Below are 288358 nucleotides of genomic sequence, written 5' to 3'. Positions count from 1 at the left end.
CAGCTGCCACTTATTTCCATTGTCTGCCCACAGCCCCAAAGAAGCCAGCCCACACCTCTGTGACTGTACCCGCTGTCATTTTCAGGAAAAGAGCTTTTCTGAGTCCATCTTGGCATTTCTGTGAAATCGCAGAAATAATTCATTGAATCACAGAACTGAAAGAGATGATCTAATCACTTTTATTTTTAAAACTATGAAAACGCAGTCAGGAGAGGTTATCTGACCTGCCCAAGCTCACGCAACTCGAGCTACACGGAGCGAGAACTAGAATCTGCATCTTTTTATTCCTCGTCCTTTGCCTTTTTATGGCCTGTGAGCTTGGGCAAGCAAAACCTATGGCAGACATGCTCTTTTCACCTCAGCTCTCCTGCTATGGCTCCCTTTCGCTGTCTCTTGTCATTTATGTCATGGGTAACCAGCCTACTGTGGAGCTGAATCTGATTATGAAGACTTATCTGCAGCAGTTGTTAAAAATAGAAATTCCTAGGACTTTCCCCGGGAGATTCTGGGATGGGTCTCAGGAATCATTTAACGAGTTTCCCAAGTGAGTCTTACGATGAAGTCATTTCAGGGGAAAACATGGTAGAACAATAGTCAGGAAAAAGGAAAAATCTGTTTGATGGGCAAGGTGTCCGAACAAGACCAGAACAGAGAGATGGAGGAGACCAGGAATTTTGCCTCCTAGCTGCTTTTTTAGTGGGTTAACCACTAGACCACACTTCCTCTCGAATAGAGGCAAGGAATTAAAATCAAAGGTTTACCACTGATTCATGCTGCCTGCTAATGTTGCTTATTGCGCCACGCTGTGACCCAACTCTCTAAGGCTTGGAAACAGATGTGGGGAGCGAGCAGCCTGAGTTACTGAGAGATGGGGGAGGCGGGAAGAAGGCAGACGGCCAGAAAAAGGACTTCCTCTGCTGCTAAATTTCAGGCAGGAGTGGAAGTCAGGCTAAATTGTTACCATGCAGATCTGGAATCATTTTTGCAATCGCCTGGCTCCAATTCCAGGCTTGTGCATTCTGCAACAACTGAAAACTTGGTAATGCTTCTGACCTGACTTTTGCCTCTGCCCTTATCTGAATGCATATTATGAAGTTACACTTTCAGCTTGACCATCATTTCATTACACAAGAAAGTTTGGTTACTCTCCTTGCCCCACAAGCTCCCTCCCCACGCACACTTTTTAACAGGAAGTAAAGAAGAGTTAAGCAATTTGACCAAGGTTACACTAATCTCAGTATTGTGGTGGTTTGATCAAGAGTGCAACCAAGTCATTTCAGCTAGGCTTTTCAGACTCCCTTTCAATATATTCTTAGAATCAGACAACTGAAAAAACTGCATTTATTTTCTCCCAGATGATGAATACTAAGATGTGCCCTTAAACATGTAGTTTACCATGCCAGTGTTTGTCAAAAGTGCATAACTTTTCAATGTTAAGTGATTGATTCTAGAAATAGTTTTTGTGACTTCTTTACTAAACAGGAAGCTCTGTGAGGATGGGGCAGAAATTACAGCTTCGGTTTTTACCAGACATTGCAACTGTAGCAGTGGTAAACTTCCAGGGGGGTATAGAAGCTGGGTTTTAGGTCCCCAGGAATTAGGATTCCCAGATTTAGCAAAGAAAACTACAGAATAGCCAGTTAAATTTGAATGTCAGATTTTAAAATAGTATAAGCATATCTCATGTCTTATTTGGGACATACTTATACCAAACAATCATTCACTATTTATCTGACATTCAAATTTAACATTCTGTTGATTAATCTGGCAACCCTAGAAAGGGTTCTCCCAGTTAGCACCAAAGTCTTCAGGATTCCCTCAAAGGTGATTAAAATGTAACCATTCCCTCCAGATTTACAGGGTAGTGCCTGAGGAAAAAGCAGTCATAGTACATTACGATAAATTATAAAACAGAAAATGCAAAGAGGTCCAGAATCACAAGGCAAGGAGTGACCAAATAAGACAATGGTGGTCATGAAGGTTTCTCAGAGTTGGTAACATTTGAGCTTGATCCTGAAGGATAAGTAGCTCATCAGACAGATATGGAGGCTTGAAAGAGCGTTAAGTTCAGCGTGGCTGGAGCATTTGATCTGTGTGTAGAGGACTAGAGGTCAGAGTTGACGGACATCAAAGGTGAGGTTTGGAAGGTTGGCTGGGGTAAACTGGTGAAGTAGCTTTGTGCCATGCTGCAGAATTTGAAACTTATTTTGATGGATAGGGAAGCCAGCAAGGGTTTTTCAGCTGAGTGGCATAATCATTTCTGTTTTTGAAAGATAATTCTGGTGGCAGATTGGAGTGGGCAGAACTCGTAGGCAGGGAGACCAATTAGGAGGTTATTGAAATAGCCCAGGCAAGAAAAGATGAGCTTATTTCAACTAAGGCAGCAGTGGTGGAAATAGTCAAGGAAGCAAAAATTTCAGAGACATTTAGGTGGTAGAATCAATACCACTTGGTGGTGATGGATACACTAGGGCAGGAAGATAGAGGGTGGAGTTAATGTGGTGTAAGTCTCCAGACAAATGAGAGGCGTTATTTTTACTTGGATTGTCTATCTGTAGAATGGACCAATAATACTTACTGTATTTACTTCATAAGGCTACTGTGAAGCTCAGTTAAGATCATTTATGTGAAAGTGGTTTGTCAAGTATACAGAGCTATGAAAGTGTACTGTTGTTAAATGAACATGCATCTATCTCAGTAGACAGTGAACTTTTTCAGGACAGAGGTTACATTTTATTCGTCTTTGGCATTCCCTAACATAGTGCCTTGAATGTATAGGTAACCAACACATGTTTAGAGCATTGAATCAAATTTAAACCTCTGCCATGTCAAATAACAAAACACAGTTTGTTTTGTTTCTTTACCATCTTGTTGGTGTGTGTCTGGAAGTATATAATGGACCCAGGTTGGTGAAAATACCAACAAAATCAGAGCCACAAATCCCAGGAGAAATACCCACTTAAATAATGCTGATGCTGAAGGAAATCTCGTTCTCTTTGTTCACAGATAAACTAAACACTGAGGGCCATCTTAGCTGCCCAAACAGGTTTTCCTCTTTATATCCCTCCCGTTATAAAGTATTTAAAATCCAAAAGAAACTATCTGCTTAATCTGTTTCAGACATCACCACTAGACCCAGCTTAGTTTAGGTGGGGAATACTCTGGCCTTCTCTCTGTATCCCAATATCTAGCACTGTGCCTGTGTTCAATAAGAGTGTTATAACTGAAAGAAGATGACAGTTTCCAAATTAAGGTCCACTCAGACTTTGAATATGACTGACTCTTCTCATCAAGCAAAAAACTGTAATTTGGGGGCGCCTGGGTGGCTCAGTTGGTTAAGCGACTGCCTTCGGCTCAGGTCACGATCCTGGAGTCACGGGATCAAGTCCCACATCGGGCTCCCTGCTCGGCGGGGAGTCTGCTTCTTCCTCTGACCCTCCCCCCTCTCGTGCTCTCTCATTCTCTCTCTCTCTCTCAAATAAATAAATAAAATCTTTAAAAAAAACCTAATTTTGAATTTTATTGCAAAATATGGGTAGCACATTTTCAAATAATAATTCCATCAGATTTTTCTCCTCCTAAAATAAATCCATTTCCCTCACTCTTTTCCCTTTTTCCGTTTTTTCCCCCCTCATTGATTCAGCTATTTCTTAGGCTATTCTGATTCCAAGAATAATTTTTTACTACTTTCCTATAGCTGTTTTTCTCTCCATTTAGATCAAAATAATGTAGAGAGAAGCATAGTGCAAGTCTTCTGTTTCCAAAGGTACAAATTATTATATTATTATTTTATTAACTACTGCTCATATTTATTGAGCACATATCATGGGTCATTTATTACACTAGAAGATTTAGATCTCATTTAAATCTTAATCCTATAAATAGCTCATACTGTCCCCTTTTTATATATGAGGGAACTAAGGCTTTAAAAAGATTAAGTAAGCTATTCCAGGTCAAAGAATTTGACATAGTCAGGATTCAGACTGGGTCTTGCTAATTCCCCTATAATTTCCTACTTACTAAACCAATGATTCTCAAACCCTAGCAACAATTTCCTGGAGGGCTTATTAACCATAGATCGGTGGGTCTCACCTCCAGAGTAATTCAGAGTGATTCAGTTAAAGCTGGATGAGACAAAGAATTTATAGCTCTAACAAGTTCCAGGGTGATACTGATGTTGCTGATCCAGTGAGCACACTTTGAGAACCCCTGAACTGAACAACACTGTCTAATATTGGCTCATTATTGTGCTCCAACTGTGTGACAGTCATTGACCTGAGCAATGAGGATACAAAGATGAGTGAGGCACTTCTTGCACTTAGGAGTTTACAGTCTAGTTGAGGAGATAGATAAGTAAACAGAGCATCAATAATATAAATATGGTAAGTTCTGTAAAGTTATATGCATGACGTGCTAGGGAAACACTGAGTGGCAAACCCCAACCGGTGGGGGGGGGCAGGGGGGGGCCAAAGAAGGCATACTGGAAAAAAGTAATTATTTTATTTTATTTAAGATTTTATTTATTTAATATATAGAGAGCACAAGCAGGGGGAGCTGAGCAAGGAGCCTGATGCAGGGCTTGAGACCAGGACCCTGGAATCATGACCTGAGCCAAAGGCAGAGGCTTAACTGGCTGAGCCACCCAGGTGACCCTGGAAAAAAGTAATTCTTAAGCCAAATTTTAAAGAATGACCAGGAGCAAAGGAAAGAAGAGGGAAAGATGGAAACAGCATGTATAAAACACAGATATTACATGTTTGGTATACTAAGAAAATTATCAGTAGTTTGTTATAATTAGAGTGTAAGCAATTGCAGGATGTCAGAAGGGGTCTTACATGTGACCTTGAGTTTAGATTTTATCCTTGAAGAAAGACCTGAAATGGCAGCCATGTAAAATATACACTTAACATCATACTTGAATGGTAAAAGGCTAAATGCTTTCCCTCTAAGATTAGGTACAAGGCAGGGATGTACACTCTCATGACTTCTATTCAGTATTGTACTGGAGTATCTAGTCCGTGAAATGAGGGAAAGTAAATGAATTAAAAAGTATCTGGATTGAAAAGAAAGAAATAAAACTGTCTATTTAAAGTATAATTGTCTATCAATAAATCCTACAAAATCTACAAAAGTGCTGCTAAAGCTAACAAATGAATTTAGCAAAATTGTAGCATATAAGATCTATGAAAGTCTATTATATTTACATTTAATAGCAATAGAAAATTGAAAATTTAAATTTAAAAAATATAATTTACAACAATATTAAAAATACTTGAGGATAAATCTGACAAAAGTTGTATATGACCCGTACACTGAAAATGACAAAACATTGTTGAAAGAAAGAAAACATAAATAAATGGAGAGAAATATCATGTTCATGTATCAAGAGATTCACTTTTGTTAATGTAAATTCTTCCCAAATTGATGTATAATTTCGATGCAATCTCAGTGAAAATCCCACCAGGCATTTTCGGCATTATGAATTTCTGAAACTCATATGGAAATGTAATGGATCTAGAATAACCAAAATAATTTTTTAAAAGAATAATAAAGTTTAAAAACTTACATTATCGTTCAAGATTGATCCTAAAGCATTGGTAATCGAGACTGTGTGATGTTGATGTAGAAATAAACATATACGTCAAAGCAACCAAATATGGAATACAGAAATAGATCCACACATGTGTGGACAACTGATATTTGATAAAGGTATGAAGGCAATGCAGTAGAGAGAGGACAATGTTTTTGCAAATGGTACTTGAATAGTTGGATATCATATACAAAAAAAATTAACTTCAGTTCATACTTCCTACTATATACAAAAATTAGCTAAACCTGGATCAGAGAGCTATTTGTAAAACCTAAAACTCTAAAACTTCCAGAAGAAAATCTTTGTGACCTTGGATTAGGTAAAGATTTCTCAGGTACAACAATAGAAGCACAATTCATAAAAGAAAAAAAATTTTGATAAATTAGACTTCATCAAAATTAAGAACTTCTGCTTTTTGATGGAAGCCAAAGGGCTTGTAACCTAAATATATAAAGAACCCTCAAAACTCAATAATATAAAAACAATCCAATTTAAAAATTGGGCAAAAAGTTTGAACACTTATTTTTTTAAAGATTTTATTTATTTGAGAGAGAGAGAGAGCACACAGGCAGGAGGGGGAGGGACAGAGGAAGAGGGAAAAGCAGACTGCATTCTGAACAGGGAGCCTGATGTAGGGCTCCATGCAGGGTTCGATCGCAGGACCCTGCCATCATGACCTGAGCTGAAGGCAGATGCGTAACTGACTGAGCCACCCAGATACCTCTTGAACAGACACTTTACCAAAAAGATATAATACAGGTAGCATATAAGCACATAAAATGATCATTACTCAACATCATCAGCCATTGAACAATTAAAACAAAAACCACAATGAACTGTCTCTACATACCTATTAGAGTGGCCAAATTTTTTTTTTGCAGATGCTTAATGACTGAGCCATCTAGGCGCCTCTAGAATGGCCAAATTTTTTTTTTAATTTTATTTATTTATTTGAGAGAGAGAGAATGAGAGACAGAGAGCATGAGACGGAGGAAGGCCAGAGGGAGAAGCAGACTCCCTGCTGAGCAGGGAGCCCGATGCGGGACTCGATCCAGGGACTCCAGGATCATGACCTGAGCCGAAGGCAGTCGCTTAACCAACTGAGCCACCCAGGCGCCCCTAGAATGGCCAAAATTTTTAAAAGACTAACCATACCAAGTATGTGGAGCAATTGGAATGTTCCTGCCTCATGGGTGGGAGTGGAAAGTAGGATGCCACTTTGGAAAACAATTTGTCAGTTTCTTAAGTCAACTATACATTTACTATATGACCCAACTGTTCTACTTCTAGGTATATCATCAAAAGGAGTGCCCATACAGAGACTTGTACACAAATGTTCAAAACAGCTTTATCTGTAATAGTCAAAAACTGAAAATAACTCAAATGTCCACCAATAGATAAATGGATAAACCAAGTGTGGTATAACTATGTAATGTAATTGTTCTCAGCAATACAATTGAGTGTACCTCTCATACATGTAACATCATAGATGAATCTCAACGTTACTATGCTGAGAGAAAGTAACCACAAAAGAAAAACAGTACATACTCTATGATTCCATTTATATAAATTCCTGTATTATAAATTAATATATAGGGACAGAAATCAGAACAGTTATTGCCTTGGAATGGGGAGGATGTGGGGAAGATTGAAAGGGGATTATAAAGAGCACAAAAAAATTTTGGGGTCTAATAGCTATATTCATCATCTTGATTTTCATCATGATTTCATGGGTACACACTTATTTGAAAACTTATCAAATGTAAATTTCAATGTTTATCTTATGCCAATTTTATTTTATGCCAGTTTATTTTGTCAATTATACCTCAGTAAATCTTTTTTTATTTTTTTATTTTTTTTAAAGATTTTATTTATTTATTTGACAGAGAGAGACAACAGCGCAAGAGGAAACACAAGCCAGGGGAGTGGGAGAGGGAGAAGCAGGCTTCCCGCTGAGCAGGGAGCCCAATGTGGGACTCAATCCCAGGACCCTGGGATCATGACCTGAGCTGAAGGCAGACGCTTAACGACTGAGCCACCCAGGGACCCCAGTAAGTCTTTTTTTAAAAAGAATTTATCTGTGTTGTACGTTTTCAGTGTCTAGAATAGGATAGGATATAACTCTGTTCTATAATCTATTTCAAGTAGTATACAATTTCTAGACATTATTTATAAAGAAAAATATAGACCTATGTCTATAAATCACAATATCATTGTCTCTTACCATAATAATCTCACAGAAAGGTCCACCATGAATCAAAAGGCTATAATTGTAGTTTTGACTGACATTGCCCAACTGGATGGCCTCAGAAATCAGCACAATACCTCTAAGCCTACTTTTCTGCATTCCTAACATGAAGGCATTGGATGGGTGAAGGGGCATCATATTACCTATCTGTGCTCAGCGGGTGGGTGGAATGAGGAAGATAGTAAGAGGAGGTAAACTGGCAAAGTTCCAAAACCCCTTCTCCTTGCTTAGGATTGAATATCTGTCCCTCATCCCAATTCATATGTTAAAGCTTTAATTTCTTTTGTGAAGGTTTTTGGAAGTGGGACCTCTGGGAGATAATTAGGTTTAGATGAAGTCATGAGGATGGAGCCCCCGTGAGGGGTTTAGAGTCCTTATGAGGAGAGGAGGAGACCAGAGTCCACTCTCTCTCCATGCGAGGACACAGCAAGATGGCAGCCAGAAAGAGAGTCCTCACCAGAACCTAGCCATGCTGCACCCTAATCTGGGACTTCCTAGCCTCTGGAACTATGAGAGATAAATGTCTGTCGTTTCATCCCTGCAATCTATAGTATTTTATCATAGCCACCCAAGCTGACTAAGACACTCCTCCAACTAGAATGGTTCTGCTTCTACCAGTTCTGTGTAATGAGTTTGTCTATAAAGCTTATTTTGAAGAACCAATTTTCATGGATTTCAAAAGAAAATGTACAACTACAGTAGATGTCCTCCAAAATGTCCTCAGGGACCAAATCCTGTGATCCTAATTAGGAAAATTCAATCTGCTAAGCATCTATTGTGATTCTTCTTTTTTTTTTTTTTTTAAGATTTTATTTATTTGACAGAGACAAAGCGAGGGAAGGAACACAAGCAGAGGGAGTGGGAGAGGGAGAAGCAGGCTTCCCGCTGAGCAGGGAGCCCGATGAGGGACTTGATCCCAGGACCCTGGGATCATGACCTGAGCCAAAGGCAGACGCTTAACGACTGAGCCACCCAGGTGCCCCTCTATTGTGATTCTTCAGGAGCAGGTATTTGTTGGCAAAGCTGCATTAGAGAATATGAAGGAACTCCTAGTAATCCTCCAGAGGTTTCCTACCCAGATCCTTTTGGTATTTTATTTTGATTCAAATGGAAGTGATGCTCTTCCCTGTGTGTATCTGCAGTGTGTCCCTGGGGTCTGTGGCCCCGCACAGAGGACCGGAATCTGTAGAACAGACAGCAGGCCCTTCTTGTGCTTTCACATGCAGAGTCCAGCAGTCATCCCCGTGGCCCCTCCAGTTGCATTTACTCCTCTCCAGTCTCATGGTGGTTCTCAAGGCCCCTATAATTATTCATCTGTGAGTCTAAGTAATTCAGAAAACCAGCTTCTCAGAAGCCTTGAGATAGTCATGCACCCAAATCTGCTGATTTGTGTGGGAGTCATGTTTTCTGAGACCCCCACCTGCCTTGCAGCCTCACAACTCTTCCTATAATTTTTTTTTAACTTTAAGGTATCTGTACTTAGTGCCTGTGTTCTTTTTTATTCCCCTAATTGCAGTGACTCAGTTTGTTTTTCTAGTGCCCACATCCTTTTCCCACAAACTTCGAGTATTGGAAACATGGTAGAGTGGAAAGGAAACCTAGACTCTAATTCTGGCTTTGTCATTCAGCTTCCCATGTGATGGGGGCAGGGGGACTTGGGTCATCTTCTGGGCCTCAGTTTTCTCATCTTAAAATAGGAGGGTTAGATTAGTTTTTTCTAAAGTGTTTTGCCTACTGTTGATAATATGGGAGATGATTTTAGACTTACCATAACATATACTTAATAAGTGTGTATTGATTTTAATGCACACTAGAAAAACATGTCATTGTTACATCAAACCAGCTGAAATTATATTTTAATCTAATTAGTAGATTATTTAATGGTAAGTAGGTTTTTTTAAGTGAATTGATTTAGAATTCACTTAAATTAGTAAGCCGATGCAAGAGGTAACAGAGTATGGCAAAAGTTGGGAAGATTTGGGGGGGTGGTTTGCATAATAGTGGCCTGGAAGCAGTGTTCTGTTTTGCCTCACTGTTCCATAGGAAAGCGGCATTTCCCCCATTTTCCTTGATGTTGGGTAGGAGTCACGTGCCTGAATTCTGGCCAGTGAAATGTGAACACAGGTCATGTGTCACTTTCAGGAAAAGCCAGTGTGCCCTCTCCATTTTTCTGTCCTCTTGCCATACCAACTTTGGAGGCTATGGTGGTATCGTGAAATGGAAAGAGCTTGAATGATCAGATGAATGAAAGTGTCTACTAAACCAAACTAAGAAACAAACTTTTTGTTGTGTTAAGTCACAGAGATTTCTGAGTTTGTTATCTTGGTATAGCTTATCTTATCCTGACTAACACAAAGCTTGATAAGATAGTCAAGTTCCATCTAGCTCTAAAATTCTGCATTCTCTTTTGTCTGTTCCCTTCTTGTTTGGTTTTAACCTATACTTTTTTCTGGACCTCTAACTCCAAAAAAGTGCCTTTTAAATTAATTTGCTTATGTTTTTGTCCTTCCAACTATCTCTGTTTTTAGAAGTGGCATTTATTTTAATTATGGCCATAGTTCTGGATAGCTACATAGAACGTTTCTCACATCCAAAGAGGACATGGCAGTTAGTGTTACTGCCTGTTTGTAGTGCCTTTCTGAATAGACTTTGGTGACCCTCAGCTTCCGGACTACTCACATAAAGATGACACTTCCAGCAGAACCTTGTTCACTGTCTGGTTTTTGTCATTTAGTGGTCATAGATATTTGTGTAAAAAAAAAAAAAAAGGGTATTTTTTTCAAGAAGCATGATTGAAGGTCTGGGTCAAATCACAGCCTGTTAGTTCTAATCACCGCCACTGCTCTATATACCTTCGATTTGTAAGGTCTGCAAACTTTTTATCTGCCTGTTCCCCAAAGGACATTACATTTTGATTCAATTTGCTTTTCTAGTGCTTGGTCAATCAATGTATTAACTGTGCTACTCAGGCAGTGGAACTAAGAGACAGTTTTTAACAATGTCAGCTGATGAAAAATTTGAACTTAGGTATAGTATTTTCCTTCCTCGAGATAATATAGACATCTAGCTATCTTGAGACTCAATACATATAGCAGTGGTGACCCTTCAAACGGTACAGGAAAGCAGTGGCTTTTACTCTGAGTTCATAAATGGAATGATCATTGACTTGTTATTTATATTCTAGAAACTTTTGAAAAAAATTTGAAGATTATCTTAGAGCTATTAAAAATCATTCGTCACTCAAAACACTGTATGTATGACAATACTGATGTCTGTTGGTAATCACAAAACCATGGAATTACAGAATAGTGGAAATGGAAGAAAACTATCAACCGTATGTCTCAGCTCCTTGTTTGACAGAGAAGCAAACACTGGGACACACATACACAAATATTTTATTTCTTTTAACTTTACTGAGATATAATACATATATAATTTGCCAATTTTAAGTGTATAATCCAATGGTTTTTAGCATATTCAAAAAGCTACACAATCACAATTACAATCAGTTTTGGAACACTTTCATCAACCAAAAAGAAACCACATACCCATTAACAGTCACTACCCATTTCCCCTCAACTCCCCTAGCCCTAGGCAAACACCCATCTACCTGCTACCCGTAATGATTTCTTTTTTTAAAGATTTTATTTATTTATTTGACAGAGAGAGACACAGCGAGAGAGGGAACACAAGCAGGAGGAGTGGGAGAGGGAGAAGCAGGCTTCCCGCCGAGCAGGGAGCCCAATGCAGGGCTTGATCCTAGGACCCTGGGATCATGAACTGAGCCAAAGGCACACACTTAACGACTGAGCCACCCAGGCACCGGCCGTAATGATTTGTCTATTCCAGACACTTCATTTAAATGGAACCATGCAATATGTGGTCTTCTGTAATGGCTTCTTTCACTTAACAGATGTTTTTGAGGTTCATCCACGTTGTAGCATGCACCATTACTTCATTCCTTTTTAACTGCTGAATAATTTTCCATTATATTGCTCTGTCACATTTTGGGGATCTATGTTGTCTTCACATTTTGGCTATTATGAACAATACTGCTATAAAAATTCATGTATACATTTTTATATGGGCATAGGTTTTCATTTCCCTTAGGTACATACTCAGTAATACAATTACTAGATCATGTGGCAATATACATTACCTTATAAGGAACTATAGTTTTCCAAACCAGCTACACCATTGTACATTCCTGCCAGCAGTGTAACAGAGTTCTGCTTACTCCATATTTTCACCAAAATTTATTATTACCTGCTTTTTTTATTATTATATTAGCTATCCTACTGGGTGGGAAGTGGTATCTTATTGTGGTTCTCATTTGCATTTCCCTGATGGCTAATGATGTTGAGAATCTTCTCATGTGCTTATTAGCCATTTGTATATTTTCTGTGATGAACTATCTATTCAGATTCTTTGCCCATTTTTAAATTGGTTTATTTGTCTTTTATTATTGAGTCATAAAATTCCTTTATATATTTTAGATACAAGTCCCTCATGATATATATGATTTACAAATATTTTTTCTCAGTCCATTGGTTGTCTTTTCATTTTCTTGATGGTGTCCTTTGAAGCACAGAAATTTTTAATTTTACTAAAGTCCCATTTGGCTTGTGTATGTGTGGGTGTGTGTGCGGCTTGTGATTTTTTGTGTGTGTGTGATTTTGATGTTATATATAAGAGACCATTATTTAATCCAAGATCACATTGATTTATGCTTATGTTTTCTTCCAAGAATTTTTCTAAAACTTTTCTTTTACATTTTTATAAAAGCTTTATTTTTTATATTTAGGTATTTGTTTTATTTCTTACATTTAGGTCTTTGACCTATGTTGACTTAGCTTTGTATACTCTATCAGGTAGAGGTCCAACTTCATTCTTTTGCATGTGGATATCTGATTATCCCAGCACCATTTGTTTTTTTTGTTTTTTTTTTTTTTTGAAGATTTTATTTATTTATTTGACAGAGAGAGAGCATGGGCAGGGGGAGGGGCAGAGGGAGAGAGAGAAGCAGACTCCCCGCTGAGCAGGGAGCCGGATGCTGGGCTCAATCGCAGGACCTTGCGATCATGACCTGAGCCGAAGGCAGACACTTAACCAACTGAGCCACCCAGGTGCCCCAGCACCATTTATTTAAAAAAAAAAAAAAAAAAAAAAACCTATTCTTTCCCCTAATGAATTATCTTAGCAACCCAGTCAAATATCAATTGATTGTAAGTATGACAGCTGTTTCTGATTTCAGTCAATTGATTTTATATATCTATCTTTATGCCGATACTACACTGTCTTGATTACTGTAGCTTTATAATAAATTTTGAAATTAATAAGTGTGAGAACTCTGTGTTCTTTTTCAAGACTGTTTTGGCTATTCTGGATCATTTATGTCTCTGCAAATTTTCGACTCAGCTTGTCAATTTCTGTAACAGCTAGAATTTTGGTAGAGACTTACGTGAATATGTAGATTGCTTTGAATACTGTTGCTATTTTAGCAGTATTAAATCTTTCAATCCATGAACAAGAGTTATCTTTCCATTTATTTAGGTCTTCTTTCTTCTTTCTTACCTAGGTCTTTAATTTCTTTGAGCAGTGTTTTGTAGTTTTCAGTGGCTATGTTTTGCACTACTTTGTTAAATTTATTCCTAAATATTTTATTTTCTTAAATGCTATTATAAGTGGAATTGTTTCTTTGATCTCATATTTGGATTTTTCATTGCTATGTATTGCTATACAATTTTTTTATATTAATTTTATATGCTGCCATTTGCCAAGCTCATTTATTAGTTCTAAGAGTTGGTTTAGAATTTTCTGTATATAAGACCATGTCATCTAAATATAGAGGAAATTCTATTTTCTCCTTTTCAATCTAGGTACCTTATTACTTCCTTTTCTTTCCTAATTTCCTGGCCTAGAAACTTGGTGCAATGTTGGACAGAAATGGCAGAGCAGGGGGTGCCTGTGTGGCTCAGTCATTAAGCATCTGCCTTTGGCTCAGGTCATGATCCCAGGGTCCTGGGATGGAGCCCCACATCGGGCTCCCTGCTCAGTGGGAAGCCTGCTTCTCCCTCTCCCACCTCCCCCCCTTGTGTTCCCTTTCTCACTGAGTCTCTCTCTGTCAAATAAATAAATAAAATCTAAAAAAAAAAAAAAAAAAAGAAAGAAAAGAAAAGAAAGAAAGAAATGGCAGAGCAGACAACCTGTCTTTTTCCTGGCCTTAAAGAGAAACATTCAGTCTTTCATCATTAAGTATGATGTTAGCTGTAGGTTTTTCTAGATGCTGTTTGTCAAGTTGAGGAAGATCCCTTCTTTTCCTAATTTATAGAGTGTTTTGATCATGAAGTGGTTAAATTTTGTCATATGCTTTTTCTCCATCTTTTGGCATGATCATGTGCTTTTTCTCCTTTATTCTATTTATGTGGTGTATCACAGTCACTGCTTTTCAGATGTTAAGCCAACCTTGCATTCCTGGGATAAACTCCACTTGATCATAGTGTATAATTTTTTTTACATGTTGCTATATTTGCTTTGTTAACATTTTTTTGAGGATTTTTGCATCCATACTCATAAAAGCTATGATCTATAGTTTTCTTTTCCTGTAATGTCTTTCTCTGGTTTTGATATCAGGACTCATAGATGGTTTATTATTTTTTAAAGTATGGAAATCCCTGAAAAAAAACTCAGACAGTGAGGAAGATTGGAAGTTGGGACTGTCCTGTCCCAAGTTCACTGTGCATAGGATTAATGTATATGTGTGTGTGTGTATGCACATGCATTTATGTATAAATTCTATTCATGGTGGACTTGTGTGTGTGTTTAGAGGTTTGTGGTTAATAAATGAAAAGTGATTATCTGAGATCACATGATTCAAAATTAACAAAATCATCTTCAGATTCTTGGTTTTCTGACTCCCAGTGATGATCACAGGCTTAGGAATCAATGCACATTTAGAGGTTTCCAATCCGTTGTGACACATTTAAAGAAGACTCCACAAAAAAGATTAAATCCAATTAGGCTATTGATGATGAATATTAGATGATCAACTTGCTATTAACCTGAATATCAATATACCATGTCAAGCTATCCCACTCAGCTTTTTATTTTAATGTATATCTCAGCATAGCCAAACATTTAATTACATATTTTTAATCAATCAATTTTTTAATTTTTAAATTCTTGACATTACAGACCAGATCTTTAAGTGATACACATCATGTCTGCTTAAATTCTATTGCCAGACATATGACAATGCTTCATTGCAAGGAAAGTTGAGAATTGCAGTCTCATTGTGGGCCCAGAAAAAGGAAGAAACAGGTTTGGTAACCATCCATCCCATCTCTGCCACAGTTATCATTCTCCTCTGAGACATTTGCAGAATCAGAAATTTCTATTCCAAAACTTTTTCCCCTAAAGTGAATGCCTAATATCTTTTATTAAATCTCTAGTCTCTTGTCCTAATTTTAGAAAACTGGAATTTTAGATTCGCGATTCCTTTAGGCATCCTTTATATGCATTTTTGAAAAATGCATAATAATAAATTACTTTTATACCAAATTTTCATTGTTTATCATGTATGTTGGCAAAGATTGTGCATATCTATAAAAGTTTCTAATGTGTCTATGTATTATGTATCTATCTCTATCATCTATCTATCTATCTATCTATCTATCTATCATCTATCTATCTTATATGTATTATCTAACTGATTCCAAATTCCATGAAGGAAGAAAAGAACATGTCTTATTTTTTACCCCTGGCACTTAGCATGGTATCTAGAACATACACATTCATTTATTCAGCAAATGTTTATTAAGAGGCTACTATGTAAAAGTGTGTGTGTTAGGCATTGGAGTGCAAAAGAGGCAATTGCCCTATCCCTGCAAGGCTTACAGTCAAGAATTCTTTATCAAGCAACAAGGTAAACTAGAGAGGCTGAAACTCTTTCCCTATATGACATCTGACAGTGCCCCATAAAATATTTAAGACATTATGGTATTGACTTTGTCATAGGTCAACATGACTAGGCTGACCTATATTTTCCAGAATTCCCTTTCCTGTGTGATTCCAGTTAGGAGTGGACCACAAGAGAGATTTGGAGAGAGGAAACGAGGCAGTAAACATTCTGTAGCTCATACATGTTGATCTGCTGGCTTACCCTATTGGCTTGAGGAAAAAGCTACACCAACAGCTCCCCCTTAGTTCTTCTTAGATCTTCCTTCATCTTCTCTGAAGGACTCCTGGGCCAGGTGTGCCTGTTTAGCTCTGTGACAAAAGACCCTCGCATCTGCAGCACATTCATACCACCAATAACAGAAACCAAAAAAACTGACAGTGTCTTCAGTCCATCTCCATGGACATGTCACTGTTTTTGCTCTCTACCTCTTAACACCCAGCTTCCCTTGCCCACATAACACTTGAGATGAGTGTGTGACTTTCAGCAATATTTCACTGAAGGCCTAAAGAATAATGTAACCATATCACAATGGGGCTATTAAAACAACTAACCATTTCCAAAGAAGATATACAAATGGCCAACAGGTATAAGAAAAGATGTTCAACATCATTAATCATCAGGGAAATATGAATCAAAGCCATGGTGAGATACTACCTCATACTTGTTAGGATAGCAATTCTCAAAAAACAAAAGAAAGCAAATATTGGCAAGGATGTGGAAAAATAACAATCCTTGCACACTGTTGGTGGGAATGACAAGGAATGCAGACACTATTGAAAACAGTATAGAGGTTCCCCCCAAAATTAAAACTAGAACTACCATACCAGCAATCCCATTTCTATGTATTTATCCAAAAGAATTGAAATTAAGATCTTGAAAAGATTATCACTCCCATGTTCATTACAGCACTATTCACAATAGTTAAGATGTAGAAACAACCTAAATATCCACTGATGGATTAATGGATTATAAATCATGGTATAGACATACAATGGAATATTTCAGTCTTAAGAGGAAAATCCTACAATATGTGACAACATGATGAAATCTGAGGACATTATGCTAAGTGAAATAAGCCAATCACAGAAAGATACTGCATGATTCCACTTTTATGAAGTATCTAAAATAGTCTAAACTCATAGAATAAATGCAAAGAATAAAGTGGTGGCTACCAGGGGCTGGAGAGAGGGAGAGTTGGTAATCAACAGGTATAAAATTTCAGTTATGCAAGATGGGTAAGTTCTAGAGATCTGCTGTACAACAGATAGTAATACTATATTGTAAACTTAAAAATCTGTTGAGAGAGTAAATCTCATGTTATATGTTCTTAGCACAATAAAAAAAAAAATCTAGTCATGGAACTCAAAAGGCTAAACTCAGTCTAAAATCTCAGGCTTCCTGGTTAGTTGTTTTAATAGCCCCATTGTGATATGGTTACATTATTCAGATTTCCTGTGGTTGGGTCAAACTCAGCAACCACAAAGAAAATTCTTTGGGCCTTTCCACCCTACAAACCCAAACCTATATAAACCCCAACTCTCCTAGATTCACTTTCTTTCTCATCCCTGAATGATTGATAGAACCATGGACTCACTTTAGATTCTATTCCATCCCCACTAGGTATGTCTCATCCTCTGAGACCAGAGAAGTTAATCAGTGATAATATACTGATATCTTACATATTTCCTAATGTCTGAATTATTCTGTGGAAAAAGAAAGTGCCATGTGTGAGATATCAGGGGTTCAATGTGTTGCCCCACCAAGTGACTGCCGTTCCTTTTCACCGTCTCTCCTCACATGTTAAGTAGAGAGATGAGCCTATATGCTTATGTGGTAGAAGTCCAGTTTCTCAGTTTGCTATGAAGAAGCCCTAACCAAGAACACTGTTTGAGTTAGGGTAATGTGAGCCGCTGTAACAAATAAGACAAATTTCAACAAAATAGTTTATTTTCCTTTTATTTAATGATCAAAGATAGTGTCCCAGGTCTGCAGGTAGTGTTTCTCTTTGAGGCAATTCGGGACCCAGGCTTCTTTCATCTTGGGGCCCTGCCCTCCTCTAGACTCTGTCAACTGCATTCACCAAGGGAAAGGAGAAAGAGTGCATAGGGAAGGTTTATTCACTTCTTAACAGCGTTGGCCTGGAACTGACACACAGCACTTCCACTTATATATTTTTGACAACCAATCACATGGTCACAACTAATTATAAGGAAAGCTAGGAAATATAGTCTAGCTCTGTGCTCAGAAAAAAAAAAGGAAACAGTTCATAAACAGCAAGCAGGTTTTCACAAATACACTCACACACAAATAATCAAGGAACAATCCATTTCTGTCCATAGGTTACCTCCATTTAAATTCCAAGGGAAAAATTATCAATTCTGTTGGACTACAATTGTGCTACTACACTCAATTTACTTAACAAATTATTTTACAAATCAGTCTGAAGCAAGTACATTTACATTACTCCATTGCACTCAGATCTCCTCGAGCAGTAGGTAGAGAGGTCCATGATTTAAATTCACAATCTTAAAAGCAAAATAATCCCTCCCAAAACAAAGAAAAAAGTTCCCCTGAAGACTAATTCTTGCCTCTCACTTTATGAGCCAAAACTGAATTCAACTTCAAAATAGCAGTGCTCTAGCTTCAAAAATTTCAGACTCAGGCTTCCCTGGCTCCCTGTTATAATTAAATTGTAAAGTCTCTGGGAATTCTTTCATCTTCATATGTTACATGATAACTCACACAATACATTTGACAAACTGGGCTGTCAATAGACATTTGTAGAATTGAACTGATTTGGTGTCAAAGATCTTCTTAGCAGGTATTTTTGAAGTATGGAACAAACCTGGTATAGTGACTTACAAAGACCCTTTAATCCTGTTTGTATGCATGAAATACTCTATAATTTTTAAATAATGACAAATTACTGTTTCACACAATATTAATCAGAATAGGCTGAATCCAGGAATTTCTTAAATGAGTTTCTTCTTGTGAATTAGCCAGTGTAGACAGTAGCCACAACATTTCACAATAAGTTTCAATAAATTGCTTCACTGAATTTTTACTGATTGTTTTTTGTTCAACATTAGGGTGTGTCATTGATTGAAATAATATTTGTTAAATGTTGAAATAATAAAACAACTCTTTTGCCCAAATGGTGAAATGGTCATGTTATAAAGAGCTCTGAAAAAACAACCCACATCTAGGTTTCAGGTCATTTCTTATTGTCACTAATGAGTCCCAAGGATTTGGGGAAGCAGTGTCTTCTTCTATGCAATGAAAAGTTTGGACTAAGGAATTCCTAAGAATACTAATACTTGTAACTCAGTGACCTACAATTTGCCTTGAGAACAAAAAAAGTAAACTTAAGCTCAAGCACCCCAAGCTCAAGCAAAAAAGAAAAAAAAATGTTTTTTGATACACTAAGAAGACTAGAATAGCTACTGATTAAAAGAACAAAATAGGTGATTAGATTGAGAATGTAAGCCTCACTGTAACTACAAAGCATAGTCTAATGATTTCCTGGTTTTTGAAGGTCAGTAGCTGGTTGAGGAACTTAAGCAATTGAATTTAGAATATTTACAAATATCCAACTTTCAAAAACCCAGGCTGTTTTTGAAATCAGGCTGTGCTATAAGCAAACTAAAATAGCTTTGATTTAACTTCAGAATGTGCCCAAAACAACTGATTACTCCAGATCCTTCTATTTTTTTCTCCCATTGGCAAAATGCAAAGGGTTTAAATACCTCTATAATTGTAGTAAACATAGACAACAATTTCTATAATTGCAGCATACTATTTGACGTTCCTAACCTATGCACTGTCTATAAATAGCTAGATTAAGAGGCCATCTAGGAAGTGGAATCAAACACCAGATTCCAGGTGTTTGAGAGGCAATGCAAAGGTATTTTCTTCTCTGTATTAAATGAAGGTTTTCATATAAGCTAGAAAATAGCTGGAAATCTGTCTGAAATTATGTCATAAATAATATTAAGGGAAGAAAGTTTCAACTTTATGCTAACAATTGGATATGAGAGTAAGCCAGCTCTGATAATACTGGTATTTTAGATGGTTTCCAACCCCTTGCCACTCCTTCCCTCCTCCCAAACCCCACAGGAAATCTACAGTAAATTGAAACTCTGTAAAATAAGGCCCGTGATTAAAATAATATATGTTCAGTGATTATTATTTGTTATACATTTGGATTTATTCATCTGTTTTTGTTTTTGTTCAGTGGTTTCCCCCACCCACCTCCGTTCCTGTGTTCAGTTGGAATATAAGGTTTTTCTATGTTGGTGTGGAAGCTATAGGTTATATTTCTATTCTTCTAGTGGTTTCCCTAACATATGTACTAGACACATGTTTTCCTAACAAAGTCTACATTATTCAGTGTCTCCTCCAGCTGAACAAGATAATGATCCTAGAACCCTAGAACATGCCCCATACCCATAAAGTTATTACTATATAGCTTTGATTTCTTATTATTTAACACAAGGCAGTATTATTATTATTTTCTTAAAGATTTTATTTATTCATCTGAGAAAGAGAGACAGAGAGAGCACAAGCAAGGGAAGAGGCAAAAGCAGAGCTGAGCTGGGAGCCTGACATGGGGCTCGATCCCAGAACCTGGGGATCACGACCTGAGCTAAGGACAGACACTTAAGCATCTGAGCCACCCAGGTGCCCCTATTTTTAATAACCCAATTGTTCTTCCTAAATTTACCAACATCTTTCAACTTCAGTGCTGTTATTTATTACATCTCCCCGTCCCCTCTGAATATTCTTGTCTTTATGGTATAGTTACTCTTTCAGAAAGGATATGTGGGTGGAATGTATGCCTGAAAATGTCTTCAGTTTTCCCTTACCTTTGAATAACCATTTAGCTGGGAACAGAAATGTAAGTTGTCAGTTATTTTCCCTCAGGATGTTTGAAGGTGTTTATTTCATTGTCCTCTAAAATCGATGATTACAGATGGAAAGTCTATTGGAAACCTAATTTTCTTGGTAGATAGTCTTTTTTGGGATTAGCTGGCCTGTGAGATTGTTCTTGTTACCCTTGATACTCTGCAATTTCACCCTGAGGTGGATTTATTTTATTTACGTTACTTGAAACTTGAAATGCACTCTCCATCTAAGGATTCATATCTTGTATCTCTCTTCAGAAAAATTCTCAGCTAATTTCCCTTCGAATATTGCCTCTCCAAGACTGCCTCTAATCTTATCTTCTATACAAGCTAGATTCTCTACATCTATACTTCCAGAGTATATGACTTTGGTTAAGCTCCTTTAAAATTCTCAGGCTCGGGTAATACGAGAAAAATTCTGAGACATGTCTCCAAATTGATAGTGCCTATAGATTGCCTAAAAATGACCTTACAATGACCCATAGCAAGGTCCACTACAGTGAAATTATGGAATAATGGGAATAAAGATAAGACCCTAATATATTCCTTTCACAGTAGCACTGGAAACATAGGAAACACAAAATGTTTAACTTAAAGGAAACTTTGTTTTTTAGAAGTTAAAACTTGCGGCACAGAGGGATTAAGGATGATTTACTTTCAAGCAATTGTCAGATTTAGGACTGAACCCCATATTTTCTGAATTTCAACCAAGTACTCTTAATGCTATTCCACATTACCTTCCCAAGACATTAAAAATATCTTAGCTATTACATCAAAATCCCTGTTCAGCTCACTGTCTAACCCAACAGTGGAGAATCTTGAATACTGGGAGGCAGTTGGGGATCTATCAAAAACAACTAGAATAACAAGGGGTTAACTGAATCACCCAGCAACATGGATAAATTAGCCCTCCAACACTGAACCCTGCCCGAGCTGCCAAACACGAGTGATTCACTCAAAGAAAAACTACTGGAAATAATTGTGAATTAAAAGACTCGTTCAGGGTCACCTGGGTGGCTCAGTCGGTTAAGCATTGGACTCTTGGTTTCAGCTCAGGTCATGATCTCGGGATCATGAGATTGAGCCCCAAGTAAGGCTCCATGCTTGGTTGGGAGGTGGTGGTTGCTTGGGATTCTCTCCTGCTCATTCTCTCTCTCTCTCAAATAAATCTTTTTTTTTTTTTTTAAGATTTTATTTATTTATTTGAGAGAGAGAATGAGAGAGAGAGAACACATGAGAGGGGGGAGGGTCAGAGGGAGAAGCAGACTCCCCGCTGAGCAGGGAGCCCGATGCGGGACTCGATCCCGGGACTCCAGGATCATGACCTGAGCAGAAGGCAGTCGCTTAACCAACTGAGCCACCCAGGTGCCCAACTCTCAAATAAATCTTAAAAAAAAGAAAAAGAAGACCTGTTCAGTTGAGGTGCGGAATATTTGCACACTGATTTTCTGTGGGTGGCTGCAAAAATAAAGTTTCTACCAATTTCTTAAGAACTATATTATAAGAGCTAATTGGTAGAAACCGATTTAAACAGAAGAGCCCTTTCGTGGGCTAAAGAGCTCCTAATCAGAAGTACCAGAGAAAACTGATGACTGATTCAAGAAAAAACAAAAAGGTAAATCAGGCATGGAGGTAATTAGCTAGACAAGATGAACTGTGCCAGGAACACGGTTGTTCTTTGAAAGGAGGAGATAAGTGGAGGTGAACAAGAGTCACGCGCTACTTTAATCTATCAGTTGATCGGTAATTTCAGTATTTCAGTTTGTTCTATATGCCCAGCACTCTATTAGAGGTACCATGGAAAAAAGGCCAGAAAATGATTAGCAGCTGAGTTAATAAATACAATACATTGTGTTTTCTTTCGTCCTGCAAAACGGAAAAAAAAAAAAAAAGTGTGTAGAAGGGAAGAGATCTCATTTTGTCAATTCTGTGTGAGGTGAAGCAGGATATAAGGGGATTTGCCCACAAGTATATACAGAAACAATGCTAAGTCAAACAAATACAGATCTTCAACCTGGTTAAGGAGCCCCAAAAAGAACAATTCATAAGCAAGAGAAGAGAAAGGGCACTTCTTAGCTGATCCTGGAACAAAGAATCAAATGTAGATAAAGAAACACAGATATGTTAAGGGGAAGATCAAAAATAGTCTTAATCTTGCTGAAGAAAAGTAGGATTGTCAGTATTTCTGCAGTGGTAAATAAAGAAAGGTTGGGGGGTGGTTAATAGAGAAAGAAATGTATCCAAAACAACTTTTAGAGGATGAGGGTAGGCAGGAATTTAGAGGAAGAACAACAACAGAGTTGATATACAATGACCAAGGAAGAAATATAGGTATTTTGTGGGCCCTTTGGGTTTAACCATGAATCTTTACTTAGCAACTCTCTGTGGTTAGGAGCAGTAAACAGAAAGAGGTGCCTTGGAGGGCAGGAGAATGTGATTCACAGGACCAGAGAAGTCAAACAGGTTGAAAGGATCACCCTGAGGTTACTGAACATTTAGTCCTTGGTGAGGAGGGAGTCTAACATGGCCAGGAGAAATGAACTATCAAGACTGACAATTAGACTTGCAGTGAACTGGCAAGGAAAGAATAAGAGGCCAGAACTAATGGTCCTGGGGCAAGAGCAACTAAGCCAATAGTAGGGCTAACTCCAAAGGAAGGTGTGAGGTGGTGCTAATTATATTTTCCCAAGGGATCTAGAAAACTTGAGTCAGATCTGAGGTAGTGCCAATATCCATGGACCTGTCTGAGGGTAAGCAACCCCAAAAGGAGTCAATAAACAGCATGAAACAATCGCAAAATGGGAAACCAGGAACCATGTTATGCATCTCTCTTGGCAAGATTCAGTTGGAGCACATGGTTTGGGGCCAGCATTTCCAAGGAATTTTACCTTCCTCTCAGTCCTAAGTCCACATTTTACCAGCATCAAGCTGCTGAAAGGAAGATAATGGGCATCCCACCCACCTCATCTTTAGCTATTCCTCCCGCTACATTCATGATCTACATACATTGAAATGAATTTCATTCCTCAAACCCACTCCTCTCTCTCATATTTCTAAGCCTTAAGATACCTTATTCCCTCTGTCTAGAATACCCTTTCCACACACAACTCTATTTATCCGGCCAAGTTCTGCTCATCCTCTGGGTCTCTGCATCCTCTTTTATACCTCCTTGCCCTTCTGCTATTAGTACCTTTATCACACTGGATTGTAATGATGAGTTTTCTTGTTAACAATCAAGGCTGTTAAGAACCATGAGGAGTCAAGTACCTGTTCAGCTTTGTTCACCCAGAATTATATCGATGGTCTCTGGTGCACAGTAGGTGCTTAATGGTAATTTATAGAATGAATGAGTATAATTCCCACTTGTCCCTTTATTAAATTTTTTTTAACCTTGCTCAACCATCTTTAGATCTGTGGTCTTCTGAACCAACTTTTCTAATCTTTTTGAACAAGGAAATGTTTCAGAATGGAGAACTTGCTCCCCTGGCATCTTAATGTCCAAAAAAAAAAAAAAAAGAATTTCTTTTCAAGAGTCCCTAGGAAGGAAACCAGTGCTTTCAAAACTATAGAAGAGTTTTTAAAAATAATAATCCAGGAATCCATGCCTCCTGTGACAGCTGAAATAAATATACTGCCTTAGTCATCACTATTCTCTTAAACTGGTTTGAGGAAACATGTTTTGCTTTTTGTTTTAAACAGGAACAGATTGCTCAGGGTTTGGGGGAGCCAGACACGAATCAGAAAGCCCTTCCTCTTTCATTTTACAAGTCCTTGCTCTCTGCCAGCCCTGAGATATTTACTGAACTGCAGATGAAACAACCTTCTTTCTCTTCTCCAGGCGGCCTTGTGTGGTGTTGAAGAGTGAAAGAAATCATGAGCACTCTTCCAGCAGCCAGCCTTGAGAGGTTAGCACAGATGGAGGAGGGCTGAGAATTCTGCTCACCCTGAACACAGGACGCTCTGAACCTGAGTGGCCTGAGTCTAAACTGGGAGAGGGAACTGGGGGTGGGGGGGGGGGGGGGTGGTATTAACTCTTCAGCTGCTGACAAGCTTCGCAAGTTGTGGAATGATACCACTTACCAGATAAAAGAAGGAGCAAGCAGCTGGTATCTATTCCAAAAGTCTTCTGGCATTTTCCCTCTGGCTTTGGAGCAACCTGTTCTTTTATAATTTGTGAAGGTGTATAGTGCGAAATCAACATTTGCTAAATTTTCTTTATGTGTCAGGCACTGTGCTAAGTGCTTTACCTGCATTATCTTATTTAATCATCCAAACAGCCACATGAACTCTCCGTTTTTATCTTCATGTCACAAATAAATTGATGCTCAGGGAAAGAAGTAATTTAGCCACTTAATTAATAAATAATAGAGCCAGAACACCTGGGTGGCTCAGTTGGTTAGGTGTCTGCCTTCAACTTGGGTCATGATCCCAGAGTCCCAGGATCAAGTCTCACATCAGGCTCTTGGCTCAGCAGGGAGTCTGTTCCTCCCTCTGGCCCTCCCCCATCTCGTGCTTTCTCACTCTCTCTCTCAAATAAATAAATAAATCTATAAATAAATAAATAAAAGAGCCTAGGTTCAAACCCAAATTTAATGAATTCAGATCCCAGTATTTCTTTTTCCTCCTGCACCTGGGGATTTGTATCTTGAAATGATAGAAATGGGTCCAAACTTTTGGAGGTAGCACAAAATTTAAAAAGTTCTACACCACTCATGTCATCACAATAGCCATTCTGTAGGTGACCAATAGTTGATCCTAGCCAGAATATTGTTTCCAACTGTACTGATACAGTACAACTTTCCCAATAGAGAATTTTGACAAAGGTTAGCTGTTTACCCAAATAATCCAACTTCCCGTAACAATTGAGGATGATTCTGGCATCCAGAAATTAAGTATTCCCATCTTAAACAATAACACTAAGTCCTTAGAATTTCCTTACCATTGTATATCTATATTTGATAGCACCTATCAAGGGATACTATAGTGATTTGTTTATCTGCCTCACTACACTATGAACTCCTAAAGGGTAGAGGGGGCAGAGAAAAATATCAGTCATTTTTGTTTTGCTTAACCCAAGTTCTGGCACTCCTGGCCACTCATTAAAACTTTGTTGGATTAATCTAGCAAAGACCACAATTGTGAAAACAACCAGCTATAATGCAATTTGATGAGAACTGCCATTAAAATAGGTTCAAGGGCCATGAGAGACGATGGACTCTGAAAAACAAACTGAGGGTTCTAGAGGGGAGGGGGGTGGGAGGATGGGTTAGCCTGGTGATGGGTATTGAGGAGGGCACGTTCTGCATGGAGCACTGGGTGTTATGCACAAACAATGAATCATGGAACACTACATCTAAAACTAATGATGTAATGTATGGGGATTAACATAAGAATAAAAAAATAAAAAATAAAAAATAAATAGGTTCAAGGGACACCTGGTGGTGCAGTAGGTTAAGTGTCTGACTCTTGGTTTCTGCTCAGGTTGTGATCTCAGGTCTCGGGATCAAGCCCTGTATCAGGCTCTGTACTCAGCATGGAGTCTGCTTGAGATTCTCTTTTCCTCTCCTTGCCCCTCCTGTTCATGCTCATTTTCTCTCTCTCTCCATCTCTCTCCCTCTCTAAAATAAATAAATAAATAAATCTTCAAAATAGGTTCAAGATGAAGTTTAAGCATGTAAAAACAATTTATTCTATTTAGAGGAACAGCTTTTGGGGAAATGCACAATGAAATGAGTTCACCAGGTAGAGAAGGAATAAGAAGAAAGGCACTTCAGAAATACAGAAGCTTAAGCAAAGGCAAAAAGACAGAAAAGAATGGCAAGAAGCTAGAAGAGGGACTCATGGATTTTCTTCCTGAACTTTGGAGGGAGGCAGAAGAAAAGGAACAAGAGTTAAGAATTAAGAATTTTTGTCAATAATATCAAAGTGTACCTAATTATTTCTTTACATTTTGTGCTTAGTGTATCACTTAAGATATAGTCGTAATCCAAAGGCTATGAAGCCTGGAGTGTGATTGTGAATAGTTGGTCCTCTTAGACTGTTTACTCCTGATACTATTTGTAGGACTTCAGGGGAAAGTGCAGATGAGCATCCTATAGGGCAAAGATCACCAATACTGAGGATAGCTTTTTGGAAGATAGAGACCACCTCTGCCTATGAAGAGTGAGAAATGAAGTGCTTTCTTTCTTTTTTTTTATTAAAGATTTTTATTTATTTGACACACACAGAGAGAGAGAGCGCACAAGCAGGGGGAGCGGCAGGCAGAGGGAGAAGCAGGTTCCTTGCTGAGCAGGGAGCCAGATGCAGGGCTCAGTCCCAGGACCCTGGGATCATGACCTGAGCCGAAGGCAGCTGCGTAACTGACTGAGCCACCCAGGCGCCCCATGAAGTGCTTTCTGTAGTATTTGCACATCAAATTTGCACATATCCCCAAACCAGTTCCTTCAGGGCCTCAAGGCCAAGCACAGTGAGGGGAAGTGACATGGAAATAATCAGACTCCCCTCCCGCAGTCTCAGGAGCCCTAGAGCAGTGGTTCTAAACCTTGCCTACATATTAGGATCACTTAGGGAGCTTTTCAAATACCCTAATGTTCAAGCCACACCACTGACCCATCGATTCAGAATTTCTGGAGATGGAACTAGGCATCATTATTCTTTAAAGCTCCTTGGGTGATTCCAATGTGTAGCGAAGTTTAAGAACTGCTGCCCTAAGGAGTAGAAAAACTGGTGGGTAGCTGGGATGGTGGAGCATGCAGTAGACGTAGGGTAAGGTGATTCTCAAGCAGGTTGGCTGCGGATCACACCAGAGAAAACCTGGTAGAACAGATTGGCCTCTGTCAGCTGTGGAGTAAGGACCATAGAAAGTCCATTTGGAGCTTGGTTACCATGCATGAAAGACACCATCTAATAATGGATCATTGTTACATAACAGCAAATTCTGATCTATTCTTATTCCCAAGGACAACAATGCAAATTTCCTTCTGAGAAGAGCCATGACACTGTGTAAGAACGTGGAGTACAGAATGTGATATAGCCCCTGGGTGCAGTTTCCCAGATTGCTTGTGCATTAAATCCTATGATTTCTCCAACACCACCTACACTCCTGAAGGTTTTGCTGAACAACAGCATGTATTAGCCAAAATAACAAACGTGTGTGTGTGGAGGGGGGGAACCTTACTGATTTCAAAAGAAAATGTATCTTTAGGGCAAAAGGAAAATGCTTTTAAGTAAATAGATGTGTGCGTATATGCTTGTAACTGCTGAATAAGAAATACAGAGTCTCTTTTCTCATCAGAAAAGGGAAACCTTTTTGCAGGGTTAAATCAAATGTTTCTTGGATAGGACTTATGCAATTGATATTATGAAGGATATTTACAGAATTACACAAATCCATAGATTAAAGAAGCAGCATTTGATTTTAATTAATTAAGAGGAGCACACATTCTCTTTGTAATTTTAAAAAGAAAATAAAGATGTTGTTTTACTACATATCTACATCTTTAAGGGCAGTGGTCTTCCTGAATATGTTCATGAACTGGTAGTATTTGGCACTTGATCAATAAAGCTGCATTGCAGATAATTATCTCAAGAATTCAGGCTAAGGTTCAGATCCTTTCAGAAATGGCAGGCCAACTCTTCTAGTGTCTTCTCTGTCATTAGAGAAAAGAGTCCAGGAAGGCAAAAGAAAATTTCTCAGAGGTACATGATATGGTATAGCAACACCTTTTCCTACACATAGAAATTTTGAGATGAGTATATTTTTTACTTTAAATCTAGCGTAGTTAACATACAGTGTTATATTAGTTTCAGGTGTACGATACAGTAATTCAACAATTCTCTTCATTACTCAGTGCTCATCACGATAAGTGCACTCTTTAATTCCCTTCACGCATTTCACCCATCCCCCACACCCCATCCCCTCTGGTAACCATCAGTTTATTCTGTATAGTTAAGAGTCCATTTATTTTTCTCTTGTTGCTTATTTGGTTTCTTAAATTGCACATATGACTGAAATCATATGATATTTGTCTTTCTCTGACTAATTTCACTTAGCATTATACTCTCTGGTTCCATCCATGTTGTTACAAATGGCAAGATTTCATCCTTTTTTATGTCTGAGTAATATCCCATTGTGTATATATTCCACCTCTTCTTTATCCCCTCATCGACCCATGGACACTTGGGCTCCTGCCATATTTGGCTATTTAAATAATGCTACAATAAACATGGAGGTGCATGTATCTTTTTGAATTAGTGTTTTGTATTCTTTGGCTACATACCCAGTAGTAGAATTACTGGACCATAGGGTAGTTCTATTTTTAATCTTTGGAGGAACCTCCACACTGTCTTCCACAGTGGTTGTATGAATTTGCATTCCCACCAACAGTGCACAAGGGTTCCTTTTTCTCCACATCCTTGCCAACATTTATTATTTCTTGTGTTTTTGATTGTAGCCATTCTGACAGGTGTGAAGTAATATCTCACTGTGGTTTTGATTTACATTTCCCTGATGAGGAGTGATGTGCATCTTTTCATGTGTCTGTTGGCCATCTGGATGTCTTCTTTGGAGAAATGTCTGTTCATGTCTTCTGAGATGAGTAATTTATGCCTTCAATACTCCCTTTGATAAAGTAAACTTCTCCCTCCCCCATAATTCACTGGGCTGCAGCACATACACGTTCCTAAAAAGAGCAAATGCATGCTGTCTGTCCCTGCAGCACTTCCTGAATGGAGCCTATCAACCAGGAGATCCTTCTTTTGCCAAGAACCTTGATGGTTCAGGAATGAAACTTGGTAGATGTGGATGGTTCACTTGAGTCTAATTCATAGAACCAGGAGGCCCCAGCATCTGGTTTACTAAATTATTTTTGTCACTGTGCTTTATAGGAATGCCATGATAAAAGTCATGTGCACATTAGGTAAGTTGCTTGAAAACAGATTTCTTAAATGGAATTTTTTTGATAGATTCAAGTGCTACTCAGTCCATGCTAGTCACTCCTGGCTTCCTATCACCACTTCTAGATAGCTGTCTCTACCTATAGCTGCAAATATCCTTATTTGTTTATTTTCCCTACTTCAAACCCCAACCCAAAGTTAAGGTATTTCCCTTAGTTCTCTCTGTCCCTAGGAAAGCAAAGTCTTTTTCTATGCATGCCTTTGATAGACTCCTCTGTTATAGGTGGTCTTCCCAGTCACCAGACCTTCATCTCAATAGGTTCTCTGAGCTCCAGCCACTAAGTCACCTTTCAGGTGCTCATGGGCTATGCTCTTTTAATCTCTGTCCTCTGAGCTTCTCTGAATTCTAATGATTTTTTTCTTGGACTAATTTATTAACTGTTCTTATCACCTTCAGATCATTCTAAGTTCTCTCCCTAAAGGTCTGTGCATTTTCTTCTGTATCTTATAGAAAGCCTTTTTTCTTTTCAGATTCAAGGAAACAAAACCCATGCACACTTGAGAAACATAATGGAAGCTTTATTGGAAAGATCTAGGATAATGGAATCTCATGGTTTCATCAGGGATGGGGGACTATGAAATGCAAAGGAGAGGAGATCTTTTCTCTCTGGGGCTCCTTAATACCTCCTCAGCTCCACTTCCTTTCCTTCTTTATTATCTACCTGCAAAATGACAAGGATAGCCACACACAGCTCCCAAGTATGTATCAACTCAGTTCAAATCCTAGAGTCTAGGACCTAAGAATCTAAATTTAAAACCTCCAAACTTCAGTGAGCTTCACTCTTGGTTCAATAAGCTATGGCCTGATTAGGTAGGAAATCAGGGTTTCTGGAGGAGTTTGTGTATAGAAGAGAATCCATTTTCAAAGGAGAGACTATATGGATATGTATTAAACAGAGTATCTCCAACTACAATGGTTTGACTTAAAATTTTTCAGTTTTACAAGGGTGCAAAAGCAATATGCATTCAGTAGAAACTGAACTTCAGTTTTTGAATTTTGATCTTTTCCTGGGCTAGCAATTTGTGGTGCGATATTCTCTAGTAATGCTGGCCAGAGAGCTGCAGCTCCCAGTCAGCGATCCTAAGGGCAAACAACTGATGATACGCTTACAATCATTCTGTATTCATATTACCATTCTGTTTTTCACTTTCAGTAAGGTATTCAATAAATTACATGAGATATCCAACATATAAATATAAAATAGGCTTTGCATCAGAAGATTTTGCCCAACTATCAGCTAATTTAAGTGTTCTGAGCATGCTTAATGTAGGCTAGGCTAAGCCATGATGTTGGGTAGGTTAGGTGTATTAAATACATTTTCAACCTATGATATTTTCAACTTACGATGGATTTATCAGGATGTAAACTCATATGTCAAGGAAGATTTGTATTATAAAAGCTACTTGCCTTTATCTATAATTTCTTTGGCCCTCCAGAATTTAGGATTTTAATCCAGATCTTTGAAACAGATGCATCTTGTCCCAGGATGATGTTTTCCAAACATTTTGAAAGCAAAGAAACTTTTTTTTCAGCTAAACAGCTCACTGTAACCCAAGATGTAAAACAGATCAACTATTGAACTGGGGAGGGGAGAAAGCAAAGCCCAACTCCTACATACATTTTGCTCCATGGTGCCCCCTGAAGCCTTACTTCAGCCCCCTAGGAGAGTCATTGCTCTTGTGTGTATAACCAAAGACAGTCACTTCCATTACTACAAAAAATATGTTGCAATTCTTTTTCTTGACTTGTTAACTTCAGACATCTTTTAACTACCCACCATAAAAGATGAAACACTTTAACTTGATTCTCCTTCCTCCCCCTCCCTTCCTAGTTTGGAGAGTTCATTTATTTTTAGTTCTTGTCTTCATCACTGTTAGAACTTTAAATATTATACTTAAAGTGTATCTTTTTTCTTTTGACTTTAGATTCCCATCTCTTCACCAACTAAAATAGCTCCTTTACACTGCCCTCTACTTCTCCCCCAAATCCCCTATGTATATATATCACCTGTGACATCTGAACACAAGACAATTAATAGGCTTTCTATCTGCCATTTCCATTCCTTGACCCACTCTGTTACATAGTGTACTTATTCCCTCACTGGTCTATTAATGCAAAGTTCATTTTAGAACATAAACTCCAAAGAAGCATGAGAGCGGTGGTTTATCTTCTTTTAAATGGCACCACTCACAGGAGAAACAGCAGACAGATAGGGTGTGGTGGTGGAGGTGGTGGAAACCGTCATCACTGATTCAAGAAGCTGAAAAATCTAAATTGGAAACACTCTGGGGAGAGGAAGAAGAGGAATGGTTTCCTGCAGAAACTCCAGCATCACTTAGATTTCATGGTCCATTTTCCTTCACAAATGCCTCTATTTTTGTTAATTCTACACAATACAACAGAACATTGTGACATTCAAGCACCGCGAGAACCATTTTTAATTAGTGGCAGCCAGTTTCCTAGTGGTTTTGTCAGGGAGATCCCGTGCCATAACCACGGACAGATATTGTATTGTCTGTGCAATGTTCACACCCTTCTCTTGTTGTTGATGAGTAAAGCGTCCCTCAGGCTCCTCCTCATGCCCTCTTCTACTTCCCCAGCCCTTCTGTGAGACACACAAAGATGCTTTTTCAATCAACCTTCTCTGGCGATGTTACCTCCCTCTGAAAATACTTTTCTTAGTAATTCACTGACTCTCTTGGGCTCACTTTAGTTTCCGGATAATTGGCCAGTAATTCGACACTCATGTTGGAGAAGGTGCTGAAAACCTGATGAGGGAAGAAAACTTTCATTAGTGCTAAGTTGTCAGTGGTTTTTATAAGTGGTGATAAAACATTAAGAATACTCAGGCAGAACAGATCATCCTAGCAGTGTTAGGAATAGAAAGGGGCCACGGAGGATTCTGTGGCATATCCTTCTCTGGAGCTTTCTTCTTCTCCTTTAATTGTTCTTATTTGGCTATGGGTTTAGGATGGCTCAGGCCATGGGCAAGAGGGGAAGATTGGATGAGTTTTCAAAGTACCATCTGATCAGAGTACACTAATCACCAAGTACTTAATTGATTTTGAGTACCTATTGGAATTTAGAAACATTTTCAAGCATGCAATCTTTTTTTTTTTTTTTTTTTTTTTTTTTTGAGAAAGGGAGGTGGACAGAAGGACACAGAAAGAATCTTAAGCCGGCTCCACACCCAACACGGAACCAGATGCAGGGCTCTATCTCACAATCCTGAGACCATGACCTGAGTTGAAATCAAGAGTCAGATGCTTAACCGACGGAGCCACCCAGGTGCCTTTTAAATGTGCAATCTTATTTGATCTGTTCAGCAATACTGTGGAGTAAAAAAGGTGGCTATTATGTATTCACTTTAGTTTGCAGATTAGGAAACCAAGATTTGTAGGAATTAGGTGTGTTTCACAGGGTCACATAGCTATGTTGTAGCAGAAGGCTTTTTGTACCAAACCATGTTGCCTTTCCACTTACTGCCTAGGATTTGCACCAGCAGGCTCTCTGGAAATGACAAAGTTTAACCAGTAGTTTACCAAATGGGATTCATGTGGTATAATCACCAAGCATCTTTATGTTGTCTTGCACTCTCGCTTTAAACATTAATCAATGGTGAACATTCTTCCACTGACATGAAGGAAAACTCCAAAGCCCCAGCACTGTTGTAATCATTCGGGTAATAAAAAATCCAACTGTCTTTTCAAGTTGCAAACACTGTTTCAAATTCACACTTAAGAGTGTCTAATTACATGCAATAATCAAAATTTCAAACTGGATTTGGAATTGAAATTCCTCCCTCCTCCCCTCCTGCAAGACTTTGATGGGTAGGAGGTCAGGAAAGGGGTTGGGTGAAGGGAGGGGGAATTCTTCCTTGTACCTCCCCTTCTCCATTTTGCTAATCTGGTTGTGATCCTTTCTCCAAAGCCAAAGGGTGTAGAGAAGAGAAAGGAGAGGATGGCATACACAGAAAAACTCTTACCAAATTAGTACTATCATAAAATGGTCCTATACTCCCTGGTAAATAACACTGACTCTTACGAGCTATTTTGTGGATTCTTAGAAAGAGCCCCATCAGTGAGGACTTCTCATCTGAGATTCCCTTGATATGAGTCATGCACCCTCCTCCAGTGCATCCATCTAAAGTAAACCTGCCTGTCGGATGCCTTTTAGATTTTTCAGATAGGAGGAAATCTCTGGTCTTCTCTGTATTTTAATTTCACAAGTTCAGTAGGTACTTCTAATAAGTACCTTGTGCTGGTCTTAAGATAAGGTGATTGTACCTCATCTTGCCCCCTTGGGGAGAGTTGAAATCCCAGCCCAGCTCTCTCCAAAGAAATCCTCTTTAAAATCCTTCCTCAACCCTATTCTTTTAGACCCTCAATGCAGGTATAAGTTGTAAGTCATGTAATTGGTTTTGAGACATCTTTTGAAACTTTACATTTTGATCTGGAACCTCTCCAGGAAATGTATCTATTAACTCTTTGTGCCTTAGCTAAAGTTTTCAAATGTTACATACTATTAAACCAAGTAAGTACAAAACATGATCTCTGCTCTTTAAAAGTTCCATTTCTAACTGGGAAGGCAACCAACAAATGAAACTACATGAGGATAGAAATAGCATTAACCACAAGTGTTGTGGGTGCTCAGTAAACAGAGAATCACCATGGGCTACAATGATACATTTTCTAAGCTTTATATTAAAACAAGTGAGGGCTGCATGGGTGGCTCAGTCAGTTAAGTGGCTGGCTCTTGATTTCAGCTCAGGTCATGTCTCAGGGTCCTGGGATCGAGCCCCAGGTCAGGCTGCACACTTAGCAAGACATCTTCTTGAGGATTCTCTTGCTCTCCCTTTGTCCCTCCCCCTGCTCTCTCTCTCTCATAAATAAATCAATCTTAAAAAAAAAAAAAAAAGTGAAAAACTAGAACAAAGCAGGCTTTCCAAAGAGAAAAGTCATCATTAGAAAAGAAATATACATGATAAAAATGATCATATTTTCTTTTCAACTTTTTTTAATTTAAATTCAATTTAACATATAGTGTATTATTAGTTTCAGAAGTCAGTGATTCATCAGTTGCATACAATACCCAGTGCTCATCACGAGTGCCCTCCTTTATGCCCATCACCCAGTTACCCCATCCCGCCACCCCTCTCCCCTCCAGCAACCCTCAGTTTGTTTCCTGTAGTAATAAAGAGTCTCTTATGGTTTGTCTCCCTCTCTGTTTTTGTCTTATTTTTCCTTCCCTTCCACTATATATATCTGTTTTTTCTTAAATTCCACAATGATCATGATATTTTCACTAGCTCTCCAATTGTCACATCTCTCCTTTTCTATCACTATAGCCTCAGTTCAGGCCACCAAGGCCACTCAGCTTGATTAAGGCAATAACCTCCTGGGTGGTCTACCTAAGTTAAATAGTCCTCCTCCCTGCCACCTTCTCCCAGTCCATTCTCATCATCTAGATGGTTGTCTCCAGACTCATCTTTTGTTGTTTCTCCTTTCCAGGCATCTCAGAATTTCCCACAAATCTCTCTGTTATTTTGCCTCCATTTTATGTATCATTCCCTCCATCTGACTCCCCTACTCCCTCTTCATCTTCACCTGGTATGTTTGATAACTGATCTGCATCTATTCCCATCTCCTCCTACTGTGTCTTCCTTGTATAGAAAAACCCAGAAAGCTAAAAAAATCACATTTCCCAGACTCCCTTACACTAGGGTTCTGGGTCTGAACTGGGCTTCATCACTCAGATGCAGTCACTCAAAGATCAGCAAATAGAAATGAAGGAATGAAGGAGAAGCCATATCCCAGCTGTGTTTGTTTCCTATGGACAAGGAAAGTTGTGCAGATATGGATATTTCTACATTCCAGTACAAGTTTCCAGCTTCATGGGTGTTGGCAGCAGTAGCTTCCTGATTCCAGCTTCTTGACTCCTGGGTCTCGATTATAGTATCATGTTTTTAAAATCAGTAGATCCAGTAGACCTAAAAAATGTAGAGGGGAAGGGGATGGGGGGATGGGCGGGATGGGTTAGCCGGGTGATGGGTATTAAAGAGGGCACGTACTGAATGGAGCACTGGGTGTTATACGCAAACAATGAATCATGGAACACTACATCAAAAACTAATGATGTGGGGCGCCTGGGTGGCTCAGTCGTTAAGCGTCTGCCTTTGGCTCAGGCCATGATCCCAGGGTCCTGGGATTGAGCCCCGCATCAGGCTCCCTGCTCCTCGGGAAGCCTGCTTCTCCCTCTCCCACTCCCCCTGCTTGTGTTCCCTCTCTCGCTCTCTCTCTCTGTCAAATAAATAAATATAAAAAATAAAAAGACCTTTAAAAAAAAAAACTAATGATGCAATGTATGGTGATTAACATAATAAAATTAAAAAAAATCTTTTTTAAAAAGATTTATTTATTCATGAGAGAGAGAGAGAGGGAGACAGAAAGAGAGAACATGAGTGGGGGGGGAGGGGTAGAGGGAGAGGGAGAATCCCAAGCAGACTCCACACCACTCGATGGGGGCTTCATCCCACAACCCTAAGATTACAACCTGAGCTGAAACCAGGAGTCAGACATTCAACCAACAGAGCCACCCAGGCACCCCACCAGTGGACCTCTTGATTCCCACCTCCTGAATGTGACAAGACAGCAGCTCCCAGAATAGGTGGCATTCTGTGAGTCATTACTGAAGGCTCAGGCTAGAGCACATTCTTCTAGCTCTTCCAATAATTTCCTAAGCACAAATATCCCTATATTTAATCGCTTTTTGCTTAAAATATATAGAGTGCCTTATTTTTTCCTACACAAAAGCTTGTCTGGTTCATCCTCTAAGCCACTCTATGGACCCCAATTCAAATGCCCCTTCATCTAGGAAATGTGAGTCATCCACAAGATAGGCAAAAACAAACAAGGGGTATTCCAGATTCAAATTTACATTTTCTCCTATATGCTTTCATGGCACATTGTATACTGCTATCCCTGTACATATCACAGAATATAAGATTTTCCTAATATCTATCTTTCCTTCTTACTAGCATTCCCTACTTCTCTTCTAGAAGGAGAGACTTTCCATACTCATTTTTGTACCCCACGCTCCTAGTACAGTCCCAAATACATGACAAAATCCCCAATATACGTTAATTAATGAGTAGATGGATGCATGGATGAATATAGGGCGAGAGTATAAACAGACCCTCAAACAAAAGCAAATGATCTTTAGTGAATCGCTTCTTTTTTGTTTATACATAGCATATAATTGTTTTTGTTTTGTTTTGTTTTTGGTCTTTATACCAAGAAAATTTTTAGAAAATCTCCTAAGTCATGGGAGTCAAATACCAGGACTTTCTTAGCTTTCCTCTTTGAAGCAGTGTTACCAAGAAGGAAGTATACAATTGCAGGAATATTTTCCCCAGATTTAGCTTCATAACGAGGGACCAGAAACTCAAAAGTAGAGAGGTGTTTTCCTCCCATTTTAATATAAAATGATAGTACCACATTAAAGGACTATACTTGAATAGTACTTAATTGGAATAAAAATAAGAAAAAAAAGATGTATCTAAAAAGATAGGTTGTGTATCTATTAACTACACGAGTTAATAGTAATTTTTGCCCTGTGCGTGTGTGCATGTGCGTGTGTGTGTGTGTCCATTTTATAGTCAGGAAATTGAGCTTTAGCCAATAAGGGCCAGAACTGGGATTCAAACCTGACTCTGACAAGAGACAAGCCTTAAATATAAAGACACAGGAAAGGTAAAGGTAAAAGGATGCAGATGCTATATCATGCCAGCTTCACCCAAAAGAAAACTTGTGTAGCTAGAACAATAGCAGATTAGAATGACTCTAAGGAAAGGAGTATGACTAGTAATAGAGACATATTTTATGTTGGCAGAAATGTCAACTCAATAGAAGTCATAAATTTCTGTTTTTTAATAACATAGCTTCAAAATGTATAAGGCAAAATAGTAAATTCATAATAGTGACTGAAAATATTAACATACCTCTTTCAGTAGCAGATAGAGTAGGCAAACAAAAATCAGTAAAGAGCGGCACCTGGGTGGCTCAGTTGGTTAAGCAAATGACTCTTTTTTTTTTTTTTTTTTAAGATTTTACTTATTTATTCATCAGAGAGAGAGAGAGGGAGAGAGAGAGAGCACAAGCAGGGGCAAGCAGGCAGAGGGAGAGGGAGAAGCAGGTTTCCAGCCGAGCAGGGAGCCCGATGTGGGGCTTGATCCCAGGACCCTGGGATCATGACCCGAGCCGAAGGCAGACGCTTAACCAACAGCCACCCAGGCATCCCCAAGCGAACAACTCTTGAATTTGACTCAGGTCATGATCTCAGGGTCGTGGGATGGAGCCCCACATCAGGCTCCACGCTCAACGGGGAGTCTGCTTGAGATTTTCTCCTTTTCCCTCCCTCTCCCCTCCCCAGCTTACACCTGCATGTGCTCTCTCTCTCTCTAAAATAAATAAATAAATCTTTAAAAATCAGTTAAGATTGGGGCACCTGGGTGGCTCAGTCGTTAAGCGTCTGCCTTCAGCTCAGGTCATGATCCCAGGGTCCTGGGGTCGACTCCCGCATGGGGCTCCCTGCTCATCGGGAAGCCTGCTTCTCCTTCCCCCCACTCCCCCTGCTTGTGTTCCTGCTCTCGCTCTCTCTCTCTCTCTGTCAAATAAATAAATAAAATCTTTAAAAAAAAAATCAGTTAAGATATATGAGATTTTAACAATATGATTAAAAACCATATAATTAATACATATATAACACTCTACCGACAACTTTGTAGTACACATTCTTTACAAATGTGCATGGAACATTTACTAAAATAGATCTAATACTGGGCCATAAAGTCAAAATAAATTTCAAAGGATCACAATCACACAGAGTAAATTCTTGGGTCACAGTAGAATTAACCTTAAAATAAATAACAGAAAAGAAACTAAAATATCCCAAAATATTTTTAAATTAAGCAATCTATTTCTAAATAACTCATGGATCAAAGAAGAAGTCGCAATGAAAATTAGAAAATGTTTTAAATTAAATGATAATAAAGACTTGACATATCAATACATGTGGCATATAGGTAAAGCAATGCTGACAGGGAAATATATATCTTTAAATGCATATATTAGAAAGAAAGGTTAACTATTAAGGATATAAGCTTCCACTTCAAGAAACTAGGGTGAAAAACATATCAATTTAAACTTAAAGGAAATAATAGCAGAAATCAATAAAACAGAAAGCAAACATACACTAGAGAAAATTAACAAAGGCAAAAGATGGCTCTTTGAAAACAAATTTTAAAATTAATAAACACCAAGAAAAATTAATAAAAACAATTTGCTAATATCATATTAAAAAAGGGACTTCTCTATAATTTCCACAGACATTAAAAAGATAATAAACAGATAAATACATCTGAGTTTAGATGAAATGGACAAATGCTTTGAAAAACACATTTTATTAAAAATGACTAATATATATACAGAAAATCTTAGCAGGCCTATATCTAAGAAAGAGATTGAATTCATAATTAAAACAATGAAAACTCTAGGCCCAGATGCTTCACCAGTAAATTCTTCCAAACATTTAAAGAATAAGAACAATCTTCAGCAAACTCTTTCTGATAATCAAAAAGAAGGACTACTTCTCAACTTATAAGGACAGCAGTACCTTGATATCAAACTTGACATGAATGTTACAAAGAAGGAAAATTGTAGGCCAGTATCTCTCATGGACATAATGCAAAAATCCCAATCAAAATAGTAGCAAATTAAAGTCATGGATAAATAATAAGGACAATAACTGTATCTCAATTATGTAGGGCTTATTTCAAGAACGCAGATTTGAAAATCAATAATAATTAATGGAGTAAAGGGGAAAATCCATATGATTATTTCAATAGAAAAATAAACTTGAGTCAGTCTCACTTAAAATTCTAGGCTTTAAAAAAGTAATTGAACAGCATTGTATGAATAAGAAATGCATTCCGCTAAAAATAACAGAAAATAACAAAACTGAGTAAAAGCTTAAAGTAAAGGGGGTTCATGAAGTCTAGAGGTAGGCAGTTAAAGCTGTTTCAATGTTTAATGATGCCATCTGGGATCCAGACTCTTTCTATCCTTCTGCTCTGCCACTTTCTGAAGCATCTATAATAGTGCTTGGCCCTACAGTAGGCACTCAGTAAATATTTGTTGAATGAAAGAATCAATGTGCTAATCTCTACCCTGAGGCTTATTACCTAATGGCCATAAGACTAGCCTAATGGCCATGTTCCAGGCACGAAGAACAAAGCAGAAAGCAGTGTGGTGCCCATGCCCAGAAAGCCAGAAACCCTCAGCTTTCATCTTGTGTAGAACCGACTCATTTGGCCACCCGACTGCAAGAGAATTTAGAGAGTAAGTAGTATTTTTAGTTGCGCACATTATCGTCCTGGAAAAAAAAAAAAACAACCAACCAGGAGTTCTGTTACTCAAGACAAAGAGAGACTAGGTATTGGGTCCCTCTATAAAGAAGGCACAATGATAAGCACTGTTAAATCTGCAACATGAGTGAGAAAAGACACCATCTCTAAGGACACTGAAGTCTAACAAGGAGATAAGAGAAGTAGAAAATAACCATAATACAGGGAAGAGTAAGACAACAACTGTGCAGGAAGTTCAAACAAAGTGCTCTGGGAAATCAAAGCCAGAAAAGACAGCATCTGTTAGGGAGACTTGAACAGCTTCATAGAATAAAACTTTTTTTTTTTTTTTTAAGATTGTACGTATTTATTTTAGAGAGGAGAGAGAGAGCATGGCGGGGAGGAGCAGAGGGAGAAGAGAATCTTAGGCAGACTCCCCGCTGAGCTCGGAGCCTAACCTGGGGCTTGATCCCAGGACCCTGAGATCATGACCTGAGCTGAAACCTAGAGTCAGACACTTAACCGACTGGGCCACCGAGGTGCCCCTAGAATAAAACTCCTGAGAAGTTTAAAAGATGGCTAGGAGTTCCACAAGTAGCAATGGGCAGTTGTATATTCTAGCTATAAAAGTACCAGCACAGGCAATTAGGCCATGTGTCTGGTATCCGAGGAGCAGTACAAGTATGCTGAAGTATCAGATACTCATAAGGGTCTACTTGGAGATAAGCTAGAAACAAATTTGGAGTATATCCTAGAAGCGCTGAGTGCTGGGTAAAGAATTCAAACAATCCGACTGATAAAGAGACAAGGATCTGGAGCAAGGAAATGATAAGATAGATGTGCTACTTTAATCGCCCCCCACCCCGGTTTTATTGATCTATAATTGTGTGATATTGTGATTTAGAGTAAGAAATATATAGTTGGTCTTTGTCCTTGTTTCTGGCACAGAGCTTCTAAACCCTTGGAATTTCCAAAGGGATGAGAGCTGGGAATGACAAAGGTGTCTTTCGTTATGCTAATGAGGTGACTTTTCACTTAAGGATGGGGGCTGGTTGCCAGGAGAACCAACCACATGATTAGAGGGTTGGAACTTTCAGTCATACCCCTCAACTTCCCGGGAAGGGAGAAGACCTGGAGGTTGAATCAACCACCAGAGGCCAGTGATTTAATCAATTAGGCCTATGTAATGAAGCCTCCATAAAAACCTGAAGGACGGGGTTTGGAGAGCTTCTGTGGGGGTGAACACTTGGAGATTCGGGGAGGGTGGCATTCCTGGAGAGGGCATGGAGGCTCTGCAACTTTCCCCCATACCTTGCCCTATACATTTCTTTTACCTGGATGTTCCTGAGTTATATCCTTTTATAATAAGCCAGTAATCTAGTATGTAGAATGTTTCTCTGAGTTCTGTGAGCAGCTCTAGCAAATCAATCAAACGCAAGGAAGGGGTCATTGGAATTTCTGGTCCTATAGCCGGTCAGTCTTAAGCCCAGGGGACAACCTGAACTTGCGACAGGCATCTGAAGTGGGGGGGTGGGCAGGCTTATAGGACTGAGCCCTTCACCTGTGGGATCTGATGCTGTCTCCGGCAGATAGTGTCAGAATTGAGTTGAATAGCAGGACACGCAGCTGGTGTCAGAGAATTGCTTCATGGTGTGGAAACCCCTTCACCCCTAGGTCGGAACTCATACAAGAACCCTTAAATGTTCATGTAACATATTAGTTTAAGGTATACATACAACAATGATATATGTTTATATTGAGAAATGATTAGAGATGTGGTCCTTTTGAAAGTTTATTCTGATACATAAAAAGTTTGGAACAGGGAGACAAGTTTCCAGGAAAATTTGAATGTTTAGGGGACAGGTCCATGTTCTAGGCACGAAGAACAAAGCAGAAAGTTCTTAGTGTTATAACGGTATCAATCAAGTGATAGGATGAGCAAGAAAAGTTAAAGCTGAACGAGAGAGAGCCTGGAGAAGAAGACCGGTTTGGACATGACAACGGGCTGGATGCTGAGAACAGAGAATAAGTACTGATGGTCTTATGCTTTACTGAGAGAGGGTGCTGATGTCTTCGGCAGGAGAAGGGGAGGTGTTTAAGGGGACATCTAAGTGAATTTGTTCAGGCAACCCAATATGAGGCTTTAGGATTCATCCAAATGGATGCCAAGAATTTCTCTGAAGGAAGAAGCCTAGGGAGAAGAAACTCGAGGCAGACTCTCAGAAAGACTTTGCTGAGTGGAAAATTTAAGAGGAGCCAGGGGAAATAAAGGGGGGTGGGGTGGGGAGGAAATGTAAGGAGGAAGAGTTAGAAACAGGAACAAATAGCAGCAGGAAGAGGCCAGGGCCTTTCTGGGATCGAACACAGAAGCCACACATTTTTGTGAAGTACTCCATTGTTACCTACGTGCCTCACCTGATCCTAAATTCCTTAAAAACACAAAGTGTCTAATTCATTTTTGTTTCCACTGCATAGCACAATGCCTGCAACTGCATAGTCCTAACACAGAGGGAGAGCTGGAGGGTGGGAGGCAAAAAAGGGAGTTAAAAGTGAGAGGAGGAAGAAGCTAAAAACAGTCGAGGTTGGTGATTAGAAGAGTGTTTTGGAGAGAATGGGAGAAGGAAGAGCCAGATTGCAAGTGGTGAGAGGTACAGCTAACACAGAATGAAGACAATGGATGCAGATTGCTTTTTCAGAAAGACTAATGGTGAGGAGAATGGGAGTGAGTAGAGAAAAATCAGGGACTTTTTTGTTTGTTTGCCTGCTTTTATTCTGTTTACTGTGATGGGAATACCATTTGAGATATTAGTCTATGAGTTTTTCCTTCTGATATTTAAAGCATTCAGTCAGGTCAGTCTTTACTCAAAAGTCTTCTTGGCTTTTTGTTGTTCTCCCAAATTCTTAAACCCTTAGGAAAAATTAGGGAGTCTGTGGTTAAAGAACCAGTTCTTGAGGGAAGATGAAGGGAGACATATTTCCCCTAGACAAGGGTTTTCCATAGCCAGGGCAGGAGGAGGAAATAGGGACAAAACCATCCACAGACTTCCAGGGCAGAAGTGGGTGGGGGTGGGGCTCTGCCTCCCAGCAGCCCCACAGGAGACAGGACCTGAGAGACAAAGCACTGGGTGACCTGTCTAGGGATCCAGGACCTGGGCAGTCTCAGTAAAGATGCCCATGCACCATGGAGTGTGGAAACAGACTGAGCATCATGACCCAGTGGACCAAGGAACAAGAGACCCATCACTCCCCTTCTTCATTCTCCCCCCATTCACAAGTCTTCCTACTGCAGAAGTTCCACGGGGTGGGAGGGGGATGTAAACCCTAAGAAGGAAAGATGTTAATATTTTCTTTAATCCCATCCTTAGACTGGGGCTCTGAGTCAGACATGAAGAAAGGACGGAGAGGCAGGTTGTTAGCTGAGCCTGTGGACTGAGCTCCGCTGGAGGAGGTTTGTAGGCAGAGGAGCGGGGGCCTCGGAGGCTGCTAAGTGCAGCTAGAAGCACTGTTCACACACACCACGACACAGGGCAGTACCCTGGAGATGCCCGGCTGGCCTGCCCTGGAAGAGCTGCCCTGGTGCGAGAGAGAGAGAGATGTTAAGGAAAATCTCAGGTGGTTTCTATTTTTGAAGTAAACTTCGCAGCCAAGTCACGAAAAGGTTTGAAACAGCAATCTTGAGGAGTTATATGAAAAGACAAACCAATATGTATATAGGTGAACAGCGAGGCGCACCCAATGGCCTTTTGAGAGCATGCAGCGGGCAGTGATGGAAATCAGCACGTGCTTATGCATTTATGCATTGATTTATGTATGTACTTCTATTCTGCCTTGTTCAACAAAGGATAGAGGTTGCTTGCAGGGCATACATAAGAAGAGTACCATAGGGGCGCCTGGGTGGCTCAGTCGTTGAGCGTCTGCCTTTGGCTCAGGTCGTGATCCCGGGGTCCTGGGATCGAGTCCCGCATCGGGCTCCCTGCTCCACGGGAGGTCTGCTTCTCCCTCTCCCGCTCTCCCTGCTTGTGTTCCCTCTCTCGCTGTGTCTCTCTCTGTCAAATAAATAAATAAAATCTTAAAAAAAAAAAAAAAGAAGAAGAGTACCATAAAAAATAAATGAGATGCTGAGAAAATATATAAATATAGAAAAGAATTCACAAGCAGGATGCTCTAGGCAACACAATTCTGTGTTTCTCCAGCCAACACTCAGCCACCTATACAAAGGATCAGCGAGTGTTAATAGCAAGAACAGAGAAGCAAGTATGAAGTACATTAGTTGCTTATAGCACCAAGCTTTGTCAGATGTGTGAAATCAAAACAGGATGGTTAGAATGAAAGAATTGGGAGAGTAGACCACAGAATGCAATTAAGACAAATAATAGGAAGAGATGCGAGAATGAGCAGAAGCTTGTGATCAAAGAGAGACCGTATGCTTAGATGCTAAGGGAAGTCCACTTATGAGACTACTGCAGACTAGTTAGCAATGGCACATTCTACCCCGAAATCCAACACTTCCAAGCTAACGACAGAATATTCAAACCAGTTCTGTGCTTTTAGCCACTAAGCCAATAAATATTTCTTGATCATCAACTATGCAACAGGCTAAGAACTGAGGATAAAAATAAATATGACAAGGTCCTTGAGGGACTCAGTGGGGAACTCAAGGTAAGCAAATAACCGCAGGGCAGAGTGATTAGTGCTGTAGTGTGGATGTGGGTATGGTGCTGTGGGACCGCAACGTGGTGCCGTGATCAACCACCTCACCCTGGGAGGTGAGGGAAGAATTGCCAAAGGGGACCTGTGCTCTGTGTCATAAAAGATGAATTCGGTTTCAGGGAGTAAAGGTGACAGAGTGAAATTGTGTAAAGCCTTGGAGGCACGGAGGAGCATTGTATGTTGTGTAAATAAAAAGACATTCTATGTGGCTTTGCCGGAGGACTTAGAGATGAATAGTCCATCGGGCTGAAAAAGGAGGTTGGAACCGACTGGGAAGGACCTCCTGTGCTGCCACGTAACCTACTGGGACCGGGGAGGAGCAGAGGTTTTTATCAGGGAAGTGTCAAGGTCAGTGGTGTGGAAAGTGCTCTGACAGGAGCATGGAGAATATCTTAGTGGTAAGAAAGGCTGTAGTCAGGAAGATCCCTTTGGAGTATTATGGAAGAGCTCATTTGAGAACTCAGCTGAAGTGAAGTGAGCACAGGTAGGGTGCGCAGATAGGTGCTGGAGATGATGGAATTGTCAAGGGTACAAAGAGATGGGCTGCCTTGTTCACTTCTGGGAGACTGCAGAAAGTGGGGTCTTTCAGGAGGGCCACTGCAAGATGTACACGTAACTTTTATTTTTTTTTAAGATTTTATTTATTTATTTGAGAGAGAAAGAGCAGAGGAAGGGGCAGACTCCTTGCTGAGCAGGGACCCTGATGACGTGGGGCTCAATCCCAGGACCCTGGATCATGCCCTGAACCGAAGTCAGGCGCTTAACTGACTGGGCCACCCAGGTGCCCCTCTACACATAACTTTTAAAATGTTTGTACCTTTGACCTTATAATTCCATTTGTAGGAATCTACCTTAAGAAAATAATTAGTATTACAAAAAAAGGTTTATGTTTGGGGTTCCTGGGTGGCTCAGTCGTTGAGCGTCTGCCTTCGGCTCAGGTCATGATCCCGGGGTCCTGGGATCAAGCCCTGCATCTAGCTCTCTGCTCGGCGGAGGGCCTGCTTCTCCCTCTCACACTCCCCCTGCTTGTGTTCCCTCTCTTGCTGCATCTCTCTGTCAAATAAATAAATAAATAAAATCTTAAAAAAAAAGAAAAGTTTATGTTCAAGCGTGCTCATTTAGTGGTATAACTTTTAAAACATCCTAAATGCACAATAATGGGAGAATTATTAAATAAATTATAGTATATTCATACAAAAGACTACTATATTGTCATTTAAAATTGTGTTTTCAAAGACTGTGATGGCATGGGAGAAGCTCACAACAAAATATTAAGTTAAAAAGTATATAAAATGATATACAGTTTGATATATAAATAAATACATGTATGAATTAAAATATTAGATTAAAATGCACCAAAATGTTAATTGTGTTCATCTCTAAGTAGTGAGATAATAATTTTTATTTTCTTCTCTCTACTTTTCCATGTTGTCCAAGTTAGATTCAGTGAGTATGTGTTGCTTTTATAATCAGCCAGTTATTTTTAAAAATAAGTGAATAGGGCGCCTGGGTGGCTCAGTTGGTTAAGCGACTGCCTTCGGCTCAGGTCATGATCCTGGAGTCCCTGGATCGAGTCCCGCATCGGGCTCCCTGCTCAGCAGGGAGTCTGCTTCTCCCTCTCCCACTCCCCGTTTGTGTTCCCTCTCTCGCTGTATCTTTCTCTGTCAAATAAATAAATAAAATCTTTAAAAATAAATAAATAAATAAAATAATAAAAATAAGTGAATAATGGGGGCGCCTGGGTAGCTCAGTCGGTTAAGCATCTGCCTTCAGCTCAGGTCATGATCCTGGGGTCCTGGGATCCCTGCTCCATGGGGAGCCTGCTTCTCCCTCCCCCTCTCCCTCTGCTGCTCCCCCTGCTTGTGCTCTCAATCTCTCCCTGTCAAATAAATAAATAAAATACTAAAAAAAAAAATAAGTGAATAATGTAAAGCAGATTCGCAAGAATAGTTTGAGCTACTAGAAAACACAGGTAGCTGTTAGAGAAAGAAGTTTGTCTTATAGCAAAGATGAAGCAAGTCTAGATAATCATACTTATGGACATTGGCATTGCTATTGACATTGCCCAAGATTCAGAATCTAATTATGTTATCTTTGTGGCTTCACTAGCCAAGAAAAAATCAGTTGAGAGGAGGGAAAAAAAAGTTACTCCAATGTTATCACAGGTACAACCAAGACACAGTAGGTGAAATTTCTATGAAGATATTCCTATTACATTTAATGACTTCCCTTTTCATTTTTCTATCTTTTAAAAAAAATTCTCAATATAATGTATCCAGATTCCAAACTGCCAGAAAAGTCAAATAATCAGAATTTTCCCTAGTATATACATTGATTATTACTTGCCATCACCATGACACTGAAGTGCTATTAGATATTTAGACATTTATTATTACCCCAAAACTTTTGTCATGTTCAATCTTCTAATTCTATAAAAAAAAAAATTAGTTCATATGTGATATAATGGACTTAATTATCTAAAATAGTCAATTAACCAGAGACCTCCCATCCTCTCATAGTGTTAAATAAGGTAGATTTTACACAAATTCATCGTATCTTAATTACTTTAGTAGCTGTTAGATGTGAACAAATAACTGTTTTATCCTTATTTGGAGAAGCATTTCTCTTAATCAGAAGGCATGCAGCTGAATGGAGCTAGAGGAAAACCTTTCTGCATGCTGACAGGTCTCCCTTTCAGTTCATGGCAACTATTAATTTCAAGCACCCCCGTCATACTGCCCAGCAGCCACAGTGCGTTGCCCTAGTCCCAGGACTAGGATTCCATATGCTGTCCTCTCTCCTCATACTACCAGCATATTCCTCCCCCATCTTCACTCTCTGCTCATGACCTTGATTTCTATTTCACTGAGAAAATAGAAACAATCCACAAGTTCCCACCAACACCTCCACCCGCCCACTAGCATCTGGGCCCTATATGCTGCTTTTTCTCCTGTTACCAGGGATGAACTGTCCCATGTTCCCATCTAAGGCTGAAGCCTCCACCCGATCACTAGATCCCACTCCTTTTACGACACGTTATTTCTCTCATCTGTGTTGCCCTCCAGCTACAAGTTCCTATTTCCATTCTTCTTTACAGCCGTTCCTCTGAAGAATTATCTATACTCGTATCTCTGAACCTTATTCTACCATTCTCTCTAGAACCCCCTTTAGTCAAGCTTTTGCCTCTTCCAAGCACCAACACTGCTCTCCATCAATGGTGCCCACATTGCTAATCCGATGGTCAATTCCTTTATGTGACTCGTCAGTAATGTTCAACACCATTGTTCACTTTCTCCTTCTGGGCATACTTCATTAACTTATCTTCCAGGACATCACACTCTCATGGTTTTCCTCCTACATCCAAGCCTTCTTTGCTCATTTTTTCTGATTTCATTGACCTGTTAACATTGGGTCCCTTAGGATTCAGCCCTCTTCTCTTTTCATATAGATTCACTCCCTTAGTAATTTCATTTGTCCTCATGGCTTAAAATTCTATCCATATATTGAAGAGTCCTAAATTTATATCTCCAGCCCAGATCTCTCCCCCACCTTCTCGTACTGGATGCCCAAATGCCTACTCAACATCTTCACTTGGATGTCTAATGGGCGTCACTAATTGAATGCTTGATCTCCCTCATAAAAGACTTGCTCCTCATTCAGCCTTCCTCTTTTTGCTTAGATGAAGGAGTCAACCTTGATCCCTCTTCTTGTCTTACAGCGTGGTCCAAAAGCAGTATCTGCCAGGTCTGTCCTCAAAATGTATCCAGAATCTGATGACTTCTCACCTTTGCTACTGCTTCCTCCCCGACCCACGTCATCGTTATCTTTCTCCTGAATTATTTCACAAACCTTCTGAGTGGGCTCCCTTGCTCTCCTGTAGTCTGTTCTCATAGGAGCCAGAGACCCAAGTCTTTTCATTGGCCCACAAGGTCATGCACAATCTACCTAGCCCCAAGACTTACCTCTCTGACCTCATTTCCTATGACTCTCCCCCTCACTCCCTGCCCTAGTCACATGGTTTTCCTGTGGTTTGTGCAACACACCAGACGCATTCCCTCCTAAGATCTTTCACTTGTTCATCTGCTCCTCCCCAGCCATCTCCATGACTCATCCCCTTGCCTCTTTTCAGATCTTTGTGCAGATGTCACCTGTCCTGGGAGGCATTTCCTGACCATCCTACGTAAAATTGCAACCTGCCCTCTCCAGCGACACAAAGGATCCCTTTTACCTGCTTTATTTTTCTTCTCAGCACTTATCACCATCTGCCATGTCATATATTTTGTTTATCTGACTAGGGACTAGGCTGTACTTACTATTCACTGTAACTGTAGGTATCTGAGGTTAAATTTTCCTCTGGTGTCCTTGCTTTTGTTTCTCTTGCTGTCTTTGGGTTTCTGTAGGGACTTCTTGAATATCCTCTGAGATGCACAGTTCTTTCGGTTATTGTTATAAAGGAACCCTATTGATGAGGTGTGGGGGGAAGGGAAGCATTTTGGAGTCCTGTTATTAGGACCCGGTCTTTAGAGAGACCATGCCCCTGGGCTCTGACCTTCACACAAGTGCTTATCTGTTTTGTTTTTCTCCCTTAGGACAGACAGGAAGGGTGTTAGAATTGGTTATTTCTTTTCCACTAGGTTAGTAAAACCCCAGTAAGTCAGGCTCTGGTAACATCGTTTCTCTTGGGGGCAAGCCTTGTTAAATAAAACAGAATGCCCTGGGCATATTTCAGAAAGACTACTTTCCCCCTCCCTCACGGGAAACACAAGAGGATTTTTCTGATCTTCACTGTGAGGACCTGATAGGGCTCCCGGAGGGAAAAGTCACAGAAAGGCGGGGGGTGCTTACCTAGGACTGAGTGCCTCTGAAGTTTTTCTCTCTCTCAGTCTTGTTCACACTGAGCCTCCAGCTATTTCTAAGTACAGATCTGGCTTTCCTACCCTGGCATGGTTCCTGGGGAGTTTTCTGCTCCTGGGCTACTCTGATTCTTTGTATCTGCCTGTTTGCCTCTCTGATTCTGGGAATCATGGTTTGCCCTATGACCTCAGTTCTCTGCTGAATCTAAGAAGAGTTGCTGTTTTTTAATTTGTTCAGCTTTTTCCTTGTGCAGAGGAGAGAGACAACTCCCAAGCTCTTTACATGCTGGAGCAGGAACCAGAAGTCTGTATTAGTATTTTATTCATTTATTTTTATTTATTGTCCTTCTCACCTACTAGAATGTAAGTTCTATAAGAGCAGGGATTTGTGCCTGATTTGTTCACTGCTGTATCCTCAGTTCTTAGAACAGTGCCTAACACATAGTAGGTGCTCAGATAATATTTCTTTGAAGAAATTGAATAAATGAAAAATATCTCCCAGTAGTTTCTAGCACAGAAATTTCTTAGTTGGGACTACTGAACAAGAGCCTTCTTCGCTTATATGTCCCTCTGCCTGGAAAGCTTTTTTCCATCCTCCACTTTCCTCTTTACCTGATTAACTCCTACACATTCAAGTGTTGGCTTCAGTGTCGGTTCTTCAGGGAAAACTTTCCTGACCTTCAGGTTGTGGATCATAGGCACTCATAACCCTGCTATTCCCTCTCTCACTTATGGTAATTAAATAATTGTATAATCATCTATTTAATATTTGTATCCATCACAAGATTATATGCTCTTTAAAGGGAGGAACTATGCCTCTTCTATTTACTTTAGTATAATTGACACCCAATGGACTGTTTGACACAAATCAGATGTGCACTCACTATTTGTTATAAGAATAAAGGCAACAGACCCTGGAAAACAGTATGTGAGTTTCCTCATAACGTTGAAAATAGAGCTACCGTATGACCCAGCAATTGCACTACTGGGTATTTACCCCAAAGATACAAATGTAGTGATCTGAAGGGGCACCTGCACCCCAATGTTTATAGCAGCAATGTCCACAATAGCCAAACTATGGAAAGAGCCCAGATGTCCATTGACAAATGAATGAATAAAGATGTGTTGTGTATATATATATATATATATATATATATATATATATACACACACACACACACACACAATGGAATACTACAATGTTGTACACACACACACACACACACACACACACACACACACTGGAATACTACTCAGCATCAAAAAATTGGAATCTTGCCACTTGCAATGACATGGATAGAACTGGAGGGTATTATGCTAAGCAAAATAAGTCAATCAGAGAAAGACAATTATTATATGATCTCACTGATATGTAGAATTTAAGAAACAAGGCAGAGGATCATAGGGGAAGAGAGGAAAAAATGAAACAAGATGAAACCAGAGAGGGAGACAAACCATAAGAGACTCTTAATCATAGGAAACAAACTGAGGGTTGCTGGAGGGGAGGTAGGGTGGAGGGATCGGGTAACTGGATGATGGACATTGGAGAGGGTATGTGTTGTAATGAGCACTGGATGTTGTATAAGACTGATGAATCACAGACCTGTACCCCTGAAACAAATAATACATTATATGTTAATTAATTGAATTTAAATTTTAAGAAATGCTCAATAGCATTTGTCTTGGCAAGATAACTGTATTACTGCTACTTAACAAATTGCCCCAAAACTTGGTGCCTAAAGGACAACAATACTCATATATTACCTATCACAGTGTCTATGGGTCAGGAATTTGGGAGTGGTCTAGCCAAGTGGTCTGGTTAGGGGTCACTCTGGTTGGGGGTCACGGTCAAGAGATCAGCCAGAGCTACGGCTATCTGAAGGCTTGGGTGGGACTGGAGAATGCACTTCCATGGTGGATCTTTCATATGGCTGGCAAGTTCGGCTGGCTGTTGATAGGCGGTCTTGGTCCTTTCCCATGGGGACCTCTTTCAAGGCTATCTGGATATTCTCACAACATGATAACTAACCTCCCCCAGTGGACAATCCAAGAGAGATCAAATGGAAATGGTAATTTCCCATTTAGTCCCAAATTATGATTTCTGCCACATTCTGTTTGTTCAAAGGAAGTCCCTACATATGCCCCACATTTAAGTGGCAGAGAATTAGACTCTCCACCTTTCCAAAGAATTGTGTCAAATAATTTGTGGACATACTTTAAAACTAGCACATAACCAAAGAACAAATTAATGGATAAGAGGATGAGGAAAAATTTGATGTAGTGACTCTAAATAAGTTTTCCTAGTTTTAGGATAGAGAAGGAAAAATAACTCTGCAGTAGTTTAAGAGCAATATTTATTATAGGATCAAATAGTGGATTAATATCTGGAAAGATTACTTCTTTAATATCAGCATAGATGCAGAGGTATAATGTTTATAAATGTTTCTCTACCTACAAATATGTCAGGAAAAAGTAGCAAATCCTAAAAGGTTAAAGGCCAACAGCCAGCACAGCACTGCAAGATCTATATGTATAATCAATGGATAGGGTAGCACATAGAATAGTAGCAAAAATAATAGCACCTTCCATCCTTGCAGGGGTTACAATAACTCTATTAATGTCTGAAAAAGAAAATTTTCAGTCCGTCCATGCATTGTTGGGTTTTTGGGTGGAGGGCCGGGAGCACATAGAATTACTTTCTTTGCCAATTCATATCAGCCAAATATCTGATCCTAGGATTGGAGAATTAAGCAGATAAAGTACAAGGTTAGAATTTGAAAAGGTATAAATTACATAATCTATTGTAATAGCACTATTGTATATATTGCCAAGCAGAACTTAGCACAAGCCAAGATCTCTAAACCACTTTCTATGGAGAAGTGGGTCTCAGTGTCTTAACTCTCTTCTGGTTCAGGTATATACTATCTGTCTGCTAAAAATCCCTCTTTAGTTTTAATTGACTGTGCTGTCTTCTTCCCTTCCTTTCCTGGGCCATTTTGAGCATGGAAGATTGGTTTGCAGATCACGTAAATAATACATAGCCAAAACCACATAAGGAATATGTGCACGTAAGAAATGGTGGTAAATTCATAGTGGATTAAAAAAAAAAAAGTTTAAAAAATACGTGTGTGTGTATGCATGCGTATTTCTTTTTCATCTGAATTCCTACTAAATGAAGATTTCACAGAAGTGACTTTTTAAAATATTTTATTGATTTATTTATTTTTGAGAGAGAGAGTGCGTGGTGGGGGGGAAGGGGCAGAGAGAGAGGGAGAGAGAGAATCTTCAGCAGGCTTCATGCCCAGCACGGAGCCCACGTGGGGCTCAGTCTCACAACCCTGAGATGGACTTGAGCTGAAATCAAGTCGGATGCTTAATCGACTGAGCCACTGAGTCCAAGTGCCCTGAGCTTTTTATATAACAAAAACTTACTCCTTTAGGTACTCAAACATTGTTACTTTATTTGAATTTATTTGGGGGGGGTTAACCCACTTTATTATTTTTCTTTTATTTGAGTATAGTTGACACACAATGTTACATTAGTTTCTGGGTGTACAACATAGTGATTCAATTTCTCTATATGTTATGCTAAGCTCACCACAAGTATAGCAACCATCGTTCACCATATAATGCTATTACAATACCATTAACTATATTCCTTATGCTGTACCTTTTATTCCTGTGACTTACTCATCCCATAACTGGAAGCCTGTATCTCCTATTCCCCTTTACCCATTTTGCCCAGCCTCTTAGTCCCCCTCCTCTGACAACCATCAGTTTATTCTTTTTGTTTGTTTATTCATCTGTTTTGTTTTTTAGATTCCACATACAGTACTTGTGACTTACTGCACTTAGCATAATACCCTCTAGGCCCATCTGTGTTGTTGCAAATGAGAAAAAATCAGATGAAAAAATCACATCTTCTTTATCCATTCATCTATCAATGAACACTTGGGCTGTTTCCATGTCTTAGCTATTGTAAATAATGCTACAATAAATAATGCCACAATAAATGTAGGTGTGCATATATCTTTTCAAATTAGTGTTTTTGTTTTCTTTGGGTAAATACCCAGTAGTAGAATTAGTGTATCATGTGGTGACGTATTTTTAATTTTTTGAGGAAACTCCACTATTTTCCACTGTACCAATTTACATTCCCACCAACAGTGTATGAGTGTTCCTTTTTCTTCACATCCTCGCCAACACTTGTTATTTCTTGTCTTTAATTCTAGCCATTCTGACTTGTTAAATGTGATATCTTGTTATGGTTTTGATTTGCATTTCACTGATGATTAGTGATGTTGAGCATCTTTTCATGTGTCTGTTGGCCATCTATATGTCTTCTTTGGAGAAATGTCTGTTGATGTCTTCTGCCCATTTTTAATTGGATTATTTGATTTGGGGTGTTGAATTCAAACATTGTTATTTTAATTTAATTTCTGGTAATGGATATTTTTGTAAAATGCTATAGGTTGTTCTACATTTTTTAACTGAGTGTGCTAAACTTTAAATGTTGCTTAATGGTTCCAGATTAACTTTACAATTATTAAAGATTGTTCTGTATTTTACAAGGTAACCTACTGCAACAGAAAGATTATTAGATTAGGAATCACAATTACTTTATCAGGTTCTTCAACCTCTCTGGCACACAGTTTCCTCATCTGTAAAACGGGAATAATATCTTCCCTGAATTTCTCATTGTATAACATATGTAAATGTTATCAATCAGCTAGTGGGTATAAGAATGCAGATACTAAAATAAAGGACAGTTTTAGCCCAAGAAGTGTTAGGCAGCTATGATTTTGATGTTTTTGTGTTTATTGTAAATGAATCATGATTCCCCAAAGCAATTAGATTATGTTTGAAATTACAGTAGATTTTGAGTAATGGAATCTCCTATGTAAAAAAAAATTACGTTTAATTATATGGTTTTTTATAATACCCATTTTTAGTATATGGAGTTCTTTTTTGCTTATTTTTTCCTTCTTTGCTCTATCTGGCTGGTTGAGTTTGCAAGATGAAGGACCTCTATAGGTCCTCTACAGTCTTAAAATCTGTGTATCTCTTCTTAGCATAAACACAAAAGCTATGAATACTTTACTTAATATAATATTCCCCATGTTAATTGTTTCTAAAAATAGATACAGGTATATAAAAATGACCAACACTGATCAACATAGAGAGGGCCCCCTTGGCACTGACCCTGGCTAACATGGTTAGGTTTCCCAAGCATTTGGGGAAAGTGCTTCTTTGATGCATTTCTGATATTATCATCAGACTTTACTACATCAAATTCTAAAAAACCCTGAGTTTGGCTAGGCACATTACTAAACAGAGTGGATGATTGGGGGGTGGGGAGCATTATCTCTTTATAGCTGCTGTGTAAAGCAATGTGTTTCTCCTCCAGAGAAAACCTTCAACCTCACTTCCACAGTTTCATCACAGAACAACAAGAACGACTGAGCTATGGTGGCGGCAGACTTCAAATTGGACAGTGTCATTTCAGGGCAATGCCTAAGGCAGTAGTTCCTAAACACTGGACTGTGACCCAGGGCATCAGAAACTTATTGCTGGCTCTGACTTCATACTTCTGACTTCAGCAGAAGTCAAATCTCTCAAAGATGAAGCATAGTTGTTTGTACTTTCAACAAAACATCCAAGTGACTCTCATGAGCAGGTCGTATTTGTGAATCACTGGTCAAAATTGGTTGACCAAGTGTGCCCACTGCTGTGCCTTATCTCGATGTTGATAGAATATTCCACAGCGAGGCACAGGATTCACCCATTCTCCCACACAAATGAATGCCCATCAAAAACTAGTATTCTGGTTTTCATTCGTTCAGCAAGTATTTACTAAGTTCCTACCTCTGTGATGGGTGCTAGCTCTAGAGCAAAGAATAAAGTAGATATGATCTCTTCTGTCACCGGGCTTAAAATCCTGTGCTAGGAGGAGGGGGCGTTGGTACATTAAGCAAATAATCACTAATATACTGTGGGTGTTTGAGAAAGTATAACTAGTGCTTCATATATTGATGAAGCGTGAAAGTGGTCAGAGAAGACCTGTTAGGAAAAGACATTCAATCCGAGATTTAAATAATGGGTACCAATTAGCTATATGGACAATCCAAGAGCTATTAACAGGGGGTTCATGAACCCTGCTGCAGCAGTGAGTTTCACTTCTTACACAACTTTGTTCTCAAACGTAGTTTCAGGTCCACTGAGCAATGTGCCTTAAAGCAGCTTAGGAAAAGAACACTCTGAATCAGAAGGGAATCCACTGGGCTGGGGTAGGGGGTGGGGGGCTCCATTAAGAAATCCCATTCCTGGAAGTTTATTTATTTATTATCTGTTTCCAATCTGGGGCTCTAGTAATCAGTTTCTACATAATTTGATCTAAAACAGTGGTTCTCAATCTTGGCTGTACATTGGAATCTCCTGGGGAGCTTTTAACAGAAACTCCTGATGGGTTGGCCTCACTCCTAGAAATTCTGATTTAATTGGTCTGGGGTGTAGTCTGGACATGAGGATTTTCTAAAGCTCCCCAAATGATTCGAACATGTAAACAATTTTGAGAATCGCTATTTAAAGGAGAAACAAAGTCTGAATTGATCAACAAGGAAAGTCAATGAACAGTTAAAATAATCTGTGTGTTTTGCACATCTCTGTTAGAAAGCAAAGAATCCCCAGTAAAATTGAACCTAGAGCTACTAGCACACCAAGCATTAATGATGGCCAAACTGGCTCTCTACTTCACATGATAGATAACCTTCTCTACACTCGATCCATTTTTATGGGGTAACCCTTGATGCCAAGTGTTTTCTTTGCTGGACTGAAGAAAAAGATGTCAAGGCAGGTTAAGAATATCTTACCCCTCAGAAAATTTGAAGTCCATTCAGAAAGACAGAACTAACATCCACAAAATAATAAAATGGATACAGTGACAGATGTTAGCTGAGGTAACAGAAGTTCAAAAGATGGGGGGAAAAGTTGGGCAGATCAAATAGACAAAAGGACATGGGACCTAAGTGATCTTGGAAGAAGGAAAAGGAGTAAGCCCAGGCAAGGGAGTAAGAATAACCATGGAAGAAAAAAGAGAAGAGGGAAGAAACCTGCCTTCCTGCCCCCCAGAGGGGGAGTTTGGAGTAGTAAGAGATCAGCTTTCTCTCCAGTTGAAGTTGGCGAGCAACCAACAGCCATCATCACATCTTGTTTTTCAGAAAACCATTCTTTTTAGGCATCTCCCCTCGTAATGAAGAAGACATTTTTTTTTCATCTTCTTCGTTCAGAAAAGTGATGAACCTTTGATTTCTGAATGCTTTGATGTCAACTGCCAGGTTTTACAATTTTTAGTTCCTCAAAGGTCTTCCAGTCTTACTGTCATAGAGAGATAAAGTAGCCTTTCAAATTTTAATGGTATATTTTGGTCACTCAGGTACAAGTTGCTCCAGATTTAACACCTAAAGAGAAACCAAAGCACAGCTATATTTTAGTATGTATTTATACCAGGCGCTGTGGGAAGTATTGTGCATACATTATCTCATTTAATTTTCACACCATTTCATTAGGAAACAATTATGCCCATTTTTAAAAAAGATTTATCCATTTATTTGACAGCAAGAGAGAGAGAGATAATGGGGGGGTGGGGCGGAGGGGGAGGGCAAGAGAATCTCAAGCAGACTCCCTGATGAGCATAGAGCCGGACTTGGGGCTGGATCTCACCGCCCACGAGATCACAACCTGAGCCAAAATCCCAAGTCAGACACTTAAATGTGTCTATCTCCATTTTTCAGATGAAAACTATGAGGTGCAGAGAAGGTAAGTAATTTGCCCAAGTCACATAGTAAGTGGTAGAGCCTGGACTTGGACCCAAGTCTACTTTATTCCAATGTTTAACGTGTAGGTACTGTCTTTTGCAAATTTTATAACAGGCAAAATTAAGATTCTTGATGTTACTTTACTACACCTAAGATCTCATGATCTCTGTACAGCAGGACCACCTGTGGTACTCTTTTAAGCTATAGAAGCTTGGATCCCACCTTGGAACTACTGAATGAGAATAACTATGGAGCCTGGAAATCTATAATATTTTCTAAGCCCCACAGGTGATTATAATGCTCAGCCTGGATGGAGAATAACAGTCCTGCTCAGCGGCAAGAGCTGGGAACAATTTGTGTGGCCTAAATGCTACTTCCTGTATTTAAATGCCGCTCTGCTCAGGGCTTCCCACCTAGAAATAAGTGTAGCATTCTTCTATTGAAACTGCTGGAAACAACCACAATGAGGAAAACAGTGATGATGACAATTAATAGAAGCAAATTTGATGGGACACTCTCTCTACCTTGGAGGAGCTCAACCAGTCCCTAATTTGGGGAACTTACAAAACATCACCATTTCTAGTCAGCAGTGGTCAATGGCATTGTTGCATTCTCCCAAAAGTATGAAAACATATTACACCAACGCTGTTGTTTGTGGTTTGCAGATGTACTTCTGGAGATGAAGCCTGTCTGAAATGAACCCAGTTGCCAGCTTCAGTTCTGTTAGTACCTATGTTCTGCATCCTTAAAAATTATTGTAGTCAGTACTCATAGAGGTCAGATGCCCAAACGTGGTTTGGGACAGATTTTGGCATATCAAATAATGACAGTCTTGTTAATCATGATCTCAACAGCTTTGAATGTTTTTACAACTGGCATGTGATTGTTGTAGGCAAAGGGGTTTGAGGGTAACCATGGAGGGCTAGTTGAGCCAGAAGGGGCTCTTTTGAGAGCTTGGAAAAAGAGTAGGATAGGTAAGTCTGGGTCAATCCTTTATACTTGTGGGGGGCAACAATTAATATTCATGTTATTCAGAGGCTCATTCTGAAACGACTATTCTTTTTTTTTTAAGATCTTTTTATTTATTTATTTATTTGAGAGAGAGAAACAGCACGAGAGGGGAGAGGGTCAGAGGGAGAAGCAGGCTCCCCGCTGAGCCGGGAGCCCGATGTGGGACTCGATCCCGGGACTCCAGGATCATGACCTGAGCCGAAGGCAGTCGCTTAACCAACTGAGCCACCCAGGCGCCCTGAAACGACTATTCTTAAAACTAAATTTTCATTCATTCGGGGCAAAAGACCAGCACCCAAGGGCTATCTGTGTGAAATGAGACCTAGAAAGGAAACAACATTCTTTTATCTTCCTTAAGGACTGAGCCACTAAGTAGAAGGCAAAATGAAATTAAGCTTCATAAGCTTTATGTAAGAGCATCTATCAATCATTTGCTTGATTGTGGCCTATTTGAAGTGCCATGCTAATCTGTTGTTTCATGAGCAATTGAAAATCACCAAGAAATGTAGTGGTGTTGAGTCGTTTGACATTTCCTAAGTCTAAATGCAAGAGAATATAAATGATAAGTCAACTTCTGGAGATAGAAGTTTTACCTATCATTAGATCTTATGTAACAACATAACTACCCAGGCTTTCAAAAATAGACAAGGACACTGCAATTAAAAAAACAGTTTGGGAACACATAAACTCAATCCAAGCAATAAAATTAAGGCCATAAATTTATTTGCCTACCAGCTCCTGCATATTCATTTATTATTACAAATGGTTTAATAGAGACAGGGAGGGCAACCTACCTAACATCCCCACATTCTATGATTCCCTGGGAAGTGGCAGTTATCAGTGGCAATTAACACAGAGTGAAAGTGGAAGAGAGCAATTAACATCATAATTTCAATTGCTTTATCAAATTGGGATTGCAACGGATTTTTTTAGTGGTTAGTTTTATGTCATCAGAGCCTATTGCCATTTGCTGAGAACAAATGGTTGAAACTTACTCTTGGAGCAATCTCACCTTGTAGAAACATCTCAAAAGCATCAATTGAAAAATGGTCATGTACTTAGCAGAGGAAAACTGAGAATAGCAAGGTATGGGAAATCACCTCAGTAAGTCGAACAGTTTTACATAAATACCTCTGAGACCACAGGCTTGCAGGGATCTGTCAAATGTTGGTGGTCTAGAGCGCTACTGCTAGATAGAGCATCTGCTACATAGTAACTGCTTCAGAACATCACTGACCCTGTCTTCTTTAAGTGTGATTCTTTGCTCAGTGAGTGGAACAGACTCACTCTGCAAAGGTGAAGGCAAAAGGCTGAGTGATGTAACATTTTTTTTAAAAAAGTGAATTCCTTATTTTACATCTTAGTTCTGGGTTTATTGAGTCATAAAACAGTCCATCTGGAAGGAACCTTGAAGCCCATCCAGCAAGCCCTTCATTTTACAGGTGAGGAAACTCAGACCCAGAAGTCTTAAATGGCCAGCTCAAGGCCATATTCCTAGCTCATTGCTGAACTTCTGGGTATATCATCAGGGTCCCTGCTTATTCGAGAGAGACAGAGACAGATTTCCCTTTCATATTCTACCAACTAGAAATTCTTTGAGGTTAACACTAGGTCTTTTTTTTTTTTTTTTTTGGAAGGTGCTAAACCCATTGGTTGTTCCCGTATTAATGCCTTGAGTGCTTTAGACAGGCAACATCTAGATGTTTCTGTGAAAACGTGAAAGGAAAGTTTGTTTGAAACTATGCAAAGAGGAGCAGAGAGCCTCTGTCCCACAGGAATAAAGGAGGTTTGCTGAACTTGCCATTACATTTGAAAATGTCTGTCCCTAGGTCCTAACTTACCACTTGTCTGCCCTTAAGAGAGTTACCTGATGTCTCTGAGCCTCGATTTCCTCATCTAGATAACCAGAATACTAACAATTACTTCCAAGGTCGTTATAAAAGTAGATTTCAGGTTGTTAAGTAAATTAGGAAAATAACCAAACAAAATGCCTGGCATTTGCTAGGTGCTCATTAGATGTTACCTCCCTCTATGCTCCTTTTCACTTACCACTACCCCTACCAGAAAGTTCTAATAAAATCAAAGTGGTTTTTAGACCACTGGGCTTAAGTTTCTTTATCCATAAAATAGAGATAAGATAACTGACTTCAAGGTGATGTCTGTGGAAGTGCTCGGTAGTGTGTGTACTCTTACATACACAAGGGAGTAATGGCATTATTGTTATTATCCAAACCCCTATACTCCAGACTCGACAGTTAGTGTTCCGACTGGCTTAAAATACCTTCATCGTCTCTCTCCAAGTACCTGACACTCTTCCTTCATTCCCTAACTTGTCGTCTTCTCTGGTCACATGACCAGTTCCTTAGTGTGTTCTGTGTGGGGGGATGCAGTGGTGCTCCCTAACGAAGCCCAGGCTCTCTGCTCCATCCAGAGTCTCCCTCCACCCAAGTCCTTGAAAGCATGTGTTGATTATCTCATTTGGCACTTACCACGTATTGTTAGCTACCATTTTGCAGTTACACATGTGGATTCCTCTAGTAGATTATGGTGGTGGTGGTGTGTTTTTATTGGGTTTTGTTGTTGTTGTTGTTTTGCAAACTCTACAAGTCTAGCAGAGTACATTGATCAGAGCAGGCTCACATTACCTGCCTGTTTGTTGAGTGATTGACCAAGTACAGTATTGAATTTGGCCAATAGCTCTGTTTTAGTTACTCTGCTTCCATGAGGATTAGCAGGAATAGTGGTAAGCTAAGACAGCCGTTATTCTGTAGGCCAGGAATTTGGACAGGGCACAGAGGGAATAATAGTTTATATCTGTTGCTGGATAGCTGATGCTGAAATGTTTGAAGGCAGCGGCTGGAATCATGCGAAGGCTCATTGGCTCGCAGTGAATGCTAGCTGTTGTCTGGGAACTTAATAGGAGCCGTTGACTGGAACATACATACATGGCCCTATTTGTGTGGTATGGGCTTCTTTGCAATATTGTGGCTGCAAAAAAAAAAGATAGCCAGGTGTAAACTGTGTCCTTAATAGTGTTAACCTTAGAGGTCACACAGCATCGCTTCTGCCTTATTCTACTGGTCGGAGAAGTCATGAGTCCACCCAGGTTCAGAGGTGAGGGGTAATAAACTAGCTCTTGATGGCCAAGTGGTTCTGAAGGCTCCTGGTTCTGAAGGAGCATGGAGCTGTGGCCATTTTTAAGGAATACAATCTGACATGAGCCTTATTGTTCTAAAAAAATAACACCAAGTTTTTCTGTATTTTAAATCTAAGAGCTATCTTTCTCTTAAGTCTCCAAGTAGATGATCTGAAATCTAGAGGGCATTTGTTTTACAGACTGACAAAGAGAAACATGGAAAAGACACGGGCATAGTGAGTGTGGGTCCAAGCACCCCTCTGTGGTGAATGGTCAACTGCACCTTCAGGGTGACAGACCATCAGTTACTATTTAGGGAATCGGTAAGTGGTACCATAGTTGGTGTTTGGTTGGAGCTTCTTTTGCTCCGCCAAAGGTGCTTTATCCTCAATGATGCCACAAAGTTCACTCCCTGGTTGATTTCCCTGCCTGAGAGCTCACTCTTTCCTTAGCTCAAATATCAATCAATTCTGGACACTCTCATGCGCAATAGCTTGCTGATGATTACATGGCTAAGGGAGAGTAGAAGATGATTTTTCAAGTTTATGTGTTCTTTACTTTTCTGTGAGAGGTTCAAGGCTCCCTTTTATCAATACCTACCCCTAACCACCAAAAAACAAAGAGAAATAAACAAACAAAAATGGATAAGGTGGAAAATAAAGGTATTACAGGCCCCAAAGTATGAAAAAATAACCTGCAGACATGTATTTTTGTCACAGAGAAGCAAGTTTCTCAAAGAAAGGTACACACTACTAGTTTTTTTTTTTTTTAGACTTTTTTTTTAAAGATTTTATTTATTTATTTGACAGAGAGAGAGCAGGAGAGCATGAGCAGGGGGAGCGGCAGAGGCAGAGGGAGAAGCAGGCCCCCTGCCGAGCAAGGAGCCCAATGCAGGACTTGATTCCAGGACCCGGAGATCATGACCTGAGCCGAAGGCAGACGCTTAACCGACTGAGCCACCCAGGGGCCCTCACACTGCTAGTTTTATATGGTCAGTTTAGTACGAGATACTTGTTCTCTTCCAAGACACACAGCAGGTAAAACTGTGAAACAGTGAAGTCTATGCTCCACCCCTTCCTCTCCATGTGTCTACACACACACACACACACACACACACACACACACCCCTCCTATTAGTGCTCTTTCCTGCCCTTCCACACTTAACAGCACAGGCCACCATGACATCTCCTCACTTACCCTTCTGGTCTCTTCAGCCCTCTCCATATAAAAAACCACGTGCTTACCTATCTTCTCAGAGTCCTGAAGCCAATCTGCTCTACTGGTCATGGTTAATTGCTTAATTAATTACTCCTTCCGGGTATTCCTTCCAGGTATCCCTTCCAATAACAAAGAGCTATTAGGATTTTCAGCTCTTCGGACTTTCCAAAAACAGTAGCAAGAATCAGCGACACTTAGCAAAAGCCTTAAAAAAGCGAAAAACTTTTGACCCACCAGTTAGACTTCTGAGAATATAGACCAGATAACAACTGAACCCAAAGATGTGTATAATGTAGATGTTTACCACCATGCCAGTTATCATACTTAATATTTGGAAATAATATACTATCCAAAAGTAAGGGAATGGTTAAATACAGTAGAGTATACTAGGTTATAGCTAAGAATCTACCTCATAGGATAATATGCAAATACATTAAATATATATTTATTGGCATGGAAATTATTTGATAATATATTGTAAAATATTATAAGTAGGTTACATAGCATAATATAGAGAACCATTTTGTCTTCATAAATATATTTTTCATATGTATATAGTTTTTTCATAAGCATATCCTTCTAGGAAAACCCTGGAAGGATATACACCAAGATGTTCTGTTATAAAACCTCTGGCAGGTGTTTGGGGATTATTTTAAATTTTTTAAGTTTATTTATTTGTTTATTAGTAATCTCCACACCCAATGTGAGGCTCAAACTCAAAAGTTGCATGTCCTATCGATTGAGCCAGCCAGGCGCCCCCAGGATTATTTTAATTTTTATTATTCTTCCTCATTTGAAATTTCTATTTTTACCTAATGATGAGTATTACTTGTATTTCTTTTTTAGTTAAATAACTTAAAAATTAGTAGTAAGTTGGTAGAAAATATGTTTTAACCAAGATAGAATTTTCCATTTCTCCTCACATTTCATCCCCTAATCAGCCACCCATTCTATCTATTGGTAGTCTAACTATTAAGGTGCAGTAGGTATTTATTTTATTGAAGTATAACAAATGCACAAATCTTTCAACTCAATACATGTATTCAGTGGGTAATTATTTTAAAATGAAAATGGAGGTCAATATTGGGACCTAAAACAAAGAATAAATAAAAAGTAGAAATTAGGGCTCTTGGGTGACCCAGTCAGTTAAGCGTCTGCCTTCAGCTCAGGTCATGATCTCCAGGTCCTGGGATTGAGTCCCACATCAGGCTCCCTGCTCAGTGGGGAGCCTGCTTCTCCCTCTCCCGGCCACTCTCACTGCTTGTGCTCTCTCTCTCTGTTAAATAAATAAATAAAGTCTTAAAAAAAAGTAGAAATTAGATCCCAAGATAATGTCTCTCTGTTCCCCAAGTTCAGAATCAGATTAGGGACTGTCCTCTGGGCTACTTTATGGGAAGTCAACATACTAGGGAGCAGTCAACCTTTGCTGCTAATATAATGAGTCAGAGAACGTTGTAATTACCAGAAATTTTCTCAGGAAGCATAAAATATGGCTTAGAGAAATACCTGGATAAGGCAAGTATTGGGATGGGGTATGAGACCTTCAAAAGGAGCATGCTTAGGGCCCCATTTTCTAAAGAGGTGGGTCAAGATAACTTCAGGGTTTCTGATTTGCTGCATGGTGTTCTTGAATTTGAGGACAGTACTAAAGCGCTGAGTCCTAAAAAGAGTAGGCGGAGCTCTGCCTTCTGGTGACCTTTCTCCTATGCTTTTCCCTGCAGTGCTCAGCCCCTCCTCTACATAAATATGTAAATATTTAAAGAAAATAGAATTGTGGACATGCCAAATTTTTAGCCTGGCCAAGACACTCACATGCTTCATTCCAGCTCTGAATCCAACACAGAAACTCTCAGGGCTCAAAGTCTCACCGACAATATTAGGACTGGAGCTTCTGCTGCCAAGTAGCATCTTCATAGGACTGTATTTATAGCCATTAAGTGGCCTACTACAAAAACTCCTTAAGAATTCCCATTAATAAGACTTTGACATTAGAGTGTAAGAGGATATGCTATATTCTCTTCTCTTATACTATGTTCTCCTTTCTTGTTTCTTTTCTAAAAATATTTTGTTCATTTATTTATTTGAGAAAGAGAGCGAGAGCCTGAACAGGGGGAGGAGTAAAGGGGGAGGGAGAAAGAGGGGAAAGAATCTCAAGCAGACTCCCTGCTGAGCACAGAGCCCCATGTGGGGCTCAATCTCACGATGCTAAGATGGGGGCCTGAGCCGAAAGCAAGAGTCAGATGCTTAACCGACTGAGCCATCCAGGCACCACTCTCCTTTCTTGTTTCTTGTGAGTTGTCCAAATTATTTGCACTTTATATTTTGGGTCTATATAAATAAAATTTAGGTAACATGTTAGCATTACTAGAAATGTTGTCCTTTGGAAATACTTTAGTACTCCACACATTCATTTGTTGAATAGGTTTGAGATGAGCTTCCAGCAGTTGGACAAGTCAACTGATGACAGCTTGTCTTTTTTTTTTTTTAAGATTTTATTTAAAAAAAAAAGATTTTATTTATTTATTTGCCAGAGAGAGAGGGAGAGTACAAGCAAGGGGAGCGGCAGGCAGAGGGAGAAGTAGACTCATGGCTGAGCAGGGAGCACGACGCAGGACTCAATCCCAGGACCCTGGGATCATGACCCAAGCCGAAGGCAGACGCCCAACCGACTGAGCCACCCAGGCGTCCCAATGACAGCTTGTCTTGAAAGGTACGATGGCAGAGAGAGGCTCAGTGTGTTGTGGGAGCCGAGCATGCCCACCTACAACATTGGAACGTGTGAATTTTGAAGGAGGGGGCAAATCACTAGACAAAAGAGGGAGAAAGATGGGTGCCTGGGTGGCTCAGTCGTGAATTGTCTCCCTTCGGCTCAGGTCATGATCCCAGGGTCCTGGGATCGAGCCCCTCATCGGGCTCCCAGCTTGGCAGAGAGCCTGCTTCTCCTTCTTCCTCTGCCTGCCGCTCTTCCTACTTGTGCTCTCTATCTCTGTTAAATAAATAAATAAAAATCTGTAAAAAAAAAAAAAAAAAGAGGAAGAAAGATCGTTTCCTGCAGCAACAGAGGTGCAGTTTCCCAAAGTTTGTTCTGTAGAGTACCAGTTCAAAGGGATGCTAACAGGTAGTTATCAGGAAAAGAGTCTGTGAGAAAATGTTTGTCAAACACTGGGTAAGCATGAGACAAACCCAAAACAAAGACTGTTCTATTAAAAATAGAAGCAAGATATTCTTCAAAAATATCAGTGTTATAAAAGACAAAGAAATGGCAGTCCTGGCCATGTGCCTGTCCTATTTGTCAAGAAGGAACCTGCTTCAAGGAATGCAGTTGGCCAATAGCCTCCAGGTGCTGCATTTTGAATTGGCGGGGGGGCCTGCCGTGTTTATGCTGAGACCACACTCCCCTCAGGTGGCTCCCAACCGGTGATTGAGCTCAGAGAGAACTACAGCAGGCCCTTTGTGCCTGCAGCCGAACTCTGCTACTCTGCTAAAAGGAGAACTTTGCTCTGGGGCTCCCCATGGACCTGGGGATGGACCTGGTATTTTGGGTCTTCTGTATCTTGACTATGGTGGCAGCTACCCCATCAAACCTATGATACCTATGACAAAACCGCTAGAACTAAATACATACGCACACATAAGTCCCCGTGAAACTGGAGAAATCCGAACAAGGTCTGCAGATTGTATTGATGGCAGTTTCCTGGTTGTGCTCTTGTCCTCTAGTTACACAAGGTGGGGAAACTGGGTGAAGGGTATACGGGATCTCTCTGTATTATTTCTTCCAGCTGCATGGGAATCTACAATGATCTCAAGATAAAAAGTTCGCACGCGCTTGCACACACACACACACACACACACGCTTTAAGTCTTTTCTGATGTGTAACATTTACCTTTTCCCAAGGTATAGATGTATGTTTTAATGGCATCAAATGGAGACAGCGTCTTTATCCAGAATAGCAGTTCCAATAGCTGGCTGCCTTCAGTAACTAGGATAGACCCAGGGGAAAGATATTTTTGTGCAGGCAAGTCTTTCGGTAATGTTCACATCTCATGACATCGGCAGCTGCCTACCCCACCTACTCCATCTCCCTTCGGTGGATTGAAACAAAAAGTTTGTTTTTACTCATGAAGAGCTGTGCTTAGCCTCGTCCAATGTGGTAACGCGATTTGTACATTTTCCTGTGTTATAAAATGAAACCTAAGAAAACTGTTTTATTCTAATTTTTCTTTTTGAAGGTGAAAGAAAGGTCTGTGCTCAGAATGCATGTCTAGGACCTTAAAGCAGAGAAATAAAAAAGCTGAATTCAAATGGGTGTGTAAAAGCTTCCTCCCTCCCTCTCCCTGTCCTCTCAGCCGCTACGGAGGAGTAAAAGCCTTTTTCTCTGTTGACAATCAATCAACAAATATTTACAACCTTTTCAACAAGCTTTTTCAACCATTAGTAGATCATTAGAGAAGACTGTGAACTCCCTGCCCTTTTAAAGGCTTTAGGGATTTAGCTGCAGAAAGATGAAACCACACACAGTTAATAGAGCTCCCACTCTGCTCTCATACTTCAACCACAGGTAGCTTTTAAGAATCAATTTGTGGTTCTGGACAAATGGGCTGGACTAGGATGGGAACCCAGAACAGAAGCAACTGAAAAAGAAGAAAAACAATTAGAAAATTCTAGTTATTGTGAGAATACTACTCAATTATATTATACTTCTTTTAAGCTAAAAAAAGAGAAAAAAAGAAAAAAGAAAAACACCACGTATGTTAAACTGTAAAATAAACATTTTTCACTATTTGTGCTTCTTATCTGAATAATTGAAAATGCTCTGCAATTAGTATATTTAGTAATTTGCCTTTACAAATAGCCTGTGGGTCAAGATGATAAGTGATCTACTTAGAATGCTGATTTTATTCATTTCCCTGCATGTCTCTCAGTGGTTCAGCAGGTTAGAAATGTTGTACTTACTTGCAACATTGCATTTATTCTTCAAGCAGTTCATGAGTTCCAAAACCAAGTGCTTAAAACCCCATAGAGTGGGAAGAGGGTGTAAATGGGAACTCTCTGTACTATCTGCCCAATTTTCTGTGAACTCAAAACTTTTCTAAAAAAATAAAGTCTACTAATTGAAACATAGCAGAAACCTCATAGGGAACCAGAGCTAAGGTTACATATATATCTGAATAATTTCTTTGTTTTGTGTACTGATACCCTTTCAAGCAAGTATAACCAAAGCCACCTGTCCCATCCCCCGCCCCCCCCCAAAAAATACTTGTTCTATTTTGGAAGGAACCTAATAGAAGTGGGAAGAAATAGCCAGAAGAAGAGGTCTTGACACTGTCCTGAGGAAGAAAGGAGGACAGAGCAGGATGGTTCTTAGGGTCCTCCCTCCTCAAGAGGAGAGCTACATGGGACTGGCTGACCTGGGATGCAAGAAGAGAAGAATCCCTGACCAAGATTCTTACACATGGGGTCAGCATCCTCCTTGCTTTCTGTAGTAGAGACAACGGCCACATCTGCTGAAAATAAAGAAGAAAAAAGCAGTGTGCATTGACAGGTGGAATGTTGAGGCATCCAAGACTGGGCAGACAAGACTGGCCCATGGCCCCGTGGCCAGGTCAGGAAACCCTGGCATTACCAGACCCAGTGATGAAGTGTGTAGGAAAGACTGCAGTTGCTAAGACACTCACCCCTCAGGGACTCCCCACCCCTTCTGAGCAGAGGGAAGGACTGGACTGAGTTCGAAGTTCCCACAGGGCACGGGCGAGAGGAGCAGAAGAATCAATTTGCTACAGTAGGACATCCCTGCTCTGTCCCATGACTGGCATGGCCTGAGGGAAATCCCTGTGATGTAAGTAATCTCTGAAATGATTCACCGAATCATGCAGCCTTGTTAAAATGCTGCATCCTTTGTAATAAAAATTCCCACTAATTTTTTTAAAGGAACTTACTTTCAGAGAGTCAGATGATGCAACCCCTTTCCAAGAGAGTGACTGACGGCGGGAAGGCTGTGCCATGTTGCAGCCCCCTCACTTTCTACTCCTGAAAAGACTTTTCCGGGACATCAAATCAATAGGAGTTAAAATCCTGAGCCCACTGGCTCTACTGCGCGCGGACTACATGGCCTGGGGCAAGAAACTTCCCCTAGAGGTGTCCTTTTCAAATTCGTTCTATGATGAGGATGGTATCTTCCCAGGAGCAGCCCCCATAACTATGTACCGCTGGTGACACTTCATCAACTGCATAAATGTATACACAGTGTCCAACTACATAGGCTAGAGCTTAAAAGCATTAGTGCTGTGAGGTGCCAACATCTAAACTGCAACCTGGAATTTTCAGAATGATTCACAGGAACTTCTCAGAAATGTCAGTGAATGCCATTTCCCCAATCCTAAAAAGCCCAAAAGGGCACAGAGCATGGTAATTTCCTATGATGGGTCAATGCGGCAGAAGCAGCATCTGGGGGTTTCCAGAGTTCTTCCATAGTTCAAGGGTGTGGAGATAATACTGGGGTTCTCAGCAGCAACCTCCGTAGCAGAGGTTTGGGATTATATAGGGTGCATGTGCAGGGTGGCCAGAAACTTTCAACGTACAAGAAGCAATTTCCGAATCCAGGCGCAGTGGCTGATTGCTAGTCACGACCCTACTTCCCCAGATGAAATTAGAATAACAGATCATGCTGAAGTCATAGCCCCATCTCCAAGGCCCATTCTTCTGGAGAATTCCCCGCGGTGGCCAAAAGATGGATTAGGGCTTCTAGTCGGTCCCGTCCCGGTGCCTTTAAATGAACCCAGCTCACCCACACAAACTCATGCTGCAAGCACATGAAACACCCTCCGGCCATAGAAATTTGGAATTTGTCTAGACCATTTCCCTTAGAGAGATGAAGAAATCTGCCCAAGGTCACACAATCAGGAACTAGCAAAACGGATTCAAATCTCCATTTGCCGAACAGCACAGGCTGTGGGATGGTGATTGTATTGTTAACTCTAGGCTCTCAGTGCTCCTTCAAGTGAAAACACGACGCCGCCGGTTTGCTGTGACAGGTGACCTGGGCTAGGCTAAGAGCGCTAGTGTTCAAGAGGCCAATAATAAAACACTCAAAGAATCTCAGGTCCAGGTAACTCTATAAATTTCACAAGTTGTCATTATGTTATCTGCCAGAATACGTTTCCTCTGCCCCCATCTCACATTGTACGGGTCTCCAGTTACTAAGCAGTATTGAAGTCAGCTAATGAGTATTTTGCATTTGCTATGTTCACTGCAGCTTACTGAGTGCTTTATGGGATCGGAAGAAAAATAGAACCTATATCCTATGCTAAAGCAACTCAGGCAACCCAAGTCTCAGGGGCTGGGGGCTGGGGGCCGGAGTGCAGACGTGGAAAGTAAAGCAAAAACACAAATGTCTGTTATTCAGCCCACGGTAAGATAAATGCCTCAAGAGAAATAACCTGTGGAAGCATAGGTATTAACCAAAATGATTTTTCCTAAAGTACCTGTAGCGCTCTGCCATCATGTTAACCCTAAGCTCACCTAAGAATAGCTTGTGTATCAGTTTACTTCACCTCAGTAGCAGCTGCTTGAAAAAGTCTTAACTTGCTGTTGCCCTAAGCCCCTCCTTCTTCTATTTTTGTAACAGAGAAGCAAAATTCTCCACTGTTGTTTTTTTCCCCTGAGCATTCTTAACATGTTAGGACTTAGTTCACATCTTTTGGAGAACAGCGTAATTGTTAGGAATGTGATCAAGGGCCCTATTCAGGAGGAATGTACACACGATTTACATGGCCCAGTTATGTTGGTTTCGGTGGCATGTTCTCAAGTCACGTGCAAGCGGCTTGAAGATTAATGCATACCCCCCCCCCAAAAAAATTATTCATTTTTTGCTCCCATTGTTGCAGCAGTAAAGTGAGGCCATTCTCTCTGCTGGGCTTGTGTCAGCGCTCCCAACCTAAGCCTGTTTTTTCACGTCTTTCAGACTTGGCTGTGAAAGTGCCCTGTGGGTCTGAAATTCAGGAGACAGTCTTGTAAGGCCGTTTGATTAGATTTCTGCAAGTTTCCCTGTCTGAGCTGTCTGCTCAGGACATGATACCCAGGGAAGATTGCACAATGCTTAAGCTGTTGTGTTTCTAAAACGAAATGGGATTACCCACCTGACAACCGGGACAGGGTTAGTATTGTTACTTAGGAATCAATTAAAATCAATTGCTTGGATCCTTCGGAATTGTATCTGAAACACCTTTGAGTTGTATAAAAAGTGGAGAGATGTGATTTTCAATCTCTATTTTTATGAAATGTGAAGGTGTTATACATTCTGCCTGATTCTCTCCTTTTTGCGAGTTTTTCACCTCCTAAAATCTGGGGCAAAAGAAAATTTTTCACATGCTTATTCTCACCTTCAAGTGATATGCTTCCCTACGATGCTTGATTATTCGGAGACAATAGGTACCACAATTGCCAGATAATTACTCTAAGTTTGGTTCCAATCTAAACCACACACATAGATTTCTCATTTCTCAAGTAGTGTCGAGAATTGGGATGTGTTTTTAGAAATGAAGCAGAGAGGGAAGACCACGGATTGAAATGTTTCCTTTAAATCATTTTGCCTTTGGTTTCTGCAGGCTGCAGAGGAAGGCAGATTGGTGTAGTGGAAAGTGCATGGGCTCTGAGTTTACAGACCCGGCTTTACTACCGTGTGATCAAGGTCATATTAATGAAGCCGGGTCTCCTCAACTATAACCTGTGAAAATAACATTTCATTCATAATGGGTTCAAGCTGTTAGGATTCACTCTTTCGTTTATTCAAGAAACATTTGGTGGGGGCACATTTACTATGTGCCAGCACATAAGCATTGGAACAACAGAGAAAATAAATCCCTGTCCTAATGAAGTCTACAGCCAAGTCGGGTAGACAAACTTGAATCCAATAATGACCTAAATAAAAACAAAAAGGTAGTTACAAAATGGGAAGTGCCACAAAAGAAAGGTGCATGCTGCTTTGAGGTCCTATCCACCTCATTCAGGGAACCAAGCAGGCTTCCTTAAGTGAATGGTGTTGAGCTGAATCTGAAGGAGGAGGAAGGATTAGCTGGGCACAGTTGGGGGTACTTGGCAGGGGTTGTATTGAGGCAGAGAGATCAACAGGTGCACAGGCCTTGAGACAAGAAGAAGCATGGTGCCCAAGCACGGTGAGTGGAGGGGAATGTGGAGCTAGAAGAGATGAGGCAGGAACCAGATCAAGGTCTTGTAGATACTGTGATCCTATTAACTCACTCTCTTTAACCCTCAAAACTATCCCCCTTTGGGTAACTCTATGATCACATTACTCATAGGCCACATAATCATTTTGACCTTTACCTTGAAAGCAGTAAAGAATTTGAAGCATGGGAATAACATAACAGTTTTAGAAAGTCAAGAGGTAGAGAGTAAATCACTATACCTGCAGTCTCTCCTATGACTGCGTATTTCCTATCAGCCTCATGTGTGGAACCACAGCCTGAAAAGAGCAGTATTATAAATTTATCAGGGTATAATACAAGTAACTATCTTCCACAAACAGGAGTCAAATTTTCCAGTATGTATAGTGCCATATTAGGATTCTCCAGAAAGACAAAACCAATAGGATGTGTGTGTGTATAAATATAACTATATATATATATATATATATATATATATATATATATATATATATATATATATACACATACATGAAAGAGAACTTTTTAAGGAATTGGCTCATAGGATTATAGAAGCTTGGCAAATCCAAAATCTGTAGGGAATGCTGGCAGACTGGAGACCCAGGGAAGAGTTGCTGTTTGAGTCCAAAGGCAGTCTGCTGGCAGAATTTCCTCTTCTTTGGGAGAGGTCAATCTTTTTTTCTATTGATAACCTCAACTGATTAGGTGAGGCCCACCCACGTTAAGGAGGGTGATCTGCTCTAGTCAACAGATTTAAATGTTGATCTCATCTAAAAAACACCTTGATATCTAGAATGATGAACCCAGCAAATGCCTGGGTACCACGGCCTAGTCAAGTTGACACATAAAATTAACCATCACAAGTACCTATTGGTACAGGTAAATAGGTGAGGTTTTGACCCTTCCGGTTTTTGAAGAGCAAATTGCTTAATCCAAATATTCTTGGGATCGACTCCCAAATGTACTTGCTCCTGTAGATCATGGCATCTCTGTTGGGACACCAGCTCAATCTAGACAGTTTCTGAACAGACAAAACCGTTTCAGAAGAGGCACAATGGGCTTTGTGTTCCCCAGGATTCCCACCTACCACAGGCCCCATAGGTCCCACATTCCAGAGTGGAGAGATGAGATGTTCTGGGAAGAGGTGTGGCTGAGGGACCTCTCCTCTTGAAAGTTTCCTGCCTTGAAGAATAAGGCAAGAACTGTTTAGTTTGTCAAGGAAATTCCCTGAGGGAAACATTAACTTTGAAACTTCACAATTTCAACAAGGAGGTTATAAAGGCCAACATCTAAGAGCTGAAAGTCTTCTCCCACACTCTTATTTTTAAAAAAAAAGAACAGGAAAAAAAGACATCTCACGTAAGTAGCTTCTCTCCATTTTGTGCTTAGGTGAAGAAATCGGAGTTTTGTATTACAGTTTAACCACACCAGCTGCGTTGGTGAGACAAGCCAGGATTTCCCCATGGCATTAGCATTTGACTTTTTTAATTCACAAAACCCTTCCCTCATGCTCATGAGGAAAGAAAGAAATAACATGCTCTGATGTTGTGTCCATGTCTCCCCTTATTCAAGAAAGTAAACAAAAGGTGAAAGTCAGAGAATTCAGAGGGTATAAGGGGCTTTCTGAAGACATTCAATCCAAGGCCACACCCATGTTTTGTTTTCGTTTTTTTCCTTGTCTTTTTATAGCTTGAAGAGGGGCAGCATGTTTAAAAAGTGAAGAAAACATTTGCAGTAATGAGTCATTATGCAGATTAGCTGATCTTCAGCTTCACTATAGATGTAACAAGACACAAAGGCTTAGACTTAGCATCAGTGATTGAACCTATAGAGAGCTATATGATTGAGAGAAGTATAAACTAAATGGTGTATCTGAGAGAGACTGTGGGATCTGCTTTCTGAAAAAAACGGAGTAATAACAGACCAGGATTTTCCACACCAGTAATATTAAGACACACCAGTGTGTTAAACATCTTATCTATGTGTCTCAGGAAGGATTTTTGCCTCACATACCCCAGAAGCCAGTTGCCCCAGATGTGTAACTGTCTAGGGACCTCAAACTTTTTCCTTCTTTCTATTATCCTCTCAGTTCAAAATATACGCAGGACTTTGGGGGAACAAATGTTTTGGACTGCCTGCTCTTAGATGTGCCCCACCTCAACAGCCAGTACCACAAGTGTTAATTAGATTTCCTTTCTGTAGTATATATTGTAACGAAACAAAGCACAAAGACTCATCTGTGTTGATACACACCAGGTAACCACACATGCTGACTTAAATATATATAAATGTGGCAAATCATTCTAAATAGTGTTCTATAACTTTTTTCTCTATGTATAAAAACATACTGATTTCTTTCTCCAAACCAACTGATAAATTACTCTTCTGGAAAGCTACAGTATTTCTACTAGATTAGCCAGTTATTTAGAAGTTTAGACAACCTGAAGTTTGAAGATTCTTCATTATCAAATGCCAACTTTACTTGGGGAACTAGTTCACTCCAACCTAGTCCACTGTGGATAGCAAATCCACCTACTTCTGTAGGGGTAGAACTGAGCAGAAACAAAACAGTTGACCAGATTTAAGGGAATGGAACGGCAATAGAGTAGAGAAAGGGAGGTAAACTGCTTATATGACCACATTTTTCATCATATGATTTATCACAAAAAAGGTTTTTCTTTTTTTTAATTTTAAATTTTTTAAATTAACATAATGTATTATTTGTTTCAAGGGTACAGGTCTGTGATTCAACAGTCTTACACAATTCACAGTGCTCATGATAGCACATACCCTCCCCAATGTCCCTCACCCAGCCACCCCATCTCTTCCACCCCCCTCCACTCCAGCAACCCTCAGTTTGTTTCCTATGATTAAGAGTCTCTTAATGGTTTGTCTCCCTCTCTGGTTTTGTCTTGTTTCATTTTTTTCTCTCTTCCCCTATGATCCTCTGTCTTGTTTCTCAAATTCCTCATATCAGTGAGATCATATGATACTTGTCTTTCTCTGATCGACTTATTTTGCTTAGCATAAATACCCTCTAGTTCCATCCACATCATTGCAAATGGCAAGATTTCATTTACAAAAAAGGTTTTTCAAAGGACGAAACATTTCATCCATCCCTGTGTCTCCACCATCACAGCTTTACTTTCTTTCCTTTCCTAATTAAGCACCCCCAATCCATTGTATCCATGACTATCAGCTCTTGTCCCCATGCCCTTCTCACATTGTAGAAGGAAATCCTAGATTCTTCAGAAGTGTATAAATTCAACACAGAATGGTTAAGTATGGTATAGACCACATCTTCCCAAGATGATGTAATGCTGCTCTGCCTGAAGTTAGGGTAGGATGCTCTAACTATAAATATTCTGTCAAGGTCCTCATATGTGTATACTTTAAAATGAGTTAGATTTAAGTGGTATTTCCAAATCCTGGCATTTAAAAAAATATTTATGCTCATTTGTAAAAATTCGGAAAGGTTTATTTCCTTCTAGGTATGAGGGATAGGGAATTTTCCCCTACCCAAGAGGGTCTGATTTTCATTTTTGACACAGTGGGTCAGGAATCAATGTCAAGTCCATGTTCCCAGGAAGAGAGACTGTAATGATCTGAATTGTGTCCCTGCTGCCACCCCCAAATTCGTATGTTGAACCCCTAACCCCCACGATGTAATTATATCTGTAGATGTGGCCTTTAGGGAGGTAATAAAGTTTATGTAAGGTCATTCTAATCCTAAAAAATCTGAGTCCTTATAAGAAGAAGAACAAGCAACAGGGCTCAGCTTTTTCTCTTCCTGCACATAAAGAAGAGGTCATGTGAGCACACAGCAAGATGGCGGCCACTACAAGCTAACAGAGAGGAACTCAGAGTGAAACCTATCATGCCAACACCTTGATCTTCGACTTCTAAGAACTATGGAAGATAAGTTTCTGTTGTTTAAGCCACCCAGTCTGCTGCATTTTGTTATGGCAGCCCTAGCAGACTAAAACAGAGATCAAGTTCCAGATTGGGAGGAGCAGGACATGGGCCAGGACTAGAAGCCCAGTGAGAAACCTGAACAGCTAGAAGGTCCCCATGGTTTAGAAAACACTGAGGAAGGACCAGTATATATGGAAACGCGGCATGCAATTACACTGGGCCCTAAACCAAGCCAAAGGATCAGCTAGCCCGTAGCTTAGTGGTTTAGAGCAGAACAGGACTTGAATCCTTGCCCTTCCCAGCTGTGTGATCTTCAGCAGCTTTTACTGAGCTTCAGTTTTCTCACTTGCAAAACGAGGATAAAGGTAGTAGGATTAAATGCAATAGGTAAAGAGCTCACACAGTACCTGCCTCATAGGAAACACTGACTTAAATCATCAAAAGCAAGGAAGAGAGCAGAAAGGCTGCTACTAATGTGGCCAGAGGATAGAAGCCGAGCATGGCACAAAGTGACCATTCAAAAATGGGGCCTGGGAACAACATCCCCAAAGGTAGAACAACTACCAGGACCCCACGGTCCCTAGAGAGTATGACTGCTGGATGCAGGTCAGGGCCTGGTGGCTTGCTCCTTATTCTAAGCAGACTTGCTGATATGGATAGATTCAAGTGTCACTGTGCTAGCAGAAAACAGATGGCCCACTCAATGAGGATGCAAGATGGAATAATTACGGTTAAGGAAGATTGACAGAGGATGGGCTGGCAAGAGAGGAACACCACCAGCAATCCTCGGCCCGAATGGCACTAGGAGGAAGTGCTTGCTGAACCTCAGTGAGACCTACATTGTAGAAAAGGGTCTCGACAGGAGCTGTGACCTTTTCTAGAAGAACACAGCCACTAATAAGCTGAGGCCAGGCAGGAAGGGCCGTGGGGAATAAGTAGATCCAAGTAAATCTGCCTTCTCTCTCCTGCTGCCCTGTGACTTCCTGCCAGTCCCTCCCATCAGCCAAACCCCAACGGAAGGCAGGGCGCCCCAGTGATTCAGTCCACAGGCGTCGGCCGCATCGGGCTGAGTAGAAGGAGGTGGAGTGTCACTCTTTAAGGGCACACAGAATATACAGCGCAATGAACAAAGGACGAAAGGAGTGTACTATCCCTCCAAAGAAGATGGGAGGCTGAAGGCAGTGTTCTTAGGGTGGAGACTAGGTTTCCTTAGGAGCCCTCCTCAGTATAACTACAAACACATCGAGGCAGAAAGGAGCTAAGAAATCCCTCTGTCTCCTCAGAGAGGCAAAGACCCCTCCCTGGCACCTTCATCCAACACACATCTCCTTCTCTGATTATATTCCTTCATGGGTGCTTCAGAATCTGCAGCACCTGGTTCCCGCCTGGGTGGCTGCTCTTTTCTCCTTCGGCTTCCTGGAAGCTTAAATTTCTTTTGAGAAATTCTGGTTCCAAGTGAGCTCTAATGATCCTATCCAACTATACCTAGGGACAAGTTTGAGTTGAAGGGCTTTATAGTCTGGCATATAGATGACACAATTCAGGGGGAGAAAACGAAAGTCTTCTGCTTCATCTTTAACCTATGTCCTGAATGCTCTACTTTGTTTTCTGTTAGTCATTGAAGAGTAATGGGACCCTGATCGTTTTCATCTTGGAACGTATTGCAAAGATGTTGACTTTGGGATCTAGTCCCCTTCGCCTCCACCCCACCGGATATGCACTCATAAGTCTTGTTGACATTAATGAATAGTTGTGTGTGCACAGTGTGAGGATAAGAGAGACAACTGAGGGGTCAGAGAGGCAATTTCTCCGCTAGAAGCAAGAGCAATAAACTTCATCCACCAAAGGTACTGGTAGAGTAACAATGTAGGCTATTATTTTTGTTTTAGTCTATAGGGAGATAATTCGAAGTTCTCCTAATTAATGGAATCTTTTGTGCATCACATTCAGAAGAGTTTTTCCCTTTCAAGCAGGAATCTAACAGCACAGCAAACATATGCATTTTTGGCTGCTTTTCAAGCCATATTTATTAACTAAGTGCTAGGGTGGAGGATGGTTTTCTTGCCAACAGGATTCCTAGGACATAGCGCTTGAAAGCACATCAAGGAATGCACCATTTCTATGACAAGCACAATCACTGCCTGTAACTCCAACTTAGCTGGTGCTGTCAGCCCTGACCACATAAACCACAGACTAACTGAAGAACTTCAGGAACCTAGGATTGAACACAGTCTCCCAGTATTATGAGGTGCTGGAGCCAATCCCCAGAGCCACTTGAGTTCAGAGAAAAGAGCAGCTGGTCAGACAGAGACCATTTCCGACTTCTCCCCACCATCTTGGACGCAGGGATCTTCCTGGTGCTGAACTCTCTCATATCCTGTTGCTGGGAAGGAGTACCCGACTCACCCGAGGGCCCATGCTGCCCCACACACCCTTTGCAAAACAACTTTTCTGGGAGAAATCCCATGACCTATGAAACCGAAGCAGGGAAGCTGCCAGGTCCTTAAGATACGGGCAGGTTTTCCTTGGTGCCTCCTCCCCACCCCCCCGGTCTCTTCCCAACTTCCAAAGTCGGACCATTCTCCTTCCCTCAGAGGCAGCCTGTGAAGATGCGGGTGGAAGAAAAGGTGGTTACAGGGTTCGTGTGAGGTGACAAAGCTGAGACACACTGAACACTTAGCATTAGGCAGCCGCCCCTGAAGACTGCTCCAAAGCCATCAATCATCATGGAAAAATTAGGAGCTTTGCTGGATTCCTGCCTCTCCAAACACATCTTCTGAACTTCTAAATGGACTCCATAATTGAGCATTTGAGAATCGAGCTTCAGAACAGCAAGACTGTCTCTATAACACACTGTCAGGCAACTTGGAACAAGCAGAGAGGAACAAGTCAAAACAATCAGCTATTTCATGAAGGGCACAAGATTAATCTTGAATGATGCCCAAGTCTGACTCACATTGTCAAATATTATATACGATCTCTATGAGCAGGCCATTTTCCCAATTCGCTGAAACATCTGTGCATTTTAATGGGCTAAGCTTTACCCCATCCAATGCCCTCTAGCTGTTTTTGTTGTGGATTATGTAATTTAGGGAGTGATGCAATCAGAACAAGAATGCTTTCTACCTGTGCTTTGTACATGATACTGTCTGACGGTTAGTGCAACTGGCTAGATAGCTCAGAACCTTGGATTTCAACACCCTAAATTGCTCTGTGACCTTGGGCCTTTTACTTCCCCTCTCCTGGCTTCCACTGTAAAAATGGGGAGGAGCAAATATTTTACCTCTTTCACCACTGGATTTGAAAACACATTGGAACTGCCATGAAAATACGTACTGGTGTAAGGGACCAATGCCCAGAAAAGACAAGCTAAGAATCCTGGAAAGTGGGCAGTGGGCATATTTTAAAACAAAAAAAAATTTTTTTTGCCTGTTTTATTTGTCTTTGTGTTTAACTATGTGAGAAGTTTTGCATATGGAGAGGGACTCTTGGGTAGAACTTTGATTTTCATTCAGTGATACGGAGAAAGAGGAGTTAGAGAAATCTAGGAAGTAAAAAGTTTGCTTTCTGAGATGCAAAAAAGCTCACACTTTACCCTAAAATATATTCCACAAGGATCAATGACTTAAATGTTTTTTAAAAAGATGCATGAAAATACTAGAAGAAAATGGGTGAATGTTTTTAGAAACTTGGAGACTTCATCAAAGATGTCATCAAATCCAGATGCTACCAAGGAAAAACTGAAGGATTTACCTACATAAAGTTGTAAAACTTCTTTACAGGAAAAAAAAATAAAAGATACACACAGTCAATATCAAAGAAGAACTAGAGGCAATGGATGTTTCATTTCACTTATCAGAAAGAAGCAACTGTCCTTAACATACAAGGTGCTCTTTGAAAATCAATATGAAAATCATGAATTCAAAAATGAACAAAGGAAATAAATAAGCAACACAGAAAAAAGATTGAAAAGACCAACACGTGTGTAGAAAGATGTTCCACCATGCTCATAATTGAAGAAATATAAACTGAAATAATGTTAATACGCCCATTTTTTTTTTTACCTATCCAATTGACATATTTAAATGCTTCTTAAACCCCCTGATTAGTGGGGGCATGGAGAAATGGGCTTTCTACATTTTAATGGTGAGGGTGAAAACATAAAAAGTTGGCAATTGGCAATATATATTAAAATTTTACTTGTGAATTCAAAGGGATTCTTTTTCTAGGAATTTTTTCTGCAGATATGCTCTCAAAGCATCAAAGACTCTTCACTCCAGCATTGTTTGTCATAATAGAAATCTGGAAACAGCTGTCTAATGCAATCCTTCAGTGGACCCATATGTACTGACAATACAAGTTGTCTAAGACATGTTCTTAAGAAAAGTTGTATAACAATAAACATAGTTACACTCCCATTCAAGGTTAAGAAAAGATATATAATACCTAGAAATGTGTGTGTGTGTGTGTGTGTGTGTGTGTGTTGCTTAAATGGACCTCCTATTGTGTCAGAATCTGGGCTGAGGTTTCACCATTAATAATAAGGGATATGTTCCCCCATATTCTAAATAGAGATACTCTATTATCCATTCAGAACTTACTAAGAGGTAAACAAAACCCTATACTGTGACCCACCTTTAATCTCTGTCTACGAGGATGTTAGAGTGAGAAGGAAAAGGAGAGCTTGGAGGAGTGATTTTGGCCTAAGAGCATTTACTCCCATGGATTCCCTTTCTCACAAGGGAGGCCGAACGAAGTGCCAAGAGAGGGAGAAGGAAAGAGAAACCCCCTGAGAGTGGAAAGGGCTCGGCAGATGGAGAAAAAAACCACAATCTCTCACTCCCATCTCGTTGCTTGCCAAGTTGCAAAAATTCAGAAGATCCCTCCATGCTTCTCTTTTGATAGAATGTGGTGAGAGAGCCCTTGGGTGAGCCGAATCTGTGTTCCCCAGAACTCAGGGGCACAGAATGAGGGGCCTGCCTCCTGTCTGGAACAACACGGAACAGCAGAGCCAAGAAAGAGGGCTGCGGTGGGAGAGGCCATTCTTCTAGGGCTCGGTGGGGCAACAATGCGGGGTTTTCCCAGGGGCTCAGTGATCGCCCTGGAAGGCGTCCAGGCTATGCCATCTTGAAAAGATCTTGCCCTAGAGCCCTGCCTGCTGGGGCAAGATAACCCCAACAGAAACATTCTGGGAGAGGAGGCACACAAGACTGCATTGCCCAAGTTCCCAGTGTGAACAAACTGGAATCTGAGATCTGGGGGAGTCACGGGAGGCTAAGCTAAGAGAGCATCTCCACAGCAGAGAAGAGTTCAGAGAACAGAGAGCAGAGTCCGAGAGGAGAGAGTGTCCGAGTAAACCCTCAGAACCCCCCCTGGCAAGAAGCAGCCAGCACTAGGTATCCACCACCCAGAGAGCATAGATGTCTGACTACACAGCACCCGTGGAGCAAGGCCTTGTCCTTTTACCTCTCATCCGTCCTCCGCAGCCCAGTCCCCAGTGGCTGGGGGCAGCAGGATTCAGCAAGGGGCCCAGGGGTGTGAAAAAGCAAGGTAAAGGAGAGGAAAAAGCCACATCCCACACTCCTCTTTCTCCCTGGAGGCTTCTGAACCAGGATCAGGTCTAAACTCAGGGGAAGGAAAGAAACGTCTAACTGGATATAAGAAGCAACTTTTTAAAAAAAGATTTAATTTATTTATTTGAGAGAGTGAGAATGAGCAGGGGACAGGGCAGAGGGAGAGGGATAAGCAATAAGCAGACTGCCCGCTCAGTGGGGAGCCTGACGAGGGGCTTTGTCCCAGGACCCTGGGATCACGACCTGAGCTGAAGGCAGGCGCTTAATGACTGAGCCACCCACGCATCCCAAGAAGCAGCTCTTGACTTTGATCAGATTGACCTTTTAAATATATTTGAAAACAAAAGACTGTCTTTAACTCTACACCTGTTTGGAAAAGCTACAGGATCTGCCCAAGGTAACATCCAAGAGGATTTGTAGCATGCATTTGAAAGGCTTGGGTGAGAGGAAGAATAAAGCAACTTTTCTGATTTCACCCCCATTTAGTTCAGCCCCTTTGATACACCAGTTCTACATACATTACACATCTTTGAAAAGATCAACAAGAAACTGTCAGCGGAGCTTACTCAGGTGTGGGATTAGGGCTTCACACAGGTGGGGGGCTTTACTTTTACTCATCCATTTTTTTGCATCTTTTACAATAAATATAAATCACTCTTAAAATTTAAGATGTTTTAAATATGGAGCTAAAACACATTTTGTAGCCAGATTAATTTATGAAAACTCTTTGCCCCAGGGCATTTAAAGGATCTTTCTCAGAATCCTCTCCTTCCCCTTTAACACAGTTAACTACCACCTACTTGGCCTAATCTGCTAGGATTGGGTGGAGTTCCCTGGCCACCTAGTTGGCCCCAAAGGGCACCAGAACCTTCTGGCATCTATCCCATTGAAGTATACTAGAGAACAAATACCCCTGAGAAGTAGGCTCCCGACAGCTGGTGCCCTGGCCAGTCAGTCCCACGCAACTAGGTGCATCCCCAGGTGCATCCCTTAAGGCTTTAAAGTTGCTGTCAGGGCTCCTGCCACGTATTCAAAGTATTACAAAAAGTTCCCAGTGTGAACAAGCTCAGGTCTGGAGAGTTCCACATCTTCAGTGAGATGCTCATTCATCTCCCCATCCATCCTTCATTCAACACATTTGGACACCTAGTATTATGATTGACTACTATGTTTCACCACATGAGGTAGAAAACAAATCGCTGGCAATGCTTAGAAAAGAAAAGAGAGGGGCGCGTGGGTGGTGCAGTCGGTTGAGCGTCCAGCTCTTGGTTTTGGCTCAGGTCATGACCTCAGGGTTGTGAGATCAAGCCTCTTGTTGGGTTCCATGCTCAGCACAGAGTCTGCTTACGTTTCTCTCTCCCTCCCCCTCTGCCCCTACCCCCCCTCTAAAATGAATAAATAAATCTTTAAAAAAGAGAGAGAGAGAAAAAAGAGAACTTTCCCTCAATAGCTCTTTTCCTGGGGATGCCTGGGTGGCTCAGTCGGATAAGCAGCTGCCTTCAGCTCAGGTCATGATCCCAGGGTCCTGGGATCAAGTTCCGCATCAGGCTCCCCGCTCCACAGGGAGTCTGCTTCTCCCTCTGCCACTCCCCCTGCTTGTGCTCTCTCTCTCTGACAAATAAATAAATAAGATCTCTAAAAAAAAAAAAAATAGCTCTTTTCCTAAGAATTATTTTGTTTACATTGCAGTAGTCTTTCACATCAACGATGTATTTGGTCTCTATCCTCATAAACACTCATGACTGTGGGAAGGTTGCTTCTTGCCTTCAGATTAAATGGTCTGAGAGTGGGCTGCTCACCTAGTGGCTCCATCAAAGAGAGAGACGGAAGGAACCCAGGAAAGACCATGGTCCAAGGCCTGAGCCAGAGCCGAAGACCTCATGCCTGCGAGAGACGTAGCAGAAGAGACAGCGCATCTCAGTTTGTCCCCCCTTTCCACACTGGGAAAGATTAGGTAGCTCACATTTACTCTTCTAAAAACTGATTACTGACCTATATCCCTCCAGGCTCAGGAAGAAACACCTGAGGACCCATTCCCACTTGGCTCTGAGATGCTGAGGAGGCAATGAAGAAAAGGGGCTGAAGCACCTCACCCAGCCCCAGCCCCGTCAGGTCTCTTTCCATACATGTTCTTCCCAGCAGCTGTTACTAGGTCGTGTGGGTTACTGGGCAAAACCCTCAGAAATCCAAGACAAAGTGAGAACCAAGGACGAGGAGGATCAGACATGGGGGACACTTGGAAGTGTAGGGAAAGAGGCAAAAATCAGGAATCCCTTTTGGTGGGACAATCCAGACCCATGCCCACAAGCCAGGATGACATCGGTACCTGGAGTCACTGCAAGGCAGCAAGATGGAAAAAGGTGACGAGAGAAGACAGAGCAAAGAGGATGTCAAGAACTTGATTTTAAAAAAAAAGGCAGGGGCGCCTGGGTGGCTCAGTTGGTTAAGCGACTGCCTTCGGCTCAGGTCATGATCCTGGAGTCCCAGGATCGAGTCCCGCATCGGGCTCCCTGCTTGGCGGGGAGTCTGCTTCTCCCTCTGACCCTCCCCCCTCTCATGCTCTCTCTCTCTCATTCTCCCTCTCAAATAAATAAATAAAATCTTAAAAAAAAAAAAAAAGGCAGAGGCAAAGAAGAAACTTGAAGTAGAAGCAACTTCTATTTAAGCCTGGAAACTTGCTTCCTCTGTCACTATGGTCTCTCTTCTCAAGGAACGTGATCTGCTAGGTCATGTCACCGAGGCCCGCCCTCCCCCCGACTCCCCACCATACTAACATAGGTAGCTGTGTTAGGGAAATGGCTGATAGGATAATAACCCTGGGTTTTGGAATCTGGGTATGAAGGTAAAGGCGGATTCTAACATGGCTCTCTCTGGCTAGTTACGTATCACCACAAAACTGCTGCTGGGAAAGGAAGTTGCACACAACGGAATATAACAATTAATTAGCAATGCAAAAGAACACATTCTGAAAGGTAAGAACAGGAAGCACTCCATAATCCTATAAATTATTCCTGTTTATTGAGTGCTAAAAGCACAAGTTCCAGACATATATAAATAATATATTCGTATAAATAATTGAAAACACAAGGAAAATTACATAAGCAGGACCCAAATCTAAATTTAGCAAGGCCCCTGGCTTCATGAGCCCCTATAAACTATGCTTCTCACTAAGCCCCGTCATCTCACCCAGGAGCAAATCAAGATGAGAAATATTTTACTGTATTGTATGAAACTGGCTACAGCATTTCCTTTCTCTGGTTTTCAGTTTCCACACCTAAAAAAAGTGGTGTGTGTGTGTGAGAGTGTGTGTGTGTGTAAAGGAGTTCTGAAACCCCTTCCAGCTCTGACATTATATTATCTCCTCAAAAATTACTAGAATACTCATTAATTAGGATTCTGTTTATACTTCTATTGTTAAGGATAATGACTTGTTTGGGGCTTAATTTTCTATCTTTATTGCAAAATCATCCATGTAAATCCTAACATCTTTGAGCATACCAAACATCTCTAGATTTCAGTTTTATTATTTAGGGCTTGACCTGTCCTTAAGGAGCACTTTCTCTAGTAACATTGGTAATCTTGGTTTGGTGTTATTTAAGCTAACAAATAACTATCTTTGGCTAAAAGAGTATACTGTAACTACAACCTTAGTTCATGAATTAACTAATTGTTTCTCTCTCCTTGGGACATTAGCTTGTTGTCTGTTTCCTCCAGAGGAAGACTTTACAGGGTGCCAAAACTCTGGTGTAAATTAAATTAATGGGCTTCATTTTCTAAGTTGTACAAAACGCATTCCCTGGTCTTCCCTCTAGCAATGGTTACACTTGATTCTAGAAACAAATTATCAAGTAAATCACCAGTAGTTCTGATTAGTGAGAAAAGGAAAAGTTAGGTGCACTCTGAGTTTGGCTTGGTTTTCTTCTATGACTCTGTTCAGATTCAGAGATAGCAGTTACATCACAATTATCATTTACCAAGCAGCAACCATGTGGCAGGCACACCCATTATCTCTAATCTTATGACAATTTGGGCAAGGTAAATATTATTATCTATCATATTAAATACTGTACTATAGATCTCCATATCTATAGATATTTATAGATACTGTAGCACTACAAATACTATACATTAGTTGTTAGCATGCATACTATTAATCTCCGAGTCTCAAAGATTAAAAACTTGTCAATGGCCACATAAGACACAGAAATAAGATTTAAACCGGGTCTCATCTGACTTCAGTCTTCTCACACTACTGAGATCCTTCTCAAGCAACACACTGCAGTGGTTAAGACTGCAAGCCCTAGAAATAATACCTGCTTTCAAATCCTTGATCTAGAATTGATGAGCTCTGAGACCTTACACAAGTTTCTTAGTTTCTTTGAACCATTGTTTTCTCATCTGTTGATAATAATAGTACCTACTGCATGAGTGAAATGATGCAATATTGCAATAATACAATAACGCAAGTATATGCACTGAGCACATTCTTTGACAAGTAATAAGCACTCTGTATGTAGTGGTGGGGGTGGGATTGGGGGGTTATATTGTGCTCCGCCTGGAAGCAGAATTAATTCAAATTCTGCAGTAGAACAAGGACCCTTGCCACAGGATCCACCAACAGTAGGTGCTCACTAAATGTTTGTTAATGCTCTCTGTGGTTTGCCTAATAATGCATTTTCTGTCTGGGCAAGTGATATATGTGCTTTTATTTTTATTTATATTTCCTAAATTGGAATGAGTCTCTTTTTTCCCTTTTACATGTGTGTGCTCATGCACACAAATGCATATGTATGTATGTTCAATCATTTATATCAATGATTTATATTATTCATTCATTTATATCAGTGATGCCTCAACATCATATGGTATGAAATAGCATTTCTGCATCTGAAATTGCTTATTAAATACTTAATTTATATTGTAAATATATATAAGCAATTATATTAATTGCTTATTAACTACTTAATATTAAATACACCTGGGTAGCTCAGTCAGTTAAGAGTCTGCCTTTGGCACAGGTCATGATCCTAGGACTTTGTGAGCCCCATGTCAGGCTCCCTGCTCGGTGGTGGAGAGTCTGCTTCTCCTTCTCCCTGTGCCCCTCCCCCTACCCCCACTCATTCCCCCCCTCTCTCTCTCTCTCTCAAATAAATAAATAAAATCTAAAAAAAAAAATACTTAGTACCAATACATCACATGCACTTTGAAGATTACCAAGAACAGATTTTGTAACAAAATGTCACATAGAGAAAACCTGGTGTGTGTGTGTGTGTGTGTGTTCCATATAATTCATTTACTATGAAGTTATGATGTTGTCAAGTTCAGTTAAATTTCTGGGGAGGCAATTATCCTTAAACTACATCCATCTTATAGTTGATAAATATAGATGGTGTACAACAATTGTTCCTTCCCAAATTGTTCTAACAGAAAAAAAATAATAATACCCCATAATTGAATTGGTTCCCTATCCTATACATTTGAAGGAGGCAGGCAAGCTCCATAAAATATGGCCAAGAGTGGTCACAGTTACTTTCTAAGCCAAAAATTATGGATATTTAAGGCATTAGGGGTTATGAATCCTAGATAGAGAGCTGGGAAAAGGTATATCTCTCTTCCAATCCCATAAAGGAAAATAAAATAACCTCCCTGGGAGTAGCATACCCTACTCCTTAAATGAAATGGCGAGCCATGTGAAAATAAGGACCGTAGGACCTTGGTACTGATTATTCCCTCTTTCTAGAAATGCCCTTCCCATAGATAGCTACATGTCTAACTCTCACTTCCTTCAGGTCTTTGCTCATGTTGCCTTCTCAGTAAGGCCCATACTGACAGCCTTTATACTGCTATACTGTTTTATTTTTCCATACCATTAAATTTACTTATTTATTAGATTTAGTATTTATTGTCAATCATCCACCCTAAAATGTAAATTCTATGGGGAAAGGCATCTTTGTCCATTTTATTCATCATTGTATTCCAAAACCCTAGAGAAGTATCTAGAACATAATAGGTGCTCAAAAACTATTCATCCAATGATGCTTCTGCAGATGATATTGAGACATTGCTCAATGCAGCCAGGTATGTTCCTAATAAAATACAAAATTTCCATCTTCAAACAATGAACCATTACAAAAACAAATTCCTTTGGGAGGGAGGAATGAAAAATAAAATCTGTTACTGTATACATTCCTTGGGCTGGGAGATCCTGACATAGTGATCCGATCATACAAGTCTTTTCATTTCAAGTACCTGGTCAATTGAATCACATACAGGGATCACTCCAATTTCTTTCTGCAGGTAATATCTCTTCACTTTGGGATGATGTGCTCTAATCTTCACACGATTACATCTGTCTCAGATTACATTACAATTCTCCTGGCCTTGCTCAATGGCTCGTTCCATCTGCTCCCTACAGAACCCTAGGATTCCATGGTAAGGGGTTATGAGAGCATTTCATACCAGAGCACACCTAGTATGAAGTAGTTGCTCCCGTACGTTCAATATTTTAAGTTTATGTGAAGATATTATTTCAGAATCTAGCAGCTCTCTCTGTTACTGTTTCCAGGTTACACTCATCCTTACCCTATAGGGTAGCGGTTCTACCCAATCACATAAGCATGATGCCTCTGGTATCACCAGAGAAGTTCCACGTTGTTTGACCATATAACAGGTATTGTAGAAGAGAAGAAATAAATTGTATTATAACCACCACAACTTCCCACCCTTATTCATTTTCCCTAATTTTTTACACCTTCCCCTTGAAGTTAATCAAGTTACCAATCTGTATCTTTATTATCACTTGCCATATACATTTATAACTACAATAACTAGATAGATATGAAAGTTACGTGCTTGATCATTTTTTAGCAAACTATACATGTTGTGAACTTCAAAATATTTGAGAACCTCTGATTCAAGATTTCTCTTGGAAATGAATTCTGTTTTCACTAGAATGAGTTGGATCTAGCCTGAGGTGGATTTTAAAATCCAAGTGACTTTAAAAAGTAGATCTAATTCAAGTGAGAGTAGGCATGTATGCCCTTACCAAGCACAGATCTGAAATCCCTGGAAATGCTGAGTGGTTGTTATGATATTTGGAGCTCTCCCTTAGCACAGAATCACTTGAACAGAGTATTAGTAGGACAAAAAGTTGTTTCAATCTCATGCAAAAGTAAGAGGATTAAATGTGTCTTTGATGAATGATATATAAAGAAAAAACATTCCTAAAAAAAAAACCCCTCCACTCATATAAAACCATCCAATCCCAACAGGCCATCGTCACTGTGATTTCCTGATCTATGACTTCTTTGTCTCCAACTCCATGCTCTGACTGCAACTGTCACTGAGTCACACAGCGTGCGCTAGGCATGGAGCCAATTTGATTACAACAACTGCTTGTGTGACAGAGAAAGGTGGTTTTCAGGGCCCTAGCAAATGGCTCACCCAAACTTCTGACTCTGGGGCATAAATTTTTACTGTCATTCACAAGTTGGAAAATAAATATCCGCCTAACCCAGTAAACCAACAACCTGGAAAATACATATGGACGCAGAGTTCCATAACCAGGACACAGTAGGAATGATCAGCTTGATCACACTCTAGCCTTATAATAAGCACAACTGAGCACGACTACATTCCTTGAGTAGCAATTTCCATGCACTCAATACATTTACAATCTTATTTTTATTTTCCAGAGTTATAACTATGGCTTGCTGGTTTTTCAATCCAGGTGCCTTGTACATGGTGTATGCATAAAATACTTATTTAGTATTTTAAGTATTATGAAATAACAAGTCACTTAGAATGAAAATAACAAGTGATGTAGAGGCAGAAATGTACCAGCTGGGTAGCCTCATCTACCCAAAAAGCTGCTAATTCAAGGGGAGGAATCTAAGTATTCTTTCAATCTTTAAAACAGAATTGTTCTGTTTCAAATTACTTGTTTTGGTTTCATGGCAGCCAAGCCATGTTTTTTGTTTTAATTTATCCAATAATATGGTATTCTACTAATGTAATTAAGACAATCAAAAATTATTTATGTAAATAAGATGTCCTAACCACAATGACAACTGTTCAGGATATCCCTCCATATTTATTTTCATGTTTCTATGTTTCCTTTTCTTGTCTGAAACATAACCTAGAATATCAAAATTCTTCAACCTCTTGGAGAGAAGTAAGTCTTTTGCTATAACTTTTGCCCTGACTGATAGTATATCTTCATTTCATTCATATAGTTCACCTGACAAACTCGTATTAAACTGAGTACATAGTTAGGTACCATAAAAGAGAGAAAAATAGACTTAAAAAATAGTAATTGTAGCTACCATCCAATAAACACTTCTCAGGCTCCATTCTTCTGCTAGCTCTTTACAGGTACTAGCTCAATCAAACTTCTGTGGCTGTCACTATTATTTTATCCTTTTTTAGATTTACTTACGTGTTTGAGAGAGAGAAAGAGCGGGGGAGGGGAAGAGGGAGAGAAATCCTCAAGCAGACTCCAGGCTGAGCGCCAGAGCCCAGTACGGGGCCTGATCCCAGGACACTGATAACATGACCTGAGCTGAAATCAAGAGCCGGCTGCTCAACTGACTGAGTTACCCAGGTGCCCCTGGCTGTCACTATTCCTATACCTACCTTACAAATGAAATTAGAGGGCCAAGTAATTTGCCCAAATTCACCAGTCTATGTAGTGAGCTGAAGTTCAGACCAGGGCTCTTTGACCTCAAAGCACAGTTCTTTCCTGTTCACATGCAAAAACAGAACTAAAGGAAAAGATGCATTTTCTTATTCTAACCAGCAATTTGGATGGCAAATGAGCCACGTGTGCCTGAAACAATAGAAATTATTCTAAGGGAATACAAAAGGAAATGAAAGACGGCCTAGGCAGAGGGCCACTTTCCAGTAAAGTAAATCAACTATCTAAGCAAAGTCGACCTTGGGAAAGTCAATCCCAGGCTGGAAAGAATCTGTAATTTTTGGTCATCTCCAACACTTCCTCCCTCTAGAATATTCGTCTCCCAGCTCAGCCAGCTTTTCTGTTTTGGTTTTGCAGCTGGGATGTCCCCCAAGGCACTCTACTTTCCATAGATTTCTGGCCTCAGTTAAAACTTCTTTCCTCTTAGTGGAGTCAAAGCTGGAGGTTTTCAAAAAGTATTCTACTGAGGAATGAAGGGGAAAATGAACACGGAGGAGGAAGAAAAGGAGAAGGGGGAAAGTAAAAAAAAAAAAAAAAAGAGTAGTAAAAATATATTTAAAAGTATTGTTTACAAATGCCATCGTTTTTTAGGTTTTTGGTTTTTGTTTTGTTGCTTTGTTTTGTTTTTTCTAGTCCTAAGGAAAGTCTACTCAGAGACTTGTTTTTCAATTTGGTTAATTCAAAGATCTAGACTTTCTTTCCTTTGATTGGGGGTGGGGACAGATGACAGCTAAGCTTTCTCTGTGTCTATTGTGTATATATTATCTTATTTCATTATGAGGTCATAATGAAAGTGTCATTATTATCAGCTTCTTACAAAATGGGAAACTGAGGTTCAGAAAAATGAAATACCTTTTCCAAGGGTCCTTAGCCAGTCATAGGCAGAAATGAGCAGGATTTCCAACCAAGCTTTTCCCTGGGTTCCACTTTGCGACCTTAAGCATGCTCTCCTTTTTTGTCCGAGGCACTTCCCTCTACCACTTAGTCCCTCATATTCTGTCCTCCACCTGTAGCTTCTCCAGTAGTTGAAACAAAAGTCGGCCCAAAAGTGGTATAGTTAAGATTGGGGATTAGAGGTTACACATGTAGACTGTCAAAGTGGTTGGGTTCAAAGCCTTATGGATTATGTGAGTGTAACTGTGTGACCTTGGGCAAATACCTTAACCTTCCTGGGGGGACATTTCCTCATCTGTAAAATGGGGATGCTGCCTTACAGGGTGAGAACTAAATAATAAATACCTAGGTGAAATGATTAGAGCGGTGCCTGGCACAAATAAGCATTGTGTAATTGTAAGCTGCCGTTATGACAGAAGTTGTTGTGTGGGAAGGAATAAGAAATTAGGACTTTAACACTTTTCTTAAAACATGAAAAAACAGTACTCACTGAGTCACTCTGCTGCTACTGGGTCAACTCACTGTTCTGGGACAATAATTATAAGCAGGCAAGGAATGCCCAGAAAAAAAGGAATACCCTGGAATTTCCAATGATAATACAATCATTATATTAATCTTTGGAGTAATGGCTCATCTGAAAGAAAACAATTCCTGTTGTTAAAAGGTAAACTGAAGCATATTAAATTTTTAAGGGTTTATTTGAGCAAAAAATCAATTTAAATTGGGCAGAGACAAACCGGAAGTGGTTAGGAGTGCTTTACTGACAAGAGCTAGAGGAAAGACTTTAAAGAGAAGAGGCAGAAGCAAAGCAAGAAAATTATTTGATTGGCTATAACTTAAGTGTTTGCTTTATTTGGAAAAGCCGAGTTGGCTATTTGTAGCTTGTTGTCCTTAGGTTTTGATTTTTTAACCTTGAGACATTTCAGGCTAAGGTTTTGGTTTGCTTCAGCAGGCTACTATAAGACATTAGAACCACTTCAGTCTAATGGCCTTCTTGTTTAATTAATTTAGCACTGTTTGGGCCATTTTCTTAGTGTGCATATTTCTTTGAGCAAAATAGGAACTATAGATAAATAGTTATTTATCTTAGGGCTGGAACAACCTTCAGAGTTGATAGTTAAATGCTTTCACTATACTCAATCACGGTCTTCCAACTACCTTTCATTGTAATACAAATGTAATGAAAATACACACAGAGGAGGCAGATTGAAAGATAGCCCCAAATGTGAAATATTACCCCAAATGGATTCTGCTCTTGAAGGAAAATGTTATTATTTTATTAAGAGATATCTATCTATATATATATAGAGAGAGAAGATTATGTAATTTGGAGGATTGGGGAATATTTTACAGTGATGCCCATTTAAAGAAAAATTTGTTGAATGACATAGAACTTCAAGCCTAGGCTATTTTCCATGACCTGAAGGATTTAAATGGCTCCTTTTAAAATAGATGGATTTTTTTTGTGAGGGTAACTGATTAAGAAAAATCATCAAGTCTTTGACATAAATAATAATCCTCAAAGCAAAATTAATATTCCTAATATAATATATATTATATAATTATACATATTGAGTTTATATGAAACCCCAGTTTCTCTCTTACCTGTAGATCTTTCCAGTTCTTAGAATATTTTGAATGGGGCCTGGGAAATTTCATTTTTCACAAGTTCCTTGGTCAATTCTGATGCACACCCAAATCTGGAAACCACTGACCTACTTTTTAATGGCTGCCCTAAAAGTATATTATATAGACATGATGCCATTTATTGAATCAATCTCCTTTTCTTGGGCTTTTATGTTTAATCCAGTTTTCATTATTATAAACCGTGCTGTGATGACTATCTTTATAATCATAACTAACATTTATTGCATGTTTCCTATATGCCAGCCACTATACTGTACATTTATTTCCTTAAGAAAAATTCTTCAGAGGTAGAATTACTGAGATAAATTTTGTGTATTTTTAAGATTTTTGATGCCTGTTGCCAAGATGCCACTCCAGAAGTTTTTCTCTGTTGCTACTTTTGAGTGGGAAAACACTGAGGGCTATGTTACATGAAGACTAGCATTCAGCTCTCAGCTCAGTAGGCACCCACAAACAGTAGCTCATTCAAGATACTTAGAAAAGATACAGCATAATGTCCTGACTCGTGCATCATATCTTAGCTGCTATTGTTGCTAAAAGTAGCACTCCTGAGTGGTTGCTTCCAGGAATGCCCTATCCAGGATCCAGCCACGGGGGCTCTATGCTGTTTCTGGGAACTGGCACATTTCACATACTGTCCCTTCTAGGGCCCATCAAGGCATAGCTGTCTCTGGTAGTCAAAGGAACACAAGGCAGGGTGGAAATGCTGGATCCAAGATTATTTTTTGTAGAATTCAATATGAAAATGTTTTGATACCAGACGAAAACTAATATGCATTGACCAGGTTACAAAAAATTAAAGCAGACCTAAAAAAAATGAATCCAGTAGGCATCCTGGAGTCATCCAGTGAGCAAAAATGAAATGCGTTTCCTCCCATTGCTCTTTTCTTAGATTTCTGTGGAATGAAATGTGTGGAGAACTCTGAATAATACCAATTACTTGCTTATGCTGTATCTTAGCCTTCTAATTTAGGGAGGGAGAGAAGAAATCATTTGGAAAGGTGGCATTTTTCTTTATAAGACCAGTATGAGATGTTCTTGGCTGCTGAAATAGGTATTTTTTATTTTTCTTTAAATTTTTATTTATTTATTTTTTTAAGATTTTCTTTATTTATTTGACAGAGAGAGAGGGAGAGCACAAGTAGGCAGAGAGTCAAGCAGAGGGTGAGGGAGAAGCAGGCTCCCCACAGAGCAGGGAGCCCGATGTGGGGCTCGATCCCAGGGCCCTGGGATCATGACCTGAGCCGAAGGCAGACACTTAACAACTGAGCCACCCAGGCGCCCCGAAATAGGTATTTTTTAAATCACAGCAGCAACCCATTATAATTCTAGCATCGGGAGACAAAGCCATCTTGTTTTCAAAGAAACCTGGTTGATTTAATGAACATAATTAGATCATTTAGGATCTGTGTACAAATGGTAAAGTCCAAGGGCTATTCACCTTTGCAAAGCAGAGCAAAAAGACTGGCTTTCGTTAAAATGTGGAATTTTGACACTGGAATTGGATTTTATAGTTTGTTGGCTTCTCCAATCTTTTTAAGAACAAAGCTAGAGTACAAAGTATAAATAATTTCAATAAACTGTCTAGTCCCCACTCTTATAAATTAGGAAACTTAGGCACAGAGAAGTTAAGTGAACTCCTGAAAGTCACATAACTAGCAAATGGAAGGTATGATGTTGGACTATAAACCAAAACTCAATTTAATGCCCATTCCTTAATTTTCTTTGCTTCTTGAAGTTGCCAAAAAATGCCCAAAGAATTTGCAACCGTTACATATTACATATTCCTTCTTTGGGGGAAAGTAGTAAATGAGACATCATAACACTAACTAAAGGTGTTTATTTTTTCCTCTCTACCTACAACGTGCCTCCTGTATGGTGAAAACATCCCTATCCTTTCAAAGACCTTGTGTATGTTAAATGTGCCTCTCGTGGCTAGGTGTCTATCAGAGCAATCACTCTTGGGGTGGATTCTAGAAAAAACTAATGTTGGAAGCAATTAGCACGTGGGAAAGCAATGAAGAGGCAGAGAGATTGAGATATTTTCTGGAGTTTTCAGTAAGGAAGATTTGGGGCAGTGGTAAAGAAAGAAGCTGTTTAGAAGAAGGAAGATCTGGAGATAATCTGATTGGTCTAACAAGCAGTAGAGTGAGGACAGGGACTTTTGTGGCTGTTGTTTACTCTTGTAACCAACCTGAGCACCTGAAACCATGCCTGGCACCATTGAATGCTTGGGAAAGGGCTGTTGAATAAGAGAACATGAGTCTGGCACTTTGAAGACCTGGGATCCAGTTCTGGCTTTCTCTCACTAGCCTTGGTTAACCCACCTGTCTGAGCCTCATTTTCATCATCTATTACATGAAAGATTGGGCTAAATTATTTCTGTGTAGATACAGGCATTTGTTTTTTCTACCAAGCTCCCACTTAGTAGGGGACCTTCCCCCTTCGACTCCATCAACTATGTGGTTACAATGGGACCATACTACTAATCACCAAATTCATAAAATCTAACCCTGTCCATGAACCAGTGTTGACTGGCCCAGGCATAGGAACTTCCAACCTGGGCCAATATGAGGTGTTGTTTTTTTTTCCCCCAAGGAATTTCAGAACTGGAACCAATGCGTTAGTATCAGCCTTCTTCTTGTGGCTGAAACTGAGAATATACAAACCTGCAATTGGTTGCTGGCCACATTTTCCCAATCTGATCTGAGTGGTAGAAATAGCCAATGGATAGAGAAAAGAAGCAGACTCAGAAGTAGAGCAGAATGACACATACAATTTTTAAATCCATGATCCTTAGGCCCAATGCATTCCTGTTCTTTGTGTAATTAGATACCTTAGAATCCTCACATTACATTCCCCATTAAAAAAAAAAACTAAATTAGCCACTTAGCCATTAAGTCATCTAATAATTGAGATGAAAATGGTTACATCCAATAAATGTAATATCTCTTTCATTTCTAAAAGTCAAAGATTTTAAGGATTATGGAGCCTGCAAGTGGCCAGATAGGAGCATTATATTTGACAGGAAGTGGTTTCACTGGAACCGACTGGAAAGCAGGACGATCTGTTACAATACTTCCTGGGGTGTGGTCGAAGGAATACCTTCACTCAGGACATCAGAGAGTTAAATGAAGTAGCGTCTTGCCTAAGAGGGAAGTTAAGTCTCAGAGAAACAAGACAGAATGGATATTATTTCCACAATTCCAGGAAAGCTAAATGATAGACTCCTCTGTCATTAAAAATTTTGATCACCTCGCCTCAGTCCCGGCCCTGAGATGGGGTTCCATGGCACAAAGGGTGGAAGCGAGGGTATTGGTAAGAAGTAAAACAGGAGAAAATTCAAGAAGCTTTAGTGACATCTTAAGTCAAATTAAATCAAGTAACTAAACGGCATGTTTAGAATTTGCCTTTCTGCATATAATTCACTTCCCTGAGATTTCTTTACAGTAGAACAGTTTTTCATTTTCACCAAGTGTCCCCAGTATGTATTTTATTGAATGATTACTCTGCAAGAAGTGCTGGAGAAGAAGTATAAACATATTTCCTTGGGACTCTGAGATAAAGGGCTTCGTGATCCAATGCTGGGACGCTTTCAATCTTGTTGTGCTGTAGATCCGTCTGCCTTGTCACGCCATGTTTTGATCTTGGTGATGATAAAGGGGCAGAAGTCCCCTTCCTGCCACATTCTGCATGCACTTTTCTCATGGATAAAAGTTGTATTCTCCTGTCACTGTTGTATTTGGTTTCAAGTGTGCATCTGAATTGGGATTGGTATCTAATATTGATCTGACAAAAGACATTTCTCATTAAATCTCAGAAGAGAGGCCAGGCCTCCTAGTTTGACACATACAGCAAAGAAGAACTGACCCCATTACTCCAGCGTTCTCCAAAGGGGGTGGGATAATCCCAGGAAGTATTAAAGATGATGATCTGTGGAGGTGTAGGAATAAAATATTAGAACTTTTATTTTTACTTGTTCTGTATCTCATTCATTTAAGAATTTTTATATTGGAATGTTTTATGATGAACATAATATATTAATATAGCAGTATATGTATATAATTGATGTGTTGATTTCACTTGGGGCTGTATTTCAAAAATCAACAATAGGACTATAATCCATTCCTTGAATGCTCTTAGGAACAGGAATGATGAGATAAGCAGAATCATGTTGTGCAAATAATTCTAGACCTGGTTGGAGCTAGAGAACATGAATTCACATCCTGGTTTGCTTCTTACCACGCATTGGTAAGCTTCGGCAAATAAGTTCACCTTCTTGAGCTTTCACTTTCCACATCTGTTAAATGGGTACGTGAGGCTGACATGAAATAATGAACATAGGACTGAGCAGAGTATGTGGTACATAAAATTTTAACTAGTATGTACATCTCAAATTCATTATTAAACAACTGATTTTCTTAAGCTCTCTAAATATATCACATTATTAATGACACATAAAAAGGCAATATTCAAATCTGTAAAGTAAGTTTTCTTAAGATAAAGAATATTCATCCAAATATCCTAGTCTAAGGGTATTATGCTAAGTGAAATAAGTCAATCAGAGAGACAATTATCATATGACTTCACTCATATTTGGAATTTAAGAAATAAAACAGGATCATAGGGGAGGGGAGGGAGAAATAAAGCAAGACAAAATCAGAGAGAGAGACAAGCCATAAGAGACTCTTAATCATAGAAAACAAACAGGTTGCTGGAGAGAAAGGTGGGTGGAGGGATGAGGTAACTGGGTGATGGACATTAAGGAGGGTATGTGATGTAATGAGCACTGGCTGTTATATAAGACTGATGAATTGCTGAACTCTACCTCTGAAACAAACAATACTCTATGTGGTAATTGAATTTAAATAAAAAAATTAAAAAATACACCGATAAAATAAAAACAACAAATATCATAGTCTGATTATTGAGTGATGACTATTCCTTAGGCAGTTTCACTAGAATAAAGGATTTCCTTTCTTTTCTTCTATTATTCTTGTCCCCAAAACACATGCTCAGTTTCATTTCAATCTATGGCTTTATAAAGAAATACCCAAATAACATCATTCATAAAATCCTTCTGCATAGTATTTCATGGCCAGAGGTAGAAAACTCTAGTAAGAAATTGTACTCAAATATTTAGGATTGGACCTTTATATGATTTCTGTTTTGCACCGTTTTGTGTTTCCATGAATGGCTTGGCCTTAGGCCAGACAGGAAAGGAGTTGTAAGGAAAAAGTAGAGTTTGGCTAGAAGGAAAAGTTGCAGTTGTCTTTGTATTTCTGTTGGGGAACAATTCCTGTACCACTGAGGAGAAGCTGTAATTTGATCTGGGTAGCATTGCCTTTCAGAACAGGGGTTCTTAACCTTGGCACTGTTGACGTTTTTGAGCTGGATTGTTCTTTGGTGTGAAGGGTTGCTCTGAGTAGCGTCCCCAGCCTCTACCCACTAGATGCCAGTGCTATTCCCTCCCTCACCCAACCCCCCTGCCCCAGTTGTGACACTGTGACCTAAAAATATCTCCAGACATCACCAAATGCGCTCTGGGGGGCAAAATCGCCCACAGTTGAGAACCACTATCATAGAATAATCCCCATGATCTTTTTCTATTGTGTTCAAGTTGAAGTGAGTCTAAAGAATTAGGGAGAAGTTGAAATCCAAGTCCAATTTTTACAATGTTTCTTCCAGGATTTTTTTAAGGGCACACTTTGTATTATGCCTAAAAGCACAAATCAGACAACCCGTGTAGAGGCAATCCCACCTTCCTTTGTGAGAGCTGCCATCTCTACAATTTTTGTGTTTCTGTGAAGTACAGCAAGGGAAAACGCCAGGATAGTTGCAAGAAGTAAGTCTGCATACGGGGGGGGTGGGGGTGAACGGGTTACTGGGTCAAAGGCTAGGAGGCACTAGGGACACCGGACCCACAATGCTGTGCATTTCACCCATGCCGCTGTGACCAAGCCCCGTTCTGTTGGCCATTGAATTGGTGGTGTGAGGGCGGGAGGGTAACTTTCCCCGGTCCTTTCTTGCCTATCTCCTCTCCTTCCTTTTCTTTTGCTTCAGCTTCTTTCTTTCTCTCTTTCTTTCTTTCTTCTTTCTCTTTCTTTCTTCCTTTCTTTCTTCTTTCTTTCGTTCTTCTTTCTTCTTTTTCTTTTCTTTCTTTCTTCTTTCTCTTTCTTTCTTTCTTTCTTCTTTCTCTTTCTTCTCTTTCTTTCTTGCTTTCTCTTTCTTCCTTTCTTTCTCTTTCTTTCTTTCTTTCTTCTTTCTTCTTTCTTTCTTCTTTTTCTTTTTCTTTTTCTTTCTCTTTCTTCTTTCTTTTTCTTTCTTTCTTTCTTTCTTTCTTTCTTTCTTTCTTTCTTTCTTTCTTTCTTTCTTTTTCTTCTTTTTCTTCTTTCTTTCTCTTTCTTCCTGTCTTCCTTTCTCTTTTTCTTTTCCTTTCTTTTCTTATCCTTCACTTCTTTGTTTTCTCCCCTTGTCCATGTCCTTTTTCTAATGTTCTTTTCCCTTATTACTCTTCTAGGCAAACACTGGTTGTGTAAGCCAGGCATTCTGGCTATGACTGGGGCTCTGGAATCAGATGACCTGGGTTTGAATCGGGGCTCTGCCATGTTCTTGCTGCGAGACCCACTCAAGTTATTTAACATTATGTGCTTTCATTTCTTCATCCCTAAAAGAGATGATACTAATCACACCTATCTCATGATGAGATTAGCATTAACATATACAAGCACATGGAACAGAGCCTGGCATGCAGTAAGCAACCATTGTTAGCTATTATGATTATCTTCATGTCCTCCACCAGGGAAGAAAAATGTACCACAGTCTTATATAGAAGAGTCCAGCAACATTTGGCCACTTGTATTTATCGAGACGGTTATTGTATGTTATTGGTCTGGGAGAGGAGAGAGTTAGGTATCTGTCTCATAACACTTTTAAGAATAATGCTGGTTTTGTTTTAACACTTTTGTGCTGGGGAAGCTGTGCTGGGGGATCATTATGGACAAATGGACATTTTATAGTAATAGAACATATACACTTCCACTGAATTTCTCCCTCAAGTATACATGTTGCTATTGCTAGTCTGAATACAATGGATAGAGTGTTTCTGTGTGACTGGAAAAAAAGCGAATTTTAAAAGTACATAAATAAAAATAGAATATCGAATACAGGAAAGAAAATTTTAAAAAGCCTTTATAAATGATACTTTTCTTTTTTATTATTTTTGCTAGAAAAGAAAGTGGCCCATGGAAAACCATGTGGAAGAAATGAGTATATTCATAATGGTTACTTCACAACAATATTCAGCTAAGGGTACAGCTAAGGAAATTGAGACAGAGAAATTAATGAAAAACAGATGGATTATGGAATTCACTGAAGAAGAAACATGAATGAAATGAAACCTAGTGGTTAGGGAAATGCAAAACCAACAACAATAAGATACCATATTGGGTGACCTTACACTGGCAAAAATTAAAAGAGAGACTGTTAATATCTACTTTGAGTGAGGGTATAGAGAAAATGGTACTCTCATACACTACTGGCGAGAAGATAATTGATAAAAAAAAATGGAAGAGTGTTTTTAGAAGACAATTTGGCATTATCTTCCATTACTTAAAATGTTCATTGTTTTTGACCTTGCAATTTCACTTATACAAAACTTTCTGTGAGAAATCTTCACCCTTAAGCCCAAAGAAAAGTAAACAAGGGTGCTCATTGAAGCATTGTTTCTACTAAAAAACCCCAAATCTGGAAACAATCAGTGATTGATGTCCCTTTATAGAGAGAAATATATAAATAAATTATAGTATGCCCACATTATAAAATACTATATAACCATTTAAAAGAATGAATACTAATATTGAGAATGTACATGGCATGTTAGAAAGGAAGTCGAATAATATATAAAATTAGTTTTTATTATGTGTGTGTGTAAATGCATAGAAAAGGATCTAAAGTTACATATTCTAAACTATCAATAGTAGTCACCTTTGAGACAAGTGAAATTGGAGTCCTCTTACTCTGTACTGTTTTACTGTAGAGTTCTAAGTTTTTGCAAGAAGTACATTTGTTTTAATTTTAAAAGTCAACAAAAAAGGCAATTTAGTATTTTTGTCTTTGCACTTGGGGATTACTGTGATGATATATATATATAAAGTTTACTGTGCTAAATTTTAACTCCAATATATCTGGTTTGAGGTAGCTGATTAAGTCTTGGGATTTCTTCATCTTGATATTAATTATTTTGTGCCTTTTAATATTACTGTTTTAATTGCACATGATGATCCAGGTTCACATGAGCTCCCTTCATATTTTGGGAAGGCAATGGGCAACTTCTATCTGTCACCATTGTTGAGGGTACAACACTAGACATTTTGGGAAAATAAAAGAAATCTTAGAAAGCAGAGCTCCTGGGGGCACCTGGGTGACTCAGTCGTTAAGCATCTGCCTTCGGCTGGGTCGTGATCCCAGGGTCCTGGGATCGAGTCCCACATAGGGCTCCCTGCTCCGTGGGGAGCCTGCTTCTCCCTCCCCCACTCCCCCCTGCCGGTGTTCCCTCTCTGTCTTTCTCTCTGTCAAATAAATAAATAAAATCTTAAAAAAAAAAAAACTTAAAAAAATTTAAAAAAAGGAAAGAAAGCAGAGCTCCTGTTTTCTTAATTTGATATTCAGAACATACACTAGGAACCTAAGAATACCTTGTGGATTAAAATAAACACACAAAAAATGTCCAGTATAGAATTTTTACATGCATTCAGAAGAGCCCAGAGAAATGGAAAGCCCAGTGGAAAAGACATTGGGATGGATAAGATAAGAAGCAGGACAGGTGGCCTTGGTCATTTAGTATACAAAAAGCAACCACAGACAGTTCTTGAACTGGGAATCAAAACAAAGTGCATTATGTAAAACATTATTTTCTCAGAGTGTTTTGGTACTAATTAGTAGATTGCTGAAATAAGCCAACAGCGCCTGTACAATAAATAACTGACAGACAATAAAATTGAAAATACATAAGCCAGTCACATAAACATCCATTAGATCACTTTGGAGTTATCAGGCGTTCTCCCAGGGAAAATGAAGATAGGTATTGGTGAGAGGGGTAACATATTTAAATAGGCTAAGTGTTGGGGAGTGGCTGTGAGCACTTTGTCCTCAAGGGGCTTCATCTTCAGCATGCTGACCTTGTTGTTATGTAAGTGTACAGAAAAGAATCAAACATTGATCAAATCTCTCTTAGCTCCAATTGTCCCTTTGGAGGTTGAAGTTATACAAATAGTCATTAGCGTTTTGTTTTTCCTATTCACACTTTCCTTGAACACATGGGTGAAGCCATTTTCAAGGATGGTTTTTCATTTCATTATTCTCGTTTATGTTTCACAGTAATGTTTTATGGTAACTCACTGTGAAAAAGCAGAAAATATATATATTGGTCTCTGCTTCCAGTTCCTGGCACAGAACTCCTAAAACCCTTGTGATTTCCTAAGTGATAAGAACACTAGGAGCATCTCTTGCTCTAATATTTGTCTTTGACCCCGTCCCTGACATAGACCTCCTAAAACCCTTGTAAATTCCTAAGTGATAAGAGCATTAAAGCATCTTTTGTTCTAATGAGGTGACTCTGAGTGGCTTCCTAGATGGCTTCTGGATGGGGGCTGGTCATCAGAAAGACCAAGCCATGATTAGAAGCTTGGAATTCTGAGCCCTACCCCTTATTCTCCACAGAGGGGAGAGGGGCTAGAAACTGAGTTAATAATTGATCATGTCTACGTGAGGAAGCCTCCATAAAATCCCAACAGTAGGGGGTTCAGGAAGCACCCAGGTTGGTGAACACACATGGGTGCTGGGACAATGGTGAGCCTGGAGAAGGCATGGAAGCTCTGCATACCTTCCCACATACCTTGCCCTACTCATCTCTTCCATCTGGATGTTCATCTGTATCCTTTATCATATCCTTTTAAAATAAATTAGTAAATGTAAGTAAATGTTTCCCTGTGTTCTGTGAGCCACTCTAGCAAATTAATTAAACCTGAGAAGGGGGCTGTTGGAACCTCTGATCTGTATAGGCTGTTGGTTAGAAGCACTGGGCTTGTGAAGTTGGGACAGAAGTGGGGACAGTGGCAGGGATGGGGCAGGCAGGGGGTAAGTTTTATGGGACTGAGGTCTTAACCTGTGGAATCTGATGCCATCTCCGGGTAGACAGCATCAGAAGCAAGTTAAATGGTAGGGTGCCCAGCTGTGTTGCAAGGAAACACTTGGTGTGGGGAAAAACCTCCACCCATTTGGTGCCCCAAAGCGAAGTGTGCTGTGTGAAAGTAAAGGAGACACACAGGGGAGAAACACGTAGGAAAGACCCAGGGTCTTCACTACACAAAAGGGGGAAAACTGAGTTTCTTCCTAAATGCTCCCCTACGGTTAATCCTCCATTTTATGTGAAGCAAGTGAGTTGCTCCTATAGCACGTCACTCCTAACACTTCTCGCACTTACTGTGGGAATGGGAATTTACCTATTTACATCTTCACTAGACATAAGTTCCTTGCAGTCAATTACTGCTTTCATTTCATCTCTAGTACTAAGCCTGGAATATTTAAGTAACTAATGAGTTAATGAATTCTTCTGATACAGTTATTGTCTGTGACTTTATCAAAGATGGATCCTTTGAGAGTTGCCCCTAAGGACCACTCTCTAATAAATCCTAATGATAGTTTTCTGAAAGTTCTCCCTATCCTTCACTAAGTACTTTTGGTTTTGTAAAAGAAGATCAGTATCAGAAGTGAACACCATGAGAAAGAATTTAAAAAACCAAGAAATGATTATTGCTAGAATTAAATGAGTTACATTCAAGTGATTTCCAAGGAAATTTGATATTGTAACTATATGAAAAGTAAAGGATAAACTGGGATCATACATAAATAGAATTTATGAATTTGAATGGAAGTTTGGCCAAATCTCTAATGTCATTTATATATTTGAATGAGTAGGAGCTTCAGAGATATAAATTCAAAATATAAATTAAAAGTTGTCCTTTTGGAGTAATAAATTACCAGTACCATATAAAATAGCATTTAATAAGCACCTACCAGACATCTCACTTTATGTTATTATGCAAAAATAATTTGACACATATGAAGGTTGGGGTTTTAGAAAAACTTGGAAACAATGGATAACTAAATATAGACATTAAACAAATACACAGTTAAGAATAGTATCATGGGATGTATCAAGAATAACCACATTTCTAGGATGTAGACTAGACCAAATAATGTAGGGTGTAGCAAGCAATTTTATGTTCCCAAATCAATTCTAGAAAGCTCTATGGAAAATATTAGGAGACATACTTAAAATAAGCAAAGACAATAAGGCAGGTCAAGAGAGACTGTTCTAAGTCCTTGGCACAGCTTGGCAGGGGCCCCAGAAGGACTGGGATGATCCAACAAAGGAAGGAAACTTGAAATAAACAAAGATTGGCTAAGACCCAGGAGACAATAAGGGTGTGAAGTGTTTTAGCTTCCTGATAAAGAGCTTTAGAGCTGAGGGCGGCATTCTCTAGTATGAAGGACGGTCAGTGTCTTAGGATTTAAAAATCTTACAGAGAAAGAAAACATCTCTGTCTGATAAGGTAAGATGTCACTGGAAGTGAGGTTTTCAGCGTCTAATAATTTTTAAACACAGAATTCTATTAAAGATACTGTCACAGAATTCCAAAACGGACATACTTGGGGATGCTAAGAAGATTAGTGTCATTGGAGGAAAACAAGAGCAGTTATTTTTATTACTTGTCATGGCATTTACTCAGATAACATCTTGTATTTTCTAAATGTTTCCTTTTGGCTTTCCATGTCTCCTTAGCTAGATTGTAGCTCTCTGGAAAGCAGGCTTCCTCCCAGCACCTAAAGTAGTCCTGAATATTCTCTCACCTACATGTCTTTTATCCACCCTTTCTCTAGCCCCTGACCAATGCCCTAATTTTCTATGTGGACCATTGCAACAGCTTTTTACTGGTCTCCAAAATTTTACGATATATCCAGGAAGACATGGAAAGCCAAAAGGAAACATTTAGGTAACACAAGATGGTATACAAAACAGATAATAAAAATAACCGCTATCTTTTCCCTCCAATACTGACAATTCCTTTATAGCTCTCCTTCTACCCCATCACCTGAACTTCTATATTCTTGGAATTATAATTGCTAAACTATATAAATTATATATATAAACACACACATACATTACCAACACAGATAGAGGGCTGGAAGGGCCAACTCTGTATGTAAATGCAAGGTCTTAAGTTTTGTTTTTAAATTAGAGTAGAGCAAATAGAAGTTATAGCAAAAATGTGATGTTTTAAGATCCCCTGAGTGGCTTGTGGAGAACTGCCAGGCTTTACACATGCCCAATAGAGTGCGATGAAGCCTAATTGAAAGCGTGATATTGCAGAGTAGAAAGAGGAGGAAACTTTCAGATAAGTCAGAAAAAGAGAGTTGGAAAAAGAAGGAATGTTTTTTAGGGAAGTAGAGAGATTTGAGAGATAAGAGGGAAATGGGGAGGTGGGAGGAAAGGGGAAGCTCTCACGGGCACAGTCCCCTGGCGGAGTGTCCTGGGACTACATGGAGCTGAGTGTAGTGGACTTGATCTAAGGAGAACAGAGACAAGATGCTGAGTGGTCTAAATCCTAGACCAGAAAGAAGAGGATAAAAGGAAATAGGAACAAAAAAAAATCCTCTTTTGGGGGGAGGGGTAGGAAAAGAGCTGAAAATGATGGTGGGAATATCTTACTTTTATATACTTGGAGGATAGGCAAGCCTGAAGAACAATACACCTAGTCAAGTTTAGGAAAGGCCACCTACCAGAGACAGAGATTATTTACAGCAGGGCTTCTTAAACTTTAATGTATAGTTGAATCGCCTAGGGATCTTGTCAAAATTCAGATTATAATTCAGTAAGACTGGAGTGGAGCCTAAGAGTTTGCATTTCTAGCAAGCTCCCAGGGGAAGCTATGCTGCTTTGAGGTAGCAAGGATTTACAGTATTAAACATGAGCATTTAAAGCATTTTTATTAAATAAATAAACACATAAATAAATAAATGCATTAGTGCTTCTCAACATAGATATCTTCTGTGGGTTTATCAAAGACTCTAATTATGAAATTATCCTCTTTTTTACCCTTAGTTGATGGCAGTGAAGACATATCTAAGATTAAGAGAGGGGATACAATGCTCAGTTCAAACCAATAATAACATATTCGAAAGCACAGTCATTGTTAGATGTCTATATTAATAGCAGGATAACGAAAGTACCCAAAAGGACTTTCTGTGATAGTAGAAGTGTTCTATATCTGAACTCAGTCTAGAATGGTAGCCATCAACCTTCCATGACAGTTAAGCATTTGAAATGTAACTAGTAAGACTATGGAGTAAGTTTTTAATCTTATTGAATTTAGTTAATTTTAATTTAGCCACGCATGGCTAGTGGCTACCATGATCATGAGAACTAAGAGCATCACTAAAAGATAACCAGATGTTGTTGCCTCTGGAACTGATGGTATAAGGGCATTTATGTACCTGAGCACCACAGGAGGTAGCTGATAACAGCCAAGGAATTTACTCCTCCCTTTTTCCAAAGTACAGTTCTCCTGCCAAGTCATCATCCACAGCAATAATGACTTGAAATAGAAAGCATATGCCACCAAGGAGCTCATCTTTGAGAAGTTATATATAATATCAACACACACACACACACACACACACACACACGGGTTTTTAAAGGAGAAAATTTTAGTTTGAGCTCCAGCCACAGCCTCACTAACGTGAGACCTCTGGCAAGTCCCCTAACCTTTTTGATCGTCAGTTCCTAATTCTTTCTGTAAATTGGAACTGATGATAATACCTAGTGAGCAAGGGTGTTAGGAAGGTAAGTTCCTAAAGGGCATTCCAAGTTTGATAGTCATATACAATGGCTAACTATTACTCACTGAAAGGGAAGTCAAATGCCATATTTAAAACAAAATCCAAGGAATCATCTAGACTCTTTTGTTGTAGTGCATTTGTTGCATGCACATAGCCTTGGAAATTTTATGTAATGGATATTTCAATCCTTCATATTGACTGTAGTGGGATATAACTTTCAAGGAATAAGCATGCCAAATCCATTTGGGAGAATGATGGTAAAGGAGAAGTGCTTTATTTAGTAGTGTGGGCCTGGTAAGCATCCTCCCTGCTAAGATTATGCTGAAAATAAAGGAAATCGCAGACTGCTCATTTCCCTTGTACTGGTTGTAATCTTGTGGAAACTTCCTGTAAAAGGCAGTTATAGCATTAAAAGTAAACTGATTTCACACTCACCGGATACTACCAGACCAACAATTGCAGTCCTTTGGGAGAAAAATAAAATAGCATACTTATCCTTTATACTTTGTATTAGTTTGGAAGAACATGGAAACCCTAGTGATGGAGAAACCGACTCATGCCAGAGGCAAGGAAACTATTTAGAAACATGGTTACCATTTAGTAATTCCACTGAGAGGCAGAGCTCATTAGCCAAGAGACTGGTTACACTAAAAAAAAGAAAGAAAGAAAAAAAAAAAAAAAAAAAGAAAAAAGAGAAAGAAAGGAAGAAAGAAAGAAAAAGAAAAAAGATTGTTCATTAAGCAAAGTACAGCATGAAAATAGACAATCCCCTTTGATCTAGGCACATTCTAGCTACAGTTTTAAAATTTTGAATTTTAAGACATCTGCTCGGGGTAATGTTTAGAAATGGAAATTTGAATATGTATTTTATGCACTGTTAGAACCTCATATGTTGGCACGACCATCTCCTCTTTTGGCTTTTCAAGTATACAAATCTCTGCTGAGAGCTTATTAGCACAAGGGATGGCGTGTGTGAAATGCTGAGCTGCTGTAGTGTTCAGGTTGCAGTAAGAAGCTGGAGGAGGCTCTGAATTTCCATCACTGTGTCGGTCACTACAGCTTCATTTTTATACATATACGGGCTTTGCTATAATATTTCACTAGAAAAGCCTCCATTACTCAAAATGACTGCTGAAGAGAACACCAAAAATATATGAAATGCAGCCTCTGCCTTCAAGCCACTTAACATTTAACTGGGAAAACAAACATAAACTCAGAAAAAGTTGAGTAGAGATAGAGAACTATCAATACAAGGGTAAAATGGTAAAGGCAAAAAGAAAGGAATTTGAGAAGATAAAGTCTGAGTTCATCAGAAAGATGATCACTATGGACGGAGCGGTCTGGGAAGAGGGAGAACACCTTGAGTTGGAGTGCTATGTGCCATCTGCCCGGGCCTCCATGAGGTTAGGCCACCTTTGCTGACCTTGTGAACCCTGGTCTGATACCTACCTAGAACCCAGAACCCACTTGTACCTTCCTAACTGTGATGATGTCCTACACTGGCAGTTACTTGGCACTTGTGCTGTTGGTGCATAAATACTTCTGATAATTAATCATCTAGAACAAGTTTGTAAGTGGTTGTGGTTAATTCCTAAAACTGAGGACAAGAGTAATGAGAGCCACCTGTGAGCAGCAGCTAGCGTGACCAGCCTCTTTCCCACAGACCCACCTGAGAAAACACAACCAAGTAAATATAAGCAAGCCCCTGCCCTGCTCACCCTGACATGGCCATAGAATCTTTGACTGGTGTTCAATGGTAGCTATACCAACTGAATGGAGCTGGAACTTTGGGTGAAACTGTGATCTGCATCTGTATTTATCTTTTCACACAGCTTTTCAGGTCTTATTAGATCCACCTTCCCTGGCTGAACCAGCCCTTTGTCCTTGACCTGCCTTAGCCTATGATAGACGTTGGGCCACCCTTTTTTGTGGGCTTCTGGAATCGAGGTTCTTAGGTAGGGGTGTGTTCGGAGATAGGATGAAAAGTAGTTGCAGGGAAAAGGGGAGAAGGATGTGAAGGGCTAAGAAGGACCAAATACCTGGCATACTTCTGGAAAAGCAGATTTGTCAGTTCCATTACTGATCTGCTGATCCCAGTCTTGGGAGTGGGGCTAAGGAATCTGCATTAAGGCAGTTCTTGCAGTGTATTAAAAAAAGTTTTTATTATAGAAAATTTCAAATGTGTGAAATAATAAAGAGAATGTGCTCATTATCATTCCGTAGCCAATCTTGTTTCATCTCTATCCCTACCTACTTCTTCCCACTCCTCACCCTACTGAATTATTCTGAAACAAATCTCAGATATATCATCTCATCTATAGATATTTCAGTATGTATTTCTAAAAGATGATGACTTAAAAAAAAAAACCACAACCACAACACTAATACTTTAAAAAAACCCTTATTATCATCAGTCTTCAGTTAGTGTTTGCTTCCCCGATGATCTCAAATTTAAAAATATTTGTTCAAATCAGGATCCAAATAAGGTGTCCCACATTGCATTTGGTCACTCTGTCTCTTGTACTGGTAAAGGTACAGACACTGGGATAGAGCAGTGAGGCCTCTTGAGCTTAGGGTAGCTGCTGACAGTTGAGTTAGATTGGAAGACTCCTGGCCTTTGAACCTGAACGTAGGACCATTTCTAATTGTTTTACTGTAGAATTCTCTGTCTAGACTAAGACAATTTTCTAAAAAGCTGGTAAGATCTTCAACAACTGGGTGAGAGGTGAGGGCTGGAAATGCCCCCTTAAAAAGAAAGGCACAAAAGTGTCCTGCAAGTGGTATGGGGAACACTGGAGGCCAGGAACAGTTTGGTGACTGTGTCTTGGTTATAGGAGTGGGAACAATCTCAAAAGCATGAATTTGGGCTATTGATCATATATTGCCCCTTTAGGTAAGTAATGTGTTTGAAAGTGGCCAGCACACAGTTCCTTGCACAGGACAGCCAAGATGGTTTTCTCAAGCAGATGCATATTTCTTCAAAAGAAAAGGAGGCCTTTGCAAGTGACCCAACGTTCCTTGTACTTACTTAATCATAATGACTCTGAGAGCAATCATTTATGGATGGCTTGCTAAGGGCCACGCCATGTGTCTAGCAAGAGTGGTACACAGAAGAAAACCCATAGTTATTCGTCGAATGAACAAACAAGGCTGAGTTTAACCTTCGGAACCACTGCCACCACCTTGTCATGAAGTGTACTATCATCTCCGTTTTACAAAATCAGAGTAAGAACCAGGATTTATTGGGCTCTTAATCTGTTCTAAGTGCCTCATGTATATTATTACCTCATGAATCGGCACAGCAGCTCTATGAATTAGGTACTATTCTCCCCATTTTCCACAGGCAGCGTTTGGGTAACTTGTCTAGAACACACAAATGATAACTGATGGGACTTGATTCAAATCTGAGAAGCCATAGTGGGTAGCAGTAGTAAGAAGGAGAGCAGACCAGTACCAACACTCCCAGGTACAGGGTCTTCCCAGGAACAAGATAAAAAAAACACAGATCCCCTCACCTCTTCCAGCCACCAACACTGTCCCTTCCTCACTCTGAGTAAGGATAATGCTGCTGCCCAGGCAAGCCTTACATAAAGAAACCTCAGAAATCAATGGGCTGTTTTTGGGGGGCTGCCTGAGTGCTTTGGCTCCTTTACTCCTCATTTATTAAGCTCCTACTCTGTGCAAAACAGGCTAGTGCCTGTGCTCTAGAAAGCGGCAATCCAGAAACCTCCTGGAGACGGTTCACAGATGGGGAGTGCTGGCTGGTTTGGGAGTTTTTCCCACTTTCCTCTTCATCAGGAATTATTCTACCCCTCAAGGTGGCAGGAGCAGCAACCTTCACTCTCAGGTCACACAAACCTGAGAATGAAAAGAAAAGCACTGCACACAAAGCTAGACTGATAGCTAGGGAGATGCGTCAGAAACTTAGGATTCAGTCCCCAGGCCGGGTGGGTACAGACTGGCTTTCTAGGTAGAAAAGGGATAATAGAATTTGCAGAGCCAGGGGCCCTGAGTTCTCTAGTCCCGCAGATCCTGAACTCCCGGCTGAAACCCCAGCAGGTTTCTGTGCAAAAACCTTTCGAGATGAATGCATACATTGTCCTCTAACAATGCAAAAGTGACAGCTGCCTATTCAATAATGGTTCCGCCTCCGTTTAGAGCAGTTCGTGCCACAGAGGCATCTTCTGCGCTATAGTTATGCAACCTCACTCGCAGCGGGAGTTTTTTTCCTGTGCTTCTGGCTGCGCCAGATTCATGTAACACGCCTACTCTGGGCTTCAATGGAAGTCGTTCTCCATTAACAACCATTCTAGCTTTCGAAGATGAATGCCCTGCACAGCATACCCCTTGCACATTAAGAATCCAAGGTATTAAAACTAACTCTAACACACACACACACACACACACACACACACACACACACACACACTCTCCCGCTGTACATGCAGCTAGGGGACTGCAGCAATGCAACCAGAGGGACAGCAGGCGGAGCTCTCTTTGTACGGTCCCTCCCTCTAACCCCATCAACTAAAAATGAACTCATGCCAGTTCCATTCTTTGCTCTGCAAGGAAAACACACACACACACACACACACACACACACGGCAAAACCGAGCAGCCTCCAATTTCCCCCTTGACCACACTGTCATTCTAGCCTCCTTGTTCTAACAACCCGGATATTCCAAAGCGAGTAACGGGGAGTAACGGGGAGTAGCGCGGCGCAACAATGCAACCTCCCAAGCAGCTCCCAGTGCAGCTCCCACCCCCGCCCCCTTTCGCAGCGTGCCAAGAGTTTGGAGCGCGCGCACGCACACTGTACACGGTGCCTGGCGTATCCCTCCGCCTCCCCCCTCCTTTCCCCGCTCGGTGGCTCGACAACGATTTGGGAAATGAAGGGAGGAGGGAACTACTTTCCTGAAACTTGCTATGCTGCACACGACTTCGAGTTGCAGTGATTCGCCCGGAGGCCGCAGCTTTTAGCCCTACCCACACGCCCTCACGGCCCGGGTACTGCGCTCGGCAACCGCACCCCGTGCCCGCTCTGGCCCCCGGGGTAGGCGGGCGGCCGGGAGAAGTCGCCAGGGACTACTTCGCCTCCTTCTCCCGTGGGCGCCCCCGGTTCGGGCAGCGGCGGCGGAAGGAGCGGGCGGCGTGAGCGCTTCCGCCGCCCCCCTCACGGCTCCCCTCTGGCGGGTGTGAGGAGCTGGCCCGCCGAGCTGCTGGTGGGCACTGGCTGGTGGGGGACGTGCGGCCGCTCTCCCGCTGCTTCCCGGGACCCTGTCTCCTGGGCGCGCCCGCTCTTCTCCGACCCGGGTGGGGGAGATCGGCTCGCCTGCCCTGGCCTCACACGCTCCCCGCCGCCCCCTCCTCCCCCTGCTGGAGGCGTCCCGACTGGAGCGTGTCTGGAGGAATCCGCCGCCGCGAGGCCCCTCGCCCGGTCCGGCTCGTGCCTGAGGACCGCTCCGGCCGCCTGCGGGCGCTAAGCGGGCAGCCGGCGGCGAGGTGGGAGATGGTGGGGTGGGCTCCGGCAGGACCGTGCCGCCGCCGCCCGGAGCCTGGGCTCGGCACCCTCCCGCCGGCCCCCACCGAACGCAGCTCTGCTTCCTCCTCGCCGCATCCCTGAGGGAAGCGCCGCCTCTGCTCCCGGGTTCTCCGCCCGCCCGCTCCTTCCTGGCCGGACCCCGCCGCGCTCCACCCCGGTGGCGGGAGGAGCAGCTCTCCAGTCAGCCTTCGCAGCCCCTCTTCCCTTTTTCCTTTCCACCCACCCTCCCCGGCCTCCTCGGATCCCTTGGCTGGGCGCTGAGGCGGAGGAAGAGGCTGGGGTCGCCACGGCGGAGGTTGTTGCCGCCACCCCCCTGCGGGGGTGGCCGGGGTTCCCGGCTGGGGGGGCACCGTTCCGGGTGAGGCATCCACCATGGTGAGGCCCCTGAGCCGCTGCCCCCGCGCCCCCCCGGCCGCCGCTGCCTCCTGCCCCTCGGTGCTGCCGCTGCTCCTCCGCTTGCTGTTGCTCCTCCATCTCCAGATCGGATCGCGGTGAGGGAAAGATGAGCGAGGAGACGGCGACTTCTGACAACGAGTAAGCGCCTCATTGATCTTGATTAGTAACCCCCCCCCCCCATCCTTCCGACCCCTCTGAGACTTGGATGCCGGAAAGCTTGCAAGCTTGGAGAGTTCGGTGCATCTTGTTCTGGAGATAACATTTGATTTCTTTAGCCGTTTAATGGCAGCACCCTCCACTGCCCCCCCCCCCCCCGCATTTAGTTGCTTACTTCTGGGGGAGGGTATTGAGTGTTGGGGTGGGATGGCAATTGTACGTCCAGGAGATGGAGTAATGTGGACGGATGGTGGCGGGGTAGAAATTACCTCTTTGCCTCGAAGACCCCCCCCCCCCCCGGCCTGTTCTTTTTCACTTTAGCATACCGTAAGCCAACATACCCTGAATATCCATCCTGCTTCCTTTATAGCTATTTTACTTGGAAACTAACGTGTGGGAGCACCTCCTGCAGCAAACTGCTCTTGAATCTTAATTCGATGAGTCAGTGACTCTTAAATACCGATTAAACCTCCCCCCTCCCCCCCTTTTAAACTTACGACCTGTAAGCTTCATGTAAAAAATGGAACTAGGGAAACATTTTTAGAATTTAATAGCATGAAGGACACCTGGAGTGTGGGAGACGTTGAACTCTTATATTTTACCTTTGCGAGTGCTGGGCATGTCTTTATCAGGGGCATAGAATGTTGAGTGTTAATAATTATCCTTCAGCTGTATTGAGAAACACCATTTACGTTGATTTAGCAGTATTTACATGGCAGAATACGTTGATGACTTCATTCATTAACTTCTAGAGTGTCCTGGCTTAAGTTTTTGTTTATTTGGGCTGTTTGTTTTCCAAACGAAGTACGTTGCCTTTTAAATATTTTGTTTTAACGTAACGGCTGCCTGAAAGAATAATGGTGCGGTAACAGTTTTTACTGAGACCGGATTTAATTCCGTGCAGAATATTTGCATCCGTTCTCTTGTAATTAAGTTCAAGTTTTGTTTATCTTTGGAGGATTGGAAAGAGTTAAGAGAGTTAGGACTAGTCCTAGGATGCATTCCTTTAAATAAAGTGCATTCCTCGAGTCAGACCTTTTTGAGAGAACTTTAAAATCCAAAGCCTAGGCCCGTTTAACATAAAATAGCTTGAGAAATGCCAAGCAGCGTTTCTCCTCGAACCTCCACCCCCCTCCCCCCACCAGCACACTCTTCTGATGAGCGGGTGTGGGAGAAGGTAGATTGCTGCAGTGTCAGTGCAGTCTGGAAGCAGAAGTGGCCGCCATGTTCTCTCTCTTTTTGTGAATCGCCCTCATTTGCATAGCACACTCTTCATTCATAAAAAAATAATTAAACATCCATCACCTTGGACATTTTGAAAGGATTTCCCAGGACAAAAATTCAGAGCTTTGACTGTCTGTCCTCATGCAGATTTTTGAGTTCAGGAAGTAAGGAGAATTCGAAGTTATAGGTTAAATTCAAAAACATACGCACACACAAACAACTACCCCTGTTCTCAGAATGTTGACACAGTTATGTGGGAAATATCAGTTCGGGGAGGTGCTGGGATCACGTGATCGCCTCCATTCATAAAATACCTGGCTGTCCATTCACAGTGCAGTACACTGTCTCACTGCCTTCCGCAGATTAGACCTACTTTGAGAGAGATCAAGAAGTATCTCAGATAACCCTTAGTTAGGGGAAAAACTGCTAAAAATCCTGAACGGAAGGACGATAATTTTTACTGGCATCTTTTAAGAAAGTAGCCTGGATCAAAATGTCAAATTCTGTTTTTAGAGATGGGAAAAGACTAATTACCATATTTAAAGTAAAATATTAATATTTCGTTTCTGGATACATCTAATAGAAAAACAAATGAGGGAATGTGAATTGACACATGAGTAAAATATATTGTTTCTAAATGGGCTCTTTTTCTAATACTTGCTATGGACAGATTAAGAATGCAAATTTTTCATGTAGTGATATTGGTGGATGATATTGCTGTTACACTGAAAATGAGTAAAAATTCCCAGTACTTAAATCCCAAAGATGTTGATATTTGAGACACCAAAAGGCAAGTTGGGAGGGTTGCCTTTTTTTTTTTAATTAAAAAAAATTAAAAGTTGTTGATGTAGGACAACTTGGAAATTACCTCACTCACCCAGACCTTTAGGATTCTATTTTCGTAAATTTATCCTGCATTATTAATACGTTATTCCCTAGAGGCTCTGTTATATTAGTTTTGGTAGAACAAAAAAAATGTTTTAGCATATATATTTTTTATGAGATGTTAACACTTCATGGGGACAGAACTCTTGGGGGTTTTATTAAAAAAAATTTTTTTTAATTTTAGGAAGTGTTCATCTGGTAATCAGTTTTATTAGAGCCAACATTGTACATTAGCTAAGCAAAAAGTGTGAACTTCTTTGGAATATAGTTTTTATTCCAATAATTTATCTTATCTTTAATATTTAATGTTTTGAAACAGTAGTTTATTACTTATCATTGTATATAGTATGAAGAAACAAAAGATATATGTATGTTATGGCACATGCCCTTAAAGCCTCAGCATTGTAAGACTCCCCTGTAATATGGATTTTATCTGGGCCTTAAATATATTTTTTTCTACCTTCTTTTCTCCTTTTTTAGAAGCCATAATCAATAGGAATTTATTTACATTAGACACTGTTCTTAACACTTAAATTTTTTTTTCACCTGATTTCAACCTTTAAAAGAGTGAAAATCACCAATATTTTGGGAAACCATTAACTTTTTCTAGGTAACCATTGTGAAAAATCGAGTGAGGCCTTTAGAGGCCTCATTTTGAAATCCTCTAATATATGCTCTATTATTTGAAATTAGAGTTCTGTTTGGAGAAATAGCTCTCAAAAGTTGATTGTGAGTGTATATTTAATCAATAATTAAGAATCTATTATGTGTAAGAGTTTATCTTATGCAGTGCCAAGTTTGAGGAAGGGTTGGTAAAAGTCTTCTTTTCCATCCTTCAGTAATAACTGGAACTGATTTAAAGTGTCATTAAAAAAAAAAACAAAAGGGGCGCCTGGGTGGCTCAGTTGGTTAAGCGACTGCCTTCGGCTCAGGTCATGATCCTGGAGTCACGGGATCGTGTCCCGCATCGGGCTCCCTGCTCGGCAGGGAGTCTGCTTCTCCCTCTGACCCTCCCCACTCTCATGTGCTCTCTCTCATTCTCTCTCAAATAAATAAATAAAATCTTAAAAAAAAAAAAAAAACAACTTTCCTCCTTGCAAAAGTAGTAATTTCAGATAATGTACAAAATAGTCCTTAAAGGGAGTGAATAATAACTATTTGTGTATCTGTTACTCAGATAACAAGTCTTAACATTTGATATACTATAATCAAACCTTTCCTATGATGTTGATGTAGAATCTTATTCATTTATTGGATTTTTACTATGTGCCATGCACTATGATGATTTTTTTCTGTATTATTTTATGTATATACATGTATTCTTTATAGAGTGGAATTGCATAGTAGAAACTTCATACCCAAATATATTGTGACCCTTTTCCTATGTCATTAGAACATAGTTTTTAATGGCTACATTATGGTTCAGTGTATAACATACATTAGTTTTAACCAGTCTACTATCGTTGGATAATCTTTTATTCCTGAACAGTGCTGCATTTGATCCTGAGTTCTGTCCTCATCCAAATCTTTTACTCTTTCCTTAAGATACTCTAGGAATGGAGTTAAAGGAGATGCAAACTTTAAGTTGTTCTTTCTGCTACGTTGCCCTCTAGAAAAGGAAAACTCACATGAGAGTGCTTGTGTCTTGAAATATCTGTCCAGTTCTCTTTGAAAACATTTTTGCCAATTTTGAAGGTGGAAATGAGATCTTGTTCCTATTTTTAAAATGTGCTGGATGGTAAAATAAAATTGATTAAAAAAACCCCCAAAACTTGTTAGGTTGTTTTGGGCAACCATGCTGTTTTTAAATATCATATTACAAATAGAATTAAAGTGATCGTACAAAAGTTTTGCAGATAGTTTACTTAACTCTTACCAATTCTTATGTAGTATGGTGTAATGTAAAGAGCATTGGACTTGGAATTGGGAGATGCCTTTCTGTCCCAGCTGTCACTAATTATTCTGTGATTCTGGACAAGTACAGCCTCTGTGGGCCTCAGTTTGCTCATTTCATTAGAGCAATTTGAACTAAGCATCATTATAGGCCCTTCCTGTACTAAATTACCCTAAAATAATACAGTGATAGGCACATTACAAGTCACTAGACTTGTAACATGTGTATTTGTTAATCAATTATTTTTTTGATTAATTTTATTATATTGTTGTTTTTGACATATTTAAGCAAATGAAAGACTTCCAGTAGAGATCTGGTAAGATACTGAAGTAAAAGCATGAATTTTGAAGAGCCAAGATAAAAAATTTGGAGACAATTGGTAGTACATTCATAATCTTCTAAGGTTTTATTATTTGGGGCTTAATAGCCACATGTCTTTGATAATATATATACCTCACAGATGGTGAACTTTGTACTGCTCTTTTTTTTTTTCTTTTAAATAAATATGGCCTCTGGATGAATAAGAGAACAGAAGGCTATTGGGCTTAAACACCAACTTGAGTAGTTCTAAGAGGAATACACTAACAAGAGACCAGCTCTCATGCTTTACTTAATGGCTAAGAAGTGTCAAAAGTAAGACTTTTCATTTGGTTATTCATACTAGTCATATTAACCTAAGACGAAGGGATAATTTTACACTTAGTTTAAGAAGTTAACACAGATAATGAATTTTTTCATCCTTTAATAGTTAGATTTAATTCACTATTTATGACAAGTTTTATGTCTTAGCTGCATCTCATTTTAGAGTCAAGAGCCAGTCATTAGAAATCCCTGAGATGTTTTTGTGGCACTCAGAATGGTTTGAAATGAAAAAGATCTATTCATGTATTTCTGTTTAAATGTAGTTCATTATTTTTGTTAAAGCATAGTTCATTAGTAATGGATCTTAGACTGAGGTGTTAAATTGCTTCAGACATAGGGTTCTTAGAATTAAGAGTGTTTTTACTGATCTCTAATTGAAACTTGTTTACATTCATAATTGAAGGAAATTCCAACAAACCATAGCAGCATTAGAGATACTTGTGACAGCAGTTAGTTTCCTAGGGCTGCTGTAATGTGACAAAGTACCACAAACTGGATAGCTTAAAACAACAGAAATTTATTGTTTCAATTTTAGAGGTTGGAAGTCCAAAATCAAGGTATTGGCAGGGCCATGTTCCCATTAAACCGGTAGGGGAATCCTTCCTTGTCTCTTCCTGGCTTCTGGTGGTTGATGGCAATCTTTGGCATTTTTGGCTTGCAGCTGCCTGATTCCATTTTCTGCGTTCATCATCACGTGATGTTCTGCCTGTGTGTCTCTGTGTCTTCAAGCGGCCATGTGACACTAGTCTTATTGGATTAGGTCTCTTCTACTCCAGTGTGACCCCCTCTAAATAAATTACACTTGTAGTGACCCTATTTACAAGTAAGGTCATGTTCTGAGGTAGAGGGTTAGAACTCAACATGTTTTTTTAGAGGGATACTATTCAACCTATAACACCAATATAAGTCAGATTTTTTTTCTTATAGTACAGTTGCTGTTCATTTGTTACAGATTTATTGAAATAATGCTTTGAGTCGTCACTACTTTGAAGTTATAGTAGGGACGCCTTGCTGGCTCATTCAGTAGAACAGGCGATTCTTGATCTCAGGGTTGTGAGTTCAAGCCCCCTGTTGGCTGTAAAGCTTACTTAAAAATAAATAAATAAATGAAGTTATGGTTATTAAACCATTGGGAGAGCTCATATATAAATGTTAATAAAGCACGGATATTACTATGTCAAAATTAAAAATATTTTGATAGTTATTTCAGTATAATTGATTCTTTTATAATCCTATGTATTTTGTTTTAGGCCTTTAATATTATTTTGAGAAGGGGGATATAGCCTTCATCAGACGGCCAAAGAAGTCTATTGGCACAAAAGGTTAAAATCTCCTGCTATAGACAGAGGCCCAGAAGGCTGAACTCAAAGATAGAGTTTATAAAATTGGAAGATTAAGAAACATGAATGGTAAAATGAACAAGTCCAACATACAGCTAACAATTCCAAAAGAAGAGATCATGGAGGAGAGGAAATATTCAGAGATAATGGCTGAGAATTTTCAAGAAGTAGCAAATCAAACCCAATTCAGTGAACTAACTACGAAACAAAGCCTCATAGTCAAACTGGGTTTATCTTGAGATTTCATGAATGCATCAACATCAGAAAATTGATGTAGTTTTATCACATTTGAAGATTAAGGAAGAGAAATAATACAATCTTAAATGCCAGAAATGCAGTATTGTCATTCAGTCTCTGCCCATAATATGGAAGTAAATGTTTATGATTTATAGATTTATAGTATGGGTTCATAAATGTAGATTTATATTACTTTTCTCCTTCCTAGAATTTTAGACTTAATATTTCTCATTTAAAAAGAGGGTATTAGGGGTGCCTGGGTGGCTCAGTCGTTGGGCATCTGCCTTCGGCTCAGGTCATGATCCCGGGGTCCTGGGATCGAGCCCCACATCGGGCTCCCTGCTCAGCGGGAAGCCTGCTTCTCCCTCTCCCACTCCCCCTGCTTGTGTTCCCTCTCTCACTGTGTCTCTCTCTGTCAAATAAATAAATAAAATCTTAAAAAAATAAAAATAAAAAGAGGGTATTGGATATGGTCAACTTTAGGATAGCTTTTAGTATAAGAGTTCTAGAATCCTAAGTAATGTTCTTTGTACTTCTGAAATCCCCATTTAATATATCATTTCTGTTACTCATAAATGTAGGATTGACTGGTGGAAATTACCTTGTGTCTGAAACTTTTGAATTACCTTAGAAGGCATTTTCTTTCTACATTTAGAAGGCAAAGAATAAGCTTTAGTGAATTCAAAAGTAATTGAAAATTAAATTTTAATATAATGCCAGTTTTACAATTTTATTTTTAAATTGTATGTGTATAACAGGGATTATAGTTTAGATAAAGGCCATTATGATTTGGAATGTAGACTGTAATTGTTTTCCTAGAAATATTTATAATGATACTCTTACATATGATTAGATGCATCTTGTTTGTTCACCTGATTAGAGATTATTTTAACAAATACAATTTTTGGCTTCTCTATATTAGTATCCTGTAGTAGGATTACAAAAATTTAGATGGAATTTAGTGAATTGTGGTTTTTCTGATACCACTTTATCAAAGTTAACATAACTTATCATATCAGAATGTTTTATTTGGCATAAAGTCACCAAACTTTTTTGTTGTTGTTGTGAATCACATTGACTTTTTGAGTTTGGAATTAGGGGTCAATTTTGGGTTTGCTCTCTTAATGATATGTAAAAGCATTTCAGAATTTTAGTTGCCTGAATTATATTTATGGATTTCTTAATTTTTCAGGACAGATACCATTAGTAACTTTTCCTTCAGGAATTTCAGTGCAGTGACATTTGAGTGTCTGCTAGGTACTTGACATTTCCTTAACCCTGGAGATGCAAAGATAAGTAAAACCTGATAACTGCATTCACTATCCAACAAGGGAACTAGATCCCTCTGAAATGTGATGTGGGTCTGTATATGAAGTTCTTCAAGGCTCAAGGAGAAAGTGATTATGCCTGGCTGTGGATGGCAGTGTGGGAGTTGTGTGAAGGAAGGCTTCAGAAAAGAGGTCGAATATTAGGAGTCAGTCAGAGATAAGGATAATGGAAAGGGAAAAGGCATTTCAAGAAGGGAGGGTAAAAACAAAACAAGAACAAGCATGAAAGGAGAAATGGAAAGTTGGGAGAAAAGCAGTAATTTTTTGGATACACTTATTTGCAGGAGTGGTGGGGGGAGAACATTATATCAAAAACTAATGATGTACTATACCTTGGCTGACTTTAAATTAAAGAATAAGAACGTTGGAGGCAATTGTGAGAAGTCTGGATTTGTGCTTACGTTGTATCAGCAACCTTGGGGCAAGGGTGCTGGCTAGCCCTGGCGTATGACACCCACAAGATGAACGTGAAAGAAGCTCCTGAAAATCAGTTTTTCTTTTCTTTTAAAAGATTTTATTTATATGAGAGAGAGAGACAGCGAGAGAGGGAACACAAGCAGGGGGAGTGGGAGAGGGAGAAGCAGGCTTCCCACTGAGCAGGGAGCCTGATGCGGGGCTGGATCCCAGGACCCTGAGATCATGACCTGAGCCGAAGGCAGACGCTTAACCACCCAGGTGCCCCGCTTTTTCTTTAAGTAGGCTCTACACCCAGTGTGGAGCCCAACGTGGGGCTCAAACTCACCACCTTGAGATGAAGACCTGAGCCGACAGGGCGCCTGGGTGGCTCAGTGGGTTAAGCGTTTGGGGCTCAGGTCATGATCCCAGGGTCCTGGGATAGAGCTCCCCCATCGGGTTCTCTGGAGCCTGCTTCTCCCTCTCCCTCTGCCCGCTGCTCCCCCTGCTTGTGCTTACACGAGCGCTCTCTCTGTCAAATAAATTAAAAAAAAAAAAAAAAAAAAAAAGACCTGAGCTGAGATCAAGAGTCGGATGCTCAACCAGCTGAGCCACCCAGGTGCCCCGGAAGTCAGTCTTTCTTGACAAGATGAGAAAATTTATTTTAATTGGTCAGTGATAACAATTTTGAACAGAGTCCTCATTAATTTTTCAGATAATGCACTGAGTTCAAAGAAAATATGTTCTTTGAGCTACCCTCCTTCACTCCCAACTTCAAGTCTTAGGTCAGTAAGGATACTTAATGAGAAGCACCAGTTTAAGTCTTTATCATGTAGGCAGTGCAGAACTACTAATTTAAGTGAGGGAGTGATACCAGATTTGTGTAGAAAGCTGAATACTGGGATTCACTGGGACAGTTGATTGAAGGGAGAAGAAGATGAACTACAAATAATGAGGAAGATGTAATAATCAAGGCAAAACAGCTGGAAGTAGTGCATTTGGAACTGTTGGGGATGAATTTGTGGGGCAGTTCAGATGTCCAGATGATTCCTTGACTGTATGTGAAGGAATGAGTAGAAGGAGTGTGGGACGACTTCAGCATTTTAAATTTGGGCCTCTGTGATGCTTTTAAATGGAGTGGGAAGAGGCAGAGGTTTTTAATGGGAGAACATCTCAGTTTTGGCTTTTTAAAGCCTGCCTACCTATAGGTATCAAGGTAGACGATGTCTTATAAGGTGTTTTAAATATAGGTTTGGTGTTCCCAAAGAAGGTTGAGAGGGTAGAGTTAGAGGTAATGTCTTCGGCATATGTAATATTTGAACCAGGGGAAATTGCCCAAGAAGAATATTAAGTAGTAGTGGGAGGATGAATGGTGAGAAACAGCAATGTTTTTAAGAGACACTAAAAATTCTTTTTTATTATTATTATTTTTTATTATTTTTATTATTTTTTAAAGATTTTATTTATTTATTTGACAGAGAGAGACACAGCAAGAGAGGGAACACAAGCAGAGGGAGAGGGAGAAGCAGGCTTCCCGCGGAGCAGAGAGCCCAATGCAGGGCTCAATCCCAGGACCCTGGGATCATGACCTGAGCCGAAGGCAGATGCTTAACGACTGAGCCACCCAGGTGCCCCGAGAAAAAAACATTTAAGGAAAGGTTGGGTAAAAGGTAGAACAAAGTCTAGGAAAGAGAAGTCTATCAGACTTTTTTATTGTTTGTCATACGCTGTGCTAGATTTAATCCTTCTAATGACCATGCGAGCTAAGTATTATCCATAGTTTACAGAGGAGATAACTGAGACTTAAGAGTGGCTTAGTAACTTGCCCATAGCCACAAAAGGGAATAAGTGGTAGAACGGAGATCCAAATTGCATTGCATTTGTACCATACTGTATGCCATACAATTAATGGCCAGACTTGATTTTAAAGAAAAAAGGTTGAAGTGATATGGAGACACATATAACTGACGGCTGTTTTAAGGGACTGTAAGTTTTGGTAAAGTTAAAGAGCATGTAGAATAGAAGTGGGAAAAATCGAAAGATACTGATCAGAGAACATAGACTCCAGAGTAATGACAGATGAGAGAATATTAAAGTAGAAAAAGTTGTTGGAGTAGAGGAGCCAGGATCTGCTAGGAGATTTATTAAAAAAGGTCAACAATATTTAAGTTGCTAGGTTGGATGGTACCAGGAGTTGAGGTGGAAAGGAATCTTGAGCCAGCACCAATGTATTTAATGTGTGTGTGGATTGAGTGACTTAGAGTGGAAGTATGAATGCTGACATCTGCCTCTACTATTTGAAGAGACTGGAATTAGGATTTTGGAATTGGAAGTTGAAGATGGAGGGTGCCAGCGGGAGGAGGATAAGAGAGGGAAAGGTTTAGCTGGAAAGAGTTGAGAGTATTGGAAATGATAGGATCTCATGTAATAATGGTCCTAAGGAATGAGGGATGTTGGGAATTAGGGATGTTGGGAGTTAGAGAAAGGAAGATAGACATGTGAATAAATTTTCTAGATTGGGATTTTATTGAGAACTTTAAGGTTTTCTGAGAGACTAACCAAGATGGTGACTGATACTGTATGGTTTTATCCAGATACATTATACTGTCTTTGGCAGAAGGTTTTGTATTTGGGGGGGTACTCTAGTCTTAATGTAATCAGAAAGTCCTTTTCAAAACAAAATTCACTAATTACATTTTTATGATTAACTTGGTGTTCAGAATTAACATGGTCCTGCAGTTACTGGTGACTGCCACATTAAGACTATGGCAAATCACATAACATGTCTTTGTGCTTGATTCTCCATCTGTAAAACCAGGATAGTATGTCACTACTTCAAGGGATGTTAAGATAAAGTAACCTCCTCCTCCCCCAACATTTTTTGATTAGAGATAAGAGAATATTAAAAAGAACTTTTAGTTCTTGAGAAGAAAGGTACTATGTTCATGAAGTAATCAGTGCTCATTTTCATTTAGCCCAAGGTAGGGTTACTTTTAAAAGAGGATTATTGACTTGTTGGAAAAATTGTATTTCAAATTAAATGTTAAAGAAGCAGCTTTTTGTAAAAACTTAAAATCTAAAAATTCCAACAAGCAAAAAATAACAAATCTATGTTGTGAACATTTTCTTTTATGTTCTGAGCAAAGAATGTGAGAAGAGGTAGCTAGATTAGTAACTAGTGTTGGACAGGACGCAAGGCAAACACCTGGCTCCAGCCAGTTTTTTGTCTGATACTTAATACAACTAATTATATAAGGAGTATATTTCTAGAGTTTGCTAATTAAAGCAATTTTAATACCTGAGTACATTTTGGAAATATATTTGACATCTGTCATCTTCAGTGGAAAAAGTCATCTTTCTCAGAAAAATATCATTATATGGAAGGCATAAAATCTATTTTTGTGGGAGAGAAGGTAGAGAGGAAGTTTTTTTTCAGCTTATTAAAATTTAGACATTTACTTTTTTGCAGCTATAATCAAACTAAGATTTCTACTTAATAGGTGAGATGGGCTAAATCTGCTAGTTAGCATTTCATTGCTCTGGATTTAGTCTGTTAACTTTAATTTGGGCAGGTAAAGGTCTGTAAACTTATGTTCATTTTAGTCACCAACAATGAAAGCAAAAATCTGTTTACATTTTCGTGTAGCCTGATTAGCTTATTATTCTGAAACTGTAATTTGTTAATTAAAAAATTGTTGCTTTAGATACATAATTACTGAAACTTGATTTAGGAATGAATTTGAAGTCTATGAATTAAGATCTTGAATGAACATAAATCAGGAACTTAAAAATATGATGAAAATTATATATACTTTTTCTCTTAAGAATTATTTAATCCAAAAACCCAGACTTACTTAACTTAGTAAAAGTTAAGAACATATGCCAAATAACTTTAGTAACTATATCAAATTAAGATATTCTTCAACTCCATATTTTGATCACCTTAAAAAGAAAGGGGAGAGACACAAATGAATAAGACAAGCTAGCCTATAACCACCTTAGTTTTCCTTAGCAGTTTTCTGTCTCACTGCTTCAGGAAAGAGCAAACTTAGCTTCTAAGTGAGCCAAAAGAAAAATAATTTAACCTGAAGTTATATAGACCCTATTGCTGTCCAGTCTGAACCTGTATCATGTGTACAAGGTCACAGCATACACCACATAAAAGTAGTTTGACTTATAATTACTGGCTAACTTTGAGTCCATTTTTACATTTACCTTGTCTCAAATCAATTTAACTAGATAGGAGGAGGAAAACAGTGAAACTGAACTGAATTCTTTTAATTGAGTGGTATGGTCTGAATATTTGTGTCCTCCTGGGAACCCATGTTGAAATTCTAACCCTCAAAGATGATATTAGGAGGTGGGGAGGTGGGGTCTTTGACAGGTGCTTAAATATTGAGGGTGGAGCCCTCCTTGAATGGGATTAGTGCCTTCAGAGGCTCCAGAGAGAGGCTTTGGAGAGATCCTAGCGCCTTCTACTATGCGAGGTCACAAGAGAAAAGGCCTCAGCTGTGAACCAGGAAGAAGGCCCTCAGCCGACCAACTATCCTGGCGCCTTGATCTAGGACTTGCCGGCCTCCAGAACTGCTAAGAAATAAATTTCTCTTGTTTATAAGCTACCCAGTCTGTGGAGTTTTGTTATAGAAGCCTGAATGGACTAAGACTGACTTTTCTTTGTTCTGGGGAGGACAAGGAGCAATAATTACCTCAAAGAAAGAAATTAAAAAATCACAATTTTCAGTTGCTTCTAGTTCCATACATATAATTTTTATTTGTTTTAACAGTGTATGTACAAATGTTTATTCATTTTCACCTAATATCCTAAAAGAATTTCTGTGCTTATGCATAGTGTTTTTAGTAATTATTATAATTTTAATGCTTGTAATATTTCATCAAGTTGTACTATAAGTTTACACAGCTATTATCTTATTAGTGAAAACTTGGTTTCCAGCTCTTCGCCTTAATAAGTAAGTAACATTGTAATGAGCATTTTTTTTTTGCATGTAATTGGTTTTTTTTTCTTTCCAATTTCTTAGGATGAATTTACAGGAGGGAGATAACTATGTCAAAGAGTATTAAGTTTTTTTTTTAATTCTTGATACGAATTGCTGCTTCCAAAAATTCATACTTTTTTTTTACTATTGTGGATTATTTATAAATGAAACTCATTCTCAGATTTCTTAGATTCAATTTTTGTTTTTTCTTTTTACTATCTTGCAGTTTTTTTGTATAGCTCCCAGTACATAATTGACAGCTAATATTTGAGTGATTATCAGCATTGTCTTAAAATTATCTTATGGATTTAGTCTTCAGAGCAACCATTTTATTTTTTTATTTTATTTTTTCCTTTTTGAATATTTTTTTTAAATTTTATTTTATTATGTTATGTTAGTCACCATACATTACATCATTAGTTTTTGATGTAGTGTTCCATGATTCATTGTTTGCGTATAACACCCAGTGCTCCATTCAATACGCAGAGCAACCATTTTAAATGTTGTTACAATTACTATGCTTCCATTTACAAAGATGAGGAAACGGAGGCTTAGCAAAAAGTTAAGGAACTTGGCAAAGATTATATCGCTTTGTGCCCACCCCCTCTTCTGTATAAAACCATAGTGCTGGTCAAGACTTTGTAGTTAAAAATGCCATCTTATGAACTACAGTGTATAAGGGATGTTGTCCTCCAAGGATGCATCTATTGGTACTAAAGATTTACATTTATGTTCAGCTTATTATTTCATGAAAATAAAAGATAATAACTGAAAAGCATAGAAATCCTCAGGGGAGTGAATTTCAAGGTCGAGTTGTGAGGAATTTCAGGGGAATTCAGATTAGAATTGCTGTAGCTAGATATTAGTAAGTGTTACATCCTTACCTCTTAGATTTCTTCACTGAAGGGTTCCAAATGATAAGGGAATGCATCCCAAAGCAGCCTTAAAAAGGTGTAACATTGTTTTGAAATCTAGTAATAGATCTTAACGATACATGTAAACTTGCATTTTAATCAATACTGTAGTTGTATTTCCAGTACGAAATGCTTCTAGTTATTTATATTAGAGAAAAATGGAAAGCTTTTTAACCATCAAATCTTTGCATATTTATATCCTGTGGCATTATGTGTCTCTACCTCATGTGGCACATTCCTGGGAGGAAGTGTATTCTGGTGAGAGGCAGCATTTGACATACATCAGGGTGTTGCTCTTGAGTGAAGGGCATGATTGTGTCCTGTAATTATAGTGGCTGCCATTTTCAAACAAGTGGAACCTTTCAATCCAGCAAAAATTAATATAAACTTTATAAAGTACAAAAACAATATTGTAGGAAACTAGGAAGACAATGGGAAATTACCCATTGAAAATTTTTTTCTGCACTTATTTATAGTAAAAGTATTATAAAAGCAACAATATATAGAAGCGATCTTAAATTTAAAATTTGTTTCTATAAAAGCTTCAGGTTATACAATTTATATAGACAGTGAATTACCTATATTAGAAAGAATAGAATTGTGCTAATTGGTACTCTAGAAAATATGGAAAGCTGCATAGAAAAGAAAACTCAGATTCTGGTCTCAGTTTTACCATTTACTTAAGTGACTTAGAACAAATCTTTTAGTGTCTGTGCTAATGAGGACAGTAATCTTTTCCCATTCATAAATACTTTTTCATGAAAAATGTAAATAAATAGATTTATTTAAAGATGAGTTTTGATATACTTGGAAAAAGGAGGGTTTTCTAGAGGATTGGAATACAAAAGGGAGGTAGAGCAGAAGGCACACAGAAAAATAAAAGGTTTTTAGCTCTTCTAAACTAGATAGGAAACCCTAAAACCTTAGGGAGAGGAAGAAAGCTAAGGAAAACCCTAAAAACTTCCTCTCCCTAAAATTTTAGGGAGAGGAAAAAAGCTAAGGAAAATGAGCCTGGGCCTGTTTTGGGAGCCACATGAAATCTGTATAAGAAGTGTGTTAGCTAAGTTAAAGGTTATATAACCTATATATTGGGAAGCTTTGTAAAATATCTGCATAGTTAAAATCAGACTATGAACATTTGAGTGGTGTATCAAATGGTTTAGAAAAATTACCTTTTACCAAAAATACTATTTGCAACAAGACTAAATTCACAAGGATGTTGAGATCATATAGGGGAAGGGGAGAGTTCCTAAACGTTTTTAATTTTTTTTTTTTAAAGATTTTATTTATTTGATAGAGCGAGAGAGCACAAGCAGGGGGAACAGTAGAGGGAGAGGGAGAAGCAGGCTCCCCACCAAGCAGGGAGCCCGATGTGGGGCTCAATCCCAGGACCCTGGGATCATGACCTGAGCTGAAGGCAAATGCTTAACCATCTGAGCCACCCAGGCACCCCAACATTTTTAATTTGATCAGGGGATGGTAAATAAGAATTCATTATACAAGACTCATTATTTTAAAAAGATAGATATTATTGATATTCTGTTATTTGAGCATGCTTGCTTTATTGTTTTATTAATGAAGTTGAGGTAATTTTAAGAATTTTCGTAGGCTCATATGTTAAAACAGTATTTGGTACACGGTAAGCACTGTTTGCCTATACGCATTCAGGTATGGCCTCAGTCTTAACCTTATTAAGTTTTTAAGTTCATTCCTCATTTTAATTCATTGTCTCTCACAGTTCTTTCCAAATCGTTCTATTACTTTACTGAAAGATACTTTTTTCTCTCCTAAAATTTTCCTTATTTCCATTTTCTACCACTTAGCCCTTATTAGAATCCTTTAAGAATCTAACCCATCATTTCCAATAAAATTTCCTTTGCTGGTGGGAAGATTCTGTTTGTAAAGGCTATCCAATATGGTAGCCACTGTGTGGCTCTTTGGCTGATGAGTACTTAAAATGTGGCTTGTGGGACTGAGGAACTAAATTCTTAATTTAATTTAGATAGCCACATGTAACTAGTAATTCCTGGATTAGATAGCATGGATCCTGAGAATTTCTAATCTTTCAGTCCCAGCAAATTTTTAAAAACAATGACGTGTGCTCTATTCAATCTTAGCCAGTTTGTTGAAGAAATTTCTAATTTTTTAAACAGGGAGGTAGCATAGGTAGTACATAAGCTTCTTCCAAAGTGTGGTATGTAAGATAATTTTAGTTGTTTCATAAACATGACATTAAATTAAGTTGACAAGTTATCCTTTATACTTTTTGCATCTTAATTAAGAAAAAAGGTTTGTTTGTGTGGTATGTTTAATAAGGAGTAGTATCAGCCTCAATCTCTGGTAGACAGCCAATACAGTAAAAGCCAAACTATTAAATTTTATAGTTACCATCTCTTTATGGCTTGTGATTTGTTGTTGTGTTGTTGTTGTTTTAAATTGGCTGTAGTAATAAAAACCTTTCAGGAACATTTTTTGGATAATATATGTGGCACCACATATAAGGCGAAAAATTGATGATGGTAGTGAATGTCAAAAACAAATTTGTGACATACGGATGTAGTGGAAGGAGAATTGGATTGGTAGACAATCAGGAGCCCTCTTGTGACACTAGTTTGCTGGGGCGGTCTGTCTTTTTTAGGTACGGTTTCTGCTTTGGCGAAATGGGGAAAGAGGTTGGTTTAGAGTGAGAAGAGATTTAAAAGTTTTAAATAATTCCTGTATAGTTAACATACAGTGTTGTATTAGTTTCAGAGATTTACATTTTTAAGTGTACTTTATGCTATAATAACGATAAAGCGTACCATTTTAGACAGAAGCTAAGATGTTTTAAGTATTTTGCTGTATGTCAAACATGAATTACCTCAGTTAATCCTTCAGTCCAAAGCAGTTTACACATAACTGTCATTCCTTTTTAAAAAAACCTTTGGTGCACAGAATTGGCTTAATCATTATCTTGGTTCATACTGACATCATTGGTTTATGCATGGACCTTTGTAGCCTATTATTTTAGTTTTTCATTTACTTGACAAATACCCTTTCACAGTACAATCCAAGAATCAGGACATTAATGATAACTAACATTTACCTAATGTGCTTCTATTCATATTCCCTTGACTTCTTTCTTCTCAGAAGTTACTCTATACTGAGTTATGTGTTCCTGTTTCCTTACTATTTAAGAAAAAAGGTTTTATCACTTATATGTATGATTAGAATTTGTATTCACAACCTTCTATAACCTACAACTTGAGGTACTTTCTTGACTGTAATATTAAAACTAAATATTAGAATTAGTATCCACTGAAGCTAATAAAGATGAGAATCATAGACAATAAAGTTATGTAGGATTGTTATTGATCAGGAAGTTCAGTCGTTTTGGTTTTTAATCATCTGAAATCACACCGGAAAATATATATTTTTTTGAGTCCTTTTTTTTCTTTTCCAAATTTTTATTTAAATTCTGGTTAGTTAACATATAGTGTAATATTGGTTTCAGGAGTAGAATTGAGTGATTCATCCTTACATATAACACCCAATGCTTATCATAACAGGTGCCCACCTTAATGCCTATCACCCATCTAGCCCATCCCCCAGCCACCTCTGTCCATCAACCTTCAGTTTGTTCTCCATTGTTGAGTCTCTTATGGTTTGCTTCCCTTTCTCTTCCCCCCCTTCCCATAAGTTTATGTTTTGTTTCTTAAATTACACATATGAGTGAAATCATATGGTCTTTGTCTTTCTCTGACTTACTTCACTTGGCATAATACATTCTAGCTCTATCTATGTCATTGAAAATGGCAAGATTTCATTCTTTTGATGGCTAAGTGATATTCCACTGTGTTTATATACCACATCGTTATCCATTCATCAGTCTATGGACATTTGGACTCCAGACTCTTTCCATAGTTTGGCTGTTGTTGATAATGCTACTGTAAACATCAGGGTGCATGTATCCCTTCGAATCTGTATTTTTATGTCCTTTGGGTAAATACGTATTAGTGCAATTGCTGGGTCATAGGGTAGTTCTATTTTTAACTTTTTGAGGAACCTCCATACTATTCTCTAGAGTGGCCGCACCAGTTTGCATTCCCACCAACAGTGTAAGAGGGTTCCCCTTTCTCCACATCTTCACCAGTATTTGTTGTTTCCTGTGTTAACTCTAGCCATCTGACAGGTGTGATGTGATATCTCATCGTGGTTTTGGTTTGTATTTCCCTGATGATGAGTGATATTGAGTATCTTTTTATGTGTCTGTTAGCCATCTGGATGTCTTCTTTGAAAAAATTTCTATTCCTGCCCATTTCTTAACTGGATTATTTGTATTTTGGGTGTTGAATTTGGTAAGTTCTTTATAGATTTTGTAACTTTTTATCTGATATGTCATTTGTAAATAGCTTGTCCCATTCCGTAGGCTGCCTTTTAGTTTTGTCGATTGTGTCCTTCGCTGTGCAGAAGCTTTCTATCTTGGTGAAGTCCCAATAGGTCATTTTTGCTTTTGTTTCCCTTGCCTCCGGCAATGTGTCTAGTAAGAAGTTGCTCCGGCCGAGGTCAAAGAGATTGCTGCTTTTGTTCTCCTCTAGGATTTTGATGGATTCCTGTCTCACATTTAGGTCTTTCATCCATTTTGAGTTGTTGTGTATGGTATGAGAAAGTGGTCCAGTTTCATTCTTCTGCATGTTGCTGTCCAGTTTTCCAATACCATTTGTTGAAGAGACCGTCTTTTTTTCCATTGGATATTCTTTCCTGCTTTGTTGAAGATTAGTTGACCAGAGTTGAGGGTCCATTTCTGGGTTTCCTATTCTGTTCCGTTGATATGTGTGTCTGTTTTTTGTGCCAGTTCCTTACTGTCTTCATGACTACAGCTTTGTAATATAGTTTGAATGAAGTGACTACAATTTAGACACTCTTGTTTAAGGGTATTTGAGTTGCTTCCAGATATTTGCAATCATGAACATTACTATTGCAAACATTTTTGTTGTATGCTTCTGATACGTATGTGCTAAAGGTTCTCTTGAGTATATACTTAGGAGTAAAGTAGTTGGATTGTAAGCTGTGTTGTGGATTTTAAATTTACAAGGTAATGTCAAATTGTGTCCCAAAATAGTTCTAGTTTGTACTCACTACTAGCAATATAAGAAACCAGATATAAAATTTACTTTATTGTTATTTAATGGATTTTGCTAAAATGTTTTTCAGTGCTTACTATGTACCAGATACTGTTCTAAATACATGAATTAATAAATTCTTTTAATGCTACAACATCCCTGTTGGGTAGGAATTATGTCCAATGAAGACACTGAGGCATGGTGAGGTTAAGCTAGTAAATGAAAGAGTTGGGATTCAGATTGATCAGGTCAGGCTGTAGAGCCTCTTAACTGATGTGATATTGTACCTCTTCAGATACTCAGATTTGTGCATTTTTATTCTTTTTCCCTTTTCCCCTGCTCCCATCAATCTCTTGGCCTATATGTGCTTGTGATGGTGAGGGTTGGGTATCTATTTTTATATTGTTGTGTCACTGTCTACTGTGTGGTCTTCCTTTAAAAAGCAGTTTCTTACAAAAACTCAGTTTCCTCATTGCTAGAATGACTAAGGTGGTTCAGATGATTTGTAGCATTCTTGGCTCTAGTATTTTATAATTTGACTTACTCTTTTATACAGTTTGTTTTAATTTTAGAATAATCTGTTATTTGTATTTTCTCTTTGTAGTATTAAAATGTGAAACAATTTAGTATGCTTTATTTCATTGTATAATTCCATTTTAAGTTAACTCTTTATTTTTTCATAGAATATTTTTAATGTATTAAGCCGCTAAAAAAATTCTGGAGTGGACTTGAATGTATACTGATCTCCACATAAGCTTTTGTACATACATCTCTTGAACAGATTAAAACTTTTTGCTTTAACATTTCTAGGTAATGTCCTTGAAATAGTTCTTTATTAAGCCAATCATTTTTATCATCTGTTAACATGCTTAATGATGTTTTGGGGTTTTTCGTTTTTCACCTTTTAGGTACTGAGTTTTTTGAGATAAAATATTATTTTAAAAATCATTATTCTAGTGATAGATGAGAATTTTTTGGCTTAATAATTATTGAATGACAAAGTGCCAAATCTAATAATAAACACCTAGTTACCCATGTATATTGCTAAAGTAAGGTATTATTTATTCAGATGTTGAAGTGTTTAGGTTCTGTAAAAACAGTGTTTAGGCCTTTTTCAGTAAGGAAAAATCTTTTAATTCAAATCCATTATGTGTATGCTACATATTTTAGTGGTAGTTAAATGTTTTACTGCAGTGGGATCAAGAGGATCAATTGCACATGTGCCTTGGAATGGTAGGCTAATAGTTGGTGGAGATCAGGATGTTGCGGCATTTCTTACTAGTCAAATTTAGTCCCTCTCCTGGATTTTACACTACTCTTCGGTTTCGCACAGTCATTAATGTTGATATTGAGTGAAATAGTTACAACAAACATTTATTGAGTATTTATTATGCCAAAGAAAGGATTGGAAGTAACATTTTTGAGGTTTAGTGTGTTCCAGGTGTTAAGACGGTAGGTTTTGGGAAAGTAAATGAATAAAAGCTGGATTTTTGCCCTGACTTCTCAATCTGATATTAGAAATAAGTGGTTTTGGGCGCCTGGGTGGCTCAGTTGGTTAAGCGACTGCCTTCGGCTCAGGTCATGATCCTGGAGTCCCGGGATCGAGTCCCGCATCGGGCTCCCTGCTCAGCAGGGAGTCTGCTTCTCCCTCTGACCCCCCCCCATGCTCTCTCTCTCATTCTCTCTCTCTCAAATAAATAAAATCTTAAAAAAAAAAAAAAGAAATAAGTGGTTTTTTGGTAATGAAGGACTTGGAAATACTGATTTTTCTGCGAGGAGAAAATACAGTTTTCCCAAGAGAGTGGGAAAAACTATTCAAAGTAAAAATTACTTCATTTTGAAAAGGAATTTTTATGTGTTATGCTTAACTTTATATATACTTCAGTAGTCTTATAGTGTGACAAAGCAACTACAGTCTTAACTGATTAACTTTGAAGTTTGTATGGCAGGATAGATTTTGTAAGAAAGGTAGAAGATATAGTGTCGGTTAACTTAGAGCTAAGCATCAGATGAATATTGTGAACTTACTGTTTTTATAACTTTAGACTTTATTATAAATAAAATTTTATATATGAATGATACTTTATTATTTATAGAATGTGTAGGACTTTAATCTTTTTTTAGAAAATAATTTCTTGGGGTGCCTGGGTGGCTCAGTCATTAAGCGTCTACCTTCAGCTCAGGTCATGATCTCAGGGTCCTGGGATTGAGCCCCGCATCAGGCTCCCTGCTCAGCGGGAAGCCTGCTTCTCCCTCTCCCTCTCCCCCTCCTTGTGTTCCCTCTCTCGCTGTGTCTCTCTCTGTCAAATAAATAAGTAAAATCTTTAAAAAAAAAAAATTTCTTTCATTAGGAAGAGCTTTGAAATGAGTAATTTGTAACTATTTAGCTTGCTTTGGTCTGGCTTTAATGTAAGAGCACAAGATGTGTCATTCTAAATCAGATAAATGGTCCAAGTAAGCCTAGATTTCTGATTAAAAGACTAGGGGGTATTTTAGGTGAAGTACATGGTTGTGGTTCCAAACTCCTCAAATAACTTGTCATTAACCTACTGAGCTATAATTTTTCTTCCTTTCCTTCCAATTATTAGTACTAAAAATTGGAGATTTTATAGGTGAGAGGTCAAGGTAGGAGCATTGAAAAGATTGTATAAAGATGCTGGTGTGTCATTGCCTCTTACCATCCTATGTAATCTTGAGAAGTTTTATATACTGAAGAGCTGTCATTCAAAGATATGTGGCAACTACTGGTAAATTAAGTATAAGTTCTCATATTGCTGTGTTCCTTCAGAAAATTCTAATGCATGCATATATGTCCGTATGTATGTATGTATGTCACTCACTCTGGAATGTTACACCTACAAGTAGGAAAAAATATACAAAAATATATTCCTCATTCAGCTTCCCAAGACGTTAACCTCTTACCTAGCCAAATCAGGAAATTAACATTGATAAAATATTATTCAGGTTTTATCAGTGCCAGTGATGTCCTTTTTCTAGTTCAGGATACAATCTCACATCACATATTTTGTTAAGTATTTATGTCTTCTTTAATCTAGAACAGCTCTTCAGTCTTTCTTTCATTAACTTTGAAATTTTGAAGAGTACTGGCCAGGTATTTTATAGAGTGTTTCTCAGTTTGGGTTTGTCTGATGTTCATTTGTGATTAAATTCAAGGTAAGCATTTCTGGTAACAATGCTGTAGAGTAGTGATGTCCTCATGCTTCAAATCAGAAGGTCCTCATGCTTCAAATCAGATATTGATATATTCCATACTGATGATAATGAACTTTGATCATTTGGTTAAGGTTGTGTCTGCCAGGTTTCTCAGCTGATGTAAAATCTCTTTATAATAAGCATCTTCTGGGAAGAGACACTTTGAGACTATATAAATATTCTATTTCTTTTTTTTTTTTTAAAGATTTTATTTATTTATTCATGAGAGACAGAGAGAAAGAGAGACAGAGGCAGAGGGAGAAGCAGGCTCCCCGTGGAGCAGGGAGCCCGATGCGGGACTCAATCCCAGGACCCTGGGATCATGACCTGAGCCGAAGGCAGATGCTTAACCGACTGAGCCACCCAGGCATCCCTAAATATTCTATTTCTTATCACTTTTTTTGAACATCTGTTGATTTTTGCTTGCAACAATTATTGTGATGATTGCCAAAGGTGATTTTCTATTTCCGTCATTCCTTCTGCTACTATTAATTGGAATTTTATAGAGAAGCTTTCTCTTCTCCCTGCATTTATTTAAGTATTTCTATCAGTATGGAATATAATCCATTGCTATCATTATTTTGATGCTCTCTTGGCCCACATTTGGCCATTGGGAGCCCTTTTGACATGTTCCTTCATTTTTTGAGCACTTTCTTTTTGGCTTCACAAAATGTTCCAGGCTCATCTTACATTTTCTTCATTCCAGCTTTAGAGTCATTCCATTTATGCGAAGAACTCTGGTTCCTTTTATTAGAGAATTATATTTAGGAATTATTATCCTACTGCTAGGTGTGGTCATTGGCATTAGGGTGAGGTTGGTGGTACCCATTTTACAGATGAAGAAAACTTAAGATGAAAGTTAAAAGTTTTGTTCAGTACACCCAGATAAAAGTGATAGAGTTGGGACATAAACTCAGGCCTTCTCAGTCTAGAGTTCAGATTCTTTCTACTTACTCTCTTTTATTACTATAATATTCCTTTTTTACACTGGTCTTTTTCATTTTATTATTTGTCTTTCTTGGCAAGGACAGAACACAATCTAATTCTAATATTCAAAAAAATTATTTGCCAATGATAGGTATCACTATTTCAAAACAGAAAATAGTTGTTACAATTTCAGAAATATTTATTATATGCTTGATATGGGTAAGTCAGTGTGCTAGACATTAGTAGTATTTGAGTATGTGTGTACTTGTTTTGGGGGGACTTTGTGCTGAGAATTTTTGTTTGTTTACTGTGACTTCCCCCCCCCAATATATAGTTAAGGGGTAGAGAGACAGGTGGTGTGGCTATTATAAGTTAATTATCCATGGCTCCAAATGGCTTAGGGATTTATATATTATATATAAATATATATGACATAAATAGTATTTAGATTTATATGTATTTATATGTGTCTTTTAGTGCACTGTCATTTCATAATTTTAGTAATATGCAACTGTTTTTTTTTTAAAGCCTTTTTTTTTTTTAAAGATTTTATTTTTTTATTTGACAGAGAGAGACACAGCGAGAGAGGGAACACAAGCAGTGGGAGTGGGAGAGGGAGAAGCAGCCTTCCCACTGAGCAAGGAGCCTGATGCGGGGCTCAATCCCAGGATCCTGGGATCATGACCTGACCTGAAGGCAGACGCAGATGCTTAACGACTGAGCTACCCAGGCGCCCCAATAATATGCAACTGTTAAGTGACATGTTTGCTAATCACACATAAGCACTTTTATGTTGTTGCTTTTAATTCTTAAAATAGCATCTTAAGTTGGTATTATTTTTCTGTCATATTCCAAGTGAGCAAAGAGACTTAAATGGAGTGACTTGCCTGAGATTATAGAACTTAATAAAAGTAAGGTGGATTTAAATCTGGTTTTTACACTGCTTACTATGTGAAGTACTGTTTCTGTTATATATGTATTTTGTTCAGGCTTTCAGAGTGTCCCATTGTTCTGATGTTGAGGATTTGGTGAACAAATCTATTCTATATCCCTCTTTAGGGGCTTTGAGTTCATTCTGCCAAGGATGAAGACCCAGCTCTGTCACTTACCAGTTTTGGGATCATGGACATCTGTAAAAGGATAATATATCTGTTTTGAAAGGTTATTGTGAAGATTAAGTGTAATCCATGTAAAGCATTATACTGTGTCTGCACACAGTAAATACTGAAGTGTTAGCTCCCTATTAATACTATTATCAGCGGTAGAAGTAGTAATTCGTTGCAAAGGAACATTAAAAGTTCATACCACAGGAAAAACACTAATACATGACAAACATTTACGGTGCGCTACCTGGGAAATATTTGATTTCGTGGAATCAAAGAAATTTAGAATGAGAAAAAATTTTGATTAAACAGCATCTTGTCTCTCTGATTTTTTTTGGATTAGGGTACTAAGTGCTGAAATGATACAATAACTTGCCCAAAATATTGCAGTTGCAATGTGTCAGTTGCAGTGGAAACTCTGGCTTTGTGATTGTTCAGTGTTCTTTCCCCTGCTGATTTTTTCTCAGTGTCCATGGAAACCCCAGTGTCTATTAAGGAAATAATTTATTGGGGATGTAATTTTTTTTCTTTATTTTTAGGAACACTGATTCCTAAAATATAGCCAATGTAAGTTTGAAGAGAAATACCTAATTTGCCTTTTTAAGGGTCTATGGTAGCATAATAATGCTTTCAATCAGAAGAATCCCTTTGAGCAACAGGTCAATGAAAAAGCTTTCCTAAAAACACTGTTTAGATTCTCATGTTAGTCAAATAGGGTCTCAGCAAGAAATAGTTTATTTAGCTTTTGGATGAATGCTTATTTATTTTTTTAAGAAATTTAAAACACAAAGAGAAATGGAGAGCACATAACATTCATGTGTATCCTTATCATCCAAAATCACTGTTAGCATCTTTGTCCCAGTTTTTCTTTTTAAAGATTTTTATTTTTATTTATTTGAGACAGAGAGAATGAGAGACAGAGAGCATGAGAGGGAGGAGGGTCAGAGGGAGAAGCAGACTCCCTGCCGAGCAGGGAGCCCGATGCAGGACTCCATCCCGGGACTCCAGGATCATGACCTGAGCCGAAGGCAGTCACTTAACCAACTGAGCCACCCAGGTGCCCCCAGTTTTTCTTTTTAACCCATTATTGTTTTTGTGGTGGTAATTATAATTGAGTCACGCTATTAGATCTATTTAAAGATAGACTAGAGATGAAAGATGTTGTATTCTCACATTGGTTATTTAGGACATTTGGTTGGACACTATGAAGTTAATGAGTATGTGGACCAGCAAACTACATTTTCTTTAATAAGAAAAAACAATTGTTTGCAAAACCAAATGAGTTAAAACAAATGAGTACAAACTATTTAGCATCTCTTAAGCTAAAAGAACTACTTAAATTGTGATCTCTTGACCATCATTCAGAAATAGAATTATGTGAGTGGATGGCACATTAAAAGGGAAAGCATTAAATGCTTTGCCTAGTAGTGAGCTTAGCCCATTACCTATCATCTATATCTAAAAGGTTATTATTTAATTTTTTCTTATACACATAACTATTGTGATAACTTCATAATCTACCAGTATGATGATGTATTTAGGAACTAGGTTAGATGAGAAGAAGTTGTAGGAACTTGGCAGGTTGAGCTTGGAGAATAGCTGATCAATGAAAAATACTAGCTGTCTCCAAATAATTTGATAAACCTCATAAAATATTAGGAGTATACTTAGACTCTTTTGTTCCTCAGAGTAAAACTAGAAGCAGTGGATGGAAGTTAAAGGGTGATGTAAATTTTTGTTCTACACAAAAGAAATTTCCTAAAAGATGTAATTTGATTAATAATGAAATGGACTGTCTCATGAAGTCTGGAGTTTCTTGTTATTTTCAAACCAAGGCAGAAAGGATCCATCTGTGTGGATCATTTAAAAAGGAGTGCTGTGTCGTATATCAGGGTAGTCTAGATCTTTCAGATGCCTTATAACTTCCTAAGGTCCATGCTTTTAGTTTTTATACACTTAATACACCACCCTGTTTTTGAAGTCCACCTTCTGAAAAATGCATATTTATTGTATAAACATAAAATGTATAGCTTTCAAAGAAATACCTTATAGTTTGAGATTTATGGATGAAGAAAAATTTGTCGGTCCCCATTAATCTCAAACATTTTTGTGACTGTTTTAAATTTATGTATCTCTGTGAAATCTATATCATATATATCTGAAATTTATTTACAGGAATGAAAAAGCTTTCACTTCTTGTTTTTTTTCTTTTTTTTTTTTTTTTTACAAGGATTTTATTTATTTATTTGAGAGAGAGAGCACAAGCAGGGGGAGCAGCAGGCAGAGGGAGAGGGAGAAGCAGGCTCCCAGCTAAACAGAGAGCCTGATGTGTGGGGCTCGATCCCAGGACCCTGGGATCATGACCTGAGCTGAAGGCAGACGCTTAACCAATTAAGCCACCCAGGCGCCCTGTCATTTCTTGTTTTAAGTGATTGACCCTTGATATTTTCTGAATTGTCATATTCCAGTGGACACCAACATTACTGAGATCATCCATAGTCTATAATATTGCATCCATGGTCCATAAATAAGGTCTTTTTGAGAAAGGGTGTGGGTTTACTATGCAGGCTTTAGGCATTCCTTACTCTGCCAAGAAGCCATGGATAGTATCTTTGAATCTAGCTGTGTCTGATATAAAAGCTATTAAGTGGGTAAGTGGTGTTAGAATGCTTTGAGTTTTCAGATTTTGGAACCTCTTGAAAATTCTTCTTTACCTCATTCCTAATGTCTGTGGGAAATGTGTTCTATATATTTTCACTGTAATCTTTTAATCACTGCAAGTTTTTTTTTTAGGGGAGAGAGAGAGAGAGAATCTTAAGCAGGCTCCATGCCCAGCATGGAGCCATGCAGGGCTCATTCTCACAACCCTGAGATTATGACCTGAGCTGAAATGAAGGGTTGGATTCTTAACCCACTGAACCACCAGGCGTCCCTCATTACAACTATTGAAATGAAAGTTTATAGATTATAACTTATGATGATTAAAATTTGTCTGATGATGGTTTTTATTTCACCATTGCCTGTTTTTCTTTTATGTGGGGACCATAGTCTGTAGGTTTGTAAGGGCCTTACTGGCTTGCTGTTTTTGTTACTGTTTTCTTAAACTACTGTGTATAAGGACCATGATGCCAATTTAAATCCAATATTGCTCACAGTTAAAAAGTGTTTTCTAAATTTTACTGTATTTCCACAGAGTGTACTGGGTTACTAAACGTTTTTGGGCTGGGGGATGAAGGGATAATGAACATTATATAAAGGATGTGTTGTCAAGGTGGAGATGTTTACTTTGTGAAATGGGATTATAGGTTTTGAGATTTGCTCCTCTGCAGGAGGGTGGAGTCATCATTATGGAGTCCTGTTTTTTGAGTAGTTGCTGGGAGCTTACATTTAGTCTTATGAAATTGTAGAAAAATGAAAAACGTAACTGATAGAGAATATTTACTCCAAATATTTCTTACTTTTACATAAAACTGGGGTTAAAGAGTGAATTCTTTTCCTTTATAGTCACAGCTACTTAAGTTTCAGAGCAGAACTACAACAGCTTGGGTTTTAAATCCTTGCTCAGTCACTTTGAAGTGATGCAAGTCACTTAAGATTTTGAAACTTCAGTTTTCTCAGCCGGAATGTGGAATAACACCATTTTGCAGAGCTATTTTCAGAATTAAGGAAAATAGGTTTAAACAAATAACCCAAATTGGCTACACAGATAATAAGAGCTGGATAAATGTTTACTATTAAATGTTTATTATTAGAGCTTGGACTGCTTTGTTTCATTTTAGGTGGTTTGATTATAAGAGACGAAAATAAAGGTAATCTCTAGCTCTGCTACTTGTAAATTTTTCCACATTTTTTTTAAGGCATATTGTATACATTTTATCTTTTTTTTCTTCAAAACTGGGTCTTTAGGGTTTGAAAGCCTGTTACCGTGAATGAATTATGTAGCTTTTGCAGGGTTTTGAGCAAGAATCATATGACCTGACTTATGCTGGTTTTTTTTTTTTTTTTAAGAGTTTGTGTATTTGTTTATTTATTTTAGAGAGATGATGCTCACAAGGGAGTGGGGGAAGGGGCAGAGGAAGAAGGAAAGAATCTGAAGCGGACTCTGCGCTGTCCAGTCCGACTGAGCCCCACAACCCTGAGATCACAACCCTAGCCAAAACCAAGAGTCCAATGGTTAACCAACTGAGCCACCCAGGTGCCCCCTGACTTATGTTTTTAAAAGTTCTTGGCTTTTAGGTGTACTTAGGACTTTTTTTTTTTAAGCTACCTTCTTCCCCAAAAATGTCCATTGGTATTTTAAACTGAATTTCCAATAAATAGAATTTAGACAGAGTTGTCATCTTTATAATACTGAGTTTTGCTTTTAGAAAACATAAAAAGTGGGGGTGCCTGGGTGGTGCAGTTGGTTAAGCATTGGACTCTTTCCGTTCAAGTCATGATCTCATAGTCATGAGATCTGCCCCATGTCAGGCTCTGTGCTCACCATTGAGTCGGCTTGAGATCCTCTCTCTCTAACCCTACTCGTTCTCTCTCTCTCCCCTCAGATAATCTTAAAAAAAAAAAAAAGAAAACAGAAGTCTTTATTCATTCAAATCCCCTTCATTAAAGTTTTGCAGATTTCATGTTGATCTGCACATTTATTTTATAATATAATACATAAAAATTATATAATTTTATATTTTTTATTGTGATTTGGCTTTTTATATTGCAATTTCTTAACTCATGGTAAATAGGAAAGCCAGTTAATTTTTTTTATTATTTCTTATATTCATCTACTACTGCGCTCTTTTTTTTTAATAGACTTTATTTTTTAGAGCAATGTTAGGTTCACAGTAAAATTGAAGGAAGGTATAGATTTCTCCTATATTCCCTGCTCTCACACATGCCTAACCTCTACCATTGTCAATATCCCCTACCAGAGTGGCACATTTCTTAAAATTGATGAATCTACATTGATACATCCTAATCACACAGAGTCCATTTGGTTACATTAAGATTAACTTTGGGTTTGGACAAATGTACAATGATATGTATTCACCATTATAGTATAGTAGAGAGTAGTTTTACTTCTCTAAAAAATCTTCTGTGCTCTGCCTACTCCTCTCCCATCTCTGCCAACCCCAGCAACTACTGATCTTTTTTTTTACAGTCTCCATAGTTTTGCTTTTCCAGAATATCATAGAGTTGGAATCATACAGTACATAGCTCTTTAGACTGGCTTCTTTCACTTAGCAATATGCTTTTAAAGTTCTTCCATGTCTTTTCATGGCTTGATAGCACATTTCTTTTCGGCATTGAATAACACTGCATTGTCTGAATGTACCACAGGTTTTCCATTCATTTACTGAAGGACATCTTGCTTGCTTCCAAGTTTGGGCAATTTTGAGTAAACCTGTTACTAACATCCACGTGCAGATTTTTATTGTGGACGTAAGTTTTCAAATCCTTTGGGTAAATATACCAAGGAGTGCTATTGCCGGTTGTGTGGTAGGAGTATGTTTAGTGTTTTTTTGTGTTTTATTTTAATGTTATGTCAATCACCATACATTACATCATTAGTTTTTGATGTAGGGTTCCATGATTCATTGTTTGCGTATAACACCCAATGCTCCATTCAATACGTGCCCTCTTTAATACCCATCACCAGGCTAACCCATCCCCCCACCCCCCTCCCCTCTAGAACCCTCAGTTTGTTTCTCAGAGTCCATAGTCTCTCATGGTTCATCTCCCCCTCCGATTTCCCCCACTTCATTTTTCCCTTCCTGCTATCTTCTTCTTCTTCTTCTTTTTTTTTAAACATATAATGTATTATTTGTTTCAGAAGTACAGGTCTGTGATTCAACAGTCTTACACAATTCACAGTGCTCACCATTAGTTTTATAAGAAATCACCAACCTGTCTTCCAAAGTGGCTGTACCATTTTGTATTCTCACAAACAATAAAAGAGAGTTCCTGTTGCTCCACGTCCTCACCAACATTTGGTGGTGTTAGTGTTTTTTATTTTTGCCATTCTAATAAGTGTGTAGTTGAGTCTTGTTGTTTTGATAAGATGACCTAAGATGTGGAGAATCTTATTGTATGCTTATTTGCCATCTGTGTATCTTTGGTGTGATGTCAGGGTCTTTGATCCAATATTTAATCATGTTGTTTGTTATTATTGAGTTTTAAGAATTCTATATGTATTTAGGACAAGAGCTATTTCTTATGAGCTATTTCTTTTACAAATTATTTTTCCTAGACTGTGGTCTGTCTTTTCATTCTCTTGACAGTGCCTTTTGCACAGCAGAAAATTGTACTTTTAATTAAGCCCAGCTTACTAATTTTTTTCTTCATGGATCATGCCTTTAGTATTGTATCTAAAAAGTCCTTGCCACACCCAGGGTCATAGGTTTTTCTCCTATATTATTTTCTAGGAATTTAGTAGTTTTATGTTTTATATTTGAGTCTGTGATCTGTTTTCATTTAATTTTTGTGAAGGTTATGAGGAATGTGTCTAGATTCTTCTTTAATCCACATGCCCAGTTGTTCCAGCACCATTTGTTGAAAAGACCATCTTTGCTCCATTGTATTGCTTTTGTACCTTGGTCAAAGGATAGATCAGTTGACTCTATTTATATGAGTCTATTTTGGGGCTGTCTATTCTGTTCCATTGGTCTATTTGTTCTTTCACTGATACCTTGATGATTATAAGTCTTGAAATGGAGGAGTGTCAGTCCTTTAACTTTGTTCTCCTTCAATATTGTGTTGGCTTTTCTGTTTTTTTTTTTTTTTTTTTTTGCCTCTCCACTATAAACTTTAGAATCAATTGGTTGATAACCACAAAATAACTTGCTGGATTTTGATTAGGATTGCATTGAATTTATAGATCAAGTTGGGAAGAGCTGACATCTTGACAGTGTTGAGTCTTCCTACCCAAGAACATGGAGTATCTCCATTTATTTAGTTCTTTGATTTCTTTCATTAGAGATTTGTAGTTTTCCTCATATAGCTCTTGTACATATTTTGTTAGATTTGCACCTAAGTATTTCATTTGTTGGGGGGTGCTAATGTAAATAGTATTGTGTTTTTAATTTTTTAATTGTTTATTATTAGTATGTAGAAAAGTGATTGGCTTTTGTGCATTAACCTCGTATCCTGTGACTTTGCTATGATTGCTTATTAGTACAGAAGTTTTTAAGTGTTGATTCTCTCAGATTTTCTACATAGATAATATCATCTATGAACAGACACAGTTTTATTTCTTCCTTCTCAGTTTGTATGCCTTTTATTTCCTTTTCTTTGCTAATGAATTCGTTAGAAATTCAAGTACATGTTGAGAAATCTATATACATTTTCTTTTCTTTTCTTTTCTTTTCTTACTACATTGGCTAAGACCTCTAGTATATTGTTGAGAAAGAGTGGTGAGAGGGGGCTTCCTTGCCTTGTTCCCGATCTTAGAGGGAAAACTTCTAATTTCTCACCATTAAGTATAATGTTAGCTGTAGTATTTTGTAGGTATTCTTTATTAAGATATTCCATATCTATTTCTAGGTTACTGACAGTTTTTATTATGAATAGCTGTTGGATTTTGTCAGATGCTTTGCAGCTATAGATAAAATTATGTGATTTTTCTTCTTTAGCCTTTGATGTGATACATTATATTAGCTGAGTTTTTAAAAATGGTGAACCAGCTTTGCATACTTGGGATAAAACCCTTGGTGGTGGTATATAATATTTTTTCATGCAATGTAAATTTTTTACATATTTTTTTACATGTTGCATATATGTTCATGAGAGATATTAGTCTGTAGTTTTCATCTGGTTTTGATGTTAGGGTAACTCTGGTGTTATAGATTGAGTTAGGCAGAATTCTTTTTATGTTTTCTGAAAGAGATTGTAGAAAATTGGTATATTTCCTTAAAGTTTCCTTTATTTTGGGGGAGAATTCATCAGTGAACCCAAGAAAGCCTGGTGCTTTCTGTTTTGGAAGGTTATTGATTATTGATTCAATTTTTAGAATATATATAGACCTTTCAGACTGTTTTTTTGTGTGTGAATTTTGGCAGATTGTGTCTGTCACTGAGTAGATCTATTTCATGTAGGTTGTCAAATTTGTGGGCATAGAGTTGCTCATAGTATTCCTCTATCATCCTTTTAATGTCTATGGAATCTGTAGTAATGTCTTCTCTTTCATTTTTGGTATTGGTCATTTGTATTTTTTCTCTTTTTTTCTTAGTTAGCCTGGCTAGAGACTTACCAATTTTATTGATCTTTGCAAAGAACCAGCTTTTGGTGTTACTGATTTTTCTCTAATAATCTCTGTATCCAATTTAATTGATTTCTGCTCTAATTTTTTTTTTTTTTAATTTCTTCTCCTGTGCTTTTTCTGGATTTCACTTGCTCTTCTACTTTGCTAAGGTGTTACCTAGGTAATTGATTTTTAGATACTTCCTTTCTTATAGATGCCTTCACTGTATCTCATTAAGTTTTGACAAATTCATTTTCATTTTCATTTAATTCAGAATATTTTAAAACGTCTTGAGATTTCTTTGACCTATGTTATTTTGTATTTCATATATATACTACACACATATACATATTCACATAGTCGTAAACTTACATAATTGGATACATTGTTATTTTGAAGAAACTTAGCTGTTAGATCAGTTAAGAATAATAATAAAGGTGTTTATTTTACCTTCACTGATTCTATCTTCAGTTTTCTTCTTTTAGGTAGACCTAAGTTTTCCTGACCTACATTAGTTTTCTTCTATCTGAAGAACTTCTTTTAACATTTCTAGTAAGCAGGTCTTCTGGCAACAAATTCTCTCAATTTTTCTTTGCCTAAGGGTTTTTATATCTCTTTCACTTTGGAAGGATAATTTCACAGGGTACAGAATTTTAGGCCAGTTGTTTCTTTTCTCTCAACACTGTATAAATATTTCACTCCAGTCTCTTGCTTTCATGGTTTCTGAGAAGTCAGAGTTCTTATCTTTTTCTGTAGAGGTAATTTGTTTTTCTCTCACTTCTTTGGAATAATTTTTCTTTATTTTTGGTTTTCTGTAGTTTGAAAATGATGTGCCTAGGTATAGTTTTTTTTTTTTTTTTTCCCCACATTTATCTTGCTTGCTGTTCTTTGAGCTTCTTGGACCTGTGATTTGGTGTCTGATATTATTTTGGGTAAAGTCTTAGTCATTAGTGTTTCAAGTATTTCTTTTGTTTTTCTATTCTCTTTCTTTTATTCTCATTACACAGTTTTTAGTTGTCTCATAGTTCTTAGACTTTTTTTTTTTCAGTCTTTTTTCTCTGCTTTTTAGTTTTGGGGATTTCTACTGAGATATCATCAAACTTAGAGATTCCTTAGCTACATCTAGTTTATTAATGTCTTTGAGTCATCAAAGACATTTTTCATTTCTGTTTAGTGTTTTTGATCCCTACCATTTCTTTTTAGTTCCTTCTTAGGATTTCCATCTCTGCTTTAATTGCCCATCTGTTTTGCATACTGTTTACTTTATCCATTAGAGCACTTAGTATATTAATTATAGTTGTTTTTAAATTCTTGGTTTGATGATTGCAACATCTCTGTCATAGCTAAGTCTAGTTTTGATGTTCTGTGTTTTAAAATTGTTTCTTGCCTTTTAGTATGCCTTGTAATTTTTTCTTGATAGCCAGACATGTTGTACTTGATAAAATGAATCGCTGTAAATAGGCCTTTAGTAATGGGGTGGTAAAGTGGGGGTGTAGGGGAAGTGTTTTATAGTCCAGCTATTAGGGCTTAGTCTTTTTTTCCTTCAGTTTTATTGAAGTATAAAGTGACAAAAATTATTTATACTTAAAGCATGCAATTTAATGTTGTGGTATACATATACATTGTGAAATAATCACTACAATCAATCTAATTAACCTATCTATCACAGCATATAGGTCCGCTCCCCCCCACCACCTTTTTTTTGGTGGTAAGAAAACTTAAGATATATCCTTTTTGCAGATTTCAGGTATATAATACATTATTGTTAATCATCATATTGCTGTACGTTTGACCTCAGAACTTATTTAGGTTTTAGTCTTTTGTGGTCCTCTGTCTGTGGACTGTGAACTTCTCAAGTGATTTTTACCCTTCACCCCTCTTAGGTAGGACAATGACTGGAGGGAGACTGTACTTGGGTATTTCCCTTTTCCTAGGTTACTTTGGTTCTGATAAAACTTCGGGAGGTTAGGCTCTCCTTAAATAATTTCTCCTGAGAGCAAATTTTGTTAGAAAGAACAGAGTGCTCTGGTATATTTCAGATTGCTTCCTTTTCCCCTTCTCTTCTGAAAGCATCAGGGGATTTTTCTCTGTTATTCACCATGAAGACTCAGAAAAGTGTGGGGAACTTCAGTGACTGGTTTCCTTTGGAGTTTTTAATCTCAGAGTTGTCCACACTGAGCCTCCAGCAATTTGTCAGTCATAACTCAGGTCAGGTTTCCCTATCCCACCACTGTTTCCTGCAGAGGTCTCTCTGTCTTCTCTTGGTTTTCTGCTCCAGTAAGTTGTGATTCCTTGTATTCATCTGCCTGTCTGTAATTTTGGGGGCAGTGATTTGCTCTGTGACTTCACTTCTTTTATAGCTCTAAGAAGAGTTGTTGACTTTTCAGTTTGCACACGCTGGTGGATTTCAAGCTTCTTTCAGGCTGGGGTAAAAACCAAAAGTCTTTTTAATTTTTCTAATAAAAACTTTGGTTTATATTTTTTAGGTGAGCAATCATATAATCAGCAAATAACAGTAATTTTTAATCAACACATTTTTTCTACCCTCCTCTTTAATCATATTATTGTAACTTTAATTTTTTTTTTTTAACCTCCCCAGTAATGTCCTGTATCTGGGTATAATAGAAATGCCTTAGGTGTTTCACGTTGTGGTATGGTAATAATTACTGAGGTTTTTTTCCCCCCACCCGCCCACTCCAGTAGTTTTTAATAGCCTTTACCGTGTTAAGGAGATACCTTTTTTTTTTAAGGAAGTACCTTTCTTTCTTTCTTTTTTTTTTTTTTTTTTTAAGATTTTATTTATTAGAGAGAGAGAGAGAGACCGAGAGCGTGCGCGCATGCGCACAAGTGGGGGAAGGGGTAGAGGGAGAGGAAGAAGCAGACTTCCCTGCTGAGCAGGGAGCCCAAGCCAGGGCTCGAGATCCCACTGGGATCCTGACCTGAGCCCAAGGCAGACGTTTAACTGACCGAGCCACCCAGATGCCCCAGGAAGTACCTTTGTAATAGTTCTTTACCAAGTGTATTTTCAAGAATTGATGTTGAATTTTTCAATTTTTTTTCTAAGTATTATTGAAGGTAGTAAAGTTTTTCTGACTGGCCCTTTATTTTATTTCCAGTTTAGTTTATTTTTTCAGCATTTGATTCTTGGGATATAAAACATTATGTAAATATCTATTTAAAAATAATATTGTTCCACTTTATTAAATTTATCAAATTTATATTTAAGATTCAGCTTTTCCTATGTTTCTGTGCATTTTCATTCATATGCACATTGTCATGTTGCTACTTATCTGTAATCCTATTTAATAATGCTATTTAGATGAGGAAAGCAGTGCCACTTGCATAAAGTAGTCTTCTTTCAGGAAAACCATTCTTTCCCTTCCTTTACTCCCCCCTTCCTCCCTCACCATCTTTAATTTACCTTTACTCATCCATCATTCTCTTAGGATCCAGAGTACACCTGGTTCCTGGAAAGACCCATCACTCTGAGAACTCAGGTAGTCTTCTTTGAATGAAACATAATTGAGAAAAGTTCTATATTTTGGGGGGTTTGCTTGGATTTTAAGACTGTACTTGCTCGTAGCTCTTTATTTCACTGGAGTTGCTGCTTCTGGAGTCTCTTACGTTTACCTACCCCAAGTCAAAATTACTTGACCAAAAGGATACAGAGGAATGACTATTTCTGGAGGAAGGGAGCTCCAAGGAGGAAGGTGGAACATTTAATCTTGCTTAGAACTTTATAAAAACACTTTTTTGTTTTCATAGAGGCTCATATGGCACAATTAAGAGCAAGATTAGGAATTTGTATACTTTTTCTGTTCATTTACTCAACAATAACATAACATTATTGAGCACTTGCTGTATCTCCGATAATACTCTATTCGATATAATAGTAAGGAAAACAGATCCCTGCGTACGTGGAACATAAACTCTGTTAATAGGAGGCAGACAATAAATACCTAAAGAAATAAGTAAATAAGATAATTTCAGATAGTCATAAGCATTATGAGGAAAATGAAACTGGGAAAATAGAGTGTAATAAAATAGGATTGGGGGTGTGCCTGGGTGGCTCAGTACGTTAAGCGTCTGCCTTGGGCTCAGGTCAGGATCCCAGGATCCTGGGATCAAGCCCCACGTTGTCGAGTAGTCAGTCTCCCTGCTCATCTGCTCATCGCGAGTCTGCTTCTCCCTCTCCCTCTACCCCTTCCCCCCACTCTTGTTTTGTCCCCCAAGCTCTGCACACGCTTGCTCTCTCTCAAATAAATGGATAAAAAATCTTTTAAAAATTTATAGAATAGGATGGAGGGAAGCTTGCTATTGGGACTATTTTAGATTGGGTGAATCCACTTTGAGGAGGATTCTTGTTAGCTTATATTTATATTTAGGGAGGAAGGCTTAATGTCTCTGAATGTCTTGGAAGTGTCCAAGTAAAGGAAACAAATGCAGAGACTCTGGGGTGGAGGGAAGCTGTTTAAGAGTGGAAAGAATGCTGTTGTGGCTGGAGATAATGAGCTAGGAGAGGAGTCAGAGATAGAGTCTTAGATGGTAAGGAGCTGCTAAAAGATTTTAGGTTGCCAGGCTATCTTAAATGAATGATTTTGCTTTGACTGTTGAGTTCCTGTGTTAGTGCTTTCTTTTGGAATTTAATTTTTAAGATTATAATAAGACAAGAGTAATTGTCTATATTGCCTGAAGTGATAGGAAAGAAAAAATTCTGGATAAAATTTTAGTGTCAGGTTTTCAGTTAATTTATTCAAAAATAAGTTTTTATAGTTTTGAATAAGTAGTTATTCCCAAATACAGCTATATATCAGAACTACTTCAGAAAATTAAAATACAGATTTCCTAAGTCTCATCCCTTAGGAATCAGGGAATGGACCTTGGGAATCTGTTTCTAAAAGTTCTCCAGATAATACTCAGAGCCAGTACTCAGATGTGAGTTTGGGAATCTTTGAACCAATGGAATTTTTATCTAGAACAAGTTTGTCCATGATTCCTGGTTACCTGTGTGCTTATTATTAAATGAATTTGTTGAGATTATACAAATTTCTTATTTCATATTTAAGAGTGAAGTGTATTCAGCTCTTTAAAATGAAAATGTATTAAGTGACAGTTTAAGGAGTGAAGAATAAAGTACTGATTGGTTAATCGCTCTTTCTTGTTGCTTGCATTGTTGAGGAGATCCCAAAACATGCTATGTTTTTATGTATAGTTTTCTGGTTTAAAAAAGAAAGAGAAGTGTAGTGGTAAAAATGGATAAACATAATTTATATTTCTCCTGAACTCAAGAATAGTTATTTGTCTAAGACAGAAGATAAAAACTTTAGGTAAAACTAGTCCACACATAAATAAACCAGTACTTTTTTTTTTTTTAAATATCCTATTTATTTATTCATGAGAGACAGAGAGAGAGGCAGAGGGAGAAGCAGGCTCCCAGGGAGTAGGGAGCCCGATGCGGGACTCGATCCCAGGACCCTGGGATCATGACCTGAGCTGAAGGCAGACGCTTAACCATCTGAGCCACCCAGGCGCCCCAATAAACCAGTACTTAATTCAGATTTCATATAGGCAAGATTTCTAGCTTCTTTAAAAAAGATCAAAATATTCTCATAATATTGAGCCTGCATTTCTACAAGGCAGCTGCTGGAGTAGAGTGTGGAATGTTAAGTATTCCCTTTAGATGCCAGTCTCCACCACTGCAAGTACACACTTAAAAGCAGTAGTCTTTGCTCATTTAGGTTTGTTTTTGATTTCTGCTTAAGACCTATGTTACAGTTATCAGTATAGGCTGAATCTGAGTCTCATTTGTGAAAGGAGAAGAGACAGAAAATTCAAACATTTATTTTATAGCTATTCCTTTATAAAAGGCAGACTATCTTAAAATGATATGATTTAACAAAGAGATATCAACAGAATCTGACTTATTACTTTAATTATTCTGTTACTGGAGAAATGAGTGTTCCACAGTTAATGATATCAATCCATTAGTACTTTTGCATTCAAATCATACTTTCAATAAACTAGGCTTATCTTTCATATATTAAGACAGAAATCATTGTCTTGGCTTTCATTACACTTTCTTCCTCAAAATTTCCTGCCTACCTTAAGTACTGTGACCCCAATCACTGACTCCTCTCTTTCTTAAAAGAAGGGGTATTTCTCCCAAAGCTCAGTCTCAGTAGCATATTCTACTTATCTTTTATGAAGCCTTCAGATTCACTTTCGAAGCTCCATTTCCAGAATTAATCACTTGTTCCTCTGAACCCTAATGGCTGTTTAAAAAAATCATTTCCCTTATTATTTATTCTAGTTAGTTGGATTGTGAATTCTTTGAGAGCAAGGACTGTGTCTTATTCATTTTTGGATACTTTTTGTTCAGTGTATTATTTGGCTTGTGAAAGACATCCAATCCATCCATCCATCTATTTGATTTTTTTTTTCATCTGTTATGTGCTAGGAACTGTTGAATTACTTATGCTCTCCACGCCTTTTTAGTTATTCCCCTTGAATGTTCTTACTACACTTGACAACAAAACTCTGATGCTAGATTGACTTTTTTTCTACATCCCTTACACTGCATGCAGCACCACTAGACTGAATCTTTACAAGTTTCCAATCCTGGAGATTATCTTTGACTCCTATATTTTTTGTATTCCCTGTTTCTTTCATAGTATTTGTTCTATGAGTTTTGTTTAAATGAATAGATCTAAGACTCTGCCTTGTACTTCTATCTGTAAAGACATTGCTGTATTCCCGGGGTTCATTACTGAAATAATATTTGAATTCAGATAGCATCTTTCTAGCTGCCTTTCTCTCTTTACTTCCTGACTCTTCCAAGCTTTCCTGATCCTATTTTTTAATAAAATTATTCTTATATACCAATTTAATGATATGCCCCTGGCACAGAAGCCTGCAATAGTTCCTTTTGAATATGCAAAGCCTGACCAGTAAGATTCCTGTTTAGTCTAATTTTTGTCATCTTCAGTAATCTTCCAACTCACACAAGAATAACATATACAGTGCATACTCTTATGTCTTCTTTCATCATGTTCCACCTACTTAAGTGACTTTTTTTACCTTGAATCCACACCCATGTTTCCTTTGTAATGGCCAAAGATTTTGTTTTAGTTTGCCAACTGTAACTTGATTCTTCTGTTAAAAGAAGAGCTCCCTACTCTTTGGGGAGAATCATCCCTTCTTTACTTTGAGGCCTTTGGTTTGAGTTGCATGATCCTTCATAGGTGTGATTTGTTTAGGAATTATCTAGTAACCCAAGCTAAACAAATCAGAGACAATAAGACTCAATTCCAGGACTTTTGAACTCTGAGAAGAGGCCATTTCTGCTGTAACTATGAGGATTTTGTGATTTGGAGCTAATGGGGTGAGGGAGATAAATAAGGAATCTTAACCAGAGCCAACTTTATTTATTCTTTTAAAGATTTATTTATTTATTTTACAGCACAAGCGAGTGAGCGTGTTGGGGGAGGGACAGAAGGAGGGAGAGAAGGTCTTAAGCAGACACCGTGATGGGTATGGAGCATGATGCAAGGTTCCATCTCACAACTTTTGAGATCACGACTTGAGTGGTAACCAAGAGTTGGACGCTTAACCAACTGTGCCACCCAGGCGCCCCTAGAGCCAACTCTAAAATGAAGTCACCTTTATTTAAAAATTAAACACTTTTGATTTGAAGCATTGTCAGTACACTTCAAACAGCATAATAGCAGGAATCCTGCTAAATTTTCCATACTGACAGTTGTGTATTGTGTCCACATGCCAGCAGGGTTTGTGTGTGCACATGTGTGTACATGGACATGTGGCAAGAGAAGTAGATAGCATCTTAACTTATTCTATGAGAATTCTAAAGCTTCTTGGAACCTTGAGATAAAAATTTATTTTTAGAGTAGATGTATACTTAGAGTGTGAATACTGTTTTTGATCAGTGAGTTATATCAACCATGCGTTGGTTTGGTTGTAAATGATGATAAAAAGCAGAGGCTTTCTATTCAGACCTTTATTTGACTACTTGGCTCTATCACTTACTATCTATGTAATTGGGTCTGGAAAAAATGAGGGTTTAAGGAAATCTCACCGTAAGAAAAACTAGCTCTGCAACTGAATCTAAGTTATTTTAATCTTAATTGGAGAAATGTTATCAAGTGTCTGTTTTGGTCCCCAAAGGGATCCCTGTTCTTTTGGTTCATTGTCAGCTGCCAGATTTTCTCCTCAGAATGCTTGATTCAGAGGAGCATATGTCCTGCCTTTCCACTTTTAAAATCTACTTAGTGCCAGTACAAATTGACTGACAGGTCTTGTAAACTTCCTCTCCTGCTATCTCTCCCCACAACTCCAGGTACATATTTGATGTTACTTCAAAATGTTCCTTCACAGTCCACTTTTTTTTTTATATTACTTAAAAATTTTTTTTAAAGATTTTATTTGACAAAGAGAGAGCACAAGTAGGCAGAGTGGCAGGCAGAGGGAGAGGGAGAAACAGACTCCCCACTGAGCAGGGAGCCCGATGCAGGACTCAATCCCAGGACCCTGGGATCATGACCTGAGCCGAAGGCAGATGCTTAACCGACTGAGCCACCCAGGTGCCCCCACAGTCCGCTTTTTAAATGAGATGCTACTAGAATTTTTTTCTCCCCTTATCAGTGACATTTTAGAGGATATATTGTTGGAGTATGTCTTATTTGTTAAAGGCAGCAATGCTTTCCAGATTTGCAACTCAGATTGTTAAAAAATATATGTGTAAGTAATACTAAGGTCATTTTTTACTTATTTTATTCTTATACAGTTAGAATATTATTATAATGAATAAATTATATATGAGGCAATATCCATATTCTGATAGCTGATAGTAATAGAATGAATTACAGTGACCAAACACTAACTCTTTAAATAAAATATGTATGTAAATGTGTCTTCATCTAATTGGCAGTTAATCTTAGATAATAGTAAAAAAACTTAAACAAATCCATTCTCCTTTTCTTTTTTTTTAAGTTTTATTTATTTAAGTAATCTCTACACCCAGTGTAGGACTGGATATCATGACCCTGAGATCAAGAGTCGCATACTCTTCCAACTGAGTCAACCAGGTGCCCCTCCATTCTCCTTCTTTATGGAAAATGATTTGGGGTTATTTTTTTAAGCTCGGGTTCTCTGGAATCCTGATGAAAGTGGAATGTGAGTTGTGTTATTAGGCAGCATTGCTGACTGGTTAACAGCAGCTGGACTGGGAAAATTGCGAATGAGCCGTATACTGGGTGGGGAGCCAGAGCTTTACTCTGCCCTGAGCATGGTGTATTCTTTTACCTGGGTATATCCCTTTGGACTTCCAAGAAACTATATCCATGGTACTGTTATATATTTTGGTTCCTGTTTGGAGCTTTTAAGCCAGGAATGGTTCTATACGCTCCTAATTTCATACCCATAGGGTTTTATTCCCTTACAATTGAACTATCAGTTAAGGAGCTAAAGAATAGCCTCTGAATCACTATGAGGACTCCTGTTGAAGAGGAGTCTTGAAGTTGCTCTGCTGTGTTTCCTGTGGTATGTTTTCTTGAGTTGAAGATGCTAGGTAGCTAATTCACATTGTGTGGTAGATGTTGCAGATGTTCTTTTGATTTTATCCTGACCTGCAGATGAGATAGTGTTCATTAGTTGTAGTAGAAGAGAATTGTGATGGAACAGGAACATGTTGAATGTCAAATCAAGTTCTTCGTCTATACAAGGCACTATGTGTGGTATGGGAAATTTAAGATGTGGTAAATGGGAGATGGTTAAAGCTAAATGATACAAGGCAAAGCTAGAGGAATCGTAACTAGTAACTGCATAATGAAAGATAGAGATTATAAATTCTCCAAATTCACCAGAAGAAGAAGCCTTTATAGCCTCTAGAAGCTAAGATGAGCATTAACTATGGGTCTTTTATATTGCTGTAAAGAGCATTCCAGAAGAGAAAATAAAATGAAAGGTAGAAATATGCATATATTTATTTCTTTGGTGGCTACTTCAGTTTATAACAAAGAGAAGGCATTGGGGATTAGCTGCAAGTGTTGTATGAGAGAAAGTGAGCATTCCAGATTTTAAGAATGTCTTCTTTCAATATATGCTCACCTGACAAGTTATTTTTATAATCTTTTTGTTAGATTTCCTGTCCAACATGGTAGCTGTTAGCTACATGACTATAGAGCACTAGTCAGAATCAACAGGTGCTGCGTATAAAATGTGCACCAAATTTCAAAGACTTAGGTATGAAAAAAGTGGAAAATTCTCATTATTTTATATTGAGTATCTATTAAAATGACATTATGTTGGATATGTTGGATTAATTAAAATGTACTATTATTAATTTTACCTCCTTTTCCTTTTTTTTAAATTGAGGAAAAAATCACATATTTAACTGTTTTAAAGTGTACAATTTAATGGTATTTAGTACATTCACAGTGTTGTGCAACCACCATCTCTATCTAGTTCAGAATAGTTTCATCACCCTAAAAACATACCTCATATACATTAAGCAGTTACTCCCCAATCCGCAGGCCAACAACCTATTTACTGTTTATAGATTTACCTATTCTGGTTATTTTATGTAAATTGAATCATATAATATGTGACCTTTTGTGTATGGCTTCTTTAACTTAGAGTAATCTTTGTGAGGTTGCACATTGTTGCATATCAGTGCTTGATTGTTTTTTATAGATGATGTTATATTCATTATTAAAAGTGTGGTATCCAAGTCCCTAACTATTATTGCAGATCTACTTCTCTCCTCATTTTGTCAGTGTTTACTTCGTATAGTTTGGATCTCTGCTGTTTGGTGCATGTATATTTATAATTGCTACACCTTCTTGATGAATTGGCCCTTTTATCAATATATAATGACCTTTTTCTCTTGTATCAATTTTTTTTTTACTTTAAGACTATTTTCTCAGATATTAATATATCCGTTCCAGCTCTCTTTTGGTTATTGTTTAATGGAATATTTTTTCCCATCTGTTCATTTCAACCTATTGGTAGTTTTGGATGTGAAGTCAGTCTTTTGTAGACAATGTATAGTGAGTCTCTTGTAGACAGTATATGGTTGGATGATTTTTTTTTTAAATCCTGTCTGCCAGTTGATGGGCAGTGTTTAATCCACTTACATGTAATTACTGATAATGAAATACTTCTGCCTGTTTGCCATTTGTTTTCTGTATATTTTATACCTCTTCTGTTTCTCATTTCCTCTTTTTTCCTTTTTGTGCATTTAATTTTTTTGTAGTGTATTTTCAATTCTCTTCTCATATATATATATGTATATCTACCTATATCTATATCTATCTATATATGTATATTGGATATTTTCTTAGTGGTTACCAAGGAGATTACAGTTAACATCTTAAATTTATAACACCTTAATTTAAATTGATTTTAGCTTAGCTCTAATAGCCCATAAAAGCTGTACTCCTATACAGGTCCACTGTATGTTGTTATTGTCACAGTTTACATCTTCATACATTAATGTGCCCATTAATATAGATTTATAATTATTGGAAACAAAAATCTACAAACCAAAAATAGAATAATGATGGCTTTATATTTACCTATGTGGTAGCCCTTACCACAATTCCTTATTTCTTCATATGGTTTTGAATTACTGTCTAGTGTCCTTTTATTTCATTCTGAAGGATTCTTTTTAGCACTTCTTATACAGCTGATCTACAAGTGGCAACTCCCTCAACTTTTTAGTTATCTTAATTTCTTCTTCATTTTTGAAGGATAGAGTTCTTGGTTGACCTTTTCACCCCAGCACTTTATATCATTCCACTGCCTCTAGCCTCCATTGTTCTCTATGAGAAATTGGCTGCTAATCCTATTGGGAATCCCTTGTATATGATGAGTAGTTTTTCTCTTGCAGCTTTCAAGACTTTTTGTCTTTTTTTTTTTTTTTTAAAGATTTTATTTATTTATTTGACAGGAGAGAGACAAAGCAAGAGAAGGAACACAAGCAGGGGGAATGGGAGAGGGAGAAGCAGCTTCCTGCTGAGCAGGGAGCCCAATGCGGGGCTCGATCCCAGGACCCTGAGATCATGACCCGAGCTGAAGGCAGATGCTTAACAACTGAGCCACCCAGGCACCCCCCTAGACTTTTTGTCTTTTAACAACTTGATTATGATGTGTCTCAGTTTCAACACTTTTTTTTTGGTTTATCTGTTTTTGGAGTTTAACTTCTTGGATGTGTAGATTTATGTCTTCTATCAAGTTTGTAAAGGTTTTTCATTTCTTCAAATATTCTTTCTGCCTGTTTCCCTTTTCTCTTTCTGAGATTCTCTATTACATGTATGTTGGTACATTTGATAGTGCCTCAAAGATTTCTTAGCTCTGTTCATTTTTCTTTATTTTTCTTTCTCCAACTCAGACCTGGATCATTTTGGTTGACCTACCTTGAAGCTCACTGATTCTTCTTCCTGATCAAACCTGCTATTAAACTTTCTACTGAATTTTTCATTTCAGTTACTATATTAAGTTCCAGAATTTCTGTTGGGTTCCTTTCTATAATTTGTCTTTTTTTTTTTTTTTTTTTTTAAGATTGATTTGAGAGAGAGAGAGAGAGGAGGGGCAGAGAGAAAGGGAGAGAGAGAATCCTCAAGTGGACTCTCCGCTGAGTGTGGAGGAGCCTAATACAGGGTTTGATCCCAGGACCCTGAGATCATGACCTGAGCTGAAACCAAGAGTCAGATGCTTAACTGACTGAGCCACCCAGGCACCCCTTATAATTTGTTTCTTTATTAATATTTTCTGTTTGCTCATACCTCATTTTCATCATTTTCTTGATTTTCTTTACTCTGAGTGTATTTATGACAGTTTATTTGAAATGTTTGTCTAGTAAGTCCAATGTCTTTGCTTCTTCAAGGACAGTTTCTGTTAATTTCATCTGTGAATGGCCCAGACTTTCCTGTTTCTTTTATGCTTTGTAAATTTTTGATGAAAACTGAACAGTTTGAATATCATAATGTAATAACTCTGGAAATCAGATTCTCCCACTCTTCAGGGTTTGTTGCTGGTTGTGGGCTGTAGTTATTTAATTTTCTAAACTTTAAAGTCTTTATTCTTTGCCATGTGTGGTCTCTGAAGTCTCTCTTCCTAAAACCTGGGGTCATCTCATGTTTTGACAGAGATTTCCTTGAGCTCCAGGAGTTAAAAAAGAAAGAAAGAAAGAAAAAACAGAAAAAAAGAAAAACTCTCCCAGTCTTAACATATTATCTCTGTATCATAGCACTGTTTCAGTGCTTAGCCAAGCCATTTATAGCTGCCTTACCCTTTACTTCCCACTTGTGCTGAGCTTAGAGGTCAGCCCAAGATAAAAACTTAAGAGTCTTTCAGAACTTCTCTGTCCTGGCTGTGCATGTGGCTTTCTAAATTCCCCAGTCTATAACATCAGTTTTGATTGCTTTAATTCCCTAAAGAAACTCTCCCAGCTTTTCCTCCCAGGCTCTTGGTACATCTATTACTGGCCATCTGTAATATTTTGCCCTTGGCAGCAGCTGGTTGTTCATTTGCCTTACGATGTGTTTAGGGAATGCAAGCACCTTATGTCAGTCCTTCACAGAGCTCCAGATGCAGTTCTTTGAGACTGAAGTTGGCTCTGCTTTCTCCAGAACAGGGACCAGGATCCCATGCTGAGAACACAGGTTGCCATGTTTAAGACCACCTCTGAGGGTGGGGGTGGGGGGTGGGGTTAGACCAAGGGCAAGTGCCACAAAGCTTTCCTACCATTCTCAAGTTGCCCTTAGATTTAACATTTGCTTGGTCGCTGTAAATCTTTGACTATTTTCTAGAGTTCTGACAAAGTTGATTGTAATTATTTGCTCTGCTTTTTAGTATTTCTGTTGAGGGATGGGCCCTTGAAGCTAACCTTCTCTGGTGTTTTCACTGTCAGCTTACTCTTTCTACTTTTTTAATAACTACTAGAAAATTAAAGATTACATATATGGCTTGCATTATATTTCTATTAGACCACACTACTGTAGGGTATTACATTTTCAGTGAAAATTGAATTCATTTATCTTGCATTTGGAAGGAATAATGTCTAAAATTCTCAGAGGTTCTGCAGTTACACAATTAGGATTAGCTATTTGCTGTTATACTTCTTATTTTCAGACTAGTATGGCATTTTTAGAGAACCTCTAAACTTCCTTCTATAGGATAAAGTATTATTAACATTGTATAATTATGTACCTACATCATTGAAGACTCCTAAATTTTGACTAGATTCTCATTTGCTTAAGTGTTTAAATGATCTTGGGCTGTCTGCTTTTTTCCAAAAGCACTCTTGATAGGTATTTATAAGAATTGTTGAGCATTTTTCATGCTGCTTCATCTGATTTTCTTTTTTATTTCTGGATTCAATTATACAAGCATTTATTAAATACCTTATTTTATGGAGGTACTCCTAGGACTTTCAAATGTTGGGCATATCCAGGACTATCAGATATTCATGTTGGTGGTTTTTTAAATACTGTATGGAGAGATACTTCCTTTTTCTTGAGATTATTCTGCTGATTAATTTTGGTCCCTGCCACTGACTCCGTATCTTTTTAGCATCCTCAGCTTGTTTGCCTAATCAGTGAAGAATTAGCATCCTAGATATGCAGGGTTGTCAGCTTACCCTCATTATTCCTCTGTTCCTTGCTATTAAATGCCAAGGCACTGTATACATTCTCAGCATGGGTAAAACTTCACTCTCAAAACTTGCTTCCAGGTGCATTTGAAAAAGTAAATGCTCATCACCTCTACTAAATAAGGTTACATGTACAAAACCATATAGAAGGATTGGCAACATATTCAAAAGTTGGGGGTACTAAATATAAAGGATTCTGCTGGATTTCTTAATGAAAACATTTATGTTGACAGTGAAAGAATTACTTCCTCATGAGTGCCATCTGAATCTCCCTGCGTCTGTTCCCTGACCAGAAAGAGGGGTAATCTCTCACCAAATGTTCTTGGTATTGACCTGATGCACTTAGATGAGAATTACTTCATCTTAGTCATAAGCCCACACATTTTTCATTAATATTTCTGGTAGCACAGATAAGATCAGGCAATAAAATTTTACTAAAGGCACCAAGAAAGAAGAGAAGTAGATTACTATGCCTTCCTACTTGTAGAAAGGAACTTCTCATGTAATTACATAGTGGTACATACAAGGATATCATGTACCTTACCCTAAATCAGTGTCCCCTTTTGGTTTTAAAATAGGAATTATTAACCATTCCTAACTATCAAGTATGAATTATTTTGAGTCTTCTACTCACACTTTACATGATGGAAGCATTTATAAGACATACCTAACCTAATGATAGGCATCAGGGAAGACTTTTTGAAAAGTAAGAAATATAACTAGATAATGTATTACAAGTTAGAGATTGTTCATGTTCACCTTGGAGTCTGTAAGAATACCGTTCTGCTAAACCTATGTCTGCTTTCAAAGGGTAGAAATCATTCTTCTACCACCCAGGAATCCCTCTCAAGCCTTTCCTTCTCAAATCCTTGATCTTAGGTGCAAGACTTAGGAAGACTAAGGAATTCCCTCCCTTACCTTTCACCTTCTCTGTTTGTATCTCTTCATAATATGCCCATTATTTGAGGGGCACTTGGGTGGCTCAGTCGTTAAGCGTCTGCCTTCGGCTCAGGTCATGATCCTAAGGTCCTGGGATCGAGCCCCCGCATTGGGCTCCCTGCTCAGCAAGAGGCCTGCTTCTCTCTCTCCCACTCCCCCTGCTTGTGTTCCCTCTCTCGCTGTGTCTCTCTATGTCAAATAAATAAATAAAATCTTTTAAAAAGATGCCCATTATTTGTACATCCAACATGCGAATATCCAACTTCCTTCAGGCATGTCCTATTTCCTTAACGAGCCCCATATCTTTAGAAGAAATACATAAATATGATGTAATTTGTGGGGATGTTTATGGAATGTGGAGAGGGCTGAGATGCTAGGCTATATTTAAACAAGTCTCTGTTATTAGGGAGAATTATACATTGTAAAAAGGTGGGAACAGTGATACTGGTTCTTTCAGGTTCTTGGGAGGGATTCAGTGTGCAGGGTGGGGCAGGTTTTGACATCAGGGAGGGCAAGAAGGCTGTTAAAATCAATCTGCATTCCATTAAAAATTCATTGTTGTATAAATGACAAGTGTACAAAGACTGTTAGCTCTTGTTACAGAGACAAGTACCATTTGAGATCATAGCCCTTTCAAGAAGTGTATGCGCGCGTGCGTGAGCGTGTGTGTGTGTTTAAGAGTTTGGTAAATACGGGGCGCCTGGGTGGCTCAGTCTGTTAAGCGCCTACTTCTGGCTCAGGTCATGATCCCAGGGTCCTGGGATCAAGCCCCACATTGGGCTCCCTGCTCCGCGGAAAGCCTGCTTCTTCCTCTCCCACTCCCCCTGCTTGTGTTCCCTCTCACACTGTGTCTCTCTCTGTCAAATAAATAAATAAAATCTTTAAAAAAAAAAAGAGTTTGGTAAATACATTTTTGCATAAAGGATAATACATACATATAATACAAAATTCAAAAAATGTAAAGGAGTATTTAATGAAAGGAAAATTACTCTTGTATCTTTTTCCCTTGCTAAAGAAACAGTTAATCAGTTCTATTGTGCAAAGATTCTATTCATATGCAAGCATATGTGTGTCTTTTCCCCACAAATGATAGCATACTAAACATACTTAATGTACCTTAAAAAAAATCCAAACCTAATAAAACTTAGAGATCAGCTCACTTGACACTATAAAGAGCTTCCTCATTTTTATCCTGGCTACATAGTATTGCATTCTTAAAAGTGGAGAACTTTTTCCTGACAGTGGGATGGTGGTCAGAGAGAGATGTGACTGAAGGGTGAGAGAGAAGCTATGTTCCTGGCTTTGAGAATGGAAGGAGGCTACAATCCAAGGAAGTGGGTGACTTTTAGGAATTGGAAAAGACAAAGAAACATATTCTCTTCTGTATTACCCTGAAAGGAATGCAGTGCTGCCAGCACCTTAATTGTAGCCAGTGAAGCCTTTTGGACTTCTAGTACACAGAACTGTATAAATTGGTGTTGTTTTAAGCCACTGTTTTCAGTAATTTATTATGGCAACAATAGAAAACTAATAGATATGTGCTGTATCTTTTTTTTTTTCTCAATTTGTCACTCCTTTTTTACTATATTGTGTGTGGTGTTTTTGCTATACAGGAATGTATTTCGTATAGTTGAATTTGTCCCTTTATTTTTTAATGGCCTCTGGATCTTAGGCCTTTCCTATTGTAAGATTATTTTAAAACTACTATATTTCATTCTAATGCTTTTATCTCATTATGAACTCTGGTATTAATATTGGTTCCCTGTCTTCTACGTTCCGGTCTCTTTTTGACAATGAATATTTTTATAGTTCAGCTCTTCTAACATACACCAAGAGTACTTCCAAAGATGAAATCCTGTCATCGGTGCTGGTAATTAAGGAATCGGGGGAATTGACAATAGTGGGTCCAGAAGGTATAGGACATACAAAGTTGTTAGAGTTTTAAACTACTTTCATAGGTTGATGATATTGTCTAGCAGAACCTAGAACTGTTGACTCTAAAGGGATAGTTTGTGAGTACCTCTTTATTTATCCTTTTTAGATTTTAGTTTTATTTCTCCTTCTTCTGGAAGACTTCCCAGATGCCTATGACTTGGTTAGAAGTGCTTCCATCATGTAAGCAGTATGTGGAAGAGTTAGAGAACTGATATTTGATACCCAGCTGTGGCTAACAATTCTTACTGAAAGTAAAAAGCTATCTCCTGGGTTTATTATACAAAACCATCATAAATACAGAATGAGATAAATTTAGACAATTTCAGAATGCAGATATTATAACATAAAGTTGATTTAATATATGAAGGCATTATAATAGTAACATTTATTGGGCACCAAACTGTGAGCCAGGTAAAATGCTAAGCACTTTACTTGCATTTCCTCATTCACTTTTCAAACACTGCAGTAGATAGTTATTATGCCCATTTACAGACCAGGAGAATGGGGGTACAGAGAGCAAAGTAATTTGCTCAAGTTTATAACTTTTAAATGATGCAACTGCCTTTGGAATCTAGGAAATCTGGCTTGCTGTTAAACACAATGCTATTAATTGCCATGTGATGCTTTGGTGATTACCATGTGGAAAATAATATTTGTTCCAAGTTTAAAGTTGCCACTACAAAACAAGTAATTCAGGACCTCTACCTTTATAATCAAACTCAGTTTTTTATATCCTTATCTGTAAAATGTTGAAATAACCTATCTCATTAGGGTTGATGCAGTCAAGTCCTGTTACTGCTCTTGGTCTTAGAGAGATTTTTAAAAACACAAATCAGAGTATTCTACTCCCTTGGTAGATTGTCACCCTATGGTCTCTTTATTGTGATAAATAGAGTACTAATCTTGACCATGTATGAAAGACCCGATACAGTAAGATCCAGTAAGTTAACTTAATGTTGTCCTTAAATGTGACGTACTTGTGTCATGCTCCCTCCATGGAATGTCCTTAGTAGCTTTTCTTCCACCTGATATACTTCTGTTCAGAAGCCACATCAAATGTGAATTTTAGTCATCTCCTATACTCCCCACTTTGTGTCAACATATCCCACTATTTATATTTCCCACTAAATTATGAGCTTCTAGGAAGAGATCATAACTTTTAAATTTTGTCTCTATATGAAGCATATAAATAAATGCTCTCTGGATAAGTGAATAGATGAATGGGTGGTAATGTGGTTATCTTCTGAATATCCTCTTTATGTTTTATAGTTGAGAAAATAAGTACTTGCACTGTGAAATGCTATATCATTCTTAGTTACTTCTATTAAATGCTTCCTTTTTCTCTTATACCCAGTCTCTGTAATAAATAATACTTAATACCTGGATGGTAATACTTTAAATATACTGTTGAGGACATGGAATGTTTTGTCACTATAAATACCTCCTTATGGAAAAATATAAATCCTTATTGTACTGAACAAATCTTAAGGGATTCTACGTTTTTTTGTTTGTTTCTTTTTAGTATTTTAGCAGTTTTGTTTGATACTGTTGTAGTTAGAAGTGGAAAATAGTTATCTTTTCCTCCTGTATGTGGATTGCTTTTGTATCCTCAGGAAGGTTTGCCCTCCTCATCTTTTGTATTAGTTTCCTGTTGCTACTATAACAAATTACTACAAACTTAGTGGCTTAAAATAACACAATTTTGTTATATTGTAGTCTGAAGATTAGATATCCAAGTAGATCTTACTGGGCTAAAATCAAGGTAGTGGTAGGACTGCATTCTTTTTGGAGCATCTAGGGAATCCGTTTCCTTGCCTTTTCCAACTTCTGGAGGCCTGCATTCATTGTCTCATGACCCCTTCTTGCATCTTCAAAGCCAAGCAGTATAGCATCTTCAAATCTCTGATTCTGACCTCCTCTTCTGCCTCCTTTTCCCACTTTAACTGATCTAATGTTAGTTTTCTGGACCATAGTGGACCCTAGATACAAAAAGAAATTAATGAAGGTAGGTCTCAATTCATCAGCACTATGTATAGCAGACTTGGTTGCTGTGCCCAGGGGAAACAGAATCATGTGTAGTTGAGAAACAAAGACCAAATTGGATTTAATTTCTGGTCAGTGGTCATGGGCTATAATTCAGTAGATACAGGAATATTTGTTCTGCCAGACATGGTGACTTAAAGACTTTTTTACTTTCAGAGAAAGTAGAGAATTCTGTGCTGAAATGATTTTAAAAAGATAAGGAAGTTTTATCTTTTAATAGAATGTAAAAGGTTTAAAATAGGTATGTATGAGATCTTATAGAAAGTCACCAGCACAAATCATAAAGGAAAAGAAATACATTTGACCATGGTAAAAGAAAAGCTTTGTTCTTCGAAAGACATTACAAAAATAAAAAAAAGCCACAGATCAGAAGATACTTAAAATTCACATAACTGGCAGAGGATTAGCATTGATAATATAAAGAATTTATGCAAATCAATAGAAGGACAACTCAGTTGAAAATTAGAGATAGTATAGAAAGAATGAAGAGAGCAAGAAGACAGTTGGGTAGATGTATATAATAGGCTTGGTAATAACAGAGCAAGAGTATGATATGAGGGAGAAATGAAACAGAAAAAAAGGCCATTCAAGGACATTTTGCATATTAGACTATTGGGGCTTGTAGAATTTTCTATAACTGTACCCTGATTTGATAGGAAATGTTTTTGCCAATGTGCAAAGTTGAAAATGCAACCGTAATAGGAATTTACCACAAAATACAATAACGTACAGCTTTAGAGTTATTCTGGATTATGTGTAATACAGTACTGCTATTTCAAAAGAAACTACATGGATCAATATAAGAGAGGCAAAATTTATCTTCATGTTTGGTCTTCTTCTTTTACCTTTAACTTTACTTAAGTACCAGTTGAAAATTTTAGAAAATAAAGGTCATGGTGACTAAGAATTTTAGATAATTTTTAGAACACTTGCTTAACCCCATCAGTAAGTCCTCCTGGCTCTTCCACCAAAATAGACCCAAATCAGTTCATTCCTCTTGTGTCCATTATTATCACCCAAGGCCAATCCAACATTACCTCTCACCTGGACTTCTGTATTAGTTTTCTAATTTGCTGACTATAGCTGAAAGGATATATTTGATATAATTGTTCAGATGAGATCAGAGATTAGCAGTTGAGATACAGTTTAGATTTTGAATAAAATAAAGGTAACCCAGCTATGTTTTACAATAAGAGCCTCTTCGTTTCATTAGAATAAAAGCTAGGCTGAAAAGTGGTTATTGTGTAGTCTACTACCACAGGGAAGAATAGAGCTTTAGTTTGAACTATTTCAGAAAATTATAGAAGTAGTTACTGTCAGATTTTTTAAGATAAATCACTGAGAACAAGTGCCTTTCAACTAAGTATTAAAGTAGCTCAAGAGGGAAATTGTTGCATTCTTAGCAATAAGAATAAATTATCATAAATAGCTGTTGTCTCAGACTAATAGACTAATAGAGTACAAATATGATACACAGAGTAAGATCCAATTTTAACTTTATGATGGCAAGTATTTTTCCTTATTTTCCACATTTACTAGAATGGGCTTCTGTTGTTTACATGATCAGGGAAAAATGTTTATTATTATTTTAAATAGAATAATACAGTTTGGTTCCTTGCTTTAAAGTCACTTTTATCTAAGGAGGGGATTACAGGTACAAATTTTATTATGCTGCAAGGCAGATAGGACAGTTTGTAAGAGCTGCCATTAGTCTTCAGGTGAGGTTGCATGTTTTATACAAAAGAGTTACTACTTCTTTTGGGAAAAGAAAACAATTTGAAGGTAAAGAGATTATAAGAATTAAAAGCACAGGTGAAAAGATTAACCTTGGCAGGAAGGAAGGCTGTCTTTAAAAACAAACAACAAAACCCCATCCCACACATTATTATTTATTGAAAAATTTTATGGTACGTATTCTAGTCTTAGGTCTTAACGTTGGAAGCTGAGTTGTTAAATTATAAACTAACAAAGGCTCTAGTAGGGGCAATACAGATTTATTTACATAAGCTCCTGGAATACTTGAAAGCTTGAAGGATCGGCTTGAATAGATAAGGGAAACAATGACATATTTGGTATAGATGAAAGCATGAGATTTAAAAAAGTATATAAATTACTGGTCAGCTTTAAAACGTCTTTTATTGTATTAAAGTGAACAGTGAATCAGGCAGCCTTATTACTCTTCTACTAAAGAGATCTTTGTTTTATCTGATTTTTTCTATAAAGGGCAATACGTCTCTTCTAGGTGGCACTTTATAAAGTAGAAAACAAAGTAATTGGGTTAGCAAAGAGAATTATGTTAGGGACACTTTTTTGAAAAAATGCATTCATACATTGTTAAGAAGAACATTTTAAAATTTTTACAGTATCTTGAGTAAAGCCAAGACATAGTTAAAATGTAAGTTCTATACTTAAATCACTTTTAATTTATAAATATTAATTATAAAATAATTTTGAAGAAACAGAAATGAAGGGGAAATACCTAACTTCACCATCCTAAAATAACTACTTAGGATTTTTATATATTTTCTAATACTCTTACTTATGGACATTTTTATATTTTTTAAATATAAAATATGCTGAGAAGCATTATACAGTTGTAAATGAGAATTAGTAAAAGTCAAAGATAAAAAAATAAGAGTCTATGCCCTAAAGAGGTTAACTACTCTCATACTCTAAAGTCAAAATATACCCTGAGCTTCTGAATGGGTTATTTTACTCCTTGGGTTTTTAAGTCTTGTAGAACCTAGGATAAAATTCTTAAACTTCCCAGTTTACTTACAGAATTAGGTAAGAAGGAAGAGTCAGGATCTTACAGTAAAATAAAGACTTAAATGCTTGTTGGGAACTTGAAGTTTGGTTTTAACCCAAGTTCTACCTTTGTGACTTCACTGAACTTCAAACATATTGACCTTTAAATGAATGAGTTCAGTTCACAAGTTAATCTGAATCTAATACGTCTAAGTTATGTGCTGTGCTTCTGGGGTATCCTTAGGTTAAATTCTTGACAAACCAAATGACCTTTGTCTAGTATTGATTCTATCCCTCCAAGCTGGTTCTCAGTGTAACAAGCTTCCCTGGCTTCTTGGTATACATGTCACGTTTATTTATAATAGAGGTTCCAGCCCATCCTAAGAGTAGGACTCCAATTTGATACTTCCATCAGACCAGCTTTTTATGGTATGCATTCATAGAATACTGACCGGCTCTGAGTTGAAGATTGATAAGAACGGGGCCCCGACAAGAATCAGAGCCTCTGAATAATAAAAAGCTTAGAACAGTAACCTGTAAAGCTGAAGACTTATAGCACTTCCCTTAAAGAATTAGTTTGATAGTTTGACTCCAATAATAGAGAATTATGGTTGACTTTGTAAATTTTATCTCTTCCCAGGTCCTTCTTGGCTTTGAATTATCAGGATGACTACTACAATTTTAATTCTTTGTTTTAGTAATAATAATTAATACTTACATATTGTTTATTATGTGTCAGGCATTGTTTACGTTTATGAACGGTGCATACAGTAACTATCTCAAGGACACACAACTAATAAGTTGCTGAGTCAGGATCCAACTTGTAAAAATATGACTTTAGACTCCTCACTCACCATAACACAATGACACTTTAAAAGTATACTAAGCTTTCTGACAAAAGACTTGGGTCAAGAATATATGAAGAACTTCTAAAAAATCAATAATATAAGCATAATAAAAAATGACCAAAGACTTAAAAAGAGGATGGCATATAAATGGCCCATGGGCATATGAAAAGTTGTTCAGCACCATGAGTCATCAGGGAAATTGATATTAAAACCATAATGGGTTGCCACTGTAAACTCTCTATAATGAGTAAAATTTAAGACTAGAAACACCAAATATTAGTAGGGATATGGAGCAACTGAAATTATCATGCATTATTGATGGGAATGTATAATGATAAAACCACCTTCGAAAACAGTTTGTTAAATTTCTTTTATAGCTAAACATACTATCCTGTAACCCATCAGTTCCATTCCTCCATATTAAGAGAAATGAAAGCGGTATGTCTACAAAAAGACTTGTACAAGAATATTTATATAACAGCTTTATTCAGAATAGTCAGCAACTAGGAACAATCCAAATGCCCATCAATACAAGAAACACGTGAATTGTGATGTATTTATTCAGTGAAGGACTAGTTAGCAGTAAAAAAGAGTGAACTAATACAACAATATAATGAGTCAAATAAGTCAGACAAAAAGGGTACAAATGGTGGGTCTGTTTGATTCCATGGGTACTGAAAGCCCATAACAGTAGAAGCTTATTATTTGTTTAGAAACAGAACAGTGGTTACCTATTTGATGGATAGGAGGCTTAAGGGAATTTTCTGGAGTCATGAAAATGTTCCATATCTTGATTATCATGTTGGTTATGCAGATGTGTACATTTGTCAGAATTTGTTGAATTTTATATTTAAGATCAATATGTTATTGTATGTAAAGTATAAATATGTAAAGCAAAAAAAAAATCAACTAGGGGGAGATTTTAGACAAGCACTAGGACAATAGAAATGACAACTGGCAACCTAACACTTGGAACATGCAAAGACACTAAGTAGCACAGAACTGTTACATAGAACCTCAGTTGATATTCATAGTAACCAAGACAAGTTTAAATTATATTTAATACAATTTTCTAAGAAGTTTTCAAGATATACTACTTTCAGAAAGGATTTCATTAATAATTATTATATTAAAAGTTTGGAACTAAAATGCTTAGATGTCAGTAATCTAAAATACTACTTTATGTGACACATTTCTTAGATTTTACGTAAAGAACAGTTGTGGTTAATATTGGGAAATGATTCTGGCTAGAACTAGAATGTGGTCTCTTTAGAGACTGCTAAAAAGAGAGCATGAAAAGTTTCTGTAGATGAATTTGCTTGATAAGTTCTTGAAATAGAACATTTGTCTTTATATGATCTGTGTGATTTAGATTCCCAGTTGTTAGAAGAAATAAAAAATGTGGCTTCTGTACTGTGTTTGTTTCAGCACTTTATAATCTAGAAATGTTAGAAACTTAGAGATGTCATAATTAAATGTGCTAAAATATAGCAGTAATTTGTCCTGATTATATTGCAACAGGTGGACATAAATAGACAAGTTTGATGGTGGCCTATATAATTTGACAATATTTGTCTCTGGGGTCCTTTATAACTTGTTCCATGGCAATCAGATGTGTTTCAACTACTCAAATGATGAATTGAAAAACAAGATCTGCAGTCTTTTGTTGTAAGTTTAGTCTTCAAAATGAAGGTTAACCTTTTAAGTTAGTTTGTGGTTTTTTACCTCTTTCAAGTAGGTTACTTTGTGGACTGTCATGGAAGTAGGAAACATTTTAGTTACCACACATTAACTAATGTGGTCTTTGATTTCTCAAATAAGACTGCAGCTTGGCTGTTTCTTGTTTATAGAAAACCTAATTTCTAATCTTTACATCTGTTTTAGTAATAGTTATGCACGAGTGCGAGCTGTGGTGATGACCCGGGATGACTCAAGTGGTGGATGGTTACCACTTGGAGGGAGTGGACTAAGCTGCGTCACGGTCTTCAAAGTCCCTCACCAGGAAGAGAATGGCTGTGCTGACTTTTTTATCCGTGGAGAGCGACTCAGGGACAAAATGGTAATGAATAATATACCTACTGCTGTAATTTTAAGATTCTATAGAATGAATTATCTACTTAAAGTTTGATTAGAATGATTTTTGCCCAGGATCAGTGATTATGTTTCTTAGCTCTTTTAATCTTAAAGACAGTGAAATATGCCTGTTCTTTGCAACTGAGACTCATGAATGTATATGTGTTAGAAAGGAGCTACATTTTTTATTAGATATAATTCACGTATAGTCCCCCCAGTTATTAAACCAGGTACAATCTGCCTTTCCTTCTTTCTCACTCTCCCCTAGTGGAGAGTGGTTGACAAACTGTAGTCCACCGGAAATATCTAGGCCTGCCACATGTTTTTGCATGACCCATGAGTTAAAAATGGTTTTTACAGGGCCTCTGGGTGGTCAGTCGGTAAGTGTCTGCCTTCAGTTCAGGTCATGGTCCCAGGGTCTGGGATGGAGTCCCGCATCGGGCTCTGTGCTCCTTCTCCCTCTGCCTGCCATTCCCCCTCCTTGTGCTTGCTCTTGCTCTCTCTCTCTCTCTCTGACAAATAAATAAAATCTTAAAAAAAACAAAAAACTTCTTCAAGTTTTAAAAAAAAGAATGGTGGGGCGCCTGGGTGGCTCAGTCGTTAAGCATCTGCCTTTGGCTCAGGTCATGATCCCGGGGTCCTGGGATCGAGCCCCACATCGGGCTCCCTGCTCCGCGGGAAGCCTTCTCCCTCTCCCACTCCTGCTTGTGTTCTCTCCCTGCTGTGTCTCTCTCTGTCAAATAAATAAATAAAATCTTTAAAAAAATGGTTTTCACACTTTTTAGTGATTGAAAAAAATTGAAAAAGAGTAAATTTTGTGACACATGGAAATTACATAAAATTCAAATTTCAGTGTCCATAAATAAAGTTTTTTGCAACATAGCCTTTCTTTTACATTTTGTCTTTGGCTGCTTTCATACTACAATGACAAGCTGAGTAGTTTCAGTAGAGACCATAAGTATCTGGAACCTTACAGAAAATTCTACTGGCTCCTACTCTGGAGTCTGTTTTCTCAGGTTCTTTCTCTTCACTCTCTATTAATCTAGTTATTCTAGGCTCATAAGACTACCTGGTTGCCAGACTAAGTTTTAACACTACTGTCTTCTACCCAGATGAGTGTTTTCTTCTATCTATGTATTTTAAAATTTGAATCTAAACTTTGGTAATGTTAGATATTTACTCTCTTTTAATTAGTGTGGAAAGCTCTTTTTTATTTGTGAGCCAAAAACCAACTGCAATCAGGATACCTGAAAAGCTGAGTAATGTTAATGTCATTTCTGCATCAAGCAAAGGAAAGCATACACTTAGAAGCAGGATTAGAATAAAATGCCAAAAATTTCCAAGACTCTTAAAAATAACTAGAATTCCCTTTAAATATGTAATTGTGGACTAGTTTGTAAGCCCATTTAGTTAGCATCCATAATGTTATTTCTACTGAAAATGTGTTTTAAGTTCCAAATAATTCTTTCAATACATGAACATTTTGAATAAGTCTACTTTTAATTTTGGTTTGGTTTCTGGATATTTTTTATTACTGAATTGTTTTAGTAATTTAGAAAGTTGCCCAACTTGTCTGTCCCCCAGTTTCTGCCTCAATTAAATGGAGAGTTACCCTAAATCCTCTTGAAAGCTTTCCAACTCTGTTTTTTGAGTTGATGATTCATTCCTGATAATGTATCTCAATTAACCAGAATGTGGTTTTAGGATTGTAGGAAATCCCAGTTGAAGTCATAAGTGTATATAATAAATTTAACATGTCATCTCTAAAAGTTTGAATATTTAAGGGTGGTTTTGAGTTTGCATAAGATGGTAGATGGCATATACTAACACTTATTTAAATAAGCCTTGTAAACGTCTAAGAAAGAGCCTGTGGTGACCTGTCCTGGAGTTTATGCTTCTTGTGTGAGCTAATAATAATGGGAATGTTGTTGGAGGAGAGGTTGTAGATTTTAGGAACTGAGTGAAATAGTGAAGATTTAAGGCATGTTTTAGCTTCATAAAAATAGGAGAAGAGAAGACAAGTCAAAGATGGAGAAAGAGTTGGAGAAAAAACCTTGCTAGAAAAAGCATAAAAACAAGGAAAAGATGACCTAGATGTGAAGTAGAGAAAAGGAATAATCAGAGTGAAACAGATCGTTAGTTACATTAATGAAGGTGGACAGTTTACTTTAGGATAATTAAATATGGGACCAAGTCTGCATTAACTAGGAGTGAAACTAGTCAGAGAAACCTCAGATTGATGGATTAGGTGGTTACTCAGAGTGTGGCTTTGACATAAAGCTAGTGAGAATAAAACGGATTCATAAAGAACACACGAAAACTTACTTCATTATGTCAGGAGTTAATTTGAGCCCATAACCTAATCCTAGGGTAGAGAATCATAATAGACCAACAAGAAAATAGGTTTTTCTGATAGAAGCACTGACCCAGGAATCAGAACATCTGTTGTTTCACCTGATCATTTTGCCTGGAAGAAACTTGTTATTTGTGAAACATGGATGATAAGTATATCTCTGTGTAGACATAAAAGAAAAATTACTTTCAGTTGGAGGGTTGCCATTTTTCTTGTAGGGATTAGCCTATAGTAAAGAGTTTTAGGTGATGGGGACTTGTGTGATTAAAGGCGGAGGCAGTAATGCATGGATATAAATTGAAAACAGCAAAATCTTATGGAATCTCTAGACAAAGGGGACAGGGATATTGAAATAAGCACATTATTTGGCCCCCTTTCTGGGGTATGCACATCTGATCAAGATAATTCTGAAGCAATAACAGAATTGAAGTGTATATCTTTTTCATTATCACTGTATTTTGGGATCATTAATGTCCTTATCTGTAGATATTTTTATTTTTATTTTTTTTAAGATTTTATTTATTTATTTGACAGAGAAAGACACAGCGAGAGAGGGAACACAAGCAGGGGGAATGGGAGAGGGAGAAGCAGGCTTCCTGCCAAGCAGGGAGCCCGATGCGGGGCTCGATCCCAGGACCCTGGGATCATGACCTGAGCCAAAGGCAGACATTTAACAACTGAGCCACCCAGGTGCCCCTTGATTGGTTTTATTTTAATCCATTTTTCTGGATTCTAGTTTCATGATTTATCTAAAAAAGAAGTAGTACCTTATGACTGTCAAGTCTATAATTTTACAAAGTTCTTCCCAAGTTGGTGGTTTTCTTTAAAATCCTTGGTGAGTAAACTGCAATTAACTGTTATCCCCATGCAATAGTTAATCATGTAAAAGATATTTGGTAAAAACTGTTCTGTATCCATTTTTTATGTGAGTCACATTATAGAATCATCTACCTTAGATGAATTATAGAAATGAAGTGAGATCCCTTCCTTTCATACCCTCTAAGAAAACTTGTGCCCTTTAAGAAAGGATCGATAATTAGTAATCTGAGAACACTTGTGTAGCTAATAAAGAAATACTAGATAATACTTTAAAGAGTGTGTATAAGTCAGAATACTGGTTAACAGTAGTGAAGAAGAAAGATGGCTTTTCTCAAAGGTAAAAGAAGCACTTTGGTAGAAGACTTTCCAGTCTTTGATTTACAGTTACTTGTACTAAAAATGTCTTGTTACACTTCCCAAAGGGTTATAGTTCACTTTTTTTTTTTTTTTTTTTTTACAAGAAAGGGAGCACAGATAAAGAGCAGGCTGACTGGGATTTTTTCAGGAAGGCAGGCTTTTGTGCAATGAGGTCATTCATTCCTTCATTCAGAGGATCAGAAATTATTTCCTATAATGCTTACCTGTAACTTGCCTGTTTTTGTGATGCTTAAACAAGTGGAATTTATTTCTCAGGCTACACTTTCCTACTCTAAATTAGAGTTCCTGAATAGGTCAAAGTTCAGGCTGCTTGCCTCTTCACCACTAGCAGTTCCTCCTCTTTCCAGGTTGCCTTACAATCGTTATTTTTCTAAGCATGCCTGAGGAAAAAGTTGGAATGTTCTGCTCTACATTGACTTTCATACTTTATTGATGATTGAGAAGGAATTCAAAAGAAATACCAGGTTTTGGTGTTGTAGCCCAAGATAATGAAATACTACCTTTCATTAGGTAATAATGACACTTGGGGATGGGTGGAATAGTTTTGACAAGGATGGATTCTCAGAACTGCTTTTTTTTTTTTTTTTTAATTTATATGAATTATAGCCTCCATTTCCTTCTAAATCTTTACAGCCTTGATTTCTCCAGTAAAAGCTAGTGTTACCTTGGATCACATTTTTAAAAATGCTAACTAAAATTTAACTGTTAATTTGGGTAGATAATCTTCACTGTAGAGCTTCACATTTCCCATGATAGAAACTTTCTCTTTTGAATTCAATTTTCACTAGATAAAGTGACCCTTCTCTGTTAATATGACACTCTTACTTTATAGGCATTTTATCGGAGTATTTACCATATATATAGATTGTATTATTTGACCATTTTAGCTAAATTGCATGTGATATATAAATTTGAACACTGAATTATAATGTACCTTTAGAGTCTTTATGAGTACTGAATAAACTATTAATAATATTTAAAATTTTGCTAAAATATTACTAAAAACAGTTTTTAATTATGGAATTCTAAAATAACTATTTAAAATAATTTTATGTAGTAGACAATAAAAAATTTACTAATTTAAAGGTATTATGCTTTTTTTTTTTTTTTAAGGTTTTATTTATTTGAGACAGAGAGAATGAGAAAGAGAGAGAGCACATGAGAGGGGGGAGGGTCAGAGGGAGAAGCAGGCTCCCTGCCGAGCAGGGAGCCCGATGCGGGACTCGATCCAGGGACTCCAGGATCATGACCTGAGCCGAAGGCAGTCGCTTAACCAACTGAGCCACCCAGGCGCCCAAAGGTAGTATGCTTTTAAAAGCTTATTATATACTAAGATAACAAGAAATAGGGTAGGCTGTATAGAAAGATAAAGTAAGACTCTTAAAACATCTGGATTACTTAAAACATTCTGTGGAAACAAGAAAAAGGCACTGTGCTATGTCAAAGCAAAGTTATAGATATCATTATAAGCTTAGAGTGACAAAGTAATATTAAAATGAAGAAAGGAAAAATAAGAAACATTTCAAGTTTTAAGAATTTGCCAGAGATTTAAGGAATTTTTTTTTGATTAGTAAGTAATTAGGTTGTGGATAAAAATGGTTATAAAAGTTAAAATGCCGGGATGCCTGGGTGGCTCAGATGGTTAAGCATCTGCCTTCAGCTCAGGTCACGATCCCAGGGTCCTGGGATTGAGCCCCACATCAGGCTCTGTGCTCAGCAGGGAGCCTGCTTCTCTCTCTCCCTCTGCCTGCCTGTCTGCCTACTTGTGATCTCTCTCTCTCTCTGTCAAATAAATAAAATAAAATAATTTTTTTTAAAAAAGTTAAAATGCCTATATGATAATAGTTCTGTTGTTTAAAAAGACACATTTTTAAAATGGGGTTTCTTTCCAGATAGTAGAGCTTAAAACAAAATTAGAGTGTTTGTTTTCTAGGAAGAAAATAAAGTAGTTAAAATATAGCAGTGGCTTTTTTAAAAAATGAAACTTAACCCACTCTCCACCATTGGAAACCTTAGAAGATCAGGGATCATCTTTCTGCCTTGGATTAAACTTTATAAAAGTACAGAACAACAGTTTTCTGCTTAGCCTTTCCCACTGTGCCTCTGTGAATTATTCCATTGTGAAACATCAGTCCTTCTACAGAACTTTTCCTCCACTGAAAATCAATTGCATTAACTAACTTTTTGCTTAGGATTCACCAGCTCTCTCTCTTGAAAGATACTGGTTCTAGTCACCATAATACTGCAAAGTTAGGGGGAAAAATGGGAGTGGGAGTAGAGATAGTTCAGCATTTTTATTGTTCCTTACTCCTCTTACAGGATATTACTCTATCACCCATGTATATACATCCCTCTGTTGACACTCTGTACCATTTAGATCCCATCCTCTAGCTTTCATTTTCATCTGTTGACCATAGCAGTTCCTTCCCATAGCCAGCTTTTCCACATCTGAGCCTCATCATCATTTTTGGCTGCTTTTCTTTGCATAGTCTTGACCTTCTGGTCTTCATTTCAGCAACCTACTTTCCTGGATCTGGTTGTTACTCAAAACTGTTCTATTTGAGGAATTTTACAATTTCCTGTCATTTCTATTTTATTCCCCTTTCCTTGCTCTTAGAGTGTCGTGCTTACTCTATCACTTTGTACTCCAGTTTTCTCCCAATTTCACTAGACTCTTTCTGGCTTCATTATCTTCTATTATTTTCTTTTTTAATCCAATCTAAATTTTTCTTGTCAGTCATTCAAACCACTCTCATTCATATTTCAGTCTCCAGTATGTGATGAGTTTTTGGCTTACCTTGCACTAAAGGAACTTCATTGAATCCTACATTATCAAAAGGGAATACTCCCTTTTTAAAGGTGAGTCTTTCATGTAACAAGTATTTATTGAGTAGCTACTGTGTGCTAGACATTGTTCTATGCACTGGGGATATTTAAATAAACAAGTCCCAGTTTTTAAGACAACATTCTGGTGAGGGACGAAGAAATATTATAATAAATAAAGAAAATAATATGCTAGACAGTTCTAAGTGCTAAGGGGAAAAAACAAATCAGGGAAAAAGAGGTAGGGAGTTTTTTGTAGGGAGGTTTGTTAAAACTTTAGATTGGATAACCAAGGAAGGATTTACTGAGAAAAAGTAGGTAACAGTTGAGTAAGATTTCTGTTTGGATAAGGCCTTATATTTTAGTTTATATGTTTGGATTTTCAGATCTTGAGTATCCTTAAAGTAGAATTAATCTGTAATTTTGGCTAATATTTTATGCTACACTATGTAAGATCTTGAACTTTTTGTGGACTTGGTGAATGGATTCAAATAGTGCAACAATAATAGTTGTAGACCTAGGAATTAGTGATTCTTCCATTTATTCAAACAGATGTTCTTTGTTTTTGATTCTGTTTCATTCTTTTCATCTGTACATTTCTCCTATCTTGCCTGTGTTACTGCAGACAAGGCTCCTAATATTTTTCATGACCCAGTTTTACCTAACTTTCTCTAGCTTCTGTATTGCTTATTATATTGAATTTTCTACAACCTGGGTCTGATATTTAGTAGTTTCCAAAAATTTCCTTGAGACAATTCTGTTTCCTTATCTCAACACAAAAAACTTATAAACTGGTCACTACTCTTTTTTTTTTTTTGTCTTGAATTTATCTGCCTGTTTCCCAAAGCAGTCCTTTCCATGATGTTGCCTTACTGAATTATTCATTCGTGATTCACCAAAAGCATGCATTGAACTTATGGAAATGCCTTCCTCTCTTTTACATTAACTAAATAACTGTAAAGATACCATGTTAAAAATTTTTGTGGAATAGAGAATGCAGGCAGACAGCTTGCTACTCCTGAGGAAATGATAATGGGAAGGAACAGTTGCCTTTTTATTGTCACAGGTAAGTCACAGATGGAAAAATAGGAAAACTGAGTTAGAGAAAGAACCTTGGGCAAACCAGTTTTCCTGGGAAGGACTGGAATGGAAGAAATGATAATTAATGACATTCATCTAGTCCAAAATTACCAATTCATTATTATCTTTAGAAAAGATAATAAATTGTACAATTAATGGCTTTTCTGGATAGCCATGAATTTTGTGACTTTTCTCCCAGCAGTTGTTTTACACCAGTTAATTCTTTAATATTGCCAGTATTCCTTGAAGAGAAAAAAACCCTGCCTGTTACCATTTCTATTCTCTTTCCTCTAGAGGCATGCAATAGCTGTTTCTTGAAAATTAAGATCTGGAATATGTCCCACATTACCTTTCTGGTTGCTTTTATTTTGTCTTTTCAGAAAACTTCAGCTTAACACTTCCTTCAGCACTCTCTTTACTGATTATATTATACTTCCTCTTTAATATTCAATTATTAATTTTAAAGTAATATTTCATTGTTTAATTGATTTATACTGGCTGATTTGGTCTGTCAGGCTCATCAGGACTATCTTGGCTTCATGTTTCTGTTTTATACCTCATTGTGATATATTGCACACCGCTTCCATTACATTCTGACTGCCATTAAACTGTTAATGATAGCTAATAACCTCGCTGATAGCTAAATTAAAGCCCAAATTCTTTGACCCCAAATTACTGACTTTATTAACTTTATAAATATTTCCTCACTACTTTTGCTTTATGAATCTAAATAGAATAGTAGCATGCCTTTAATAGATTAGTTGATTGATATTATTCCTTTAATTAATCAACAGATATTTGAGAGCCTTCTATGTGCTAGACTTTTGAAGTTTATGATATAATACAGTATGATGGTTTGATTTAGACTTCTTATATTAGTCTGCTTGGGCAGCCATAACAAAATGCCACAGATTGGCTGCCTTAAACAGTGGAAATTTATTGTAAAGTCCAAGATCTAGGTGCCAACTGGTTCATTTTCTGATGAGAGCTTTTCTTCCTAGATTTCAGAAGGATGCAATTCAATCCATTACAGTTCCTATTCAGTTCCACTGGTTTGTCTGTTGATTGCTAAGTGAATATTTCACTTTTTAACTACTTTTAGTTTTATGTGGTTTAATAACTGCTAATACTAGTTTTCCACTCATTAGTCGTCCTTACCCTTTTTTATTGGTATATCTTTGCTCACTCAGAACACTAAACAATTTGTCTTTTTTTTTTTTGGTCATTTCTGGTATCCTTTAAGCTCTTTCATGCAACTTATCTTCCTTTTGTATAGCATTAGCTAGAACTTGAAAATAATGTTAAATATTGATGCTAATGTTGGCTTCTTGTGAATTTAATGGAATTTCTAGTGTTGCAGACACAAGTATGATTTAGCTGTTGCTTTGAGATGTCCTTTATTATAAGAAAGTGTCCTTGGGGTGCCTGGGTGGCTCAGTCGTTAAGCGTCTGCCTTCGGCTCAGGTCATGGTCCCAGGGTCCTGGGATTGAGCCCACATCGGGCTCCCTGCTCCGCGGGAAGCCTGCTTCTCCCTCTCCCACTCCCGCTGTTTGTGTTCCCTCTCTCACTGTATCTCTCTCTGTCAAATAAATAAAATCTTAAAAAAAAAAAAAAAAAGAAAGTGTCCTTAATGTCTCAGGTTTCCCTACCAGAAGTTGATACTCATTTTTTTTGAAATCTAGTTTTGCAGATGTTCCATAGACTTTTTAATTGATATTTTTATTGTGACAATTATAGATTACTAATTGTTGTTGTAAGGAATAATATGAACAGATCCTGTTACTTTTTACCCAGTTTTCCCATTAGTAACATTTTGTAAAACTATAGTATAATCACAATTAGAATATTTATTCACATTGATACAAACCATCATATTCAGGTTTTCCTACTTTTACTTGTACTTATTTCAGTGTGTATTTAGAACTATACAGTTTTACCATCCACAGAAAAGAATCAAAACCATTCAGTAACCACAAGAATCCTCCCTCCTGTTACTCTTTTATAACCACATCCACCTCCTCCTTGGCCTGGCAACCACTCATCTGTTCTCCATTTCTGTAATTTTGTAATTTTAAAAATGTTATATATTTAGAATCATAAGTAAGTAACCTTCCAGGATTGGCTTTTTTCTTTCACTGCTGTTCCCTGAGGGTTCATTCAGGTTGTTGAGTGTATCAATAGTTTGTTCCTTTTTATTACTGGCTAGTATTCTGTGATGTCTTTGTACTAGATTTGTTTAACCATTGACTCACTGAAGGACATGTAGGCTGTTTGCAATTTTGCGCTATTGAAAATAAAACTGCTCTGAACATTCATGTACAAGTTTTTTTTTATGAATCGAAGTTTTATTTTTCTGGAATAAATGGTCAAGAGTGCAATTGTTGAATGTATGATAGTTTTGTAAGAAACTGCCAGACTTTTTCCCAGAGTGGCTGTGCACTGTATTACATTTCCATTAATGGTGTATGAACACTCCAGTTTCTAGGCATTCTTGCCAGCATTTTGTGTAGTTACTATTTTTTATTATAGTCATTCTGATAGGTGTGTAGTGAGAGAATTCATTGTGGTTTTAATTTACATTTCCCTAATGGCTAATGATGTTGAATATCTTTTTATGTGCTTATTTGTACCTATTCAGTGGAAAATCTGTTCAGGTCCTTTACCTATTTTTCTCATTGAATTGTTTTGGTTTTTTTGATGTTGAGTTCTGAGAGTTCTTTATATGTTCTAGATACTTGTCCTTTTTGGGATATGTGCTTTGCAGATATTTTCTCCCAGTCCTTAGTTTTCTTTTTATCTTCTTTTTTTTTTTTTAAGATTTTATTTATTTATTTGACAGAGAGAGAGACAGATAGAGAGGGAACACAAGTGGGGGAGTAGGAGAGGGAAAGCAAGCCTCCTGCCGAGCAGGGAGCCCGATGCGGCACTCGATCCCAGGACCCTGGGATCATGACCTGAGCCGAAGGCAGATGCTTAACAACTGAGCCACCCAGGCGCCCCTTCTTTTATCTTCTTGATGGAGTCTTGCAGAGCCAAAGTTTTAAATTTTTATGATGTTCAATTTATCAGTTTTTTCACTGATCATGATTTTGGTGTCAAGTCCAAGAACTCTTTTGTCTTTCCTAAGTCTCAAAGACTTATCTGATTTTTTTTCCTAAAAGTTTTATAGTTTTACATGTACATTTTATATTTAAGTCTTTGGTCAGATTTGAGTTAATTTTTATATATTGTATAATACTGAGGTCTAGGGTTTTTTTTTGTTTTTTTGCCTATGAATGTCCAGTTTTTCTAGCACCATTCTAAAAGTATCACACATTATATTACTATAGCTATTTTGGAAGCCCTCCCTGTCCTTGTATATAGGGTAGTGATTTCTCCTATTTCACTCTTCTTTCTTAAGATTATTTTCACTATTCTAGGGTCTGTGTCTTTCCTATAAATTTTAGAATAATCTTAACCTATGTCTACAAAAATCCTTACTTGGATTTTGATAGGAGTTGTATTAAACTTATGGGTCAGTTTGGGGAGAATTGACATCTTTACTATGTTGAATATTCTAATTCATGAATGTGGTTTGTCTCTAGTAAGGTCTTTGAATTCTTCCATTAGCATTTTGTGATTTTTAGCATGTAAATCCTATATTTGTTTTGTTAAGTGTATCATTTTTCTTAGGGCATTTGTAAACAGTATTGTGTTTATAATTTTGATTAGTACATGCTCATTGTATAGAGATGTGATTGATTTTTGTATCCTGTTACCTTGCTGAACTATGAGGTTTTTGGATTCCCTGGATTTTTTCAGTGTAGACAATCATGTCATATACAAGTACAAACAGTTGTATTCCTTCCTTTTCAATCTGAATGCCTTTATTTCTTTTTTTCCATTATTGCAGTGACAAGAACTTCCAGTGCTTTGTTCAAGAAGAATGGCATTAGTGTACATCCTTGCCTTGTTCAGATCTTAGTGGAAACACATTCAGTCTTCTACCCTTGATAAGATGTTAGCTGCAGGGTTTTTTATAGTGCTCTTTAATGAATTGAGATAATTCTCTATTCCTGACTTGCAGATATATTTTATCATAAATGGGTGTTCAAATTTGTCAAATGCTTTTTGCAGGCAATTGGTATGATCACATCTTTAGCTTGTTGATATGATAGATTACATTGATTAAGTTTTGAATGTTGACCCAGCCTTGTGGCCTAGAATAAATCCTACTTGGTCATGGTGTATAATCTTTTTATATATCATTGGGTTTGATTTGCTGCTATTTTTTTTTTAAGTTTATTTACTTTTTTTAGTAATCTCTGCACCCAATGTGGGGCTTGAACTCGTGACCCTGAGATCAGGAGTCGCATTCTCTTCCAAATGGGCCAGCCACGTGCCCTGATTTGCTTCTATTTTGTTAAGGAATTTTGTATTTAAGTTATGAGAGGTATTGGTCTGTAGTTTTCTTTTTTGGTATTAGTCTTTGTCTGGTGTTGGTATCAAGGTAATACTGGCCTCATAAAATGAATTGGGGAGTGTTCCTTCTTTTTCTGTTGTCTGGGAGAGAGTGTGTAAAATTGGTGTTAGTTCTTCTTTAAATATTTGGTAGAATTCTCCAGATAAATCATGTCAGTATAGAGAGATTTCTTTAAAAGCTTTTAATTACAAATTGAATTTCTTTAATGGTTATAGGACTATTCAGGTTTTCTTTTATCTTGATTGAGTTTTGATAATATATGATTTTTAAAGTATTGGTTCATTTCTTCTAAGTTGTCTAATTTATGATTGAAAAGTTGTTCTTAATATATCAATTATACTTCTAAAGGCTGCAAGATCCTTAGTGCTGTCCCTTGTTTTCTTTCCTGAAATTGGTGATTTGTTTGTTCATTTTGAATTTGTCAGTGTTTTCTTTAAACAGCATTTTGTTTCATTGATTTTTCTTTCTATTTTCTTTGATGGATTTTTATTTCAATTGATTGGGTTTCTGTTTATTATTATTTTCTTCCTTCTGCTTGCTCTGTTTTTCTTTTTTAGTTTCTTGGGAGGAACTTCAGTTACTGATTTAAGACCTTTTCTCATTCCAATGTCCATAGCCTTTTGAAAGGCTTCAATTCACTGTAATGCAAAGGTTTGGATTTATAAAGTTTAACCTTGTTTATTAAGTTATTCAAATCTTTTATATCCTTTCTCTCCCTCTCTTTCTTTCTTTTTTCTTTGGGGGGGGTCTAATTTAGCTCAAAGGCTGAAGCTCTCCAACTATCATTATGTTTTTGAATATTCTTGTGTTTCTAAATGGTTTTTGTGTTATATAAATATTGCTGTATAAATTGATTAATAAAGATTCATGGCTGTTAAATCCTCAGATCATTGAGATTGACGCCTTCAGAGTTGTGTGGTCCCCTCTCCAAATTATACAGACCCAGTAGAGGGAGAAGAGAATTGTTTAAGGTTTTGTTTTAGCTTAGCAATTCAGAGATCTAGCAGCCTATGGGAGCTTGGGAAAGAGCAAAGCAAGGAAGCAGGGGTTATTGCCTGTGTCCAAGAATTTTATGTTGTTGTTTGTGCGGCCACCAGGAGTTAGAACAGTGTCTTAATTAGAAGTCAGTGACTACAGTTTTCTCCAATTTCTGCTGGTAGTAATCCCTTCTAAATTCTCTGCAGGGGATGGTCTCCTTGATGATGGTCTTTATATCTCTCAGAGGTGCTGAAGGAATCACAGCGTATCTCATTTTCTATTCCCTTATCCACTTTTATTTTTACTTCCTACTGATTCAGTTTCTCTGATGGCTATAGGTCTCCAGTGGTTTTCTGTTTACTTTTCAATCGGTATTGATTAAGTTATAGTTTTGGGTTTTTTTTCCTAGGATACTGGCTGTTTCACTTACGTTTTCAAATTTGGGGGTATAAAATCTTACACTACATTCCTTATTTCTAAAGTTTTGCTGCGCTTTCAGTTTTGTTCCACTTTCATTCCTAATAATGTTTATTTGTACTTTTAAAAAAACTATTTATTTATTTTAGAGAAAGAGTGTGCAGAGGGGAGCGAAGGGCAGGCTGAGGGAAAGAGGGGAATCTTTTTTTTTTTTTAAAGATTTTATTTATTATTTGACAGATAGAGACACAGTGAGAGAGGGAACACAAGCAGGGGGAGTGGGAGAGGGAGAAGCAGGCTTTCCGCGGAGCAGGGAGCCCAATGCGGGGCTCGATACCAGGATCCTGGGATCATGACCTGAGCCAAAGGCAGACGCTTAACAACTGAGCCACCCAGGTGCCCCTGGGAGAGAGAATCTTGCGCAGACTCCACACTGAGCATGGAGCCCGAGGTGGGGCTCAATCTCAGGACTCTGAGATCATGACCTGAGCCAAAACCAAGAGTCTGATGCTTAACTGACAGTGCTACCTAGGTGCCCCTGTTTATTTTGCATTTATGCCTTTTTTGTTTATCCATTTCATTTCTTTGCAAAGAGTCAACTTTTAGCAAGAATAGTATAAGATCTCCTGTACATCTTTTACCCAAATACACCAAATTTTTTCCCCAAATATGTCAGTTTTTTAACATTTTGCCATGTTGGTTTTGTCATTCTCTCTCCCTCCCCCAGTACACACACAAACACACACACACACACACACTTGTTTCTGAACTATTTGAAGTAAATTGCATATATTCTGCCTTTTACCTCTTAGTACCTCAGTGTATTTTTCCTAAGAACTAGGATATCTTCTTAGTCACAGTCTAAGTATCCTATTTAGGAAGTTTAACATGATATGGTACTTTAATCTACAGTCCATATTCCAGTTTTTTCAACTGACCTAATAGTGTTCTTATAACATTTTTGTACCTTCCATATGAGATCACATAGCACTTGGATTTCACATGTCTTTATTCTCCTTTAATCTGGAGCAGTTCCTCAGTTTTTCCTTTATGACCTACATATATTTAAAGGGTGCTGGCTGCCTCCCTTCTGTTGTAGCTGAACTGCTGTTATGTGAGAAACACTGCCATTGTTCCTTCTGTTCCTTTTTAAAAATGTCTAAAATCCAACTCAGCTCAGAACATAGCATTAAAGACAAATTTTTATTAATAGATAGTAAAATTATATATTTGATAATAATACAGTTTGATATTTCTTGGTGTCTTTATAAAGGATACTAGCTTTTATATCATCCAGAAAACTAAATGTGAAGCAACTGTTTGAGATACCAATTATTGATTTTGGTTAGAAGTAATCTAATTTGAATTTGGCACTTTTAGTTCAAAAGTGAAATGATTTTTCCTTGGAGTCAAAGGTATTTCAGAAAGTTACTAGTGAAAACATTCAAGTCTAGTTACCAACTATACTACTTCTTAGATAATACAATTTGTAAACATGTAATTATCTATTTGTAAGGTAGCAACTATAATAAAGTACATGGTAGTTTGAAAGTACATATTTAATGTTACTCTGCTCTCCCAAATTGTTAGTTGTTATTAATGAAACAAAAATGCACTTGTACCCATTTTTGACTTGGTCTATTTTAAGTACTTCTGGCAAACAGTCCAGTAATTTTATGATGGGAGTTTTGCTCTATATTTCCCAAAATAGCTTGGAATATATCTTCAGAAGTTGCAGTTATTTAGTGACTGTGGCATTTTCCTTTTTCCCTCTCTATAAAATACCCTAGAATTTCTTCCAGAAGAAGGAAAAACACTGGAGGTTGAAATTTTTCACTGCCTTTAGAATCTGTTAACTTTAGCTTCTCAGAATCTATCCATAAGCTCTTTGAGCTCCTGAGTGCTTTTATTTATAATTCAAATTTCTCCTCCTCCTTTATTAAAAAAGTCTCTTTTTATAAATAATGATCTAGTTTTTCATAGCAATTATTGTATTGTGGATTAGTGGATCACCATTATTACTATTTATTGAAGGTTTACTATGTGTCAGTTACAAACCAGTGTTAAAATTTTACTGATTTTTAAAATACTCATGCACTTACCTTTATTGAGATCTTTATTTCTCCATACAGCTTCAAGTTACTGTCTTGTGTTATTTCATTTCACTTTGTAGGATTTCCTTGAGCTTTTTTTGCAGGGCAGATCTAGTAACATTCTCTCAGCTTTTGTTTATCTGGGAATGTCTTAGTTTCTATCCTACTTTTGAAGGACAGTTTTGCCAGATAAAGGATTCTTGGTTGACTTTTTTTTTCTTTTAGTACTTTGAATATATCTGCCCACTATCTTCTGGCCCCCAAAGTTTCTAAAGATAAATCTGCTAATATTCTTTTTTAGGATCCCTTGAATGTGACGGTTCACGTTTGTCATGTTGCTTTCAAGATTCTCTTTTTGTCTGATGTGTGGCTCTCTTGAATTCATCGTATTTGGAGTTTTTTGAGCTTCTTAGATGTTTATATTGATGTCTTTCATCAAATTTATGAAGTTTTAAACTATTGTTTCTTCATATATATTCTTGGCCCCTTTTCCTTTTCTTTCTGTAGCTCCCACAATATGTGTGTTGATTCTTTTTTTTTTTTTTAAGATTTATTTATTTGGGGGGGCGGGGGGGCACGGGGCAGAGGGGCAGAGGGAGAGGGAGAGAGAATCCCAGGCAGACTCCATGCTGAGAGCAGAGCCTGACACAGGGCTCAATCTCATGACCCTGAGATCACAGAGCCCAAATCAAGAGTCTTATGCTTAACCACTGAAAACACCCAGGCACCCCTATGTTGGTCCTCTTGATGGTGTCCCACGGGTCCCTTAAGCTGTTTGCTTTTCTTTAACTTTTCCTTTTTGTTCTTCAGACTCAGTAATGTCTATTGTCTATTTTCAAGTTCACATATCTTTTTCTGCCTGCTCAAATCTGCTTTTGAATCTCTGTAGTGAATTTTTTGTTTCATTTATTGTGCTTTTCAGCTCCAGAATTTCTTTGTTTCTTTTTAGATTTTCTTTTTTTAATTTAATTTAATTAATTTATTTATTTTTGATTCGATATTTTTTTATTATTATGTTATGTTAATCACCATACAGTACATCATTAGTTTTTGATGTAGTGTTCCATGATTCATTATTTGCATCTCTTTATTAATACTTTCATTTTGTTTGTACATTGTTTTCTTAACTTTCTCCTTAAGACAGTTTTATGGTTTTTTTAAGCCTTGGTCTAATGGATCTGCCATGCCTTTTTAAGGCACAGTTTCTCTTGATTTTCTTTTTTTCTTACAGTGGGAAAAGGAAAAAAAATGAATTTACTGTTTGTTTGTGTGCCTTGAGCTTTTTTGTTCAACATTGAACATATGAATCTAATTATGTGGTAACTCTGGAAATCAGATTGTCCCCCTTCCGCAAGATTTGCTTTTTTGCTTTTTTTTTTCCTTTAAATTGTTGTAAGTTGTCTCTGTGCTGAGGATCTGCCTGAAGTGTAAATTTAGGTCTTCTCATGTCTTTTTTGAGTATTTCCTTGGGTATGAATAGTAACTTTCTAATTTTCCCCAGGAATGTAATTGTTTTTGAATGTCCTAGTCTTTAATGTCTGGCACCCAAAATGGGAAAAAGTAAAAAATGATAGATAAAAAAGGATGCTGATCCTTTAAATAACCTGGACATCTCTTCCTTCTGTTGAGGAGGGACTTGCAACAGTAAGGGAAGGTATAACAATTATGGCTGTCCTCCTCTTTGTCTGCAACTCTCTGATCAAAGTCAGCCATCGGTAATCAGAGCATAGATCACCGATATTTGGAGGACAGGGTCCTTTTTACCCACTCTGGCTCCTGTGAGTTGTGTGCGACCTGCTCCAGGAACATGTTGTGCATAACTCCCTGCCGTGGGAGGTGGGTAGTTGCTACTGTACTAATGCTGAGATTGACCAAAATTAACCCCAGTTTACTGTGTTTGTCTTCCCTTGGGAGTTGCAAACCTTCTAACAGACTAAGGAGTTCCAACATAGTTCTTTTTTTTTTTTTTTTTAAGATTTTATTTATTTATTTGACGGAGAGAGAGAAACAGCGAGAGAGGGAACACAAGTAGGGGGAGTGGGAGAGGGAGAAGCAGGCCCCCTGCTGAGCAGGGAGCCTGATGTGGGGCTCAATCCCAGGACCCTGGGATCATGACCTGAGCCGAAGGCAGACGTCTAACGACTGAGCCACCCAGGCGCCCCCCAACATAGTTCTATCAGACAGATTCTGCCAGTGTAATTGTTGTCTAGGTAGGGAGAAAGTTTCCTTCTTACTTTGTCATCTTCCCAGAATCCTCTTTTTAATCCCATTTTAAAATTTCTGTATTGAGTGACTTTATGAAGTAGATTAAGTAGCAAGACCTCTATATTAATGGTGGGGGGAAATGCATTTACTGAAATATAATAGCTTTTATTCTCACTTCAATTAGTATTTAAGAGCTACATTAGATTATTTGATACATGTATAGTAATCTTTGGCATTTAACTTTTGGCAGGTGGTTTTGGAATGTATGCTTAAAAAAGACCTCATTTACAATAAGGTCACTCCAACATTTCACCACTGGAAGATTGATGACAAGAAATTTGGCCTTACTTTTCAAAGTCCTGCTGATGCTAGGGCTTTTGATAGAGGCATTCGAAGAGCTATAGAAGATATTTCTCAAGGTAGGTTTTCTTGACTATTTTCTTAATTTGTTTGTAGAGTAGAGTGACTTTAAACAAGTCAGCTTTTGTGATGTGTGTGATTAGCTTTGAAAGCTCACTGTAGGCAAGGATAAAATAATGGGTTTTTTAATGTTTTATATTTGTCACATCATAATATATACCACTTATGTGTATTTTCTTGAACCCATCAATAGCAGCCTTCAGATAATGCAAATAAGTAGGAGCATGAAGAGGGAACGGTCAGAACTTTCAAAATCCTTGTGTGTTGTTGTATCAGTCATATCCTTGTTTTGGTCATAAAAAAGAGAAAATTTCTAATCAAATATAGTTGACCCTTGAACAACATGGGTTTGAACTATGCCAGCCCACTATATGTGGATTCTTTTACAATACAGTACCATAAATATATTTTCTCTTCCTTATGATTTGCTTGGTGTATAACGTTTTCTTTTCTCTATTTTATTCTAAGAATATAGTACATAATACATATGACAAACAAGGTATGTTTCATTGGTAATGCTTCAGTCAACAGTGGACTATTATTAGTAGTTAAATGTTTGGGGAATCAAAAATTGTATGTGGATTTTCAACTTCATTGGGGCGGGGCAGGGGTTGGGGCCCCTAACCCCTGTATTGTTCAAGGTTCAACTGTATTTGGTTATTAGAAGTTTTCTCTTTTTCATATGTAGACTCTATTTTTCCTATGGCAAACCTTTTCTTGAAACTCTTAACTCTACCTGATTTCATTATTGAGGATTGGTAGAGACCACAGCCCCATTTATCTCTTTGTCTATTTTGCCAATCTGCTAAGATTATTAACTCTAAAGCTTGCAGGAAAGAAGAATATTTACATGTAAGACTGGCCTCTGCTTAATTAAGCAAAAAGAAATCACTTTAAAGCCCACTTCTCCCCCACAATGAGGTTATAATTAAGACTTGATTTGTTTTTCTAATTAAGAAGGAAAATTGTCTCTATAAATAGAAATCACCTTGTATATAAAGTAACTGAATCAAAATATATTAGGCAGAATTGTGATTTGTATATTTTGAAGATAACATTTTAATAGGAAAATTAGAAGAAATGAATGAGCTGACCATAGGCAAGAACATGGAAATGCTTAGTACAAATATGTACTGATAGTGCATGAAACTGTGCTTAAATAATTTATTTAGCTATTTTAAAAGATTAGAGATTGGTAAACAATCAGTGATTTCCAGTTCAGAAAAATTTCCGTGGAATAGTAGCATTCACTTTATCTTTATTACAAGAACCTGTAAGTTCTTTCTAGGTCATTGTTCTCAATGTTGGCTACACATTTCAGTCACCTGGTATACTTTGACAGAGTAATTCGTCCATACTCCACAGGCTATTTGAATCTGTCTGCCTAGGGAGGGGAGCTGAGGCATCCTTTTTTTTTTTAGTTCCTCCTATTTCAAATGTGATGAAGAGATGTGAAATGATTACGATTTAGAGAGGAAAAAAGTTCCTGAGATTCTCTAGTAGTGGTTGTGGTTCTCAAACCAGTGCAAGAAATAAAAAATACATGAAGCCCTATGCCTCATCCCATAGATCCTGACAATATTGGTTTGAGAATATACTGGAGTACCAGTATATTTTCTAAAAGTTCCCCAGTTGATTCTGATATTTAGCTAGTGTTCAAGAACCAGTACTTTAAAAAGACAATCATTATCCATGCTTGCTGGCATTTTAGATTTATTTTTACTTTTTTTATTAAGCTTTTTATCTTCATTCCAGTATAGTTAACATACAGTGTTATATTAGTTTCAGGTGTACGATATAGTGATTCAACAATACTGTACATTACTCAGTGCTCATCATGATAAGTGTATTCTTAATCCCCTTCACGTATTTCACCCATCCCCCAACCACCACCCCTCTGGTAACCATCAGTCAGTTTGTTCTTTATAGTTAAGAGTCTAATTCTTGGTTTGTCTCTCTCTCTCTCTCTTTTTCCTTTGCTCATTTGTTTTGTTTCTTGAATTCCGCATACGAATGAAATCATATGATATCTGTCATTCTCTGACTGACTTTGCTTAGCATTATACTCTCTGGTTTCATCCATGTTCTTGCAAATGGCAAGATTTCATTCTTTATGGCTGAATAATACTCCATTGTGTATGTATACCACCTCTTTTTTATCCATTCATCTGTCGATGGATGCTTGGGGTGCTTCCATAATTTGACTATTGTAAATAATGCTGCAATAAATATAGAGGTGCATGTATCCCTTTGAATTAGTGTTCTTGTATTTTTTTGTGTAAATAGTAGTGTGATTACTGGTTGTAAGGTAATTCTATTTTTAACTTTCTGAGGAACTTCCATACTGTTTTCCACAGTGGCTGCACTAGTTTGCATTCCCTAAAGTGTTACTACTTTTAAGCCCATACTCATGTCTCCATAAAAGCATACTTCTTTCACTAGAATCAAATAGGTTGGGTTTCATGTTTTAAAGGACATTTATATATGTGGAGGAGCCTATGAACTCCTTGCCAGGTAGAATAGACTATAGTACTAATCTTGTTATTTTTGAACATTTTAAAAAACGTACTGGTTAGTGTTATTACCAGCCACTGTATAGACTTTCAACAATCCCATTAAATTTCTCTTACTTAGTCTTCCATGACAATAAGAATAAACTATGCAACCCTTTCGGAAGGACAGGTTTCTCCTCATCTCCATGCTAGTATCTCTCAAGGGTAGCATAAACTCAGAATACTTTGCTAAGACATTCTTCCTTATTAATTTATTGAAACTAAAGGCACTCCTGAACACCATGAAAATGTACAGAGAGACGCTGATACACAAAGATCAAAAACAACAACTGGCTGTTGGTTGTCAATAGGGGTTTAAGGCCTATTTGTTTTCTTTCTTACAGAAGTACCTAAAATCTTCGTTTGGGGTGTTAAATACTGTTTTCTGGGTAAGAATATTTAGAAAATTGAATAAATCATATGTGGGTAAGCACCAGGGGAGTTGTAATGTGTATACCCTGCCTAGCAGTTTGAGCATTTTAGAAAAATCAGGGGTAGGGCTTACTAGAGATAGTACACTTCCACAAAAAACATTTCTTTGGTAAATAACTGGAAATATACCCGTAGAAAAGGAAAACAATCACTTTATTCTCCTAACAAAGGGGCAGGTATGAGTGGCCAACATCGGACTTGTTGCCAGGCAGCCCAGAATGATCTCTGATCAGTTCTACAGTATTATAATGATTTAATCAATTTTTCAATAATAATAAAACCTAAGACAAGAATTCTTTGCTTAATTAACATCTACCTGTTTTCTTAGGATGCCCAACATTTAAAAATGAAGCTGAAGGAACAGAAGATGACTTACAAGTAAGTAGTTTGCCTTGAAAGGAATTTCTGAACATAAAGGATAAGGAGGAAATCACTAACCTTAATAAATAAACAACTTATGTAAATTTGTAAGAAAATTTCTCAGACACTGTATTTGTCAAGAAATACAGAGAAACAGAAGCAATAGGATGTGTGGGCATGTATATAGGTATGCATGTGTTATAGAGAGTTTGTTTTTGGTTTCCTTAGGTTGGTTTGTTGGTGGTGGTGGTTGATTTTTTTGGTTTGTTTTTAAAGGAATTGGTGAGTGATTGTGGGGGCTGACAAGTCAGAAATGCACAGGGTAGGTAGGCAGGCATGTATGGCAATTTTGACACACTTTGGTATTTCAGTTTTGAGTTGTAAGGCAGTCTCGTGGCAGACTTCCTTCCCTTTTGGGGGCCCCAGTCTTTAAGTCTTTTCAGAATGAGACTGTCTGCTTTATGGAGGGTAATCTCCTTTACTTTGAATATACTGATTTACATGTTAGTCACTTCTGAAAATGTCTCTACAACATTTAGACTGGTGTTTGACTGAATAGCTTGGCACTATAGCCTAGCCCAGTTGACAAATAAAATTAACCATCACATATAGGCAAGGTACGCGTATAAAGAATTCACAGAAAGGGAATTGCAAATTGTTAATAAGCATATATGAACAATGGTAAGCAGCAGGTAGTGTAAATTAACATTTTTTAGTTACCAAATGAAGAAAGGCTTAAAAATTGACACACACACACCCCCAGGGGCGCCTGGGAGGACTCAGTTGGTTAAGAGTCTGGCTCTTGGTTTCAGCTCAGATCTTGATCTCATGGTCCTGGGATCGAGCCATGCACTGGGCTCCATGCTCAGCTCGGAGTCTGCTTGTCCTTCTCCCTCATCCTCTGCTTCTCCCTGTTCTCTTTCTCTCTCTCAAATAAATAAATAAATAAAATCTTTAAAAAATAAAAAAAAATAAAAATTGACACTGCCCCATACTGTGTCTGTCTGTGAGATTGACAGATTGATGCTGTGCTGGAGAAAATGTGGATTGGTAGGTTCTTTCTAGAAAGCAGTTTGGTAATATGTATTAAAAAGCCTTAAAAACAGAAACCTGAATGCCTGTTGATCTAGTGAACCAATTTCCAGTAATTTATACTAAGGAATAGAGATGCATAAAGTGTTTTTTGTTCATTTGTTTTTTCTTGCACAAAGATTTTTTTATACACAGATTTTTGGGTGTGTGTTTTTAAAGTATTAATAATAAAAAATAAGCTATTTAAATATTAGGAAAACCTGAATGATTGAATTAATTAAAGTATGTCTTTATCATGCAACCATTAAACATTTTATTATTAATTTGCTTATACTGAGTAATAAAAATAAAAATTATATGGTGTTACCACTACTTCGCTAAAATGTTAAATATTTTTGTTTATTACTTTTGGATTGTGGGATTCTGAGTTACATGACTTTCTTTTTAGAACTTTTCCATATTTTTCAGGTTTGATGCAGTAAGTATTAATACTTCACAATAATATTAGAACATAGAAGAACCCAAATTTGTCTGTATACCTAGTATTAATAATGAATTATTCATATTACTGTAAAAATAGTTGGAACCTAAAGACATGGCAAAATGTTTTATGTGCATTTATTTTTTTTTAAAGATTTTATTTATTTATTTGACAGAGAGAGAGACAGCAAGAGAAGGAACACAGCAGGGGGAGTGGGAGAGGGAGAAGCAGGTCTCCCACTGAGCAGGGAGCCCGATGCACGGCTCGATCCCAGGACGCTGGGATCATGACCCGAGCTGAAGGCAGACGCTTATGACTGAGCCACCCAGGCGCCCCTTATGTGCATTTAGAATCAGAAAATAAAAATGTTTTTATTTTGGCAAATTTGAGAAATATAGCGAATTTTAAAGAAAAAAACATATGTATGCTACCATCCATGATAACCACCATACATATTTTTAAATATAGCCTTTGGGATTTTTTCCGTACACATAAATGCGCATGCACATGGGTTATTGTAATATTATACTATAGTCTTTTTTTCACTCAAATATATATTTGTGTCCTTAAATACTTTTTCAAGTTTATGATTTCTAATGTTTTTATGTAATTTGTTTTTTTGTAGATGTATCTTAATTACCAGTCCCCCTGTTGTACATTTAAGAGTCCTTTGTTGTGTTTAAATATATGAATCTTTTTATTTTATTTTTGATTATTTATTATTTTAAAAATACAGTGAGTTGCAGTTAATTCGATAAAAGAAATAAATAATAAAATGAAAATAATATTTTTTACTTAAGTCTTTAATGAAGTTACATTTTGTTCTGGTATCAATCAAAATATGAGGCTGGAAATGGGGAAACATTTTCTGGATTGCTCCCTGTGATGAAAGTAAATTTGGTTAAAATTCAGTTTCAGGGCGCCTGGGTGGCTCAGTCGTTAAGCGTCTGCCTTCGGCTCAGGTCATGATCCCAGGGTCCTGGGATCGAGTCCCACATCGGGCTCCCTGCTCGGCGGGAAGCCTGCTTCTCCCTCTCCCACTCCCCCTGCTTGTGTTCCCTCTCTCGCTGTGTCTCTCTCTGTCAAATAAATAAAATCTTTAAAAAAAAAAAAAAAAAATTCAGTTTCAAAAAATAGAGTTTCACATACCAACACTGTCTGTTACATAACGGCTATTATTGACTTTAATATTCTTCTGATTTGGTTTCACCTCATTTCTATATATACCATTATGTAAAGGAAGAACTGCTACTGGTCACAATTGTTTGCAATACTCTGTGCATATAACAGTCAGTGGATTTTGTAAAAAACCATTGCTTCCATAATCATATTTGCTACTAGTACTGTATATGCCAAGGCTTTGGTATAGAGTAAAAAATGGGGAAGATATTAATGAGGAATAATAAATTTATTGCCGAAGCAGACGAAAGAGTAAAAAAGTTAGGATGAGGAGGAGGCTAGTGAAGAGAATTACTATATAACAAAAGGCAGCAAGAGTAGTTATTCTGTTAGCTCTTTGGGGTGGCTGCTTCGTAGTAAGGTATCTTCAGTGCCCTCAGTCCAAAATGTTACACACACACACCCCTAAAAGAGTTATTTATATTTTAGCTTCACTAGAGTCTAAAGCACTTGCTTGGTTTTTTATTTGCATAATAAAATAGAAAATATGCAATGTCAGTAGAGACTGCAGTAGTAGGCTTCCATTATTTATTTATTTATTTATTTATTTATTTATTTATTTATTCTTAAAGATTTTATTTATTTATTTGACAGAGACAGACACAGCGAAAGAGGGAACACAAGCAGGGGGAGTGGGAGAGGGAGAAGCAGACACCCCACTGAGCAGGGAGCTTGATGCAGGGCTGGATCCCAGGACCCTGGGATCATGACCTGAGCTGAAGGCAGACGCTTAACGACTGAGCCACCCAGGCGCCCCGTAGGCTTCCATTTAAATGTAATTTTACTAAGAGCAATTTTTATATAAAGTTTTAATTCTTGGTTTTACATTCTGTAGTGTTTTTAAAATAGATTATTAAATTATATTCCTTTTGATAGAATCTCATTCTCCTCCCCCGAGTGTACATTATGCTTAGTAGTTTCTTCACAAAGAGACTTAACGATAGAAGTGACAGAATGTGACTTCCAAGGGTAGATCATAAAAGACATTGTAGCTTCTTTCTGGTTCTCTTGAGTTACCTGTACTAGAAAATGACAACTGTCCTGGGTAGATGACACTCAAGCAATCCAGTGGAGACATCTATGTGGTGAGGAACTGAAGTCTTGTGACAGTAACAGTGTTAGTGAGCCACGTGGGAAGCAGGTCATTTACTCCCAAACAAACCTTTGGATGACTATAGCCGTAGTTGATGTTTTGATTGTAACTTCATTGGCGACTGTGAGCTAGAACCTATTAATAGGTAAGCTGTTATTGAATTCCTGACCTGCAGAAATTATAAAATGTTAAGTGTTAATTGAAACGTCTAGGTTTGGGGGTAATTTGTTACTAATACAGATTTAGGTACCCATAAATGTGGTGCTACTGTAACAAATACTTTAAAATGTGGGATAGACTTTGAACTTGGACAGTAGATGGAAAGCTTAATGTCAAGCCTTTGACAAGACTGCCAATAAAGGCTTAAATGAAAATGAAGAAAACCATATTGGAAACTGGCAGAAAGGTTAGTAACACTGTCACTTGCAGTAATGTGGCCCTTAGAAAATGTATCTAATGAGCTAGGTGATCTAGCTAAGGAGATTTTCAAGCTAAAGGTTAAAACTGTTGCTTGGTTTCTTCTTTCTGCTTACAGTAAATAGGGTAGGGAAGGGCTCCTAAACAAAATGGAGCCAGGACCCGCTGGTTTGAAAATTCTCATCCTCTTAGTATATCAAACTATGCTAAAATTAGGAAATGGCTTCCAGGCAAAGATCAAATCCAGGGCACTCTCAGAATAGCTTTGTCTAAAGATGAAGCCAAGTGTGTGATTTATAAAATCCTTTCTTAAGACCTCAGACAGATCTAAGGTATGCCTCCAAGAACCTTTCAAAGTGATAGGGCTTATTATCAGATTAGGGTATCCCTTAGCAAAAATTTAAAGTAGAGAAGAGTTTATCTCAGATTTGTGACTGCTTTTTTGTCTTAATGGTGTGAACCCCGATAAGAATCCAAGAGACCCACAGTGTTTTCAAAAGAGTTATTTTGGCAGAAGTATCACCACCTTGGACTGAAGAGTGACCCTTTAGATCCCCAAAATTCTACTGGTAGAAGGCAGGTTAAAACATTCTATACACATGTATATAAACATGGGCTGCCTTTCATAAAATGGAAGGGTGACTCAGAAATCAGAGACCAAATCTCCAAGGCCAGAGCCAAGAGCCATGGAGAATTATTCCCAGGTCCTAAGTTCTCTTCAAGCAACTTATAAGATGTTTCTACCTTGATTTCAGAATTACTTTGGATCAGTGACTCCATTGTGCTTCCCATTTTCTTTTGTACACGATGGTTTTCCTCTGCCTATCCTATCCTTATATTTGGGGTAGGGCAGATAAGTTGTCACTTTAGTTCCCAGGTCTTCACTTTGGGAGAAATTATACTCAGAGGATTGTACTTAAGGAACTATACCTGAGAAGTTTCATCTGTACATGGATCTATTTAGATCACAACATCCTGGATGTGAAGTTGTTGCTCTAAAGGAATAAGACTTGGGGGAGTCTTGGGAGGGGGATGAAGTGTATTTTGTATATGAGAAAACTGTAAATTATTTGTCCAAAGAGTGGTGAACAGTAGTGGTTTTAAAATATGTCCACAAATTCTTTCATACTACTGTCTTCACTCTAGTCTAACTCCCCTCTCTTTGAGTGTCACTGTACTTAGTGACTCACTTCTAACAAATAGAATGTGAAGGAAGTAAGGGTAGGTCTTAAGAAAATTTGTGGCTTCCATCTTGCTCTTTCTCTTGGATCACTCTCTTTGGGAGGAGCCTGCTACTGTGTGGAAGGACACTTGAGAGGTTCTGTGAAGAGATCCATGTGGTGAGGAACTGAGACCTTGTTTAAACAGCCAGCAAGGAAACGGGTCGATCTTGGAAGAAAGTCCTCCAGCCCCAAACAAACCTTCAGATAACTTCAGCCATGGATATTACCTTTACTGCAATGTCCTGAGGGACTGTGAGCCAGAGCCATTCAGCTAAGTTTCTCACTCACAGAAACTGTGAGATAATAAATGTTTGTTCTTTGAAGCTGCTGTTTTATGGTAATTTATTGTGCAGGAGTAGCTAATCAGTACACGAGCAGGAAGGGAATATGATGAGAACGAAAGCTAACATCTGTAGTCATATTCCTTTAATCCTAATCTTCATCAATTCTCAGTTTTTTAGATGATCTCTAGCTTAGGCTAAATTCTGTCTTTCAATAGAAGAGTGTGTTGTATCTTGGTTTTATAGCCCTTTTATAACTAAGAATATGTTCAAGTAGCAAAAAAGTCATCTTTATTGTTTAAAGAAGTCTGACCTGATTATATAATACATTAACCTTAATTACACCAAGAAAGGAGTGGGGGATACTGAGATGCTAGCAAATATGTGAGATAAATTTTTCTAAACTTCCTATTTGAAAGTTTTTTAAAAGAATCAATGTCCAGAATTAAAACTGCCAAAGAAAACTCTTAAATTTACCTTAGTGCCATTTATTTCATGATATGCCAGTTTTTAAGTGTCATTCTTATTTTGGAATATATTGGAGGTTATAAAATTATTTAACCACTTTATCAGAAATAAAGTACATCATTGTTTTGTAATTCACCTATGGGTTTGGCATAACTAAACATTTTGAAATTATTTTGAATACAAGTTGGCTGTGACTTATAGCAGTAATTATATCAGGTTTACTTTATTGGTGATTATTTGCAAAGACAAGGAAAATGGTTTTTAAAGAATAACCATTATCTAATTTTTTTAATCCAAAAGAGGTAGCAATTGTGTTTTATTTAGATCATTAAATGTCTTGAAGTCATTAAATATCACAGCGGAAATCCTCTCCATTTTAAGTATTTATTTATTTATTCAACAGTCATTTGAGCATCTTTTCTGTTCTAAAGCTATACTAGACATTTGGTTATTTGTTGGTGGGCACCTTTCTGCTTTCAACAATTCCGTGTCTTTATCAGTCATCATAAATCAACAGGAAGAAGTCTACCTTTTTATTTCATATGTGTCTTTGAAGAGTTAAATAAAACACATCATCATTTGGATTTAAAATCATATCTTGCTCATCTTTCATCCCTGATGTTTTTAGTACAGTGCTGATCATATACCTCGGTGGTACCCAAGAAGGGTTTTTTATTTTTATTTTTTAAAGATTTTATTTATTTATCTGAGAGAATGAGATAGAGATAGCATGAGAGGGGGAGGGTCAGAAGGAGAAGCAGGCTCCCCGCTGAGCAGGGAGCCCAATGCGGGACTCGATCTGGGGACTCCAGGATCATGACCTGAGCCGAAGACAGTGGCTTAACCAACTGAGCTGCCCAGGCGCCCCCCAAGAAGGGTTTTTTAAAGAAAAACCTTCACACTTAGAATTTTTAACCTTAGCTGTAAAAAGGTATGAATGTTGTTTTCATTGGTTTCTTTCTTTGACTCTTAATGAGCCAGTTAAGGTTTGTTTTTATATTGTTTTTTAAATGCTAGTTCATATTTGTTATAAGATCATTTTTACAGTGTTTCTCCGACCAGAGAGCAGCTCTTGTTGTTCAGATATGCTGGATTGGTTAAAAAACAAAAAAGCAAAAACCATTAAACTCACCTCACAACAGGCTGTGGTTCTAAGAGGAAAAGATCTCAGATTTCATGCTTTTGGGAAAAAGAAAGATGACACTTAATTGATCCGAAGTGAAAGTTGTCTTATTTTTTCTTTTGGCCACTGAGAAATGCTTGACTAACTTACTCTTTTAGAATTTGATAGTGTCATTTCTGAGCCAGAGTGATTTAAGAGATTATGATTTACAGTTATTGATTGTTTAATGTAACTCTGCTTTAAGAAGGGGGATAGGAATTGTTTATGTACTAACTTTCAAAAGTGGGTAACATTTTAATAAGGCTCTATATCTGAAAACTAAGTGGATAGGCATTATTCTTTTTTAAAGACTTATTTACTTAGAGGAAGGGAGGGAGAGTACAAGTCCTCGAGCAGGGTGTGGGGTAGAGGGAAGGAATCTCCAGCAAACCCAAGCAGGGTGTGGGGTAGAGGGAAGGAATCTCCAGCAGACCCACTGAGTGCGGAGCCGCAATTGGGGGACTCAGTCTCACAACCCTGAGATCATGACCCAAGCCAGAATCAAGAGTCGGATGCCCAACTGGCAAGCCACTAAGGCACCCCTGTGGATAGGCATTATTTAGCTAGCAAATTGTTATATTACTGTGACTGTCACTATCCTACATTAAGTACTAACCCATAGTTGAGTTCCCAAAACTTTAGTATATTTCAGGTTGAGTTTTATTATCTAACAAGGGAGCAAAAGAACTGTATAACCTTTTTGCATAATGGTTTTTTACTTACATTTTTTTCTTGACTCTTAGACTAATACATCTTCAAGTAGAATATTTGGGTAGTTAGAAAATTATAAAGAAGAAATCAGGAATCATTTATTCCTACCCAGAGATAACTGCTATTCTGCCTAGGTTTTTCTTTGTTCTTTTGTATTGTATTCAAATACATATTTCTTTATTTTATTTTTTTAAAGATTTTATTTATTTATTTATTTGACAGAGAGAGAGCGCGCACAAGCAGGGTGAGAGGCAGAGGGAGAGGGAGAAGCAGACTCCCCGCTGAGCAGGGAGCCTGATGAGGGACTCGATCCCAGGACCCTGGGATCATGACCTGAGCCGAAGGCAGACGCTTAACAACTGAACCACGCAGGCACCCCATTTTTCTTTATTTTAAAGTGCCGCAAAAATCTGTCTCTTTTCCATTTTGATTGTGTGTGTTGGGGGGGATATTTTAAAGATTTTATTTTTAAGTAATCCCTGTACCCAGTGTGGGGCTCAAACCTATAGTGCTGAGATCAAGAGTCTCATACTCCGTGGACTGAGCCAGCCAGGCACCCCTTGATTGTGTTTTGAGAGGAGATTTGTTTGTATTGGTGATGGTAGTGATGGTAGTTGGAATTTAAGTAGTATAAATCTAAAATTTGAACCCACAAAGTCTGACTTCAGAGTTTTTGCATTTAGCTATTATAATCGTGTATCTGTGCCAATTTATTTAACCATTCATGTTTTATTTTTATTTATTTATTTTTTATTTTATTTTATTTTTTTTTAAAGATTTTATTTATTTTTTAGAGAGCGAGCGAGCGAGAAACAACATGAGAGGGGAGAGGGTCAGAGGGAGAAGCAGGCTCCCCGCTGAGCGGGGAGCCCGATGTGGGACTCGATCCCAGGACCCTGGGATCATGACCTGAGCCGAAGGCAGACGCTTAACCATCTGAGCCACCCAGGCGCCCAACCATTCATGTTTTATTGAAACTTTATTTTCCACAGCCTCTTACATTAATTTTTGTTGGAATTTTTCCGAGTGTGACCTTAGGATAAAATCTTAGAAATAGATTTACCAGTTACAGGATTATATACATTTATATAGTTACCAGGAATAATGTAACTGCTGCCTAATAACTAAAAAACAAATTAACAGACAATAAACAGTTCCTGAAAACCTAACACCACATTTAGGTCAAACTGACTTTATTAGAAAAGTAGTTTAGTTTGCGTGTTGATTAACCTAGGGTAGAGGACTTGTTTTCTTTTTTCTGTTTTTGTGGGACATTATGTCTTGGTACGTTTCTCATTCCTTCCATATTGTTTCATCACTGATTACTATGATCAGATTGCTTAAACAAAATCCTGTATGTGCTATTAGTGTTTTTAGACAAAGCTCATAGACAAATGCAAGATAAAAACTCACAGGTTAGTGTATTCTTACTCTTAAACTAATCAAAGGAACTGAAGAAATTTAATGAGCAGAATAGGAGATAATTGTGGTCAAATCCAAAATGAATTGCTACTGCGTGCTACACCAAAATATTAATGGTGATTTTGCTGGGCTTGTGGAAATGTAATTTTTACTGTGCTTCCTGTGTTTGCATAATTTAAGTATATAATTTTAAATGCCAAAAGAATAGCACTTTTGGTAGCATTTTAACATATGCAATGCTAAAATATAAGACTTCTTTATCAAAGAACGTTTTAAAATTCTTCCATCATGCTAAAATTAACTAATAATATAATTACTAAAATCTTCTTTTGTTGAATATAACCCAGCCATACATTTTCAAACCTGTGTTTCGTGATATACAAATACAAGAGTAAAGTTCTTGAGCAGTAAGTAGACTGATAACACTTTTTTCACACCTGATTATTCATTGGGAATCATATATATAAAAAGGTTTGTAGAACAACGCTGAGTTGTCTCTACTCAGAATTACACAGTAGGAAGGGATAAAGGAAGGAGAGAAGCAAAGTCTGTTTCTATTTTCTCTGCGGCTGTCATCTAGCCTTATGTTCTGATAGAGGGCTACAGCTGGAATTATTTTCTTGCTTTACCCAGCATCCTTTTGCCTCTACACATAAAATTGCTATAGTAGTCTTAGAAAAAGGAAAAGCTAAACAATCTCTTAGCAACCAGAGGAGAATAATTATTACACCAGCCTCTGAGAGTGAAGCAGATTTCCATTGTATATTAAATATTGGCATAGGTTACTGTATGGATAATACAGATGAGCTTATGCCAGCACAATGCTAAGGGCATTGAATGTGGGTGTGTCTGACTGCTATAGATGAGTTTTTTAAAGCTAGAGATCATGCAAATGTATGTACAGTCTTTATGTATATCATATGTTAAATTTTCTGCTCTTGTGAAAGATTTTTGGCATTTCCCACCACCTAACTTTAGAATATGTCCATGTTCCCATAGTAATTGTTACTTTTTTTTTTAAAGATTATATTTATTTATTTGAGAGAGAGAATGAGAGAGAGAGAGAGCACAAGAGGGGGGAGCGGGAGAAGCAGACTCCCTGCCGAGCAGGGAGCCCGATGCGGGACTCGATCCCGGGACTCCAGGATCATGACCCGAGCCGAAGGCAGTCATTCAACCGACTGAGCCACCCAGGCGCCCAGTAATTGTTACTTTTAAGGGGTTGTAATTCAGTTAAAAACATTCAAATTGGACTAAGCCTGAACACTTTTTACTCAGTTGTATCCAACGTAAGACAGTTTTGGTTATTATTAATTTTAATGATGGAAATAGTGCAGATAATGTTTTTAGAAAATAAAGTATTTTTCTTATTTGACAAATAAGACTGGCAAAGATTGGTAAGTGGTAAAACCCAGTATGAACAGAGATGTGAGGAAATGACCCCTCTGTAATATACTATCGAGGGGTTTTCAAATGATACATAAGCTTGCTAGAAGGTAGCTTGGTAATATAATGGGAATATATGCATATTCTTCAGTGATTCTATTTATGGGAATTAATCCTAAGGAAATAATATTACCACTGCACCAAGATGTATGTATAAGGACATGCACTGCAACATATATAACAGAAAGTAGGAAGGAATCTAAGGGTCCATAATTAGAGTATTGCTTATAGAATAGATGACACACACAAATACTGAACTTCTTTGCAAGCATTTCAAAGCACAGGGTACATCTTTATATATTGATGTGGTGAGAGGTCCATGATATATTATGAAGGAAAAACACCACATGGATAGACTGTCTACAGTATAAATGGAACCATATTGTATATAGGATATGAACAAATATACATGCATTAAGAAGTCTGGAAAGCTCTATGTCAAATAGTAGGTGTTATTCCATGGGTTTGGGATTATGGGCAGAATTTTTCTGTGTAATTTGAACTTTTACATTTATTAAAATTATTTCTTTTGTGGGTGAAGATATTTTTGTTAAGGAGTTCTTTTTCTACATTTTTTGTCCTGTTAAACCAAATTTACTCCCAAGAGTCTATATTAGTATAATGTGATCTGATTTGTGGATGGTTGCATATTAGAGATTATTTATATGATACTATATGACAGGCATAATTATAAGCCCTAGGGATAAAATGTAGGCAAAGTCTCCCATTACTGGCTCTTGGCAGAAATATAAATAAAAGAACACTTAGAATATAGGGTGATAGATACAAGTATTTTTGAGGAACTTTAGAGGAGGGAATGATTAAGTTGGGAATGGATCACCAAAGACTTCCCTCTTGTACATATATACCATAAGGTCTGTAAAAGAATGTTCTTAGCAACATTGTTTGAAATAGGCCAAAAAATAAAAATAAAAAAAAAATAACTAGGGGGAGAGGGCCCATTTCTATGGATTTGTGTAAATTATATTTCTTATGAAGGTGTTCCTTAGACAATACTAATTTTCTTCTCTTCCACTCTCCAGTATGTGCAGGATTCCCCAAGAGAGCTTTGGTAATTGGAAATCTTAGAAAGGTTGAGCAGAAAAACAAATAGATTTGCATGAATAGCCTTCCCCAAGTCTGGAAATAAGGAGATCAGTTAAAAGCCTACTGAAATAAGATAGGCAAAAAAGATAATGAGGGCAAAAAAGATAATGAGGGCAAAAAAGATAATGAGAGAAAATGGATTTGAAAGATACTCAGAAGGTGAACTTGTTTAGAAAATAATTTTTTTTAATCGACAGGATATCTTGCATGAATCTAGGAGGGTTTGGGGCAAGGGTTGAAGAATGTCTTAGCTCATCATTTCACATACAGAGTGGGGGCGGAATGTATTTAAGCCAAAAAGCATATGACAAATTCCCTAGTTGAATTACTTGAATATTTTAATAGGATATATTTATATTTCAAAATGTTACAATTCGGTATCACAAACAAGGGAAAAAGTATATACCTAGATTTTAAGAGAAATTTTGGCCAACATAAAAGTAAAGCTCTAGAAAAATTGGAAAATTACTCATAATCAAACCATCAAGGATTGGTGTTAACATTCCTTTTATATCATTTCATTCTTTTATTTTGTTATGGTTATGATAATGTAAATTTTGTATACTGTTTAACACTAAATGTTTCCCCATATAGTGGATATTAGTCATAAGCCTAATTTCAGATGACCACTCAATATTCCATTAAGTGGGGATACCATAATTTATGTAACCATCCCCATATTTTGGGACATTAGGGTTATTTCTTCATTTTTACTATTAAAAGTAATTCTGTTGAACCACAGACCTGTACCTCTGAAACAAATAATACATTATATGTTAAAAAAAAAAAGAAGATAGCAGGAAGGGAAAAATGAAGGGGGGGGAAAATGGAGGGGGAGACGAACCGTGAGAGACTGTGGACTCTGAGAAACAAACTGAGGGTTCTAGAGGGGAGGGGGTGGGGGAGTGGGTTAGCCTGGTGATGGGTATTAAAGAGGGCACGTACTGAATGGAGCACTGGGTGTTAGATGCAAACAATGAATCATGGAACACTATATAAAAAAAAAAAGTAATTCTGAGAAAAATAATTTTGCCTAAAGCTTCTCCCATTTAGTACTTTTTTTTTCTTTGCAAGATTCAATACTTTGTCAAAATGTTTTAAAAACCTTTGATACATTCTACTGAAATCATTTTTCACAAATGGTTGATCCACATTTTACTTGTGTATGTAGAATTAGCAATGACTAAGAATGGCCATTTTACTTATTACTGCTTTTTAAAAAACTTTTTCAATATACATCTAAATTTATAACTTGCTGAAAGAGATATAATTAAGTAGTAGGAAAATACTCTCCCAGTTTGGGATTCTATAAAAATGTTAGTTTTGTTTCTCACAGTTCAAGGATAATGGGCCTTATTGTAGATTGTAGTCTGTACAATACATTGAGGGAAGGAGTTGTTTGTTTTTACCATGTGAGACACCTGAAGGATGTTTCCCTTATTTTATTATCTGAGACCCATTTAGGTGTGTAGTTAAAAATTCACTGTGTGATGTGAACTGTAGTTATTAGGTAAATTCTACCTGTTTTGGCAGACATTTTTAAGTAGAACTAAATTATTTGTTACCCAAACAATAAACACATTTTTATTTATTTAATAATGAAATAACACTCTTGATAGTTCCCTTTAAAAAATAAATGTATTCTTAATCAAAATGAAATGTGTCTTTGCTTAATGTACAGAATATAAGTAGAATTAACCCAAGTCAGTAGAGTAAAATACTTGTGTTATATAACAAGTTTATGTTTGTTCAGGTATGGACTTTTCAGTAGGCTTTATTTTACAAACCTTAAATGACTCCTCAATTAGATTGGAATTCAGTAAAATCAACCTGATCCAAATAGTTGTCACCATTATAAGTATAATTACTTTGTAATTACTACTGATATTACTACTACTACTACTACTACTACTACTACTACTATAGTAATTCATGCCTGTTTACAGATTTTAATCTCTTGAGTATCCCAAGTAACCCCAAAGTTATTAGTACAAATATACCCAATTTATAATAAAAACATAATTTAGAGAAGTTAATTGCTTGAATTGCTTAAATTCTAAACCTTAGCTGGAGGAGACAATTTTCTAACTTAGGCCCTTTCTCTAAACCTCCCCCCCAAACCCCCATGTTTTCTTCTGTTCAGCTTGCTTATGATTTTTACAGTTACTTGAATCATTTATTTTCAAAACTGTCTCGAATATGTTAATGTATTTCTTGAAATTTTTTACTCCTTCCAATTTTCAGCATGCATTTTGAAAGAATGTTTGCTGGTTACTAGTATTTAACCAACTTCCTTCTAGTAATTAATTTAGCATTAACTATCATAACTCATTGGGACAACTGTAATGAAAATCAGCTAAAAAGAACAATTAACTGGGTTTGACATTTAGTTTTAAGTGATAGTGCATTCTCAAATATATTTTTTTAAAGTTTAATTGCTTTTAGTTTTCAGGGCATTTTCACATATATTATCATCTCACTAAATCCTTAAGAAAATCCACGTGATAAAATAGCATAGGAATTATAAAAGTATTTGGTAATTGAAAAAACCAATTCCACAGAAATTAAATGTCACAAGGCTACTTTGTTCCAGAGCAAGGACTAGAATGTGCATTTATAAACTAAAATATGTTAGCTATTTTATGAATCTTACTGCTTTAATTTTAGAGCACCAAATTTTTAATTGTTTTATTTTTTTTTAAAGCTCATAAAGGTTTACACCCTTAAGATTATTAGCCCTATAGTGATGACTCCAAATTATTTTAGGTTAAGCCAGTGAAAGTATTCCTGTCATTTTTTTTGGCTTTCACAATCTCTTCAAATAATTATACAATAACAGGAAAAGTAATGGCAAATAATTATCTCATTCCTTTAAACAAATTATTGTTTATGAAATTTCAAAAACATGTCATTAGGGCCTGTCATTGAGCATATCCCCTACCTAAGTCTCATGTGCATGAGTTGAATCAGCATAGTCAGGCTAATTAATTCTTTCATTCATTCAATAAGGTCATGGACTGCTGTTTTCTTTTGATCCCCTGTATCATATAACACAGCACAGTCCTTGGTACATACTTTTTTAACTTGCAAGACAACACTTAAATTGATTTGTGTATCTCTGTGATAATTTCTTCATTTTCTATGTATGTTGCTTCTCGTTAAAATTTAAAACTTCATTTTAATTAGATTATCTCTCTAACGTGGCATGGTTAGGCTTCTAATTCTTCCTAAGTCGTTTGCTATAAGGAAGCCCATAAAATTGATTTATTATTAATATTATTGTTATTTTATTTTGATCTGGTTCCCTAATCATGACTGTTTGAGTTTGGGGAATTGCCATTTATAGTGATGGTAGTGGTACATAATGATTTGCTAAATACTTGCTAGAGTGAAAGTATCTTACTTTGTTTTTGTTTATATTCTGGCAACTAATGAATTTGGGGGATTATTCCCATTAGGCAACTGAAGAGGACAGTTCCAGTTCTCTAGTGAAAGATCATCTCCAGCAAGAGACAGTTGTTACCAGTGAGCCATACAGAAGCTCAAGACCTTCTGCCTTTGAAGATCTGAATGCCAGAAGAGTTTACTTGCAGAGCCAAGCCAATCAGGTGAGAAGATTAAATATTTTTCGGTGTGTTATTCATATGTATAGAAATTGGATGTATTAGAGAAGGACATTAAGACCATCTGCCTTTATCAGACAAAATAAACAACAGAAGTCTAGGGGAATGTGATTTAACCGAACCATAAATTTGACTTTACATTTTTTTATTACAAAGGTGAAAAGGGAAAGTGTGTTACACTTTCATTCTCTGGGAGGAAGAGCCATTTCAGCCTCTTAGGAACCAAAAATTTCTCTAGCTTTACTCTAGATGAAACTTCTCAGATGACAGATATTATGAAAAATATCTTGAGCAAACATATCTGTGGCAAATACACTGATAAATTTCATAGAGTTGTTTCTTGTAGCTTAACCTCAGATACTAATAATGTATTCCTAAATCAACTCTGTGAAAGTGTTTCCTTTGGGTACTCAGTATATAACCTTCTAATTTTTCCAGCTTGATCTAAAAATGAAACCTTAATTATAGACTATAACCCTGTTTTTATGTCACTCACAAATGTTATCAAATCTGTCAGAAGACCATTCATGACCCCATTTCTCTTAGTGATAGAAACAAATGCTTTCATTGTTAAATAAGCATTTGAACCATTTCACTATGAATTCATGTGGTTTAAACTATACCCAGTATATGTCTACAAAATCAGAAGCCCATCAAAGTGGTTTTTTAAAAAATGTTTTAAAATACTCTTCTTGATAGATGATATTTATAAGATGTATTAGTGTCCAGTGGCATAGTGGCTATGACTAAAGCCCACCTGTTTCTCATTTCATGATTCTCATTTTAACCCGAGGATCCCAAACATGCAGCTTGTTAGGGAAGAAATTTGCTTTGCATTTGCTCTTCCATCTTTCTGGAACACTTTTCCCCTAGATCTTCACAACGTTTGCTCCTCACTTCAGGTCACCTCTTCCGTGAAGCCTTCCCTGGGCACTCTAAATAAAATAGCGACTTTTCTATCACTGTATCCTTACTCTGCTTTATTTTTCTTCATAATATTTACCATTTCCTAACTTTATGTATTTAATTTTTCTATTTGTACTTTTTGTTTGTTCCCTGATATCTTGAAAAACCTAGAAGTTTCTGAATAAAGTGAGCCTCTAGTTAACATTTGTTGAATGAGAGAATGAATAAATGCTAACAGCATCAGCTTGGAAGCAAATGATGTTTTGACTCAGTTTATTCCTGTTCTTATCATTCAGTACTGGGAACTTGATTAATTTAGGGTAACTTGGAGACTTTATTTTATTTTATTATTTTTTAAAATTAACATATATTATTTGTTTCAGAGGTACAAATCTGTGATTCATCAGTCCTATATAATACTCAGTGTTCATTACAACACTTACCCTCTGCAATGTCCATCACCCAGTTATCCCAGCCTTCCACCTCTCTCCTCTCCAGCAATCCTCATTTTGTTTCCAATGATGAAGAGTCTCTTACAGTTTGTCTCCCTCTCTGGTTTCGTCTTGTTTCATTTTTTTCCCTCTCTTCGCCTATGATCCTCTCTGCCTTGTTTCTTAAATTCCACATATAAGTGAGATTGTATGATAATTGTCTTTCTCTGACTGACTTATTTCACTTAGCATAATACCCTCTAGTTCCATCCACATTGTTGCAAATGGCAAGATTTCATATTTTTTATGGCTGTGTAATATTCCATTGTATATATATACTGGGGAGGGGGACTTGATTTTAATGACTCAGTGGCATTCCTTAGAATTCATTTTAAGAATAAATAGAGCTAGGGGCACCTGGGTGGCTCAGTTGGTTGGGCATCTGCCTTCGGCTTGGGTTGTGATCCCCAGGTCCTGGGATCGAGCCCCACATCGGCTCTCTGTGCAGCGGAGAGCCTGCTTCTCCCTCCGCCTCTGTCTGTCACTCTGCCTACTTGTACTCTCTCTCTGTCAAATGAATAAATAAAATCTTTAAAAAAAAAGAATAAATAGAGCTAGGACTTTTGAGGTGCTAGGCATTAAGTAGCTTCTCTCTTTCCCCACTCCCACTGTTCCCCTCTATCTTGTTCATGTAAACTCAGTATGACCATTTATCTCTGTCTTTCTTTACATATCCATTTCATTCTTTTTCTCTATGGCCTAGGTTCTTTGTTGCCTCATTGATTAGTAGTGTATTATGACTATCAGAATGTCAGGCTCAACCCTTTAGTCGTCATGACATTCCAGCCTAGATCGCTATAGTCCCAAACCAATTCCATACTCTTATAAGAAGGAAGCTGATTGGCTCAGCTTAGGGCAAGTTTGTTTATATATTCTACATAGCTCTCCATTCCAAGGTTACAGGATGAGCCGATTAGGCAGAGAAGAGATAAAATGATGCACACTCTATCCAACATTGCCACTTTTGGGCAGAGCTCCAGTTCTAGGCTATTTTACAAGTTTATGACTTGCCTTCGTGTTAAGTGCCAGATCCTGGTTTAATCATAATTATGGCTGATTGGCAGGAGAATGGCAAGGCTAATCATGGCAACCTTGGAGCAAGAAGATGTTTCTTTTTGTCTTGTGTAAATGTAAGCTATGTGTTTTACATTTCCTGCCTAAACTTGTTATTTTGCCGTTTTCCATAAGGTCTGTTTGCTTAATAGAACCAAACTAGGCGTTGGGGAAAAAGTTGTTCCCTGGATAGAAATTTCTCCAACAGTGGGTAAGATCTTGGGCTTCAGATAAAGGCAGATCTAGTTTTAAATCTTGTCCTTTTAATTGACTTACAATTACAAAACTAATGCTCTCTGTCTTACTGTTTCCTCATATGTAAATATCAATAATAAAACTTACTCCCATAGTGTTATTTTAGGGGTTAAGGAAGATCATTCATTCATGCAAACATTGATATGTATATGGAATATATGCATATTAAAAATGTTAGAGTACCTACTATGTGCCAGGCCCTATTCTAAGCCCTGAGAATAGCTGTGAACAAGAAAGATATGAGCTCTAGCCTCATGAAGGATATAAATGCTAATAGGGGAGATAGACTGTTAAACAAGTTAAACCAATAATATTTCAGATAGTAATAGTGCTATGAAACAAAGTAATGGGAAATAGAATAGTAGGAATATACAGGGAAATAGACTAGTAGGAATTATACAGATCTATAAGATGATAGGGAAGATCCTCTGGGGAGCTATTTATTTATTTATTTATTTTTTTTTTATTTTTTTTAAAGATTTTATTTATTTATTTCAGAGAGAGAGAATGAGAGAGAGCACATGAGAGGGGGGAGGGTCAGAGGGAGAAGCAGACTCCCCGCCGAGCAGGGAGCCCGATGCGGGACTCGATCCCGGGACTCCAGGATCATGACCTGAGCCGAAGGCAGTCGCTTAACCAACTGAGCCACCCAGGAGCCCATCTCTGGGGAGCTATTTATATGGAGATATGAATAATACCAAAACAAAACATAATAGCCATATGAAAATCCAGGGGTGACGGGTGGGATATCCAAGCAGGAGCTTGGTATTTCAGAGAAACAGGCTGATGGAGCTGCAGTTTCGTGAGTAAAGGTGGTAATATATTGCAAGTTACAGTTAGAGAGTTTGGTAGAGTTTGGATAGTGTAGGCTATTGGGAGGAGTAGGAATTTTGTTCTAGTTTCAGTGAGAAGCAATTGGAAGGTTTTTAATCTCCAATAAAGGTCCCATTTACATTTAAAAACATTATTATGGCTTCTGTGTGGACAGTTAGGATGAGATCATGAGTGGAATTAAGACCAATTTTGAAGCTATTGTTTTCATCCAGGTAAAAGATTTTGGTGATTTGGATTAGACAGAAATGATGAGGAAATGGTGAGATAAGGGGTAAATTCTGGAAGGAAGAGCCAAAAAAGTCTTGATAATAGATTAGAGTCCAGGATGCCTTCTGAGTTTGAGGTCTAAGCAATGGAATGAGTGATGGTGCCATTATCTGAGATGGACAAGACTAGGACAGTTACCTCTGTCACCACCAATACAGTGCCGTTCCCACTTCCCACTCCTTTCGGCACAGAGTGAAAGACTTGCCTAATATCCAGAGGTTGTATGTTAGGACATGTAGGCTCTTATATTCTGAATGATGTATGTCATGATTAAGTAAACTGTCATGATTATTTCATGGTGAAAAAAGATGGATCTTAAATCTTTCTTGTGATCAGATAGTCTTTAAATGTTTACTTAAGTTCTACTTTCCCCACTGGCCTCAGACTTTATAGCCCCTTTCACTTTCATATTGGCCATTTTTCAAACACATTGGTGTTATCATCATCTATTGCTAGGGGTGTTTTTTCCTTCTCAAAGATAAGACTCTTGTTTCTTTGATAGTGTTTGATTGTCTTAATTTGTTCTGTCAAACACATGAGTGTTCCCCCAGTACATAGACCTGCAATTTATATTGATATTCTTTACATTTTTCCCCTCTGATATCATGGTATATGAAGTGGCATAATGAAACCTGTTAGTATTTCTTATTCTTTTTTTTAAAGCCTGTTCGTATTTCTTTTTGGTGTTTTTCATAAATTGAAAAAGCATTACTGAAAGCAGCACTTAGATTTCTGAGAATCATTCTGCTTTTACTTTGGAAGATGACTTTCATTCTCATATTTAATTATTTTCAGATTAGTTGTTAAAGTATTATATGTGTTTTCATGTTTAATAATTTTATCTGACCTCTGTAATTGTCTTGGGAAATCAAGAAGACTATTTAAGAATGAGATTTTATAGTCTTTTGGTGCTTCGCTAAGTGCTTTTGATTCTAATATTTCATTTGAGCAGAGCTAGTGTCTTTAGTTCTTGTCAGTGAAGAAATTCATGCATAGAATCATTAAGTACCTGAACAGTCACTAGATTAATACTTGCTGAATTGTTAGAATTCTGAGGTTATTTACAAATGCTAAATGTTTCTTCTACCTCCTTCCTCTTCTCCTCCTTTTCCTTTTTATTCTAGCTCAGATTAAAATATTGCCTTTTATGTTAATCAGGCAGCTTTATATTTCATTAAATCTGTAAGTATGGCTTGTTAATCCTTATCATAGCTGGTCCCTACTGTATGCTGAGTACTGTTTAAAGCACTTACATAACTAATATTGATCTTCACAACAACCTGTATGACAAACTGCCTCATTTGGGGGATAGAAATTATCCATAGTTTACGCATGTTTTTGTCTAAGTTTACTATGAAATTTTATAAGAAATGCAAGAAAAATTAATTGGTACAAGAAGGAAAAAAGTAATTTTAAGCCAGTTTTACTTTGAGAAAAAATAATAGCAAAAATAGAGGCTGAAAATAGTTTGCATACCTTTTCCAGGAATTTGGAATCAAAGGAATCCATCTGGAATCATATTTGCTCATCAACATCTAGGCATCCTAGGAAATAAGATAGTTAAGATTGAGGATATCCAGTTTAACACCTTTAAATACAAAATATGTTCCAATATCTTCAGTGATGGGCAGAAAAACTCACCAGTGGAGGAGAGTGGATATATGTACATCCTGAGGTAGGCCTGTGATTGATATAGTTGAGCAGTGAGAAAAAACTTGATGAAGGTAACACAAAGTTATCATCCCAGACCCTGGGAATTTATTCGGCCTACCTATTTTGGCTGAGGGAAGTATAAGCTACTCTTTTGACTGATGGGAGGGAAAAGAACTGAGCCCTTCTCCCAAAATGACAATGATGATAGTGGTGGAGTGGTTGAAGAATGTAGTCGCCATGCAGAAAACTGTAAAATAGTGCTAGGTAACTGCAGAGAGGGAAGTAAACAACATTTGGCAGGCAGCTCTTAGCATGGGGATTTTGAACATGGCTTCTGGAGCCAGACTATTAGGGAGTTGAATTCTAGCTTCTTTACATTTTTTTCTTTACAACTTTACAACTTTTTTTTCTTTACAACTTTACAACTTTTCCTTATCTCCAAGATTGATGTGACATAGAGAAACAAGGGTTATGTTTTATGAGTTTGTATAACTAGACATTTAATTACACATTTTCTGATGTTAAAATAAGTGAACTCAGTTTATTAGGGATTAGAATAGAGTAGGTATTCTCCTTTAAAGCTACAGTAGAGGGGCACCTGGGTGGCTTAGTCGGTAAGTGTCTGCCTTCGGCTCAGGTCATGCTCCCAGGGTCCTGGGATCAAGCCCCACATCGGGCTCCCTGCTTGGCGGGAAGCTTGCTTCTCCCTCCCCCACTCCCTCTGCTTGTGTTCCCTCTCTCACTACGTATCTCTTTGTCAAATAAATAAATAAAATAAAAAAATAAATAATATATATATTATATATTATATATATTTTATATATATATATTATATATATAATATATATATTATATATATATAAAAAATAATAAAATAAAAAAAAAGCTACAGTAGATACTAGCTATGCATTTAATAAGTAATTACAGAAGTTTCTTAACAGGATTAATGTACACTTGCATTTGGCACAGTCCTGTTATAGTGGTATACCATTTGTCCATTTGGATGTCACCCAATAGGCCTCACAGAGGAATTTCCCATATTACAGAATCTGGCCTTAAACTTGAAGGTCAGAAACTATATTTTGTCAGGATGTTAAGACTGGAGTCCTCTTTCATGATGTAAAATAATCAAATTTAAGAAAAATGGTTTATAAAAATTAGAATGCAAAATTTAAGCCATCATGTGGACTGTAGTGCTAGTGGTAGCTTGTTTAGTACATTGTCTACATAAAATAGATCCTCATAAGATATTAGATCATTGCCGAAATCTAGCTTCATGTGAATATGCTCAACAGAGTACTTACATGCTTTGAATGTTTAATTGCCTTTGACTGGATAGCTTGATGGATCCTTCTCTACAGCAGAACAGTCTTGCCAAAAGGACTAGACTGTTTCCTTGCTGTCAAGAAATATGAAGAGTCTGAGATTTTTATCCTGGCAACAGGTTAACCTGCCAGTTGTATGGATGCTGACAGAAGACAAGACTGGTAGGTGAGAGACAAAGGTCATTATTACCCACAGCACAATAAAGTAGCGTGAGCTTCATGTTTGTGCTGGTCTCCTGGCCTTCCAACTCCCATGGGGATGGCGCTGAGCTGCTCAGGTAGATGTTGCACACTCAGTGGGTTTGCATCACAGCATTGGACCCGTGGGCTTAGGGAACCCAAAGTCTTTTATAAAGGACAGTAAGTTTTGCCTGACTTTTGCCAGGGAGGGAGACAGTGTCTTAGTCATATACTGGATACTAAACAAACATAACTGAAAACTGGGAAGACACTATGTTTCAGTGATCTCACTTTACACACATCTTTGCATAGAAATAGTCTGAAACAAAGGCAAACAGTGCCTCTCCTCACTAGGTCTGCAGAAATGAGACCTAAGGAGAATTATTACCTAATACTAGCTGAAAAAACACTAGGTTTTTCCTCAAGTTATGCTTAGGTAGGCATTGTAAGTGTTTGTCTTTGACTCATTTTCAGTGCTTCCATGGGCTATTTAAATCCTTTCCATGGATAGGTACGTTCTTTGAAAATGCTAATGCTCTCAGTCAGATATTAGGTCAGTTAGGTCTAATAGACCTAGAAGCTAGCATTATAGCTCTTTTACTCAATTTTGCTTACTTTCAAGTTCCTGAAGGTCATTTCATTATGGACAAATAAAGCCACATGTATCAATGAGCTTCTGATAGAAAATTTATGACGTATTTAGTACTTAGAAAGCAATATATATAATGAACTCCTGAGAAACCAGCAAACAAAGAAATGAGCACCCCCAGTCCCATTCCCTTGCTTCATTCTAGAGGTAACCATTATCTTGGATTTTGTTTACTTTGCATTCCTGTGCTTTTCTTGGTAGCTCAACCACTTATTTCTTCTTCTTTGGCCAGTGGATATTTCAGTTGTTTCCATATTTTTGTTGTTATTAGGCATACTGCTAGTGCAAACTTTCTTGTTCCAACTATTCATATGCAAGACTTTCTTCAGGGTGTATAGGAATGGGCTTTTGACATTGGTGTGTACAGAAGGCTCTGAACAAATTAGACAAATTAGTCTATAGGATTCATGTGCTCTATGAGTAAGAGATACTTACTGAGCATTTGCAAGATTATAGAAATAGCTGTGATTGTTCTTTATAAAATGGTTTTAATTAAGTGGTCTTCTATGACCTTGTTCCTGAGTAATCTGAGTAATAAAATTTTCAGTGACATTTCTCCATTTTTAGTTTTATTTATGGGCAATATCTCTTTGCTAATGGTAGTTTTTCACTCTCTTTAAGGAGGTTTTGATGAATAGATATTCTAAATTTTAATGCAACTGAATTTATCATTCTTTTTCCTGATGGTGTTTTTACAAATTCCTCTGTATTTTTGTCTCAAAGGTTTTCTCCCTATTCTAAAAGTTTTAAATTTTTGTTTGTAACCCACTTCAAACTAATTTCTGTGGTAGTGATCCAATTTTATTTTTTCCATATAGATAATAGATAATTAATTGTTCCCACACCATTTATTGGATTCCTTCCCCTACTGATAAGCAGTGCCATATCTTCATATATCAAGTTGCATGTTTTGAATCCTTTTTTAAAATCTGATCAAATGCTTACTTCATTTTGTGTTTACTTCAGATCCCATTTTCTTCGTGACACCTTCCCAGACCATTGAATCCATGGTGATTTCTTCTCCTGTTAACTCCTGAATTCTTACACATTCCACCTTAAGTTATAATTACATAACTTTGTAAGCTTATGCTTTATCCTTTTACCTCAGTGAGGATAAGAACCATTTTTCTACTTTATTATGCTTTCCATAGTGCTTAGTATTATATATTTTTTAGGAAATCAAATATAGTTGCATACTGAAACTAAAAGGAAAACTGAATGGGAAATGTCAGCTCATAATTTTTCACACTATATAGAAATAGGTAGACATAGGAGGATGCATAATAAAGACAGGTTAGAGAAAGTAAACTCCATAATCCAGAAATTGTACTTCATCCCACATTAATCATTTAGTCCTTCCTCATAATTAAAATTGGAATGCTTCTGTTTCTCTTTATGGTCCTACTATGTGATTAAAGTGCTAAAGTAAAATTTTAAAACTGTAGGAAACAAGGCTGGGAATGAATTAATTTATTTAAGTCCTTAACTATTTTATTTTCTTTTAGAGAGAGAAAGAAAGCATGAGCAGGGGGGAGGGGGAGAGGGAGAAGCAGACTCTAAGCAGGAAGCCTGATGTGGAACTCGATCCTGGGACCCTGGGATCATGACCTGAGCTGAAGGCAAACGCCTAACCAACTGAGCCACCCAGGCACCCCTGTCCTTAACTATTTTTATTAAACTTCTTTTTTGTTTAAGATACTACTAAGTAGGTGGTTCATGTTGGATATGCCCATTCAAATTCATTATTGAGTTGAAGTATACAAACTTTTTAATCCAGCAATTCTACTTTTAGGAATTTGTGATGCAGATATGCCTGGACATGTGTATTAAAAATAAATATAAAGATATTTGTTCAGTTGTGTTTATAACAGCAAAAGCTGGGGGAAAGTCTGTGTATATTAAGCAGACTAGTTAAATAAATTATTCATTCAATGGAAATTCATTCAATGGAATATTAAGATGCTATTAAGCTGCTATTAAAAGAAAAGCTATATGTATAAACAGAGAAGGGTATCTGTAATGTAACAAGTGTAAGGAAGCACTAAATTTTTAAAGATCCACATAAATGCAGACATACATGAGTGTGTGTGTAAATACATAGCCCCAAAGTGGAAAGTACAGTTATAACTGATGAACTTACTTTGACATACCATAAGCACCCAAAATCCGTAATTTACGTTTGGGTTTGGTTTTGGTGTTTTGCATTCTGTGGATTCAGACAAATGTGTGACATGTATCCATCATTATGGTATCATAGAGTTTTTTTATTGCCCTAAAAAATTCTCTATGTTCCGCCTATTCACCTCTACTCCACTCACCAAAACACAACTCCTGGTAACTTACCTTTTTACTATCTTTATAGTTTGCCTGTATCAGAAAGTCATATAGTTGGATTCATAAAGTTAATATAGCCTTTTCAGATTGGTTTCTTTCACTTAGTAATACGTATGTAAAATTCTTCCATGTCTTTTTTTCTAAATATTGAATAATATTCTATTGTCTGGGTATACCACACTTTATCTTTTCACCTACTGAAGGCCATCTTGGTTGCTTCCAAGTTTTAGCACTTATGAATAAAGTTGCTATAAACATTGTTGTGCTTATTTTTGCCTGGACATAAGATTTTGAATCTTTTGAGTAAATATCAAGGAGCCCAATTGCTGGATCATATGGGAAGAATATGTTTAGTGTTATAAGAAATTACCAAATTGTCTTCCAAAGTATCTGTACCATTTTGAATTCCCACCAGCAGTCCTCTTGCTCCACATCCTTCCCAGCATTTGTCATTATCAGTGTTCTGAATACTGGCCATTCTACTAGTTGTGTAGTGGAATCTCATTGTTTTAATTTTCATTTCCCTGATGACTTAAGGTATGTAGCATCTTCTCATTTGCTTACTTTCCATTTGTGTATCTTCCTTGGTGAAGTGTCGAGATCTTGGCCCATTTTTTTAATTGGGTTGTTTGGTTTTTTATTGTTGGTTTTTAACAATTCTTTGTATATTTTGGATAACAGTCCTTTATCAGATATCTTTTACAAATATTTTCTCCCAGTCTGTGGCTTGTTTTCTTGTTATTTTCACATTGTATTTTGCAGAGCAGAAGTTTTTAATTTTGATGAAGTCCACCTTATGAGTTCTTTCTTTCATGAATTGTGCCTTTGGTGTTGTATCTCAAAAGTCATCCCCATTTCTCTGCATCCTCACCAACATCTGTCATTTCCTGACTAGAGGGGAGGGGGGGAGGGGGATGGGTTAGCCTGGTGATGGGTATTAAAGAGGGCACGTATTGAATGGAGCACTGGGTGTTATATGCAAACCATGAATCAAGGAACACTACATCAAAAACTAATGATGTAATGTATGGTGATTAACATAACAATAAAATAAAAATTTTTTAGAAAAAGCCATCACCGTTACCAGGGTCATCTGTTCTGTTCCACTGATCTATTTGTTCTTTTGTATCAACCACACTGTCTTGATTAATATAGCCTGGAAGTCAGGTAATGTCAGTCCTCCAGCTTTAATTCTCTTTCAATATTGTATTGGCTATTCTGGGTCTTTTGCCTCTTTCTATAAACTTTAGAATCAGTTTGTCAGTATCCACAAAATAATTTGCTGGGGGTTTACTTGGGACTGCATTAACTCTATAGACCAACTAGGGAAGAACTGACATCTTGACAATATTGAGTCTCCCAATCCATGAACATGGAATATCTCTGCATTTATTTTCTTTTATTTTGTTCATCAGCATTTTATAGTTTTGCTCATACAGATGTTATATACATATTTTGTTAGATGTATGCCCAAGTATTACATTTTGGGGAGTGCTAATGTGAATAGTACTGTGTTTTCAATGTCAAACTCTGTATGTTTATTGTTCATATATAGGAAAGTGATTGGCTTTTATATATAAATCTTGTATCCTGCAGCCTTTCTATAATTGTTTATTAGTTCTAGGAGTTGTTTTATCAGTTCTTTCAGATTTTCTACATAGATGATTATGTCACCTGTGAACAAGGACAGTTTTATTTCTTCCTTCTCAATCTATATACCTTTTATTTCCTTTTCTTGTCTTAGTGCATTAGCTAGACACTCTACCTTTGGATTTAATCTTCTTTTTCTAATTTCCTGTGGTCAAGACGTAGATTATTGATTTTAGGTCTTTCTTTCCTAATATATATGTATGCATTTGATGCTATAAATTTCCCTTTAAACACTTCCTTCACTCTATCCCACAATTTTCATTTCTATTTAGTTCAAAATACTTCTTAATTTCTGTTGATTTCTTCTTCGATCTACATGTTATTTAGAAGTGTGTTGTTTTGTTTAATCTCCATATATTTGGGGATTTTTCACTTACCCTTTTGTTGCTGGGTAAGTTGCTGGGTAAACCCTTCTAGTTTAATTCCTTTGTGGTCTAAGAGCAGACATTGTGTAATTTCTGTTCTTTTAAATTCATTAAAATCTGTTTTATGGGGGTGCCTGGGTGGCTCAGTTGTTAGGCGTCTGCCTTCGGCTCAGGTCATGATCCCAGGGTCCTGGGATTGAGCCCCGCATTGGACTCCCTGCTCAGCGGGACACTTGCTTCTCTCCCTCTCCCACTCCCCTTGCTTGTGTTCCCTCTCTCACTGTGTCTCTCTCTGTCAAATAAATAAAATCTTTTTTTTTTTTTAAGATTTTTTTTAATTTATTTATTTGAGACAGAGAGAATGAGAGAGAGAGAGCACATGAGAGGGGGGAGGGTCAGAGGGAGAAGCAGGCTCCCTGCCAAGCAGGGAGCCTGATGCGGGACTCGATCCAGGGACTCCAGGATCATGACCTGAGCCGAAGGCAGTCGCTTAACCAACTGAGCCACCCAGGCGCCCTCAAATAAATAAAATCTTAAAAATAAATAAATAAAATAAAATAAAATCTGTTTTATGGCCCAGAATGTGGGCCATAAATGTCTTGGTTAATGTTCATGTGAGCTTGAGAAAATATGTATTCTGCTATTGTTCAGTAGTCTATAGATGTCAGTTATATTCACTTGATTGATGGTGTTGAGTTCAGCTAGGTTCCTAATGATTTTCTGCCTGTTGGATCTGTCCATTTCTGATTGAAGGGTGTTGAAGTCTCCAGCTGTGGTAATAGGTACATCTCTTTCTCCTTGCATTTCTATCAAGTTTTGCCTTGTGTAATTAAATGCTCTGTTCTTAAGCACTACACATTAAGGATTGCAGGTCTTAGAAAATTAATCTCATAACATTATGTAATGCCCTCTTTATTTTTTTTTTAAGATTTAATTTATTCCTTAGAGAGAGGAGGCACAAGCAGGAGGAGAGGCAAAGGGAGATGGAGAAGCAGGCTCCCTGCTTGATGTGGGGTTTGATCCCAGGACCCCAGGATCATGACCTGAACCAAAAGGCAGATGCTTAACCGACTGAGCCACCCAGCTGCTCCTTAATGCCCCTCTTTATGACCAATAACTTTCTTTGCTTTGAAGTCTGCCTTGTCTAAAATGAATTAAATTTGCTTTCTTTTGATTAGTATTAGCATAGTGTATTATTCTCTCTCCGTTTACTTTTACTCTATATGTGTCTTTATACTTATAGTACATTTCTTGTAATTGGGTCTTAACTTTTTTATTCATTCTGGCAGTCTATTTTTTAATTGGTACCTTTAGGGCATTAACATTCAAAGTGATTATCGATACAGTAGGATTAATATCTATCATTTTTTTACAGTTTTCAATTTGTTGCCCTTGTTCTCTGTTTCTCTTTTTGTCTTTCACTTACTTTCTGTCTTTTGTGGTTTCGTTCAACATTTTATATGTTTTATTTTCTCTCCTTTTTAGCATATAAGTTATATTTGTTTGTTTTTACCTTTTTTTATGGTCGCCCTGTGGTTTGCATCTGTGTCCATTTTCAAAGAATACTAAATCACTTTACAGGTATTGGGATTACCTGATAATAACAAAATAATCCTAACTCCTCCTTCCCATCTCTTATATCATTACTGTCATTTATTTCACTTTATATATGTGAGTATATATGTATATATATAATCATACATGAATGAATACATTGTTACTATTTTTGAATAAGCTATTCTCTGTTAGCTCAATTAAGAATAAGAAAAATTAAAATTGTATTTTATTGTGAAAAATTATTTTATTCTTTCCTCAGTGCTCCTTTACTCTTATGTAAATCTGAGTTTCTGATCTGTATTATTTTCCTTCTCTCTAAAGAATCTCATAACATTTCTTATAAGGCAGGTCTACTGGCAACAAATTTCTTCAGTTTTTATTTGCCTGAGAAAGTCTTTATATCTTTTTTGAAGTTTGTTTGCTTTTTGACAAGGTACAGAATTGTAGGTTGACAGATTTTTTCTTTCAACACTTTAAATATTTTACTCCACTTTCTTCTTTCTTACATGGTTTCTGAAAAGTCAGATGTAATTCTTTGCTCTTATATAAGTAAGGAATTTTTTTGTTGTTCATTTTTCAGGATTTTTTCTTTATCTTTGAGTTTTTATAGTTTGAAAATATTCTTAGGTGTAGTATGTTTTTTGGCATTTATCCTGCTTGGTGTTCTTTGAGTTTCCTGGGTCTGTGGTTTGGTGTCTGGCATTAATTTAGGTAAATTCTCAGTCATTACTATTTTAAATAGCTCAGAGATTTTTTTCCTCAGTCATGTCCAGTCTAATAAGTTCAGCAAAGGCACTCTTCATTTCTCTTAATGTTTGTGAACTCTAGCATTTCTTTTGGTTCCTTATTAGAATTTCTATCTCTTTCCTTGTATTGCTCATTTGTTCTTGCATGCTGTCTATCCATTAGAGCTTTTAGCATATTAATCATAGTTGTTTTAAATTCCTAGTCTGCTAATTCCAACATCCCTGCTATATGTGGTTCTGATGCTTGTTCTATCTTTTCAAATTGCGTTTTTGCCTTTCAGTATATTTTACAGTTTTTTTTTTTTTTTCTTAATAGCTACACATGATGTACTGGGTAAAAGGAACTGCTAGAAATAGGCCTTTAGTATGTGGTGGTGAGGTATGGTGGGGTGGGGAAGCATTCTGTAGTCCTATGATTAGGTCTCAGTCTTTTAGAATGAGCCTGTGCTTCTGGACTGTTAACTCCACAAGTATTTCACAGTTTTTTCTAACTTTTTAGTTGGGTCAGCTGGTTAGAGTTGACTAGAGTTGGCTCTTTGTCTTCTCCTAGGTCACGTAGGCTCTGATAATATCCTAGGTCAGGCTCTGGTTCACTAGTTTCCTCCTGAGGGCAGACCTTTTTAAAAAAAAAACAAACCAAAAACTGGAGTATTCTGGCATAGTTAAAAAATGGTTCCTTTTCCCATCCCCCTTCTGGAAGCATGCAAGGATTTTTCTGATATTTACTGCAAGAACTTGGTTGAGCTCCTGGTGGAGGTAAACACAACAAAAATTTGGGAGCTTCACTATGACTGGGTCCACTTAGAGTTTTTAACTCAGTATATACACTGAGCTCTGGCAACTCATCAATTATAGTTCAGGTTTTCCTACCTCAGCACTGGTTTCTATGGGAATTTCTCCTCATGAATCTGCTCTAGTGGGCTGTGACTCCCTTTATTTTCCTGTCTGTCTCCAATCTTGGAGGCAGGGGTTTGCACTGTGTCCTCCTCTCTCTTACAGATCTGAGAAGAGTTGGTCATATTTTTTCTATTTAGGTTTTTTACTTGTTAGGACAGAGTGGCAATTACTAAGTTCCTTACATGCAGAATCAGAAACCAGAAGTTCGTGTTACTTTCGAAGTTAAAATTTAAATGTGTAAGGAATCGCCTAAGTTTAAATAATAGGATGATTCAAATAATGCTTTTTGTTAAAACTATTTTGAAAGGCTTCACTACTAACAGGCTATGAAGTTTTGGAATACACACTGCATATAATTTTATTAAAAATAAATACATTCTCTTGTCACTTAAGTAGAAATTGTTTATATTTTAGATAACGTTCAGTCATCCGGGCCTAGACAGTCAGAGCAGAAGTATAGAATATGTACAACGACAAATATCCAAGGAATGTGGAAACCTAAAATCCCAAAATAGGGTAAGTGATCTTAGTTATCTTCTTTTTTTGTTGTTGTTGTTTTGTTTTGTTTTTAGTGTTTTTATTTTTTTTAAGATTTTATTTGAGAGAGAGAGCACAAGCAGGGGCAGAGGCAGAGGGAGAGGGAGAAGCAGACTCTCCGCCTAGCAGGGAGCCTGATGCAGGACTCGATCCCAGGACCCTGGGCTCATGACCTGAGCCTAAGGCAGACGCTTAATGACTGAGCCACCCAGGCACCCCTTAGTTTTATCTTCTGATATAGACTATAACTAATTAAAATATAAGTGAAATTTTTTAGTCTCCATGTAGCTGAATTATACTAGAAATTTTTTTTTCATGTGTACCTTTGCTACATATATAATTATAAACATTATTACTTAAACTCCATCCAAGTTTCTGGTTTGAGTCTGGGGATTGCCACTGTGTATTTATCACCGAATAAAGCCAATAGGAATTATATATTGGTAATTTAATAGACTGTATCCATCATTCCACCTTTAGGCCAGATCTGGAGGTTTTTTTTAGCCCCAGTTCCATAATATCTTGAGAATGGAAGTTTGCCTCAACCTGGATCAGGTGCTTTCCTGTAGACCAGTCACTGTGTCCAGGGACTAGGACTGGGAGATACAAATGTGACTACAAGAAGCCCGCTTATATAGGTAAAGGGAAAGGTCATTTTGATTTAGACCCCATTTGATTTATCCCCAAAAAGATATAATTTGCTCCTGGGCCTCAGGAAGACAATATACCCAGAAAGCGTGTGGGAGAAGGAGGAAGGAGAGGGAATGAGAACAAGCAGGTGTAGTGTGTTTTAAGTCATTTTCGGAGACTATATAGCCAAGCTATATACATGTGTGTCTGTGTATTGGTTTGCTAGGGCTATCATAACAAAGTATCAGATGGAGTGGCTTGAACAAAAAAAATTATTTTCTCACAGTTCTGGAAACTGGAAGTCTAAAATCAAGATGTTGGCACATTTGGTTTCTTCTGAAGCTTCTCTTCCTGGCTTGTAAATGTCTACTTTTTGGCCATGTCCTCATATGGTCTTCCTTTTGTACACCCACATCTCCAGTGCCTCTCTGTATGTCCAGATTTCCTTTCCTTTTCTTTCTTTCCCTTTTTTTTTTTTTAAGATTTATTTATTTATTTTAGAGAAAGAGTGAGAGAGAACACGTGTGAGCAGGGGGGGTGGCAAAGGAAGAGGGAAAGAATCTCCAGCAGACTCTTGGCTGAGCACAGAAATCCCACGACCCCAAGATCATAACTGAGCTGAAATCAAGAGTCGGAGACTTAACCAACTGAGCCACGCAGGCCCCCCCAAATTTCCTTTTCTTAAAAGGATACCAGATTGTATTGAGACCCATCGTAAGGACCTTATCTTAATGTAATCACCTTTTAAAGGCCTTATATCCCAAATGTTGTCACATTCTGAAGTATTGGTCTCAACATATGAATTTGGGAGTACACAGTTCATTCAGCCCATAACATTCCGCCCTCTGGTTTTTCACATTCATCTCATCACAACAACCCAAAAGTTTTAACCCATTCTAGCATCAATTCTAAGTCCTGCATCTTTTCTAAGTACCCTCTAAGTTGAGTGTGGGTGAGATGCAGGGTGTGTTTCATCCTAAGGCAAAATTCCCCTCCACCTGGGAACCTGTAAAGCAAGACAGATTACCTGCTTCCAAAATACCAGGATGGGAAAGGCATAGAATAGATACTCCCTTTTGAAAAGGGAGAAATCTTAGAAAGAAGAAAGCACTCATGAGTCCTAAGCAAGTCTAAAACCTAGCAGGGCAAGTTCTGTGAGATTTTAAGGCTTGGGAATAATCCTCTTTGGCTCTGGCTCAGTATTTTGTCCTATGGGCCCAGCAGAGTGGTGACCCCAAATCCTTAGCAGTAGTGGGTGATAGCCTCATACCCAAGGTTCCAGGTTTTCTGGCCCACTGAAACTGAGGAGAGAGCCTCACCCTTGGGATCATTCTTTCCTTTTCTTAAAGGATAACACATATTTTCAGTCAGAAAGCTCTATTTGCCAGTCCTGTAAATCCTAGAAGTCCAAAAAAGCTTTTCTTCGTTTCATGCTACCTCTGTTTCCTGTAGTCCTTTGTAGCAGCTTTGTAGCTGAGATAGTTGATTGGATTCAGGAATCACACCATAATCTCTTTATTATATGATTGGTTAGCCACACCTTTGGTATTCTCTATAGAACATGCTTTCTCAATTTTTGCACTACCCATAGGCAAAGAATTTTCCAATTCTTCAAGATCTCCTTCCTTTTTGCTTAAAAATTTCTACTTCAGTTTATCCCTTTCCTCTCACATTTTAGTGTTAGCCATAAGGAGAAACTGAGCACCTTCAACACTTTGCTTAGAATCTCTGCCAAATATCCAAGTCCATCAGTCACAGGTTCTATCTTCCATAAGATGCTAACATACAGTTCATCCACATTCTTTACCAATTTAAAACAAGTATCACCTTCCCTCCAGTTTCCAACATGTTCTTTATTTCCATCTGAGCCTTCACCAGAAGCACATTTAATGTCCATATTTCTAACAATAGTCTCTTCAAGGCTTTTTGTAACATGAATCTCAAAACTCTTTTAACTTCTACCCATTTCCAAAGGCGTTTCCACGTTTTTACGTACTTGTTAACAGCAACACTCCAATTCTTGGTATTAGAATCTGTATGAGTCAGGGTTCTCCTGAGAAACAGAACCAACTAGTTATGTATATATACACAGAGAGAGATTTATTTTAAGGAATTGGTTCATGGAATAAGAAAGGTACATATGCAAAATATGCAGGTAGGCTAACAGGCTTGAGACCTGGGGAAGAGTTGCAATCCCATCCAAAAGCGGTCTGCTAGCAGAATTCTGTCTTGCTTGGGCTGGTCAACATTTATACTATTAAGGCCTTCAACTAATTGATGAAGTCTGTCTATGTTGTGGAAGATGATCTACTTCATTCATAATCCACCAACTTAAAGATTGATCTCATCCAAGCAACCATCTTCACTTAAACATCCAGAATAATGTTTGATCAAATATTTGGGCACTGCAGCCCAGCCAAATTGACATATAAAATTAACCTTCACCGTTCTTATCGCCGTTTTCATCTCTCTCCTTTTTAGGTCCCTTTGAAATCAATCCGACATGTCAGCTTTCAAGATGAAGATGAGATTGTCAGAATAAACCCTCGAGATATCTTAATACGTCGTTATGCAGACTACAGACATCCTGACATGTGGAAAAATGACTTAGAGAGAGATGATACTGATTCCAGTATTCAATTTTCTAAACCAGACAGTAAAAAATCAGACTATCTATACTCTTGTGGGGATGAAACTAAGTTAAGTTCACTCAAAGACTCTGTGGTATTTAAGACACAGCCTTCCTCATTAAAATTTAAGAAGTCAAAACGAAGAAAAGAAGATGGTGAACGTTCCCGCTGCGTATACTGCCAGGAAAGGTTTAATCATGAAGAAAACGGCAGGGGAAAATGTCAGGATGCTCCAGACCCTATTAAAAGATGCATATATCAAGTTAGTTGCATGCTCTGTGCAGAGAGCATGTTATATCATTGTATGTCAGACTCAGAGGGAGATTTCTCTGATCCCTGTTCATGTGACACTAGTGATGACAAGTTCTGCTTGCGATGGTTAGCCCTAGTAGCTTTGTCCTTCATCGTACCATGTATGTGCTGCTATGTCCCTTTGAGAATGTGCCATCGTTGTGGCGAGGCGTGTGGGTGCTGTGGTGGGAAGCATAAAGCTGCTGGGTGAAAGGATCCCGTGCCAAAATGAGCTTAAAATCTTTGTTTCCAGGAATTAGCTAACTTGGATTTGTGGAAGCTTTTGGCAAGCAATAGGAAATCTTGCCTGGTATCATTGGGGCCACACGTGGAGGAAGCAGAACTCGTTAGTTCTTGGCATTTCACAAACGCTAGCCATGCCTAACTTTCTCCCTTCAGAGCATGGCATGTTTTGTTACAGGTTGTAAAGCGTATTTGCAAAAGGAAACCATTTCTGGTTATAGGCTATACAAAGTGAGCATAAAATATCCAACTTAAAAGGGATTAATTTTTGGCATTTTTGTATATTTATGCATTAGGTGATGGGACTTTTAAAGGTTTGAATTCATTAAGACATAAACTAAAAGTGCACTAGGGGACGGTTGTTTTCAATCTAAGAAAAGTTAACACTTGGGAATTGTAAGAAGTAAAATAAGTGCAACTAAATCATTTATTAGTTGTTTTTTGAAAGCGGTTTTATGTATAAATAACAAATGTTTATATTTAACTAAATATAAGGTACGAATTATCACATATTAAACTTTTCTTCCCCTTCCTAGTTCTGAAGTAGATGTACATATATCTACTGTCACATTCCATTATATTTTAAATATTTTACTCATCTAGTTAATAATGTTTTTATTCCATGTGAATGATTTGATATTTTCATCTTCATTTCCCTTTGGCTACAGTTTATATTGAGTTCTATCTGTACATTCTGGTAATCTAAAATCTTTAAAAATATTCTAATAGCCTTGAGTGACCAATTTTTTTTTTTTTAAAGCACAGATGTAATTGTGTAATGTTCTGATGGGAACGTAACACTTATTTTTATATAAAAAGAGACTGAGTAAACATTATAGAAAAAAGTGAGGTTTTGGGGTTGTTTTGTTTTTTGTGGTATTCAACCAGCAAGTTGTTTTCTTTCAGAGTTTCCTCCTTCAAAAAATCACATTGCATTTACAAATGTTTTACAAGGCAAAAAGTGTAACTGGATAGTCCATGTAAAAGTTTCCTCCTGAAATCTCCATTTATCATTCTGCTAAACTAGAATATGTTCAGCTGTGTTAATTTTTTAGCTTAATTCTCAGTGCTTATTATTCACATAACAATAACTTTTCCCAGTTGCATTTTATTTTATTTAAACTTGCCAAAAGCAGAATTATTTTATGTTAAAGTATATACTAAACTATCCCAGGAAAGTATTTAATCCAACATTGTGAATGAAATATCTTGTACATATAATTTTATTTCTTTTGCAGAGCATTGTATTACTGGATGTTTTATTTACAAAGTAGTTGGATAAATGTTCCAACAAATTGTTTAAAGTAGTTGGGGTCAATTTGTCTGGTTAGTTTGTTTTTTTGTTGGTTTTTGTTTTTGTTTTTGTTTTTTTGTCTAAGTGTTACATTAAAACTCTAACAAGTAAAGGGTTCTTTAAGAACATTCCCTTAGAGGGATAAAGTTGAGAAGTGTGCCTTTTTTTTTAATGGCTTGAAGTTTCAGAAGTGATAAAATTAAAATCACACTACCATTTGAAGCTCATTTCTATGCAGGTTTTAAAATGTCATTTATGTATTGTTCTTTTTACATATCACACTTAAGCTTGTGTTAGCTTCTTTTGCCCCAGATCAAACTGAACAATGTATATAACACTATCTGTCTGTAAAATACTTTTTTTAAGAAAGCATTTATATTTATATGACAGCTTGAACTGACAACATTGTGTATATAGATCATCTTGAAGTATTATTTCACATTGAAAAGAAGAAAAATATATTGATAACTATAGATGTTATGAAGAAGAGGTTATTTCTAGTTTTGTACTAAAAATCAATTGGATGAACTAAATCCAAAATACGACACTGTAGCAGCAGTTTTAAGACTTATTTTTACTGTTTATATAATTGAACACTGCTACACCAGATGATCTTCATCCCTGAAGTTTTCAGCTAAACTTGGTTTCCTAGAATAGACTGTTAACTTTCAAAATTACTTTTTATTGGTAAAATGGAAATATTGGTTTTCCTTGTGAATGAATTTTCATATTTGTAAGTGCTGAGTTCATAATTCAGGTTTGAGCAAGGTGTGAATAACTGAAGAAAATAACTTGCTGGCCCTATAGGAAAATGCTGTGGAAATGAACTGTGTATATACTTCTGGGAAGAACAAATTTAATCATTTCTTCTGTTAAGCACTAATCAGTATAGTGCAACTCCTGGTTCTGTACTGTATTTTATATGCAACATATATGCTTTAATATTTTAATGTTTGTGCATTAATATTTTCAATTTGTTTAACCACTTTGCTGCTAAGATTTTGCCATCCCATTCCCATTTTTTTCCTTTACAATTTTAAACAAGTTTCTTCATTAAAAACTATGGTGATGAAATGGTTTTTATTTCATCTTGGATCTTTATAGTTAACACACTCAGATTCCAAACCAGTGTAGAATACTACCTGATAAGATAATGTTGTCTGAATCCCTCTGTGGAAATGTTCTCTTGAGTAAATTAGAGTTCTTTGGGGAAAAAAAGGATAGTTTAAATTTCTCATTCTTAAAACGTGTATAGGTATGTTCAGGAGCATTTTCTCCTGCATACAGACTGGGCACTGCCAACTGACTTTTCCTCTGAAACCTTTCTCTTTGCCTTTAATCTGGTAGTATAAGCAAATGGCTAAACCAGCTTAAGTAATAGTAAATATTGAAAATGAAATCATCCAGATGGCGTAACGAGAAAGACTTTGGTCTGATGGCTTGTTGTGTTCAGAACTGATAGTTCTTAAATGATTTTTCTCCTGCCTTGACAGGGCAATCATTTGATTTCTGAACAAATATGAGGTATGGAACTTCAGCACCACCTACTGGATGATTTATAGACCAGAGACATGAGGTGGCAATCAGGATCTGACAGGGTTCATCACTACTACCAATAAAAAGGGCTATTTAAGTAGTGGCCACCTCCAAACAGAGAAAGCAAGAGTAAGAAATATCTCAAAGGAACTGTAAAACAAACCTTTTCTCTAATGTGTCTTTTGGTCCCTGAAAGATTTTAAGCACTTTTTTCTTACATATCCTGTCTTAAAGTATTTATTGATCTTTGGAACTGGCAATCAAACTTAATGGATGTGCCGAAGCATTTATAAAACTAATTCTTTTAACCTGCAAAAGCCATTACCAAAATGGTATTCTAATTTTCCTCCCATTACTAGCCAGGGAGTCTTTTTAAAAAAATAAATAAACATCACCTATATTTGATCATGACAACTTCAGAGAGTGTGTGTATGTCTCTGGGATGATGTTGGGACAGGGGTTAAAATGTAAAGGGGAAAACTTGAAACTACCTATTTTCATTGGTTATTCAGCAGTGCCTAAAAAGAACTTTTGAAGTAATACAAACGCACTTTCAATTCATGTGTATAGTGCCATCTGATATCTTGGGTAAGTCTTGCTTTTTCTTTTCTTTTACTCACCACCCCACCCCCTTAATTGAATGCCACAGAGATGTTTTCTAATATCCATATAAGTCTTCAAAGTACAGGAAACATGTACTTTCCTCCAGATGGGCAATTTAAAGGATGTTTCTTTTGTTGAAATTTACTTTAGGCTTTGTGATTACTTTTTGGAATATGTGGGTGAGATTGGGTTTTTAATTTTAGCCCAAAGATGCATTAAGTAAGTGTAACATTTTTCTACATAAAACTTGGAAAACTTTAGTTACCTAGAAAACAGATTCTTCACTAAATATTCTCATTCTTAATTTGAACTCCAGGGTCATATTTCTAAGTAGAAGGGAAAGCACACTAGAAACTTACATTGTTGCACTTAAAAAAAATTGGTCTATGAACCATGATAATAATAGTACCATAAGGTACTATTGTTGACTCACTGTTTTGCAGTGAGTCAAAACATTAAGAAATCACAACCTGAGGTGATTTATATAAACCAAAAAAAAAAAAACAACAACCCCAATAACAACAAAAAAAGGGCTTTAAGGTATTAAGGTACTGTTTGCCTAGCAGCCAGGTGGTTATAAAACTTTCATATGCTTTGATACACTGATGTTAGCCATTGTTCCTGAAAGCTCCTTAAATTGCATAAGTTGCTAGTTTTGAAACTTTTCAAGAATAATCTAGTTGAAAAACCTTTGTATTAAAGATACACATAGATTTTTGTGAATATCGCCAGTATGTAGTGTCATTTGCTTTCTATTCTTGACCTCAAAAGTGCCTCACTTGTATATTCCATTAAAAGCTTGACTGCATTCTCTCTAATAAGCAATGAAAAATTGTTTAACTCATGTCATAATGTATCTCCTTAGATATAGTTGATTAGCTTGATAGTTTGGATATATAATGTAAATATGCATATATAAGTTTGTAACTGTTTTTGTTACATCATACCCATGTAATTGGACATATCAGATGATATCATAAGAATTTGTTTTAATTACCTGATTAAACCTATCATGAAATACAAAAGGACTTTTTCTTACTCTTCTAGAGGATAACAAACTGTCACATAAGATATAGTAATTACTCAAGGAGAAAGCAGTAGAAATGGACTTTTTTTTGGTCATTTTTTAAGGTACGTTTTTAACTGAAAGTTCATGTATATAGTTCATCTTATTGACACTTATTCACCTTTGATTGTATCCAGATTTTTTTAATGGTTGTTACCTATAAATAGGTAAATACAATAGATATAAACATGTTATATTTATTGGTTTGGGAACATGATATGCTAAATCTGGATTAAATGGTAATCCTTGAATGATATGTGGAAAATTCTTAACCCAAGACTACTACTGATTTTTTGTGTGTCCTACTCAGTTTCAGAGTTTCATTTGTAATATAAACAAAAATAACTAATATTCTAGATGAAAAATTAATAGGACAATACTCAAAAATCATAGCTTATTTCAACACCAGAGTAACTTTTGGATTACTGTATTAGTTATATTTACTTGAAGAATCAAGAATTAACTGTTCACCATGAATTATGAAATGTAGTCTCATGTGCTTATTTACAGGTTTTCAGAAATTTACTTTATATTCTTCACAATCAAGTTAATATCCACAAGTAAGTAGAATGATTTTTACATCAGAATTCAAACTAGGGTTTCTGCTTGGCCATCAGTATAGTGTCATGCTTACAGTGGTCCTGAAAGAAAAAAAACATTGGTATTAATAAAACTGGAGTTGACTCCTTTAAAATTAACTGCTTTAAGATTTGCAGTTTTATAGAGATCCTTTGAAATGATGGCTCAAAAAATATATTCATAATAAAAGTCTAACAAAATCATAGTTGAAATGGTGTTTTCTTTTGTCTATCAGGTTTTATTTTTGTTATGTAATATATTTTAAATGATCACTTTTTAGTTCTCAATCCCATAATGAAGTATTAATCTACCTTTTTTTTTTTTTTTACCAAAGAGGAGATTTAGGCTTCAAGAGGTTAAAAAATATTCCGAAGATCACATTAGGGGCACCAGGATTTGAACCAAATTGCCTTACTTCAAAATCCATGCTTTTAGTTACAATACAATGTTGTATTTTGTTACACGGGTTACATATGTACTTAACAGAGTAACTTTATTATTCTGTCAAAATGAAATTTTATTTAAGCTGGAAAATTTTATAAGGGAATAACTTCTTAATTCCCACTCCTTTTTGTTTCAATTCTGGTTCCCCTATTCGTCTATCTCACTAAGTTGTGGTGCATTATCTGCATTATGGCATGTGGGGTTCCTTAAAGTTGGGAGAATAAGACTGTGGTACTACTTCAACATATCATCAAGATTTATCAGTTTGTGCTGGTCTAATATAAAGTATTGAAGACCTACATGTCCAGTGTGTGGTATTGTTCATTTTGCTCAATTGGATGGCATTTCCCTAAGGATTTTGAGGGATTCTTTTTCACCAAAGCAGTGATACTTCCTGTTGAGGCAGTATAAAACAATATTCTCAAATGAGTCTTCTCCTGGATTTTGGACTCTTTTTTTCAAATAGTGAGCCATTTGTATGTCAGCTATTCCACAAAGCCTGTCTTTGAACCCAAGTTGCATTTAGTGTCAGGGCTCCTTACACACATGTCAGGATGAGGTTAGTGTCCCCCTTCCCTCAAACTTAATTTTAACCTAGAAATAATTTACAGTAACCAAGAGGTTGTGTGCAATTTGAAAAGGACAGGAAGAACTCCAGAATTCCTAATATTGCAATAAGATCATTCTGGATGATAAAACTTAAGGAGACCTGTTTCATTTTCATTTCTATTAATTCTTAATTTTGCATTGTCAAATTGCAAGATACTAATTTAAATTATTTTTTTCTCTTTAGAATGTATTGTGATATAGAAGATCTTACGGATATTACTTGTCCAACATAAGCCCCTTTTGCCTCCGTATTTTCCTCCCTCTTTTTCCCTGTTACAGGAATGTCTCCAACCTCTCCAAATTCATGGAGGGGAAAAATACACGGAGAAGAAATTTCAGCAGTATATTATAATTCTTTTTAAAGTGATTGTATTATTCCCTGGAATGACCAGCAAGCTTAAATGTGTGTTTTTCATCAGTAAGGGAAACAAGTGTTTGACTATCACTTAAAATTTAAGAGAAAACAAGTTGTATGAATTTGTGAATCCCTAGCTAGTTAACAGTTCTTATTAAAGTTCTTGTTAAATTTTCAAAGTGAAATGCACACAGATAGCATGATACTGCAAAATTCTAAGAAGGAAATAAGGATCCAAGCCAGATTAAGATTGCTGATAAAGTTGAGGTCACTGAAATTTTAGGACTGGGACTATACTAGTCTCTCTTTAGAGATTCACACAGCACCCTTACTTTACAAATTTAGAAACAGGCCTAAGGAGGTTAAGACATTAATGCAAGGTCATTCACTCATTTAATAACACAGCCTGCATTTTTAAACCCATACACCCTACTGCCTGAAGTGTATCTCTTGCAGGCACCTCAAATTCAGTAAGCGCCAAACTAATATCCCCCCATTCCTCAAACCTTTTTTTCTCTTCTCGTCTTGATGGATAGTGACACCACTGTGTTTGCAGTAGTCTTAAGAAGAAACCTGGTCATCATCAACTTCTCATTTTCTCTTACTTTTTACCATTAATTCTCAGTTTTGTACAGTTCTATTTCCTACATGTCTCTCAAATCTGTGTTCCTCTATCCTCACTGCTGCTATCCTAGTACAAGTCATGTCAATACTGATGCTGGGGATTAGGCATTGAGTCACTTGTACATTTTTATATTTAACAAAGGATGGTCTATATTTTAAATATCATTGGAAGATGAAAGCACTTTAGACCACAACAAGGGGGTGATAAAAAGTGGACATCTTCAGACTGAGATATACCCAGATTCAGACAAAAGAAATGGTTTATGGTGAGATTGAGGGATCAAGTGATGATAGTGACTTTGAAGAACAGTTCAACTGCACGTAGGACCAGTTAGGGAATTAAGAGCAACTTGAACTGTAAGGTACAAACTTAAAAAATGATAAGCTTTAAACTGTATGTTCACCTTTCCTTAAAGCCATTCTTCCCCCTCCGTCTACCCCTCCCCCAGTAATATAAGCTTGTCAATTTGTGGTGGTGGTGGTTGTTTTCTAAGAGCTTAGGTAAAAGAAGAGTCCATTGCAGGAAACCTTTGAGATCCTATTGCTGATAGCATTGTAAGCAAATCAGTAGCTCCATAAGCAAATCAGTAGCTCCATAATCAGGTGAGCCCATATTCGAAAGGGTTTCTTTGCTTTTTACAACTTGTTTTTCCCTAAGGAAACATCAAAAGTAGCCTACTTGGTACAGATTTCCCTTTTGAAGGTCACAGGGTCATGTCTCCAGGCAAGGCTGACTACTGAAAGGTAAATGGGACAGAGCCATCCCGGTTAAAGGAAGAGCAAATGCAAAGGCTCCCAAGAGAAAGGAGCTTGGCTTGTTGAAGGACAGCAAGAAGGTTAGTATGACTAGAGTGGGCAGAGAGCAAGAGCTCATGAAAGGAGAAAAAGTCACAGAGATAGCAAGTGTCAGATCTTGTGGGAACTTGAAGCTCATGGGAAGGATTTCTGGCTTTATTATGTGGGTGACAGAAATCCACTGGAAGACTTTGAAAGGGAAATTTAATGATCTGCCTGCTGTGACTTTTGTGGGGATGGGGGTGGGTGGGAGGAGCAGAGGGAGAAATAGACTCGCTACTGAGCAAGGAGCCTGATGCAGGGCTTGATCCCAGGACCCTGAGACCATGACCTGAGCCAAAGGCAGACACTTAACTGACTGAGCCACCCAGGTGCCCCAGTGAATTTTTTATTTTTTTTGTTTTTTGTGTCTTCTACACTTTCATGAAGATTTTATTTTTTTTAATTTAATTTTATTATGTTATGTTAATCACCATACATTACATCGTTTTTGATGTAATGTTCCATGATTCATTGTTTGCATCTAACACCCAGTGCTCCATTCAATACATGCCCTCTTTAATACCCATCACCAGGCTAACCCATCCCACCCCACCCCCCTCCCTCTAGAACCCTCAGTTTGTTTCTCAGAGTCCATAGTCTCTCATGGTTCATCTCCCCCCCCGATTTCCCCCACTTCATTTTTCCCTTCCTACTATCTTTTTTTTTTTTTAAACATATAATGTATTATTCGTTTCAGAGGTACAGGTCTGTGATTCATCAGTCTTACACAATTCACAGCGCTCACCATAGCACATACCCTCCCCAATGTCTATCACCCAGCCACCCCATCCCTCCCACCCCCACCACTCCAGCAACCCTCAGTTTGTTTCCTGAGATTAAGAATTCCTCGTATCAGTGAGATCATATGATACATGTCTTTCTCTGATTGACTTATTTCGCTTAGCATAATACCCTCTAGTTCCATCCACGTTGTTGCAAATGGCAAGATTTTGGTTTTTTTGATGGCTGCATAATATTACATTGTGTGTGTGTGTGTCTGTGTGTGTATACCACATCTTTATCCATTCATCTGTTGATGGACATCTTGGCTCTTCCCGTAGTTTGGCTATTGTGGGCATTGCTGCTATAAACATCAGGGTGCACGTACCCCTTCGGATCACTATATTGAATTTTTTTTAATAGAAAACCCAATACTGGCTTCAGATGTTGGGCTGTCATGTATTACCTCAAGTCTTATCCTGACCATTTCACTGAAATACTCTCAGTAAAGTCCTCCACCAACTCTACGTTTCTAAATCCAGTGGATGTTTCTTAGATAGACCTCGCCTCACTGACCAGCTTTTGACATATTCTTTCCTTCCTTGCACTACATGATCCTGGCTTCCTCCTCTTTCCCTGGTCCCTCTTCTCTTTGCTAGATCCTCTCATCTTTCCAATCTTTACAAGTTGGAATTCCTCAGGAAACAGTAATAGATTCTCCTCTAGCAGTACCCTCCTTAGGGGATCTTATTCCGTCTCAGTTCCTGTCATGCATATGCTGGTAGTAGCCACATTTAGGTCTTCTTTCTACTTGACATCTCCACTTGGCTGTCTCGGGCATTTCCATTTCAGTAAGACCGAAACAGAACTCTTGATCCCCGCCCCCCATACCTGCTCCACCTCCAATCTGCCTTATTTTAAGAAATAATCATAATTTACCCAGTTGCTCCAAGAATTACTTTTTTCCTCATCAAAGACTTGAAATTAGATTGTAAATCTGAACGGTTCTCACCAGGTGTGCCGCCACCATCTTAGTCCAAGCCTCACTCACCTTTTTCCTGTACGTCTGTGACCACTCTTTCACTCTTCTTCGATATCTTATTTTTAGAATTGATTTATTACCTTATGTCCATTGGAACATTTGTCTTTTCCATGATCATAGTTTCAGAATTCATACATTTTTTCCCTAATTTGACAGTTATTTCCCCTACTCTTTTTCCTTTCCTTCCCACTTGTACTTTGTGGTCAGATAATAAGGAAAGAGAACTTAATGTTTATATGCCTATCAGGTGCCAGGCACTGTGTTGAACTCATGTTCACAGATACTATTTAATTCCTCAGTAAGTTTGTGAAGTAGATATGATCACTTCCATTTCACCAATTAGGAAACTAAGGGCATACCAAAATTAAGAAACTTACGTACATTCTTAATTGTGGGAACTGAAATTCAAACCCTATTCTTCTGACTCCCACTCTCCTGGCTGCGCTTCCGCCTCAACTTCTGGAAGTTTTCCTCCATTGTCCCCTCCTTAAGTCCCTGGTTTCTCCTCAACTTTGATTTCTATTCCTTTATTGCTTTTGCTCATTCTGCCTTCTTTTCCTCCAAATTCCTGACTTGTTTTTTTTCTCTCATATTCTGCATTTCCTCTTACTATACTCTCACTGACCTATTCTTATCCACAAATGACACTGAAGCGATACTGTATTTTCAAAGGGCAGGATTAGTTTCATGACTGCTGTCTATATAAAAACCTTTTAAAGATGTTAAAGTCTGGGGCGCCTGGGTGGCTCAGTCCGTTAAGCGTCTGCCTTCAGCTCAGGTCATGGTCCCAGGATCCCGGGATTGAGCCCCGAGTCGGGCTCCCTACTCAGTGGGGAGTCTGCTTCTCCCTCTGCACGCCCTGACCCCTTGTGCTCTCTCATGCATGCTCTTTCTCTCAAATAAATAAAATCTTTTGAAAAAAAAAAAGATGTTAAGTATGTGTTGAAGACTTAGAAAATGACTAACTGGGAAGTCAGGCTGAGCCTCTGTAGCATGTGTCTGCAATGCCTTACATTCTGATAAAGAGGCCATTGTCCTGGTAATGGGAGAGCATTAAGTGTATGGTGCTTAGTAAATGCTGGCACTTATGCATTTCTTCCTGTAGTTTGATCCACAATTGATTAAAACCATCTCTGCTTCTGATGACATGATATAGGTTTAATCTTGTATATCTTAATAGAGAATTTCTCCTTTTCAGCATTTAAAAATCATCTTCTTCTATATGAATTGTATTTTTCTTAGGCTTTTAATTTTTTCCAGTTTTAATATAAGTAAACCTAATGATACATGATAGTGTTTTTAAGCAGAAATAAATTGTTACTTGTTAGTAGTAACAGTATCTAAATTCCAAGTTCCCCTGTGCTTCTCAAGAAGTCATTCAATGCAGAAAATTGTAAAAGAAATCAACAACAACTCTGGGAAAGTGGTGTTCAAGACTTAAGACAATCCTTGGACCATTAAACTTCCATCAGCTAGAAGCAGGCTGAGAAAGCTATGCAGCCTCCAAAGGCCCATGTCAGGTGGAGTTATGGAGGATAATAAAAAAGGATTAAGTTACTATGGTAGGCTGAATAATGGTCCCCAAAGATAATTTGATAATTATCAAAAAATGGTCTCTGCAGGTATGACTAATGTAAGGATTTTGAGGTAGATTGTCTTGGATTGTCCAGATGGGCCCCAGATACAATCATAAGTATCCTTATAAGAGAAAGGTAGCTCACACACACACACACACACACACACACAATGTGCAAAGATGGAGCAGGGAGACATTTGAAAATGCCGCCCTTGAAGATTGGAGGGATGTAGCCATAAGCCAAGGAATGCCAGCAGCCACTAGAAGCTGGAAGCGGAAGGAAAGGATTCTCCCTTACCAAGAGTCTCCAGAGGGAGCACAGCCCTGCTGATGCTTTGATTTCAGCCCAGTGATTCTAATTTCAAACCTATGGCCTCTAGAACTGTCAGAGAATAAATTTCTGCTGTTTTAAGCAACCAAGTTTGTGGTCATTTTTCAACAGCCACAGAAAATGAATACATCTCTCAAAAGGCAGAGCATTGGGCCCTATATAGAGAACAATGGATAAGGCAGTGTTTCTCAACAATCAAGGATTCTTTCCCACTTCTACGATAGGAGACCTTCCTGGTATTTCCCAAGTGGGAGAATTGCTATGACTGTTGACTGCTTTATATCTGCTTTTCCTCCAATTTTCAAATGAGAGTTTTTATTGTGGTTATTCTGTTCTTGCTTCAGCATTGTACATTGGATGTGTTGGAGGGAAGGGCAGATAGTTGACTCTTTTGGCTTATAAATCTACACAGAAGAAACATGTCTCAAAAAGAGAAATGCATAGATGACCTGAAGATCTAGAACATAAACTGGATGCAACAAAAGCATGGTACAGACAGTCCCCAACTTACAATGGTTTGACTTAACGATTTTTCAACTTTATAATGCTGCAAAAGTGATTTGCATTCAGTAGAAACCATACTTCAAATTTTGAATTTTGATCTTTTCCTGGTCTTGCAATATACAGTCCGATACTCTCTTGTGACACTGGGCAGAGGCAATAAGCCATAGCTCCCAGTCAGCCAGGCGATCAGGAGGGTAAACAACCAGTACACTTAAAATGATTCTGTTTTTCACTTTCAGGAGAGTATTTAACAAATTATGTGAGATAGTCAACCCTTGATTATAAAGTAGGCTTTGTGTTACATGACTTTTCCCAACTGTAGGCTAATGTAAGCGTTCTGAGCACATCTGAGGTAGCCTAAGATAAGCTATGTGTTTAGTAAGTTAGGTGTATTAAATGCATTTGGGCTTATAATATTTTCAACTTGTGATGGGTTTTTTGGGACATAATCCCATCATAAATTGGGGAAGATCTGTATTTTAGGTTGTCTCGCTTGGGAATGGATTGTGTTCTTTGTGTGGATAGAAAGGATCAAAGGAATAATTGATGACCTCATTAAGGCAGAGATTTTTACCATGGGCTTCTCTACATTGCTAAGCTTCCCCTGGGGATGGGTTCAAGCCATATGACTAATTCTAGCTAGTCTAATTTGAGGGGTAGTGACACCTGTCACCTTTGGGGAATGGCAGTTAAGAACCAGTGTGCTTCCTTTGTCTCTTGCCCTGCTGCACAACTCTTGGATGTCACGTATAGCTGGTGTAGCTACAAGATGGAAGAGAACCACCTAACTTCATTGAACTTTGCCTGAATAAGAAATAAACCTTTGCGTTAAGCCCATGGCGCTTTGGATTTTGTGTTTGTTTGTTTTGTTTTGTTTCAGCAACATAATCTAGCATTGTTCTGATTAACATAAGTCATAAACATTTTCCTGAATTACTGTAGGTTACTGAGTTTATCAGTGAGAGTGAATTAGAAAGTGAATCTTTTTCTTTGTACAATTTGTATTGGTAAACTCTTAATCTGTCCCCATCCTTACTAAATAAATCCTCAACTTCAAAGAGGATCTATCTGAAGAAACAGGAATTTGTTAGCTGCTTAAATTGTTATGTGACTTTTCTAACACAGAGTACAGGGAAGAGTAGAGCTAGATATGAAGCTTTGTGTGATATTCTAAGTTTACTACCATATCTTCAGTGGCAACCTCTGGGGGATGAATGAAAGTTAAGCGTTATATTATGAAGATTCGTATGTCATACCAGAAAGTCTAAACATTATCTTGCAGATTATAAAAATCCCTTAATGGAGGAGGGATGCCATGATCAGATTTGCATTTTCGAGTGATGTTTTTTTGTTTTGGTTTGTTTTGTTTTTTTTGAGAGAAAATGCAGAGGGAGTAGGAGGAGGAGGGGAAGAGAGAGAATCTTAAGTGGACTCCATGCCCAGCACAGAGCCTGACACAGGGCTTGATCTCACCATCCTGAGATCATGACCTGAGCTGAAATCAAGAGTCAGGCACTTAACCAACTGAGCCACCCAGGTGCCCCAAGTGATTATTCTTTTAAATTATTCAATAAATATTTATTCAGGGGATTCCAGGGTAAACAAGATAGACATGTTACCTGCTTTCATGGGTCTTATATTCTAAGTAGGGGAGAGAGTATTCAATAGACAACCAAATTAGAGAGTTGAAAATTATATACAGAAAATTAATATTTAGTTGGAACACAGAGTACCTGAGTGGCCAATGACAACCTAAGAAGGTGGCTTTTGAGATGAGGCCCAAATGTCAATAAAAAGGCAGCTAAGTGAAAATGAGAGGAAAGAACATTCCAGGAGCAGAGAACAGTTCTGGTACTCATATCTGACTTGCTTCTCCTTAGCATACAAAGGATTCCCCACCATCCTGCCAGTAGGTGGGATTATGGACAACTTCTGGAAAACTGGTTGTGAGAAGAAGTGATAGATACAATGTCCAGGCTGACATATGACCCTCTCTTCTAATACCACAATAAACATTGGTGAGGCTGCATACTGAAATGGTGGAAGTTCAAGATTGAGGCTGGCTGGATTACTGAGTCCCCATCATGGATATCAGTTTTCCTATGGAATTGCCTTAGCCCTACTGGATACTTTGTGTGACTTGGGCATTTTATATTGCAGTAGCATAACCTATCCTATCCTGTCTGATGCAGACCCTGAGGTGGGAACAAGCTTTGTAGCTTGCAAGATGAGCTGGAAGACCAGAATAAGAGTAGAGTGAGCATGGGAAAACAGTCAGAAGCCAGATCATACAGGCTTTGTAAACTGAGGTAAGGAGTTTTTACTTTAGTCTAAGTATGAGAGAAAATAATTGAAGGGTTTTAAGTAGGGGGTGACATTTTATAATTTACAATTCTAAAAGATTTCTGTGGCAACTCTATGGAGAACTGATTTAGGAGGAGGAAGGTAAAACAGAAAGCAGGAAGGCCAATTAGGAGGCTGTTATAGTAGTCTTCACAAATTATTCTTGTTTGGATCAGGGTAGTGGTAGTAAGAATCAACAGAGGTGGACAGACTCCACATAAGTTTTGGGGCATCAGAAGGACTTCCTAATGGACTAAAAGGGGGGTGTGGGAGGAGGAAATCAATGAAGGAGAATAAGTCTGGAGAGATGATGTAAGTAGGCTTGGGGAAGGAGCAGGTCTTGGTGGGAGTGGAAAGGAAGGCCATATCACATTTGAGGTGACTATTAGACATCCATGTGGAGATGTTGAATAGGAATTTAAATATATGAATTAGTGGGCACCTGGGTGGCTCAGTTGGTTAAGCAACTGCCTTCGGCTCAGGTCATGATCCCGGGGTCCTGGGATCGAGCCCTGCATTGGGCTCCCCCTGCTCTGCGGGCAGCCTGCTTCTCCCTCTGCCTGCCACTCCCCCTGCTTGTGCTCTTTCCCTCTCTCTCTGTCAAATAAATAAATAAATAATAATAAATATATGAATTAGTTTAAGGAGCAATCAGATTTAGAGAGGTAAAATTGGTTTTTGCCTTTAGTTTTCATTTCGTGGGGCTCATATGATTAGTAATTACATAATAAGTAAGCTTGATCTAATGAACACATATTGTACCTCAAAATTATAGAACATCCTTTATTTTCAAGCACATTTAGAAAAGTTACAAAAATTGACTATATATTGGACCATAACACAAATTTCAGTACATTTAAAAGATTGATCAAGACACATCTATGATCTCACTGAAATTAGGGAATAAAACGATAATTAGAAAAAAAGGAAACCATATAAGGCGCATTAGAATCATTCTGTTAAATAACTTGTGGTTCAAAGAGGGACTTATAAAAATTTAAGATTATTTAGACTAGAGCAATAATAAAAATTACGGATATCAAATATCAAAACATGTAAGATGCAGCTAAAGCAATACTTGGAGAGAAACGTATAGCTTTAAATTCTAATACTAGAAAAGAAGAAAATCTTAAAACTAATGTGCTACTAAAGAGCCAATGGGAAAAGTTAGAAAGAATAGTATAATAAAGTTGAAGAAATGTTATAAAGGAAGAAAATAAGAAGATAAAGTAGGAATTAAATAAACTGGAAAATATACAATATAGAAGATTAACAGAGCCAAAAGTTGATTTTGAAAAAAACTAATACAATTGATAAACCTCTGGCAAGATTGGACCAAATGAAAAAGGGACAAATAAGATCAGGGCTCTATATCCAACAAAAATATATTTCAAAAACAAAGGTCAGATAAAGACTTGTTCAGATATAGGAAGTCCAAAAGAATTCATTACTAGCAGTCCCACACTGTAATAAATGTGAAAAGAAGTCTTAGCCAGAATAAAAATGATACCAGGTAGAAATCTGGATCTGAACAAAAGTAGTGAAGACCACCAGAGGTAGTAACTACATAATCAAATAAATACTTCACTCATATTTAATTCTTTTTTACAAAAGTATTGACTGTTTAACCAAAAATAATGTAGTATGTGGTTTATAACAGATGTAGAAATAGAAATTATGACAATAGCACAAAAGCTGCGAGGAGAGAAATGGAATCATAAGGTTCTTAGACTATATAAGAAATGTTATAACTTGAAGGCAGACTGTTAAATATTTATCTATAAATTCTAAAATAACCTCTAGCAACACGGAGTTAGGCAACAATTTCCCTGTCCGTAAAGGGGAAAGCAGATAACCATTTAGATTATTAGACTGGAAAGCTTTCGTCCTCCAGACTGGGCCCCAGGACCTAATTTGCCTAAAAACACCGTCTAGGATGTTTTCTTTTCTTTTTTTTTTTAAAGGCTTATTTATTTATTTGAGAGAGAGAGAGAAAGAGGGAGCATGCATGCACATGAGCAGGGGTGGGGAGCAGTGGCAGAGGGAGAGGATATCCAGCAGACTCCCCACTGAGCACAGAGCCCGATGCCGGCTTGATTCCAAGACCCATGAGATCATGACCTGAGCTGAAACAAAGAGTTGGATGCCCAACCAACTGAGCCACCCAGGCGCCCCATCTCTAGGGTGTTTTCTTAAACAAAGGTGCCAACCTCCTGATCCTTGGCTATGAGCACTACAAGCAAACCAGTCTTTGAAATGACAGTTTCCTGAGACAGGGCTTCTAGCTCCAGTAATCTCAGCCTAAAGAAGGAGGTCATCCATAGGAATCCTTTCATATACATATGGAATCTTCCCTAACAAGGTATAATCTCCCTTGGGTAGGGACTGAGTGTTATTTAAATGTTGTTTATCGTTCCGCTTGACAGAGTAATCTTCATTTTGATTTGTATCTCTGCTTAGAAGTTCACTAAATACTTGCTGAATAAGTGAATAATTGGCGACATGTTATTTAAAGCCACATGGAACAGTATAAATGAATCACAGAAAGGGGGAAGTCCCTGAGGGTCCCACTTTCCACATTCCTAACTCACCACAGTTAGAAATCTGCCTTCTCAGAACTTGTCACATGATTGCACTACTTTTGCCTTCTTTTGAACTACATCACGACACTCTGCTACTTCTACTTTTTTGTCATTTTATCCTGGCCTCAATTTGCAAAATTATCTGTACTCACTTCTAATACCTTGCTTATCAAATAGTACTGCCTGTTCTGCCCAGACGTTTTATGTGCCAAGAAATGTATCATTCTCTACCCCCCCAACACTGGATAAAAAATATGTTCATTACTTCAATTATTTACCCAGTGTTAGCTTCCCTTCTCTGAAGAAGTTCTCGACAGATTTTTGAAGATTAAAGTGGAGAAAATATAGTTAAGCAACTTCCAGTCTTTCCAAAAGGCTGCAATTTAGTGCCTCCTCTACAGAAATTTATTTTCCTTCTCAGTCAATAAAGTGCAAATAATGTTTTTAAATACTAATTCATATGGTTAAATTTGTTGATCTGTTTCTATATTTGGTAAACCATTATGGTTTGTAGCTATCTGTTATGCTAGCTTTAAGAAAATCTTTAACATGCAGTAATGCCACCTAGTATTTAAATAACATATGATTTCACAAATAAAGTTACTATATTTTTTGCATGAGTGAATGGGACAGAAAGGAGTGTGAAGCATATCTCCTCCAAATTACAAGTGTCATATGCCTTGCTGTCTAACTCGCACTTTGAAAATAGTGTCTGGGGGTGGATAGTTGGTGTTGGGGACAGGAATGGGAGGTAGGGACAAGAAGATGGAAATGTAGAGCGGAGAAAAAAGGTGAAAGGGAGGCTGGGCTATGGTTCTCCTCTGACCTTTCTTCATTGGATCCTCAAATTAGGTCTTGAATGCTTGAGTTCTAAAGATACCATCCCAGGATACCTTGGCTTCCTACAAAGTGCACACTTGTGGGCAAATCTCATTGGTCTTGGGGGCTTCAGCTGCCACTCATATGCAGGTGATACCCAACTCTAATAAGAAATATCTGGACCAGCATTATATAGTTGGGTATCACCTGCATATGAGTGGCAGCTGAAGCCCCCAAGACCAATGAGATTTGCCCACAAGTGTGCACTTTGTAGGAAGCCAAGGTATCCTGGGATGGTATCTTTAGAACTCAAGCATTCAAGACCTAATTTGAGGATCCAATGAAGAAAGGTCAGAGGAGAACCATAGCCCAGCCTCCCTTTCACCTTTTTTCTCCGCTCTACATTTCCATCTTCTTGTCCCTACCTCCCATTCCTGTCCCCAACACCAACTATCCACCCCCAGACACTCATAAGAAATATCTGGACCAGCATTAGAGTGTAAAGCTTGTGTTTCCAATTGCCTGTGGACATAGCCACCTGGACACCTCTCTGGTAGAGCAGGGGTTGGCAAACTACAGTGTGGGGGCCAATTCTGACCTGATGCCTGTTCTCATATAGCCTGCAAGCTAAGAATGTTGTTTTCATTTCTAAGTGGCTGAAAAAAGTCAAAAGAATAATATTTTGTGGCATGAAAATTATGTGAAATTCAAACTCATTGTCCATAAATTAAGTGTTCTTGGGATTTGAATTGACCATGGCTACTTTTATGCTATGGTGGCCAACTTGCATAGTTATGAGTGGTTGTGCCAGAGACCATATGGCCCACCAAGTCTAAAACATTTCTTATCTGGGCTTGTATAGAAAAAGGCTATCAATCCCTGCTGTCAAGTATAACAGAAGTGATGCTATGTAATTCCCTAGGCTAGATCGTAAAAGGTAGTACAGCTTCTGCCCTGTTTACTGCAGTGCTTAACTTTGAAGCCTTCACCACCACATAAGCAGACTGAGTGCCCTGGGGTCAGCATGTTGTAAGAAAAAGCAAAACAGATGACTTGGAGAGTCCCTGAGAAGGAGCTGCTTCAGTCCCCTTAAACTCCAATTGCAAATGCATTATAAACTCCCGAGCTAGAACTGCCCAGCCAAGCCCTTCCTGAATTCTAGAGCCACAGAAACCATGAGCAATAATAAAATGATTGTTTTTGCTTTAGGCCACTACATTTTGGGATAATTTGTTACGCAGCCAACACTGCCGTTACTTTTTACTACTGCAACAGCCTCTCCTTGTTCCTTCTCAATCCATTCGCAGCACGTTGTGTTATCATTTCCAATCATTCATTCCCTCCCCCCGAAAGACTATTTTACATCCCCATCCTTGTTATACCTTCCTACCTTCCTGTAGGCTAAGTATACTTCCTCTCTTTGGCTTGGGCCAGTGGAAATGTGGGTAGACGGGACTCCTAAGCAGAAGGTTTTAGGGATATGGGAACTTTCCTCCACGCCCTCTCACACGAGAACAGTGAGTCTCCTAGAAGGGCTGCTCGGTCAGCCTGAGTCCTAGAATGGGAAGACATGGGGGGCTGATACACAGTCTACCTGCAACCTAGAGCAGAACCTCAGACTCACAGGCCTGCCAAACCTCAGCTAGTCCATTGCTGATATGTAACATGAATGACAAATAACCTTTGTTGCTACAAACCACTGAGATTCTGGTTACGTTCCTCAGCATCACTGTAGCAAAACAAGCTTCTACAGGGTGTGCCAACACCCTGAGCATATAGAGAATATACTGTGGTGGATTGCCTCTGGCCCTTCATCTCCTGCCATCACCTGACAGTATCTTCCCAGTGGTTCCGTGTTTCTGTGCCCTGTGCATACACGATGTCCTTTTCCTGGGATGCCCTTGGCTGCCTATCAAATTATATGTACTCCAAAGCTTCATCACACCATCTCCTTTGTGATGTCTCTCCCGGTACCTTCTCCAGCACTTATTCATGGCCAATGAGTGCCAATCTTTGTACAGTGATATCTATTTAGCAGTCTGAGTCCCCATTAGACTGTACTCCCCTGGAGCCCAGGAAAAGTATCTTTTCCATGTTCGTATCAAGTCACCAGATCCTAGCATGAAGCCTAGCACTGATGAGAACTCAAAGTACCTTGGCTGAACAAGTGACCTGAGGCAGAGGGAGTCCTGAGAGTGAGAGGTAAGATTTAAATTTGGGGCAAATTCTCTGGAACACTCTCATTTCTTGCCTCCAGCATTTTCCTGCAGAACATATCAGATTCAGATAAACACAGGCAACTCAAAAGGTAAAGGAGTAACAAAAATTCATCCTGAAGACTATTGTGGTCTTAGGAGTTTTGGAGTTGATTTTATATGTATGAAGATCTGTTGGTTGGTTGGTTGCTTGGTTGGTTTTAGCACCACCACACGACTGACTCATCATTTCCTATCCCTGTCTCCGTCTTCTTGTCCTCAGATCCCCTAACCAGTGAGTTCCAGGCAACCACCCAATTTACAATACCCTAACACACCTTCAAAGAACTACCCTGGGCCCCTGCTAGAGCAGACATTTCTGATTCACCTATTCACACTTGGGGGGTCTCTATCAAAGTTCTAGGGCTAGAGGCAGCTTTCTCAAAGAGGACAGTTGATGCCTAGTGTGGATCAATCCCCACCAATGAGGGACAGAGGAGAGGGGACTGAAACTTTTCTGTCTTTCAGTGCCCGTGGCACATTGCATGGAGCTATACACCTTTTGCTGATTGATGAGGACTGCTTGTTAGTAGAACTGGATTGTCATGTTAGCATGATGGAGACATGCTAAGGTGAGTCTTAAATTTTTTATGTATTTTTTTAAAACCCTATATGAAAGTGACATAGTAACTATCAGAGATTGTGAGTATTAATTGGATGTGTCCTTGTTTTATTTGACTATCATCCTGGCTCTGCCTCTAGCTAGCTCTTTGGACCTCAGTAAAATGAGTGGTTTGGAAATAACTGGGAGCTAATGTTCCCTTAAACCTCTGAGATTCTAAGATTTCATAATGGATTTAACAGCTGCAGGTTTTTGATGATGAGCCCAGAAATACACACCACAATTGGATCAAGATTGTGAACGCGCTGATCTTTAAATAAGGATGAGTAGGGGGAACTCATGAAATTATGGTGAGGATAAAATAAAATGCTGGATGTGAACATGCTTTGAAAATGTTTAGGCATCTTATGCAAAGTCCTGCCCATACTGAAGAGTGAAACACTACATTCAGCAGCTTGCTGTCTCCTTAACAAAACTGGTGACTATTTTGTACTGATGGTAGCCCACAAAGGAGAGAAACGGCTGAAAGCAGGTTCTACTGAGAGATGGTATAAAGAATAAAATGTTCCTCACATTCCTCGTGGTCTTCTGCCCTTGCCTTGCTCCATGAATCAGTGATTGTCATCACTATCTGACCAGTCTATAAGCTAGAAACCCAGCATCCTTCTGGACCCACCCTGTTCTGCATTCCCATTACTGGGGCTGCTGCTCAGCACCACCTCCTTGGTCCATGCTGCCATCACCTCTTGCCTAGACTTGGCACTAGTCTATGCCACCTACACCCATCTGTGCCCTGGCCCATCTCCCTCAACCCCTTCTCTACACTTCAGGTCTGACCAAGGGCCTCCCCTGCTCTGAACCCCTCCATGGCTTCTCACTGGCTCCTTAATACTGCTGCAGGCTCTCTACAGGCCCCTCAGCCTCAGAGCTCCAGCTCTCCTGGCTTTCTTTCTTTCTTTCCATCCATACTGTCACCACAAGGCCTTTGCTTGTGCAGTCTCCAGCCTGACAGCTCCCACTACATCTCCTCTCCTGATGAACTCCTACTCACCTTTCGAGAAGCCCTGCATCATTTCCTCAAGAAAGCTTTCCCTGGACTCCCTGTCTGGTTAGGCTCTCTCATAGCTTTATGCACGCACTTGACATTACTCATGTGATTGTTTGATAAATCAGAAGCTGTAATTCCCATGAGACCAGGAACTATGTTTACTTTTGTTCATCATTCGAATCTCCAGCACCTAGCAGAGTAGGAGCTCACTAAATATTTTTAAAATAAATGAATACTGTTAAGCATTACCCTCTTCCTCTGGTTCTCCCTTGAGGCCCAAGTACCTCAGGACTAGAACTCTTCAAGTTGGTAGATCTGTTTTCCTCAGTGACTGTAATCACCTAGAAGGGCACTGACATCATTTAATACACAGTATTGTGGCAGAGAGCGAGTGACCCCTGGGAGGGGAAATGAGGAGTGGTGAAGATCAGGTAGGATGTCCCTGCTGCCCCTAGTACCTGGGATTGTTTCTGCAATGTGGGTCTGTCTACTTGGAGATCCTGCAAGGACAGAGCGCATCCACCCACTGGTCCCCACTGGTCCCCACTAAGCTCTAAGGGCCTGTCCGGTTCTGAAAACCAACAGAAAGAACATTCAGGAAGCCATGAGTAATTAAAGTAATTATATCTGAGAGTGACCAGAAAAATCATGGGCCTGGCCTAAATTCTATGCTTGTGCGTGAGGCAAAATTAGCCCACTCAAAAGAATTATTAAGGCAATTATGAGAAAGGGATTAAGTGGTTTTTTGTTGTGCCCTGAAGTTCCACTTATTCAACGGAATGAGTACATTTTTGTGGAGTGTTTTTTATCCTTTTATGTCTATGTGAAAGACAATTCAGGACACTGAACCTCTCCTCCTGCTCTTTAAACATGCATCCTTTAGCTCTGGGGATATCACTTTCTGGTTTTCCCTAAAATCTCAGGTTGCTCCTCCTCAGACCCCTTTGTTAGCTCCTCCTCCTCTGCTAAGCTGCTATATTGTGCTCCAGGGCTCGGGCCTCAACACTTTTGTCTCCTCTGAGTGATCTCATCTGCAAAATGGCTTTAATTACCATCTATTCATTGAAGAGCTCCCAAATTTATATCTCTGATTCTGACCCTCCCCTTACTCCCAGACTGACCTCACCAAAAGAACCTTCTTCACATCTCCATTTGGATGTAGTGCTGGATGTTTTCCACTTTCCCCTCCAGACCCACTCTCCTCCCATCTCCTCTCTGTTCTGTGCCTTCTCTCTGAGGCTGACCATGATGCACAGCATCACCAAGCTGTCTTTCTTCCGGCCTCCAGTTGGGCTTGCCCAAGGGGAGGCATTGGCAATAGATGGGAAGGTAGGAGGAGAGTGAGGTCTCATGTGCTTTCCCTTGTCTTCTTCTTTGCCTGCTCACCATGGGTCAGATGTCTCCCTCTATCGGGGTCACCCTCCCCAGTGGCCATAACTCCTCTCTCTGGCTTCTGGTGAGCCCACTCTTCCTCCCTTTGTCCCTTCAGGCCCAGAGCTAGTCACCCTTCTGTGCTGTGCTTGGTCTTGGGGAGCTTCACCACTGCCTGCTGTTCTTGCCTATGCTCTTGGAACAGTCCGTTCATTGACCACTCTGCAGTGCCCCTGTTGAGAGTGCATCTGTTTCCTGCCTGATCTGTATGGATATGGACACCACCAGGCAAAGGTAACACAGCCCCAGTAGGACTCCCATCCCTCCTAGACCTCAGTCCTCCCACCACAGAGCGTGGTACCAGCATTCATCCCCTTCCTTAAGCCAAGAACCCAAGACTCGATGCTATTATAAAGTGTTGGCATTTTGTTGGGTCTTCACAGTTTTTATGTAAAGATTGCTCATCAGTGGCTCTCCATCTTTAATAACTGCAAAATTAGAAGACTGAGGCTTGTCTGAATGCTGTGTAGCCCATCTGCAATGAGAATTTCCTGCCATTTCTCCCTGCACTATGAGCCTTTCAATGGTGTAATCTTATTCATCTTTGCATCATTACCTAGCACATTATATCTGAAATATAGTAGATGCCCAAAATATAGATACGTTGGATTTATGAGTTAATAAGGTTTGCCGTTACTGGTCTGGGTGAAAGGACCCTTTTTGTTCTTTTATATTTAAACTTTTAATAAAAGTGTAAAACCTTTATCTGATTGATATGGTCTTCACTTACCTAGAAGTAATTCTCCCTCAGCTTTTGTAATCTATGACTGTTAGTTTTCTTCTACAGTGCAAGGGATGAGGATTAAGTAGGACTGTTTTTGGCTTTTGAGTTGTTTTTGAGCTGAATGAAGTTCACAAAACTACTGGGAGATTCTTCCATGAACAGCTGTTATGTGACCCTGCAGAAGGAAATGTGCATTTAAAAAAAAAAAAGCAGAGTATAAACAGTAAACATACTGGGAGGTCAAATTGAGAAGGGGAAGAGAAAGGCTGGGAGTTGGAGGGCTGAGACAAGGGAATATTTAACACCAGCTCAGAAAGAGCTAAGCATTTTTCCTGATGTCTTTAAAAGAAGTTTTAGCCGTTTTTGGAGAAAAGATGATTGTGGCTATTTATGAACATCATGTTGCTAGGTGACACCATGGGATGAGCACCATGCTAACCTATCACTCACTGATTTCCAAAACTAGCAATGAAGGGGATATGGGGGGTGGGGGACAGAACCCAGGAAGGAACACAGAGGCATCAGGACAAGAAGTGTCTGGAGTAAATGAATCAGCCCTAGAAAAACCATTTTTCTTTCTCCATTCCAGTAAAATGATCTGTTCAGGATCTTGGGTCCGATCTTCCTCCTGCTCTCTCATTTGGGGCCCCCTTGTTGCTCGCAGCCTTTTCCTCTATTATGACATTTGGCCTCCTCTGGGAGAAAAGCAGATCTGCTTCCTGCAGAAGCCAAGTTGGGAAATCACCAGGGAGGAAGCCAAGAAGTCAGGCTCCCCGTGCAGTGAGTCTGAGAACGGACATGTTCTTGTCAGTACACATGCAGTGTGGGAATGTGTGGAGGCTGTGTGTCCATGCTTGAGTGTGAGGCGTGGTGTGGAGAACGTCACCCTGTGCTACATTGTGAAGACACTGACTTCCAATCAACTGACCACCTGCAATTGGAACACATTTGTAACCATTCTGAAATAATAGAGACCTAAGCAAAGCCAGTCATCTTTTAGAAATGCACCTACTGAAAACTAGGCTCCTGATGTCTAGTCACCTAATAAGCATAGATTTAGGTTGGGAAGACCCAGGTTCACACAGCTGCCTGGAATCTATGAATGGCCACCTGGGGGATATTAGCCAGCATCCTGTGGGTATCAAGAATTTATGAATGCTTTGGGACAGGGTGGTATGTGTGCATGTGTTCTGTAGGCCTGTGTTTCCTGAGGCTACCCCCACCCTAGGGACATGGGCTTCAGTATAACTACAAGGTGGGTGCTTTGAGCCTCATCCAAAGCAATCACCAGACTAGGAATGCCTTTTAACCCCACCTATCACTGAGGCTACAGTGAGCATAATGCACTTCCTAGTGGCCATGAGCTCCTGAGAGCCAGGTCCCCTTCTGCAAACGCTGCTCCTTGGAAGAATGCAGCTGGTGCACTCCTCTCTCATCTGGTCTTACCTTGGCTTCTGGTGCTGGTATCTGTGCTGCTCTTAAAACTCCCCTGTCAGTTCTCCAAAGAGAGAAGAGGCTGTACTCAGTGGTACCAGCTCTTAAATGCCACCCTTTCTAGAGCTTCCTGATAGTCACTTTTATGCAAGCTTTTTGAGAATAATTTCCCCCCTATGAAGAGCAAAAAGATGACCTCTCTAAGTGAACCATTTAAAAAAATACATTCCTTCTTTCTGCTGACACACTGTCCTCTAAGGCGCATGGCTTAGCAAGAGAGGCAGGGATGGACTTCTGTCCCCAGTCATCCTGTTTGCGTAGTTGGTGCTCTGTGAATACCATTTGTGGAGGCCTTGTGTTTGAGATAGCACACTAGTTTTTGGGGAAAAAAAATGTTTTCTTTTTTTTTTTTTTTTTGAAAGATTTTATTTATTTATTTGACAGAGAGAGACACAGCGAGAGAGGGAACACAAGCAGGGGGAGTGGGAGAGGGAGAAGCAGGCTTTCCGCTGAGCAGGGAGCCTGATGCGGGCCTCGATCCCAGGACCCTGGGATCATGACCCGAGCTGAAGGCAGATGCTTAATGACTGAGCCACCCAGGCACCCCAGAAAAAGTGTTTTCTTTGAAAATGTCAAACCTATGCAAAAAGATGGAATAAGAATAAGATTAAGCATCCAAAATACTAATCACCCATCTTCAACAATTATCAGCTCATGGCTAATCTTATTTATATATACTTTAACTTTCTCCTCATATCAAGTATTCTAAAGAAAATTCTAAAAGGATTGTGTTGGATCTGTATCATTTCATATGTATCTCTAAAAAATAAGGACTTCTATGAAAATATAAGCAATACAATTATCATAAACAGTTAAAAACAGCTAATATTAAAAATTAAATATCCAAGTTGATGCTCATATCTCCTTGTCTGTCTCATATTTTTTTTAAATAGTCTGCTTGCTTCAAAGAGGACCCATTTAAGGTTCATACACTGTGATGAGTTGATATATCTCTTACGTCTTTCTTAATTTCTTTTGTTTTTCTGCCTTGCAAATTTTTGTTGAAGATCAAACGAGGTTGTTTGTTGTGTAGTTTCCAAAGTCAGGATTTTAGTGATTACATCTCTGGTGATTTAGTATCTCCCAGTATGATCTTGGTATTTTGTGGAAATTGGAAATTGGATCAAGAGTCTTGGTCAGATGCAGGTTTATTTTTCCTTGGTGAGATGAATTCATGGGTGGCATGTTTCTATGATGAGATTATGTGTGGTTGTTTCTCTTTTTGTAATATTATTAGCCATCAGTGTTCACTGTTTGGTTCCAATAATTCATTAAGTGCTACAAAATGATGCTGTTCTGATTCTTCTGTTCCTTCTTCATTTATGAACTGGAGTACTTCTGTAAAGGAGAAGGTCTCTCGGCAACCATTTTGGTTACCATGAGGCTTATATCATTTGGAACAGGCAGTATAAATGCTTGATTGTTTCCTTCAACTTATTGGTTTTCAAAATAGTGAGCTGGTTCCCTAGAATCCTTTAGAAGCAGCCAATGAGGCTTTTTGAGTATTTTTTTAAATCCATGAACTTGTGGACTTAAAAATACTTGATGTACTTTAATCCATGACTGATATTATCTTTATGATGTTCAAATTGTCCTATCTTTGATCAGTGGAAAATCAAGTGGTTTGGCTTCCCCAATATTATCTTATTGTTGTTGTTGTTACACTATTATTTATTCATGCATCAAAGTCATCAAATTTTCTCCTACTGATTTTAACATCCTTTTCTACATTTATTGTTGACATTCTACTGTAAGATGGAGCTTTCCCTTTTCCACATTTGCTTATTATTTATTTCATTATGTGAGTGTGGACTCATGGTGTTTCAAGGAGTTATGATATATTATTACCATCGTTTATGTTGATGATCTATTGTTTTAGATTTGGCCAGTATGAGTCCCTTCAAACTAACTTCTGATATATCCCCATCATTTTTTGAGTGCTTTTAAATTTTCTGGCCTAACAGATGTTCCAGGCTCATCTTGTACTTTCTCTGTCCCAGCCCTGGAACTGGCCATTTTTCGAATAAGCTCTAGGACCTATTAGTGGAGGATGGCTGTTAGAAGTCCAGATCTGGGCACCAGGTACTTCACTGTTATTGAGGTATTGCTGTTCCCAGGCCTTCTCAGTGGACACACCTGGGAATATATGTATGTATGAATGTGCACACACAGGTGTATGCATGCACGCATTTACATCCTTATCTATCTATCTATCTATCTATCTATCTATCTATCTATCTATCTATCTATTTTAAAAACACATGTTCAATCTGATATCTCTGATTCCAATCTAACACCACAGGGTTCATTCTTTCCTTCCTTCTTCCCATGGTTGTAAGTCCCTTCTTCCACAGTGAGAAGCCTAGATCCCATTTCCTCAATATATCTACCTACTTGCTCAATCCTTCTCTATCCCACTTAGCATGTATTCTTTGTGTAGACTCTCTCCCTGCCTCTAAGATGTCCCTGCCCACGCTGGCATAATTTTCTTATGCTGGTCCCTAATATTCCCCAGGGATAGTATATGCATCTTTTTCACCCAGACCCCTGACTCCAGAGATTTTTTTGCACCAAACTAGGAAGAGAAGGGGGGAAAGGAGGCTGGGAGAAAGAGGTGGAGGAAAGAGGGAAAGAGGAAGAGAAGAAGAGAGGAAGGCAGGGAGGAAGAAAGGAAGAGAGGGAGGCAGGAAGGGAGAAAGGAAGGAAGAAAAGATTTATATTCCTTTTTTTTTTAAGTACTGTATGATCTTTATTCCATGAAAATCTTGAACTCAACACAAATTTCATCTTTACGTAAGATGGTAACTGTACAAAGAGTTAAAACATTTTTGATAAATCAGATTAAAACACTGATTCCTCCTGTCCCCCACCCCCACTCAAGGGAAGGAGACAGGATTGAGGGTAAGGGCAAGGAAGAGGCACTCAACTGAGTGGGGAGTCCTTTTTAAAGACAGATTGTATAGAATTAATCAAGTTCTCCAAAGAATCCAGATCTCAAAAATGCTGAGAGCTAATACTTATATAGCTTGTAGGAACATAGTTGAATGTTTTGGAGTTCTCAGATAAGAAAAATATTTTAAAATAACAGGGTGCCATTGTCTCAGATGTTCTTTAATTTTTAGGGCCATGGTTAAAGTGGGAGTAAATCACTCAAGTAATAAGTAATGATTCACTAAAGTCTGAGAAGAAAATAATAGAACTTCTAAGAGTCTTTACTTTTAATTAAAAATCAAAAACAAATTAAGCTTTATAAATATTTACTAAAACAGGTAGGTGTATATGTGAATCACATTAATTTATTTATTTGATTACATTTTATACTTTCCAGTTCCCTGCCATCATTCTCAGATTTGTCTTTAATTACTTGAACATGTTAATCATATATATTTTAAGGTTATATATGAAAATTTCATTATTTGGATCCCTTGTTCATTTGTATCTATAGTGTGCTCTTTCTCTTGATTGTCAGTTAAGCCTTGTCTTCTTGTATGCCTGTTTTTTTTGTTTTTGGTTTTGGTTTTTTTTTTTTTTTGAGATCTTGACACTGAAGAAATATTTTAAAGCTCTGGATTATGTTACCTTCCTCCAAGAAGATTTACTTCTGCAAAAAAAAAAAAAGATTTACTTCTGCTTGAGCAGTTATCTAGGTGAGGGATGCTAGCAATTTCATATAACTTTAATTTTAACAGGAATTGACATGCTTCAAAGCTGGGCTTCAGTCTTTGAGAGGGATGATTTGTTTCTGTTCGCCTTACTTATAGGTTTAACCCATGAAATATTTACCGGGGCTCCTCCTGGGGATCTGTTGGAAGCTTGTTTGGCCTTTCAGCCCTTACTTTTTAGACTGGCAATTGCCCAGAGACCCACCTCTCTGGGCTCCACTCTCTCTTGGGTCTTGGACCACAATTCCGCACCACCTTAGGAGCTCTCTAATGCTTTCAAATAAATTTTTTTTAACATTTTTGTTTAATTTTTCTAGTTGTTTTAAATAGGTATGTAGTTCTGAAACAACCTAGCCTACCGAAGATGGAAGCAGAATTCCATTGAAAGGGAAGGACAAACTATGAGATTTGTTTTGTGAAAGATGAAGTGTACTAAATGTGTTGATGTTTTTTTCTGATGCCATATAGTTGTTGATAGTATGCTGCCTAGCAGATTTTTAAAAAAATTATAGTTGACATACAATGTTACATTAGTTTCATGTGTACAGCGTAGTGATTGGACAAGTCTATACATTACCTAGCAGCTTTTTCTTTTTTTATTTTTTTTTAAAGATTTTATTTATTCATTTGAGACACAGAGATACAGAGAGAGAGAGAGCATGAGCAGTGGGAGAGGCAGACGGAAGGGAAGAAGCAGACTCCCCGCCGAGTAAGGAGCCCGATGTGGGACTCGATCCCAGGACCCCGGGATCATGACCTGAGCCGAAGGCAGACGCTTAACCATCTGAGCCACCCAGGCGCCCCTAGCAGCTTTTTCTTTTTAAATTAATATTCTTGGTCTATTCCTTTAAAGTAAAGGTGATATTTAACAGTAAGCAAGGAACCACTTTTTAAAAGAAATTTGTGCTATGGAGAATTTTACAAAGAAATGTTTGAAAAACATTTCCATCACCTTAAGATTTTGCTTTTGTAAATGGTATCAGGTTGGCACTTACAAACATCTCTCATCTGCACAGCAGTTTAAAAGTGGAAATCATGGTTTTCTAACCTATTTAAATTTTTCTTTTTTTTTTTTAGATTTTATTTATTTATTTGACAGAGAGAGACACAGCAAGAGAGACACAAGCAGGGGGAGTGGGAGAGGGAGAAGCAGGCTTCCCGCTGAGCAGGGAGCCTGATGTGGGGCTCGATCCCAGGACCTGGAATCATGACCTGAGCCGAAGGCAGATGCTTAACGACTGAGCCACTCAGGCGCCCCTATTTAAATTTTTCTAGCTGAAAAATTTCAGTGAGTCTTGAAGCCATTTTTTAAAAATACAAAAATGCAACACCTTCCAATTTTTGCCCAATAGCAACAGCAATGGAAATTTACTAATCAGATTCTTTCCTCCCACCCACAGAAAGCTTTTTCATAATTGGTAGATGAGGTTTAAAGAATAGCAACCATAGTTTGATAAACATAGCCAATGATGATGCACTTTTTCCATGTGGATTTACATATCTCTGTGAATGTTTTCTAATTATAGCTTCCATTAAAATTAAGGATAAAAGCTGAATTTGAGATCAGATGTTTGAAGCAAATTCAGTAACATCACTCACATTCATAATTTTTTAATGAAATAAAAATAATTTTGTACTATTTTAATAAACATTATTTTGAAGTATTATTTTATCCTTTCTCCCAGTTTTTAGGTGTTATTTAGAATGCACACAATATGTAAATATTGTAGTACATATAACTTATAAACATAGTTACCTATATTGGGATAATGCTCAAAAATGTTTGCTGATGGGTATGTGATCAAAAAAGTTTGGATACGGGCGCCTGGGTGGCTCAGTTAGTTAAGTGACTGCCTTCGGCTCAGGTCATGATCCTGGAGTCCCGGGATCGAGTCCCGCATCGGGCTCCCTGCTCGGCAGGGAGCCTGCTTCTGCCTCTGACCCTCCCCCCTCTCATGTGCTCTCTCTCTCTCATTCTCTCTGTCTCAAATAAATAAATAAAATCTTTAAAAAAAAAAAAAGTTTGGATACTACTGCTCTAGGGAATGCATCAGAGGCAGTGCCTATACTAAAAAACTTCAGTGTTTATATCTCAAAAATAAAACAAACGGTTATAAAGAAAAACAAACAGCTGGGTTAGCAGTCCCTTGAATTGCAGAGCCAGGAGGAAGTTGGGGGTTTCTGCTTCAAATTACTTCTCTTCTTTGTTTTTAGACAGGCAGTATGGTTTCCACAAAGCTCTTCTGAGGCTAGAGACATTTTCAGCCATCACTGTGTAATGGTCAGGAGCACAAGTTTTGAGTCCTGGCAAAGTGTGTGAACTCAGGGAAGTTATAGGAACTCTGCATGCCTCAGTTTTCTCATCTGTAGGAAGGGCTGGTTATTTATTGTTGCCACCTGACATCTGAGCACAAACCTCCCCTCCCCCCGCCCCAGTTCACAGTTGTCCCTCTGCCCGTGTGGGAATCTCTGTGGAAGCCTAAGGGGGCAGCTAGACATGAGTGGCTCTGGGCAGAACTAAACACCCAGTGCTAGCAGGAGGTTTCTCTAGTATCACCTTCCCAGTGCTTGTTTTTTGCCCTTCTTGTTAACTCCATGAGCTAATCAACAGTCTTCAAATAAAATCCTTTCTGCCTAAGTTAGCTGGAGTAATTCCTGAGGCTTGCATCTGAGTAATGTGAGAGATCATACTATCTTGCTGTGATTTTGTTGTTACTGTTGATTTTGTTTTTAAAATTATCATACAAAATAGGGGTGGATTTTTTTTTTTTTTTGGTGTACAATGTTAGAATTTTAATACCTGCATAGATTCATATTACCACCACCACAATCAGGTTACAGAGCAATTCCATACCAAGAAGCACTCCCTCCCGCTATTTCTTTCTAGTCACACCTGCTTACTTCCCCACATATGCACCATGGGTAGTGGTCTATTGTTAGACCATTTTGGTATGCCCGGTAGGATCAAACCCATGTGAGCTCCACTAGAGTGTGAGCCCAGGAGTTCACAAAAAAACTTTACTGGTTCACTTTGCCAAGCTCCTTCCTCTGTGCAATTTCCCTATAATTTCTGGTTCCCTGGGCTTCACATTTTGATCCTCTGGCCAGAATGCAGTGTCTTTAGTTATCCCACTTTGCCGTCCATAGGGCCAAGTGGTAGAAGGTTGGAGAGAGAAAGAAGAAAACTGGCAACCTAATTCACTCCACTCTCTTGGGATCACAGCTCCAACAGCTGGAGAGGAAAGCTTCCTTCTCTCATAGTTCTGGCTCCTGTTGAATTTTGGCCTCTGTGATGGTGGGCTGCTGTTGGATTGTGGGGTACAAGAAAATGGACAGAGGTAAAATAGAGGGAGGAGGACCTCTGAATCTTCTCTGAGTTTTAAGAATGCCCTTTTCTGAGCCAAATGTGGAGAGCTTCTCCAGGAACTCTGTCTGTTCACACTAGTGCCCACTTCCAGGTTCCAGGCTGCATTGAGTTCAGGTCCAGGGATCTCAGAGAGGAAAAATAATGGTAAACATCACCAGTTTGGTGGTCCTTTGAATTCTGATGTCCTTCCTCAATCCATCTGCAACCATTTACCTTCAGAGTCTTCAGATCATTGCTCCGTACATTCTGTCCAGAGTTTATAGGGGTGTTTTCTGGGAGACTCTCTGGGTTTTTGCAAGGATTCAATGTGACATTTTATGTTGTATCAGAAAGCCTGACATAAACTAAAGGCTGATTAAATTTATATATTATTATCTTTACTAACTTTTATTTATTTTGGTTAATTAATCTATTTACCAACATTAATAAGAAATGTCAAATTGCTTCTGAAGTATTTAAAACTAAAAGACTGGGATCCTGGGTGGCTCAGTCCACTAAGCATCTGCCTTCAGCTCAGCTCATGATCTCAGGGTCCTGGGATCGAGTCCCTGCTCAGTGTGGAGTCTGCTTCTTCCTCTTCCCCTCCCCTGCCTCATGCTCACTCGTTTGCTCTCTCTTTCTCTCAAATAAATAAATTAAAAAACAACAACAACCCACAATTCTGTCCAGGACCATGTATGATAATGTCTTCCTTTGAAAATTGTTTCTGAGAAACAATTTCATTGTTTCATTCAACTTGATTAGAGGTCATGTTTATTTACAGTTAGGATGTGCTGCTGTTAATGATATCTATGTCATAGAACAGATTTCAAGATGCCATACCCCTGTCATCTGTAGATCCAAATGGAGATGTGAGGAATGGATGGGGCAAGGAAGCTCTGGTTTAAGGATGGTGTTTTTCTTTCTTTTGAGTCCTTGTTTGTGAGCACAAGCCAATTATTGTGTTTACTCTACTTATTTATTTGTAACTTAGCCCAGAGAAAAGAGAACAAGATTTAGAGTCTGGAGAATTCAGTTCTTCTATACCAGAGGTTTGCAATCTAAAGCTTGTGAGCCAAACAAATCTGGCTTATGCACCCCATGTAAATACATACATAAAGTAATAAATGATGTAGTAGGTAAAGAAAATTTCACTGGAAAACAGGCATGCTCAGTTCTTTACATACTGTCTATGGCTACTTTCTCTTTTTTTCCCCCAGTTTTATTGAGAAATAATTGACATACATTGCTGTACAAGTTGAAGGTGTATAGCGTAATGGTTTAATATATTGTGAAATAATTGCCCCAATAGGTTTAGTTAATACCTATAATCCCATATAGATACAATAAAAAGGGAAGAAAAAAATGCTCCTTGGGATGAGAACTTTCAGGACATGTTATCTTAACAACTTTCTTATATATCATACAATGTGGTCATCATGTTATACATTACGTAACTAGTACTTATTTATCTTAGAACTGGAAGTTTGTACTTTTTGACCACCTTCCTCTAATCCCTGCCTCCCGCCTCTGGTAACCACAGATCTAATCTCTTTTTCTATGACTTTGGGTTCTGGTTTTGTTTTTTTTTTTAGATTCTACATATTAGTGAGATCATACAGTATTTGTCTTTCTCTGTCTGATTTATTTCACTTCAAGTTCCGTCCATGTTGTTGCTAATGGTAGGATTTCCTCATTTTTTTTAGTGGCTGAATAATATTCCACTGGATGTACAACTTCTTTATCCATTCATCCACCGATGAACACTTAGGTTGTTTCCATGTATTGGCTATTATTAATAATGCTGCTAAGAACATGGGGTGCAGATATCCTTTTGAGTTAGTGTTTTCATTTTCTTTGGGCAAATACCCAGTAGAGGAATTGCTGGATCATATGGTAGCTTTATTTTTAACTTTTTGAGGATCCTCCATAATGTTTTCCACTGCACCACTTTACAATCCCCGCAACAGTGCACAAGTGTTTCCTTTTCTCCACATCCATACCAGCATTCGTTATCTCTTGTCTTTTTGATCATGGCATTTCTAACAGGTGTGAGGTGATATCTTCTTGTGATTTTAATCTGCATTTCCCTAATGACTAGTGATGATGAGCATCTTTTCATGTATCTGTTGGCCTCTTGCATATCTTCTTTGGAAAAATGTCTATTCGGGTCTTTTGTCAATGACTGCTTTCATGCTATAATAGTAGAGTTTATTAGTTACAACAGAAACTGGCCTGCAAAACCTAAAATATTTACTATATGTCTCCTCACAGTTTGCAGACCCCTGCTCTAAACCTATTATCTGCCCATTTGGGCCAACACTTTTTTCTCCCAGCGTACCAATTTCCACATTTAAATACAAAGAGTAAGCTGAATTAGATGATCTGTAAGGACTCATCTATGCCTAACATGTTAGGACTCTGCCAGCATTATTAAGGGCCAACCCATTTGTGACCCAATAGCAACCAACTGGTTGACTTTAAACTCTTATTTGTGAAAAATTTCAAACACATACAAAAGTAGACAGAATGATATAACAGGTTCTTATGTACTTATCACACAACTTCAATAAATATGATCCCATGGCCAATCTTGTTTCAACCATACCCTCCCAGTTCCCAAGCAACCCCCCACTCCCCACCCCACTAGATTTTTAAAAAGCAAATCCAAGACGTTATCGTCCCATTCATAAACATACTATGCAGCTTTAAGGGATGAGGACTCTTTTTTAAGACATAATATATAATACTATTTAAAAAATTTTTTATTGAGATAAAATTCACAAAATATGAAACTCACCATTTGAGCCATTTTAAAGTATACAATTCAATTGCTTTCAGTATTATTTATAAATGTTGTCCTTCACCACTGGTGAGCACAGAAAACAGGAAATTCCAATATATTTCCAGCATCCCATTAGCAGTCACTTCCAATTCCATCCTACCCACATCCTTGCAACCATTAGTCTACTTTCTGACTGTATAGATTTACCTACTTTGGACATTTCATATAAATGGAATTATATAATATGTAGCCATTTTTGTCTGGCTTCTTTCACGTAACATGTATATTTTTGAGGTTTATTGATGTCATAGCAGGCATCAATACTTCATTCCTTCTTGTGGCTGAATAATATTCCATAGTATGGATATGCCACATTTTGTTTATCCGTTCATCGGTTGATGGACATCTGGGTTGTTGCTTCTACTTTTTGGGTATTGTGATTAACGCTGCTATAAAGATTCATGTATAACTTCTTGTGAGAGTATATGTTTTCATTTCTCTTAGGTATGTATGTAGGAGTGGAATTACTGGATTGTATGGTAAGTGTACATTTAACTTTTTGAAGAACTGTTGAACTGTTTCCCAAAGTGGTTGTACCATTTTACATTCCCATCAGCCGTGTGTGTGTGGTTCTGATTTCTCTGCATTTTTGCTAACACTTGTTATTATCTGTTTTTCGATTATAATCATCCTGGTGGGTGTGAGATGATATCTCACTGTGGTTTTGATTTGCATTTCCCTAGAGACTAATGATGTTGAACATTTTTTTATGTGCTTATTAGCTACTCATAGTTATTTTTTGGAGAAATGTCTATTTAAGTCCTTTGCCGGTTTTTATTTATTTTTATTTTTATTTTTTTTAAGATTTTTTATTTATTTATCTGAGAGAGAGAATGGGAGACAGAGAGCATGAGAGGGGGAGGATCAGAGGGAGAAGCAGACTCCCTGCCGAGCAGGGAGCCCGATGCGGGACTCGATCCCGGGACTCCAGGATCATGACCTGAGCCGAAGGCAGTCGCTTAACCAACTGAGCCACCCAGGCGCCCCAAGTCCTTTGCCGGTTTTTAAACTGGCTTATTTGTCTTTTTTTTTGTTGTTGCATTGTAAGAGTTTTTTATGTATTCTGGATATTAGAGCCTTGTCAGGAATATGATTTGAAAATATCTTTTCCCATTCTGTGAACTTCCTTTTCACTTTCATTATGGTGTCCTTTGATGCACAAAAGTTTTAAAATGTTGATGAACTACGTTTTATTTTCTCCTTAGTTGCTTGTGTTTTCAGGGTCATATTTAAGACTTTTGCCTAATCCAAGGTCACAGTACTATCATTACAACTAAACAAATGACAACAATTTCCTAATGTTATCAAATTTATAGTCAATGTTCAAGTTTCTCAAAAATGTCTTTCTATACTTGGTGTTTTTTTGACCAAAGAACCCAAACAAATTGCATCTGTGTATAAGTCTCGACTCTTTAAACTGAAGAGGTCCTCCTCTTGGTGTCTTTTTCCCTTGTCATTCATTTATCTCTAGAGTTTCCCACATTCTAGATTTTGCTGATTGCATCCCCAAGAGAGCTTCACCATGTTTCTCTACTTTCTGGATTTCCCAGGAGATGAGTAGTTAGAGCCAGAAGCTTGATCAGATTTAGGTTTCAAATTTTGGCAGGAAGCCTTGCTAGGTGGTACCATGTACTTGCTCCTGCCTGGTTGTCTCTCATTTAGTGATGTTAAGATTGATCAGGGATTTCCGATATTTTCAACTTGGCCCATCCATTTTATAGTCCCTATCAGCTTTCAGTGAATGGCTGATCATCGATGAGTATTGCCTAGCTCCATTATTTCATTAGGGGTTGGAAAGTACAGCTGATTAATTTGCTCAATGGTTGCTGTCAACTGAATACTGAAACTTCCAAATGAATTATCTGTTTTGAATAACGTCACACAACCTACCAGTACCTGTGTTCACCCTCCTTCTCATACTCTGATTTTTAACCTCTTTACATTTTTTTGAGCTAAACTGCAGCTTAGAGCATGTGGTTCACTTTCCACAGAATTGTCTTGTCATTATTTACTATATGGTTTTAGACACCCAGGGAATGAGTGTCCTAGACATTATTTACATCCATTGTCCTTGGCATAATTATGAAATCCCTGAAGATAGTGTTTTGAGTAACTTTTTTTTTCTCCTACTTCCAGCTCCTCAATTTCCATACTTTTCTTTCCTCTCCCCCAACACACGTATCTTTTATCTTCCAAAGACTTTTCTAGAGTCAGGAATGAAATAGGATAACCTTTACACTAAAGTGCAAGGGACTTACTTTTGCCTCTCAGTGAGTTTGCATTTTAAAAGGGAAATGTACCTAAAGTTTTAACCTAATAAAATAAAACCCTAGTGATGAGATATCAAGCTGGAATCCTAGGATTTTTCTTTCAGCCAGAGTTTTCCCTGACAAAGGTGAGCAATCACAGGTCCTTTTTACCTTCAAAACATAGGATGTGGCCTATACGGTGTGTCTATTCTTGGTGGAGAACCTCCTGCTCTCAACTGCTCCATTTCAGAGGCTTTCCAGGTCTCTAGTAGGTGTTGGAAGTCACAGAGTCAAATGCCTAAATAACAGACAGGGACAGCATAGCTGATTATGACACATCATCTTAAAACCAGGTTTAAGTTGTACATATTAGAGAATTTAGACTTCTCTGCTGCTCCCCCAATAAAGCAAAACACTTTTAAAATAGATTATTAGCTAGGATTAGCTTTGGCTGCAAGTAACAGACAGACTTAAAATAACAACGGCTTAAGCAACATGGATGTTTATTCCTCTCATGTTCCAGGAATCTAGAGACTGTCAGTCCAGCACAATCGTGGCACTGCAGTGTCAGAGACCTAGGCTCCTTCGATTGTGTTGCTTCACTGTGCCTGCCTTCCATTCTCAGGTATCCCATGGCCCTAACTGTTTCCTAGTACTGCCCTCGTTACATCTGAATTCTGACCTCCACAAAGGAGGAAGAGGGCAAAAAAGAGTATGCCTCCTCTCTTTAAAGATGCACTCGAAAGTTGCATACACCACTTCCTCTTTGTATTAGCCAGAATTAGTCACATGACCACACCTAGCTGTCTTTATTCCAAGCAGCCATGGGTTTAGTTAAAAATCGTGGGTTTTATTATGGAAGGAGAAGAAGATGGATAATAGGGAAAAGTAATATCAGCCACAAAAGAACCCACATTATAACAGCAAACAAGAAGCAAAGTGGTATTTAGTGCCCCCTCCCCAAATTAAAAATAAGATTTTTTTTTAAGATTTTATTTATTTATTTGAGAGAGAGAATGAGAGAGAGCATGAGCAGGGCTGGGGTGGGGGTGGAGAGGGACATGCAGACTCCCTGATGAGCGGGGAGCATGACGACACTGACATGGGCTGGATCCCAGGACCCCGGGATCGTGACCTGAGCCGAAGGCAGATGCCTAACCGACTGAGCCGCCCAGGTGCCCCTAAGTCAAGTGCCTTTTTTTTTTAAATATTTTATTTATTTATTTGAGAGAGAGTGTGAGAGAGAGATCACAAACAGGGGAGGGATAGAGGGAGCAGACTCCCCACTGAGCAGGGAGCCCAACACAGGACTCGATCCCAGGACCACAGAATCATGACCTGAGCTGAAGGCAGATGCTTAACCAACTGAGCCACCCAGCGGCCCCCAAAACAAGACACTCTTGTATAGTTCACTCACCAACGCTGAACTATTATCAGTTATTTTGGATAGGACTGATTTTGCTTCCTAACACCACACCAAACTTATGACCCCTAATCCTCATACAGAAAAAGACCAATTCTTTCTGGTGCCTTTTTGATGTCACATGAAAGCCTACACTTGATAAAACAAAGTTATTGTGGCCAGTTGTGTCTATTTCAGGAACTTCCCTTTTTAGGAGAAAAAACTTCTAAAATAGTTTCATGTGTATTGTATTTCTAAAGTTGGAGTAAAATGCATGCTCATTGAATCTATTTGGTACTTGGGTTTGTCAGCTTGGGTTTTTGAATTGGTCGTGTGGGAGAGGAATTCCTTGAAATCTTTTATTTATTTTCTGCTTTATATTAAAGCACACCATGTTCCCAGGCTCAAATGTTGTAAAAGAAATCCTCACTTCCAAAATAACATATTGTCCAAAGTGGTTGCCCTAACTCACTCCTCTGGTTAATGGCGGCTGACTCATTGTGTGCTGGCAAGACTTCCACCTTCCACAAACAGTTTGAATTCTGTAGACATTAGGACAAGCTTCCTGTTTGGTCAGGCAGTGGCTTAGAATCAAATAGGGGTTGTGGTTTCTCTCTCTGGATATGATATCCAAGATGGAACTCACTGTGGGAGAGCTTCAGTGTTACTCTGGTTGTGTGGCAGAGAATGGCCCAGGGATCCTCCCATCACTCATCCCTTCAACTTCTCCCATGGTAGAGATCCAAATTCTCATATTTCCACTAAAAGTTTCCCCTGTTCATCATTCAAGTCCCTCCGGTCTGTACCTCACTTTTCCAGACATGTAATCGCAAGGCGAGTATAACAATTTGCATGCTTGTCTTCCAGGATTTCATCTATGACCAAAAACTTGTGCCTGCATTTTCTTTGAGCTGATCCCTTCCTCTTCAATAGGTCAGTCTCTAGAGCCCATCCTATATTCTCACACATTTTCTTTCCTAACTTGCCTGCACCTTCTACCCTATCTTTTTTTTTTTAATCATTGTTAAACTTGGACATCCCCCCACTCCCCAATCACCACCCCCAATTTCTGATTCTGTGAACAATGGCTCTTCTTTGGCAATGGCTTTGATCTGGAATGACCTGATGCTCTGCTTCTACATGATATCTCTCTCCTACAAGAGCTGTCTAAATTCTTGCCTATTCAGAATTAAGGATGAAGGTCAAAAGTCCAAGTCAAAGAGAATCAAGGGATTGATAATCATTCTTTGCCATAATTCTAGAGTGTAACCATTATTTTAAAGGATACCACACCTAAAATAAAAGTACAACCCACCCCTAAACTCACTGACTCAGAGGCTTTTTTCCACTCCTTTTTTTTTTTTTTTTTTTTGCCACCACTGTTTTAGAGGGCTATGCTGGAGGGTGAGGTAGGAGTACTAAGTCAGCTTCCACATTTTTCTCTTTTTTTTGGTTACCACTTTTTAAAGATTATAGCATGAGTTTGTGCACCTACATTTCTCTCTTGGTTGTGCTTATTTGGGGATAATTTTTGGGGGGTTTTGAAGGATGTAATTAATATCTGGCTTCACTCTGCCCCTCTATTCTAGAAGGCTTTATTATCCCACAGGCTTCTGGGGGGAAATGAACTATTTAACTGATTATTTCTCAAAATCAGTTTCTCAGAAGACCTTACCAGCTCCACATTAAGGTTAAGAAATAGTGATGATAGCAATAAAGATACAGTAAAAGCCATGAAACATGTTAGTGCTCTTATCCAGTCAAAAATTATTTCCATGACGAAGGACAAAACCAGATTACACTTCCCAAGGCAGATGCTGATGAGTTACAAAATAACTTCAATAAATACTCCTTATGTACTTGAGTTCAATCTATTCCTTGTGTCTTTTAATTACAGTAAAATAGACATGAAATTTACCATCCTAACCATTTTTAAGTGCACAGTTCAGTGGCATTAAGTACATTCACTGTTGAGCAACCATCACCACCATCTGTCTCCAGAACTCTTTTTTTAAAAGATGTATTTATTTATTTGAGCGAGAGAGAGAGAGAGCGCGCGCGCAGATGAGAGCAAGAGAGTGAGCATGAGTGGGGGGAGGGGCAGAGGGAGAGGGAGAGAGAAAATCTTTTAGCAGACTCCCCACTCAGCGCCGAGCCCAACGCGGGGCTCAATCCCAGGACCCCGAGATCATAACCTGAGCCAAAATCAAAAGCCAGTTGCTTAACCAACTGAGCCACCCACACGCTCCCCCAGGACTCTTTTCGTATTGTAAAACCAAAACTCTTTACCCATTAAACATTAACTCCCCATTTCCCTTCCCTTAGTCCCTGGCAACAACCACCATGCTACTTTCTGTCTCTATGAGTGTATGTACTCTAGATACCTCATATAAGTGAAATCAGACAGTATTTGTCCTTTTTGCTGGGCTTATTTCACTTAGCATAGTGTTCTCAAGGTTCATCCATGTTTTAGCATGTGTCAGAATTTCCCTCCTTTTAAGGCTAAATAATATTCCATTGTATGCATATATATATATATATATACACACACACACACACACACACACACACACCATATTTTGTTTATTCATTTATCTGTCAATGGACACATGGGGTTGCTTTTGGTTTTTGTGAATAACGCTGCTCTGAACATTGGTGTACAAATATCTCTTGAGACTCTCTTTTCGATTCTTCTGGATATATACCCAGAAATGGAATTGCTGGATCATATGGTAATTCTATTTTTAATTTCTTGAGGAATCATCACACTGTTTTCTATCAATTTATTCCCTTTAACTTAAAATGGAATCTCATGATAGGGAGTAATTCACCTAGGATTTGGGTTTGCTTTTGAAAAGACTGCTGAGGGTGCCTGGGTGGCTCAGTCGTTAAGCGTCTGCCTTAGGCTCAGGTCATGATCCCAGGGTTCTGGGATCGAGCCCCGCATCAAGCTCCCTGCTCAGCAGGAAGCCTGCTTCTCCCTCTCCCACTCCCCCTGCTTGTGTTCCCTCTCTTGCTGTGCCTCTCTCTGTCAAATAAATAAAATCTTTAAAAAAAAAAAAAGAAAAGACTGCTGAAAACAGAGTCTAAATATTAGTAATTTAATAGTAGCTCCAAGTTAGAAAAACTATATGGCAATTACAACCAACTTAGCAAAGCACAAAGGGGAAAAGAACATATGAAATAAATAATGAACAATGGATTTGGATATAATTACTCTTTCCCTACTTGGAACTGTGCTGTGGGTAATGCTCACTAATTTCCTTCTATTTCAGGTATCCCCAAAGAGGCTCTGGGTGATCAGCACCTGGCAAATGCTAGGATGCTCTCCCCGAAGAAACACTTCCATGGGAGTGAGACAGAAACAGTTTGAAATCTATTCATCATGGTTTGGTATCCTGTGGATTTCACTGGAATGAATCACTAAGTTGGGCTTCCAGAATGCTACCCTGAGAAAAGTGGGCAGAGCTCTCTCTTTGAATTAAAACCAAGGATCTGGAATACATCTTGTGTTCCTATGCCAGGCGGAGGGCTGTCTGTGGAGGAGGCCGAGTCTGCAGCATGGTGGGCTTTCTTCCCACAGCTGCTGGGGGACTTTTCTGGGAAATGAGAGAACATATTAGTCCAGACTTCAAACTTGTCACTTTTCATACGCTAGGTGAGGCCTGAGGTTGCCTGTTTTCAGGTTCTAGGCTTAGTTCTTATTGACAAAATATAACTTCCAGCTTTAGAAATTAGGGATGGGGTGGAAAAGGAGTGTGCTTTTAGAGGCTTGTGATTAAAAAAGAAAGAAAGAGGGCGTGCCTGGGTGGCTCAGTTGGTTAAGCATCCATCCAAGTCTTGATTTCAGCTCAGGTCACAATCTCAAGGTCATGAGATGGAGCCCCGCGGCAGGCTCTGTGCTCAGGGTGGTCTGCTTGAGATTCTCTCCCTCTGCACCTCCCCCCACTCCTGTGTGCTCTCTCTAAAATAAGTAAATCTTTAAAAAAAAAAAAAAAAGAAAGAGAAAGTACATCAGGCTTCTTAGACATCAAATGGGTCTTATAAAACTACATTTTGATGGGTTTAGTAGAAATGATCGCAAAACATGTGGATTAAATTTTCCAAGAAGCACACATGGATTTAAAAATTAGAAGGAAGGAGAACTTGGCAATGTTAGTCTGGGGCCTTCCCAGCCTCCAAATGCTTTACTGTTCTTGGTGCCTGGTGGGTTTCTATAATCACACCCAGTGTTTTTTGGTGATGGTGACTCACAGGATGGTTGACTGAAGAGTTGCCTGAGAAATGAGGCATCGCCAGTGGCCAAACTGAGCAAGTTAGACGGAAAACTACTTGAGCTCTCATCGTCCAGGTTGGCTCTCCATATCACCAGCTTCCCCAGTGACTCAGCCATTCTTAGCCCCTTCGTCACTTGGCACATCCCTGGAACGAGCACCAACAGTTCTGCCACCACCAGCACCTCCCAGTCAAGGTCAGTACATGTACGGGGGGTGCACTCACCCGCCTCCTGATTCACACAGGGGAAGCAGCCAAGGAAGGCAGCGCAGAGCGGCTCGGGGCCACCACTTACCAGCACTGCTTCCTTCAACTCCGCAACCCCATTTTATCACAGCATTGTGAGGAGACAAGGAGGTAACAGGCATAAAGGTGCCTAAAAGGGTGCAGGGCACATAGGAGGTGCCTAATCAATGGCAGTTGGTGGCTGTAGGTAGATGCCTATTTCTGTTCTTTGTTCCTTTTTTATTATGCCTCTCCCTGCTTCCTCTGGAAAAGCACCTTTTCCCCACTGGTGTGGACCCCAGATCTGAATCACAACATGCAAGGGTGGTACAAATTGCCTCAGGTGGTTTTCTAAAAATGCAGATTCTTGGGCCCCATGTTTGTCCAGAAGTGTATTATAATAATACACACACACACACACACACACACGCTGGTCCAGCATAAATAAATTCTAGAAGTATACACAAGAACTCATTACACAAATCCTGAGAAGTACAATGGGGCATGGGGGTGAAGAGAATGTAACTCTTTGGATTCTACACTTCCAAACCGTTTGGTATATTTTCTTTAAATATGGGCATATTTTTAATTTACAATTTTAATTTAATAACTACAAAAGAAAAAAAAACAACTAAAAGAAAATACAAATAATGATTTGTCTGATTCTGAGAGGGGAAAACATGAAAAGAAAGTAATTGCAAAGAAAGAAAAGGATGGACTTACATAATAATATAAAACTTTTGTAAATCAGTACACTACCAATACACACAAACACGTGTAAAAGCAAAGTGACTAAGAAAATGGACAATCCCCTGGCTAAACTCATCAGGGGGAAAAAGGATATCACAAATTATTAACAATAGGAATGAAAAAAGGGACATCAATACATATCTTACATATTAAAAAAGTAAAAAGACCCAACACTTCCACTTACAGGAATTTGTTTAAGAAAATGAACGTAGAAAAAAAAAAAAAGAAAGAAAATGAATGTAGACAAAGAGGAAACATGTATAAGAATGTCCATCTATGTGTTGCTAATAGTAAAATAATTTCGGGAATCTTAAATGTCCAATGATAAGTTAAATAAAATAAGCTCCACCATATCCATACAATGGCCTATTATGCGGCCATCAGAAGTAATGTCAAAGAACAGTAACAAAGAAGACATCTGTAGAAAACAGTGAAAAAATAGTCAGAAAATAGGATTGGCTTGCTTCTGTTTATGTGTACCCACCTCTCCTCCCATCTCCCCCACCACACAAACACTCATGGGAAGAAAACTGAAAAAACACACAAAATGTCCAAGCAGTTTTTCTGCATGGTGTGATTCCAGGTGATTTACATTTATTTTCTCTTTTGCTTGGCAACATTTTCCAAATTTTATACAATGAATATTCACTAATCATATAAGAAATAGGAAAATTAGTTGATAATACCTGTGGAAATAAAGATGGAAACACAACAGCACTAAGAGTATCTGCATTTACTGTGTGACAGATGCATCACTGGATTATTTCCATAAACATTCCGATGGCATGGACACTAGTATCATCCCCATTTACAGATGAGCCTACTAGACTTGGAGATAGGAAGTAATTTTCCCAAGATCAACAAGCCAGCGAATGGAGAAGCCAGGATGCAAATGAAAACCTTTCTGACTCTGGAAGCCTCCATTATGAAGACCACCTCCTAATGTTGGTCGACTACTAGGCAACCCAGTGCCAGAATCTAGAAGAATTTTACAGCAATTGTAAAGCCCAAGTAGCTGATTTTGAAAACACCATTGGTCATCTATTGTGTGCTATGCAAACCAGAACAAAGATGGGATGAGCCACCTTTTCATCTGTCATTCAGAAACGGAAGATCTGCACCAAATGAAAAAATGGGCAGACTTCCCTCTCCTGTGTTGACGCTTTTCTTTTGAAGCAGTCAGTGTTGTCCCTGTTTCCCATCTGTACCTCTTTTTCTCTGTATTCAGCAGAATAAAACACTTTCAGGAAACAACTGGGCAGGAAGTAATGGAGGACTGAGTTTCATCCTGGGAGGTTTGATTCCCACAAGTAAAGAGCTGTGGTGGGAGCAGCCGGGGAGCATTGTCGGCGCATGGGGACTGTCGTGCTTTATAAACTCCATCTGTTCAGAGCATCTGGGACTCATGCAGCATGGCAGGGCAAGATTCTATTTCATTTTGACTTATCCCTATTAGATGAAATCCTGCTAGAAATTGGGGGCTAGCTAAAAATTGTGTGCATCAACTCATCCTGCACAGACATCAGATGTAGATGTGAGAAGGTACTCAATCCACCCCACTTGGAGCGGGGCCAAGTGAAAAGCATGTACTCCATGTTGGTATTATCCAACATAAGCTCTGAATGGACTTCACCTCATTCTAGGATGACAAGACAGAGTGAAATGTGGGTCTCATGGGGAAAGGTGTTACCAAGTAAAAGGAAGAAAGCATCATTCTCAAGACTCAGAGAAATCTGAAATCTGAAAAATGGTTTATCATAAGAACCAAGAGAAAATTATTTCGGGTACTTCTAGGATGTAGAGAGATATGACTCTGGAATGTGTACCAAAAAAACTAGAAAAAGCGTAGCTTCCATGAAAAACAATGGCATCAAATGAAAAGAGATACATGAGAGGAGAAAAGAGAGCAAATAGAAAAACCAAAATCCAAGAGTAATCATACATTTGTTATTTGTTCAGGAAACATGTAATGTTCACATATGTGCCAAGCACAGAAATAGAAGCAGTAAAGAGCAGAGTTAACATGGTAAAAATTAAATCAGAGATGTAGAAGACAAACTTCAGTAGATTTTCAAAAATACAGGGAGAACAAAGAGATGAACATGGCAGAGAAGATGAACGACATGGAGGACAAGAATTGGAGGTCTATTCCAGCAGTAATAGATGCGTCTGGTGATAAACAAAATAAAACAAAACAAATAAACAAACAAATAAAAACAAGGACAATTGGGGCATATAACATGACCAAAGATATTTTCTTAAACTTAAAAAATAAAAACAAATAAATATGACAGGTAAATGGAATTAGTTTACCACATTCCAGGCAAAATCAATGAAAAGGGAATCATCTTAAGCATAACCTGAAATTTTAAAAAATTAACAGTAATTTTTAGAAATGATTTTTAAAACATTCATGCAGGAGCAAAATTACCTATAAAGAAACAGCATGCAGGCTGGCCACAGACCTTTCACCCGTAAAACAAAAATGCCAGATGAAAATGTAGTAAAAAAGCCAAAATTTTGAGGCAAAATGGTCAGAAACACGTAAGTTTAGGCACAGCATAACTGTGTATGAAAATGCAAAGATGGTTTAAAATATGTTAGAGTTTGGAAAATACCATGAAAATTACTGTAAGTATTCTAACTTATTGAGGGTTTGGGGAGCAGTGAATAGCACCCATCTTCTCTGCCCAAGTTCTGAACTGATTTAAAAATACAAGTTGGGCAGATGGGCTAAAATATTCCCCTCATGCTACTGATAAAGCTCCTATTGGAGAATATGCCTTGTGTCTACGAACTACTGGATTTCCTAACCGAAACCTAGGATTAGACAGCTGTACCCACAAATGTCTCCCTGCTGTGGATGTCTGTCCTGGTAAACATTCAGCATGCAGGGGGCTGAGCAGAATGGATGCTTCCTGAAGGTAGGCTTGGTTCAGAAAGGATGGGGCAGTTCGAAATATGGCTGATTTTTAAGCCCCCAACTGCTCCACTCCCACTCCAGCCCAGGAAAGTGAGGGAGGGGGTGGGAAAGGGGGCCAGATGTTGCACTGGTGACATCAGGAGTAAGGAAGAAGCACCCCTCTTCTCCCTTCTGTATCATTCTGTACCTCCTTTTCCTGCCCCTCTGCCCCCGCCCCAGTGCAGCTGCCGGAGAAGTAAGTACAAATGAAAAGCTGAAAATTGAGGAAGTTGTGATCTAAAAGGTCTGACATTTATGTTTCCTACTGGAAACTATTCTAAGTAAAAAAATAGAAGTCAAGACAAAATTTATGTTATTCATTATAGCATTATGTATTATTTAAAGATAGCCCTGTACTATTTATAATAGGAAAATACTTAAATGATTTAAATGATTATCTTTAGGAAATGGAAGAGTGCCTTAAAAGTGATGCATTTAAAAGATCTTTAACAACATGGGGATCTGCAAGAATCGTAATGAGATGTAGTATAGGAGTTGTATATGGTTTTAGCTCGTTTGTCAACCAGAGCTGACGGTGAGTGAGTGATTTTTGCTTTTTTTCACGTAGATTTTGAGGCCATATCTGGGCTCAGTGGGAAGAATGGTGTGAATGATGTTATTGTTTGGGGCAGGATGAGGGTCAGGGTAGGAAATGGTGTGATACCTGCCAAATATTTGCCATCCATCTTGTTGGTGTGTAAGGAGAAGAAGGCAAACAAAACAAGATGTGAGGAAGTTATACTGAAATGTAAGTGGACATGGCCTCAGGGAGTCAGGATCATGTGTGGTGTTTTTCCAGCTTCCTCTATGTGTTGCTGTTATGGATGATCTAAGAGCTGGCCTCCCTGGGACTGAGCTCTGCCTCTGCCACTCTGGAACACTTGTCACTTAACTTCTCAGTGCCTCGGTTTCCTCTTCCAAAGAAATGTCGATAACAGGGGCGCCTGGGTGGCTCAGTCGTTAAGCGTCTGCCTTCGGCTCAGGTCATGATCCCAGGGTCCTGGGATAGAGCCCCACATCCAGCTCCCTGCTCAGTGGGAAGCCTGCTTCTCCCTCTCCCGCTCCCCCTGCTTGTGTTCCCTTTTTCTGTGTCTCTGTCAAATAAATAAATAACATCTTTAAAAAAAGAAATGTCGATAGTAATTACATCTATGTCATGAGGTCGGGACTAAGGCACATAGGCCAAGATTAAATGCATTAAAATATAAGAATGTGTGTGGGACAGTGTCCAGCACACAAGATGTTTCATACAAAATTTAGCCATTAGTAGAATAGTAGTAGTAGTGAGCAAATCTTTTTTCTTATAATGAGATAAAAAGAAAAAACAGGAAAGACAATGTGGAACTGTGAAAAAAAATGTTAAGCAGCTAAAGACTTAATATATGATTTTTTGTTTAATTTGAATGCAACTGTATAAAACAGTTAAACAAGTGAGAAAATATTTGAGAGAAATAGCAAAAAATAAAAGATTTTTAAGAGATTGGAATTAGGGGTTTTAAAAGCCATTTCCTTTTATGTCTTTATTAAGTTATTTAAAAATATGCCTGTGATTTTAAAAAAACCCTCTCCCATTTTCTTACAAACAAATATTTATCTTCATCTGTAGTAGAAGTTCATAACTATGTTTGATCAGAATTTCTCTGCCTTTGCTCTGGGAAGAATAGTTCCTTTTTTCTGGCCTTCATCCATCCTCATGGAGCAGTTGGGGGCTTCATACAAGTGCTGTTAAAGCTGAGTGATCCAAGAGAGGGCACTTGACTATCTTCATCTGTAGTAGAAGTTCATAACTATGTTTGATCAGAATTTCTCTGCCTTTGCTCTGGGAAGAACAGTTCCTTTTTTCTGGCCTTCATCCATCCTCATGGAGCAGTTGGGGGCTTCATACAAGTGCTGTTAAAGCTGAGTGATCCAAGAGAGGGCACTTGAGCTGATTAGAATCCTTCCTTGGGAGATTTTGAACTTGGGACTAGAGAGTATGATATACATATATACGTGTATACGTATAGATATATGTATATATGTGTGTGTATATATACACATGTACATACTATCTATCTCTCTATCATCTGTTGTATCATCTATCGAGTGTGTCCTGGTAACATTTATGTCATTGGTCCCAGATATTCCTCTAACCCTGCCTTTCCTGCAGTTTCATTGTTGAACGCTTGTTCCATTTATGGAGAAAGCCTGATATCATTTGGATAAATTTCCCTTTTTGCCTGAGCTAGTTTGAGTTGGTTGCAACCAAGAACCATAACTAATTCATGTAACAGTTTTGTTAATAATAGCAAAAAAATAGGGAACAGTCTTAATCAACAATCTTAGGGAATGCTTACATAAATTATGTCACATCCACATGATGGGAAATTATGCAGTCATTAAAATAATACCTTCAATGAATATCTGAGAAATCATTTGGAATATTCTTAAATGAATACAAGAGCCTACTACCTGACACTGGGAGAGGGATGGCCATTGGGCACCATGCAGGAAGAAGGACCAGCACATGCAGAGGCCTTGAGGTCCGTGAACTTGGCTTGGGAAGGTACTGACAGGAAGCTAATGTACTTGGAACAAAGAAAGCATGGAGGAATACAGAATTAGATGAAGATGGAACGTAGGCACTCTGGGCCCACTGTCGGTCATTTGAGTTTTAACTTAAAGCCATGAAAAGTCACTGAAGGGTTTTGTAGAAGAAGAGTGACATTGAAAATTTATATTTTTAGCTTCTGAAAGGAGAACATGTTGAAGATGAGCAAGAGTAGAAGCAGCAGAAATGGTCAGGAGGCTGCCACTAGGGGAGCCATATAATGATGTTTAAAATCTGGACAATTTTGAGAGTGAAAATGATACCTTTTACACCAGGACCATAGGTTCAATCCAGGACTTCCCTGGCCAAGCCAGGACAGATGGTCACCGAGCTATGATGGTAGTCCAGGCAACAGTGGTGACTTGAGCTAGGGTGGAGGGATTGGTAAGCGTTCTAGCCATGGGGGCTGAAGGCTGAATTGCAGTCCTCGATTGGCTGCATTTGGCATAATGCTCTTTTGATGATCCTTGCTTTGCATTACTGTATTCAATAGGTAGCTTTTCCTGATGATTTTAATGCCTCTGGACCAGTGGTTCTGAAAATTTGATCAGAATCATCTGGCGGGCTTGCTAAAGCACAGACTTTTGGCTCTCATTGCAGGGGTTCATGATTCAGTAGGTCTGAGGCAGAGCCTGGGAATTTGCATTTCCCACAAGCTCCCAGGTCCTGCTGGTGCTGTGGGGCTGGGGACCATCCTTTGATGTCTGCTGCCGGTGAAGGGTACTCAGGCTCTTCCTGTACCAGCTGCAGTCCAGTTTCCATTATGTATGTTTTTTATGCCTTTTCTGATGCAAGTTTCCTGTTTTGGTTTTTTAAATCTCTAGTGTATCTCTGTTTCCTTTCATTCATGCATTTATGTATTGCTTTACACAATTGACCAGAGAATCTCTGTGATCTAGTCAGGAAAACTAGGACTATTATTATCGGTTGCACTTTGTTCTAAAATTGCCCTAGACTTAGGGTTTTTGTGTGTTTTGGGGTTTTTTTTGGGGGGGCGGTTTTGATGGTGTTGGCTTTAGGGTTTCTCACTTCTAAATCATCCCTTACTTTCAATTTCCAGTACACATTTTTTATGATGCAGTTTTCCTGTACTGGCCAGTTGCTGACTAAGCTCATCTTCTGCTCTTTGTAACTGTTCCTTGAAGCGGTGCTTTTTCTTCATGTCCAGTCCCTGACGTCTTCCACCTTCTTGCATCCCAGGACCCTCGTCCTTACCTGCAATGGCTGTCAGCCCAGTGGGACCTTTCTGTTCCTGCCTTCCTGCCAGTCTCGGGGGACCACTAGACAGCAGCGACTGCAGTAAAGGGTCTATCACAGCTGCTTTGACTCTCTGCTTCGGCTCAAATCTCTCCTGGTCTCTGCTGACTTTGGGTCCCATGAATCTTCTGGATTCATCACTCGTGAATCCCAATAAGACCATGTAGGAAGGCATCGCCTCTGAGAACAGTGTTGCCAGGGCGACATTAGCCTAGAAATAGCAGCCACTTTTCTCAATAGTCTTTTCCTGTTCCTGCTTTCAGAATCTTTCCCCTTTTTCACAGCTTCAGGATAAGAGACAAAACAGCTGTGCTTTATGTTTGAAAACTGCAACTCACATTCAAAATGCCCCGATCCCGGCAGAAAGCCTGTTTTCAGCACTTTTTTTTGGAGAAGTAGGCAAAACGTATTCTTTTATTTTAATATAACTTTGTGTGTGTTTTAATTACCAAAGTAAGACTTTTTCATTGTTGAAAATTTAGAAGATGCTGCAGAGGCCACTTTTAGGCAACCAGCTTGAATAATGGAAGCCTGAGTCAGGTAGAGGGGCCCACAGGGAACCCCCACCCCTGGCTGAAAACAGACCCATTAGGCCACCCACCTGACAATAGCCAGAAGCCCTAGCTGAGCAATGGGTTACTTACAACACAGCAGAGGTACCAAAAAAGGAGAATTTCATACATTCCTATACGCCTCACTGTCCCCCTTAACTCCAGCCCCCCACTCCCCACTGTCTCCTTGGGGACAGTCTCTCCTTTGCTGTCTCGCTCATCGCTCCCTTGCAGCGTATTCAATAAACTTCTCTCTCCTTTCCTCTGCCTTGGGTAAAATCTTTCACCATGGGCGCTGCTGGCCTCCACCTGATCGGGACGCCCCACAGATGCAGAATGCAAAAATAGGAAAATAACCACTGATGATCCCCAAAATAGAAGCCACCCAGAGAGAAGCTTTTCAGCACGTTCAAGTCCTCTAATTAATATCTTTTAGCAGCAAAAAAAACACCTTTTCTTCCAATGAAATCGGACTTGGAGGCCCAATTTGTAAACAGATGTAGCTACTTGGGTTGGATTGGAGGCAGGAGACTTGGGCACGCTGCTTAACCTGACCCACGCTGCCCACAGCAGACCCACAGGCCCATCTGCTGGACGTTCAGCTGTCCACAGGCCTGTGTGGAGACTGCTACTCTAGGTCAGTCCTGTGCAATATTTAGACCCTGCAGGTTCGCTGCCAGAGGCATTCTCTGCCTGATACTCTGGTTGCCTGGGGGCGGGAGGAAAGGATGCTTCCAGTTATAAAATAAAGGTGGATGGTCCTTTCAGCTTCCACATATTCTCTTTTCTTACAGCCCGTGTTACCTCCAGTCGGAAGCAAAGATTATAAACCCAGGGCTCAAATCTTTCCTGAAAAATGTATATCCGTAGCTTTAATTAATGTGGGGCTCATGCAAATTTTTTTTCCCTTTGTAAACGATATTTTTGAAGATCTCAGCAATTTCCAGTTCAGTGATACAATGGACATCTTTGCATTTAAACAGTAAATGGTTGAAGGAGAAAACAATTTGAGTAGAGATTTTGTTCCCATTGCTTTTAAGCTTGCCCTTACTGTGTCTGTCATGTTTTTTGAACAACTGATTTTTCCTCCCCCAATTGAAATTGTAATGTCTTGCGTCTAATATTTTAATTACCACCATTATGAGATAATTATGTTGTACATATAACTAACCTTAGAATAAAAAAGCAATGGGAGGGGCGCCTGGGTGGCTCAGTCGTTAAGCATCTGCCTTCGGCTCAGGTCATGGTCCCAGGGTCCTGGGATCAAGCCCCGCATTGGGCTCCCTGCTCAGCAGGAAGCCTGCTTCTCCCTCTCCCACTCCCCCTGCTTGTGTTCCCTCTCTTGCTGTGTCTCTGTCAAATAAATAAATAAAATCTTTTTTTTTTTTAAAGCAATGGGAATGGCACTGATTTCAAATAAAGAATATACTCCCCCCCCCCCCCATTCTTAGTGTAATTCAGTATGCCATAAGTACATCGCTGGAAAGGTGTGTTTCTAAAATTTTGGTGAATTCACATCTTTTAAATTTTGGCAACTTCACCTATCTCAAATGTACGAGGAAGATTTCTTTCAAATGAAAACCCACAACGAGCACCTGCTTTTAAAAAGTGATAGCGCTTTTGTGATGTGAGCACATCTGTCACATGAATAGATGTCTGTATTTTGTTATTTTATAGGTTCCGTCTGATCTCGCATTTATTTTGAATTTTCTGAAAGGTGAGCCCATTTTGTAATGGGAGTTTTCAGCAAGGCACTTGTCCTACCCAGGGCGAGGCAGGCCTCACATTCTTGGACTGATAAGAGAGGCAAGGAATTGAAACGCCTCTCACCTCTAAAGCATTCCCTTTGCCAGTCTGTAGCAAACAGTTTGCAGCCTTGGAGGTGTTTGACCTTGGTGAAGCAGGGCTGGGAGGTGACTCTACTCTCCATCTTGATCCCCTTGCTAGGTCTGAGCATTTTTGCCCCTTAACAACGTACAAGATAGTTTACCCCCATCTATCCCATCTGGCTCTTGTTTTGTGGTCGTGCTAACACTGTGAATCTAAAACACAAAACAAAGGAACAAACAAAGAAACAAACAAAAAACAGATTCTTCTGTTTTTTGAGAGAGAGAGACAGAGCACTGGAGCGGGGGTAGGGGGTGGCAGAAGGAGAGGGAGAGAGAATGCTCAGTGCAGAGCCCATCGTGGGGCTCCATCTCACCACCCTGAGATCAGGACCTGAGCTGAAATCAAGAGTTCCATGTCCAACCGACTGAGCCACCCAGGCACACCCCAAAAAACAGATTCTTAAATACAGAGAACAAATTGGTTCCCAGGGGGAAGTATCGTAGGGGGACGGATGAAACAGTGGTACAAACTTCCAGTTATAAAATAAATGAGCACAGAGATGAAAAGTACAGCACAGGGAATATAGTCAATAATATTGTAATAACATGGTGTGGCAACAGATGGTGACTGCACTTATCGTGGTAAGCACTGAGTGAGGCACAGAATTGTTGAATTAATATATTCTACACCTGAAACTAATATAACATTGTATGTTAATTATAGTTCCATTTAAAAAGAGTAAAAGAAAAATTATGACGGAATTAAAAGGACAGATTGAGATGAAACCCTGAACTTCCTGACCCTTCATGGAGACCTCAATTACTTTGTATTTAACATCCTTTTGTTTCTAGTGATTGTTTTTAATGTATACATGCAGCACCGGGTACTCTCCTGTTAGTGGACGTTCCAGAGAAGAGGCACAAATCCATGGTTAAGAATTTTGAAATCAATACCACAGTCCCTGTGGCCTCTTCGCGGGTGCAGGAGTCTCCCTCTGCTCCCTGGAGCTGCGGTCCCCCCTAGCGGCCGTTTCTCCTCCTTGTAGAGCCTCCTCCTTATTCTGTTGGGCCGCACCGCCCACCGGCTGGTGGCTCCAGTGTGTTTAGAGAATCACAGCAAGTTCTGCATCGCTTTGAAATCAGTTACATTCAGGGCTTTTTGTGTTATGTTGCATGGCTTCAGATGAGAAAAGGTCCCTGAAGCATGGAAACAGTAGGTAAGTGAAATTCTTCATTTCCTCTTTTGTTAATTACCTGTCCTCTTCAGATGAATCCTTTCCCTGTTCTGCCGGAGAGAACATGAGGGAGGTGTACAGAGACACTGAAGATGAGCATTGGGGACACCGCACCTCCAAAGGTCCACTCCCAGGAAACCCAGCTCTCTCTGAGCACAGCTCTGTTGATTTGTGTTCCAAAGCCCTGCAAGAGAACTAAGCAGTTCTTTTAAGCTCTTGAAGCAATTTGGGCGTCCTTAAAGGCCCCGGGGCGCTAGAAATTTCTTCTGTTGAATTGTAGTAGCTCACTGAATGCTGGACTCCTTTGTTTCTGAGCATAGGGTCTTGCACATAGGATGAGCTTAATATGTGTTGATAGGATAAAACAATGAATAGGTACTCGTGTGTCTCTGACACCCCATCTCAACTCTGGTTTCATGGGGCAAATGCATTCTTTCCCTTGGCTACTTGCCCTTCAGAATCATTGGATACTTGAAAATGGTCCTTGAAGAGATCAACACTTTATTTAATAACAAAGTATTCCTGGTTTTGACCCCTTCTTGGGAGACAAACTGAAAATCTCGTAGACTGTAACATTGTTTGTTTAAATCTAGGATGCAGATCTGTGAATCACAGTGGTCTGAAGCCATTAAGTCCATCCATTTTGGAGTCTTATAGAGAGCTGACCACTCTAACAATTCGGTCTGACAATCAAAATGTGCTGCCATTTGAGAGAATGATGTCCAAGGAGGGGCTGTGGGAGCCTCTGTCAGAGATGATGTAAAGAAAAGTTCAGCACAGGGTGTTATTGGAGAACTGGACAAACTCTAAGCTCCCTGCCAACTCTGTTAGAGGAGTCTGCGATTCTTACTCTAGATTTTAAAATATTCTGGTCTTATGAGCCAATCATCTTAACTTTTGTTTTAAATATTAAAAATGTAAATGAAGAACTATGAATCAGTGCAACTAAACAGTAGCCTCTGACCTAGTCTCCACTGAGGAAATTGTTCCTTCTTGTGCTAGAATCCCTTATGCATGCCTCTACAATTCCAGCATCCTCCTGCCACCTCCCCTTGGCATCCCTTTCCTCTTCTATTCCACCATACGGCTCTCAGATCATTGCTGGATAAGATGCCCCACCCCTGGCTTGGCATGACTCCCCCAAGAACTCCCTTCTGCTCTACTCCCCACGTCTGCTCTGGCATTGTCTTGATCTGCTCCACTCTGATTGCTGCCCTGCTGAAGGGGGACAAGAGTGGTGGGGACAGGAAGAACACCCTCTACTATCTAGTAAACTCTGTCACCAGTCACAACACAGTGCTCCCTGTGTCTTCTGATAAAGTTCTTTCATTTGGCCAGATACCACAGTTGGTTATTACCCTTGGAAAACTGGGAAGCCATCTGAACCAGAAAGCAAAGCCCCAAGGGGAGAAAGTGGAACAATTGTCCTAAGCAGATCAGGGTCTCCTGGGGTAGAAGGAACTGATATCCCAAACTCTATGTCCTGAAAGAGTCAAAGTTAGGGAGTCCTGTTGAGATGGACCAGTGAGATGGACCCTGGCTATGCATCCTTTGAAGTAAAATTGCCCCAGAGCAGCAAGGGGATGGGGTTGGTGGACAGATCTATCACTGGCTCAGGGATGGCATGGTTGAGTCTTTGAGAAGGTCCCAACCCTCCTAGGAGTGGCCAGGTGGTGATTGTAAAGGATTGGTCTCAGAGAGGTCTGTGAGAGTCTGAAGCTTTCTTTGGGGAGCAGAATGCTGGGGCGATCGTTCTCTTTCAATGCGCTCTTATGAAATACTCAGTACTGTGGCATGTACTATTGCAAGCCAAGCCTCTGCAGCCAGGTCCCCAGGCCAAGTTTCTATAGCCTGGCATGTGACTGAGCTGGGACTAAAACACAGGTTCTTTCCACCTTGTCACCTTGTCCCGTTCCTAAACCATTACGAATCCCAGAGCTGAGTGGCCTTTGCATTTTAATGACTGACACGATATCAGCCAAAACGCTGACACAAGAAGTCAGTGGAATTCCAGAAATGAGCAAGTGGGTGAGGATGATTTGGGGTGCTGGAATGCTAGGGTCTGCCTAGTGTTTCCACACTCTACATGGGTAATCAGCATTATAACATTCTCGGCTTGTGAAAAATCGAGCTGGATAGAGGATGTGTATACATATATTACAAGCATTTCCAACAATGCTAAATCTTACCTATTTTTTTAGCATGCACTTTAGAATGACATGAAAATTACTTGGTTCTTAAAAAATAGTTTTCTGTAATAATTTATTAGAGCAAGGACTATTTTGATACTATTTCTTTGGGGAAAGGAAAAGTATATTTTAAAGATATCATATCCAGACTCCGGGTAAAATTAACCTACTTTCAGAAATCTTAATCATGCTCCCTTCTAGTTTAATGATCATTAAATTTGTCTTGTAATCAATTTGAAATAAACCACAAAATAGTAATGAATAGAATTGGTTATAATTTAGGAAAAACCTGGCATGTTAATAAAATAGGTTTGATGAGAATGGAATGAAAAACGAGTCTGCTGTCAACAGGATAATTTACACAGGACTTGGGCTCTAGGGTATTTCAAAGTTATAGGAAGCAGCTACAGGACTCTGGATAAAGGCCTTCTTTCCTTTTAAAGGCATCTAAATGTTGTTCTGTAACATTTACTCCTAAATTTAACGTTGTTTTTACTATAAATTTTAGCTTCAATTAAATATTTATTGAGTGATGTTTCCCTTTGGTTAGTTGCAAGCAAATAAGAAACTAACTTAAACTAAAAATAAATTTTTGGACAACTGCAGATAGCTTCATGGGATTGAACAAAAAGCTGAAATAATATGCTGGAGTTTTAAGGGTCAGTCTATAACACCTCTCTCTTCCTCCCCAGAGTTTGGGAGCAGGTGAAAGGTATATATAGGATTTAAAAGATGTAGATTTTAAAAATCATCTTTATCACCCAATAAAGCTAATTGGACAGTGCGGCTTTCAATGTGTCACCAAGTGAGCTTACTAATATGCCATCTCTAAATTAGACTTATACAATGGGGACCTCGGCACAGCTGGGCAACCGCAGTCTCTCTCACAAAGGCAGGCTCCTTGCCACATGGCAAAGAGCAATCAGAATGAACTCTCCTTGTAAGCAAGCAAAGCTGGAAAGACAAAGAGGAAGTGGCAGGCTTGGGCACATCCGGTTCCTTCTACAATCTTTTTGATCAAGTAACTCATTCCTGCAGAGAAGTCCATAAAGGAGTGGAGACAGCCCAGAACCTAATGGAAGTTCCTCCATATGGAAGCTGGAGGCCAGGGAATCAGAGCATTATCTATTGAATAGTGTGGGTTGTGCAGTGCACGCCCTGGACAGCTATAAGGTGCAGCTCTATTAAATAGGTCTTCCTAATAAACTAAACTAACATAAGATCTCCATCCTGAGAAGCCTTTCCTCACCTCCACCTTTTTTAAGAGATCCTAAAAAGAGATTCCTTTTTAAGAGAAACTGACTACTCACTTTCTGTACCACACCTGACCTGTGGAAAGGGTTCTGTCATCATTAGGTGGCTTCTTCAAAGCTTTTAAAAAGCAGACTTAGGAATAAACAGAACAGTGTTGTACAAAGTCAAGAGCATGAACAGAAATTTAGGGGAGATTTGGGGAAATTGGACATTGGAGAAGCTATGAGGCATGAAAGAAACACATGGAAGGGGAATGGGGGGTTTCTAAGAATGTTACTGGGAATTATGCATCCACCACCCCATGATGTTTGAGAAATTCAGTAAAAAACTTTCATTACTTTGTAATTGGACTATGTTCCTTTGACCATGATACACCCAGAAACTGTTGCATTCAGTTGAATATGAAAGGTGGCTAACAGGAGGAGACAGGGTTTTCAACATGGCTACTGAATGATTTGGGGCATCTTTAATTAGGATAAAAAAAAAAAACAGCAGAAAGAGTGCTTAGGGGATAGAGGGTACTGATTTTCAGCTCTGTTTTTTGCTTTGGGCAATTTAAATTCAACATGTCATTTTAATCTGGGGGGGAGTTAACAACTTTATTGAGGTATATAGCACACACACCATACAATTCATCCACTTAAAATGTATATATAATTAAATGTATGTTAGTATATTCACAGACTTGTGCAAACCACCACCATCAATTTTAGATTGTTTTTATCACCTCAGAAAGAAACCCTGGACCCTCTAGCTATCACTCCCGAATCCCTCCCCTATTCTTGCAGCTTTAGGCAACCACTAATATCCACGAATATATTTTTTGTCTTTATGGATTTACCTATTCTGGACATTTCATAGAAGTAGAATCATATCATACATGGTCTTTTATGACTGAATTTTTTCACTTAGCATATTTTCAAGGTTCATCCATGGTGAAGCAAGTGTCAGTATTTCATTCTTCTTTATGACCAAATAATATTCCATCATATGAATGTACTGCATTTTCTTTATTCATCAGTTGGTGGATTTGTTTCCTCTTTTTGGCTATATGAACAATGCCACTAAGAACATTCACATAAAGGGCAGAAGACCTGAATAGACATTTTTCCAAAGAAGACATCCAGATGGCTAACAGACACATGAAGAGATGCTCAACATCACTCATCATCAGAAAAATACAAATCAAAACCACAATGATATACCGCCTCACACCAGTCAGAATGGCTAAAATTAACAACACAGGAAACAACAATGTTGGCGAGGATGCAGAGAAAGGGGAACCCTCTTACGCCGTTAGTGGGAATGCAAGCTGGTGCAGCCACTCTGGAAAACTGTATGGAGGTTCCTCAAAAAGTTAAAAATAGAGCTACCCTATGACCCAGCAATTGCACTCCTGGGTATTTACCCAAAGAATACAAAAATACAGATTTGAAGGGATACATACACCCCGATGTTTATAGCAGTATTTCAACAATAACCAAACTAGAGAGAGCCCAAATGTCCATCGACTGATGAATGGATAAAGATGTGGTATATATATATATGTACACACACACACACACACACACACAGTGGAATATTACTCAGCCATCAAAAGAGTGAAATCTTGCCATTTGCAACAACACAGATGGAACTAGAGGGTATTATGCTAAGCGAAGTAAGTCAGTCAGAGAAAGACAAATACCGTATGATTTCACTCATATGTGGAATTTAAGAAACAAAACATGAACATAGGGGAAAGGAATTATTATTTGACTTTTTGATTATAGCCATTCTAGTGGGTGTGGTTTTAATTTGCATTTCCCTGATGACTAATAATGTGCATCATCTTTTCCTGTGCTTATTGGCCATTTGTACATCTTCTTTGGAGAAATGTGTACACAGATACTTAGCCCATTTTTAAACTGAGTTATTTGTCTTTTTATTGCTGAGTTGTAAGAGTTCTTTATATATTCTAGGTACAAGTCTCTTATCAGATATATGATTTGCAAATATTGTCTCCTATTATATGGGTTGTCTTTTCACTTTCTTGACAGTGTCCTTTGAAGCACAAAAGATTTTCACCTTGATGTAAGTCCAATTTATCTCTTTTTGTCTTTTGTTAACATGTTGATTTTTAAGGACTAATCATTAATGAACGAACTATCTTATTTTTTTGCTATTATGTATACTTTTAAAAAATATCTTGCCATTACTGAAAATTTTAGTCTACATATACATCCCATACCTTGATAAAAACTGCTGTTAGATTTATAATGCAGTGCCACGTTATAAAGAAATAGTAATGTAGTGTTTTTCTTAATAATCATGACCTATCAGGGGCACCTGGGTGGCTCAGTCGGTTAAGCGGCTGCCTTCGGCTCAGGTCATGATCCCAGGGTCCTGGGATCGAGCCCCACGTCAGGCTCCCTGCTCGGTGGAGAGCCTGCTTCTCCCTCTCCCTCTGCCTGCCTCTCGGCCTACTTGTGCTCTCTATCTCTCTGTCAAATAAATAAATAAAATCTTTAAAAAAATAATCATGACCTATCAGTTATTTTTTAATTTGACCCATGCCTTAGTTCTAGAGTTTGATTAGTACATATCTTTATAACTTGCTCCAAATTCTATCAGACCTTTCCCATCACTAGCACAGGTTCAAAGTGTTTTTTTACCTAGCATGAAATGTTTAAAAAATCTTTGCACTTTTCCTCCTCTTCTTGAATCCTGTGGTATTTCAATTGAAGGAATCAAATTGTCTATTAGTTGTTAAAGTCAATCTTTTCCTCCACATCCTAAAGCTGAGAGAGAGAAATGTTTATTTAGATATGCTAAGTCTCCAAGAACACACACACACACACACACACACACCCTCCCTTTATGAAGTCTTTCTGATCAGAAATTTCACTTTGCTTTAGAAAGCTCTCCCCAATTTCAGAAGTTACTGCTGGCTGGGCCGAATTTCAGGTGATATGTGATAGCATTTCCTTGTTTCATTTTTAAGCAATACTTAGAACTCAGAAACTGCTGCCTTTATAGAATTTTCAGTTACAAATCCCATCAGATTAGAACATCCAGTGAAATTTAAAGAGTGCTTTTAATGTATTTGTTCACATTATTCCTAACTCAAGTGTAGGAAATCTTGTAACTCGAATCCCTCTTTCATTACAAACCCACCCATAAGAAGGTCTTATCCCTTTTTTTCTTCATGGAAATAGGTTTTAACTGATACATTTACTCAGGGCTTAGATGTTTGCATGTCTCTATTGATATCTGTGTGAAGAAATGTATTTCAGATTGTGAAACTAATGTTTTGTTGATTTGTTTCAAAATCTTCCAAAGGAATAGGATTTATCTCCTTTAGTATTTTCACCTGGAAGGGACACAACACTGTTGAGAAGAGCTAAGGTAGGCTATTGAAAATAGCACTGAGGCTGATCATCTGCATCACCTGAGTAGCCTCTAAAAGTCTGGCTCGGGCAGCCGAGTC

The 288358-nt window shown here is 38.2% G+C and overlaps 1 protein-coding gene across 3 annotated transcripts; it reads left to right on the top strand.

Moving 5' to 3' along the window:
- The first annotated feature begins 111552 nt into the window (after positions 1–111552).
- Positions 111553–232117, top strand: SPRED1 (sprouty related EVH1 domain containing 1). Of its 3 annotated transcripts, none has more exons than XM_045900383.3 (7): positions 111553–112684; positions 170191–170365; positions 188239–188407; positions 191721–191770; positions 207233–207382; positions 222974–223075; positions 226208–232117. In XM_045900383.3, the coding sequence occupies exons 1-7, from the start codon at positions 112653–112655 to the stop codon at positions 226856–226858; spliced, it is 1329 nt and encodes a 442-aa protein (XP_045756339.1). In that variant the 5' UTR covers positions 111553–112652; the 3' UTR covers positions 226859–232117. The 3 variants fall into 3 exon arrangements, with proteins under 3 accessions (XP_045756339.1, XP_064426765.1, XP_045756338.1); XM_045900382.3 differs by lacking the exon at positions 111553–112684 and adding an exon at positions 169383–169974; XM_064570695.1 differs by lacking the exons at positions 111553–112684; positions 222974–223075 and adding an exon at positions 169372–169974.
- Positions 232118–288358: the final 56241 nt, after the last annotated feature.

The sequence above is a fragment of the Mirounga angustirostris genome, unplaced genomic scaffold, assembly GCF_029215605.1.
Source record: "Mirounga angustirostris isolate CCGP_5_RB_7025 unplaced genomic scaffold, mMirAng1.0.hap1 SCAF_9, whole genome shotgun sequence".
Taxonomy (NCBI): Eukaryota; Metazoa; Chordata; class Mammalia; order Carnivora; family Phocidae; genus Mirounga; species Mirounga angustirostris.
Note: the sequence above shows the minus strand (reverse complement) of the source record. Positions and strands in the feature narration are given on the sequence as shown.

What these genes read in the sequence shown, in the direction of transcription:
- SPRED1 (XM_045900382.3), top strand. Translation starts at nt 169,919, where the DNA reads ATGTGTTTCAACTACTCAAATGATGAATTGAAAAACAAGATCTGCAGT. An exon ending in AAGATCTGCAGTCTTTTGTT is followed by an intron (nt 169,975 to 170,190) that starts GTAAGTTTAGTC and finishes CATCTGTTTTAG; the next exon opens with TAATAGTTATGCACGAGTGC. An exon ending in TATAGAAGATATTTCTCAAG is followed by an intron (nt 188,408 to 191,720) that starts GTAGGTTTTCTT and finishes CTGTTTTCTTAG; the next exon opens with GATGCCCAACATTTAAAAAT.